Raw genomic sequence first — 288,358 nt, forward strand, 5'->3', positions numbered from 1 at the left:
ATCTAGTTTCAAAAATAAGTGCCAAAAAAAAATGTTTCTGTGCTTCATTCTCTTTCTCTCTCTCTTCTGCCTCTCTCTCTCTCTCCGCACACACACTCTCTCACACACACATACACACACACGTCTCATGGCTAAATGAGCACAGTGCAGAGACAAACTAAAAGGTGATGTCTTTACAGGATATTAAGCAGGAAAGGAGGGCAAGACTCCCTTGTGCTCTCAGTAACACCCTATTTATATAAAGTATAGTCTTTTTTCTCGGCTAAAAAGAAAAGGCAGACACACAGCATGAAGATTTCACTTTCTGATCTCTTGCCAGTTTTTCCTTCCCACAATTCTCTGGCAGTAAGAACAGGGACAATGTCCCCTCTTAGTCAAAGTATTTGGTCCTTGTTTATGTATAATTTTGAGTCTTGCTCTTGACATGTGTATTAGCGATCCATTGCTACATAATCCTGCTATCATCACGAACTCAGCAGCTTGAAACAACACATATTTATTGCCTCACAATTTCTGTGGGTCAGGAGTTCGGGCATAGATTAGTTAGTTGGGTCCTCTGAAAGGCTGCAGTCCAGATGTCAGCTGAGGCTTTGGTCTCATCTGAGGGTTGACTGGCTTACTCAGGTTATTGGCATAATTCAACTCATTACAGTTGTAAAACTGAGTGCTTTTGTTTCTTCCTGGCTGTTGGACAAAGGCTGCCTTCAGCTCCTATAGACAACCTACAGTTTCCTTCCATGTGCAGTTTACCAACATTGCCACTTGCTTCCTTAGAGCCAGTAAAGGAGAGAATCCAGCAAGTTGGAGATACAATCCTATGTAATATAATGACATATTCACTTATACATAATTGCATACATCCCATCGTTTTCACATATTCTGTTTTCTAGAAGCAAGTCACAGATCATGCTGACACTCAAGGAGAGGGGATCACATAAGGGCAGAATAGCAGAAGGTGCGGATCATTAACGCACATTTAGTAAAATACTAGAATACTTTAAGGAACGCACAATTACTATATTTTGTGATTTCAAGTTAAAATAATATTGCTAGACGTCCAAGCACTCATTTACTATGTACATGTTATCAAAATTAGCCCATTCTCTCTTGACTAAACTAGAGAACAGGGCTCTGGATTTGAAAATTAAAGATTTCTATTTTATAAACAGAATGTTTTTTTTCCTTGCCTTTAGTGTCATTTCTTGTTAGTCAGAGAATTTCTTCTTCCAGATTTTTTTTCACAGTTTCACAAAAAGTTTTTTGTACTACAAATCTCAGTTCAATTGTGTCTAATTAAGGCGATGTGAATAGTTCAAGTCAATGGAATGTTGACAGAAGCAATATGTGCCACTTACAGGCCTTGGGGAAAAATAATTTTCCATATATTCAGTCTGCTTTCTTTTTTTTTTCTTTTTAAAGATTTTATTTATTTATTTGATAGAGAGAGAGACTGAGAGAGTGCAAACAGGGAGAGTGGCAGAGGGAGAGGGAGAAGCAGGCTCCCCACTGAGCAGGGACCTGAGATCATGACCTAAGCCCAAAGTAGACGCTTAACGCTTAACGACTGAGCCACCCAGGTGCCCCTGCTTTCTTTTCTTCTACAGAAGATAGCATCAAAATATTAACAGAATTTGGGTCCTGAATAATTGCATTGAGTAAAGCACTCGTATCCACCCATGCCAAATATACACCATACTGCACTATGGAATCAACAGACCTTCACTGAGCAGAGGTCACTAAGATTTGGGTATTGTTTTTAAAAATAGCTAGCCTACACTCACTGACACATAAATAAAAACTATCATCCTTAAAGATGTGAGAAGATAATCTAACAGCATTTCAAATGATAAGGAGTTTTAATTAATGTCATGGATAAAGTATTTTGTTTTCTAGGTTGGGGAATTATTACAGACACCTCAATATTTTAAAATATTGATTCATCTATGTTTCTCCACCCACACACCCCCATTTGGCTAAAGACAACACAGTAAAAACAAAAACTTTTTAAAAATGGTGAAGAAGAAAAATATTTTCACTATCTTCTAGGTCTCAGAAATAAGAGGCAGAAATATTTTTTCATGTTTACCAAGGGTTCTCAGTCAAATGCACTATGTTGCTGAGACAAATGTTTCGAGGTATTTTTCTACGGGGGTCCTAAATAGGTAATAAAATTGAGAGTAGAACTTTTTTCTGTGTTTCTCATTTATATGCCCTATCAACGAGATCACACTATCATTAATTATCTAGAAGATACTGTTCCCATTATGTCCACAGGGACTTACTCAACAACATGACAGATTTCACTGTCAGTGCATTATTTTTCTGTGATAGACTACATTTCCTCTTAAATTTTATTATTTTAGTTCTGGCTCCTTCACTTCCTCAAGCTTCTTTTCCCCTTTGAACAGAAAGAAGATTTGGAAGAAATCTTCCTTTTTAAAGGAACTGGCAAAGCTTACCTAGGACATACCCTCAGATATTCCTCATCCTAAATAAATACAATATACTGTAGACATGACTTCCATGAATTATAAAAAAGTATGAATTCATGATTTATTACTTAATTTTATTTTTTGCTATGGAATTTTCATCCCATAAAGTTTAAATCTGGGGCTAAAAAGGCAACACTTCAAAACTATTTGAAGTGATACCAACTTTCTTTCTTTCCCTTTCTTTCCTTCCTTCCTTCCTTCCTTCCTTCCTTCCTTCCTTCCTTCCTTCCTTCCTTCCTTCTTTCAGCTATCTACTTAGTTTATTTAAATCATTGGAGGCATGAGTATTCCAAATCCATTGGTATTTTTGTTTTTTAATTAAAGTATAGTTGACATGTGATGGTAACTTTGCTAAAAATAATGTACACTTGAGAACTGTTATCTTTCTTATCCTTTCTATTGATGATGTAAAGAGCAGTGTTACTCTCATCCTTGTGTGGAAAGTGGAGGGTAAGTCCCCAGAGAATTAAGGGAACCACTCATTTCAGGGGTAACTGGCATATCACTCACTTTATGCTCAGCATCATGGCCTCAATGTTATACGGAACCAGACTGAGGTAGTATGGGAATTATTCAGATAAATTAAACACTTGATATGTCCTCTGGAATTTGTCACCCATGTAGATTTGCTTCCCACCTGGATAATTCTGACAGCAGAAGCCTTGATAAAGCATCCTGCAATGGCAAAGCAATGGAAAGGGAATAGGATAACTTTGGTATAGCAAATATACATGAATTTTACTTCTATAAAATAAATTAAAATGAAATAATAATAAATATTATTATGTTATAATTATCAAGTCAAAAGAACTGGATGGAGAATGGAAGAACATGGATAATTGCTAGTGAGTACTTGGAGTTTATTACATTAATTTGTGTACTTTGTATATGTTTGAACTTTCCAAAATAAAAACAGTTTTTAAAGAAAGGTCACTCATCAGCTGTATGAAAAACTGAGTTTAAGGAGTTAAGCACACCTATAGGAAGTCCAGCTGGTGATAGAAGTTAGGTAGTAGATGATAGTGAGTTGACTTGTAGAAATAGCGGTAGAGGTAGTGAGGAATGAGTGGATTTGATGAAGTCTATGGGATGTGACAAAGAGAGCAGTTATAGCTCTACATCTAAATTTTCTCTCAATTTCTGCTACTAAAAACTGAACTGATTAGTCTAGCAATATTTTCTCTTGGACTGTGGCATTTCCCAAGGCTCATTGTTTGAGGAATTAGAATTTAAAAACAGATATGAAAGCCTAGCTTAATAAATGAAAACTTTTCATAAAATTGAAATTGCCCAATTTCAAAGTTCAGATGTGATCTTTCCAAATACAAACCGACTCTACTGTTGTTCTTAGCATTATTCATGTATGGCTCTCAGATCATTACCAATCATCATCATTAAATATTACATACAAATGTACTGTTTATAGTCATTCATAAACATTTCAGAGACTAGTATATAGTTTTTGTTTGCATATTTCAGAATAATAGAACTTCAGTTTAGATAATAATTCTTACCAGCTCATTGAGAGAAATCACATTGTGACCCTAACAACATTGAGCAGTTGAGGAAAGATGAGTGAGAAACCGGAGAATCTGCTGTGGGTATTGTTCCTGGGATGAGGAAGCATAAATTCAAAATGTGATATTTTACTAAAGGGGTGTATGAACTCCAGTTCCATTTCAAGAGCTTCGAGCCTAGTGGTAGGAATTCAGCAGAAGTAGAGATGTTCAGCAATTCTTGGATTAAATTAGAGTAGCAGTTTAATGACGTGTTGCAATCAGAATATTGGAAGTAAGATCACAATCAGAAACTGGGACTATTGTAGATTGTATCAGGCTTTCTTTGGGGGAAAAAACCCCTGGGCTATATCAATCTTATTTATTTATTTATTTATTTATTTATTTATTTATTTATTTAAGTTTCAGGAGTAGAATTTAGTGATTCATCACTTACATATAACATTACATAAACTTTAAAAGTAGGGCTCCAATTTATGTTAGGTACTTGATTTGTTATTGAACAACCAAAGTTAACTCTTCAATGAGGCTTTCATTGACTCCACAATCAAAATTAGCCCCCTCCTGCACTGTTTCTCTAATATCACTGTTATTTCATTTTATTCATAGCCTGTATTACAATTCACAATGATCTCATCTATTTTGCTTCCTTATTACCTGTCTCTTTCCCTTAGAATATAAGCCTCACAAATGGAAAGACCTTGCTTGCCTTGTTTATCCTTATACCACAATCGTCTAGAATTATTTCTGGTGCAACATAGATACTCTATAAATAATTATTGAAGTAGTATTAATTCAAAGCTGAGTCTTAGTGGACAGGAAACGGTTAGCAGTAGAACTGCAATCATTTTCTCCCTTTACAAAGGTATAAATGGAAAACCAACCAAAACAAACAAACTAGGTGGCCAAATCTCCTTGAAAATATGCTATTGAAAGACCTATTGACAAACACATTAATGTTACTTGCTAGTGGGAGAGTGCATCTATGAAATGCTTCTAGCAAGATTACTTGGTCTATATAGGTTTGCCTATGCTATACAACCCTGGAATCTGGATTTATGGGACATAGCTTCCTAGAATATGTCAAATAGTTCTCTAACTATTAGAGAATAAAAGGGAGATGTTTCAAGACCAAAATAGCTCCCTTTCGTGAGTGACATGGCTGCATTACATTACTTAGAAAACTAATATGTTACATCTGAGTCAGAGAACATCTTAATGAGGCAAGAAAGGACCAAGATTGCAGCAGCACTGGTAATCCTGTATCCCACTCTGCTTTGACCATGCCTTGTGATTATTCTTGAAATAATTAGTGAAGCTTAGTAAAGGATAATATTGCTGATTCTTATGAGTCTAATCTAAAAGTCAACCATTTGTCCTAACTCACCTAGGGAGTTGCTCAATACAGTAGGAGTAAGGGGAAAGTTGATCTGAGGCTACTTACAAATTTAGTACACACAAAGATTAGGGGATAGGTGGGGCTCAGTGAACCTGCTGAAAAAAGAGCCTTTATCCGGGAGAGTCTGAGGAATCTTGTAACGTCACTTAAAATTATTCCTGAACATCCTCTTTTGTATAGTTTAATTTCAAAATATTAAGCTAGATTCATAATTATATTATAAATTGGATATAATTTAATTAGAGTTTATATAATTATTTGACAAGCAGGAAGCAAAGAGAATGGGTAATAAACTCGTGAGTAAGTCTCTGAGGATCAATATCTTATATAAGCATAAATTTCATCTTTTTTAAGAAAACAATTCATACCATTTGCAGGATGAAATTTCACACATGAAGCACAAAACTATATACTCCCATAGCATAGATTTATCTTCAAATAATTTTTTCTCAACCTTAATTGGTTATTAAACTGATATCACCTTTTTTATTATTGCAAATAATGATTAGGACTGTTATGTATACTTACATTTTACAATCTACTTTCACAAATATTACCTCACTGATTATTACTACAATTCTCTTAGGGTAAATATTGTCCAGATTTTATTGATTAAAACACCGAATTTGTGAGTCCAGAGATCTTGATTCCAAATGCAACACTATTTCTAGTTTATCAGTATTCCGGGTCAACCCTTAACTTTGAGAGGAGTGCACCTAAATACCTTTGAAATCTGCATACTCTGGTTCAGAAATAATTCTAAATACATAAAATGTGTTATGCAATAATTTATTCATAGGTGTTCTATTTATAATAATAAAAAATGGAAGTAACCTAAATGCAGAAATGACATAGATATATGATAGATTGCACTCATTAAAATGATGTCTACAAGAGTTGTAAAGCGTAGGATAAATTACATGCATGTAATGAAAGAACTAAGTAGAAAGCATATTTGTGTGTGTGTGTGCGTATAATTAAGTTCAAGTAGGTGTAGAAAAAAGGTATGGCAGAAAATAGAATTAAATATTAAACAGAATTGTCCCTTAGTTGTAATCTAAATTTTTATGCTCATACTTTCTGAATTTTCAAATTTTCTAAATATAATTTCATAATTAGAAAAATATAGTTTATGAAAATACATAGGTATTTTACATTAGCATGCACACTATGAATTGTGGAAATTTGTACCTTTTCATCTTAATCGAGCAATGGGTTATCAACTAAATGAAGTACAGAGAAATGCAGACTCATATCAATCCAGAGATGATAACATCAGAGATGTTTTTGTCTAGTTCACCAGGACATATACTTGTATCACAATACTTAACTTTAAAAATAAGCTATTGAGTGGTGTTCCAAATAATGAGCAGAAATGTTATAAAGTTAATAAAAGTATGTTGAGTCTGGCATTTAAAAAATATGGCTTATTAGCAATAAAACAACAGATCGATGAAGGATACCAGATTATGCCTGTAGGCAGCAAAGTTAAGTCAAATACATAAATCCTTATGAAGACTTAACAGAAAGTAATAGAAAAGGGCTGAGGCAAAAGAAACATAAAAGATGAGACTGGCATGATATGTTTCAAATAAGTCAATTACAATATAGCACATGGAAAATGGAAAAAGAAAGCCAAGTAAAAAAAAGACAGTTAAAAACTAGACAAAGAAAAAAGAAAGTAGTTGATAGACAATTATATGATCTTAAACATAAGAGGGTTCAAATCCTTATGGAAGTTACTTCTCTAAGTGACTGCCCCATTTTCTTCATGAACAACTCCAGTGCAAGAATATCTTATAACTCAGTTATGAAATGACCCTAGCTGTCGCAAGAATTTTTCATTTTAGTTTTGGTGATGTCAAACACCTTGTAAACTTCACACATAAGTTCCTGACTCCCACTGTAATAATACATAGAATATGTCTAACCCTGTAGTTCTCTTGATACTTAAGGAAAGCTGAAATCTCTTTCTCTTAGTTCTTTGTGTTAAAAATTTCCAGTTCATTTAAGTAAATCTCACCCATGCTTTTAAAGTTCCTGCTACTCTGTCCTTTTCCAACTAAATGTTCTCAGGGTGGTCTCTTGCTTTGGGCAAAACATTCTCACATGAATTTAGCAACTTGAGATTGAAAGGGACTGCATCTTCCTTCAATATTGACACTATATTTTTTATTACAGCATAGTCTCAGAGTCTGTTAGCATTTTGGAAAACCATACAACATGGCTTACTTGTAATACCCCCCCTGCCATGTAGCATCTCTTCCCTTTGCACTCTTGATGCAGCTACCTTGTATCTTTCCGTATTTCATTTTTGTGGTAATCATAAACTTCTTCTTTATTATAAATTTGACCTCACATTTTATGCTCTGCATGTGAGAATTCTCATTCTACTTCTCAATGAAGTTGCCTCCTGTATATTAAAGCTCTCATCCCCACTTGGTAGGTTATTGTTCTCTATTTTCAAAGAAGTGACAGATACAACTTTTGGTAGAAAAGAATAAAAATAGTAGTCTATAGAAGTCACTAACTTGCTCCACTGATTATCAAGTGACTTTTGTTTTGTGCATATGATTCTGGTCACACCTGAGTAAACTAGTTAAGTTTTTCATCTTGTCTACAAGAATATTCTGAGAGATTTTCTCAAATGACTTCCTAAATTTCAGCTATTCTACACCCACCATATTTCCTGGTGTATTATTCCAGTACTTCTCTCAAAAAAGGAAACGAGACTAGTCTATTATGACTTGTGTAGGTGAATTTATGATAATTTGTCCTTCTAAAGCCTTCATTACATTTGGAGATATTTTTAATACATAAATGAGCCTCACACATGAACCTCACTTCCCTCTGCTTTTTAAAAAATCAAGAGTACTTTTGACAGTCATTATTTTGGCATTTCTCATAGTCTTCAAAATTATTATTAGCAGTAACAACTATTATTTATAAAATTCATAGTGTTTACCCCCTTATCCATGGGGATATATTCCAAGACCCCCATTGGATGCCTGAAACTGTGGAGTGAGCCGAATCCCATGAATACTGTTTTTCCTTATACATACATATCTATGATAAAGTTTAATTTATAAATTAGGTATGAAAAGAAATTAGCAACAATAAGTAATAGAACATTTATAAGAAAATACTGTAATAATAAAGTTAGGTAAATGTGGTCTCTCTCTCAAAATATCTTACTGTACTGCACTCATCCTTCTTGTGATGATGTGAGATGCTAAAATGCCTATGTGATGAGACCAAGTGAGGTGAGTGATGTAGGCATTGTGACACAACATGACGTTACGTCAGAAGGAGGAGCATCTGCATTCAGACCAGGGTTCACCCCAGGAGAGTAAGAGAAATCACGGAGAGCGAACCTGAAGATAAGGGCAAACTACTATACTTATTTAATTCTCAAAATCATCCTTTGTAATAAATATTGCTTTCCTTCTCCTTCATATTTTATTTTACAATTGAGGAAGACAAACTCAGAAAGTTAGCTTCATAAAAGACACCCATCAGCTCATTAGGAGAAATAAAAAAATTTCACCTGGTCTTCCAATCTCAGATCCTGGGCATTTTTCACCTCAAGATAGCTGACTCTCATTGGTCATGGAATAACCTTATCCACAAGTTTCTAAAGCATCTAGAAAGGCACACGTGGTCTTTCTGCACATATTGGATTTTAGGTTTTCAGGTTTTTCATCAGAAGATCATATCCCTGAAAAAGAAGAGAGAGGAAAAATACAAATATTAGGTGTTCTATTCTTATTAATTTTTCTACGTGTCATCACTAACCAACCAGAAACCTATACCTTTGTGGTCTGTGTTCCAAATATAATTATAAAAAAAATGTTACTTAGAGTACTTCCCACAATCCTTTTCCCAATGCATCTTAAACTATTTAGTATATTTTGTAAAGATTTTTGTCACTATCTGCAAGGGTCATTATTTATATATATGATATATATTATATTCTTAGAACCAGTAATTCTCCCTTTAAGACTATATCTTAAGTATATTTTTTCACATTCATGTAAAATAAACATATTATGATGGTACTGTTTTACTGTTCATCACAATGTTCACCAAGTGGAAAACACCATGTAGCTTTTAAAAAGAATAAGATTGATCTGCACATAGCAAATAGAAGAAATCTCTAAGATACATTAAAAAATGAGAAAAGTAGAATAATACTATAATAGCTAATCTTTATTGAGTGTTTTTTTTATTATGTGGCACTATTCTAAGTGTTTCATATGAATTTATACATTTTGTCTTAACAGCCCTATGAAGTAAATACTATTTTATCATTCACACTTTTATAAATATGGAAAATGAAGCAGAGAGAAATGACACAATTTCCCCATGGTAACGTAGCCAGCAAGTGGCTGAGTTGGATTTCTATTCAAATCAACTGTGTTGTCCTGCATCAATACTTATAATCATACATAACATTGCCTCCTAATAGCTACTAAATGGTGCATTTAGTGAGCTTTTACGTGTGGCAACATAATTAAAGTAACAAATATTATCTGCATATATATAACATATGCAGGTGTATATATCTAATTAGATAGATCTCTATCCATGCACATCTTCTGTAAGAAAGGACAAGATACTTTTATGTTAATGGTTATCCCTAGAGGTGAGTCTGGCAGTCTAGAAATGCACAAAGATTTATTTTTTCCTTGTTTGAAAAAAAGTGAGAGATTAATTTTTGAGCTATTTGAATGTTTTACTATGTTCATTAAAGTCATATTGATAATGACAACAAAAGAGGATTTGTTTGTGAAACATTGTTTTAAAATTTTTCAACGTATTTTATCTAGTAATTACCTGAAAATTCAGAATAATTTCTGGTGGAACAGTGAGATATATACAGCTTTCTTATGAAATCTTTATGTTTGTTTAGAATATTTAGTATTTTCTTCCAATCTCAGATACATGTATGAATATTTCTAGCCTTTCTTACCTGTTTAACCCAAAGCATAAAATATTCACTTTCTCCAAAGTCTTCATTTACTTACATTTTATAGTAATTTTTTTTTCTGCTCAAAATTGAATCCTAAGTAGAATTTTTCTTACTTATTTAGCTACTTTTTTTCAGGAGATTAAACTGTAAGCAGGATAAGTAATTATAAAATAGTTTTCTTAAGCAGAATATAATATCCACATATTTGAAATTTTCATAAAATTCTCACACTGTATCAGTTTTATAACTGATATTAAAAATACAGTGCAAATTTTTCCATTTTGCCAGATCTGAAGAACAATTTTTCAGTGATATTACTTTTGCTGTTCTTTTAACTTAATCACATCCTCTTTTGGTCCTCATCATGTTCTAGGGTACTGACTTCCTCACAAGTTTACCTTCTTGATATTCAGTGGCACTTTGCCTCACTCCTAAGTACTCCATTCTCTTTGAATACGGCATTACCTTTCCCTTCTGCTTTCCAAACATATGTCTCATTTCTCCAAGTCATAGTGGTACTCAAATTCATAAGATATACTTATATGTATATATACACATACATATGAATATACATATCATATATATACACACATACAAATTAAAGAGAGGGATATCATTTTTAGTGTTTGCAAAGATGCAGTGAAATAGGTATGCTTATACACTGTTAATTGTAAATTGGTGAAAAATTTATGGAGTTATTTTTGTGAGGTAACCTGTCACTCACTAGTGAACTAATCATATCTTTCCTTTGTTGCTTAATAGAAACCTTGCTCCCAGCTTTAAGCCCATCATTCTGATTCCTTAAGGAATGGTCCATAAATCTGAATCATACTTTTCCACACAAACCAATTTATCTTTTTCCTTTTTCAAGTTTGTTGACTTGGAAGAAATATTAAAAGAGTCATTGATCATTCAATTCTTCCAGTTTTCTGAAAAATTTTTCTGTCACCTGCCCTCCACAGGCAGAGCAGAGTCTGAAAACCAAGAAACTTACTTAAGTTTTATGAGACCTAATCTTTGTGTGTGTGTGTGTGGGGGGGGGTGTTCATTGGTTGTATAGTGCATAGAGATTCCTGTCTCAGGAATCCATCTGCCACATGCAAAAAATGGTCTTTCATCCATCTTGAGTTTATTTTTGTGTATGGTTTAAGAAAGTGGTCCAGTTTTATTCTTTTGCATGTGGCTGTCCCATATCGCCAGCACCATCTGTTGAAGAGACTTTTTTCCCATTGGATATTCTTTCCTGTTTTGTTGAAGATCCATTGACCAGAGTTGAGGGTCCATTTCTGGGTTGTCTATTCTGTTCCATTGATCTGTGTGTCTGTTTTTGTGCCAGTACCGTACTGTCTTGATGATTACAGCTTTGTAATATAGCTTGAAGTCCAGAATTGTGTTGCCTCCAGCTTTGCTTTTCCTTTCAACCTTACTTTGGTTGTTTGGGATCTTTTGTGGTTCCATACAAATTTTAGGATTATTTGTTCCAGCTGTGTGAAAAATGTTGATGGTATTTTGATAGGGATTGCATTGAGTGTGTATGTTGCTTTGGGGAGCATAGACATTTTAACAATATTTGTTCTTCCAGTCCATGAGCATGGAATGTTTTCCATTTCTTTGTGTCTTTCTCAATTTCTTTCATAAGTGTTCTGTTGTTTTTAGAGTACAGATCTTTTACCTCTTTGGTTAGGTTTATTCCTAGGTATCTTACAGGTTTTGGTGCAATTGTAAATGGGATCAATTCCTTGATTGCTCTTTCTGCTGCTTCATGGTTAGCGTATAGCAATGAAACTGACTTGTGTGCATTGGTTTTATATTCTGCTCATTGCTGATTTCCTGTATGAGTTCTACCGATTTTTTGGTGGAGTCTTTTGGGTTTTCCACATAGAGTATCATGTCGTCTGTGAAGAGTGAAAATTTGACTTCTTCTTTGCCAATTTGGATGTGTTTTATCTCTTTTTGTTGTCTGATTGCTGAGGCTAGGACTTCCAGTACTATGTCGAACAACAGTGACGAAAGTTGACATCCCTGTCGTGTTCCTGACCTTAGGGAAAAGCTCTCAGTCTTTCCCCACTGAGGATGATATTTGCTGTGGGTCTTTTGTATATGGCTTTCAAGATGTTGAGGTATGTTCCCTCTATCCCTACATGATGGAGGGTTTTCATCAAGAAAAGATGCTATATTTTGTCAAATGCTTTTTCCGCATCTATTGTGAGGATCATATGGTTCTTGTCCTTTCTTTTATTAATGTGATGTATCACATTGATTGATTTGTGGATGTTGAACCACCCCTGCAGCCCAAGAATAAATCCCATTTTAAATAAATCTTTTTAAGGTACTGTTGGATCCTATTAGTCTGTCTCTTGGTGAGAATTTTTGCATCCATGTTCATCAGGGATATTGGTCTGTAATTTTCCTTTTTAGTAGGGTCTTTGGTTTTGGGACCAAGGTAATGCTGACCTCATAGAATGAGTTTGGAAGTTTTTCTTCCATTTCTATTTTTTGGAACAGTTTCAGAAGAATAGGTATTAATTCTTCTTTAAATGTTTGGTAGAATTCCCCTGGGAAGATATCTGGCCCTGAAATCTTGTTTTGGGGAAGATTTTTGATTACTGATTCAATTTCTTTGCTGGTTATGGGTCTGTTTTTCTGTTTCTTCCTGTTTCAGTTTTGGTATTTTATATGTTTGTAGGAATTTATCCATTTCTTCTAGATTGCCCAATTTGTTGGCATATAATTTTTCATAATATTCTCTTCTAATTGTTTGTATTTCTTTGGTATGGGTTGTGATCTCTCCTCTTTTGTTCATGATTTTATTAATTTGTGTCCTTTCTCTTTTCTTTTTGATAATTCTGGCTGGGGGTTTATCGGTCTTACCAATTCTTTCAAAGAACCAGTTTCTAGTTTCAATTATCTTTTCTGGTGTTCTTTTGGTTTCTATTTCATTGATTTCTGCTCTAGTATTTATTATTTCTCTTCTCCTGCTGGATTTAGGCTTTATTTACCTTTTTTTTTTTTTTCAAGATTTTACCTATCTGAGAGAGAGAGAGAGAACACGAGAGAGAGGGAGAAGCACACTCCCAGCTGAGCATGGAGCCAGAGGCATGTCTGGATCCCAGGACCCTGAGATCATGACCTGAGACAAAGGCAACCTCTTAACTGACTGAGCCACCCAGGCGCCCCCTATTTGCTGTTCTTTTTCCAGCTCCTTTATGTGTAAGGTTAAGTTGTGTATTTTAGACTTTCCTTGCTTCTTGAGGAAGGCCTGTACTGCTATATACTTCCCTCTTAGGACCGCATTTGCTGCTTTCCAAAGGTTTTGACCAGTTGTTTTCATTTTCTTTTGCTTTTGTGAATTTTTTACACTCTTTTTTAATTTCCTGGATGACCACTCCTAATGGACTTTTCTAATCTAATGAAAGGAATCTTCTGAAAGTCTAGAGAAAACATGACATTTACTTGTGAAATGATAGAATCCCTTTTGCTTTTAAAGTAGCAGGATGACTGCCATTACTACTCCAAGTTATCAAACTTTATAATAGTAAACTCCACTATTATAATGATATAAAATATTTCATGATTTAATGAATTAACTACTATAAAGTTATTATATCACAGTAATAAAAAAGATAGGAAAGTCACTAGGACTGAAAATCAAGGATCAGCTGTAATTATCTGCAGTTGAATGATATTCTATTTCTAAATTCCAATAGATTTTATAAATGATTAGAATTAATAAGAGTTAGTAAGGTGCTTGATGCAATGTTACTACTCCTATCAATAACATGCTTATATTCCAAATATAAATTAGACAATGAAATTAAAATATACCATTTATGAAACAAAAAACTATAATATACCCAGGAATAAGTTTAACAAAGATGTGCAGAGGTATTATAGAGGAAGCAATAACATTTACTAAAGGGCATTAAAAAGATCTAGATAAATGGAGAAATATACCAAATTCATTTAAAAAAGTGATGATTTCAAGTAACAAAGAAAAAATCATACAAGCTAGAAAGAAAATAATATTTGCTTGCATAAAATTTAGAATTATGTAAAATATATTTATATAACACTACTAGATATTTGGAACACCTATAAGAGAAAGAAAGATTAATAATTAGAATACATAATCACTACAGATGAACAGAAAAAGAAAGAAAAAAGAAGCAAGAAAATGTAGTCTTTCAAAAAAACTGAAGGAAAATTTCCATTATGTTAACTTTTTTTTTTTAAAAAAAGTGACTATACTTACTATTATATTATTTTTCCTGTAATTAAAAGATTTTAAAATTTAAAATGAAAATAAATATAAATATTTTGACATTTCTATAAAAGTGTAGTTGGCATTGTAATGTGGATTGTGTTAATATTGCTTTAGTTCTTTATTTCCCTTGGCAGAAAAAGAATCACTTTGAAGTTACTTCAAGTGTTTCTTCTTGTCATTTGCATCTTTATGAGTCATTAAAAAAAATCAGTTGTCTCTTTGTATTTTTTTCAAGAAGCCTAAGTGTCATTTTACTTCCCCTGAAAAGCTCTCCATTAAAACAAGATCTAACACAGAGGAATCACAATTTCTTATTCATTATTTTTTTACCCTAACATAAAACAAAACTGAACAATTGGGGCCCCTCCTATATACCTAACTAATCTTGCTAGTTTTGACTCTGTTTAGAACAGGGGCTTATTCCTACCTTTTAAAGGAGCAGTGGTATTAAGAATATGTTTCAATAAATGGTGCTGGGAAAATTGGACAGCTACATGCAAAAGGATGAAACTTGACCACTCTCTCACATCATACACAAAGATAAACTCCAAATGGCTGAAAGACCTCGATGTGAGACAGGAATCCATCAAAATCCTAGAGGAGAACATAGGCAGCAACCTCTACAACATTGGTCAAAGCAACCTTTTTCATGACACATCTTCAAAGGCAAGAGAAACAAAAGATAAAATGAACTTGTGGGACTTCATCAAGATCACAAGCTTCTGCACAGCCAAGGAAATAGTCAAAAAAACTAAGAGGCAGCCCACAGAATGGGAGAATATATTTGCAAATGATACTACAGATAAAAGACTGGTATCCAAAGAACTCTCTCTACAAAGAACTTCTCAAACTCAATACGCGAGAAACAAATAAATAAACTAAGAGGCAGCCCACAGAATGGGAGAATATATCTGCAAATGATACTACAGATAAAAGACTGGTATCCAAAGAACTCTCTCTACAAAGAACTTCTCAAACTCAATACACGAGAAACAAATAAACAAATCATAAAATGGGCAGAAGATATGAACAGACACTTTTCCAATGATGACATACAAATGGCTAACAGACACATGAAAAAATGTTCAAAATTATTAGCCATCAGGGAAATTCAAATCAAAACCACACTAAGTGGTTTTACACCAGTTAGAATGGCAAAAATTGACAAGGCAAGAAACAACAATTGCTGGAGAGGATGTGGAGAAAGGGGATCCCTCCTACATTGTTGGTGGGAATACAAGTTGGTACAGCCACTCTGGAAAACAGTGTGGAGGTCCCTCAAAAAGTTAAAAATTGAGCTACCCTATGACCCAGCCATTGCACTACTGGGTATTTACCTCAAAGATATAGACGTAGTGAAGAGAAGGGCCATATGCACCCCAATGTTCATAGCAGCATTGTCCACAATAGCCAAAGCGTGGAAGGAACCGAGATGCCCTTCAACAGATGACTGGATTAAAAAGTTGTGGTCCATATATACAATGGAATATTACTCAGCTATCAGAAAGAACGAATTCTCAACATTTGCTGCAACATGGACGGCACTGGAGGAGATAATGCTAAGTGAAATAAGTCAAGCAGAGAAAGACAATTATCATATGATTTCTCTCATCTATGGAACATAAGAACTAGGAAGATAGGTAGGGGAAGAAAGGGATAAAGAAAGGGGGGGGTAATCAGAAGGGGGAATGAAGCATGAGAGACTAAGGACTATGAGAAACAATCTGAGGGCTTCAGAGGGGAGGGGGGTGGGGGAATGGGATAGGCTGGTGATGGGTAGTAAGGAGGGTACGTATTGCATGGTGCACTGGGTGTTATACTAATGAATCATCAAACTTTACATCAAAAACCAGGGATGTACTGTATGGTGACTAACATAATATAATAAGAAAACATTAAAAAAAAAGAATATGTTTCCTTGTGAAAGTCAATGCACATTATTAGACTCTAAGCCATTCTTCCGAGTCCTTCCCTAATAAAGCTCTGAGCATACTTCTCATTAGTAAACATGGAACCCACCGTTTATTTGCTTATTAATCTTACCAAAATAATCACAGAGGTGACTGAATACTATGTGAAATAATACATTTTTCAAAGATATTTTTCCTGTACATTATATTTAAAAATATATTGCTCATTAAGCCAATAGGATTTTCCTCTGCAGCATGACCATTTTAGTTGAAATCTGTTTCTTATTCTTACAGTGTTCAAGGAACTATAGATATCCCTAATTGTATTTACTAGGGCAAGCCATCAACAACTGGCATGATAATTTATTTTTGAATAAGTCAATGTCTTCACAAATTATTTCTACCAATATAAGAAGGAAATAGAGACAATAAGACAATAATCAAGGAGGTAATTTTCATTAGCACAGTGTTATCTGTGCCATTATTGAATTGCATGTGTGTATTTGTGTAAGGGTTTGAAATGGTCCGCTTTACATTTATTTCTCTGTGGCAACATTTAGCTACACATAAAGGTAAAAAAATCTATAGAAGCTGTCAGGCAAAGGTTTAAGTAAGTTATTTTGTTCTTCATGTAATCACACTAAAATATAATTTAATATTATTTATATTATATATAAATACACACACATAACAATGCATACATATTGTGTCCACAGAATTCATCTGTAATATAGGTATTTATATTTGTTATATGTATATGCATATTATACATTTATATTTAATTATCAGCAGTCTCCTTCTGCTAGTATATAATTGTATTTCTTCACCCACATTTCTGGTTGCACTTCACTTAAAAATTGTATTGAATTTTGCTATTTCTGGCTTTTTATCTCTTATTCATCATCTCCCTACTGTCGCTATGGGCCCTTGACAGCAAAAATAAGATTCTTAGGTTCATGGAATTTTTATTATACAAAATGTGAATTAATGTCATTCTTATCTGCTAATGGCCTCCATAAGCAGGAGAAGCAATGAAAGGGAATGAAAATGATTATTTATTCACCAGCTTGGTAGAGCATATCACTAATGAACCATGAACACAGATTGTCTGAACAAATTTTCAGGGTCAGGTGGGGTCCTATCTTTTTATTTTCTTGAAAATATGCATAATAATTATTTGCCATTACATGCACAAAAATAATACATCACATTTTCAGTCCACATTTTTTAGTAAATTGGAAATATGCTAGACATTAAAATACAAAGAGTACAATGCTTGATAAGTGAAAATGCTATTCAAATTTCTTGTGATTTGCTATAGTATAATACATTTTCCACTTGTTGTGCAGTAGCTAATTTAGACTCTTTCAAATTCCCCATTCATCATCATTAATTTGAGAAGACTCTTTTCACATAACTGATGCTCTATGAGCTTTGAATTCAACAAATATTGGTTCAGTGTGCCTGAACTTGTGCCAGTTTCTGGGAACATAGAGATCAGTGAAACAGTCAATATCATCAAGGAATTCTTTGTAGGAGAGACAGCATGCCAACTAATATGCAGGATGAAAAAATTCTTTGATTATCTTGTCTTCATTAGAAGTATTATTACAAAGTAACACATAACAGATCAAATTTTACTTGCTCTAAAAACTTCCTATATATATGCATGAAATGAGATTTCCTAGCTAGCAGTGCAGTATTTCCATGGTGTGTGTCTGTGTTCACAGATGGTGACTTACATAGATTATCATTTGTAGTCCTCACAAAAAATCTATATTCAGCATATATATATATATATATTCTTTCCTTGCTCAAAATCACAGCTTCTTTAAGGCCCCTACCGTTTTGCTCTACTCTCACTGTACCTACTCTCACTGGATATCTAGAACTCTAATCCATCTTGCCTTATTCACTGAAGATGTTTTTGTGTTTTGTATTTTTTCCCTTGGATCAGCATGTTATTCTCCATTTGTGCTACTGTTATTATCAGTGATTAAGCCAACATAACACATCCTTTATCCCTGGTTCTCTGTTTTGTGACTCCCTCACTTCCAAAAAACTTTTTCTTAAACTCACCTCAGCCTATGATCACACCCTAGACCTACTCATAACCATTAGCCGTAAATATATTACTTGGGCCACTTCCATTTGCCCTCAGCATGAGTTGGTCCACTCCAAAATATTTTGCTCTGATTTAGACCTCCAAATTATTGGGCCACTAAACTTCTACTGTTCATCCCTCATGTTCTATCTTCCTTTCTCTTTTTATCCAATCAGGTCACAATCACGATATTCTATTTCTTGCAAGCTCCCTGGATTCCCTTTTTCCATGCTCCCTTCATTTTTCCTATTCGGAAAAGCCCTGACTTGGGTTATCTTATTAAAGATTTTATCTTGTAGTTATTCCTTACTTCTATTGGAACATCATTTTCCCTTCCCTACTGAATTATTCCCACCAGTTTACAAAGATATCCTATCTAAAACCAACAAAATACAAAACTTTTTCAATAACCCCTGCATGTATCTCCCACTTTTGTTCTATAGCTCTGCTTCTTTTCACAAAACACTCAGAATGAGTTGTTTCTATTCTTACCTCAATTTCCTCAGTTTCTATTCGCTCTTCAACCTACTCCATCTCCCTAAAGTTTTCACCGTTCTCTGCTATTGTTGAGATAATCGAGAACCTCCCATAATGCCAAATCCAATTACTATTTCTGTTTTCATCTTACTTGTCTTTTTACGAGCATTGCACACAACTGGCAACTCATGCCTTCTTGAAATAACTCCTCTTGCATCTCTTTTGATACCTATATAGTAAATTGACTTTTTAATATCTTTTCCAACATTCTTCTATTTTATCTTCCTGTACCACAGTAGCTAGAAAGCTAAAAACATATTTTCCAGACTTCTGTATATATCCATTTACACACGTAGAGATTTAAATAATGCCAGTGAAATGCACTAGTGAGTCTAAAATTTGAAATTGATGAAGGGAGCAAAGCATAGAGCATGAAGCACTCTTTGTGATTGTGCAACATGACTGTAAAACAAATTGATCTGGTGGTGTTATTATTATTGTTGTTGTTTTAATCTCCAGACTGTGGCTAAGGTAGCATGATCCTGGAGCCAGAGTTGAGACAATCTGTGTTTCACCAGATTTCTGCTTATGACCTTTGAATCTCTTCCCTTGATAGGAAACCTTAGTCACCTTGTTCTGGGAGTAATTTTTGTGGAACCAGCCCAACCATCAAGATTGTAAGCATCTAATTTCCTGTTTTTAATTCCAATCTGCTTAAAACTGATAGATTGGTTTCTCTTATCTGCAACTGAATTCTGATTGAAGCAGTCTGTAACATTCTGCCATTGTTCCTTTTATTTCTCCTGTTGCTACTTTAAAGACTTCTCAGATGGCAACTTTCCTCTATTCAACCTTAAGCACTAAACCACCCCAGTGGTTTAAATCACCCCAGTGATCATGAGATCCTGAGATCATTTCTCTTCTTTAACTAAACACTCTTCCTGGATAATTTCATTTAGTCTCATGCTATATAATACCATCTATATACCATCTATATCATTCAAACACTTTTCATCTTTCAGTTTACATGTTCTCTGAATTCTAGATTTGTATATCAAATTCCTTACATCATATTATCACTTGGATATCTAAGACATATTAAATATTCATTTCTTGAAACAGGACACTTGATTCCCAAGTACTAATTTTTCTGCCCCATGAAATGTATCTTTCCAGTGTTATTTATTTTGATAAAGGGCTCATCAAGCAACTTGAATATCTCAAAATTTTGTAGAGATTTACTTAATTTTCACAACAAACCTATGAGGGAGATGCTAGTATTATTCCCATTTTATATAAGAATAAGTTTAGGGAGGGAGGCAAGATGGTGGAAGAGTAGGGGACCTCATTTCATCTGGTCCCTTGAATTTAGCTAGATATCTATCAGATCATTCTGAATACCCATGAATTCTACCTGAGATCTAAGAAAAGAATTGCTGGAATTCTACAAATAGAACAGCGACCACTTTTTGCAAGGTAGGAGGTACGGAGAAATGAATCTGAGGAGATATATATCGGAAGATAAATGTTGGGGCGGGAGCCTCAGTAAGCCAGCTACCAGAAAATGATATAGCAGAGGAGTGCAAAATCGGAACTTCTAGAAGTCTGCTCCAGTGAGGGACAAGCCCAGCCTGAAGGGTGCTCAGGTGGCAAAGCAGGGCAGAATCCTAGGTGGGACAGTGTGGTATCAGGATCCCTGGGGTCACAGAAAGAATGGGGTGCCTGAGCTGGCAGAGTTCCCAAACATCGGAGCAGGGAAACTGGCTACAGTCCGCAAGCCAGGGAGTGGGCTCTTAGCTTGGTTTGCCTTGCACAGTGAACCATGCAGGATCAGATGATCGCTCTCCCTGTGGGCACCCTGTAAAGGGCAGAAACGGGGCGACCTTCCTCCTTCCTCTGGGAGGGGCGGCATGAGTGCACAATTGGGTGACCGATCCCTATGCAGGGTCCCTGCAAGCGGTAAGCCTGGGAGGAGATCAGCACAGGTATGCACTGCAGAAGTCTGCAGAGTTGGGCGCACAGGGAAGTGAAGACTGCTTTGCCCTGGGGGTTTTTCAAGAGAGGGAGCCCAGATCATTCAGCTCTGGGGATGGAGATTGGAGCTCCACCATTTTTATTTTCATCCTCTAAAGCAGCAAGGAAAGCTTTCAGGGAACAAAAGCCATATAGAGCAACCCCAAGAGCTTATCTTCAGCCAAACCCCCTGGCAAGGGGTGGTGCCATTCCACCCAAGCAAAGACACTGGAGAATCAGCGCAACAGCCCCTCCCCCAGAAGACCAGCTGGAACAGCAGGCGAATACCAAATTTACAGAGCACACAGAACTACAAAACTCCAGCCCTGGGAGAAACCAGTATGTAGAATTTGAAGTTTTTTCTTGTCATTCTTTTATCTTTCAGTTTAAAAGTTTCCTTTTCTTTTTTCCTTTTCAACTAGTTTTTCATTATATCGACTCTTTGTTTTTAAGTCTTTTTTTTTAACTTTCATTTTTACACTTAACATTTTATAGATGTATTCTTCATTTCTGGCTTCCTTTCTCTGTATTCAGTTTTATTTTTGTATAGGTATAAGTTTTGCTTTCTTTACAATTTTGGGATTTAGTGTCTTCAAACAAACAGAACAAAATACACCTAGGAACAAGTAGATCACCCTGTTTTGTTCCCCTTGGAGATTATATTCTCTCTTTTTTCCTTTTTTTTTTTTTTCTTCCTTTTCTTTCTTTTTTTGGTTTCTGACCTCTTCGGATTTGTCTAGAGTGTATTTTGCTTGGGTCATCAATACACAAGCTAACCTTACACCTAAAGATGCTGGAGAAAGAAGAGCAAATAAAGCCTAAACCAAGCAGGAGAAGAGAAATAATAAATACTAGAGCAGAAATCAATGAAATAGAAACCAAAAGAACACCAGAAAAGATCATTGAAACTAGAAGCTGGTTCTTTGAAATGATTGGTAAGATTGATAAACCCCTAGCCAGAATTAATTAATTAATAATAAGCACTAGATGTTATATGCAATTGATAAATTATTGAACATTACATCTGAAACTAATGATGTACCATATGTTGTCTAATTGAATTTATATAAAAAAAAGAAAAAAGAAAAAAGAGTAAGTTTAGGGGTTATGCAACTCGTAGTGTGTCACATAGTGAATAAAATGTAGAATCAAGATTCAAAATGGAATCTGTCTTTTCATATAGAGCTCCACTTTTTTTTTAAAGATTTATTTATTTATTTTAGAGAGAGAGTTCCTGGATGGGGGGGGGGTGCAGGGATTGGGCAGAATGGAAGAGAGAGAATCTCAAGCGGACTCCATGCTGAGCCTGGATCCCCAATCAGGGCTTGATCTCATGACCCTGAGATCATGACCTGGCCGAAATCAAGAGTTGGGCGCTTAACTGACTGAGCCACCCAGGTGCCCCTAAAGCTCCCCTTTCAATGACCATACTGTAGAGTTTCCTAATGAAACTGAGAAAGTATAAAGTTGACAGAGATCTAACATTCGTCAAAGGTTCTGTGTTGGGCCCTGGGGCTGTATTTAGAATCCTCATGGAATTCTCTGGATACCCTTTTGTAATAAGGGTGTTTATTGCTCACTTAAAAATGATCAACTCAAGACTCAAAGATGACCACAAGCTTTTTAAAGAAGCTTTCACTAAGGAAGGACAAGGACTCTTATGGCAGACAAGATATGTGCATCAGGTTGTTATCAGTCTGACGTTTCCAGGAAAAGAAAGCAGGATTCAGATTGGGTGTCTGGAACTCAGTGAGAGGGACAGGATTAGCAGAACTATGGGTGGAAAGGGTCATATAGCAGGTGTTTAACTGCCTTTAACAATGGTTCCCAGTAACTGAAGATCACTTACTTTGCATGAACAGGACAGACCAGAGGATCCAAAGCCATGATCTAATCCAAAGTACTGCAGTGAGTGTGCTGGGACTCTAGGGAAAATCTAAGGGGAGAAATGAGTTTCTCTCATGATCTCTTCCCTTCCCCTCCCTCTCCCTTGGTGACTTAAAATAGAAATGTATGTATGTATGTATTTATCTCCTTCCTCCGTTTCTTCCTCCATTCCTTCCTTTAGGTCCTTTCCTTTCCCTTCCTTTCCCTTCCCTGCACTCCTCCCTCCCTCCCTCCCTTCTCTTCCTCCTTTCTTTCTTTCTTTCTTTCTTTCTTTCTTTCTTTCTTTCTTTCTTTCTTTCTTTCTTTCTTTCTTTCTCTCTCTCTCTCTCTCTCTCTCTCTCTCTCTCTCTCTCTCTCTCTCTTCCTTCCTTCCTTCCTTCCTTCCTTCCTTCCTTCCTTCCTTCCCTTTGTGGTAAGAACACTTAATGTAAAACTGCTCTCTTAATCAATTTTGAAGTGCACATAATACTGTATTGTTGAATATCAGCACTATGTTGTAAAGCAGATCTTTAGAGAGAGAACCCAAATATGAAGTAATCCTCTATTTTTAAAATGAGAAATTCTTAAAAAACTTTTTTTTTGGCAAAATTTACTACAAATACATTTATAGGTGAATATGTCAAATTCTTCTTCCTGTAATATTTAATTTCTTAATTTAGTTGCATATTTTCAATCATTTATATGATCTATAAATACAGATTTACTTTCTTCACTCTCAAATTTTATTCAAACTCTACTTGCATCCTCTACAACATTGTCTTTGTCTCCATTAGAAGCACTTTTCAAATAATCTAGCACAGGTTTTCAGAGCTGTCATCCTCAATTCCACCTAAATTATTTGAAAAGCAGCACTTTTTAAATTCATATATAATCTTGTCACTGGAAAAGTTAGTCCAAGTTCCAAACACCATTTGTATAATATAAATATTATAAACCTTTGAACATTTTATTAATTCCAAAGAAATATTTTCTTCATAAAAATATCATTTCCATTGCCTTAAAAATGAGCTTCAAAGATGTAAAGATATCTAACACGTCTTGTGATGTCATGTCAACAATAGTCACTAACTTTTTCTTCTGTTTCTTTGCCTCTTGTTTTTACTCATATCACCAGACTTCCTTAAGCATTTTGGACAACTGAGGACATGTATTTTCCTCAAAATATTTTATCTTATTCAAAAGAAGCTAAAAAAGAAAATGGCGTATAATAAAGGAGAATTTTAGGACATATATAAGGAGACTCACTTCTGAATAGAGATTTTAATGAACATATCTGGGCATATATAGTATATGAGAGAGAAGAAGAGTAAGGAAGAAGAGGAAATTGTAATTAAATTAAATTCTTATTTATCCCAGTAGGAAACCGGTAAGTAATTTATAAAATCAATGACTCCATAAAGAGCCGTATACACATATGTGATTTAGAGAGATCAGAATAACCACTGGCACAGGAAAACATAAACTATTAAATGTAGGTTTTTCCACTTAAGAAGAGTGATCTGAGATGACTAGGATGGAAAAGACTGTCTTTTAATTAAAAGATCTCTATTATTTTATTTTTAAATTATGTGCCTTATTACTTTTGATAATTACAATGTAGTTAAACAGCAGCTGAGAATTATTTAACCCATTAAGTCGAAACCGTGGACCTCATAAACTGTAACACCAAAACCAATTCTCTGTGAGCATGCAATAAAACCTTAGGTTGCTTGTTCCTATGGACAGTTTATGGATTACTGCATTTCGATTAGAATATATACCACTAAAACATATGCCATCACTATAGAGCTCCTCTGCATGAATTAATGAAGAACACTGCTTTATGTTTCACTTGTCCCTTTTGGCTGCAATTTCTGGAAATGGTTGGCTGTAGTGCTGTTTAGAGATGGTTGTGGATGGTGGCTAAAATTTGTTATGCATCATGTCCTATGGATCCCCTTGGATACAAATGTTTTAATTATTCCAGTGGAATGAAGTGAAAAGCCTCACTATATTGATTTGTCAGGAGTGAGACATTCCTTGCTCTGCTAATTCTTGGCTCTGGCTGTTAAAGAGCCATTGCTTCTTGGTTTGCAGCCTGGAATAATAAGTTACATAAATAACTTCCTTGTGGCTGGTCCTCCTCCAAACTTGATATGGTGCCACTATTCATTAATATCATGTCAGTGAGCAGACCTGCTTGGAATATGCAATTGTTTCCTTCATCTAGAAATTGCAGGAACAGTGACAGGGTTAAAAAACTGAATACAGGTAAGATACCATTACAGATCATGCCATCACTCAGAATCTGTTTGCATTAAGAAAGCTATTTTCATCTGGTGGACAACATATGTCTACACTGCTCTTATTGGCCCTACTCATAAAGCTACAAAACTTAAAACACTTTCAAAATGAATCATTTCCTGTTCCTTATCCATACAACAATCACCACCTATAATAAAAAGGATTTAATTATGGACCGATGTTAGATTAATGCACATGCATTTGCTTTACATCAAAGTGAAATTATATTTCATTACCTCATAGACATGCCATGAAAAGTCAAAGAACCTGCAACTCTATGTTCCTTTCTGGGAAGTTCCAGTATCTTTCCTTAGGGTGGGAAGGAAGCCACACTTGTTTCCCGGCTTCAAATCATTAGATGTATTATCAGTGTGTGGGGAGAAGGTTACCACGCAGAAAGAGGTTAGCTATGGAAGAGGATGGCCAAGCACCTCCGAGTTGACTTCATGCACAACACTGCCCAGTAGGAGAATTCCATATTGAACATAAGCCAACTGTGCTAAAGGGAATCTTTTATGGGCTAATGATAGGAAAATACAGAAAAGCAGACAAACTGCTCTCAAGTTTCTGAAGAACTGTTTGAGTTCTCAGGACCAATTGTTTAGCCTAGACTTAAAAGCAGATAGTGATTATATGGTTAAAAAAAGTGAAGTTCTTTGCTGCCCTGTGCTTGTACATATACAAGTATCACTGTAATGAACTGCTTAAGGACAGACTGTCATCTTTTCCCTGTGATATATGTAGGAGGGGATATCTGCACTGTTAAATCATCTGCCAGAAGAAAGCAGCAGTTATAAAGATCCCAGGCTGCAGATGAGAAAAAGGAAAACACATTTTCTCTTTACCTTTACCCTCTAGTAGATTCAAAATACTCCTTTACTGATTTGAAATCACAGATTAGGATTTCTAGAAATGTTATAAAATTCTGTTACTCTAGAATATTTTGGAAGACCCATAAAGCTATAAGACTGCTACTAATATGTTTTGATTTTCAAAATTTTGTACAAATAGATCCTTTCTTTATGGAAACTAATTCATTTGAATAATAGTGGGAAAATGCTGTTCCAAAGACTTCAACAGTTCCAAATATAGGAGAAAAAAATTATCTATTCAAGAACGTCTTGATGCAAATATATAGTTGTAGAACGATATTTTGTCACATATAGATGTTACAGAGGAATGATAAAAGAGGTATTCCTTTCTTTGGAAAGCAAAACTTCAATTTTATTATTAATATTATTTTAGGTTTAATATATTCTAAGGATTTATTTCCATAAGTAAACTTTATAAAATGAACGTGTAAATCTTGTAAATATCGAAGTCAGAAAGATAAAAGTATTTTAACAATTCTTAGACTAGAGAGTTTTGGGAAAGTGAAAAATAACAATCTCATCTTCAAGAATTTTAATTCCTGTGTAGATGCCAAAATAATACAAAATGTATCAGCTTGACCCAAGCCTCTTTATTTCTCATGGGCTCAGTTTCTTCATAAACCAATAGAAAAGGGGATACAGGTTAAATAACATGGTAACGTATATATCCATGTATTAACAGAGAGTTTCCATATATCCCCCACACAATTTCACTTGTTATTGAAACCTTACATTGGTTTATTTATCACAATAAAGGAAACAATATTGAGATATTATTATTAACTAAAGTCCATAGTGTATTCAGATTTCCTTAGTTTTGAATTTTTAACTATGTCTATTTTCTGTTCCAGGGTACGTTCATGATAACACACATTCAGTAGTCACGTCTTCTTAGGCTCCTGTGGACTATGATAGTTTCACGGATTTTCCGTTTTTGATAACCTTGACAGGATGGAGGAGTATTGGTCAGATATTTTGTAGACTGTCCTTCAATTGGGATTTATCTGGTATTTTTCTCATGATTAGATTAGATTTATTGTTTTTTATGAGGAAGACCGCAGAGTAAATTATCATTCTCAATACATCATATCTATGGTATATACTGTCAACATGGATTATCACTGTTGATGTTAACCTTGATCAGCAGGCTGTGACAGTGTTGGCTATATTTTTCCATTGTAAAGTAACTCCTCCCCATTTCCTCTACTCTGCAGGAAGATTTTACCATGTGCAGCCCACATTTAAGAAGTGGAGAGTTAGGCTTCACCTACTTGTGGGCAAAAAATCGAAATAAATCATTTGGCATTCTTCTGCATGGGAGTTTTGTCTATTTCCCACTCCAAGTATTTATTGATTCAATCATATATTTATATTGGTATGGACTCATGAATATTTATTTTATACTTTGGATTATAAAGCTATACTATATTTATTTTTTTGCTCAAATTGTTCCAGATTTGACCACTCGGGGCTCAGTTGATTCCTATGTCTTATATATATACTCCAAATCAATGTTTTTTATTTTGTTATGTTTTAGAGTACTTCCTTAATATCCAGTGCTCCCAGACCAGGCTTATTTCTTGCCTGAGTCATAGAATCAGCCATATCTCCAAGGACCCCATTTCTTTCATTGCGAAATGGTATTAGAAAATAGGATCTGAGTTCTAGATGCACTCTTTACTGCTGGAGTGTCACTGCTTATAGGCCCTCTCATACCTTAAAGATATTGTGGGCTTGGTGCCAGGCCACTGCCATAAAGTGAATATTGCAGTAAAGCTAGTCAAATAAATTTTTTTGTTTCCTAGTGCATATAAAAGTTATGTTTACACTATACTGTAGGTTATTAAGTGTGTAATAGGGTTTTTTTTTTAAAACAATGTCAATGTATATGCCTTAATTAAAAAGTATTTTTTGCTAAAAAATGCTAATCATCGTCTGGGCTTTCAGAAGTCATTCATAATCTTTTTGCTGGTGGAGAATCTTGCCTCAATGTTAATGGCTGCTGACTGATCAGGGTGGTGGCTGCTGAAGGCTGGGGATGGCAATGGCTATGGCGATTTCGTAAAATAAGGCAATAAAGTTTGTCACATTGATGTACTCTTCCCTCCTTTCATTAATGATTTCTCTGTAGCATGCAATGCTGTTTGACAGCATTTTACCCACAGCAGAACTTCTTTAAAAAATGAAGTCATTCATCTCAAACCCTGCCACTGCTTTATCAATTATGTAATATTCTAAATCCTTTGTTGTCATTTTAGTAATCTTCATGGCATCTTTATCAGGAGTAGGTTCCATCTCAAGAAACCACTTCCTTTGTGCATCCATATGAAGCAACTCCTTATGCATTAAAGTTTTAACATGAAATTGCAGCAATTCTGTTCCTTCTTCAGGCTCCACTTCTAATTCTCTTGTTATTTCCACCACAACTGCTGTTACTTCCTCCACTGAACTCTTGAACCCCTCAAAGTCATTCATGATTGGGATAAACTTCCTCCAAACTCCTGTTAATGTTGATATTTTGACCTTTTTCCCTCTGAATAATGGATGTTCTTAAAGGCATTTAGAGCAGTGAATCCTTTCCAGAAGGATCTATGGTTTTGATAAATGCATAGTGTCATGTAGCTAGCATTAGAGTATCAAACTACCTCAAAATTCATCTTTGATTCATCTAGTCAAACCCCTCCTTGCCCTTGGAAATCTTTGGTAATCACTGATGTGTGTATTGTCTCTATAATTTTGTCTTTATAGTATTTCATATAAATGGAATGATACCATAATGTAGCATTTTTAGTTTGGCTTCTTTCACTTAACAAAATATATTCAAGATTCATCAATGACATTGTTTGACTTGATACTTCATTCCTTTTTTATTACTGAATAGTATTCATTTTATGGATGTTCTTCAGTTTGCATTTCCTTATTGAAGGACAAGTTGATTTCTTCGAATTTTTAGCGATTATGAATAATCAATATAATAATCACTGCTATAAACATTTGCATGCACGTGTTGGTGTGGACATAGTTTTTAATCAGTTGGAAATAGCTAGGAGAATTACTTCTAGATCATTATTCCTGGTAAGTCTACGTTTGCCTTGTAGAAAGTTGCCAAACTATGTTCAAAGTGATTCTACTCTCACCAGCAATGAATGTGAGTTCCTGTTGCTGTGTATTTCACCAGAAATTTGTGTTGTCAATTTTTAGATTTTTAGGCATTATAATAATGTATTATAAAATGCAGTCATATTTCATTTTTAAAAATTTGCGTTTTCCTAATAGCAAATGGTGTGGAGTGTATTTTCGTATGTTTATTGTTCACATGTATATTTTCTTGGTCATGTGACTTCAAATATTTTGCCCATTTTTTAGTTAGGTTGTTTGTTTTCTGGTGTTTTACAAATTTTTTGTATCTGTTGGATACATTTCCTTTATCAGATATGTATTTTAAAGTGTTTAGTGTTAATAAAGTCCAACTTAATTGATTTTTCATTCATGAATCATGGTATCAATATCGTATCTAAATATCTACCACAAACTCCAAGGTCACAATAGATGTTCTCCTACATTTTGTTTTTGAAATTTTATCCTTTCGCTATTTTGTTTTGGAAGTTTTATCCTTTTGCATGTTATAATGATGCATTTTGAGCACATTTTTATGTGATATGTGAAGTTTATGTCTAGATTCTTTTTTTTCTTGCATATAGATGTCCGGTTGTTCTAATACCAATGATTGAAAAGACTGTCCTTTCTCCATTGAATTGCCTTTGTGCCTCTGTTAAAAATCAATTGACTATATCTGTGTGGGCCCAATTCTGGGATCTTTATTCTGTTCCATTATTTTATATGTCTATTATTTCACCATGCTTAATTTGCTGTATTTTTATTCTAAGTCTTGAAATCATATAGTGTTCTTCTTCTTTAGTTTGTGTTGATTATTCTAGGTCTTTCATCTTTCCAGGTAAATTTTTGAATCAGTTTGTCAATGGCTTGCTGAGATTTTGATTGGCTTCCACACTGAATCTATAAATGAACTTGGGAAAAATTGAGATCTTAACAACATTTAGTGTTCCAATTCAGAAACAAGGAACATATACCCATTTATTTACTCTTTGATTTCTTTCATTATGGTTTTATAGTTCCCCACATATAGATCTTGTTCATACTTTGTTAGGGTTATACCTAAATATTTCCAATCGCTTTCATTTCTTCCTTGTATCTGTCAGTCATTTCAGTGTTCACACGCTGTAATCACCTAGTATATTCTTACTATTAATTTTAAAAAAAGTTAACTTTTAGATCAATTAAGAATACCATCATTTAGTCCTTCTCTGATACTTTTCCTTTCTTTATATAGATCAAAGTTCTCATGTACCTTATTTCAAGGTTTTCTTTTTGTCTTTGATTTTCTGCAGTTTGAATATGATATTCTTAGTGTAGTTTATTTGCTATATATCCTACTTCGTGTTGTCTGAGCTTCCTGAATCTGTTGCTTGGTAGTCATTGTTAATTTTGGAAAGTTCTCTGCCATTATTACTTCAAATATTTCTTCTGTTCTATTATTTCTTCTCATTCTGGTATTCCACTTACACACATGTTACATTTTTTTTTTTTATATTGTCCCACCATTCTTGGAAGGCAGTTCTGGTTTTTCATGATTTTTTCTCTTTGCATTTCAGATTAGGGATTCCCTATTACCCAATCTTTAAGACCACTAATTTTTTCCCTTAGCCTTTTGAATCTATTGATTAAATTATAGGAAGCATTTTTGTTAGTGTTTTTTTTTAAATTCCAAGCATTTATTTTTATTATTTTTAGAGACACTTTGCACAGTCATCTGTTCTTCCATGTTGTATACTTTTTCCATTAGAAGCCTTAACATGTTAATCATTTATATTCCCTGTTTGATCAATCTAACACCCGTATCATTCCAAGTCTGGTTCTGATGATTGCTTTGTCTCAAGACTGTGTTTTATCTTGCCTTTGGCATACTTTGTAATTTTTTGTTGAAAGTTAAATATATCATTTGGGTAAGGTAATATGAACTGCAGAAAATGGGCAATTAATGTGAGGATTTATGTTATTCTGGCTAGGAATTGGGCCATTTAAAATTTGTACTATAACTAGAAGCTCCAGAGACTTTAAAATCATCTTGTGTGCTTGTTGTTATCTCCTTATGACTTTGGGCTTCCATAAGTACTCCTCAGAGAAAGTCTGTGTCTTCCAGCTGCACTTTGCTGTTACTATACTGAATCGTTTTTACTATCATGGTTAGGTGAGGTGGAGAGGGAGGATCCTGCAATCTTCTAATTAAATCTCTTTTAGTGAGCCTCTGTCTCAGGGCTGCGACCTTCACATGTGGTGTACTCCCTCCCACCTCATTTCCCTAACTGTTGTGTTCCCAATCTATTTTTTGAACCCCTCACCCCTGCTAACTATTTTTTTTCCCCCACATAAGTGATACAGGAAGCCTAGAGGTTGCTGGAGGGGGAGGAATTTCCTTTCTCCAACTGGCAAAGGCTCTGATAAAAGTCCTTTCCTCTGCAGTGTAGGCCTTTGCTATAGAAAAGTCACTGAGTATATTTCATAATGGTTATTCTTCCCCTCCCCCTGCCAGTCCACACTCAACCTCCAGCAATTCTTTGAAACTACCATTTAAACATTCCTACCAGTTTAAATTTTCAGGAGTTTCTTTTATTTTTTATTTTTATTTTTTAAAGATTTTATTTATTTATTTGACAGAGATAGAGACAGCCAGCGAGAGAGGGAACACAAGCAGGGGAGTGGGAGAGGAAGAAGCAGGCTCATAGCGGAGGAGCCTGATGTGGGGCTCGATCCCATAACGCCAGGATCACGCCCTGAGCCGAAGGCAGACGCTTAACCGCTGTGCCACCCAGGTGCCCCAGGAGTTTCTTTTATTTTTTAAAAGATTTTATTCATTTATTAAACAGAGACAGAGAGACAGTGAGAGAGGGAACACAAGCAGGGGGAGAGGGAGAAGCAGGCTTCCCACTGAGCAGGGAGCCCATTGCGGATCTGGATCCTAGGACCCTCGGATCACAACCTGAATCAAAGGTAGACGCTTAACAACTGAGCCACCCAGGCGCCCCTAAATTTTCAGGAGTTTCTGCCCCAGGTAAGCAGAAATCCCCATTGTTGCTCTGGATGTGCTTGTCTTTCCTGTTTTCAGGGTGATAGTTTGTTTTGTAACCTCAGTTCTCTAATGAGTCCAAGAAAAGTCACTGATTTTCATTTGTCCAGATTTTTCTTGTTTTAAGTATAGGAGTGGCAACTTCCAAACTCTTTACATGTTGAAGCTGAAACCTGAAGTCAGTATCTCCTTAGTGAAGAGAATTTACATCATTTGTTTCTATTGCAAGAGAATGGGATGAGTGTAGATTTTTTTCTGTTACAGTGGATAATATTATAAATATTTGTTGTAAAATCAGATTCAAAACTAGAATATATTTTTATGGTAATCACATAAATGGCAGTCCTGGTAAACAAGGGTAAATTTTCTATTTTTCCATCAAGAAAGAACTCCCCTCCTTGACAAACTTTAGAATTACATTTGGTATCGGGTACCCTAGTCCAAATGAATTTTCTGATTTTATCTGATTTATTAGTGCTCAAATGATACTGAGCACATTGGCAAAAAACAACATTTTAACATTCCTTTTGTCATGTCAATGATTTAGTTTTTTAAGTTAGTAGAAAACTAGAGATGGTTTCAAATATATGACCAGAAGGATGTCTTACTGTTAAGATTTCATTATAGGTCCTCTGGGTAAATGCCTCCTTTCCCTATAGGCCTGTCTGATGTAATTACACATTCAGAGTTAATGAGCCATGAAAGCCCATTTGGGGAAAAAGTCAAGGCTGCAGGGGAGTGAGAAAATAGGATTCTTATTAAACATTTAAGAATCAAAAATTATAAATCTGGGATTCTTAACTCTCTATGAAATCTTTGATAGACAATCTTTGAAAGTACACAGATATAAATGTTAATAGACATTAATGCAAATAACATATTTATCAAATTCAGGCTGGAAAACATGTACATTCAATTATTTGGTCTGAAAATTGGAAGAATTTTCCTTATTTCCAATTTCTTCTTATCTCAGAAAAAACTGCGACCTGAGTCATCATATGATTCCAGGAAACATTCAATATCTAAAAAGGGTTCTCATTATTATAAATAATTAAATAGATACAGTAACTGCTAATGTATAACTCACATATACACACATGCCTCACGCCCCCAACACATAATGTTTAAAACTGTGTTAAGTTACAAAAGCCCAGGCTAATAGTAACCACAAAAAATGTTTAATAGCATGTTGCAGTAAGTCATGGGAGATAATTTATTTCTGGGTAATGGAGCAAGATATTTTTAAACATACTTCTCAAAATCTGATAGCATCCCAGTGAGGAAGCCCATAAACCATTTCCTCTCTACAGTCTTCTCACACACGAGAGAGGCAAATCTTTTCCCAAATAGGCGCAACAAGAATATTGCAAAACAGATGTTTAAATGACCCAGACTGCCTGAAATCTAATATTTGCACAGATATGTGACCATACAATTTTAGTAAGCAAAAGACAAGGAGCAAATAAGTATTGGTGAAATTTTATTTGAACTTTAGGCAAATTGCACAGAACGCCACTCTAACCTAAAAATAGTCTTCCTGAATGGAAGTATTAATTCTCTTATGACTACTGACACACAATACAGACCAGAGTGGGTTACAGAAATAGATCAGAGGACATGCAGCCAGCATGATGCTGGAAAGGAAAATGGGAAAAGTTATTTTTCTTCAGAATACTATGGGAAAATTAGGAATTAACATTAGTTTTTAAACTAAAAGATATGTGTATGAATTTTAGTTTTACATGTGTGACACATGAAGGAAGATTAGTGTGAACAAATTGCTCATATTTGATTCCTGGTCCTACTACTTAACAGCAGTATAATCTTGGGGAATGACTCAGTCTCCTAATCCTGAGACCATGAACATAATAGCGCCTTATCATCACAGGGCCATTATGAGGATCAGCTGATAAAGCAAATGTAATGTGCTTAGAAGAGTGCCCTCCACTTAATATAATGCTCAATAAATGTTAGTTTCTATCATTACATGTTATACAAATAATATACAAAATGCTGATATGGGACATACATATGTGTATTACAAATCATGTATGTAATAGAGCTTAGTAAAATTATGCACACTATATATATAAAATACCTTAAGCATATATATATAAAGTAAGCTTTGTATATTTTTTATTTAACATTTGTATACAAATAGATTACTGGTCTAGTGAATTTTATAAAGTTGATTTTATACAGTGTATGAGTCATTGTCAATTTATATGTTTATCATTCTATTTATAAAATCATATATCAAAAGGAAAAAAACTTACATTAAGTCACCTGATGTTGGATTACCAAAGTTTAGAGACGAATAATTATTATTTCCTGAATAAGCAATATTCAGTAGGCCTAATCTAACTGATTGTTGTACACACTTGATTGGCATATGAATATTAATTTACCTTTTGTGAAAAAGTTTTCTTGAATTCCATTAAGGGCATATTTTATAGACAGTTGACTAAGTTTTTATTATAATTATTCAAGTTGATTATACTTGCAATCCAGATTCAGCACACAATTATCTACTTTCTATTTCAAGTTTTATTAAATAGATTTCTTGAAAATGAGGAATAGAACATTAAATCCATAAAAGAATTGCTACATTATGGTCATTTTTCATCCTTTACTGTAATTTAGCGAACCACACACTCACAGACACACATGCCTATACATGGGCATGCACACACACACATCTATATACTACTTTGAATTTTGAAAGAGAACAGGTTGATTTTAGCAATATGGAGTATTATTACAATGAGCATGTATTTATTACTAAACTGGAACACTTTGAAAGTGAAAGGTGGTTCTATTTATAATTACACAGGGAAGACAGGTATAAAGGGAACTGCCCTATGCAAACCAGGATAAAGGGTCACACTAACTGGACTATGGGAATGACCATCCAGTGCTTATCAGCTTGCACTAGAGTAAACACACTTGATGTAATTTGAAACCAGCTGCTAATCTTTTGCAGCTGGGTGAATAAACTTATACTTTCCTTAATCATGAGTTTTCTCATTTTCTCATCAGAGGGGCTAATATTACCTTTCTTAGAACTGTTGTAAGATTCTGATGCGAAACTGCCTATAATGTTTCTGTCACATAATAAGCACTTAATATAAGTTAACCGCTGTGTTACTACCAATAGATTTAATGCTTAATTTGTTTTCTAATGATGAACAACAGGCATTAGCATATATGTTCTGTTGATAAATATGGAGAATCAAAAATAATAATTATGTTTTAGCACATGCTTTGAAATGAAATGTTAGATCATATATATTGATGTCGCTTCTTCTTTTGTTCTTACATACATTCATCTCTGTCTCTATTTTCTCCTTACTTTGTACTTTTTCTGAAGATAGGGCCAATGTCAGTACAACTTCATATTGACCATTGTATTTTGAGCATAAAAAGCATTCATGATGTGGTACGTTATGAAAAAAATCTCTGTGAAAAGTAGGGTACACCACAGCACCCTGGGCTACATTCTCATACCTGAGTTGGCCAGAGTGAAGCATGGTTTGTGAACCTATAATTAATTCTACACTTTCCTTTTTTCAGGGATGCTCAGATAAAAATGCCTGCCTCCACTCACTCCCTCTTCGCCATTCACTGATTCCCTTTCTTCTTTCGTTTCTTCCTCGTTCCCTCATCCCCCACCCCCATCTCTCTCTTCCTCTCCCTCTCTTTCTTTTTTGCCTCAAGATCCTGGTCCACCCAATGTTATTAAGACCCTTAGTCTGTGGGTTCCAACTATGTCCTACTGCACTCTATGCTTTGGAGTGATAATATAAAGTTGACCTGTATTTTAATATGCTTCTGCTAACATCTGCTAACATGTTTTCTCTATAATCATTAGTGTTCATTAACATCTTGACTGGGTTTATCATTTTAGAAAATAGGTATACTTCTAAATCTTAAGAGATTCTCTAGATATTTATCATATCTTGGAGCAAAAGATGTTTTAACCACTCATGAGCTAGCTCCTTTAATAAATTAGGTCACTCTTAAAGCTGTTTTAAAACTTTGACATGTAGTATTTTCATGTGTATTCTAATACAAAATGCATTCCATACGTATAAAGAAAAGTGTGAGTTCTTATTACTCATTGCATATAACTTTGGATCTGTTCTGGATCTTTTAAAAATGAAATACATAAAGCTTGTTTTAAAATATGGGCAAATGTTTTATATGCAGACAGAGAAATATTATTTTATAACTTGATCAATATAATTGCAAGATGAGATTTCTTCATTAAAGATACACTTGTTGGGAGAAGAAAAAAGATGGCGAAGGAGTAAGGGAACTTTTTTCAGCTGGTCCCCTGAATGGAGCTGGATATGTACCGATCATCCCGAACACCCACGAAATCAGCCTGAGATGTAGGAAGATACATCTGGATCTCTACAAACGAACATCTCCGACGCTGAGTATGGAGGTACAAAGCGGGGAGCCGTAAATCCGTGCACAGATATCGGAAGATAAACAGAAGGGGGAGGGAACCCCCATGCTTGGGTGCCGGGAAGCAGTAGCCTCCTGCACTGGGGTGCAGCTGGATTCGTGGACCGGTAGCCCCCGAGTAATCAGTCTGAGCCCAGGAGCTCGAAAGCGCGCGTGACCAGACTGAAAACTGGAGCTCCGGAGCGCGCACTCAAACTAGACTGAAACTGGGCGTTTTGGAGCCTTAGCGTGCACGCGACCTGATGGAAAACCGGAGATCCAGAGCGCACGTGAACCACACTGAAACAGGGAGCTCAGGAGCGCACACGGGAACCGGGGGCAGCTGGCGGTATTAGAAGCACAAAGGACAGAGACGTGCCAGCCCTGGGAGCGAGAGCTAGGAGACTGGCTGTGGGGTGCACAACCTGGGATGCTACGGAGTTTTTTAGCAGCACCAACAGAAACAGAGTTAAAGTGGCCAGGAGGCTCAGTGGAGAGCAGACTGCGATCTTTCTGTTCTGAGACAGAGGCTAGGATACGGCCACTGCTGCTCTGACTCAGAAGAGTCACAGAAAACCACCAGGGAAAGCTGCCAGAGAACAAAAGCCCAAAAATACTGGTTCGCATTGTGCCCATCCCTATGCCCCCTCGCAGGGGACGGGGCAACTCTACCCAAACAAGGTTTCCTGAGTATCAGCATGGCAGGCCCCTCCCCCAGAAGGCAGGCTGAAAAATCAAGAAGCCCACATCCCTAAGGTCCCTATAAAACAAGTGCACATTGCTTGGGTCCTGGTCAATAATTTGGGCTCTGTACATCCCTGCAACCTCTCCTCATCAGAATGACAAGAAGGAGTAATCTCTAGCAAAGAAAGGAGACAGAGACTGTGGCCTCTGCCACAGAACTAATGGCTATGGATATAACCAAATTGTCAGAAATGGAGTTCAGAGGGGCGCCTGGGTGGCACAGCGGTTAAGCGTCTGCCTTCGGCTCAGGGCGCGATCCCAGTGTTATGGGATCGAGCCCCACATCAGGCTCCTCCGCTGGGAGCCTGCTTCTTCCTATCCCACTCCCCCTGCTTGTGTTCCCTCTCTCGCTGGCTGTCTCTATCTCTGTCAAATAAATAAATAAAATCTTAAAAAAAAAAGAAATGGAGTTCAGAGTAACAATAGTCAAGATGATGTGTAGGCTTGAAAAAAATATTAACAAAAATATTAACAAGAATATAGAATCTCTAAGGGTGGAAATGAGAGCGAATCTGGCAGAAATTAAAAATGCTATGGATCAAATGCAGTCTAAACTGGATGCTCTGATGGCCAAGGTAAATGAGGCAGAAGAATGAATTAATGAGTTGGAAGATGGGATCATAGAACAAAAGGAAAAAATGGAAACTTGGCTCAAAAAAATCCAATCTCAAGAATGTAGATTACAGGAGATTACTGACTCAATGAAACGTTCCAATGTCAGAATCATTGGGGGTGATTGAGGGGGTGGAGAAAGAGAGAGGTCTAGAAGAGTTATTTGAACAAACTGTACCTGAGAACTTCCCTAATCTGGTGAAGGAAACAAGCATTCAGGTCCAAGAGGCAGAGAGGACCCCTCCCAAGGTCAATGAGAACAGACCTACACCACGTTACATAATAGTACAATTCGCAAATCTTAGATCCAAGGATAAAACCTTGAAAGCAGCCAGGGGGAAGAGAATCCTCACCTACAGAGGGAGAAACATCAGAATAACATCAGACCTGTCAACAGAGACCTGGCAAGGCAGAAAAAGCTGGAAAGACATATTCAGAGCACTAGTGAGAAGAACATGCAGCCAAGGATCCTTTATCCAGCAAGGCTGTCATTCAGAATTGATGGAGAGACAACGACCTTCCAAGACCGACAGAAACAGAAAGAATATGTGACCACCAAGCCAGCCCTACAAGAAATATTAAGGGGGGGGGGTTCTATAAAAGTAAAAAGACCCCAAGAGTGATACAGAACAGAAATTTACAATCTATAGAAAGAAAGACTTCACAGGCAACATGATATCATTAAAATCATATCTCTCAATAATCACTCTCAATGTGAATGGCCTAAATGCTCCCATAAAATGCCACAGGGTTGCGGATTGGATAAAAAGGCATGAGCCATCCTTATGCTGTCTACAAGAGACTCATTTTGAACCTAAAGAGTACATCCAGACTGAAAGTGAAGGGATGGAGAACCATTTTTCATGCCAATGGACCTCAAAAGAAAGCTGGGGTAGCAATTCTCATATTAGACAGATTAGATTTTAAACTAAAGACTGTAGTTAGAGATGCAGAAGGACACTATATTATTCTTAAGGCATGTATCCAACAAGTGGATATGACAATTATAAAATCTATGCCCCCAACAGGGGAGCAGCTAGATTAACAAGACAACTCTTAACCAGAATAAAGAGACATCTAGATAATAATACGTTAATAGTAGGGGATGCAACACTCCGCTCTCAGCAATAGACAGATCACCTAAGCAGAAAATCAACGAAGAAACAAGAGCTTTGAATGACATACTGGACCAGATGGACCTCACAGATATATACAAAACACTACACCCCAGAACAACAGAATACTCATTCTTTTTGAATGCACATGGAACTTTCTCCAGAATAGACCATATACTGGGTCACAAAACAGGTTTCAACCAATACCAAAAGACTGAGATTATTCCCTGCATATTCTCAGACCACAATGCTTTGAAACTCGAACTCAATCACAAGGAAAAATTTGGAAGGAACTCAAACACTTGGAAACTAAGAACCATCCTGCTCAAGAATGAATGGGTAAACAATGGAATTAAAGAAGAGCTTAAGCAATTTATGGAAACCAATGAGAACAAAAACACATTGGTCCAAAACCTATGGGACACTGCAAAGGCAGTCCTAAGGGGAAAATACATAGCCATCCAAGCCTCATTCAAAAGAATAGAAAAATCTAAAATGCAGTTTTCATATTATCACCTCAAGAAGCTGGAGCTGGAACAGAACAGGCCTAACCCATGCACAAGAAGGCAGTTGATGAAGATTAGAGCAGAGAACAATGAATTAGAAACCAGGGGCACAGTAGAGCAGATCAACAAAACTAGAAGCTAGTTCTTTGAAAGAATAAATAAGTTTGATAAGCCACTAGCCAGACTTATTCAAAAGAATGAGAAAGGACCCAAATTAATAAAATTATGGATGAAAGGAGAGAGATCACAATCAGCACCAAGGAAATAGAAAGAATCATTAGAAACTATTAAAAACAACTATATGGCAATAAATTAAGCAAACTGGAAGAAATGGATGCCTTCCTGGAAATCTATAAACTACCAAGTCTGACACAGGAAGAAACTGATTAAACAGATCAATTAATTATGAAGAGATTGAAGCAGTGATCAAAAACCTCCCCAAAAACAAGAGTCCAGGGCCTGACAGATTCCCAGGGGAATTCTACCAAACTTTCAAAGAAGAAATAATACCTATTCTCCTGAAGCTGTTTCAAAAAATAGAAACAGAAGGAAAACTACCAAACTCATTCTACGAGGCCAGTATTACCTTGATCCCCAAACCAGGCAAAGACCCCAACAAAAAGGAGAATTACAGACCGATACCCCTGATGAATATGCATGCCAAATTCTCAACAAGATCCTAGCTAATAGGATCCAACAGTACATTAAAAGGATTATCTATCAAGACCGAGTGGGATTCATCCCTGGGATGCAAGGGTGGTTCAACATTCACAAATTGATCAGTGTGATAGATCATATCAACAAGAAAAGAGTCAAGAACCATATGATCCTGTCAATTGATGCAGAAAAAGCATTTGACAAAATACAGCATCCTTTCCTGATTAAAACCCTTCAGAGTGTAGGGATAGACGGTACACTCCTCAATTTCATAAAAACCATCTATGAAAAGCCTACAGCAAATATCAATCTCAATGGGGAAAACGTGAAAGCCTTTCCCTTAAGATCAGGAACACGACAAGGATGCCCACTCTCGCCATTATTGTTCAACATAGTACTAGAAGTCCTTGCAACAGCAATCAGACAACAAAAAGGAATAAAAGGTATTCAAATCAGCAAAGAAGAAGTCAAGCTGTTTCTCTTTGCAGATGACATGACACTCTATATGGAAAACCCCAAAGACTCTGCCCCCAAATTACTAGAACTCATAGAACAATTCAGTAATGTGGCAGGATACAAAATCAATGCTCAGAAATCAGTTGCATTTCTATACACGAACAATGAGACTGAAGAAAGAGAAATTAGGGAATCCATTCCATTTACAATAGCACCAAAAATCATACGATATCTCGGAATTAACTTAATCAGAGACGTAAAGGATCTATATTCTAGAAACTACAGATCACTCTTGAAAGACATTGATGAAGACACAAAAAGATGGAAAAATATTCCATGTTCATGGATCAGAAGAATAAACATAGTTAAAATGTCTATTCTACCCAGAGCAATCTACACTTTCAATGCCATCCCGATCAAAATACCAGTGACATTTTTTGAAGAACTGGAACAAACAGCCCTTAAATTTGAGTGGAATCAGAAAAGGCCCCAAATTGCCAAAGAAATATCAAAAAGGAAAAACAAATCTGGGGGCATCACGTTGCCTGATTTCAAGCTATACTACAAAGCTGTGATCACCAAGACAGCATGGTACTGGCAGAAAAACAGACACACAGACCAATGGAGCAGAATAGAGACTCCAAGAATAGAACCTTGGCTCTATTGTCAACTAATCTTTGACAAAGCAGGAAAAAACATCCAGTGGAAAAAAGACAGTTTCTTCAGTAAATGGTGCTGGGAAAATTGGACAGCTACATGCAAAAGAATGAAACTTGACAACTCTCTCACACCATACACAAAGATAAACTTGAAATGGATGAAAGACCTCGATGTGAAACAGGAATCCATCAAAATCACAGAGGAGAACATAGGCTGTAACCTCTTTGACACTGGCCACAGGAACTTTTTTCATGACACATCTCCAAGGGCATGAGAAACAATAGAAAAAATTAACTTGTGGGACTCTATCAAGATGAAAAGTTCTGCACAGCAAAGGAAACAGTCTTCAAAACAAAGAGGCAACCCACAGAATGGGAGAAGATATTTGTAAATGACACTACAGATAAAAGGCTGGTATCTAAGATCTATAAAGAACTTCTCAAACTCAATATATGAGAAACAAATAATCAAATAAAAAAATGGGCAGAAGATATGAACAGACACTTTTCTAATGAAGACATACAAATGGCTAACAGACACATGAAAAAATGTTCAACATCATTAACCATCAGGGAAATTCAAATCAAAACCATATTGAGATACCACCTTATGCCAGTTAGAATGGCAAAAATGGACAAGGCAAGAAACAACAAATGTTGGAGAGGATGTGGAGAAAGGGGATCCCTCTTACACTGTTGGTGGGAATGCAAGTTGGTACAGCCACTTTGGAAAACAGTGTGGAGGTCCCTTAAAAAGTTAAAAATAGAGCTACCCTATGATCCAGCCATTGCACTACTGGGTATTTACCCCAAAGATACAGACGTAGTGAAGAGAAGGGCCATATGCACCCCAATGTTCATAGCAGCATTGTCCACAATAGCTAAATTGTGGAAGGAGCCGAGATGCCCTTCAACAGATGATTGGATTAAGAAGATGTGGTCCATATATACGATGGAATATTACTCAGCCATCAGAAAGAACGATTACCCAACATTTGCAGCAACATGGACAGGACTGGAGGAGATTATGCTAAGTGAAATAAGTCAAGCAGAGAAAGACAATTATCATACGGTTTCACTCATTTATGGAACATAAGAAATAGCAGGGAGATTGGTAGGAGAAGGAAGGGAAGAATGAAGGGGGAGTAAACAGAAGGGGGAATGAACCACAAGAGACTATGGACTCTGGGAAACAAACTGAGGGCTTCAGAGGGAGGGGGGTGGGGGATTGGGATAGGCCAGTGATGGGTATTAAGGAGGGCATGTATTGCATGGAGCACTGGGTGTTATACGCAAACAATGAATCATGGAACTGTACATCAAAAACTGATGATGTACTGTATGGTGACTAACATAACATAATAAAAAATAAAAAAAAATAAAGATACACTGTTTTACATCCCAGTTATTAAAAAAATGTTATGGGGGTGAAAAATACTGCATGGGGAATATAGTCAATAATATTGTAATAACTTTGGGGGCATCTGGGTGGCTCAGTTTGGTGAGTGTCCAACTCTTGATTTTTGTTCAGGTCATGATCTTGGGGTGGTGAGATCGAGCCCTGCCATGGACTGCACACTCAGTGGAGAGTCTGCTGGAGATTCTCTCTCCCTCTGCCCCCCCACTCTCTCTCTAAAATAAATAAATAAATAAATAAATCTTTAAAGAAATATTGTAATAGCTTTGTATGGTGACAGGTGGTAACTACACTTATTTTGGCGAGCATTTCATAATGTACAAAACTGTTGAATCACTCACCATGTTATATACCTGAAACTAATATAATATTGTGTTAACTATATTTCAATAAAAAATGAAGTATCAGCTAATTTCTACTCTTTGATTAATTAACACCATTTGTAAAAATATAAGACAGTTTTATTAAACATGATATTCAGAACCTTCAACAATGCTGAAGAAACAAATTATTACTTTATTAATGGAATGCAAGGGGGCCTAAGAATAAACTTAAATATATTTGTCTGTGTGCACAGAAATTGTACGTAGTATTGCCTCACATATAATTATCTATCACAAAATCCTAGAGTTATAATGGATCTCCCTACAAATAATCCTCTCCCCACCACAAATCCTTTTAATGAGAGCATGTACAGCAAAAAACAATCCCCCTGTTCATTTCATCACAAAGAGTTGACTTCCTCACAAGAATTCTCATTCTATTGTTAAATAACGTCTAAGAAAATTCAATTTGTATCAATCATAACTTGTAATCTCTAGCCATTAGTTCTACTTCTAGATTTTGTGCTCTAATAAATAAGTCTTACCTCCTCTTTATTTGATGGCCCTTCAAATATTTGGAGAGAGCTACTAAATCCCCCATAATTTTTTTTTTAGAAGAAAGGAAATGATCTCAGTTCTTTTAATTATTCTGGTAATCCTTCCAAAAACTGACTCACAGAAGCGATCACAGTAGAGCAAATTACAGTGAATTTGTTATACCATTTCTTCTACGTATTATGTTTCTTTTTTTCCTTTGGAAAATTTTTTATTTTTTCATTTTTTTTTTAAATTTTTCATTATGTTCAGTTAGCCAACATATAGTACATCATAAGTTTTTGTTGTAGTGTTCAATGATTCATTAGTTGTGTATACCACCCAGTGCTCATCACAACACATGCTCTCCTTAATATCCATCACCCGGCCACCCCGTTCCCCCTCCTACCTCCCTTCTGTAACCCTCAGTTTGTTTTCCAGAGTCCAGAGTCTCTCACGGTTTGTCTCCCTCTCTGATTTCTTCCCATTCAGTTTTCCTTCCCTTCCCCTGTCGTCCTCTGCTCTAGTCCTTATATTCCACATATAAGTGGAACCATATGGTAATTGTCTTTCTCTGCTTGGCTTATTTCACTTAGCATAATCCCCTCCAGTTCTATCCAAATGGTGAGTATTCATCCTTTCTGATGACTGAGTAATATTCCATTGTATATATGTACCACATCTTCTTTATCCATTAGTCTGTTGAAGGACATCTTGGTTCCTTCCACAGTTTGGCTATGAACATTGGGGTGCATGTGCCCTTTCTTTTTACTACATCTGTATCTTTGGGGTAAATACCTAGTAGTGCAATCACTGGGTCTTAGGATAGCTCTATTTTTAATGTCTTGAGGAACGTCCATACTGGTTTCCAAAGTGGCTGTACCAGCTTGCATTCCCACCAACAGTGCAGGGATTTATTCCTGGGATGCAAGCGTGGTTCAAAATTCACAAATCAATCAATGTGAGAGAGCACATCAATAAAAGAAAAGATAAGAACCATATGATCCTCTCAATTGATGCAGAGAAAGCATTTGACAAAATACAGCATCCTTTCCTGATTAAAAAATACAGCATCCTTTCCTGATTAAAACTCTTCAATGTACAGGGATAGAGGGAACATACTTCAATATCATAAAAGCCATCTATGAGAAGCCCATGGATAATATCATTCTCGACAGGGAAAAACTGAGAGCTTTTCCCTTAAGGTTAGGAACATGACAAAGATGTCCATTCTCACCATTATTGTTCAACATAGTACTAGAAGTCCCAGCCTCAGCAATCAGACAACAAAAAGAAATAAAAGGCATTCAAATTGGCAAAGAAGAAGTCAAACTCTCTTTCTTCGCAAATGACATGATACTTTATGTGGAAGACTCAAAAGACTCCACCCTCAAGCTATTAGAACTCATATAGCAATTCAGCAACATGGCAGGATACAAAATCAATGCACAGAAATCAGTTGCATTTCTATACACTAATGATGTAATTGAAGAAAGAGAAATTAAGGAATCAATTCCATTTACAATAGCTCCAAAAACCACAAGATACCTAGGAATAAACCTAACCAAAGAGGGAAAGGATCTTTACTCTAGAAACTACAGAACACTTATGAAAGAAATTTAGGAAGACACAAAGAGATGAAAAAACATTCCATACTTATGGATTAGAAGAATAAACATCATTAAAATGTCTATGCTGCCCACAGCAATTTATACTTTCAATGCAATCCCTATCAAAATACCATTGACATTTTTTACAGAGCTGGAACTAACAATCCTAAAATTTGTATGGAACCAGAAAAGACCCCAAATTGCCAGGGGAATGTTGAAAAAGAAAACCAAAGCTGGGCCATCACAATGCCTGACTTCAAACTATATTACAAAGCAGTGGTCATCAAGACAGTATGGTTTTGGCACAAAAACAGTCACATAGATCAATGGAACAGAATAGAGACCCCAGAAATGGACCCTCAACTTAATGGTCAACTACTCTTTGACAAAGCTGGAAAGAATATCCAATGGAAAAAAGATAGTCTCTTCAATTAATGGTGCTGGAAAAACTGGACAGCCACATGCAGAAGAACAAAACTAGACCATTCTCTTATACCATACACAAAGATAAATATGTATTATATTTCAATGAATCCACTCTAAAGCTAATGTTATTTTATATTTATTTAGCTTTAGACTGTGGATGCATGTATTTTAACATTTGATGTATGTATATGCGGAGTATGCATTTTCAGAACCTGCATAATTATTTATTAAAATTATACTGCTTATGTTTGGAAAGCAAGTGGTTTATTCATTACTCTGTCAGTCTGCTCCAGCCTCAGACATTCTGCCACTTGTGCTTGTATTATATTACAGTTAAATTATCATGCAGACCTCTCAAAAAGTCCTTCAAAAGATGCAGATCAGAGATAAAGCTGACACATTAATCAGGTCATATAGCATACAACCATAAGAGGATTTTTTTTGCATCAGTGACATAAAGCATTTGTGAATACCAAAACACTCATACTATACTACTCTATGTCTCTGTTTGAATCCATTTATAATCCCCCTCAATAAATTAGTCTAAATTACTAAATAAATTAGTACTTCCTCTCCTTAAATCCCACAACTACCACATTTTTTTTTGAAATTTACATTCCTATTTCACAGGAAATGAAGTCTATTAGGTATGAATTTCCCTTATTTTCTGTTTTCCCATTCCCACGTTATAGTTACCCATATATCTTTATATGCTTTTCTATATCCTCCCAGTCACAATGGGAAAGGAAAAGAGGTTTTAAAAAAATAAATACAGTTTAAGGCTACTTGAACAAAATCTAGATCCTGATCCCTCAATGAGTAAATTCTCTCCTTTTCTCTCTGTTTCTCTTTCTGTCTCTCCCCCTTTGTCTCTTTTTCTCTCTAGTGTGTGTGTGTGTGTGTGTGTGTGCGTGTGCATGTGTGTGTATTTATAAACATCTCCTTCTCCTGCTCTGTTTACACATGGTACATTAAAAGAATCTGAGGCCTGAAGGCATTTTTTAAAGGAAGATATGTAAAATCAATTAGCTGGTAAGAAAAACCCAAATATTTGATCTTGCAAAGCCAACTGCTTTGAGATACTTCAAGGGGATCATGGGAAAGAAGAAAGTTTGCCTTAATTCTCAGAACCCCTTACCAAATTGCCAAGGTCAGTGGCCGCTTTTCAGGTTTTATCTTCCTTAACCCCTCTGAAAGTGTTTCTTCTTTGAAACCAAGTGTTTCTTTGACTCTGGGATCAATCTTGTATTTTATGTCACCTGGGAGAATGCTCTTCTTCAATTTAATTTTTCTTGGCTTGCTCCTTGTATATCATTTTTAAAGTGATCTTGAGTATCTGTGATGTAGTCTGTTATATCAAGGCTTATAATGACCCAGGGGAAAATTTATTTTTCTTAATTTGATTTCTTTGAGGACTTTTCATAGTCAACCTAAGGCATGCAATTCTCTTCTACACTTTCCTAGTTCCCATATTGCCCGCCTATGAATTATGAATGCCTTTGGTATTTATCCTTATTTCACCTGGATAAAAATGTCTCCCTGGTGAAGTGAGAAATGCTACAAAATGTGATTTATTTGGCTCCATGTTCTCCAGGGGATTGTTCTACCACTGTGTTTTGGATTATTTTGGATTCCACTGTGAGTTATAATAACAATTTATCTGTGAAATAAGCCATCGTATACCACAAAAGATTGACAGAATTGAGAAATGTTTTCCTTTGAAATAATAAAAAAACCATACAGAAGCACTGCAAAATCCATGAGGAATTCCTATTGACTTATTTAGAAATTCCAGTTACCTTAGGGATAGATAACTCAAATTTTTTTTTAAAAAAGTAAACCTTTCCCCAAGTGAATTCATTTGCATCACCGCTTCAGAGGTTTTATAAATTCATATGTATCCTCCTGGGAAGCCCCCAACCCTTAAAATAGTTTTAAGCATTTCTGTACACCGTTAATGCTGAGAACTTTGTCCTTTTAATGATTAACACAGAGCCACGAAATCTGGAAGGAGAAAAGAAAAATAATTGAGATCATCCAATAGGTAGCTAAAAGGGTAGAACAAGTCCATAAAAGGGTAGAGCTGATGACTGTGGATAAAATCCCTCAAGGAGGGAAGGTGTTGGAAACATTCTGAGAGCTACAAGAACATGATTAAAATTACGGCATCTGGCTTTAGGATAAAGGTGTTCCTGGTTTGACTAGCTCTCCTCCCCTGTACTCCTTATAAACCATGGTCATTTTACTTTATTATTTTATTTTAAGATTTTATTTATTTATTTGAGAGAGAGAGAGAGAGAGCACAAGCAGGTGGAGCGGCAGGCAGAGGGAGAGGGAGAAGCAGACTCCCCGCTGAGCAGAGAGCCTGATGTGGGGCTCGATTTCAGGATTCTGGGATCATGACCTGAGCTGAAGGCAGATGCTTAACCCACTGAACCACCCAGGTGCCCCTAAATACTGGTCATTTTAATAGAAGATCACTGAAGAGAAAACAAAATCAATAAAAAACAAAACTAAATAACAAGCATAACAAATATTGAAAAAAAAAAAAAAGAGCTCCAGCTAGAGAAAGGAGTGGGTTTGTGAGTCAACTCTTACTCTCTGGCTTGACGTAAGGGCCCCATGGAGTCCTTGAATTTCTTTTTTATGCCGCATTTGGGAGTATCTTCTAAGTTCCCTGCCTGTGGGCAGAGGTTAGAACACTATCTGAGATACAGAGATAGCCACAGGCTGGTCAGAAGCTTCACTGAGTTCTCTGTCCTTTAAGCCCTGAATTGTGCCCTGACTCTTAAAGGAGATTTACTTCCTTCTTATATCTCCCAGTCCTAACCATTTCCAATGGATAGGGGCAATAGTGAGGGTAGGAGAAAGGAGCTGGGACAATAGCAATGAGTTCTCCTCCTCCTTATTCGTTCTCAACTAGATAAGATACCTGGAATACTTGATTTTGATTTTAGTACTTTTACTATCCTCACAGCAACTCTGCTTGTAGAACTATCTCTGCCACCATTCCTCCCTCTCCCCAAACAGGCTGTGCTTTTGACCACAGGATTCCTGGTTTGGACTGCCCATGCTTTTTCTTTCTTTCTTTCTTTCTTTCTTTCTTTCTTTCTTTCTTTCTTTCTTTCTTTCTTTCTTTCTTTCTTTCTTTCTTTCTTTTTCTTTCTTTCTCCTTCCTTCCTTCCTTCCTTCCTTCCTTCCTTCCTTCCTTCCTTCCTTTCTTTCTTTCTTTCTTTCTTTCTTTCTTTCTTTCTTTCTTTCTTTCTTTCTTTCTTTCTTTCATCTTTCTTCTTTCCTTTATTCTAGACATCTCCTTCTCCTGTAGGAGGGAGAGGGAGAGTGACTTGTGTGGATCTGTTCCTGCTTTTACCCTAAAACCTTCCTCTTAGGCTTGATTTCTCCCTTCTCCTGCAAACTTTATGACTGGCAAGATACATCCATAACCAAAGCTATTCAGTAGGAAAATAAGCAGCAATATTCTCAAAAAGTGGGGTGTTGACCTTCACTTTTTTTTGACCTCTGTTTTAAAACCTGTCCCAGACAAAAAGAGCCCAGAACCATATGGACATGATTTGAATAAAGAAGATTCACCCATGAATTTGAGAGAGATAGCATCAGAGAACATGAAAACAATAGAGTCCAAATAAGTTTTGAATACGAGTGTGAGCTCTTATGTTTCCTGCAATTTCCATTAGTATCATTTAAAAAATTATTATCCTTTTAATTGAGTTTTTTCAAAGATCTTATTTATTTGAGAGAGAGAGAGAGTAGGAGAGAGAGAGAGAGAGAGAGAGAGAGCATGAGCACTAGAGTGGGGAGGGTCAGAGGGAGAAGCAGACTCCCTGGTGAGCAGGGAGCTAGATGTGGGACTCTATCCTGGGACTCCAGGATCATGACCTGAGCTGAAGGCAGATGCTCAACCAACTGAGCCACCCAGGCACCCATCTTTTTATCTGAGTTTTACTCAGCTCCTTCCCTTTATCTTCTCAAAGAATGATTTTCATTTGCTGCTCACACAGAAGTTATAAAACTTAAGACATAATTCCCTATGCCTGGAATTTCTTGGGCACCTCCAGTGTCATGGATTTTTCGCATGACACCAATAATTTCCAGGGATATTGTATCATCATCCATCAAAAGTTACCTGCTCCTTTATCCAGTTTCTCTTCAAGGGCCTAAAGAGAAAATTGAGCAGTACATGCCCATCCCTCCTTTCACCATCCTGACCTCAAACCTCTACCACATCAATAGAATCCATCTTCCTACTTAGATAATCCAAAAAGTTGAATACTTACAGAAGGGCATTAGAGGGTATAAAGAATAAAGCCTTGCATATTGGCTAACATATACATTTCCCTTATTCCTTAGAGACAAGAAATGGAGAAAGATCTGACAGGAGAACAATATATAATAGTTGGAATGGGTGTTTCTGTTGAGAAATCCTGGCATACTGTTATTGGAGAAGTGGAAATAGAGACTGGGAAGACAAATAAAATCTCCAGGGAAAGTATTTCTAGACTTAGCTCTAACAGAAGAGATCATTTGTGGAATAGTTCTGCTCTTGATCTGGATTTCTCCCCTCAGGTGTCCTTTCATTTTCTACTATACCCCCCCCCCACTCAGGTTGCAACCCAATTCCTTCTCTCAGGAAAAACTACCCCTTCTGTAGGAATAAGCTTTAGTTTTTGGTTTCTTTCTGTTTTCTAGAAAAGAAAGTTGTTTTTGGATTTCATCTGGATGGGCATTGACCTTTCCCTTTTCCCCAGTTCACAGGTTCCTGAAACAGAGGCCTCTAATTCATCTGGGTCTTGCAGTTCTAGATCAGTAAACCTACTATTTAGAGTTACAGATATGCTTGTTTCCATATGATTCACCTCTATAGTAAGCTTATCATATGAAAACTAGTGCTGATTATTACTGGAGATGATATAGTCTAATTTTACATATGGAGAAGATTATTTCTTCTACTGGCCCTCACTTCCCACCTCTAAATTATTGTGATTAGGAACATATGGGTATTTCCTATCTCACTTAAGACCTCAGGGAATCACTAAAACCATTACTGGATTGCTCTCAACTTGGATCAAATTCTTTTTCTTCTGGTCATACTGTTATAGAAAGGGTTAGCTAGCTAATCCATCTACTCAATTAACTTTCTCTCTTCCCTGATTGTCTGTGTTCTTAATCAAGTCAGGGATCATGCCTGTTTTCCTTATATATGTAACCTGGAGCATACACAAAATGACTAGAAAAACATGGGCACCCCATATATATTTGTTGCATTAATAAATAAATATAAGTGTTGGGCCAGCAAGACAAAAGCTATGTCACAGCTCAGGTAGTCCAACCCAGCTTATCATGGCTTGTGAATATACACAAAGAATGGCAGCCAATACCTGTAGTAATAAACTGTGTGGATTTGAGGGGAACACACCTTGGGCTAATCGATGAATCCTGTGGTATCAGTAATAAGTTGATTAAGGATGGCCACCTCTTAACCTTTCCTTAATATCAGAGAGGATATTAACATAATTAAAAGCCTGACATATCTGAACCATTTTTAAAAATTTTAAATGTAAAAGAAAAGGCAGCAATTAAGTTTGTCACATTCAAATAAGTCAACTAGTCTCTCTTTTTGCAAGTGTGAAGTCAGAGACCCCCAGAAAAATCATCTGTGCTTGTGAGCCAGCACCACAAGGAGTCTCACCAGGCCTCTTCTATTCCCTTAATTCCAGCACCTTTTAACATTGGTTTCATGTATGTGGTTTCCTTCTTATTTCTTCATTTCCAGTTTCTGCCTCACTGCTCAGAACTTTTAGACTCTTCAGTAGCAATTTATTTTCTTTAATCCTGGTTTTTCCACTTGATGATAGTGGCTCTATGCTTTATTGCCCATGGACCAATCTCATTCCTCTCCCACATATCAGGGCCCTATTTTCCCTGGAGTGCTCAGAATTTATTACCGTTGTTCAGAATCCATCACCTGGATTCATGGTTTTTAGGGGTACTCACTTGTCCCTGTTGTCATGGGTTGAAGTGAAATTCAAATGTGGACAGAAAAACAAAAGAACAAAATACAGCTGACCCCTGGGTCTGCTTATCTGCATTCTTCCCCCATAAATGAAGTACAGTACTGTAAAAGTATTTTCTCTTCATTTTGACTTTCTTTTTTTTTTTTTTTTAAAGATTTTATTTATTTATTTGACAGACAGAGACAGCCAGCGAGAGAGGGAACACAAGCAGGGGGAGTGGGAGAGGAAGAAGCAGGCTCCTAGCGGAGGAGCCTGATGTGGGGCTCGATCCCAGAACTCTGGGATCACGCCCTGAGCCGAAGGCAGACGCTTAACAACTGCACCACCCAGGCACCCCTCCTTATGACTTTCTTAATAACACCTTTTTTCCTCCAAGCTTTGCTTATTGTAAGAATACAGAATATAATACATATAACCTACAAAGCATGTGTTAGTCTACTGTTTGTATTATCAGTGAGGCTCTGGTCAACAGTAGGCTATTAATAGTTAAATTTTTGGAGAGTCAAAATTTACACTCAGTTTGGGAACTGCATGCCGGGCAGGGGTGGGTCAGCGCCTCAACCCCTGAGTTGTTCAAGGGTCAACTGTACTTTAGATCTGAGCCTATCTGCCTCATGTGCTCCCTGTGCTGCTAGAGTCACAGCTTCCGCTACCACAGTTCTGGGATAAACACTGCAAAAGTGACACCCATTTTCAGGAGATGCTATGATCTTTGGTGTGTGTGTGGGGGGGGGGAGTTGTAGGTAGGGAAAGGGTAGTAAGGATTCTTGACACTCTATTTTTCTCTTGTTGCTTTTGTTTTGTGTTGTGGTGGTGGCCAGAATGAGAGATCATTTCTCACCTCTCACGGGGCTGTTCTCTGTCCAAGCCCAGGGATGCTATTCACAGGCCTTGGCAGAAGTGATGAAATGAGGGGAAATATGTAAATATGTGATTATGCAAATAGGTTTGTTGGCAGAGAATAGGACATCATATGCACTCAAATGCTAAATTAGATGGCAGGGTGTCCTGAGCATGTCAGGAAATGAAGTAGTTTGAAGAAACACTGGAAATCTGAAGATACCATTGAGGAAAGTGGCAGATGAAAATGATTAGACAGTCACACAAGAAGGGATTCCCAAGAAATATCATGGACTTTAGCTAAAGTTTAATGCCATGAATTTAAAGAGATTTAGACTCAAACAATTATGAATATCTAGAGCAGTGATAAGAATTATAAAATAAAGTAGGATAGTGGCTGGAGTGTTCATTTATACAGAGGGTATGTGGCAAGAGAGTATAGGAAGGAGAAGCATAGAGAAGAACGGAAAACCACAACCGGCAGGTTATGATCCTTTCCATGCCTGGCCCCGAGCTTTTATTCCCAACCTTAATGCTTATTCCTTTGGTTTAGATTCCTGATCTTTTTCTGAAATCTGTTGTTATACATTTATGTATTTAAAGTGTGTGTGTGTGTGTGTGTCCAATAATGCACATGTAGTGAGCATTAAAAACATTTGCCCAGTGTATACTTTTTAATTTTTATTAATGTTGCAAGTATATTATAAAATACATTGCACATTTAGAGTCTTTATACACAGTAAGAAAAGTATAAGAATATAATGGCGTTGTGATGACCTTTTAAAAAGACCACTGATAGCAGAAAAATTCACTTTTAAAAAATTCTAACTTCTGTTGTGACAGAGAAATAGTTGATAGTTCTTTCTACGTGATTTCCTAGAAGATGTTTTCATTAGTCTACCTGACAAGAAAATACAGCTTGTCTTCTGTAGAATAATATCAGTAGGTAAGATTCAACAGTTTTTCTCTCCCTCTACATGTATATCATCTTCACATTCTCAGGGCTATCCATATGTGTGTGTGTGTGTGTGTGTGTGTTTTAAACCTCAAATGCTTTTGCTGTGAGAGGTACTGAATCTGTGTCTAGAACAAGTAAGCTATGTTAGGGAAGCAACTTTCCTATGTTCAATTAGACTTCTAAAAAGGAAGTCACAATAGGAAATTAATTCATTTTTCCATTAAACAACATCTTTAACTGGTGATAAAAACTGCTTCAAACCTAAACAATGTTTATGGAATGTGAACTTTATATAAATAATTTGTCATAAATATTTCCATCATGCTAATGTAATGTGACCAGAACTATATTGTTCTGGGGGGAAAATAGCCTTAAGAATTTCTTTTCTCTTTTGCTGGAATTAGCAATCAACCAACTGAGAACAAATGAATGAGAATACTAATGTATGCACCATAAAAATCAATCTTCAGAAATTTGTTCATGCCAGGTTATCAAGTCAAATGCTGTGTCCTGATAATTTTATGACCGTTAATAACAGCCCATAGTTAGGGATACCATGATAAACCTCATTAATTGTCATGCTTCAGGGTAAAAATTGATTTATTAGGGGGGAAGAAGAAATTATTTCCCATTAACAGACTTCAGTATTAGTTTTTTATTTTTTCCTGATTTAGCAGATTACTATATTTTATAAAACATGAAATGGGTTAGTATAGATAAAGGAAAAGTGAGCTTATCCCAAGTCCTCCCTCATCTTGGCCTCAGAAAGCAGAAAGACACGGCTTTGAATCAGAGCTTTAACAATTACTGGCTAACGTACTTTTGGGTAATTTATTTAGACTAAGTCTCAGATTTTTTCGCCTTTAAAATGCAGTTAGTAATAGTACTTATCTTATATGGTTATTATGAGAATTAGATGAGATAAGTAATTGAAAGTATTTAGTGCTGGGCCTGGCACACAGGAACCATTCAATAAATGTTCGTAATAATTAGCAATATTTTTATAATTATTATTGAAAAATGTCATACATATTGTTCTTCCATTAGGAAGTAACTACAAATCTGAAGATAATCAGCATCATTAAACAATATATTTAAATCTAACTTGCTGCAGAGTTTTATTAATGATTCGGCTGAAGGAAATTCAATTGCTCTTATTAGCATTTTCCCACTTGTAGCAGTACAATTACCATTTTATCCATCTGAAATGGTTTGATAATGTATCTTGCAACCCTCAATATTTTATAATGTTACCATTATTTTAATTAATAAATTCAAGACTTTGGACTCCATAACACAGACAAATTTAAAACCTAGATATTAGATTAAATTGCAGAGAATTTGTCCATTTCGAGTATAATTAAATTGAAATTATCCCAATTTATTCCATTTAGTGATGATATATGGAAGCTATCTCTGTTATATAATGTGATTTTATTTGAATATAACTTTAAAGATGTGTACTGGTAAGCAATCAATAAAACTTAAAATATTTCATGTCAATGACATACAAGGTCCTTCATGACCCACCTCCTTGCCTACTTTTCCAGGCTTGCAGCCTGTCACTCTGTAGATGAAGCTTATGCCACAGTGCTCACAGCTACATCCTGGTCCCCACATTCAGCTTTCAAATTCTGATCCAGCATAAGAAGTCCACCACCTTCTTCTTTTCCTGTATCCATCTCTGGTTCTTCTTATGCTATCCTTCAGGATTCAATTAATCTATCTTTTGCAAAATGAAAACTCCCACAGACAGCATTTTTTCCTCTCCAAGCAAACCAGAGATACTACTGCTGTTAAAAATATGTGAGGCAAATATCTACTGGAGTTTTTTGTTTGTTTGTTTCTTTTTTAAGTCTGCCTCTCTCAGTATTCTGAGGTCTTGAGGAGAGGAAATAGGTTTTGCTGGTTTCAACTGCCATCTTAGTGCTTGGCATGAAGTAAAAACATAATGAATAACTGTTTCATGAACAACTCATGAAAAAGGAGAAAAATGAATGACAGGATTTTTAAAAAAGATTTTATTTATTGATTTTAGAGAGAGAGAGAGCACAAGCAGGAGGAGGGGTAGATGGAGAGGGAGAAGCAGACTCCTTGCTGAGCGCAGCCCCAAGCGAGGCTCGATCCCAGGATCCTGAGATCATGATCTGAGCAGAAGCCAGATGCTTAACAAACTGAGCTACCCAGGCGCCCCATGAATGATAGGATTTTTGACTCTTTAATTACTTCAAGTTGCATTTGGTAGGTCTCTAGAGTAATACTAGATCCTTCAAATAAAGTAGATAAATTATTGTTTTCAAAAAAGAAGTTTCATAAACATAAATCAAATTGTGAAATGGTAGAGCTAACTCCAACTATGTCAATAAATGAGTTAAATGGATTGGAGGCTTCTGGTGGCTCAGTCAGTTGAACGAATGATTCTTAGTTTCAACTCAGGTCATGGTCTCAGGGTCATGGGATCAAGCCCTGCATTGGGCTCTGTGCTCAGCATGCAGTTTGTTTGGGGTTCTCTCCCTCTCTCTTTGCCCATCCCTACCCCCACCACCTCTCTCTCTAAAATAAAATAAAATAAAATAAAATAAAATAAAATAAAATAAAATAAAATAAAATAAAAATCTTTAAAAAATCTTAAATGAATTGAAGAAGAATAGTGGATCTCCACTAAGCTAGGGTAGGACTGTGTCCAATGGAAACTACAGAGCAAAGCTAAACCATTTTGTTGTTGTTGTTTTGTTTTGTGGGTAACATCCTTGGCTGAAGAGCATAGGCCGTGGATAATTTTCTCCTCAGGACTTTCAAGAATCATTCCAAACTGGGCAGGCTCTGTAGCTAGGCTAATGGCAATAAGTGGAGCAGGTGGCTCGGGCCTAGGCATGTTGCACAGACACCCTAGGTGTGTACTTTCTCTAGCATTAGCAGCAGAGACAGGGCTTCTTCTCTGAGGTGACTCTTCTCTCAGCTACTTCATGAATGAGGTCTCTAGCTTATTTTCATGGCCGCTTGTTCTGCTGGCACATGAGAAGACAATCTGGAAGCAAAGAGGACTACAAAGAGTGTCACTCAGTGGAATTCTTAGAGCTATCAGAAAAATTGTTTTCTCATATAGATGTGGACTCTGTACTGAGGTACCTGCTACTATTGATTGGTAAGGAGATGTGCAAGGGAACAGAATACTCCAATTACAGTAGTATGTCCCATAAGTTCTGGTTAGGGGGTTATTAGTGTATTAGAACATAAATGCCCTATGAGTTTTCAACTGTATGCTATGACTTATGACTGTATAATATAATCATAGTGTTTGGTTACAAGTTTATTTTTTTTATTTTTTATATGTTTTTTTATTATACTATGTTAGTCACCATACAGTACATCCCTGGTTTTTGATGCAAAGTTCGATGATTCCTTAGTTGCGTATAACACCCAGTGCACCATGCGATACGTGCCCTCCTTATCACCAGCCTATCCCATTCCCCCAACTCCCTCCCCTCTGAAGCCCTCAGTTTGTTTTGAATTTTTATAAATTTACATGATATTTGGGAAGACTTTGGTAGAAATAATCAATTTTTTTTTCTCTTTCCCTCCTCTTCTCTGCCTTAGGGGAGCTAATCTGTAGTGACCATATCAACTTTTGCTCTAATGTCTAATTAGGTTTCGCTATTGAGGACCCTGTGGAGGTTGATGGGGGGAAAAACAACTGAAGTCTGGGTATTTTTTCTTCTGATATCCTCCCTGTTGGGTTGTTGTAGGCTGGCTGCCTCCCTCTTGCAGTCCTTTCTCCAAGACTATTCAAAGTGCCCTCTCTCCATAGCTCTTGAATCTAAGGGTGGTAACAACCCCGCTCACTGTCCCTAGTCCCAGGAGAGGCTACAGTATTTCTTGCATTTTCCCTATATCCTCCTTATATCTTTACAACTAGTCCCTTTATTAAACCCTCCATGTATTACCATAATTTATGTTTGATCCATCCATTTTTCAACAGAACCACAATCAATACAAAGACAAATTAAGCAAGTTCTCTGTTCTCTACTCTTAGTACAATATATCCACATTGTGCATATGTGGTCCACATATAAGATATCAGCCAAACACTTGGCTGTGTTATCACATCCCAATTCCTATCAATCTATTGATCTATGATAAAAAATATCTTGTGATTTTTGTTTTCAGCTAATTTGAGCCTTATTATTTTTCTTTTTTAAAAATACATCTTTCCTATGTTTAGATGTGTAGGCTTTTAAAATAAGATTTTTCACTCCCAGAAATAAATTTCACTTGCAGAACCTATCATAGTGTTTGGAACATATTAGAACAATGTAAGTATTCACTGAGTATGTGAGTAAGTAAATATGAATGAATGAATGTGTGAATAAATGAATACATAAATAGCATCAATTAATTGTACATAGCTGTTTGTTGCCTTCAGTGTTTACAATATGTATTTATCTCCAGTTTTCTCATCCACTATCAATAGTGAAAAAAAAAGCAAGAAATGTTAAATGAAACAACCCAGAAACACTTATTGCCTTGTCGTAGAAGTACTCTAAAGTAATTAACCCTGCATGGAGAAGCTTGGGGCCCATTAAACTGAGAGTCAATTAGACTGGAGATCACTGAGACATAAATTACTCACTAGAGACTTGGATTGGGAAAAACTGAGTGGAAGGTAGTTGAATTTTGTTGTTCTATCTGCCTTGTTAGGCAAATATTCTGGGAAGAAATTCTAAGAGCAAAGGTGTTGGTAAACCTCATAGGACAAAAAGGGCTAGAAGGTGATAAGATTTATACTCTCTTTTGGCCTATTTATGTCATAATCATATTAGAGATGTCCTAAATTTTGAATCACACCTGCATTCTTGGATCACATACTATTTAGTCACTGTGCATTATTATTTTAAGGTTCTTTGGATTCTAGCTTGCTAGTATGAATTCATATTATTCAAATAAATCTACCTTAAATTTATAGCAAGTCTATGTTTTCCCCATTTTTAAGGAGTTCTTCCTTATGTTTTGCTATCAGCATTACACTAACATTGTAAAATATTCATATTTTGGCCCCGCATCACTTTATACAGCATAGGTGTCATATATTCTTTAACGCTTTGGAAGACATATCATGTAGACACATCTTCTCCTGGCACTTTTTCTGTGGTAGTTTGAAAAACACTTCATTCTCTTGCATAGTGAACCATCTTTCTAGATTACATGTTTTTTTAAGTTAATGCTGATAACAACTAGGGAAGTAGAAAATTTAAGAGTCATCTTTGAATTACCCTTTTCCTTGATCCTCCACATCTAAACCATTAGCAAGTCATGTTGATGCTACCATGTGTTAAATTCTTTCCACCTCCAACTGCTGTGTATAAGTCACGACCATATTTTTCATTTTCTGAAATATATCTAGGTTCGCTCTTCCATTCTTGTCTTCCTATAATACATTCCCTAATATGAATAAGATCATGTCCTTATCCTGTTTAAAATACTATACCGTTATTCTCAATATTTGCTGTCCCTCCCTGGTGCACTTACACATCATGCAACTAATTAAGCCAGGGGTGTAACTTGCCCTGGCCAATAAAATGTGGGCTAATAAAATGTAAGTGGAAGGAATATGTGCACTCCTGTGCAAAAGCTTAATGAACCCGCTCATGGTATACCTCTAAAATTTCCCTTATCCTTGCAAGATCTCACAGATAATCATTTGTTTGACTGAAGCTAGGCCACCTGCAGAACATAAGCTGTAAGTGTCTATAGAAAAAGTAAGAAGATATGTACACTAATTTAAGTTAATGGTCACTAGTGTGAGCTGGACCTAGGCATAATTTGTTGGTGACAGTAATTCATTGCTTCAGCATATTCTTTAAATGTTATTGTAGAACACACTGTGACCTATATAATCTTAGAGACAATATAGAAAATTAAGATATGTACAGTTTTTATATCAAATTTGGGGGAAAGCTTAATTAAGGACTTTCAAAAAATAGCAGCACAGTAACTTCTTGTCACAGATTCCAAGTGGTTTAAATATTGAAATAATAAAACAAGCCTACAAACAAATTTACAACAATTCTTCCTAATGGGGAAGGGGATCATTTATACTTCAGAAAGAGCTATAGAAACTGAATGGATGTAATTATACTATGAAATCTCTTAAGAATTTCTATTACTGGGGAATAAGCAGAGAAAAATTTAAAATTGTACACAAAGGAAGATATTGGATCACACCGAGAAAATAGCACTGGAATCTTCTTACCACTTTGAATATATAACATTTAAAAACATGAACAACAATACCAAAGCAAGCCAACAAACCAACAACAACAACAACAACAAAAAAAAACGCTTGGAAAAACCCAAGTATCCATCAACTAGTGAATGCAGTACGTACATATGATAAAATACTACCACCACCCAGCAATTAAAAGGAACAGACTGATACATGCAACAACATAAATAATTCTCAAAAATACTTCGTTAAGTGAAACAATCTGGACACAAAATTATATACTGTATGATTTTATTTAAATGAAATTCCAAAAAACCTAAAAACTATAGAGACAAGTATGTGTTTTCTTGAACTGAGTGTAGGAGTGAGGATTGATTATTATGCTGACATACGGAGACCTTTTGGGGTGATGGAAGTGTTCTAAAATGATCATGGTGATAGTTGCACGACTATCTAAATTTATTAAAACTTACTGAACTGTACACTTAAAATGGATAATTTTATAGTGTACAAAATAATTAAAACTCATACCTAACTGTGAGTTGTCAGGGATTATGCTGTAACAAACCCAAACACAAGTCAACAGGGGTGGGACAGTTTATTCCTAATGCATGCCAACTTCAGGAAGGAAGCCGGGGTGACTACTGTGTGTTGCCCTATTGCAGATTAATCTATGCAGAATGCCGAATATAGAAACCTAGTCATGGGTAAAATTATACACACACACACACACACACACACACACACACAACAGGCACAAATGCTCAGGTTACTCGTAACTCTGGTTCTCTCATAGCTACCATAAAGAAGCTAGATAACTAAATTGGTAATTACATTTGCATCAAATACTTATTAATGTGAAGCACTCTGAGCAAAAGATGCTAACAGCAACTGGGAGGGCATTGGAAAACAAAAACAAAAAATAAGACTAGAGAAATATTAATTGACTATACACACAGAGATGCATCATTAATAAATTTACATTATTCAAGATTCAATCAAATGAAAAATATACAAATTATAAAAAGAGTTTCTAGAATAATGACTTGTTAGTCATTGCTAACTTATTAGTACCAACATTCTCACAGGGGAAATAAAGTAATATCGTAAAAGCAAGCCTATTTGAATTTGAAAGCATAGTAAACAACAGAATAGAATGCAGCAGGAACTGGAGGGGCATCTACCATTCCAGGACAAAATGCTGCAGATGAGTGCTGTGTTTGTAACATTTTGGCAGAAGGTGCTCCCAATCAAATGTAGCTCTGAGGGCAGAAAGCCGAGGCTTACTGGTTGGAGGGTAGAGGACAGAATTAGGGACTAAAAGAGAAGGCAGAATAAATAGAATAAAATTCACTTAGGAACGTAATGGAATACAGACTCCTCACAAGTATCACTCATAATGCTCACTACCCAATCAGAATTCACTGGACATGCAAAAAAAAAAACCAAAAAAACCCAAAAACATAAAAAACGAGACCTATATTCTAGAAAAAAAGGCACTCACTAGAAATCAAAACAGATGGCAACCAGATATTGCCATTAAGAGAGAAAAATAGTAAAGCAATTATTATAAGTATATTCAAGATATTAAAAATTATATACATAACTCATAATTAGATGGAATTCTCAGCAGAAAAATAGAATAAAAAACCAAAGCCACAATTCTAGCAATGAAATTCTAATAACTGAAATAAAAATATTGACTGGATGGGTTTAATAACAACACATTACATACAGGGGGACAATACAGATGATGCTGACTTTGCACCAGAAACAATGGAGGCAGGGAGAAAAGAGAACACTGAATCATTATCATTTAAGTCCTGAAAATATTTTGAATAAAGACATCTTCAGTGAAACAAAAACAAGCCTCTTGCATTGTTGGTAGGAGTGCGAACTGGTGTAGCTACTCTGGAAAACAGTATGGAGGGTCCTCAAAAAGTTCAAAATAGAACTACCCTACCATCCAGCAATTGCACTACTGGGTATTTACCCAAAGGATACAAAAACACTGATGCTGAAGGGGCACAAGCACCCTGATGTTATAGCAGCACTATCAACAACAGCCAAATTATGGAAAGAGCCCAAATGTCCATTGACTGATGAATGGATGAAGAAGATGTGGTGTATATTATACAATGGAATATTACTCAGCCATCAAAAACAATGAAACCTTGCAATTTGTAATGATGTGGATGGAACGAGAGGGTATTATGCTGAGCTAAATAAGTCAGAGAAAGACAAATACCATATGATTTCACTCATGTAGAATTTAAGAAACAAAACAAATGAGCAAAGGGGGGAAAAAGAGAGAGAGAGAGGCAAACCAAGAAACAGACTTAACTACAGAGAACAAACTGGCGGTCACCAGAGTTGAGGAGGGTAGGGGGATGGGTGAAATAGGTGATGGGGATTAAGGAGGGCACCTGTGATGAGCACTGGGTGTTGTATGGAGGTGTTGAATCACAACAGTGCACACCTGAAACTAATATCCAGTTAACTAACCAGAATTTAAATAAATAAAATTTAAACTTAAAAAAATGAACGGAAGTGATGGTAGAAAATAAAAATAAATAAACATGAGAAATTACTAAATAAAAAACCCAGAATTCTTTGACAGCTAACTTACACTACCTGAGATGCTAAAGAAAATTATTTGGGATAAAGGGAAATACATCAGCTATATAGGAAAGGACTGAAGTTATTAAAACTAGTATTTTGATAAATATAATGTTTAAAGAAAGAAATATTAACACAACATTGCACAGTGTACTGTATAACATATAGATGAACAGATATGACAATAATAGCATAAAAGTCAGTCTTGTAATGTTCTTGTATTGTATGTGATGCAGGGAAGTCTTAGCTCTAAGCAGACTGTGATATGTTAAAGATACATATTGTGTTCCCTACAGCAATCTTTGAGAATCACAGAGAGATATACGTTTATGGAGTGAGAGAAGAGAGGGAGATTGGATTTTGAGCATTTTGGAGCCAAGAAGCCACTTTCTGGGTTTTGCCTTTGAAGTAAAATTTAGATAATTAATACAGCAGCAAGTTTAAGTAAAAATCTTTCTCTCTCTCTCTTTTTTTTGATGCTATGAAAAGTCTTATTCTGTGTACCTTTAATAAATAAACCAAATGTAAAAGTTGTTTTACGATAAGGTTTTTTTCTATAAAGTTTGGTGGGGATGCCTGCATACAAACATATACAAGGATGTTTTTATGCCTGAAAGTCTGAAAAGAGCAAAAAATACAATACAGTATTATTTCAGACAGTGATGCTGAGATAATAGTGGTATGTCATTAAATTGTCCTTGGATAATCTAATTCCTGAAATTTTACTCCTGATATTAGGCCCTTGCTTATTTTTAACAAGATTTCCTAATATAAAATCTATCAAGTGCTTTAATTTAATTTTAACCTGTTACTTGTTGTAGTTCAGGCTGCTCTAACAAAGTACCATAGATTGGGTGGCTTGTAAGCAACAGATTTATTTCTCACAATTGTTGATGCTAGAATTCCAAGATCAGAGTGCTAGCATGGTCAAGTTATGGTGAGGTCCCTCTTCTAGGCTGCAGCCCTAGACCTGCTGTCTTCTCACTGCATCCTCACATGGCAGAAAGGGGAGACAGTTCTCTGGGGTCTCCTTTAGAAGGACACTAATCCTACTCAGAAGAACTGTGCCCTAACGACCTAATTAGCTCCCAAAGGTCCCACCTCCAAATACCATCACATTAAGGATTAAGATTCTAACATAACAATTTTTTTTTTTTTTGGAAACAAACATTCAGTCCATTGCACTCATCTTTCAGGATTCGGCTCAGATAGTCTGGGTCAAGGGGGACTATTATGTGATCCAAAATTGTCCTGTGCATACCACTATTGCTACATTTATTATATTCTAATTTAAGGATTGCTTACTTAACTGTAATGCTTCCATGTTTTAATTATCTACCTTTTCCTCTAGTATGTCTCTACATTTTTCTTTATAAATCTTTCTCTATGATCCGCAAAACATTCCAAGTAGTAGATGAATGATTGTGCTCAACATTGTTAATCATTATGAAAATCAAAACCACAATTAGGTATCATCTCACACCAGTTGGAATGGCAATTATCAAAAATACAAGAAATAACGTGCTGGTAAGGATATGGAGAAAGGGAACGCTTTTGCACTGTTTGTGGGAATGTAAATTGATGCAGCCATTATGGAAAACAGTATGAAGTTTCTTCAAAAAATTAAAAATAGAACTACCATATGATCCAACCATTCCACTGCTGAGTATTTAATCAAAGGAAAAAAAAACTAACTCAAAAAGATATCTGCACCCCCATGTTCACTGTAGTATTATTTACAATAGTCAAGACATGGAAGCAACCTAAAAGTCCATCAATGGATGACCGGATAAAGAAAATGTGAATACACACACACACACACACACACACACACACACACACAAATATTTTTCAGACATAAAAAAGAAGGAAATCTTGCCATTTGCAACAACATGGATAGACCTCAAGGGCATTATGTTAAGTAAAATAAGTTAGACAGAGAAAGACAAATACTGTACTATCTTACTTATATATGGAATCTTAAAAAACAAAAACAAAATCAAAAACAAAAATAAGCTCATAGATACATAGAACAGATAGGTGGTTCTCAGAGGTGAGGGGCAGGGGATGGGCAAAATGGGTGAAAGTGATCAGAAGGTACAAACTTCCAGTTACAAAATAAATAAGTCCTGGGGATGTGATGTACAGCATGGTGACTATGGTAAATATTACTATACGGTTTGAGAGTGGCTAAGAGAGTAAATCCTAAAAGTTCTCATCACAAGAAAATAATTGTAACTATGTGTCATGATGATGTTAACTAGACTTATTGTGGTGATCATTTCACAATATATACAAATATTGAATCATTATCTTGCACACCTGAAATTAATACAATGTTATATATCAACTATATCTCCATAAAAATAAATACATGAATGAATGATTATATATAAACTGGCCTTGTCTAGAAAATAAATGTATACATTCCAGCGTTCTATTTCCACCGGATGGAAAATAAGAGTATTCTAGGAATGAAAACAAAGAGGAATATAACCTTCTCCTACTCAGCAAATCCAAGTATATTATAATACCATGGGGAAGGTCAGGAGGTTCTTGCGTTCTTGTATGACTACTATTCTTACCTATTACTTTTCATAGTAATATAAGCACCTATGAAATATGAGGGCAATTCCTAGACTTTGCTACTTTGTATCTTCTTGGGGAACTTATTATAAAGAAGAATCCAGTGTTAGCACAGAATTTCCCCCACAACGGCCAGCTGAGAATCATGGGCTTTATTTTTCAGTGGTCCCGAATGGGCAATTCCTCTGTGCTGGGGGAGTTCTAGACATACACACTGAAGACTCTAAGAGAACAGCTAGGGATATGACTGAATAGTTCACAATTTTTCTTTCTAAAGTAAAACTAAGGGAATTTTATAGAATCTAAAGGGTTTATCAGAGATAAAAATGGCTTTTTGTGTGTGTGTGTAAGAGTCAGAAAAAGTCACAAAAACAGCTGACAAAAAAATGTGGCAGTCGAAAACTGCACCCAAAGGGTATGTGATAACACCAGGAGTTCTCAGGGTAAAAATCTCTGTGCACTACAATATAAGACAATTACATTTGAAAATGAAAACAAAATACAAAAAAACACAAGGGTTGACCAGACCAATGTTCTAAAATGGATAATGAAAATACATAACAGTAGGGGTGCCTGAGTGGCTCAGTTGGTTAAACTTGGGACTCTTGGTTTCCACTGGGGTCAGGATCTCAGGGTGGTGAGATGGAGCCCCGCAAGCCCCAAGTTGGTCTTTGTGCTCAGTGTGGATTCTGCTTGGGATTCTTCCTCTCTCTCTCCCTCTGCCCCTCCCCTTGCTCGCACGCACTATTTCTCTCTAAATAAATACAATCTTAAAAAATATATAATAATAAAAATTTGCACTCTAGTGTTCACTCAATTCTAGTATAAGGTTTGAAGTCCTGAACTGGCTGCCTCAGAAAAGTTGATATGGGGATCAAATAAAATGGCAAATGTCCCAACATATTTTAAAACACAAACAACTGTACAAATACGAATTACACATGATGAAACTAATTAGACACAACGGTGGTCCTCCTTCTGGTCCTCTGAGGAAGGTAGAGGAGTTAAGGAGGTAACTACCTAACATAAGTCTGAGGAAAGAAGAAAATTGGGTGTTCTGAGGAAACTGCTGGAACCAATGTTGAGCCCTCTATACCTCTTCCAGTGATGCTCTTTCCTCTGCTTACTACTTTTCAAATGCACTGGATCACTAGGTCATCAAGCATGCCCAAGACTTTCTCCCACCTATAACCTGGGCCTTTCCCTCTGCTTGTATCACTGCTCACTCCATTCTTCACATGACTCACTCATTCTCAGCCTCACATTAAAACACACCTTGTTGCAAAGGGCTTCTCTGACCAGACTAGAGAAAGAAGGTCTTCAATGCCAAGGTTCCTAATTTCCTAAATCAGCATCCACTAACCTTTTCCTCCTTCCCACTTAATTGTATTGATTACAAATGCAGACATTTTAAGTGGATTTTAGCTAGTTTATTTTGTCTCCTTGCCCAGCATCAGCCTAGCCATTGAGAAACTGCCACAACTCAGCCAATGAGAAACCATCACTATTGGGACCTATAGTTTTCCTCAGATAGAGTTTAGTTCAAAACAGTCCCTCCCACTTCCTCCTTTATCTTTATAAAGTAGAAGTCCTCTCCTTCATTCTCCAGATTTATCTGTGGTTTCATGCGGCTTGCATGTCCTGAATTGTAAGTCCTCTATAGTTCCTCTGCTAAATTCATTTTGCTGGTAAAATAACTGGCTATTTGTTTTTAAGGTTAACAAGAAAAATATACTTATACTTATGAAGTACATATTCTGAAGGTATTCTATAAACCTGAAATGGTGCTATAAAATTGCAATAAATACATAACATTAAAATAGCTAGTGATACACTGGAGAAAAATATGTGTCAATAAAAATCACATCGTAGAGCACACAAGTTAATACTACAAAAGATTATTTTAAAAGAATAACAATTGTTTCAAGATGTTTTATTTCCTTATTCTGTTTTGTTCTCTTCTACTGGTTGGTTCGCCAATTCGAACTGAGGAAACACATTTAATGGGCTGATATGAAATGGATTTTATTAGTTCAGCCCTCTGTAAGCATTCTCATGCATCATTAACATTATACATTGCAAAGAACTGCTTTCCTTAAATTGTAGCGATTTGGCTATAAATTCAAGACTGCAGTAAATAATTGTCTGACTGTTGAATGAACACTGGTAGCATGTGCACTGATGAGTTAGGTGAAGTGTATAATTAGGGTATGCATTTTGGAAGGGCTTATTAAATCACAAAACACAAAAGGGCTATTGGAATTTGAATGATTGTAAGGAGTGGTAAGATTTGATAGGGGTTACAATGACAGATAACATATTTGATTTTTCAAGGCTGGTGAAATTATACCTACATGAATAATTCTGAATGTCTATAGGTAGGTACATTAGGAAATATCCAAATATAATGGAGTTTAATTACAAAGTTCTCAGCTATTGTGATACCTTTCAGAATAGCAAAGTATGTAATTGACCAAATTGAATGAACGTGTCCTTTTTGTATTTACATATAGTGCAAGAGATACAAAGGAAAATAATATACATTTCCTGCTTATATTCATAAGTCTTAGACTTCTATAAATAATCCTTCACGACTGTCCATTGTACCCAACTTCAGATAAGCCACAAGACTCTGCATAACAGACTCCTGCCCACTGTCCTTGTCTCATTTCATGGAATTCATGTCACCACTCTGCCCCAGCCAAATTGATTCTTTCAGTTCCTTGATGTACTTTTTTCTGTCTCAAAACAGATTATTTCTCTCCTGCTCTAGATCCCGCTTTTCTAAATCTTACGCCTGACAGGCATTCAGGAAAGTCCCATAATCCCTTTTTATCATCAATGGGTCTTGCTTTTGCTCTCTACCTTTTCAAAGCTTCCTTTCTTCCTGGTGCCTAAACTGTGTTCCATGGAGAGAGAGAGAGAGAGAGAGAGAGAGAGAGAGAGAGAGAGAGAGAGAGAAAAGCACCTGTCACACTTTGAATCTTGAGCACCATTGTAGGTATATTGGTGCCTGAGATCTCAAAGGCAGAACTTTTAGTAGTTCTAATAACTTTTGACCCTTCACCAAGAGGGCTCAAACCTAGTCCATATGGCAGAAATGTAAATTAAATGCATATGGTTGGTATATCATTTCCTATATCATCCTCTTTTTATTTTCCACAGATGAATTTTCCCACTGAAAGCACCTCCTGAATATGGGTATGAAATAAAAGCTTCTATGCATATGAATGAATTTCTATATCTTCTGGGGACTAAATATGGATTTTCTGTAGCCTTATGAACACTAATATTTTATCATTCCAGATTTTTCCTGAATCTAATCATTTAAGCAATATTCACACTTCTTTAAGAAGTCAACATTGACAAAACATTGGAATTGATCGCTCTGAGTTTTGGATTGTTCTTCCTTTTTGCTATCTCATATTTACAGTTATTCCAATAGGATAGGGATACAGGCATATGAGTAGGTTATCTGCTTGTTAAATTCTGTGTTCAAAGGATGGTTTATTTACATATGGCAGAATTGTTTAAAGAAGGGAGTTTAGGTCTTCTAAAAAGCCTTATAAAATAAAGCCATTTGAACATTTTTTTTCTAGACTAGGTACATTTACCTAGAACCAGTCCATTTATTCTTTTTTTTATTTTTTTTATTATATTATGTTAGTCACCATACAGTACTTCCCTGGTTTCTGACGTAAAGTTCGATGATTCATTATTTGCGTACAACACCCAGTGCACCATGCAATACGTGCCCTCCTTACTACCCATCACCAGCCTATCCCATTCCCCCACCCCCCTCCCCTCTGAAGCCCTGTTTGTTTCTCAGAGTCCATAGTCTCTCATGCTTCATTCCCCCTTCTGATTACCCCCCTTTCTTTATCCCTTTCTTCCCCTACCGATCTTCCTAGTTCTATGTTCCATAGATGAGAGAAATCATATGATAATTGTCTTATTCTTTTTTGATTATCCCTGGTTTTTGAGCTTGACATTGTCTGTGTTTTTACTTCTCCTTGATAGGAGTTGAAGTCTCCCAATGTCTCACCACAGACCTTATTTCTGCCTCATTTGCTAGATCTTAACACTGTCAGTCCTCCAAGGAAGCAGTTCAACTGTTTCATTTCAGTGCTGCCACCTCGTATAGACACACTGATAGGTGATAAAGAGGGATATCTGCAATGCACCCAAAATTTAATATTTGATTTTACTTAAATTTGAATAAAATATTAAGATTATTTCTTGTAATGCATCCCTATTATTAGCTGCTGAGAACTTGCATGTGACTAGAGATCAATAAATTATTTCTGTTCTCTGCCTGAAATTTCAAATTAGAAACACATTTGAGTGATGAAGTTAGAACTATTTTAAAAGACTGGCTGCTATTATTGGATTAATGAGTTTTAAGATGTGAATTTGTGAGAAGCTCACCCAATAGACTTCATTAGATTTAAGGCAAGAAACTGATGTCAAATTTAAAAAAGGGGTAGGAGTAGCAGTACCTCATATTATAAATAATTTGCTATAATGCATATAATTTTATATTTCAAAATAGTCTCCTAGATTTTTTATTACATTTTTGCATAAAATAATTTATTAGCTATAGGATGATTAAAATATTAGATTATGCACTCATAAATTCTATGAACTGTCAAAAATTTTGTGATTTCTAAGCCTTAGTTCTATCAGTTTACATTTTGCATTACAGTATCAAGATTAGTTAATATACCTAAATTCTATTACAAATGAGACAAACCCAGCAAAGACCCCTTTTAGGTATATTTTGGAAAGGTGCCTTTAACAGGTATTGGTTGATGTAAATTTGCAGAACAACTTGGAAATAAAAAGGCTTCTTTCATCTGAGAAGCCATTCTTGTTTAAAGTGCAATAAAATATTATATTTTGACATGAGTGCTATTGGTTATGCACACTGCAATTAGGAAAAAAACACGGTATATGTTTTCATTTATCCAAATAATCTTTTATATTTCAGTGAATGTTTGGTGTATTTCTTCAAAGAGTTTCTATGTTACTCATCTATAATGGAGTCCTAGAATTTAGATTTTTTTGGTAATTATGATTTATCTCTTACAGAGTAACATTATGGTTGGTATATTAAAAAGTTTTAAATTTTTAAGTCAACTTTATTGAGTTATAATTTACTTTCAATTAAATGCACCACTGTGAAGAAATGTCAGATGAGCTTATCAGCAAGGAAATTTCTTGCAGATTTCTGAAGTTCTTCTCTGAAGTTTTCCCCTCTCTATATCCTCAGCATTTCTTCCCAAATTCTATTGTCTGTCTCTTCAGCAAGTCTCTGTTTGTCCTCATTATACTGGTACCTGGAAATTGCCTGCAAGTACAAAGCCTGCAAGATCACAGGTGCATTTCATTTGTTCTCTTTTTTTTCAGAGATCACAGTCCTGCTTATTGTCCAATGTCTTAAAACAAATGTTTCATGTATTTTATCCAATATTTTAATTGTTTACAGTGGGAGGGCTAGTCTGGTACCAGTTACTCTCACCAGCAAGATGCAAAAGACCACAGTTACTATTTTTTATAAATGCAATTTGTATAAAACTATATTATTAAACTTTCTTATTACTCCTAAAGAAACTAAGTGATTTTTAAAATTAGATTAACTTGCTTTTCAAAGTAAATAATTTAGTCATCCTAAAAAATAATGGTACATATTTTTTTCCTTAAGAGTGCAAAATAATAAACATTAAAAATATTGCACTGTCAATTATGTGATCACATGAATGAATAAGTGCCATTTTTATCTTATTCTGAAATTTATTTTTGGCTTTAGATGATTGTTGGATTATTAGTTTGAGACTGGAATTTGTCTTTCTTAAGACAATATTCTAAGAATATCATGAGATATATAATTTTCTAATGTCTTCTCAGCATCTATCAGCATACCAGTTTACTTTTTTTCTCTATGAAACTATTGCTTTAGTGAACATTCTGATAGCCTTGAAATAAATTCTATTTCATGAAATGCATTTCTTAACCCTTAACAAATGATTAAGTGCTGGTATTGTATTTTGGATAGTTTGCATCTCTACTCATATATAATTTTCAAATGAGTAGTGGAATTGTCCATTTGTTCATACTTTAAAAAAGTTTATATGAAAATGGAATTATTTATTCCTTGGAAAGTTTAAAAAATTTTTTCTTTCATTGTAATGAGGTATAATTAATGCACAATAAACTTTCTCTCCATATATATGTGTATGTATGTATATATATGTGTATATATATGTGTGTATATATATACATATATATACGTATACTGCACAATTTAAGAGATTTGACATATATATACACCTGTGAAATCATTACCACAATTAAGATAATAACCATTTACCTTCCCTAAAAGTTTCTTCTTGCTCATTTGCAATCCTTCATTTCCTCCCCTCCCCCTCCTCTACAGGGAACCATTGATCTGCTTTCTGTTACTATATATTTGTTTGTATTTTCTAGAGTTTTGTATAAACAGAATCATGCATTATTTATCATTTTTTCTGTCTAGCTTCTTTAACACAGCATAGTTATTTTGAGATTCATTCATATTGTTCATACTTCATCGCTTTCTATCACTGAATAATAGTAATTCATTATATGGATAACCACAATTTGTTTGTATTACTGAAGGAATTTTGGCTTGTCAACAGTTTTTGGCTATTAGAAACAAAGATGTCATGACTATTCTTGTGTAAGTGTTTGTGTGGACCTGTGCTTTCATTTCTCCCAGATGAATACTTAAGAGCAGAACACTGGGTCACAGTGTAGGTGTATGTCTAACTTGTAAATAAACTGCCAAATTGTTTTCCACAGTGCTTTGGAAAACTGTTTTATAGTCCCAGCAGCAGTACGTAAGAGTTCCAGTTGCTCCAGGTCCTTGCTAACACTTGCAAGGTTTGTGTAGTGTGTGCACAGTGGCCTCTCCCTGTGGTTTTAATTTGTATTTCCCTACTACTGATGAAGTTGAGCTTTTTTTGTTTTCATAGACTTATTGTCCACCCTTAGCCTTTTTTGATAAAGTATTTGTTCCATTTTTTAAAATAATTGAGTTGAAGAATTATATATATATTTTAAATACGAGTCCTTTTTATAGTTTGTGCTTTTGTGTCATAAATCCTCTTCCAAAACTGTGGTAAGGTTTCCTCCTATTTTCGTCTAGGTATTTTATCATTTTAGCTTTTATATTAAATCTGCAATCCATCTTAAGTATATTTTTGTGTACGATTGTGGTACGGATTGAGGAGTCTCCCGTTTTTCCCACCTATGGCTATCTAGTTGTTCCAATCCCTTGACATGATTTTCCTTACCCGCTTAACTGGCCTTTCCATTGGTTTATTCCCTCCTGGCTTTTGGTAATTTTCCTCACTGTGATGCATTTATCAGCACTCAGCTGAAAACTCATGGAAAACTCTCCTGAGCTTGTTCTTTTTCTATTTGGCTCTCTTCTCTTCAAGGTGCTCTGTCCTTTCTGGGGTCTGCCCAGCAAACCAAAACCATGGTGGCCACACCAACATTCTGACACTTTTGTCCCCCAATTCAAGGAGACTGTTGGGTTTTATTTAAGTTCCTTTTGTTTGCACTGCAGCCCAGAAATTCCAAAACTGAGATGGAAAGAGTCACATTTTAACATTCTATTGTATTACTATTACAGATACCTAAATTAAAAAGATGACCATGTTTAGAGTTACTTCAAAACTATGTTTAATTCACAGATGTACAAGAATTGACCACTACATTACGACTTATTCCTTTGCCCAGTAGATACAAGTTCTAAAAAGTGTTTACAAAACACAATTTCAGAAAATTTAAAATGTCAAAATATATAGACTTAAGGATTGAGAAAATACGGCCATTTCAATTTTTATTATACTGTACTTAGATAATGCAGTCTGAACAATTTTTCACTTGGAATTTACTGAGGTTTTCTATGTGTTATTTCCTGATAATTTTCACATTGTGGCATAGATAGTAAATTTCAATGATTATACGCCACATCAAAGTTAACAGAGATAATGCTGTTCACCAACCTGTCCAGAGAGCTGAGGGAATCAATACTTGAATACATCTGTAACCCATCTGAAGGATTACCAAACTCTGTTTTAATTTGTGATCAATTTTTGGAATACACTGTATTAGAAATGTTTATACTTTAATAAATGTCATACATATGTCCTAATTATGTCATCCCATAATTTAATACATGTCTTAATACATGTTATATATATATATGTATATATATACATAAAATATAATTTATGTCACCTAAATTTCTGCCTGTTTTTACCCTTTAAAGATTCCCACAGCTACTATCGGCAAGTTTATCGTGCATGCTAAAGGTATTTTGCTTTGTGTATCTTAAAGCAATGTTGTTTGTTAATATAGAGTCATGATTATTTGACTTTCTCTGTGAATCTAACCATTTCGCTATAGGTTATGGACTCTAAGGGGGTAGCACTTGAGATTGATTAGAGAAATATATATTAACTAGATTTCTTGAACTTGGAACTGGTACAATTAATGGATGATATTTGAGTTGTTTACTTTGAAGAGGGCAGAGTGCGTCTGGGGCTATATTTGGGACAGTAGCATTAAGTTATTTAGGGAAATTTTGTTATTTCTGTGTATAGATGTATTAGTTTGCTAGGGCTGCCATAACAAAATACCGGAGACTGGGTGGCTTAAACTACAGAAATTTATTTTCTCACAGTATTTGAGGCTAGACTTCCAAGATCAAGGTGTCAGCAGGTTTGGTTTCTCCTGAGGCCTTTCGCTTTGTTTTGCAAATGACTTTCTTCTCACTGTGTCCTCCCAAGAGCTTTCCTTCTGGTGAGTGCATTCCTATTGTCTCTTCCCGTAATTAACTTGCTGTTATTGCCTATCCAACATCAGAACCCCTCCTTCTAACAACAAGACTTGTTTCTCCTGGGAGGAACCCATTTCAGGCTTTATTATGTAATTATCTCCACTCTCACAAGAGTAAGTACACGTCTAATATCTGACCTATCAGAGTACCAAATATCACCGGCTACAGTGATTTGCTCCAGAGGGACACATTATTCAAGCTAACATAGTATGTGTCTTCATTGTGATTTATTAGCTAGAACCATTAGGGAAGACTTTCTTAATTTGGAGAGATTAGGTTAGATTAGACTATATCGGCAATCAACAACCACAAACATCATAGGTATAATACAACAAAAATTTACTTCTTATTCGGGGTAATGTTAAAAAATAAAAAGTGAGAAACTCTCTTAGGGCAAGTTTTCCATGTTATTACTCAGCAATTCAGATTGTTTCCTTCATCAACAAGAGGATGCTGTGGTTCCCATCCCAGGGGAGGTGAAAGCTAGAGGGTTGTTCCCTGGTTTTTACCTGCTTGAAACTGGGGTCATCACTTCTCCTCATAGTCCCTTGGCCAGAACTAATCATATGACACAGCCAAACTACAGGGGGCTTGAAGATTGGGGGAAAACATACGACTTATTGGTAAGAAGTAAAGTTTCTTCCACAAAGTTTTCATGGTGATATGAAGGAAGTCATTTTCATTTGGATATCCTTCTAGCATAATGTTCTCCAGGTCATCCATGTTGTTGCAAATGGCAGGCAGGATTTCCTCTTTTTTTTTTTTAAAGTCTTTTATTTACTTATTTACTATAGAGAGAGTGAGCATGAATGTGGGGAGGGACAGAGGGAGAGGGAGAAGCAGACTTCGTTCTGAGTGTGGAGCCCAACGCAGGTCTAGATCCCAGGATCCTCAGATCATGACCCGAGCCAAAGTGAGCCTCTTAACCGACTGAGCCACCCAGGCGCCCCAGGATTTCCTTCTTTTTAATGGCCAAATGACAGTCCCTTATATATCTCCATTTTTCTTTATTCATTTATCTGTTGAGGGTTACTTAGATTGTTTCCATATCTTGACAATTGTGAGTAATGCTTCAATGAACATGAAAGTGAAGATCTATATATCAGATACCAACTTTGTTTTCTTTGGATATATACTTAGAAGTGGATTGCTGGATCATATGGTACTTTTATTTTTAATTTTTTGAGGAACTGCCATACTGTTTTCCATAGTGGCTCTACCAATTCACACTATAACTGTATGTTTTATATATTTCTGTTAAACCTTATTTCTTAATTTTTGACATTCGCCTTCAACTTATATTTACAGGTTACATTGTTTTCAAATTAATTTAATATTTGTTTCAATGCTTATCTCCCATTTTTAAGACATTTTTCATTTGTTATATAATATTTTTGGCTTAACAAAACTTTCCTTATCATCTGTTCTGTGCTTCTGTTTTGGATGGTATACATTCATTGGTTTTTATGCAGTGAGCACTATAAAGTCTTTTTAAAAATTTAATAGCTTTACAAAAAAGAAAGTCAATCTGTCTATTCTCATTTCTGAAAGTGATTCGATTCTAGAATGTTTCAAATAATTTTCCAGCTTCCGTATTATTTTTAATATTTTACTTATAAATTTTCTCACTATTTTTATCTAGTTTACCCCTGTTGTTTATTCAGAATTACTATAATGCTTGCAAATAATGCTACCCAATTTTTTTTGCATCCCACTTGTTTTCTTGATTGATGCTCCTGAAGTATAATCCACAGTGCAGTAAACTATTTTAATCTGAGAAAAATCCTTATTTCACCCATACTAAATGCAAAAGATTTACCTGAGCATTGAATTTTAGGTTGATGGGTATTTTCACACCATGACTTTTGCAGATATTTATAGTTTTCTGCTTTTTAAAAACCTTTATGAGGCGCTAGTCGGGAGATGGTTCTGTACTACACCTAGTGGGAGTAGTACATCTAGTGTAAGAAGCCACGATGCCTACCCAATGTCACTACACCATACTGAACTTTTTAACACATAGGAGCACCCAAAAAATCCTAAGAATACTTGGCCAAAGAGATCTAAATACAAATTGAGGTCTGTGCAGAAAAGAGTTACCACAGTAAGCCTGAGACTGCTCTTCTTAGAAAAGCCTGCTTACAAGGTTAACCCTTGGTGAGCAACTGGGAATTTGGCTGATAGTTGAACACACTGATATAAAACTGTTTCTAATTGATAATGGTGGTTTACTTTGCCTAAACTATTTGTACACACAAGGTGGTCTATGCTAAAAACCCGTTGCCGTCTGGAACTTTGGTGCATGCTAAGCAGAGTACCTACATGAGCCGCCCCCGATATGAACTTGGGCACTGAGTCTCTAACAGGCTTCCCTGGGCAGAGCATCACACACATGCTGCTGCATTTTTGTTGTTCATTTATGAGTGTAGTGTCTGCAGTTGCTCATGAGAGGGAGAAAGCATAGGAAGGCTGCAAATGGATTACTCTTTTGATCCTGCTAAGTATCCTTACTACATTGCTATAATAAATCATAGTTATGAGTATGACTATATGTTGAGTCCTGTGAATCTTTCAGTCTAATCATGATAGTGATAATTTCATATATTGGTATGGTACTATACAAGTGAATGCACATTTTCTAATTTTCATTGAGGGTAATGCTTTCATCTGATAAGTTTATTGTGGTGTGTTATAACCTATGAACATTTTCTGTTACTTACTTTTCAATGAATTTTCTCTTCCTTTTATTTATTTCTCAAATCCTCACTGTAAGTCTGTGAGATAAAATCAATGAAGAGTAAATGAAAATGAATTGCAGGGAAAAGTTCACCTGGAATTTCAATGAAGTGTTATAAGTCGGAATGTGAGTTTGATGTAAAAAAATAAAAAGTATGTAATCCATTGACTATTTAAAATTCCACTTAAATAAAATATTCTTCAAAATAAAAGGATTATACAGATATAATTGAAATGGAAACAGGAGACCACATTTATTGAAATTAAGGATACAAAGGAGAGAGAAATATAATAAAATGATGCTTGTCCTAATCCCAGATGGTCTCTTTCTACAGGGGAAAGGAAAAAAAAAAAAATTAAGGAAACAAATCAAAACAGCTCCTGTCTTCAATTTCAAGGGAATTTATTGAAATAAGTAGGGCACTGCGTGCCCCCAACAAAACAAAAATAAATTGTGCATTATGAGTATTAGAATGCTTTTAAAGATAATCCAAGCTATGTTCTCCTTCATAGTATAAATGATACTATAGCACCTCAAAGACAGTATAATCTGTAAAAACAAACTCCTAGTGCTGTCATATTTGTCTTGTCCTTTATTCATACCTATACATAACCACAGGTTATTCCTTAGGCATCTATAGGTCTGAATATCAATATTTGGCTAAGCCAGTAAAGGAATTTTTCACTTGGTATCTCCTGCCTAATAGATGGCTGGTGTCAATCAAGACCTCTGTCTATGTCTCTTAGTGTCTGGTTTTGTGCTCTGTTAGTCTCTCATCCAATGAGTCCAGAGGATGCTGAAGGCCTTAATTACAGAAAATTAAGGGTCATATATTTAATGTACACTTGTTGATTCTAATGAGATGCTGACTTTCATATGTGTAAACGTTTTTAATGTAGCCCTCAACCCATTTCACTTTTCTTATTTCTTACTTTTTACATCCTGTCCCATAATTACGCTTGTTTTAAGCATTGGATGCAATTTATTTTTTAAAGAAGCAATTGTGATGAAATGTTTTCATGTTGGTAGCTGGCTGTTTAAATGCCTGGATTAAGGTTACTCATAAATTATTAAGCATGGATACTGCACTTGAAGGGGCAGTGGTGGAAGAGGATCTGTTAGAAATAGACCAGGACATTTCACACTCTTCCCTGGATTCCCATTCTATATATCAGGAAAGTAGTTAGAAAATGCTTGGTACTCTTCACTTTTTAAATATAGACTTCTGTGTCTGATTTATTACATGGAGTATAGTTCTGAAAAAAGTGAAGATCAATATTTTGTTTGTCACTTAAAATGGCAGAGTAAAACACTTTTTCAGAGGAATCTGAGGAGTAGTTGAATACATAAACTACTGGTTCTAAATACTGACATCACTACCTGAGAGCAATGTAATCTCTAGGGATGAAAGTTCATACAAAATTTTCCAGATAGAAGAGCCAGATATTAGGCTATTCTCTGGGAAAAAGATCATTACACTCCATACTCATCCCTAGGTCTGACTATTCTTACTCCATTTCAGATACTCTTCCTTTTTTTAATATATACTTTTGAATGTTCAATATTGATACCAATGAATAAAAAAAAAGTATTCTGTTCATTCTCTACTTTACAAACCCAAACATATACTTTCCAACTCAGCCACATAGTACCTCCTCTGCAAAGTCTTTTTACATATATATATGCACATATATTTGCATATATATATATATATATATATATATATATATATTTTTTTTTTAAGAGAGAGAAAGACAAACAGAGAGAAAGGGAATGCATGAACAGGGGGTGGGGACGCACAGAGGGAGAGAGAGAATCTAAAGCAGGCTCCATGCCCAGCCCAGAGTCTGACAGGGGGCTTGATCTCATAACCCTGAGATCATGACCTGAGCTGAAATCGAGTCAGACACTTAATCGACTGGGCCACCCAGGTGCCCCTGTTTTCTGCTGTTTTGATGATTTATTTTTATTTTGCCCTTACTCTTTTCATATTTTTTATATTTGCCTTAGAAAATAAATATCACTTCCTTTAAGTAGAAAATAATAATTGATGGCATCGATATAGGAATATTAAAGAAAATAAATAGCCTTCAAGATCTTTAAGGTCTTACTTTTTGCTGAAGTGTAATATTTCAATAAAATGCTATCCTATAATATTATTATACCATAAAATATTATTAGAATGAAATAAAATGCAGACTATTTTCCTTCTCCTGATTATTGAGCTCTTTATAAGGTCCAGGAAATAGAAATTATTATTATTAGAACATTTACTCTATTTACTATTTACTCTATTTTGCCTTGTGTTTTAGAAAATATAAAATTACGTAGAAAAGATCAAGAGTGGGCAGCCAATCTTCTTTTCCATTCCATCTCACCTTTTCAGTTATGCTTGTAATGAATATTTTTCTCACACATTTTTAAAATTGAGAACTACTTCATATACCAAAAAAATCACCTTCTTGAATTGTACAATTCAGATTTTTATTTTAATATATTCACAGGTTATTAAACTAAGACCTCTAATTTCAAGACATTTTCATGACCCCAAAAAGAAATTTTGTATCTTCTAGCAATGACCCCTCATTTTCCCACCACCCCAGACCTGGGCAACCACTAATCTATTTTCTGTGTCTATGGATTTTCATGATCTGGGCATTTTATTTAAAATAATACACTATGGGGGCGCCTGGGTGGCACAGCGGTTAAGCGTCTGCCTTCGGCTCAGGGCGTGATCCCGGAGTCCAGGGATCGAGCCCCACATCAGGCTCCTCCACTGGGAGCCTGCTTCTTCCTCTCCCACTCACCCTGCTTGTGTTCCCTCTCTTGCTGGCTGTCTCTATCTCTGTCAAATGAATAAATAAAAATCTTTAAAAAAAATAAAATAAAATAATACACTATGTGGGGTGCCTGTATGGCTCAGTTGGTTGGGCGTCAGACTCTCCGTTTCGGCTCAGGTTATGATCTCAAGGTCCTGAGTTTGGGCCCCACATGGAGCTCCATGCAGAGCCTGCTTAGGATTCTCTCTCTCCCTCTACTCCCCACCCCCCCCCAAATAAAATAAAATAAAATAAAATAAAATAAAATAAAATAAAATAAAACAAAACACTATGTGATCTTTTGTGGCTAGCTTTTTGCACTCAGCATAACCTGTTGGAGGTTCATCCATGTGTGGCATGTATCACTACTTCATTCCTTGTTACTGCTGAATAATAAGCCATCATAAAGATACACTGTATTTTGTTTGTAAACTTATTAACTGAATAACAATTAACTGTTTCAACCTTAGTTGTTTTTGACTACTTTGAATAATGATGCTGTGAGTGGACACATACAATGTGGTGGAAATTTGGTTGAAATTACATTGAATTTATAGAAGTATTTGCCAACATCTTAACAATATTGAGTGTTCCTTAATTTTTCCTATTTTCTCCTCCACAGCTATTCTCTTTCTGAGTTGTGTGACATGGTGAAACAGTTCTTTAGCTAGATTTCATATCCCAGTGTTTTTTTAAAGATGGGAACATAGCATAGAAGTTACAGTTCTTAGTTATTTTATCTTAATGCTTCTAAACGTTTGCTCATTGCCTTCACACTAGAATAACAACTTGATTGAGAACGATATTATTAAGATACACTTTCTGAGGAATTTTTAAAACAGGCTCTCGACTTTTTTTGATATGTAGTATTTTTATCTTTATTTTTTCTTTTTTCCTTTTTCTTTCTTAAAATATAAATTCAATTAGCCAACATATAGTACATCACTAGTTTCAGATGTAGTGTTCAATAATTCATCAGTTGCATATAACACCCAGTCCTTTTTCTTTGTTTAATATATTATTTTTTAAACTTTTCTGGTTGTTCATTTTTCTTATATCCTTTCATGTTTTATCTGAACATATTCCCTTATAAAATCGACTGGATAAACTATTTTATGTCTTTTTCTCCCAAAAGATCCACCCACATTACCCTTTATAGCATGAAGGGCATTATAGGTAGATCTTTTTTTTTTTTTTAATGTTCCAAGTTTTTATTTAAATTCTAGTTTGTTGACATAGAGTGTAATATTAGTTTTGGGTAGAATTTAGTGATTCATCACTTACATATAACACCCAGTGCTCATCACAAGTGTCCTCCTTAATACCCACAACCCATTAAGCCCATCTCTCCACCCACTTTCCTTCCAGCAACCCTGTTTGTTCTCTGTAATTAAAAGTCTGTTTTATGGCTTGCCTCCCTCTCTCTTGCCCCATATGTTTACTTTTTGTTTCTTAAATTCCACATATGAGTGAAATCATATGGCATTTGTCTATTTCTGACTGGCTTATTTTGTGTAGCATAACACTCTCTAGTTCCATCCACATCTTTGCAAATAGCAAGAATTCATTCTTTTTGATGGTTGAGTAATATTCCATTATATATACATATGCATATACACACACACACACACACACACACACACACACACACACACCACATCTTCTTTATCCATTCATCAGTCAATGGACACTTGGGCTGCTTCCATAATTTGGCTATTGTTGATAATGCTGCTATAAACATCGGGGTGCATGTGCCCCTTTGAATCTGTATTTTTTTGTATCCTTTGGGTAAATACGCAGTAGTGCAATTGCTGGATGGTAGGGTAGTTCTATTTTGAATTTTTTGAGGACCCTTCGTACTGTTTTCCAGAGTGGCTACACCAGTTTGCATTCCCACCAACAGTGTAAGAGGGTTCCCTTTTCTCTGCATCCTTCCCAACATCTGTTGTTTCCTGTGTTAATTTTAGCCGTTCTAACAGGTGTGAGGTGACATCTCATTGTAGTTTTGATTTGTAATTTCCCTGATAATGAGTGATGCTGAGCATTTTTTCGTGTGTTTGTTTCGCTCTAATGACTTTGGGAATGAACTGCTGTTGGTTGATTTCTGATGTTCCCTAATAAGCAAGTTGCTCTTTTTTGCCTGGTTGCTTGAAAAATTCTTTCTTAATTGATCAAGTTCCATAATGAAGTCACTTCTCACTAAATGGTAATCATTCCTTGATCATTTTCCTTATGTATATACACTGCACAATTTTATTTGTAAGTTTGTCTTTTATTCCCATTCAAAAAAAATTCCCTCAATAATACCTTTTTAATATCTCATTTATTTGATCATTCAATTTTCAACTTAAGATAAAATCCATTATCTTCACTTTGGATAAATTCTATCTATCTCTAGTAATACTATTTATCTTTACTTTAATTTTATAACTTTCCACTATCTTTCACTGTGATTAGATCAGTTTCCCATCACCTTAAGCAGTCACTTTGCTTCCACTGAATACCTATTTACTTCCTTGTGGTTTTTTTGTTCTGAGGTCTAGCAAAGGCTCAGTGCTTCTTCTTGTACAGGAATGGATGGCATGCACAGTTCATGGCTCTTAGTATTTTGTGCTATTTTTTGTAGTGAGGAATTCATCATAATGCTGTATCACCTATTTTGGTTAGAAAAGCAGTCATGCAATATTAATTTTTTTAATCTAATTTACTCTATTTTATGTGTTGATTCTTAAACTATGCCACCACTTCTGTCATTTTCCCAGAGTTCATCCTTCATTCTTGATAGTTTTGACTGTTTAATGATTTTAATTGAAAATCACTTTATTTTAGTTTTTCTCTGAAGAGATGATACAACAGTGTCTTTGGTTTTCATTGTTGTGGATGGTTTGCTATCTTTTCCTTTGCTTTGGTTCCATTATAATGGGATTAGCAATGGATTTTAAAAAATTCATTGTATTTCTTAAAACTGAGGATGATTTTTACAGTCAGTTCTGGAAAGTTCTTAGTGTATAAATAGTTCCTTCCCCTTCCTTCTATCTACTCTCTATATATCCAATTAAATGGCATGAATGCTTATTATATTATATTATTATAAAACATCTGGACAGCAATGAGGTAGAGACCCCTAGATCCAGCCTACAACATAAATTCACTTTTTTTCCCCCTGTTCTACTTCCTAATTTTCTGGTCTGTGTTGGCTCAGAGAAATACCTTTTATCTGAACTATTGGGAAAGAAAAGACTGTCATCCATGGGAACAGTTTGCGCAAAGTAGATATCTCAATAACATTTAAATCTCACAGATCATGCATGTAGGTGTGGCTAAGGGTCCCAGAATAAAGTTGTGAATGCAATGATACACTGGCTACAGATTATATTTAGGAGATGCAGGGTACCCATGGGAGAAGAGAGTTTGTCAACACTTATTCACTGGCCCTGTTCTCATATCAGGTGGCTCTGGGTCAAGTCTTTTTTTTTTTTTTTTTTCTGTTAAGGCTGATCTGCAAAACAATGGTGAACCCCCCTGGCTGGCCTCTTTTCTCTTAGCCATCTTACACAGAGCACTCTGTCCAGCCTCATCAAAGGGGGTAATCTATAAGCACAATTCATACATTAGGAAGGAGTTAGTGGGGATGGTTTTAGGTGTTCCCAATATGGTCAAAGCATTCTGGGAAAAAGTTGAGAGCAAACACCCCAGTTTTCCTTACCAATAATTGGAAGACTTGGTGACCTGGGAATAATAATAAGGTAGATGGGCATCTGTATGGTCCAGGATCTTTAATGAGGAATACCACACACCACCAAGCACACCGATCACCCAAAAAGCAGCTTCTTGATGACATAAATCTGCATTTGGACATAGAGTTCCAGCCCAGCTCTAGCCTCAGGCTTGTCCACTGCATTGCCCCTAGTTTCCAAATGCTTGGTTTCTTGGCTAAGTCTCATCCCCAGAGTGGACCCACTGGGGACCCAGCAGCTTCTTAGGTGTTGGGTACTAATAGGGAAGTCAGGAGAAGCAGCCTGTGCCCACTGGGGCACACTAAGCTTGAGGCTACAAGGAAAAATCAGAAAAGGAATGTAGTTTCAACGGCTGAGAAAGAGGAACACCCCACCAGTCTTGCCAGAGAACATACAGGTTTCTTACAAAAGGAAAATGGGGACAAAGATAAGCTGTTTTCAGTGGCTTTGTCCCCAGAAAAAAGGCAAGAGGCAGGAAGGCTCACTGGAAATAGACAAATCAGTATCTGCTCTGTGCTAAGCCCAGACCCAGATGAAACTGGGTCTGATATTATGGTCTTTGGTAATCCAGGGCACATGCAAGTTTGGGGCCTGACCCTAGAAGAGTAATATGGACTGAGGGGGGGATTTCCAGCATGCCTGAAAAGATACAAGGAGAAACTCCAGTCCCTGAGTGTTTTTAAGTGGGAATTCCTGAGTCAACAGGGCTTCTTCTTATCCAAACAAAAGGAAGGGAAAAGTGCATCATCACACAACCGTCAACAATCACAACACAGGTGCTGAGAGTCAGAGGAGATCCAGCAGGGATAGGGGCTCCAGAAACCACGAGAAATGTCCCTGGAAAATTGTCAGATTCAATTATCAGTCATCTGTCAGATGTATTCCCCTCCCTCAAACTCTCTGATTCCCTTCTGCCAGGATCCAAGGTCCTCAAGCTTGGACCGATGAAGCTAGATTCTCAGGCCACCTTTCCCACTCACTGGGTCAGGCTTTGGGAGGATATTCTACAAGTCAGAAGTTCATCCTCCATACCTTTCAAGGAGAAAAAGCTCTAGCACTGAGGTTTGCTTCCACAGAACGTAGCAATGCCTCTGAAACCTAATAGTGGGTGAATAATAATTTTTTTTGTTGTTTTAAGCTATTGAGATCTATGCTAATTTGTTATGCAGCAAATAACTAATACACCAACCACCCATATCATTTAAAAACAACAGACCAATAACCCATTCTTCTCCATCCCACAACTCCTCTACTTACATTTGTATTTATACAATGAAAGACCTTCATTCAGTTTATAACTATTAAATGTTACCTTTTGAGTGGTTAATGAGTCAATCTTCAGTCATTCCTTTACATCCTGTCTAATGTGGACCATATTTAGAAGTGACTCCTCAAAGTATTGACAGGTTACTAAAACTTTCATATAATAACTATGAAATCCTTTGCTTTTCTTTTTGTTCAGACGTCTTCAGATAGGTTTTTGCAGTTTTTTGTTTTTGCTTTGTTTTGTTTTAAATGAGAGGGCAGTTGGCCAATGTGCTGAACAGTTATTTTTTCTTAATTGTTAAGAGAGAGTCATTCTTAAAGATCTTCAGTTAATCCCGACAGCCCTTAAAGTTACTTAAAGTTCATACAATGACATTATATTAAGTACAAGCAAACACACCACCATATAATCAACAGAAAAACTCATCAAAAATCAAAACAAATCAAAAACAAATATTCTTGATTCTTTACTAAGCACTGTAGTCACTTTTTTGGGGGGGGGGATATGGCCTTATCCTCCTGGATCTCTCTCCTTCCTTAGTAAATGTTTATACATTTATATACAAAGTAATCTGCATTTTCTTGTTACTTGTCACTGGGGATAATTCATTTCCCTCAATACGAAGCTTTTATTTGGTGAGTGTTTTGTAATATGGATATAACTTAGTAATTTTGAACCCACTAATAAAGCAAATTAAGTGTACAAATGAATGAGTCCAGGATCATTCATGTATTTAAGAAAGTCAAATTCATTGAAGTTTTTTGAACATTTTCATCATTGTATTTACTGTTATCTAATTAACCAAGGTTTTATGGTCACAACATGGTATATGAATTGGTTGCTTTCATTGAATAATACCATGATATAGACTCTATTAATATGGTTAATGGATGTGAATATGTATAGAAATTTTGCTGAAGAAAGATGAAAAGATTTCTTGCCATAATCCTCATGACTGAGAATATTATGGTATCATACTCATAATTATGCTAAATTACATGGAAAAAAGGATTGCAAAAGCAATTTAGATTACTAATCAATTGACATTGTGACAGTGAGAGGGGAAATGATCTGGGTGGACTCAATCTAACCACAAGAGCCATTTAAAAATAGAGAATTTGCTTCAGCTGGTAGAGAACAGGAAATCAGAGACTAGAATGTGAAAAGGACTCAAAATGCCATTGCCACTTTGAAGATGGAGGGGGCTATGTGTCAGAGCACAGAGTAGCTTCAGAAAGCAGCCAGCAAGGAAATGGGGACTGTCACCTAACTGAGCTTGGAAGTGGATTCCAGATCTGGAAAATCTCTAGAAAATCTGCATACACTTAGATTTATCTAATAATCTGGATGTTAGTCAAATTCTGAAGAAAATGGTCTCTTTTACCACGATCACGGGTTTTTATCGTTCCCTAATGTACTAATTTCTTTGAATGGCCACATGCTGTCTTTCGTCCGTGCATTATTTGGAGCTAGATGTCCAGAGTATCCCATAACTTTGGGGTTAGAGAATGGGAGGGGACATCTTTCTCTCTTTTAACTTCTCAGTGGTGACAAGGGGTAGGGAAGGAAGGAGACAGTGCATTGCACACATCGTTTCTAGATTTTTCCACTGAACCTTCTTATGGGTCCAATTGCTCACATGTTCTTTTTATAGCGTTTATTTATTTTAATAAACAACATAACCAAAGTACTTTAAACTATTCATGTGGTTTTCTCAGTGAGAAAAGACCTGGCTAATTCAGACTTTCCCCAGCAACCTCAAAACCGGTACCTTCATAAGGCACATATACAGGCACAGGAAGGAGAGGAGATGCTGGGTTTACAGGGGCCTAGGATCATTCAAATCTCCCACTCTGCTTCAGAATGGTTAAAGATGCAAGAAACTTCATATTTCACAAAATTTGAAAGTGGACTTTTAGAGTGGCTGGACTCTGCATTCATAATAGGGGAGAAACATAATCCATTTGTGAGGAATAGCTGCCAGTGGCCCCCAAAAGCACTTTCCTTCCCATCCTGTTGGAGGCTGTGGAGACCTACACTGTTTCCCTCCTCTTGGTGTTGCCTTCCTTCCTTGGTGTAGGAATTCCATAGAGGTCCAGTGGACTTCCCTTTCTCTACCTACCTACACTCTAGACCAGTAGAAACACAATACATCCAGCTCTATGGGGTGTGGCCACAGAACAGGCAAAGAAACTAGTGTGGCTCTTTATTCAATTGACTCAACAGAAAAATCTCTCCTGATCAAACACCTGTTAAAGGTTTACAAACTTTCTTTCTTCTCCCAACCCCAGAGAGAGCACAGACAGCTCAGTGTGAATGGTACAGTTATGTGACTATACGTACAGTAGCCTTGGTTAGTTGGCTTTTGGACTCCACAGACCTAGTGTGGGGCTGGGATGGTAAACTGTATCATTTACTCTCCTTCTTCTCCCTCACAAGCAAAGGCCAAAGAAAAGGGACAATGGGAAAAGATCTTAAAAAAAAAAAAAAAAAAGAACTAAAAAGGGAAGGAGCACATGCTATCTACAGCTCTGAGCAATGAATCTCAATACAGTGACAAGAAACACTCAGCACTGCCATGGAACTTAATTTAAAGCAAGACGTAAAGTATTAGGCCACTGATAGGTCATATCTCCTCTGCTCACTCCACTATCTCTGCTAATCTCCACCTCAGAATGGGGGACAGTTCCAACAACAAGTTTCCAGTGTGGTATGAACACAGCATTGACTGGGGGTGCGTTTGGGGGTGTTCGTTGTGGCAGAGTCTGTGCTGATCGAGTCTGAGCCTGGAAACAGGAGAGGCGCTGCGTAAGTAGCCATCATGTCTCCAGCTTCACTTCAAACTTGGCAATGATTTGTCCTCGCTAAATGGGTATCTTGGGGAAAGGTCTCCAGTAACACTTTTGTCTGATGTTAGTACAGCACCGCCAGCTCTCTTTTATTTACCGTTTGAGGGGTTTATTTTTTCTGATCCTTTTACTTTCAAACTTTTTGTCATTGAATTTAATGTGTATTTCTTATTGTATAGGCATAATGGTATTACTTCTTAAAAAATTCGTTCTGCAATCTGCCTTTTGATTGGAATTTTTGAATGCTTACTCATTTCCACAGAATGTAATTACTGATAAGGTAGGATTCATCTGCTGTTTTGCCGTTTTTTCCCATATATTTTATATATATTTTTTGTTTCTCTATTCTCAATTCTGTCTTTTGGTTAAAACATACTTTTTGTGCACCTTTTTAATTCCCTTGTTTTTCCTTTTACCTATTTTTTGAGTTATTTTTAGAGTAGTCATCCTGGGGACTGCAAGTAACACTTTAACTTTAAACAATCTAGTTCAGATTAATATCATCTTATTTTTAGTACAAAAACTTTGCTCCAACATAGTTTTATTCTCTCTACTTTGTCATAAGATTGCCATAAAAATTGTCATAAAAATTACATCTTTATATTTTATAAATCTGTGAGTACAGTTTTATGATCATTTCTTCATGCAGTTTTCTCTTAAATCAGATCCGAGAAAAAAGATATACAAATAAATATATTTATAATGTTTTAATATATATCCACGTAGTTGCCTGTATTGGTGCTCTTTATTTCTTCCTGTGGATTTGAATTACTGTCTAGTCTTCTTGTATTTCAGCCTGAAGGACTCTACTAAAATAACTTACAAATATTTTTTGAGATATAAAAACTATGTTGTGATGAAAACACTTAACTATACCAGACATCATTCATATAAATGTCACAGCTGTAAATATCAACCTTTTCCTCTCTAGTGGGGGTGGTCAAGGATAACCAAAGTAAGAGGGATTAGGGAAGAAACAAAAACCTTCTTCTCAGTGCTTTTTATTACTATTTTTTTCTACTCTCCTGTATGCTAAAGATTACAAAGTGCTAACAGTTCCATTAGGGAAGCTGAATTGAAACAGCAAACAGCAAAGGGTCTTTGCATATACCCTTATAGATACACTTAGGAACTGAGTAAGCTTTGATAAAAATTAGCTGGATTTGATCTATAACATAAACTCTTCCAAAGTTTATTTAAGTAATCGATATATTACCTAGCTCAGTTATTTCAATTCATTCAATTTTAGGAAATTCTATTTTAAGTGGGAGGGTGGCCAAGCATCTGACTGGATGCAACTGCTTGTACCTCTCCAGAGGGGACACAGCCATGATATTTAAGGCAAGGCACAACATTTCCCCTGAAATGTCACAACCTCTGCAATAGGCCATAGAACGGAGCAGTTGTCAGTCAACTTTTGACAAAACTCAGACACATATAACTCCATCTATTTAGGTTCCAAGACTGGTCCCTGTTTGCTTTGAACATGACAACTCAGTAGGCTCCTGCTATCTGCCCTTTGCTATTCAAGCCCCATAATCTGTAAATCTTTTTTTTTTTTTTTCATTGCTGTTTTACGTTCCATGCCCACAGAGTTCTATTTTAAGATATTTGGAAATTTTTTCTTTCTAAATTCCCTTCTTGTGTACAAAGCTCTTTTACATGCAGTATCTCATTTATTTTACTTCCCAAAGATCTTGCTATCTATACCTATCTTACTGATCATCATGCCTCAGCTTACAGAGATACAGTGTCCTGTCTGAGGATATAAAATGGGTTATTTACAGTCGGAAGACAAATCTGACTCAAAGTTTAAGGGGGGGTGTGTGTGTGTCTGTGTGTGTGTGTGTATTCCTGCTGAGGCAGGAATTCTTGATCCTTTTGTGTTGGCAGTACTCTTGGAACACTGGAACATTAGCCCCTAAACTTGAAAGAATTTAAAAAAGACTTCAAGCCACACTAAACAAGTCAGCATAATTGCCAGGCGATAACAACCACAGTAAAACGGTGTTTCACATTGTCTTTAAAAGCATCTGCATTTACTTACTACTCACTCTGCGGCCTTTTAGCACTATACTGCATTTGAGTGGAACTATTAACTGCTCTTATATATTCACAAGACAAGAGTTCTTCCCTGCTCTAAAAAATCATGTTTCTTGCAACAGGTTTACTGTTTCAGCATACCAACACCTCTTACTAGTAGCAAATTATATGCTGTTCTGCTCAGGACCTGATATTTCTATCACCCACCCACCAATACCCACACTCACACCCACACCCACCCCCACCCCCCCGACACACACACATCTATGTAATCTGTTATCGTCTTATTCTGCTCAATATTTTCACACTGATAAAAATTTGGTGGTTTACTTTTTAAAAAAATTTTGTATTTAAATTCAATTTGATTAACATATACTGTATTACTAGTTTCAAAGGTAGAATTCAGTGATTCATCAGTTGCATGTATCACCTGGTGCTCATTCCATCAAGTGCTCTCCTTAATGCCCACCACTTAGTTAGGCCATCCCCCCACCCCCCTCCCCTCCAGCAACCCTCAGTTTGTTCCCTATAGTTAAGAGTCTCTCATGGTCTTCCTCACTCTCTGTTTTCCTCTTATTTTATTTTTCTTTTGAGAGGACTGTGGTACAAAGGGAATCAGGAGTACCTGTTAAAATTTTTCCGTCAAATGTCCTGCCAAAAAGCAATATGAAAATTAAGATGGATGATGTCTCTCCTTAAGTGCATAAAATCTGATAGTGGTTCAATGTGATATCTATACAGTTAGGATATTCTGGGAATAAGAAATTAGTGATTTACCTAGTTACTTCTTCCTTAGCAGTGCAAGGAGGTCCACGGCTAGTTTTTCAAAAGTTAATCACAATGTTTAACCTGGATGATGGGCTACCTAACTCAGTTTGTAGTAGGAGGCCGATCCTGACTGGCACAGGTGGAAATGATTGATCTACTGCCTATTTTAAAGTCAGAGAGGTCCTACATGATGCCAAATGTGTACTAATATAAATCTACCACTTATTTCGGGAAGCACTGGGTTTTATGCTTATTACTGACATGTATCAGAGCTTGATTAGCTACTTAGATGAGCTTTTACAGTAAAGTTTTAGTTCTGTAATTAAATAGTGAATAGCTTTCACACATATGCCAAGATTACCAAGGCTTATGTGAGCTGTTGTATCTCAGCCAGCAGTGTGGGAGGTAACACTAGCTGTAATCTTAATGGCTGTTAAAAGTTCATGTTTAATAGCTTTGAAAATAGAAATCCAACTTGAAAAGTCTATGCTGATACCTGAAATATGGGTGGATTTCTCAGACATTAGGTGAAGGACAATACTGACAATTACTCAGTGGATTTACAATTGTAGAAAGGCAAAATCATTCCTTGGAGCCAAGCATCTTCTTTGAGGTATGAGTGATCATGAGAAGCTGCCTGTAGTGATCAAATAAAGCACAATATTTCAGTAGCCTGCACATTGTTGTGAATTCTGTTGACAGGGTTATAATTCCTTTAGCTCCAAATAATCCTTAGTTCAGTGGACCACAAAGGCCCCCTTTAATACTGTTATCATTTATGACCTGGATCTATACTTTAAAGCAGTTCTTACTTTTATTAGTAGGAAGAGAACTAAATTACATTAGGAAATATTTAATTTATGTGATGATCATAATTTTTCCTTTGGGACCCCTCCTTCTGTAGCCTATATATTGTGCTGCTTTTAAGATGTCACATTATCTTCATGAAAAGTAGTGCTGCTTTCTCACAGAAGCCATTTTTTATAGTTATACCTCTCAGCTCTTCTACAGTGTTTCCCCTGAAGTGCCCAAAGAAATGAGAACACATTTTTATTTTAGGTTCCTTATTAAAAGCTTCATTTTCTTGGACAAATAGATTGTGTTTAAGTCCTTGGGTCAGTAGAAATGGTCTCTATAGATCTAGAATACTTAACCCAATAGATTGGCTAACATGAGCTCATACATTGAGACAGAACAGTTCTCTTAAAAATTGTTGCAGGTCTGAGTGGACATTCTTTTCTTTGAAAAGCCTAGTATTTCTAAAATTATTCATAAAACAATTTATAAAAGGTACATCCAGAGCTATGTCTAAATGAGAAAAAGATTTGGCCCCAAATTCCCTATGCTATCAAACAGATTAGACTGGTAGGTTAAGTATCAGGCCACTTGTTTTATAATAAAAGGATTCTCAAAAAGTACTTTAAATTACACTAAAGGGAAAAAAATGAATCTCTGGGCATAAAGATGTTTATTACAAGATTGCCATTTTTCATTATCATACATACTAAGAAGGTATAATTAACTATAATAAGGAAATACTTAAAATGGAATGTTGTACAGCTAATAAAAAGGTACACATATTCAGGTGACATTGCTACAGAGAATATACATAAAAAAGAATATTACATTAAAATTATATTCACATTAAACTTATAACTACAACTTACATGTTCATTTGGACAATAAGAGAATATGGCCAAATGAAAATAATTTGAATGGCAGGTAAATTGCTCCCTTTTCTTAGTGCAAGAGTTTCATTACTATTACTGTAATTTTTATTATGTCTCATGATATAAAGATAATATGTACAAATAATGGGAATCTTTAAATAGTTGTCTCCTAGTTGTTATCAGTTGCCTAAAAGGTATGTTTCAGGAATGATTACCTGGATAAAAAACAATATTGTGTTGCAATTATTAACTTGCAAACAAATGTACAGACAAATACCTACCTAGAGATAAATAATAGACAGATAGATAGACAGACAGATAAAACTGGAAAGAAGTACAAAACAAATATCCCTTAACTATCTGAATTATGTAATTTTCCTTTTCCACTGACTTTAGAAGAAACATTCTTTGATACCAACTTTTATGTTATGTTTCAGCCTTCATTAACCTAGAAATTTGGAGACAATATGTTTTATCTCCTCTAGCTGTAAAGTCTTGTGAATTATTTGGTGAAGAACTGATGATTTAAGCAGTGGTTGAACAAGGAAATTATCAAGTTTAGAAAAAGTCAGAAATATTCTTTAAGTGCCCACCCAAGAATAATTCTGCAATGTACATTTATGGAAGAGTCTTTAAAACTTTTCTATTGAGGACACCATGGCATGGCTTTGATTTAAAGCTCTCAGCTCTGGCAAAAATTAAATTTAAGTTCATTAAACTAAGCACAGTGTGTTAAATACAGATCAACTCATTACTGAGCACCAACTCAATCATTGATGAGAGCTCTTTGAAAGGCCTATCATTATAACATTAAATGTCATTTTATGACCAGACAGTAACTGCCTGATTAAAATCTTAAATGGATGGGGATCATTGAGAAGCCATATTGAAGCATCTTCTAGCTGATTATTAAAGTAAAGTCTGCAGTAAAGGGAAATATTAATGGAAATGACTAATTTCTTTGCCTCAATGTCTTTCATGTGTGTTCTCTTCTTCCCATTTCCATTGATAGAGCCCTAATTCAAGACCTAATCTCCCTTTTATTATTGCAATAGCTTTTTATAAATCTGGTCTTTCTGCTGTCATACCCCAACTTCCTTCAAGTAAATTCAAGATAAAACAGCTACAGAAAACTTCCCAAAGTCCATCTTTAAAAATGTCCATTCCTTATTTAAAACTTTTTGATAGATTTACAGTAAGAAAGTAATATTCAGCTTATTCTAACATTCAAAGCCCTTCTTACTTAATCTGAATACTATTTATTTTCTTATTTTTAATTCTATATCTTTTTTCCCCCAGAAAATAAATATAGCAACTATGGTGAATTACTTTTTGAATTACTTACTTTTCATGTTACTGTCCCTTCTACACATTGTACACACACTTCTTGCTGCTTAAAATATTCTTCCCATTTCCATACACTGAGATCTTAGCCATTTTGGGGCATCTATTTGACTATTTGAAAGTAACCCCTTTTCGTCTCTAGAATCAATCACTTCCTCTGTTTTCACCTCTAATATCACAATTATTAAATTATAATTTTCTATTAGTTTAGGAATTGGCCTATATATTATAATATGTACAACTTTGTGGATTCATTTCTTTTTTTATACTTTAACTACTAAAGTACAGAGTTTCTGGCTGTCAATTTTGTATCCTCCTCAAACCCTCTGAAGCTTCCCTAGTAGACGTAAGTCTTCATATCAGTTTACTGCGTAGATTATTATTTTATTGAGGGATATCTTAGTGTTATAATGACTCTTTGTCAATTAGCTGCCACTCTGCAGTTCAAAGCCATGGGCACAGTAATTACCATATCTGAATTAAAATTTAGTTCTATTTCTTTTTGTTTTTCTTAGTCTATAAGATTTGAAGTAAATTATAAAACTCTAAGTATCAATTTCTTAGATTTAAACTGGAATATTATAGTTGTAAGGATTCAACAAGATGATGTATATAAAGTATTTACCACATTGAAGCCAATTAACAGCTGGTTATCTTCTCTTTCCTTCCTCCTTTCACTTTTACACAAAGGAGGGTCAAATTTCATGCTAAAGATAAAGTTGCTAAAATTCTTTTTGGATGGTGAAGTTTACTATTTTGTAGTTCATTGACATCACCGTGAGTGACAGTATACCAACACCCTCTTGACAGAACCAGCAATGTGTCTCATGAAACAAATACAATGTTCTATTATTTCACAGTGAAAGTTTTTCTGAGTTTACTCAAGACCAGGCCATGTCATTGTTGATATCAATCATGGAATTGTCTTATGCACTTCCCAGATGAAACTCTTTTTTCTATCTCTCTAGTATGACCATGTGATTAGAGATAAATAAAATAACAAATATTAGGAAATAGCTAAAACGAGAATTAAATTCTTGATTACCAGTTGAAGATCTTGAGAAATTATTTTGTGATTTCCTCTTCCCTCCAGAAACTTATCTCTAAAGGATGAAAGCACCTTTCTGTTTAGGGCTATTTTCCTTACATCCCTCTCTGCATCTTACCATCACCAAGGAGCTGCCAAAGTTTCATATTTCTAAGAGTAAACCACTGTCCCCAGAGTTATTAAAGATACTTCTTAGCAAAAAGCAAATAGATAAAACCCAGAATTTTTCCGAACTTTAAAATAGTATTTAAAAAATCCCCTTTTTTTTTTTTTTGGAGGATTTAAGTATAAACTGTTGCTTAATGGGGAAGGAAGCTAATATTGAAGAGAACGAAAAAAGAGACTCGGTCATGGGGATGTAGGAGATGCAAAACTTTACCTCTACTCCTTTGGGGTCTCCTGTTCAGCTGAGAATTAAACTGCATAAGACATTAGCAGGAGAAAAGCATACACATTTATTTAACATCGGTTTTATGAGACACAGGAGCCCTCATAAGGAAATGAAGACTGAAAGGAGTGGAAAACCTAAATATTTTTATACTAGGTTGAACAAAGAGAGGCAATTGTGGAAAACTAAAATATATGCAGAGGCTAAAGGTCAGTTTGTATGGAATTCCCTCAGCTTCACTCCCCTTCTAAGACAATGAAAATGTTTCTTTTCTTCGGTTATAAGGAGGACATCTTTTATATGGGAGTTTAATTTTCTGCTTTCAGGAAGAAAAGAAAAGGTTTAGAGTGCCCTTCTTGTACCTGCTGTTTTTCAAGGACCTAAAGCTCAAAATGAGCCTACGCCAAAGTGACATATTTAAGGGTGGTTTATATACTCTGCCACCCTTTGGGGAAAGTGGAAGTGTCAACACTAGGAGGGAAGGATGCCTGATTCAGTTAGCGAAGGACATATGGAAACTACTTCTATTCACAGTCTGATGATTGAGGATTATATGAAGGAAAAATTCTTTGGAGATTTGGGGACTAATTCTCTGCCTTTGGAAAATTAAGCAAATATCCTTCCCTCAACACCCACTTAGTCTCCTGTCTTAGAACTAAACTCTCCCTGGAAGCTCATCTCTAATGACAAGGCTCAGTCACTTGGTCTCTTATTATTGAAACTGCCAAAACAGGCACAATCAATATAAGCGATGATATTGATTTAATTAAAAAACAGCAAAATGATAGATAGATATATAGTGAAAGGAAGAGAATGGACAATAGGAGCCCATTTTGGAAGATTATTACAAAATTTAAGGTGAAATATGAAATATGGTGAAGATTTGAGTTAGAGCAGTGGAAATGTAAATTAGAGAAGGAATTAAAAATGATTCTATCTCAAAAAAAAAAGAATGATTTCATCTCTGAAAGAAAATTTTGTGTGGGATTTTATGTAAAGAATAAGGAAATCCTTTGGATGGGGGAACTAGGAATATTGTGATGGCTATTCACTGTTAACAGGAACAAAAAGTAAAGTCCAGGCTTACAGAAGAATATACAGAATTCTGTTTTGCAAATTTTGAGTTTGAAGAACCTAGATTTAGATGTCAAAAAGACACCTGAAAATCTGCCCAGAGTGAAAGAAGAGTGGTTTAAGATACAGACGTGAGATATATCTATCTATATCTATATCTATATCTATATCTATATCTACACCCCTATATATAGGTAACAGAATATCACTCAGCTATAAAGAAGAATGATATCTTGCCATTTGTGACTACATGGATGGACCTACAGGGTATTATACTAAGGGAAATAAGTCAAACAGAGAAAAACAAATAACATAAGATTTCACTTACATGTGGAATATAAAAAACAAAACAAATGAATGCACAAAAAACCAAAAACAAAATAGAATCATAAATACAGAGACCAAAGTGGTGGTTGCCAGAGGGGAGGGGGTTGGGTGAATGGATGAAAGAGATAAAGGGGATTAAGAGGTGTAAACTTCCAGTTATAAAATAAATAAGTCATAGGGATGAAAAGTGCAGTATAAGGAATATAGTCAATATTGCAATATCATTGTATGATGAAAGATGGTAACTGCACTTATTGTGGTGAGCATGGCATAGAATTGTCAAATCACTGTGTTGTACACATTGTATACCTGAAACTAATACAACATTGTATGCCAGTTATATTACAATAAAAAGAGAATTTAACCCCCCAAAACCAAATAAATATTTCAAGAGTCCATATCCTGCACTTAGAAATTTTACGTTTCTAAAATATAATTTAATGTAAATAAAGTTCTTTCTAAATTTAACTAGAGTTGTCTCACAGTTATATGCTGAACCAGAAATATTGTCTACATTCTAAAGTATCAGAATGGCCATTTACTGCAGTTTTGAGGAAATGGGAAAGATGTGTAAACCAGAATAATATCCAAACTCCTAAATTTATGTAGATGTATGGAGAAGTGAAACATATTTTAAAAGGTAATACTCTGGTTTCTCTTTGATGATTTTGCTGCTAGCTGAGCAGTCCACTCCGAGGGGAGTTTGCAGATCTATTCCAGCAACACAGTGTTAAGTGGTGGAGGTAAATCAGTTTCTAGGGAAATTTCTAGATAGGTGTAGTCATCTCACCCCTGGAGGAGTAGGGATCATGGCACTGGATAAAAATAACCAGAGAAAGGGCGATTTCTAAGTTTTAGTCAATTATCATCTTTACTTTTAAATCTTTTTCCTGCTGCCAAAATTTTTAAAATTTTTAAGTGTGTCCTAGGCATAAATGGTTGAAAAACACTTATTTGAATAAATCCTATGAGTTCACGTCACAAGGAGAATTATTTTCCTCTTTTCTTTTTTTAATTGTTTTTATGTGAGAACATGGATGTTAGCTGAACCTCCTGCAGTAATCATTTCACAATATATGTATATCAAAATCATGCTGTACACCTTAAACTTACACAGTAACATATGCCAATTGTTTCTCAATAAAACTGGGGAAAAAACATGACAATTTATCAAGTTACTTTTCACAAAAATAAAAATAATATTAAAATGTGATGTTAGCATACTCATTATAACACATTTCATTATGTACAAAGCAATAATAGCATCACAAGCAGGTGGGAAAGAGGGGAGGAAATAACTTCAAGAGAATCTCTTTTGGATTGGGAACTCTATATTGTCTTGTTGGTTTTTGAAAGCAATCTCTAATGTCTATTTTATGGAAGAAGTGAAATCATACAAGTAAATGGAGGTAATGGAATGGATTGCAGGTTCTATCTCCTCCTAAATTCATGCACATGCTCCATGCTGCTCATAAGCACTGGTCTAATGATGACATCCAGGGATAACCTGAGAATGTGGTAATCTTTAAGTTTGCACTTCTGTATCTTAGAGTAGTGATTTACAAGATCAAGTTGATTATGATTATGATTACTTTGGTTATATTCTTAGAATAAAGCCTTTAAGTCATCTCAAGCTATTGTATAAGCACAATACATTTACAATTCAAATTCACTTAATGGGTTTTACCCTAAATTCATGTGTGTTACATGCTATAAATTCAGAAAAAAAATAGCTTTTTAAATGGGAACTGGAATTAGAAATATAATAGTCAGATGTACATCTAGTTTGAAGATCTAGAAATAATGTTTCAATTATATAGTTGTCAGTTAATCTCCTTTATCAGTTATCTCCTGTGTCAGTTATATCATTTATACATCAAGTATTAAGTCATTTAAGCATAGCATAGTGATTTCTAGAATAAATTATCTTCTGCATCTTCCATTAATGAATAATTGGTCTAAAAGTATTGTCAGTTGGGTCTCTTAGTTTATGCAACAGTCATTCCTTCTGCAACTAATAAACAGAGGTCAATTAGAATATGTTTGACCGTGACATGACCTACATTGTCAACAGTCTCTAGGAAACACTAGAAATAATATTTCCTCCTAAATAAATGCAAATAATAATCAGATAGTAGATGTATTTGATATTTATGAGACCCAGGAGAAATTCTTTCTATTCGAGGGACTATAAAATCTGATAAACAATCTGATCATATAAAAGATTACAAATGTAACATTCTCAGAATGCTTGTCTTTTTACCCCAGTATTTCCTACCCTGTGAGTGGCAGGATCATTGATTCCTTTGAGACTAATCGAAACTGCAGATCAACTTCCCAGACAAACTGAGCCAAAAATATTTTCAAGTAGTTTGAGGGAATTATCAGAACACATGAAAACACTGAATTCCAGATCAATTAAAATTTTCTTATCTTATTAAAAAATAATGTTTTTCTTTAATTCATTCATTTAGAAAGTATTTATTAAATCCTTGTCTTAAGTATTGTAAGGCAAATTGCATGTCTTGAAAAACTCAAATTCTGATAAGAAACCAACATGGAAGTAATTTCTACACAATGTGAAGAATGCTATAAAAGAGGAAAAATGTTCTTTGGGGAGCCCAGAGAAACAAGATACTGATTCCTGAAGAAGATCAAAGGAGATGTGGCACTGACCTAATTTCTGAAGAATTTCTTCAACTGTGAGGAGGGATAGATTAACAAATGTAACAGCATAAGCAAAGCCATGGATCTGTGAAAGGAGAAAGTATGCTCAGGGCATGAGTTCTTTGATAATAATTTTTTATATAAAATAGAAAGATGATATGTAATTGTAAAGTAAACCTTAATTGGATATATTAAATAAATACATATACACGCAAACACATACATACACACATACATATGGAATTCTTTCGTTGGGGTGTGACAGACCGTTTGAAGACTACATGCTTTGACCATATTTCATTGACTTTCTGTATAACTTCCTTTAGTAATCTGTACTGTAATATCATTCAGTGGGGTTTTATCTGAGGTTGCTTTAAAAATGAAGAGGTAAAGAGTGTTACTACATTTGCTGTAGAGATATTATATGGACATTGTTCATCGTATCATTCCAACTACGAAACTTCACATGTGAACTTTCATCTATAGTTTTATTCTATGAATGGGTTTTTTTTTTATCTTATAGATATTTGTTTTCTCCTCTGTTAAAATGTGTATCTACTGGTCATGTTTTCATTTTCATTTTGCTGTTAGGAAGCCTAAAGAAAACTTCTAGCTTGCACATGTTTCTGTCTTATTTATATTTTAACTGCTGTGAATTCCCTATTTGTGCTTGTGTTTCACCATCATTTTGTTGTATGTATTATTTCTATAAACCGTCATGATCTCTGAGGCAAGAGACAGAGTATAGCAGACTATACTGCAGTATACTAGAGTATAATAAGTAAAGCAAATATTAGTGAAACATTGTATAGTCCATGAGCTTCTTGAGTTCAAATTTTTCTCCATTTTTGGCCTTATAAGTCCTTTTAAAATTCTTATCATATGTCTATATAGTTTAGAGATAACATACGTGTATCTAATATAAATGTTACCTTTTTAAAATTTTTATTTTAAATTTGGATATAGCATACAGTGTTATATTAGTTTCGGGTGTACCACATAGTGATTCAACAATTCCATACATCACCCAGTGCTCAGCGTGACAAGTGCACTCCTTAATAAAGTTACCTTTTAAAAGAGTGTTTGTGATATCTCTCTCTCCCTAGGGGCACTATAGAAAAATGAGATTAATTTTAATGTAGATATTTAAGTGCTTTATAATATATTTCTATTCAACATCTCATCTTCATGTCTCATTTTATATGCTATAAGTTAAATGCACACTTGTCAATTATTTCTGAAGCATGTATTGTTATGCATACAGGCACTCAATAAAAATGCTCCCTGGTTTGGTCTATGGTGTCACTTTGCAAATAAGCTATTGTCTACTCCTGGGGGGGGAAAAAAACACATTCTTCTGTCTCCTCCAGTCAGAATAATAATGGAAGAAAAATTACTTTGAGGGTCTGAATTATTCAGAATGACAAAAGGGTGCTCAAAGTCTGCTTGATTAACAGAACTAACTGTACACCATGGTGTGTATTGTGTAACCCAGATTAGAGGAGTAGAAAGGAATTAAATGAATTAAATTAGAATAGGAAGGAAATGATGAGCTATCTCTCGTCTGCGTATTGTGCCAGTCAACGTAAGAACACTGAAGAGAGGTGCTTCATTGTTGAAAAGAAAGATTTTTTTTTTCTTCTTCTTTTCACTTAGCTTCCGGGACGTTCACCTGTCATTGTTTTGGGTAACCTACTCATCCGACTATACTTGTATCTCTTGGCATAGCTTTTTTCAGGGAGGCTGCTTATAGTTTAATGCCTGTAATAAAGAGATGTCTTTCACAATGTCACTGTGGGAAAATTGAGATTTTTGTTCTGGAAAAGTTTTCTGTAAATCAAATCTGCTAAATCTGTGGGGATTTGAAAACAAAACAAAACAAAACAAAACAAAACAAAACAAAACAAAACACGTTGATCTCTCCTGAAATTAGATATCGCCATTGAGCAGAAGAATAATTCACAAAATTCATGACTTGCTGTGATGATGTGATTGATGCCACTGTGGATAAACACCAGATAAATGCTCGCTAAAACTAAAAAGATCAAACATTACCATTATTTGTAACTTAATTTTTGTCCTTTGGGAAACCATTGCCTACTTTGGAAAAAGAATGGGCAGCTCCAGGGACCATATGATCATTTTCCAATTTTACTATGTTAATTTGCTGACATATAAAGACTCTGGGGGGAGAACTGACAATTTTGGATTTATTCACAAGAAAATAAAAGACTGTTTCTTTGTTCCTTTTCATGGGTTGTATTTATCTTTTCGGTAACATTGTATTCTTCTACCTTTCAGCCACCTCGTGACTCTGTCTCCTTGGTATCATTGTAATCATTCTCTTTTCATTAAATTAAAATGACTTATCCCGTTGTCTGTTCTTAGTCCTGCTTGGTGAAACCCAAACCCTGGGCCAATTCAACTACCTATCTTTATCACTACATGATGGAAATTGAGACATGCTAATGAAAACTCACATCACCACAAAAATTGATATAATTATAAATTCTGTGACCTTACCATGCCCCTATGACTATTCTGCATTTCTTTTGTTCAGTCAACATCTTTCTAGTTATTCACAACGAAAGTTTCCTATCTTATCAATATCCTCATATGTCAGTCCTCAGAAACTCATTCTCTTCCTCAGGATCATCAGAAGATCATATCTGTTCCAATTCCATTCAGAATACAGAAGCATGAGAAGGACACTTTATTCTCTCCCATAAAAATAAATTCAACATCCTTTCTTTCTTCCTTCAAATGATAATGGATGAGACATCCATCTTTTTATAAAGATAGTTTTTCTAGATGTGGTTATGATCCCATACCTTTCTACTCTCTTAGATACTTTATTCTTTTTTAAAAAATTCCCTTAGTGTCTGTATTTTTATTTTTACCTGACCAACAGTTCGTTCCTATTTTTTAAAGATTTTATTTATTTATTTATTTATTTATTTATTTATTTATTTAAGAGAGACAGAGAGCGAGCAAGGAGGGTGGGGAGGAGCAGTGGGAGCAGAGCCCAATGTGGGGCTCAATCTCATGACCCTGAAATCATGACCTGAGCCAAAACTGAATCAGACACTTAATCCACTGAGCCACCCAGGCATCCCAGTAGTTCTGTCCTTAATCTTTGAATATGTTTAATTCTCATCTTAATTTAAAAACAAACTCACTTTCCTTAACTCCAGATCTTTCCAAATGCCTTTTTATCACTATATCACCTCTAGAGTCATGAAATGAGTCAGTCTTGCTATATTCACTTCACATCACACTCACCCTTAAACTGACTTTGGTTTCCAATTATTCCACTGACAATGTTCTTACAGGAACTCCAACAACATCCATCTGCATTGCTAGATTCAATGGACACTTCTGAGATCTTGTGATGACTTATAATTTCATGTGTTAACTTCAATTTCATATGATAGTCTGAACCCAGATAGATTGTAATTCCTGTGATAGCACAGATTTTGGCTTTTTATCTACTGTACCCACAATTATATTACACAGAGCTGAGAAGTATTTATTAATGAACAAATAAATTACACAGGGTAAACATAGCTTCAGGGTAAATATTATGCAGGGTGAATATTATGATATTATAAATTATATTATTCAGTTCTAAAAAATATTTACTAATGAACAAATAAATTATACAGGATAAATTTAGCTTCAGACTGATATACTGGAATTCTTTTTTTGCACAGAATTTATATTTGCTGCTAGCTCTAAATATATAAAGCATTTAAAGAAAAGGACAAAGAAAGCTCAGAAATAAACTCACAGTTAAATGGTCAATTGATCTTTGACAAAGGAGGAAAGGATATGCAATGGGATAACAACAGTCTGCTCAACCAGTGGTGTTGGAAGAACTGTCGCAGCTACATGCAAAAGAATGAAACTGGACCACTTTCTTATACCATACACAAAAATAAACTCAAGATGGATTAAGGAGCTATATGTGAGAGCTGAAACCATAAAACTCCTAGAAGAGAGCATAGGCAGTAATTTCTCTGAGATCAGCCATAAACAACATTTTTTCTAGATAGGTCTCCTGAGACAAGGGAAACAAAAGCAAAAATAAGCTATTAGGCCTACATCAAAACAAAAAGTTTCTGCACGACGAAGGAAACCATCAATAAAACTAAAAGACAACCTGCTGAATGGAAGAAGATATTTGCAAATGACATACCTGATAAAGAGTTAGTATCCAAAATATATAAAGAACTTGTACAGCTCAATACACAAAACCCAAATAATCCAATTAAAAATGGGCAGAAGACATGAATAGACATTTGTCCAAAGAAGACATCCCGATGGCCAACAAACAAGGAAAGGTGCTCAACATCACTCATCATCAGAGAAATACAAATCAAAACCACAATGATACATTACACCAGTCAGAATGGCTAAAATCAAACCCTCAAGAAACAATAAATGTTGGCAAGGATGTGGAGAAAAAGGAACCCTCGTACCTTGTGGGTAAAAGAAAACTGGTGCAGCCACTAAGGAAGACAGTGTGGAGGTTCCTCAAAAAAAATAAAATAAAAAAAAGAATTACCCTATGATCCAGTAATCACACTACTGGATATTTAGCCAAAGAATACAAAAACAGTAATTCAAAGGGATATATGCATCCCTATGTTTACTGCAGCATTATTTGCAATAGCCAAACTATGGAAGCAGCCCATGTGTTCACTGATAGATGAATGGATAAAGAAGATGTCGTGTATATATATGCACAATGGGTTATTATTTCATCAGAATAGTATTCATCCATAAAAAGCAATGAAATTCTACCATTTGCAACAGTATGGATGGATCTAGAGGGTAAAATGCTAAGTGAAATAAGCTAGTCAGAGAAAGACAAATATCATGTGATTTCACTCACATGTGGAATTTAAGAAACAAACAACGGGAACAAAAAGAGAAAGACAAACCAAAAAAACAGACTCTTAACTATAGAGAATAAAGAGATGTTCACCAGAGAGGAGGTGAGGCTCCACTCCACCAGAATGGAGATGGGGGGTGGGAGGGAAGATAAAATAAGTGAAGGGGATTAAGAGTACACTTATCTCGATGAACACTGAGTAATATATGAAACTATTGACTCACTATATGGTACAAATGAAACTAATACAACACTGTATGTTAACTACACTGGAATTACAATAAACAAACACAAATAAAAAAACAAAAACATAAACAACAAGTAACACAGAATGAGTAAGATAAAATTCCAAATAAATATTAGGAATTATGGACCAAGAGATTAATATATAATGAATGTAATTAATGTTAAAGACTTTGTTCTGGAATTCTTTTTCATAATAATTTTAATAGAGGTATAATTTACCTACAGTAAAATGCAGAATTCTATGAGATTTGAAAAGTTAATACATCTACATAAGTAAAACCACAACTAAGATATAGAATATTTCCACTACCTAAAAAAAGTGTCTTCATGTCCCATTAAAGCCAATCCCCCTGTAGCAGAGGCAATTACTGTTCTGATTTTTATCACCACAGATGCATTTTGCCTGATCTTTAACTTTAACTTTTAAAAAACATCATGCATGAGTTTTGTTTCTGAATTCTCTCACTCAGTATATATTTTTTTGAGATTCATGCATGCTATTTTTACATTTATTCCACTATAAGGATATGACATTCGCCTCATTAAGGACAGTTCCATCATAAATAAAAAAAAAAGTTGTTATTAACATTATTGTAGAAGTCTTTTTGTGAATATATACTTTCATTTCTCTTGGATAAAAAGCTAAGGGTGAAATTGGTGGGTCAAAGCTACATATTTCTAGCTTCATGTATTTCCCGGCAAAAAGTCCTTTGTCAGTTATATGTATTTTAAATATTTTCTTCCAGTCCATAAATTGTATTTTTACTTTCTTAATGATGTCTATTGAATAGCATACACTTTAAATTTTCATGAAATAAAACAATAATTAAAAATTTTATGGTTAATGCTTCAATTTGTCTAAGAAATGTCTGCCTATTTCCAAATCATGATGTTCTGTATTTTCTTCTAGAAGATTTAGTTTTCACATTGAGGCTTATGCTCCTAATCAAACTAATTTTTGTGCATGGTATGAGAGGAAAACGGAGTTTATTTTTCTGTTTGGATTAGTTACACCAGCTCGCTTGGTTCAGAGTACTTTATTATTTCTATTGAACTGTGTTGGTGTTTTGAACAAAACATATTGACCATATGGGCAACGGCTATATCTAATTTTTTATTGTGCTCCACAATCTATTTGTTTATGCTGTGCTGACATCACACTCTCTTTATTGCCTTATAGTAAGTTTTATAGTAAGTCTTGAAATCATGCACTTTTAAGTCCTCCATCACTGTTGCTCTTTTTCAAGATGGTCATGATTATTTCAGATCTTTTGAATTTCTATATAAATTTTAGATTCTACTTGTCAATTATATTTATTCTTAAGTATTTTAATTTTTCTGCTATTTAAAATGATACATTTAATAAACAGACCTTAGTTTTAGATAAGCTTTAGATTTACAAAAAGTCAAACAGAAAGATACAATTTTATGTATAGAAAATCCTAAGGACTACCAAAAAACTATTAGAACTAACCAAAAGATGCAGTAAGTTTGCAGAATATAAAACCAACATTTAGAAATTAGATGCATTTCCACAAACGAACAATGAAATCTGAAGACAAAATTAAGAAAACAATCCCGTTTATAATAGCATCAAAAATAATACAGGGGCGCCTGGGTGGCACAGCGGTTAAGCGTCTGCCTTCGGCTCAGGGCGTGATCCTGGAGTTATGGGATCGAGGCCCACGTCAGGCTCCTCTGCTGTGAGCCTGCTTCTTCCTCTCCCACTCCCCCTGCTTGTGTTCCCTCTCTTGCTGGCTGTCTCTATCTCTGTCGAATAAATAAATAAAATCTTTAAAAAAAAAAACAAAAATAATACAAAAAACAGTAGTAAATTTAACCAAAGAGTTCAAAGATCTGTGTACTGAAAACTATATAACTTTGGAGAAAGAAATGGAAGAAGACACAAATAAGTGGAAGCTATCTTGTGTTTATGGATTATAAGAATTAATACTATCAAAATGTCCATATTAACCAAAGCCATCCATAAGCTCAATACAATCCCTGTCAAAATTCCAATGTCATTTTTTTTTTTTTACAGAAATCGAAAAACAGCCCTAAAATTCGTATGGAACCACAAAAGATCGTGAATAGCCAAAGCAATTCTGAGAAAGAACAAAGCTGGAGGTATCGCACCTCCTGATTTCAAATATACTACAGAGCTAAAGTAACAAAACAGTATGGTACTGGCATAAAGTAGATACTTAGACCAATGAACAGAATTGAGAGCCCAGAAGTGAACCCACCCTCTCATATACAGTCAATTAATGTTTGATAAGGAAGCCAAAATTACTCAATGAGAAAGTGATAGTCTCCTCAGTTGCTGGGAAAACTGGATAATCACATGCAAAAGGATGAAACTGGACCTCTATCTATTCCACTCACAAAAATTAACACAAAATTGATTAAAGATCTAACCATAGACCAGAAACCATAAAACAAGAAAAAAACATAGGGAAAGAGCTCCTTGACATTCATCTTTGACAATGATTTTTTTGGCTATGACACCGTAAGAACAAGAAACAAAAGAAATAATCAAATGTGACTACATCAAACTGAAAAGCTTCTATACAGCAAAAGGACCAATCAAGAAAATGAAAAGGCAACCAAAGTAATAGGAGAAAATTTTTGCAAACCATATATCTGACAAAGAGTTAATAACCAAGATACAAAAGGAACTCATATAACTCAATAACTGTGAAATTGTTTTCTTGAATTGTATTTGAAAGGTATTGCGTTTTGTGATATGATTTTTTTGCATCTATTGAGATGATCATGTATTTTTCATTGTTTTCAGTTAATGTGGTAGATTGCAAAGATGAGTTACATTTAATGCATTCCTTAATTTCAAAATATGTAGGTTTATTTCTAGACTGCTACTGTTTTTTTTTTTTAATTTTATTTCATTGTAGTAGGGAAAATAGTGTCTATGATTCAATGCTTTAAAATTTATTTAAATTTGTTTCATGGTCTGGCACATTGTCTATATTCACTAGAAAAGAATGTGTATTGTGCTGTTGTTGGTGCAGAGTTCTAGTTGATTAGTAGTGTTTTTCCATTTTTCTTTCTTTTTGATGGTGTTTTGCCTGTTACCAAGAGATGAGTGCTAAAATCTCCGTCTATAGAATTGTCTGTTAATTCCTTTAGATCTGCATTTTCTTGCATCATGTAATTTTAGTTAGGTGCAACACATTTAAGACTATTTATGTTGTTTTGATGAAATACATTTTACAATTATGAAATATTCCCTCTTTAACCATGGAAACACTTCTTTATTCATTCATGTCAATGGACATATGGGCTTCTTCCATAATGTGGCTATTACTGATAATGATGCTATGAATATTGGGGTGCACGTATCTCTTCGAATCATTATTTTTGTATCATTTGGTAAATACCAATTAGCACAACTGTTGGACCATGGGTAGTTCTATTTTTAACATTTTGAGGAGCCTCCATACTGTTTTCCAGAGTGGCTGCACCAGTTTGCATTCCTTGCAACAGTACAATAGGGTTCGTCCTTCTCTACATCCTTGCCCACACTTGTTGTCTCCTGTGTTGTTAATTTTAGCCTTTTGACAGGTGTGAGGTGATATCTCATTGTAGTTTTGATTTCTATTTCCCTGATGATGAATGATGTTGAGCATCTTTTCACGTGTATTTTAGCCACCTGTATGTCTTTGGAAAAGTGTCTATTCATGTCTTCTGCCCATTAATTAACTGGGTTATTTGTTTTTAGGGTGTTGAGTTTGATAAGTTCTTTGTAGATTTTTGGATACTAACCCTTTATAAGATATGTCATTTACAAATATCTTCTCCCATTCCTTAGGCTGCCTTTTAGTTTTGTGGATTGTTTCCTTTGCTGTGCAGAAGCTTTTTACTTTGATGAAGTCCCAATAGTTCATTTTTGCTTTTGTTTCTCTTGCCTGTGGTGATGTGTCTAGTAAGAAATTGCTATGGCTGAGGTCAAAGAGGTTTCTGCCTGTGTTTTCCTCTAGAATTTGATGGCTGACATAGTTTTCTTAAGAAAAGTGTCTACATGTGGTTTGTCTTTTTCCTGTTCAGGGGTCACGAAACACCACAAATGTGAAGTTTTGTTTTTTGTCAGAACTGGAGAAAATTCAAATATTAAATATTGGTACATATTTTTTTGCCCCTTCCTCTCTCTTTTTTTCCCCAGGAACCCAGTTACATACATTCTAAATCTCTTGATATTGTTTCACAGGTCACTAATACTGTTTTTTTCTCTATCATTATTTTCTCTGTGCTTCACTTCAAATTGCTATTGACTTGTTTTCAGATTTATTTATCTTTTCTTTTGCAATGTTTAACGCCAGTGCTAAGCCAGTCCAAAGATTTCATGTATTATATTTTTCAGTTTTAAAACTAAAATTTCTCTCTTGAAATCCTCCATGTCCATCATATTTATATTCTTCTTTATATCATTTTTCACATTCATAAGTTATTCTAAAGTTGTGTTCTTTTAAACTTAAAGTCTAGGTCATCTGTGTGACTGTGTCTATTGATTTTTTTTCCTTGACTAAAAGCCATTTTTTTTTCTCTTCATACACCTAGTAGTTTCTTACTGAATATTGGAGAGTATGGATTCCATTGTGTTTCTCTAAAGATTGTTGATCTTTGTTCCAACAGGTGGTAAATTACTAGAGAATCATGTAGACTCTTTCCAAGTATTGATATCAGGATTGCCCTTTATTTGGGTGGACTTATTTCAGTTTTTCTCTTAGCCTTAGATTGTATCCTTTGGTCTGGCTATATGGTTCTTATTCCTAAATTGTGATCGGTCTTGCTGGTATTTCAAGTAGATAAAGCCCAGTATTTTTATTTTGCTCCACTAGCCTCGTGGAATTTAGATAGCAGACTCTTCCTTTTATCATCTAAGCATTAATCTTTGCTCAGTTCTTAAGATTGTCAGGTGCTTCTTAGTTTCCTGAGGGAGAATTTGTAGTCTAACTTTGAGGACCACCCCCTCAAATTATAGATGCTTTAACAGCCCCAAATTCTGATCTATGACTTCTAATCCCAGTAAAACTTCCACACTCAGCTTGAGCCCTATTCTTGGTATGCTAAGGAGCTAAAGAAAACCATGGACACATAACTAAAGGAAATAAGAAGAATGATTTCTCATTAAATAGAGAATATCACTAAAAAGATAGAAATAATCCAAAGCTATCATCAGAGCTCTGCCTCTCTCTCCATGCAGTGGCAAAGATGGTCTTCAGTAGCAACATATTACATGATGCTTAGTGGATCTCAGATTCTTAATTGACCCTAATTTTATCATGTCAACCCCTTATCAGCCTACCCTTGTAACGGAGAATTTGGCTTATGTGATTGACCATGTCATTAGATGGGAAACGACAATCTTTGATAGGAAGAAAAATGTTCTGTTACCAGAAGAAGGAGGAAGTATTGTGAGGTCATTTAAGAAGAAGAATAAAAACCAACAAACGAACAAACCAAAAAACCTGCTTAGAACTAGGCTTTTCATCTATGTATATAACATAAATATTCTTTTCCCTAAGATAGTGTATGTATCCCACAGAATTAAGATCTGTTGTTCATAGACAGAACTCACTCCCTGTGTCTAGTGCTGGGTCTAGGATCTCTGGATGACGTGCAATTTTCTTGGTCAAGTGTAGTTCAGCCAATTTGCATTTGCTGAATTATTAACCACTTTACCTGACCTAAGTTCTGTTTTTGAAGAGTCTCTCCCTTATCTCTTGTTCTTCATTGGCTACAGAGAAGCTTTTTTTTGAGCTGTACTAATTGAGCCTATTATTTTTATCTGGTATGGCTGCAAGGTCTTGGAAATTGTATTTATTTTTATTGCTGTGTTGTTATTTTAACTAACCCAGGTCTTTGTTTGCTAGAAATTTCTCTGGAAATAAACCTTTAAACTTGGGTATGGAACAACTTGAATTTTCTTGACCCTAAGATCTAGTAATAAACTTAAAGATACAGTTTAGTTATAGTCTTTAAATCTAGACCCTGCCTTAAGGCTGTCTGCTTTAGCAGTACTTGTGAAAGTTTTGCTTATCCATCAGCCCCTAGTAAAACCACTTCCATTTGGCATTTACCTTAGAAATGATAGGTGATAGTCATGAGACACAGCTAATCTGATTATAATCCCATACCGCATTCCAAGGATATAAATATTACTTTTTATAATACATGAAGAAAAGCATTTAGACATAGCCTAGGGCATCTAGCTTTATTCTGTTCTCTGGCTTTAGTGAAATCCTAATATTTTACTCCCATCATTGTCTCCAATTTCTTATCCTTCCATGTGCTAATGTTAATTTGAAGACAGATAATTTGGAGACTTTTCTAACTGCACAAAGTACATAATTATTTGACTCTCAACCATCTGGATTGCAGACTCTAAGCAGACAGTACTTATCAACAAAGCTGTATTTTTCTTCTTTTACATGAGTAGCTTTAATAAAAGCTTAGCTTTTTCTAGTAGGATATTATTAAAGAAGGCAATAAGCAACAAATATACCAATACCCTGACATTTTTTTCTGCCAAGTACCCTAAAGCTCCCATGTCAGTAAACAAATGGGTAGTGGCTAAAGACACAACAGATAACAATTTGTCCGGGAGCTCTGCTATTGATAACTTAACATCCTCAAATTTGAAGTTCGAGAAATCCTTGCTGTTTGGTATTCTTTATTATTTTTTGACAATTTAAGGCCTGTTAAATGCACTGAGTTCTTTTTTTTTTTTCTCCAGGCTTTTTTCTATTGTAATGGCAGAAAGCAAGTTCAAAATAGTTTAGGCAAAATGGTAAATTTATTGGCCTCTGGTTAGCAATTATCTGAGAGGATAATACTTTTATATTGTATTTAAAAGAGTAATGGAGGCACCTGGGTGGCTGCATTGGCTAAGCGTCCAACTCTTGGGTTTTGGCTAGGTCATGATCTCACGGTCATGAGATTGAGCTCCACCTCAGGCTCTGCATTGAGGGTGGAGCTTGCTTAGGCTTCTCTCTCTCCTTCTCCCCCACCCTTTCCCCTTCCCTGCTCCAGCACAGCTCTCTTTCTCAAAAATATATAAATAAATAAAAAGATAAATAAATAAATAATAAAAGGGTTATAGCCTACGCCATAAAAAATAAACATTTATAAATGAGTCAAAGAGATCAAAGGATAGAGAACACTTATCACTGTTAGGGATTAAAACAGAACAGAATAATGACCAATAATCTAAAGCATTTAGTCCTACCCAGACACTTTTTGTATAGGAAGATATCCTTTTGGATTACATTTACCTAGATAGAAGTGAAAGTGAAAGTTTTAAGGAAATAGAGCAAACACTTTGATGAAAGAGGGCAGTTATGCATGTATTTGGGGAGAGCCTGGGTTGTGGATGGAAGGCAGATTGTTGGGTAATATTGGTGGAGAAAAAAGAATCTGTTGTTATGTTGAATGCCAAATAACAGAAATCACCATGGACATGAAAATTTTGAGTAAATCTACTCATGGGAATTAACTATGAGGCCTCCTATATACTTTGTGTAACATACTAGCATCAGGCCAATCTCAGCATAAACCCCAGAGTTATCGTTTTTTACATAATATAAAGGATTTCATTTAGCTCAGTGCTTCAATTTACTGATTAGATAAACTAAAAGAAATAACTCTATAAGTTTTTGGGAAAAATGATGATAATCTCTTTTGTTATTAAGAAGAAAAATTAAAACAAACAAACAAAACAGACATGTGTTATGGGCCAAGGTAAGGAGAAGTTGTTCTACACAGTGGTGCCTATAAAAAGTTCTCAGAGGCCTTTGAAAGTCTAATATTATCTATATTTTCATGTTCTGAGTCACCTTGGAAAAAAAGGAAATATATTTCCATTCCTAAGAAAGTATAATTTTATCTTAAAAGCCGTGTCATTTAAGAAAAGAAAATCAGCAATAAACCTGATTTCTAACTAAAGATTTGATAAATCTTTATACTACTGTAAAAAAAGTAATCTGGTGAATAGAAGTTTAAGTGTTAAGTTAATCTAACAAGACTGAGATGTACACTGATAGGGAGTAAGTGATTACAATTACAGTGGATTGCAGTTAAATGTATTTATTGCCCATGTGATTTATAATATGCAAATCTGAAAATCATACAGAATTAACGAAAAATTTAATCACACATTTTCAGAGTTCTGTGGTAAAGTAATAAAGTCAGAGTGTAAAGAAATGACTTTACAGCATTTATGAGAAATAAGGAATCTATTGGTATTAAGAACTGCAGAGAAAGATTACTTTACAGCTTTAACTTTGGCTGAAAAATGGTTTCATATAAAAAATTCATGACCTTGACTTTGATTAATTCAATATGTTTTATTGCCTTATACTTGGTTTAATTTAAATTAAATTATTTGGTATATATAAAAAAAGTTTTACCCTCAGAGTATCTTTCTTATCATCTAGAAGTCAATTTAACATCAATAAAATCTCTGTATCTACAGTTTCTCCAATTTGATCTTCATTGTTAAGACTGCAATATTTGGGTAACAAATATGGTTACCGTTCACATTTCCAGTGTTGCTTATGTCATAATAAATAAAAATAACAATATATGGTAATTATCAATAGTAGTGAAAATTTTCATTATCTTCAAGTCAATAATCATTGTATTGGTGAGTCTTCCTAACAAATCATAATTTTATCAAGTCAGTTCCAGGATTAGATTAAGACATCATTAAATAAAAATTTCAAAATACTAACTCTTACTAGAAGAATAGTATGTGAGGGACCCGACCCTTGAATATATGTGTTATACTGGAAATGGTTTGCATTAACTCAAAGCTTAATGTCCCACAATATCATATGACATAATTATCGTTTGAGTAAAATTTTGATAGAAAGTAGTTGTTAAAAGTAGGTGCTCTAGGGTTAAACAGTTTAAATCTTGTCTGATATTTATTAAGTCTGTGACCTCAAGTAAGTTACTTTACCTCCCCAAGTCCTCAGAATTTTTGTCTATAAATGGGGATAATGGAACCTTACTAAATTAGATAAGGCATTTAGTAGAGGCACCTCATGCACCCTTGGTATGTGTTTGATGTTCTCAGAAGGAAAAACCATTGTGCTGCAATAGGGAAATGTATTAATATAGTGAATTTTAAAATACTTTAACATTCTGTAAAGGTATAATCATATATTTATGTATGTTTTGGAATACTTTGTGGGTTTTTTGTCAGTAAAATAGAATCTACTAAATTATTAAGAACACAAATCTTGTTCAGTAAGACATCTGAAGATAATTACAATATAATGACATGAAGCCTCTAAAGATTCTATAATTTCGAGATCACAAAACTGAACAGGCAAGGATGTTGCTGAAATTTGACCTAGTGTAGTGTGCTGGCATAACAGCTCTTGCCCCATCACTCATGACTTCCCATTATGGGGACCTCTTCCCCATGTAGTGTCATTTTCATGTGAAGCAATTGCAAATAAAAGCCACAGACTTTGTAGGAATCTGGAAAAACCAAATTCAATGCAGTGTTTTACTTATTACTGAAATGTTTTCTTGAATCATCTCCTTTCACCTATTTCAAACCCTTCCTAAACTTCTTTCATTAAACACCTCCCTATATAGATCTCCCAAGACTTCACATTTCTCCAACCTGATACAGAAGATATACTATCAATCACACACACACACACACCTACACACAAACCATAAAGTTGAGGCAGCAAGATACATTGAATGTAATGTGTGTTCATTTTCCCTATTTTTCCCCTCCCCTCATTTCAAGTAGACAACCATGCCACGCATGGACTTCCTTTTTTTTTTTTTTAATTTTTTTAAAGATTTGATTTATTTATTTGACAGAGATAGAGACAGCCCGTGAGAGAGGGAACACAAGCAGGGGGAGTGGGAGAGGAAGAAGCAGGCTCACAGCAGAGGAGCCCGATGTGGGGCTCCATCCCATAACGCCGGGATCACGCCCTGAGCCGAAGGCAGACGCTTAACCGCTGTGCCACCCAGGCGCCCCATGGACTTCCTTTTTTAAGGGAGTTTTACAGCAGTGTTTAAAAGCATAATAGATTCTACTCTTGAGAGCTAATTTATTTTATTGTGTCTGGTTCTCTGGTATTCTCAAGTGGGGCAAAATTACCATTTTCAGCATTCAATGCTGTGACTGTTATTTTGTTCTGATATTCTAACGAATGGCACTTTACAGGAAGTCAAACTCCTCTGAAAATTCACTGCACCACAACAGTTTTAGCTCCTCTCTCAATTCCTCCTCAGCTGTTTTCTGAGATTTAATGGGTTTGGATTCATAAAAACTTACGGATCAGATGTAAATATGCTGCTTATTATTGGGTTGAATCATAGAAAGTTGCTATTTTTTGTAGGTGAAAAGTGGTAATTGGTAATTTCATATGGTTCAACATAAATAGATATGTGTTCTAGGACTCTTTCCTCAACTGTAAGTAAAGAGTAAATAGATTTGTAGAAGGAATTAAATGTAATAAAGTATTTGAAGCACTTAGCATCTCACTTATCATAAAAATAGTCAATTTATATTAGCTTTTGATTATTACTCTATTGCATTTTGTGCTTATATGGAGTAGCATTTGGATAGAGAGGATACTGTTAGAGGGAACTGTAATCTATTCTTTTTACACATCAGTCTTTTAAGATAGTGATGGATGCTTGATTGGTAAATGTTCTGTGTCTCCCAACCATGGGATAGATTATGGCTTAGACACCAGGAAGCTTATATTTTGGGGTCATTCTTATTTATGGAATAAAGTCTGGGTGTACCATGAATTGAAACCTGATTATCTTTCTTTTAATCCTGCTCCAGCTGGATTCTGGCATTAGATTGTCTTTCCCTCTTAGTTTTATTACTTGTGAGTTTCCATATTTTCATTTGACTCATATTTACTTTAATTTAAAAATGGGAAGGATTGCACTGGGCGCTGCTGGTTGTGCACTATTTGAAACCCAAGGTGCTATAGTAATATCTTCAAAATAAATTTAAGAACATTTTGAAATGCTGGTCTTTATGACTGTGAACAGGTAAATCAATTCAATGCTAGTCAATCCATTTATTCTATAACCTTGCAAAGACAAATATACAAGCAAACATCTCTTTTATTAATGGTTTTCCTGAGCCTTCACTTGCTATTGTCACTTCACTTGCATAGTTGCTATCAAATTTCATATTCCAAGGAGTTTTTGTATCATAGGCTCAATGTATATCACACAACAGTAGGTTAATGTTTAATCTCTTCATCTATGTCTTCTTGTGAAATGTCCCCTTTTAAAAAATGTTTTTGAGTATAGTTGACACACAGTGTTAATTAGTTTCAGGTGTACAACATAGTGATTCAACATCTCTGTAGGTTCTGCTATGCTTGCAAGTGTAGGTACCATCTATCGTACAAAACCATTACAATATCATTGACTATATTCCTTATGCTGTTCCTTTTATTGCCATGACTTATTCATTCTATAGCTGGAAGCCTGTACCTCCCACTCCCTCTCACATATTTTGCCCATCCCGCCATCCTCTGGCAATCATCAGTTTGTTCTATTTATAGATCTGACTGTGCTTTTTGTTCTTTAGATTCCACTTATGAGATTCCACATATGGTATTTGTCTTTCTCAGTCTGACTTATTTCACTTAGCATTATACGCCCTCTAGGCCCAACCATTTTGTCACAAATGGCACACCTCACCCTTTTTTATGGCTGCATAATATTGCATGAAATGTCCCTTGTTAACAACTATTTTTATTGCCTATTTTACCTATTTTCAATTGCAAAAAAGAGCTACATTTCACAAATGAAAGTAGTAAAAGATTTACTTTGTTTTACGATTTTCCAACTAGATGTGTATCATAATGGTGTACAAGAAATATGGAGCATTCATTACAGTGCCATTGCTTAATATTTATGCACAGTATTGAGATGTATTTGTGAAAGAGATTCAACAGCTAAAATAAATGTAAGAATATCTACAAACATGATATGAACAAGAATATAAGCATTTAATTTTAGCTACCTTCTTATGATGCATTTTATTCATTCAATGCCCAAAATTTTCAGATTCCACTGGGATAAAAACAAAAGTATAGGAATGTGCCAGCTTTTAAACTGCATATTCATCATAAGGAGAAGGGAAATAATATTTATTGGCAACTTCTATGCTTCATAATAGGAACTTTCAAATATATTTCACGGCTTTCTTACCTCTCAGGTAAATGTAAATAACTAATTTACAATTAAGGATACTTAACCTTAAAAATGTTGTATGATGGATGACATATGCAAGGCTTTAAATTTAGCACTATTAGGGGTGCCTGGGTGGCTCAGTCGGTTATGCCTCTGATTCTTGATTTCAGCTCAGGTCATGATCTCAGGGTCCTGAGATAGAGACCTCTGTTGAGTCCAAGTCGAGCTCTGTGCCAGGCGTGGAGCCTGCTTAAGATTCTTTCTCTTCCTCCCCCCTCCCACTCACATGCATGCATTCTCTTTCTAAAAAAAAATTCACAGTTGTTACCAGTTTTGTACCTTTCATGATAAATTAGATTGCTGTATCATTAATAAACATGTGGATCCCTACACATGAAAGAAGAGTTAATAACCTGCATTGAAACTGAGCTGATAATCATATGTCAATTATCTCAATTACACAGAAGTTTTGCTCTTGTAAGGGCAATGTCTCTCTCAATCTGGACCTATGTACCTTCAGAAGTACAATAATTGGTTAAATTAAGTATGAGCTTACCTAAAAGGGTTGCCCCATCAACTAGTACCCAGAATTCTAATGTATTATTTAGCTAATATTGAGCTACAATCCACCTCAAAACTTAGTAGCTCAAAACAATAATATTTATTAGCTTTTAATTTGGTGTATGCAATTGAGACTGTTTTTAGCTAGATGCTGCTTCTTCTGGTCTCTGCTAGCATCCCTATGACTCATAGTAAGCTGTGGTTTAGGTTAAGGTCTGGTTTTGTTCCAGAGGATGTCAGCTTACACAACTGAAGGAACGCAGTTCATGAAGTTCATGGTTCAGGAGGTCTCTCATCCTCCAGGAGGATAGCTTTGGCATATTTACATAGTCATTGCAGAAGGGTAAATAGGAGTATGCAACAGTTCTTGAGGTCTAGGCTTTGAACTGGCATACCACCAGTTCTGCTTCATTCAGTTGGTCAAAGCATACCACACAGACATCTCAGATTTAAGGGATAGAAAGATAGATTCTACCTCTTGATTGAAGGAGCTACAATAAGTCTCATTGCAAAAAGTTTGGATAAAGAAAAGTGTAAACAAGAGTGTCCATATTTTGTAATCAAGAAGTTGGTGATTAAGAACCAGTTTCTTATAAAGAAAAACAATAAGAAGTTAATCCCAAAACTTTATTATATTAGTGATTTCAGTAACGTAGTATTTAGTGTCATTAGGGCCTACATATAGTGATAGTGGTAGCAGCAGCAATAACCAGAGAAAATTAGCATAATGGGAAGTTCAAAATTATCTGTTTCACTTTTAAGAGAGAGGGGATAAGCTCCTTGATGTTAGTCTCGGCAATGGTTTTTTAGATTTGACACCAAAACCAAAAGACAACAAAAGCAAAAATTAAACAAGTAGGACTAAATCACACTAAAGACTTCTGCACAGCAAAGAAAACCATCAACAAAATGAAAAGGCAACCTAGTATTCCTATAGAATATGGAATGGGAGAAAATATTCGCAAATCAGATGTTTGATTGGGGTTGATAATCGAAATATATAAATAACTCACAAAATTCAATAGCAGAAAGAAAATCTGATTAAAAAAATAGGGGAAAGAGCTGAATAGACATTTTTCCAAAGAAGACATAAAAATGGTCAAGAAGTACATGAAAAGTTCACAACATCATTAATCATCAGGGAAATGTAAACCAAAACTATAATGGACTATATCCTTGCATCTGGTAGAATGGCTATCATCAAAAAGAGATAACAAGTGTTGGTGAGAATTAGAGAAAAGGAAACCCTTGTGCATTGTTGGTGTGAATGTAAATTGGTGTGGCTACTATGGAAAACACTATGTTTTCCTGAAGTATTAAATTCCTGAAAAAATTAAAAATAGAACTGTATGATCCATCAATCCCATTTCTGGGTATATATGCAAAGGAAATAAAGACAGGATATTGAAGAGATACCTGCACTCTCATGTTCACTGCAACATTCTTCACAACAGCCAAGAGATGGAAACAATCTAAGTATCCATCGATGGATGAATGGAAAAATAAGATGTGAGATATATAATATATAGTATTAGAGAAGAGAAAGAAGGCAATCATGCCGTCTGTGACAACATGAACAGATCTTGAGAACATTATGCTAAGTAAAATAAGCCAGACAGATAAAGACAAATACTGCATGGTATCACTTATATGTGGAATCTAAAAAAAGTCAAGGGGCATCTGGGTGATGCAGTCAGTTAAGCGACTGACTCTTGGTTTCATCTGAGGTCATGATCTCAGGGTTGTGAGATTAAACCCTGTGTTGGCTTTGCGCTCCGCGTGGACTGCTTAAGATTCTCTCTGTCCTCCCCACTGCGTGTGCTTGCTCTCCTTCTCTAAAATAAATAAATCTTTAAAAAAAAAATAAAAGAAAAGAAAGTCAAAACCACAGAAACAGAGAGTAGAAAGTGGTTGTGGGAGTCTGGGAGGTAAGGGAATGAGGAAGAGATTGGTAAAAATGTACAAACTTTCAGCTATAAGATGAATAAGGTCTGAGGATCTATTGTATAATGATGACTACAGTTGATAACACTTTGTAATTGAATTTCGCTAAGAGTTGAATTTATATGTTCTCACAAAAGATAAATACGTGAGGTGATGGATCTTTTAACTAACTAGATGAGAAGAATCCTCTTATAATGTTTATGTATATATAATAATCACACTGTATGTGCTAAATATTTTACAATTTAATATGTTAATTATAACTCTATAAGTTGAAAAATAATCTCCAAAATTATCTGTTCCAAATAATGTGTTAAAACATGAAACTGAAATAATCTGAACAATTTCTATTCTGTTGGCTTGCAAGCATATTTATCTCCATAGCACATATCATCATATACAACATTTTTGCAGACATATTATTTGTCTTGAGCTTAATATATACTAAGCATATCCTGATATACCATGTCTAATACATTTTAATTGGTGTGACTGACACAAATTGAAAAATACAAATGACATTTCCCTCTTAATTTGAAATTGAGAGGTGCTGAAAATACACCAGTGATCCCAAATTTATGTTCAGGAAATTAAAACACAACATATTCAAACAGTCAATAGCAATATGCAGCTACCTTATATTTTTGAGAAATGAGAATCATCCTAGCTATTTGATTCATCCTTTGTGCAACTTATAAGGGTGATAAGAGACTGGGAAGCACTTCTTTAGGAAATACACATAGAATTCTAACTACATTAGAAAAATTCTGGGCAACATTTGGGTTATCACAGTGAAGTGTGAAGTGGAGTTATTTTAGATGAAAACAACCAGATTTGATGAAAAGTTTGGGCAATAGCCCCTATGAGATAAAGCAAATGAAACTGCGCTCTTTTGACCTATAGAAAGAAAGGATGATTTTGGATTTACTAAGAGACTTGAGTATATGAAGTGGCCTTGCACAACAGATGAGGAGTGGGTCTCCTTTTCCCGGACACAAGAGTAAAAGGGCTCTAATTAGATTATAACTCAGAGAGACAGTCTATCCTATAGTAGTTATAAGATCCTGAAAAGAATTATTTTAAGGGTAAGAGTAGAAACTGCTTCCCTGAATAAGAAGAGTCTATTTTAACAGTACTTTGAATAGCTCAGGCTGAGGGATAACTTAGCTGACCTCTCCATGAACACTTCAGCCCTGTGATTTGGTCCACAAGGCTCAGTGCCATATTTCAAAGGCAAATTTAAAATGTATCTCTATATTTCTGAATGGAAATGGAATCTGTACAGCTAATTTTAAACGAGTCTCTTCTAATTCATAACTAAATTGTTCTTAAAACAATGGAAAAAATGAAAAAGAAGAAAAAATTCTCACATTGTCTGCCAAATAACTAAAAGATCAAATGGTAACATTTTACAATTACTTGAATGTTAACATCTTGCAATAACTCTAAGAACCAAAGGGCACAAAGGAGCAGAGACTGTCAGCAGTTTTGTGTGTTTAATAAGATATAATCTGAACAACAATTTAAGATATGTAGGACTAAAAATACACCAAGGAATCTGCAAAGAATTCAAATAGGAAAAATAGGTTTTAAAGTATGCTGTTCGGAACAGACTAGAAATGGAGGAGAAGAATGAACAAACACAATTAGAGGTATTTTTTTTTTTAAAGAATAAATTTTGTTTTAAATTTTTATTTTGTTAAATTAGTCACCATACAGTATATCCCCAGTTTTTGATGCAATGTTCCATGATTCCTTATTTGTGTATAACACCCAGTGCACCATGCAATATGTGCCCTCCTTAATACCCATCACTGGCCTATCCCAATCCCCCACCCCCCTCCCCTCTGAAGCCCTCATTTTGTTTCCCCGGGTCCACAGTCTCTCATGGTTCATTCCCACTTCATTCTTCCCTTCCTTCTCCTCCCGATCTTCCTGTTTCCTTTGTTCCATAAATGAGTGAAACCATATGATAATTGTCTTTCTCAGATGGACTTATTTCACTTAGCATAATCTCCTCCAGTCCTGTCCATGTTGCTGCAAATGTTGGGTAATCGTTCTTTCTGATGGCTGAGTAACATTCCATTGTATATATGGACCACATCTTCTTAATCCAGTCATCTGTTGAAGGGCATCTCGGCTCCTTCCACGATTTAGCTATTGTGGACAATGCTGCTATGAACATTGGGGTGCATATGGCCCTTCTCTTCACTACGTCTGTATCTTTGCGGTAAATACCCAGTAGTGCACTTGCTGGATCATAGGGTAGCTCTATTTTTAACTTTTTAAGGGACCTCCACACTGTTTTCCAAAGTGGCTGTACCAACTTGCATTCCCACCAACAGTGTAAGAGGGATCCCCTTTCTCCACATCCTCTCCAACATTTGTTGTTTCCTGCCTTATCCATTTTTGCCATTCTAACTGGTGTAAGGTGGTATCTCAAGGTGGTTTTGATTTGAATTTCCCTGATAGCTAATGATTTTGAACATTTTTCATGTGTCTGTTAGCCATTTGTATGTCTTCATTAGAAAAATGTCTGTTCATATGTTCTGCCCATTTTTTGATTTGATTATTTGTTTCCGTGTATTGAGTTTGAGTTCTTTGTAGATCTTGGATACCAGTCTTTTATCTGTAGTGTCATTTGCAAATATCTTCTCCCATTCGTGGGCTGCCTCTTAGTTTTTTTTGACTGTTTCCTTGGCTGTGCAGAAGCTTTTTATCTTGATGAAGTCCCACAAGTTCATTTTTTCTTTCGTTTCTCTTGCCTTTGGAGATGTGTCATGAAAAAAGTTGCTGTGGCCAATGTCAAAGAGATTGCAGCCTATGTTCTCCTTTATGATTTTGATGGGTTCCTGTCTCACATCGAGGTCTTTCATCCATTTGGAGTTTATCTTTCTGTATGGTGTGAGAGAGTGGTCAAGTTTCATTCTTTTGCATATAGCTGTCCAACTTTCCCAGCACGATTTATTGAAGAGACTGTCTTTTTTCCACTGGATGTTTTTTCCTGCTTTGTCAAAGATTAGTTGCCCAAAAGCCATGGGTCCATTTCTGGGTCCTCTATTCTGTTCCATTGGTCTATGTGTCTGTTTTTGTGCCAGTACCATGCTGTGTCTGTGATCATAGCTTTGTAGTAGAGCTTGAAATCTGGCAACGTGATGCCCCCAGGTTTGTTTTTCCTTTTCAACAATTCCTTGACAATTTGGGCCTTTTCTGGTTCCACACAAATTTAAGAGCTGTTTGTTCCAGTTCTTTGAAAAATGTCATTGGTATTTTGATCAGGATGGCATTTAAAGTGTAGATTGCTCTGGGTAGCATAGACATTTTAGCTATGTTTATTCTTCTGATCCATGAGCATGGAATATTTTTCCATCTTTTTGTGTCTTCTTCAATGTCTTTCAAGAGTGATTTGTAGTTTCTAGAATATAGATCCTTTATGTCTCTGGTTAAGTTAATTCCGAGATAATGTATTATTTTTGGTGCTATTATAAATGGAATGGATTCCCTAATTTCTCTTTCTTCAGTCTCATTGTTCGTGTATAGAAATGCACCTGATTTCTGAGCTTCGATTTTGTATCCTGACACATTACTGAATTGCTCTATAAGTTCTAGAAGTTTGGGGGTGGAGTCTTTTGGGTTTTCTATACAGTATCACGTCATCTGCGAAGAGAGACAGTTTGACTTCTTCTTTGCCAATTTGGATACCTTTTATCCCTTTTTGTTGTCTGTTGCTGTTTTTTTGTTTGTTGCTGTTGCAAGGACTTCTAATACTATGTTGAATAATAATGGCGAGAGTGGGCATCCTTGTCATGTTCCTGATCTTAAGGGAAAGGCTTTCAGCTTTTCCCCGTTGAGAATGATATTTGCTGTAGGCTTTTCATAGATGGTTTTTATGAAATTGAGGAATGTACCCTCTATCCCTACACTCTGAAGGGTTTTAATCAGGAAAGGATGCTGTATTTTGTCAAATGCTTTTTCTGCATCAATTGACAGGATCATATGGTTCTTGACTCTTTTCTTGTTGATATGATCGACCACACTGATCGATTTGTGAATGTTGAACCACCCTTGCATCCCAGGGATGAATCCCACTCGGTCTTGATGGATAATCCTTTTAATGTACTGTTGGATCGTATTAGCTAGGATCTTGTTGAGAATTTTGGCGTCCATATTCATCAGGGGTATCGGTCTATAATTCTCCTTTTTGATGGGGTCTTTGCCTGGTTTGGGGACCAAGGTAAACTGGCCTCATAGAATGAGTTTGGCAGTCTTCCTTCTGTTTCTATTTTTTGAAACAGCTTCAAGAGAATAGGTATTATTTCTTCTTTGAATGTTTGGTAGAATTCCCTGGGGAATTCGTCAGGCCCTGGACTCTAGTTTTTTGGTAGGTTTTTGATAACTGCTTCCATTCTCTTCATAATTAATCAGTCTGTTTAAATAATCAATTTCTTCCTGTTTCAGTCTTGGTAGTTTATAGCTTCCAGGAAGGCTATCATTTCTTCCAGGTTTTTTAATTTATTGGCAAAAAGCTGTTGATAAAAGTTTCTAATGATCCTTCCAATTTCATTGGTGTTGGTTGTGATCTCTCCCCTTTCATTCATAATTTTATTAATTTGGGTCTTTTTTCTATTCTTTTGAATAAGTCTGGCTAGTGGCTTATCGATCTTATATATTCTTTCAAAGAACAAGCTTCTAGTTTTGTTGATCTGCTCTACTGCACTCCTGGTTTCTAATTCATTGATGTCTTCTCTAATCTTGATCACCCGCCTTCTCGTGTGGGTTCAGCATGTTCTGTTCCAGTCCAGCTTCTTGAGGTGAGAATATAAAAACTGCATTTTGATTTTTCTATTCTTTTGAGTGAGGCTTGGATGGCTATGAATTTTCCCCTTACAACTGCCTTTGCAGTGTCCCCTAGGTTTTGGACCGATGTGTTTTCATTTTCATTGGTCTCCAAATATTGTTTCTGATTTTTAATTTCCTGGTTTACTCAATCATTCTTGAGCAGGATGGTTCTCAGTTTCCAAGTGTTTGAGTTTCTTCCAAATTTTTCCTTATGATTGAGTTCCAGTTTCAAAGCATTGTGGTCTGAGAATATGCAGGGAATAATCTCAGTCTTTTGGTATTGGTGAGACCTGTTTTGTGACCCAGTATATTGTCTATTCTGGAGAAAGTTCCATGTGCATTAGAAAAGAATGAGTATTCTGTTGTTCTGGCCTGCAGTGTTCTCTCTCTATATATATCTACAAGGTCCATCTGGTCCAGTATGTCATTCAAAGATCTTGTTTCTTTGTTGATTTTTTGCTTAGGTGATCTGTCTATTGCTGATAGTGGAGTGTTGAGGTCACCTACTATTAACGTATTATTATCTAGATGTCTCTTTATTCTGGTTAAGAGTTGGCTTGTGTAGGGGCGCCTGGGTGGCACAGCGGTTAAGCGTCTGCCTTCAGCTCAGGGCGTGATCCCGGTGTCATGGGATCGAGCCCCACATCAGGCTCCTCTGCTATGAGCCTGCTTCTTCCTCTCCCACTCCCCCTGCTTGTGTTCCCTCTCTCGCTGGCTGTCTCTATCTCTGTCAAATAAATAAATAAAATCTTTAAAAAAAAAAAAAAAGAGTTGGCTTGTGTATCTAGCTGCTCCCCTGTTGGGGGCATAGATATTTATAATTGTCATATCCACTTGTTGGATACATCCTTTAAGAATAATATGTGTCCTTCTGTATCTTTAGTTTAAAATCTAATCTGTCTGATATGAGAATTGCTACCCCAGCTTTCTTTTGAGGTCCATTGGCATGAAAAAATGGTTTTCCATCCCTTCACTTTCAGTCTGGATGTAACTTTAGGTTAAAAATGAGTCTCTTGTAGACAGCAAATGGATGGGTCATGTCTTTTTATCCAATCTGCAACCCTGTGGCATTTTATGGGAGCATTTAGGCCATTAACATCGAGAATGATTGTTGAGAGATATGATTTTAATGATGTCATGTTGCCTGTGAAGTCTTTTTGTTTCTATAGATTGTAAATTTCTGTTCTGTATCACTCTTGGGGCCTTTTTACTTTTATGGAAACCCCCTTAATATCTCATGTAGGGCTGGCTTGGTGGTCCCATATTCTTTCAGCTTCTTCCGGTCTTGGAAGGTCCTTGTCTCTGCATCAATTCTGAATGACAGCCTTGCTGGATAAAGGATCCTTGGCTGCATGTTCTTCTCAGATAGAGCTTTGAAAATACCCTGCCAACACTTCCTAGACTGCCAGGTCTCTGTAGACAGGCCTGACATTATTCTAATATTTTTCCCTCTGTACGTAAGGATTTTCTTCCCCCTGGCCGCTTTCAATACTGTATCCTTAGATCTAATGTTTGTGAAATGCACTATGATGTGACGTGGTGTAGGTCTGTTCTCATTGACCTTGGGAGGGGTCCTCTCTGCTTCTTGGACACGAATGCTTGTTCCCTTTGCCAGATTATGGAAGTTCTCAGCTACAATTTGTTCAAATATCTCTTCTAGACTTCTCTCTTTCTCCACCCCCTTGGGTATGCCAATGATTCTGACATTGGAACATTTCATTGAGTCAGTAATCTCCCATAATCTACATTCTTGAGATTGGATTTTTTTGAGCCAAGTTTCTGTTTTAACTTTCTCTTCTAGCATCCCATCCTCCAATTCACTAATTCGTTCTTCTGCCTCATTTACCTTGGCCGTCAGAGCATCTAGTTTAGACTGCATTTGATTCATAGCATTTTTAATTTCTGCCAAATTTGCTCTCATTTCCTCCCTTAGAGATTCTATTTTCTCATTAATATTTTCGTTAATATTTTTTTCAATCCCACACATCATCTTGACCATTGTTACTCTGAACTCCATTTCTGACAATTTGGTTATATCTATATCCATCAGTTCTGTGGCAGAGGCCACAGACTCATTATCTTTTCTTTGCTGGGGGGGATTTCTCCTCCTCGTCATTCTGATGAGGACAGGTTGAGGGGATGCCCAGAGTCCAAATTATTGACTAGGACCCAGGCAGTGTGCCCTTGTTTTATAGGGACCTTAGGGATGTGGGCTTCTTGATTTTTCAGCCTGCCTTCTGGGGGGCGGGGCCTGCCATGCTGATACTCAGGCAACCCTGTTTGGGTAGAGTCGCCCTGTCCCCTGCAAGGGGTGATGGGGATGGGCACACTCTGAGCCAGTATTTCCGGGCTTTTGTTCTCTGGTGGCTTTCCCTGGCGGTTTTCTGTGCCTCTTCTGAGAGTCAGAGTAGCAGTGGCCATATCCTAGCCTCTGTCTCAGAACAGAGATCGCAGTCCGCTCTCCACTGAGCTCTCTTGGCCACTTTAACTCTGTTTCTGTCGGTGCTGCAAAAAACCCTGCAGTGTCCCGGGTTGTGTGCCCCACAGCCGCTCTCCCAGCCCTCACTTCCAGGGCTGGCGCGTCTCTGTCCTTTGTGCTTCTAACACTGCCAGCCGCCCCCGGTTCCTGTGCATGCTCTGGAGCTTGCTGTTTCAGTGTGGTTTGCGCGCGCTCTGGAGCTCCGGTTTTCAGTCTAGTCGCACGCGCTCCCAAACTCTCGGTTACAGTCTGCTCTCTCACGGGTGTCGGTCCGCTAGTCTGGCCCGCTCCCCAGTGCAAGTGGCCACTGTCTCCCGGTGCCCGAGCGCGTCGGCTCCCTCCTCCTTCCGTTTATCTTCCGATATCTGTGCACGGATTCATGGCTCCCTTCTTCGTACCTCAATATTCAGCGCTGGAGATGTTCGTTTGTAGAGATCCCGATGTGTCTTCCTGTGTCTCAGGCTGATTCCATGGGTGTTCAGGATGGTCTGGTAGATATCCAGCTCGACTCAGGGGACCAGCTGAGAAAGGGGACCCCTACTCCTCTGCCATCTTTTCTCCTTCTTGCAGAAAGTGGTCACTTTTCTGTTCATAGAGTTTCTGCTACTCTTTTCTTTGTTCTCCAGTTGCGTTCATAGGTATTCAGAATGGTTTGGTAGTTCTCTAGCTGAATTCCTGGGACCAGACGAACTTTAGGTCTTGTGCTCCTTCGCCATCTTGGAACCAGACCGAGGTATTTTTGAAACTGGTGATGGGACAACTCAAACATGGGCCTCAACCTATCCTATATATGTGTATCTTTCAGATAAAAGAGACTAGATCCTCAGAGAACACAGACACTTTATAACAGAGAGTAATTTCATACCAACTTTGCTCCAATCAGGGATATATGAAACAACACAACATGGGACACATGTGAAACATGGAACAGCTGGAAAATTGAAGGAAATCCTGTGTTCTTGGATGGGATACTTCCGCAGAAAGATAAATTGTTTGGAATTTTCATTACTCTGAGAAAACATTATGTTTTTAGGCAGAAGGATCAGAAGATATAAGTAAGACACAGGAAATTAAAATACAAGAGGATGCTTAATCAAAAGAGAAATCAGTGAGTTGAAGTATAAGAAAAAAAGTAAAATAACATAATTAAAATCCACATTATAAACAATCAAGCACAACATGCAAATGTGTTAAAGCTATTTAGAACAAAATTGGTGGAAAACAAGCACTCCCAAAATGCAGAAAGAAAGATAAAACAAAGTTATTAGTCCAAAGAATATAATCGTAGAGAACAGAAATTCAATACATGGTCTGATAGGCACTATTAGGAAAAAAATAATGGAAATTAAAATATAAATTTAAATAGAAGGACAATTATCTGTGCTATGGAAAAGAAAAAGAGATGAAAATGGGTCACAACCTTCAGAAAATTAAAATAAAGAGGTCCATGACTAAATACACTATCGATTTGTCTTTCCTATTTCAAAAACAGAAAATTTTTTCCCCAAACTTCAAGCAGAAAAACAAATAAATTTAAGAAAACAGTCTTCTGGCCAAAGAACAAAAATTTAGCTAATTTCAGATTTTCTCTGCAATAACAAACATAAGAACACCACGAAGAATTTGTTGGTGGCATTTTTAGGAAAAATTGTATACATCACACATTTTACACCTAACATAAATGTCTGTGATATATGATAATGAACAAAAATAGATTCTCATAATGCAGGGATTCTGAAAATATCTTATGTGCCAGGACAAAATAAAAATAATTAAAGATACATACTAACCTAACATAAGAAATGGAAAAATGAAAAATACAGAATGGATAATTCATGTTGTATATATTTGGGATTAAAGCAGGAAAAAAACCCAGGATATATTTAAATGATTGTTATAAATGTGTTTATAAAAATAGAAACATATTGAAAAACTAATGTAAATATAAAATGAAAATATGCATACTGAATATGTGCATGCACATAAAAATTGACCATAGTCTTCAACCCTAAAATCCCCCATTAAATTAATATATGCATGAATAAGGGAGAAAATATGCTAGTTACTTCAAATTTAATGGGATATGGTTACTAAAAATTACTCTCTAGAAAGAGAATCTTGGAAGTACTTCATTGTTCTAACAATTAGGAAAATTTAAGTTAAGGATGTTTTTAAAAACATAAAGAAGAGACTTCAAATCAATACAAAAAAGAGAAAAAATCCAATAAGCATGTATAAATAAATTTATGTGTCAAAGGAAATAAAAATGGATTATCTGTGTCTCTCAGAAAGTTACAAGTTTAGGACATGTATGTGCAGACTTTGGTCAAAATATTCCACGAAAACACATTTTTTTGATCACTCATTTTGAACATATACAGTTTTCCATTAATGGTCTTCCTCTAATTTAATAGGTGATTGTCCCTTTTCTTTCAGACTCATAAAATCATAATGAAATATGTGTATGTGTGTGTATATGGAGGTTGGGAGAGGAATGGAGGAGGTAGGTTTATTATTATCCTGGATTATTGAGTAGGGGAAAAAAGATAACCTCATACTGTTATCTCAGAAGGAGAGTAACTACTAACAAAAAAAATATGATTATAAATAGAATATATAATTTCCAAAATTCTTGCAAAGCTAGAATAGATTATTAATAAAGCAGCAAACAGTAAACATTATATAGAAATAAGTGGACACATATATGAATAAATTCAGTTGGGTTAAATTCACCTATTAAAAGATACAGGTTATATGAATGGAAGAAATCAGAGAGGGAGACAAACCATTAGAGACTCTGGACTCTGGGAAACAAACTGAGGGTTACAGAAGGGAGGGGTAACCTGGTGATGGGTATTCAGGAGGGCATGTGTGGTGAGGAGCACTGGGTGTTATATGCAACTAATGAATCATAGAACACTACATCAAAAACTAATGATGTACTATATGTTGGCTAATTGAACATAATAAAAAATAAATTTAAAAAAATAAAGAAAAATACGAATAAAATGAGTAAGGGAGAGTCACCAAAAAAAGATATAGGTTATAAAATTAGATTAAAACACAAAATCCAAATAGATGACATCACTGTTTCCTCTATAAAAACAAAATACAAGTGTGAGTTTAAATAGATGAGACAAAATACATCAGAAAAAATCAAATATAGCAGAAAAAGATTTTATAAAAATAGTATTCAGGTAAAATTCTTAGCAGAAAGCATTAAAATATTAAATTATAAAAATTATCACTAACTTTTGATAACTGAAATTAATATTTAGAGTAGAATAATCACAAAGCCATATACTTGAAAATATTGAATGAAAATTTATAGAAAAAGATTCATCAATAAAATAAGAATTGAAAAGCACACTGGTAAGTGATAATAGAATACCTACCTCAGTTTTAAACAAATGCACTTAGAAAAAAATGTGTATGGAACTGAATCAATCATTATGGTTTTATGTTATTTAATCATGTTTTAAAATATCTATATATCAGCACTGTATCTCCACCACAAATAGCCATTCTTTCCCAATGGACTTCTAAAGATCAGATTGATTATTCGTAATTTCAAAATATTGGAAACAATTCAGATGCCCATACCTAGGAAATTGGCTGAATAAACTCTAGTACATCCATGATGCAAATATTATGCAGAAGTAAAAACGTAAGAGCTAAGTCTCTATGAACTGATAATATATTGTTAAATGAGAGGGGAAAAAGAAGTGCAAGATAAGCATATGCAGCACATCAACTCTTGGGAAAAAAGGATAATGATACATTCATATTAATTTTTATAAACATACACATAGGAAGGAAAACCAGAAACTAAAAGAATTGATGGGTGAGGACTGGGCATAAAGGATAGAGAAAGGGGAAGGAAATTTTTGATCCTTCTTTTTAAGCAGCTTTTAATTTTGAACCATGTGAATCTACTTTAACACAATTAGCCATATCATAAGGTTAAAAAATGTAAAGAGGTCCTGTGACTTAGGAGGTGTTTTGTTAGCAGTGGTTTTAGTGTAGCAATTCTAAATTTTTTTTGGGGGGGGTATATTAGTATTAAGTAAATGAGTGAATATACTGATGTTGGAAACAGAATTTCTTATTGTGGGAGAAGGGCCAATAAACTGTAAATATAGAAATGAAAAGAAAAGAATTGTGGTATCAGATTGAAATGAGAAGAATCAGTATAACTCACTACTATTTCTGTCTACTAATACGGTCTAGAAGGGATGTGCTCAAATAACACGCAGCACACCTAACACCAAATCTTGTTTCCTAAATAACATTACCCACTCCAAGGAAGCCAGGCTCTTTGGGGAAATGAGAAATGACTGATTCAGGGAAAGTTAGGGTGGCCTGGAATATGCATGGCCGAACTAAAGGAAGTTGCTGTTTCCAACAGCAAAATAACCAAACGACAACAACAAAACCTGAAGGAAATATGTGAAAAGGACACAAGAGCAGCTTGAGGAGCTCCCTCTGGCAAATTTGGGAAAATCTGAACATAAAAATGGGACTGTCAGAATTGGGTTATAAAACATTGACTAGAAGAACAAAGAACGATTAACATGGGAAGGGGCAAGTTTTCTTTACACAGAAATGACAACTAAACCATGAAGGATATATGATAATTTTTAAGAATCAACATTATATTTCAACTAATCATTATATATCAACTAATAATACTTGATTCAGATAAGAATCATCAGTGGATGACAAAATCATTGTGAGAAAGATAGCTAAATAATAGGATATTTAGTCTCAGAGACTCCTCCCAAAGAACGGTTGTTAATCACAAACAGGAAAAGGTTCTTTACCATGGAGAAATCGGGCGGACACTACCTTGATACAGTAATCAAACTTATCACTAATAAAAGGGAGTTCGACCTATCAGTTTGACTTTCTGTATTCTGTTACGTTGCGTAGAAAACAGAAAGACAACACTATTGTGTATCCTGAAAGAAAAAAAAAGAAAGTTGAGTCAATCTAATCACAAGGAAACAATCACACAAACCTAAGTTGATAGAAATTCTGCGTGACAACTGGCCTGTATGCATAAAATATCTCAGTAGCACACAACACAAAGAGGATTGAGGGACTTTTTCTCTTTCTTCTCTTGATTTATTAAAGGAGACTGAAGAGCCATGACAACTAAATGCAATGCATAATCCTTAATTGGATCCTAAATCAAGACAAACAAATGAAAAGCAATAAAGGATATTTTTGGAACAAGCAGAAGAATTTTAACATGAACTGTAATTAAGCTATTAATATTATATTGATGTTAAATTACTTCTGTGTGTGTGTGTTTATGTAAGAGAATGTTCTTCAGAAGAATTTAGAGGTGAGGTATCACATTGGTTGCAAGCGAACTCTCATACACACATATAAATGTACATATGTGTATGTGCATGTATGCATATGGAAAGACAGAGAGAGAGAGATGAAAGATCAAGCAGATATGGCAAAATAACAATTGTTACATATGGGTATTCCACGTGTTGTTCTTAGAATTTTTCTGTAGATTCGAAATTCTTTTAAAAAATAGTTTGGGGAGAATTTGTCAAGTTTCAAATACTAAAAAGAATTAAAGTATATGTTAAAGTCACAAAGATACTTTCAATTATTTCCAGAAACAGAAATTTAAAATCTTGAAAAATTATAGACTCATTAAATATTGTATGACAAAATAATAATGAGGTAGCAGACTGTCCTTGTCAAAGCAGTGCATATGATGTAATCCTAATACGTATGTATCACGTATCTATCTATGTGGACGTGTGTATGACCAAGTTGGAGCATCCATATCACAACACCAGTGGTAATTATCGCTGGGTGGTTGAAAAACTAGTATTTTTAAATTTTGTTTTTGATGATTTTAAAATATTTTCCGAATATTCTATTTTGGACAAATTCACTGTTCCGATAATGAAGCCACGACAGAAATACAATTTTAAAATAGACAACTTAAAAGTGCACATGGAACTTGAGTTATTTTCTCCAAGAGTTAGTCAAGAATTTTTCCCATTTACAGTATTAATATACTCTACTAAGTAATTCATTTATCATGTTACCTGCCATTGCAAACATTTATTTATAGTTTCTAGTTTCTCTCTTAATGGCAGATGAGTGTTAAGTGTAGTCTTCTTCATTTCTCTTAATGACTGTCTGCCTTCAGCGTTTACACTGCTTATCTTGGAATGCCTTCTGATGTTTGTACATTTCTGGTAAACATTTCCATGGAAGACAATAGAAATGCTGCCTGATGGAAAACATACCATTAGAAATACTGGAGACAATGGGGACTGCAGTGTTTATGAGGACTGTCTTTGGGATCAGACAAGCTTGTTTGAATTCCATGACAATCAATTAGTAACTTTTGTATCTTTCTGGTTACTTAGCTTCTCAGATACTTTGTGCTGTTGTCAATTTTATGGTTCACTAAAAGAATTCAATGAGAAATTTTACAGAGTAAAGGGCATTTCGTGTGTACTTAATAACTGTCAACTTTTTTCCCTTTCTGAAACATATTCATTATTAATATAGGAGAGCTGATGATCCTGCCAGTTTTAAAACCCTCAGTGTTATAAGAAAAAGGACAAGATTCATAAACCTTCTCCCAAGGCTTTGAAGTGTTATATGAGCAAGATAGCAAATAATTGGCTTAGTTATTTAAGTATTCACCTTCGAAAATTTTGTGAAAATAGAACATCACTAGAGAGTAAGAACCATGTTCTTTAAAATGAAGTCCTTCATTTAGGGGGAATTGTGTCATGGGGAATCTTAATTTAGGGGAATCTCTTTCCTCTTCAATAGTTTAAATTTAGAAAACATTTATACAATTTGGGAAAACTCTGGAAAGCATCTGTTTAGGACTGAAAAATAAGATAATTTATTCAGTGAATTTTCCTAGAAAATTTATGTTTTACCTCTAAAACCATTTGAGAGTAGTATCTTTATCTTAGTTTTTTCAGTAATTTTTTTTCCTTTCACTTCTGGTGTATGATTTCAGAAGATTATCTTTTCTTTTAAATTTTCTTTTGAGAGTTCTGAAACATTAATCCAGAAGAGAACTGAATATAATATTCACCTATAATAATATTGATATACTGTCTGTTTGTATCCTTTCCCTCATTTTTCTCTATTCAAATCTTAAATTTGATTCTGTTTTGTGACTATGTTTTGTAGAAGCAGAATGGATACAAAAGGAGAGACATTAATAAAGGAAAGGACATGCAAAATAGCCCTTTGCCACATCAGAAATCATTTGGAAATTTGCGAAGTCACTCCCCCACTTTCTGGTTTGTTCAGATTACAGAGCTGAGGTCACAATTGCTCTTTATCTTGTGACAAAATTCAGGCCACTTCTCACCTCCTAATATATTTCTGACTTAAAATTTTATACATAGAAGATTTTTGTATAAAATTCCAATAACAGTTTGGGGTTAGTCTCAAGCTGTTAGTATCGTTACAAAATTTGGATTCTGAGTTTTCATAGAAATGCTTAGTGGGAAGCGAAAACTATCATTTTTAAAATAATTTTTTCATTTTAGAATAGTTTAACATGGACAGAGAAGTTGCAGAGATAGTACAGAGAGTTATTGTATGCCCTTTAACCAGTTCCCCTGATATTAATACCTTTCATGACCATAATATATTTGTCATAACAAAGAAACCAGCATGCCTACATTTCTATTCACTAAACTCCAGACTCTATTCAGATTTCACAAGTTTTACCATTATGTGAAGAAAAAAAATTCTTTCTTATAATCCTGATTCTGTAAAGGTGGAAGATAAGATCTGTTAAATCTAAAATCTGACTTTCTATAAGCTAACATGAAATGTTTGGAAGTTTCATCCCTGTACTTTGACTCTGAGCCTTCGGTTTTTTTTCTTTGGCACATCCTAGACTCCATATATACCCTTTTCTCTTTTTGTACGTATTATAACAAAGCTCTGAGCAAAAGTTCTAAGGCACGTATTATTCTTTTCTCTTAATTCCCTTAACTGGGATACCCTTGCGTCCATTACCCTTTGTTTGATAGCTGTTAGTGTCCTTATCTCGGGGCGAGTGTAAATGACATGGAAGTTTCTTTCCGGCTCTGAATCAGTGAATGGATCTTCTTCTGAAAGGAGAACTTACTTTGTATGTAACAGGAAGGTACGGTAGATAATGACTAACTCCTACCAATGATTCAGAACAGGTGCTTGTATCAAAGCTTGCACAGGGAAACTAGCTAGCTGGCACAGATGGAGAAGTCCAGGAAGTACTTTCATTTACACAATGTTATTGGCTTCTCACAACGACACTCACAGGCATTGTTATTGTTATTGTTGTTATTACAGAAAAGGCTCAGAGAAATTAAGTAACTTGTCCAAGATCCTATAGTTGAGATTTGACACCAGATCTCTTCTGTCCCCAAAGTCCATCTACTCCCTATTATACTCTGCTGCCTGTGTAAGAGAATGCATAACTCCTGCCTTGATCTCCCATTCTTTTTTTGGCAGAAAAACTATCATTTCAGCTTTATAATGTTTCCTCCTGGCCGGGGTCTCCTCAAGATGTCAGCGTTTTAGGTGCTTCAGCGTTCATAAAAGATGTTACACATAGTGTCTCTACTGTGGACTATTACAAAATTAACCAAGTCAGAGCAGATTCTTTTCCCTTATGCCTTTCTATCTATGAATTTGTCGATATCAGGTTTCAACTATTAGATCCCACCTTGACTCTTTGTCACAAGGGCCTTTCTCCAAGGCCCCCAGTGCCTAGTCAGGTGCACATTCACTGTTGAGGCCTGTTAGGAGGTTCATTTAGTGCTATCAATCCTCCCGTGCCTGTGCCCACATTCAGCAGCAGCTCTCTCTAGTTCTGGCTCCTATCAGTGAAGCGAATCCTTCCTTCTCACAGCACCCCTTGGCCCCAGTCCCCAGCATCACATCATATGTCAGCTATCAGGGACAACTGTTGTTTTTGTTATTTTTCCAAATACACTTCCCCTTTGTCCATCTGATAGGCTCCTCTTTATTTATGTCTTTCCTGACTATTCCATCCCCTTGGCTCAGGAGCTCAGTGCCCCACATCCCCCACACAGTTCTTCAGGCTCCCTTCTTTGATAAACATTTTTTGCGTGTTACTATCCAGCTTTCACCCTGACCCTATTTCTTCCCACGGACACCATCTGCTATCTGTGCCAACTGCACTGGTTTTCTCCCTCAGTCCTGCAAGACCAGCACAGGCAGGATCGTCTCACTCTAATTCTGCTGCAGGGGGTATATTAAGCGTCTCCTTCCAAAGGTTCATATTTAGATGTTTTCAGCAGTGTTACCTACTAAATACATTTTTATTAAACATAAATATAATGAAACATCCCATAAAACTTGTTATTTTCAATTCAAGTGTATGCACATTTTAGGGCCCTTGTTACATATTGTTTCCCAGAAGGTATTAACAATTTTCACTGCTTCCAGTAATATACAAGTGAGCTCATTTTACTGCACCCAGACAGGCCATGTAAATTAATTTTTAAACATTTCCTATGTCAACTGTGTTTCCCTCACAACTCAAAAACAGTTATGTGTGTTGAACTATCACATATGGCTGCCCCACATCAGATCTCCCTCTTCTGTGGGATGACTCAAGTCTCCTCTAGTGCCTTGTCAGAATCTGCCTTTCTGCCAACACTTTCTGATTTACTGCACTGTCTGGTTTTGCATTTTGGACTTTGCTATGCACTTTTAGATAACTCTCAGTTCCTCATGCTACTCTCTGCAAAACTATCCTGATGAGTTCCTATACTTACCATGTTGGATTACAGTCTGGGCCTGGTAGGCTAGAGTCAGGCTTCTCTTTTGAAGTGAGATCAATCACTTTTTACCCTCTCTGCCTTTTCTCACTCTGCTCTGTGCCAAGAGAAGCTAATATCTTTGCATTGATTTAACTGATTCCCTTGTCTTGTAGCTTTCAGTTGGATGCAGTCAGGAGGAAACACGGACAGAACACTGAAGGAAGAGAAGAGAGGCAAGTGAGGATGAAGTGTTCACTCTCCCCGCTTCCTCACTGTCCCTCACTGCTGGCTGGTGTAGCTTAGTGGCACCTCTCTACCAAAGTCCACAGTTCTTCTCAAGTTGCCCTCTCTACGCAGCTGTTTCTGAGTTCTAGGAATTATTCTCCCCCCTTGGACTTCAGGCCTTGGGGTGGTAATCACTCCTCACTGGCACTAGTCTCGAAGTATAACACTATCCTTTCCCTCAATTCTGTTTGCATCTTGTAATTCATCTATTTATTAATATCTTCTCAAATAATCTTAGAGTGTGGTACCTTTTTCTGCCAGGATTATGACTGATACAGAGGGAATTTAAATAATGACAGGAGGATATCATTTCATGGGCATACCAAGTACCTAGAGAATATTTCTTTGGATTTTCATATTATGGGACTTGAGTTAAATCTGGTCTTATTCCTCATAAATCTGGCCTTCGTTTAGTAGTATATTTGACTAGACCGTGACTACTGCGTAGTCTAATATTTGATTATTTCCATGTTTTCTATGCCATGGAGACATTCTGTTTGAGGCTGTTAGTAGGAAGGGACTTTTGAGCTTATGTCCTTCTAGGTAAGTCTTAGCTGCAGTTTGACTCTAACCCAATGCAGGAGATCCACTGGGGAATTCCAGTTCTATTCAGGTATAAACTTTATATAGACTCTCGGTTTTTCTACCATGCTGGGGTTTGGGGTAAGTTAGCTAAAGGAAGTTTAGAGTACTCTTTTCTTGAGAAGTTCTGTGCTAAGCACCAGTCGAGCTAAACCTATGACTTGAACATAATTTTCTAAGATCTGGTTCTAAAGGAAATATGATAATTTCAGACTTTTAATCCTATCAACTCCCTTGGCCTGCTATTTGTCAAAAGCTGCTAGAAAATCTGTCACAGACAAAGCCTGAAGAGGAACTGAATGAAATTATTTTATTTCTTTTTGTTAAAAATGTTGCATTCAAGCTATAGCCTCTGAGGTCTGTCTTTGTATTTATATACTGTTCTCTGCTTCTGAGAGTCTATGCTGATATCTAGTGAAGATGTAAGAGTTTTACTTTCTGAGCTAACGGCAGCAAGACCTGGGTCTACTCACACTTGCCCTAGATTATACCAGGGACTATAAAGCCAAGCCACTGTATTTTACATACCTTGGCTATGTCTGTGGATAAATTCTGCTTGGAATCTTCAAAACCGACAAAGAAGTAGGATTCCTAAAGTTGAAACTAAGAGAGGTACCCTGGGATGTCTGCCTCCTTCAGTAGGTTACCACAGGAAGGCTTCCTATCTCTGGTGTTTCACTGAATACAGTGTTTTGGATTTCAGGCTAAGATTAGAGTATAAAATTTCTAAGACTTCAGCTGGGTAAAGGTTCTTAGGGGATTTTTGGCCTTTAGTAGACTACTCTTAATTACCTGGGGCTAGTTAGCAAAATAAAGTACATAGGGTTTAGGTTTTCCTGAGGAGTTTCAGATCCTTCAACTGTTTCTAATCTCTGTCTCTGTCATTCTCTCTCTCTTCCCTCCTTACACACACACACACACACACACACACACACACACACACTTTATCTTTTTCAAAAGACAAATACAGAAGAGTAAAATGGGTATATGCAATGTATGACAGAAACAGGAAATACAGAAAGAAAAATAATTGTCAAGAATTAAAACTAAGTATTCAACATAGCAATCAAGGTAATAAAAATAAAATCAGAGCTATAGAATTTTTCACTTAGTAAATTGATACAGATAAAAGCATAACATAACATCCCATTTCTGCCAGGAAAACAGGCTTTTAAAGATCCACTAGGAGAGCAGAAAGATTAGATAAACATTGTAGAAGCTCTTCGACAATATATTTATCAAAATTATGAAAACTATTATTTTTGACACAATCATTTCACTTCTAGGAATTTATGCTAGGGATATTATCATGGATGTGCACAAAGACTTATGGCAGAGCTCTGAATAAGAGCAGCACACATCTGAAAATAAACTAAATGTCCATTAATAAGAATGTAAGAGACATACTGTAATACACCTATATCATATACCTTTAAAATTCTGTTTTAAAAATTATATTAAAAGTTTTAAATCTAAATTAAATTTTATTGATACTGAAAACTTCTGTTCTGCAAAACATAGCCTAAGAGAATCTGAACGCAAGCCAAAGAGCAGAAGAAAATGTTTGCAAAACACATGTCTGTAGGGGCACCTGGGTGGCAGTGGTCAGTTAAGCGGCTGACTCTTGGTTTCAACTCAGGTCCTATCTCAGGGTCGTGGGATTGAGCCCCACAGTTGGGTTCTCTGTTCAGCACCGAGTCTGCTTGGGTTTCTCTCTCCCTCTGCCCCTCCCACCCATCCCGCTCTTGCTTGCTCTCTTTCTCAAATAAAATAAAATAAATCTTTTTAAAAAAACCCCACATATCTGTCTATAAAGGACTTGTATCCAAAATATTAAAAGAAATGTTAAAATACAACAAAAAGCCCCATGAATCCTATTAGTAAATGTGTGCAAGGTCTAAACAGATGCATATCTAAAGAAGATACATAGTTGGAAAATAACCATATCAAAGTTATTATTATGTTTCCTTAAGAAATTGCAAGTTAAAACAGAAATGAGATACCACTGCACGCCTGAAAGAAGCCTAGAATCCAAAAGATGAGAATACAAGTTGCTGGTAAGAATCCAGAGCAACAGGAACTCTCATTCATTGCTGGTAGTAACAAAATTATACAGATACTTTAGAAGACATTTCAGTGATTTTTCACAAAGCTAAACTAGTCTTACCAGATGATCCAGCAGTCACATTCCTAGATATTAACCAAATTTATCTGAAAATTTATATCCATGAAAAAAACCTACAAGTGGATTTTTATTGTGGCTTTATTCATTCTGATTATATGGCATTCCAAAAAAGACAAAACTATAGCAACAATCAAATATTAATGATCAGGAGTTCACAGAGAAGTTGGAAGGATTAAATAGGGTAAGCACAGGAGAATTTTTGGAGTGGTGAAATTAGTATCTTTACTGATTTAATTGTGGATATATGACACTATGTATTTGTCAAAACCCATAGACCCCCTACCTCACAAAGAGGAAATCTTAATGTATTCAAATTTAAATATATATATATAACATATATATATTTAGGAGGTTGAGGGATCCCAGGATGTAATATGAAATGTAATAAAATAGTCTAGCTGTGTTACAAATGTATGAAAAAAATCTCAGAAACAGGATGGAGGAAAGGAATTTAATAAAAACATGAAAAAAAAAAAAAAAAAACAACTTTGGAAATGGAGTGTGTAAGACCAAAGGTAAAAAGAGCTGCACGAAAGCTTTGTCCTGTAGTTGCCAAAGTTGTTTCCCACAGAGGTAAGAGTTAATCATTCTAATATTGCTATATATGTATATTGAAATTGAACTATTCTCTTGAATTGAGAGTTCACATATTAGCAAAGGGAGGAGGCTAGAATGATGCATGTGGCAGTGGATTAGAGTTGGAGTCACTGATAAGAGCTCATGTTTGGCTTAAAGTAGATACTAATGTTTACCTATAGGATTACTTATGGATATGTGTATATATAGTATGCACAGATATATGTCCTTGCTCTATCAGCTGAGAGGGCCTAGCAGCAATGTCTTCTCAGTAGCAGTGAGCACACCTAATACTCAAATCTTGATTTGCAATTCTATTCTCCAATGAAAGGAACCAGGGCTCCTAGGAGAAGTGACTAGTATATAAAATACACAAAATGAGTCTGGAGAATGGAGCGTCTTGAAGTGCCATGAAGTAACGAGATATTTTAAAACAACAACAACAAAAACCTCTCACAATGATAAAATGACGGGAGTGTTGTCACAGAGACACAGGAGTCAACTAAAAGAGTTTCCAATGTCCAAAGACACAACGATTTAAGCAACAAAATAAAGTCGTATCGCACAATAACCCAAAAAATAAAATGAAAATTTGTGAGTCTATACTGATACAAATATATAATTGAATAAATTAACAAACTGGAGAGAGAAGCCAATCTCCTCTACAGAAGAATAGCATATAATTTATGTATACTTTCTCTTAAGGAGGTGAGGCATCTCATTCTTCACTGTTTAAGTGTGGGCTTTGCACAGTGACCTTCTTCCAAACAGTGCAGTGTGGGATTTGGGGTTGGGGGACAGGAGAAAGATAGAGCAACCCTATAGGGAAGAAAGCTGAAAAATAATATCTCAGCCAAGATCTATATCAATAATGCTGAGTCATGTTGATAGTGTGTACTTTTAATTTCACATGGTAAAAATGTCATTTTACCTCCGGATTTTCTCTCCAAAACCCATAACATCAACTAATCATGAAAAAAAAAAAAAAAACATTAGGCAAATCCCAACTAAGGGACATTCTACAAAATATCTGAATAGTACTGCTCAAAAGGACACCAAAACCAACAAAAATCTGAGAAACTGTCCCACCAAAGAATAGCCTAAGGAGACATGATGACATGTTGTCTTGAGTGGGATGCTTGAACAGAAACAGAAAGTTTAGACTCTGGTTAATAATATTAACAATATTGATTCACCAACTAAAATAAATTTGCCATAATGAAAGATGTTAATAATAAGGGGAAATAGTGCTGAATTTATGGGACCTCTCTTTACTAACTTTGCAATTTTTCTGTAAATTGAAAACTGTTCCACATTAAAGTTCTTTAAATATTACCTTAAAGTAATTTTACTTTCATTCAGAAATAATATTTCACATATAGAAGAGAATTGCTAAGTATAATAATATGGCACCTCTACACATTTAGTATATACTTCTTTTCATTGGTAAAGGAGATATTACTATTAATTTTTAAATTCAATTTTTTTACTTAAATTCAATTAGCCAACATATTGTACATCTTTAGTTTCAGATGTAGTTTTCAATGATTCCAACTGGAAATATATATGAACCTAAAAGACAGACACCAAATTATCAACAATGATATCTCTGGGTGGCTGAATTTTGAAAAAAATGGTACATTCAAAAAACATTTCTGCTGTCTTAAAATGAGCATGTTATCTGCAAAACCAGTAAGCAACACAAAAACTTGTTACAAGGAAGAGTAAAAATAATAAAGGTACCAAAATCAGCCTTCTCTTCAGAATTATTTTGTTCTAGCAATAACACAGTAGTTGTTTAGATTAACCTTGCTTCCCTCCCACTTTCAGTGGATCCAGCTCTCTTGCTACCTTATGATATCTCTAGGGACAACCTTCCATTTTTACAGAAACTTCAATTACACACTAGCCTTGATAATTTCTCTGAAGGTATTTTTTCCCTGCGAGCTTTATACAGAGTTTTCTAACATTTTCTCAAGGGATTCTAAGGTACATAAGTGACATTGATCTTCCTATTCTTCCCCTAGACCAAACAACCATACAACTGCATACACACACACACGCACACACACACACGCACATACACATTTTTTTCGGGGGGGTCTGCTTTTCAAACAGTGCTAGGAAAATCGGAATGGTCTTTTGTAATGATTGTGATATAACGCAGCAAGAGAATATCCAAGTTAGGAGATGATAAGACATTCATTCTATTCAACAACTGAATGGCTAGCAGCAACCATGCAGGAGGCTGAAAACCTCCTAAAAACTGCAAGGCAAGGCCTGACACTACCAACTATAATAATTGCCAGGAGCAGCTCATCTTGGAAAAATCATTTACTGGTAATAAACTCAATTCTCAGTTACTGGGTAAGTCAGTTTTGTGGACTCATCTATTTCTCTGTTTCCCTGATAGATATTATATTTTATTGTTTTTCTGTGTTATTTGACAAAAATCTTACTTCTAAGTCATACTTTTAGAAGTTATGGCTGCTCTGTTCCAAGTAAATAAATCTTTAATAATCATATTTTGAACTCACATTTCATATTCTGAATCTGATCAACTTCCCAAGGCATATTCATTAAATGTCAATTCATCTAATTAAAATTTTTCAGCGGATGGAAAATATTAACTTTATAAAAAATCAATACTGTTGATTCAATACTGAATATTCAATACTTATCAATAGTTATCCATAAGAATCTATAAGAATGTAATCCATAAAAGTCAGACTAAAACAGAGGAGGACTGTAGAGATTCACCCTCTTCTAGCTATCATGTATTGAGTGCTTACTATGTACCGAGCACTGTGCTAAGTGCTTTTGATGTATTGTCTCATTTTATAAACACCCTATAAAGCATTAATTCCATGTATAAGCTAGGAAACTGTGGATATAGAGGTTATATAATTTTACTCAAGTTGTACTTAGAGCAAATGGACAAGCCAGGGTTTGGACCTAAGCACTTTTATTTCAGAAATCCAACTCCTAACCATAATTTGAAGACTACAATATTGGTAATAGCAAATAGAAATACAAAATTTTGAATTCAAGACTGATTTATTGAGAGGTAGTTCTTTGAATATTCAAAAGCATTATTCAAAACTTGCTTGGGATAAAGATAAAAAATAGTGATTATCCAACACTTTCATTGAGCTTATGATAAATGTTCTACATCATGATAATAATATAAACACTAAGTGCTTTCATAGTTTAATTTCATAGCATTTTCACAATGATCATGTGAGGAAGTTATATTTCTTATATACACTTTAAAGTTGCAGAAACCAAGGGTTAGAAGAGTCATGTAGTTTCCCAAAGTTACATAGCTAGTAAGTGCCACAGACAGGAATTAAACTCTAGACGGAAATGGGAACTTGCACCTTAATGACTATATTACACTGCAATCTCTCCAAGTTTAGTGCTACTGAAGGGATACAGGCTATTTACTGTATTTGTACAAAGACCTGATGAAGTTCTACATTTAGTGAAAAGCCACAGGATTCTCTTATAGAGAAATTTACAAATTTGTTAGTACTTCCGGAACACTTTTTTTTTTTCTCAATTGGAAAGGTCATTTTCCTTTTACCTTTCAAAGATATGCTTGGAAATGTTATCATAAATACAAAAGTTTAGTAATGATATATCTTTACTACTTATTATATGAGGAAAAATGGATTAGTAAATCCTTCTACTTACATTTCAGAGTCTATGGAAGAGCAGATAAGATGACCATTTCCTCTTCATCATTCTTCTTAAAAGAAAAAAAAAAAGCTGTCAGACAGAATAAACAAACAAATCTATGCCTATATGGCAGCTTTTCTCTAGCAAGAGAAGTTATTGTCATATCAAGGTCTCTCTGAACAGAAATCCACAAGTTAAGCTAAATTGCAATTTCAAGAATTTTCAAATTTTCAAAATTGTGTTGATCATTACTTAAAAAACAAAAACAAAAAACCTTGCCAGCTAAGAAACCCAATTCAACTGCCTATATTCATTACAAATATAGTTGTGGGGATGTATTTTCAGTTCCTTACCTCAAGTGTAATTTTAATGCTATTTTTTCAGTGATTAGTTCATTTATTCATTTACTCAACAACTGGTTTTAAACACTTGATAAATGTGAAGTACAGTGCTATCAGACATAAACGCCTTCAATGAGTTTATGAAGTAGTGATATTTTTTACTAATAGAAATCTGGAAATAAAATTGTATTTGTTGAGAAGACTAAGAAAGCTTCAGGTTAATTAAAGTTTAATGTTTAAGGAATAAATAGATTCTAAATAATTTAACAATGTTGTAACTGAAACAAAATATCACTTTCATTGTTTCTTTGTTATTAATGTTTATACTTTTAACAAAATCATCAGCCTCTTAAACAAAGGCAGTTGTAAACTTTGATAGAATAATGTAGTTTTACTCTGGCAAATACTGTGATGAAATGGAGATCTGGAGTCAAAAATAGTAGTTGTCTTTGGTAGAAACTTTTATTATATTTGAGAGATATGTCATTTTTTGTGGAAATTCCAATAACAGAGAAAAAGAGGCCATTTAAAACTATATTTCAATTGCCAGCTAGTTATTTACACATACGAGTTTCTTATCAACATACGTAATGGTATTTCCAAATTTAGCATAAATCTTTGGTTTACATAAAACAAATTACACACCATTAACACAGTTTATAATACTCTCAACCATTCAGGAAGGCCATTTACCAAAAAGTAAAGCTAAGATAACTGGCTAGATTGCATTCTTTTGCTTTGATGGGACATCTTGCTATGAGCTATCTGATGGTAAAGGATTCAAAAAACATCTTGTAGATACAGCAAATATGAAAATATGTTAAACTAAAAGCAAAAACAAAAAACCCCACTATTATTTATAATTAAAATTTGTCTACTAATACTCACCCTTGTCACTATGTCAAAATCAATGAAATGCCTACATCTAATCCCTCATCCTGCTCTATATAAATATTTCATTATCTATTTTCTAAATAAAGTTAACTTTTTTTTAAAGATTTATTTACTTATTTTAAAGAGGGAGAGAGAAGCTGGGAGGGAAGGGCAAAGGCAGAGGGAAAGGGAGAGAATCTCAAATAGACACCCTGCTGAGCATGGAGCCCTGTGCAGGGCTTGATCTCAGAACCCTGAGATCATGACTTGAGCCAAAATCAAAAGTTGGACACTCAACTGACTGAGCCACCTAGGTGCCCCCACTGGAGTTAACTTTGTGTGTAAACTGATATTACAGAACATTAGAGGAGGAAAAAATAAATGGACCAAACTAAAGTTTGCTGAAGGGATAGTTCTATGTTCATCTCTAGGGAGGCTACAGCTCAAGCACAGTAACTTTTTCCCTTACACCAATTTATAGTAACTTTGGACATATGAATGACTCCTTACTGTCTCTTAACAGCAACATATCAAACCAGGGTCTAGGAATCATGAGGTCAAGACATATAAGGTAGGCTGTAATAAACAGTCATGCTAACCCAAAAAGAATACTTATAGGATATTATCAACGTGTTCCATTTATTTATTTATTTATTTATTTATTTATTTATTTATAAAGATTTTATTTATTTATTTGACAGAGAGAGAGAGAGACAGCCATCGAGAGAGGGAACACAAGCAGGCGGAGTGGGAGAGGAAGAAGCAGGCTCCTGGTGGAGGAGCCGGATGCGGGCCTCGATCCCAGAATGCTGGGATCGTGCCCTGAGGTGAAGGCAGACGCTTAACGACTGAGCCACCCAGTGCCCCCCATTTGTTTATTTTTTTTTAAAGATTTTTGTTTATTTATTTGTCAGAGAGAGAGAGAGAAAGAGCACAAGCAGGGGGAGCAGGAGGCATAGGGAGAAGCAGTCTCCCCACTGAGCAAGGAGCCTGATGTGGGGTTCGATCCCAGGACCCTGGGATCATGACCTGAGCTAAAGGCAGATGCTTAATCGACTGAGCCACCCAGGTGTCCCAAAGTATTCCATTTATTCAGAAAATCTTGAACAAGTACTCTGTGCTAGACACATTACCATGCAATGGGAATACTATGATGGATACAACATAATCTCTATATCCAGGGCTTCCCAGGATAACGGAAGACATGAAGGCAAATTATTTCACTTGCTATACCTTCAGTACTTGAACAACAATCAGGGTAAGAGGTTATGCAACACGTCTTGGAGAAGCTGATCATATATGTTATCTAAAATGATGAGTAGAAATAGATCAGTTCCACTAAAACTCCCTCTCTACTTGCTTAAAACTTTAGTTCAGTTGATGCACTGGAGGAATATTTGCAATTCCTCAATAGTTTCTTAGCTTATTAAAAGGTGAATTAGTTGCAGAACTTTTTCCTGTTTAGCTATAAATATTGGGCCAAATATCTCTTTATTTGTAAATAACCAAGAATAGAGAGTTTTCTACAGAATTGTTGGCTCAGAACATTTTTTAATCTATGTTGTGGAGACCAGCATTTATATTTATTTCACAGACTATTCAAGAAAGAGTGATCAACAGGGTCATATTGTAATGTGGGATATCAGGAAATCATTCACACTAAAAATGTAAGTGAACCTTACTGCCTGCCTAGTTTTCTTCAGAAAAACACATAAAGGGCTTGAGGTGACTGCTGATAATAAATACTAATTTTCCTCCTCTCTATAACTTCCAAGTTTTATTTCAGCTACTAACAATTCAATTTGAGGTACTGAAAGGATAAGGAAAGGGAAATACACATCTTGATTTATCCAGATCATAAATGGGCCTCCTATATTTTCCTTAATTAAAATAGTTTTAAAGTATATTACCAAAGAAGGAAATTCTGACATAGGTGGCCTTGAAGACATTATGTTAAGTGATAAAAGCCAGTCACCAAAGGACAAATATTATATGGCCCCACTTAGATGAGGTACCTCATAGTGCCATTTTTGGAGACAGAAAGTAGAATGGTGGTTGCCAGGGGCTGGGAAGAGAGAGGAATGGGGAGTGAGTATTTAATGGGTGGAGAATTTCAGCTTGGGAAGATAAAAAAGTTCTGGAGATGAATGGTGGTGATAGTTACAGAACAATGTAAATGTACTTAATGCCACAGAACTATACACTTAAAAAGGGCTAAAGACAAGAAAACATAAAAAGAATAATTCTCACTGGAAAGGTAAATATATAGTAAAGGTAGCGGATTGATCACTTATAAAACTAGTATGAAGGTTAAAAGGCAAAAGAAATTAAAAATAGCCATGATTAAAGTAATTAAGGGATACATAAGATAAAAAAGATATAAAATGTGACATCAAAAACAAAATGTGGAAGGATGGAGTAAAAATGGTGAGCTTTAGAATGTGATCAAACAAGTTATCAACTTAAATAGACACTTGCACATATAAAATGTTTCAGCCTCATGGTAACCACAAAGTGAAAATCTATAGCAAATAAACAAAAGTTAAAGACAAAGGAATATAAGTATTTAAGCATTTCTTAAAGGAAGTCATCAACTCACAAAGAAGAGAACAAGAGAAGAGTGGAACAGAGAGGAACTACAAAACAGCCAGAAAAAAATGAACTAAGTGGCAAGAAGTATATACCTATCAATGATTATTTTAAATGTAAATGGATGAAATTCTCTAATCCTGGTGATGGATTTAGGAAGGGGTTGTGTTATAATGAGCACTGGGTATTATATAAGACCGATGAATCAGCTTTGTACCCTTGAAACAAATAATACATTACATGTTAATTAATTGAATTTAAATAAAAATAATAGTAATAAATTAAATTGTTTTATTTATTCTTTTGCATGTAGTGTTCAGTTTTTCCAGCACCATTTATTAAAGAGGCTGTCCTTTCCCCAACATATATTCTTGATTTATTAAAAAAATGAAATTATCTAATCAAAAGACAAAGAGTGGCAGAATGGATTTAAAAAAACAGGATCCATGTATTTGCTGCCTGGAAGAGACTCACTTCAGATATAAGGACATACACAGATTGAAAGTGAAGGAATTTAAAAAGACGTTTCATGCAAATGGGAAACAAAAGAAAGTGGGGGTAGCTGTACTTATATCAGAAAAAAAAAAAAGATTTTAAAACAAAGATTGTAATAAGAGACAAAAAAGGGAATTACATGATTATAACGGGTCAATCCAATATGAGGATATAACATTTGTAAATACTTATGCACCAAATATAGGAGTACCTAAATATATAAAGTAAGTATTAGTAGACCTAAAGGGACAGGCCACCAATACAATAATAGTGGGGACTTTAATACTCTACTTGTATAAATGGACAGATCATCCAGACAGAAAATCAATAAGGAAAAATTGGTCTTAAATGACATGTGAGAGGACATGGACTTAACAGATATATATATAGAACACTCAATCCAAAAGCAACAGAACACATTCTTCTCAAGTCCTAGCCAGAGTAATTAGGCAAGAAAAAGAAATAAAGGAATTCATTGGAAAGGAAAAAGTAAAACTGTAATTATATGCAGATGATGATATTATACATAGACAATCCGAAGAGTCCATCAGAAAACTGTTAGAACTAACAAAAAACATTAAGTAAAGTTGCATGATACAAAATCAATCCCTAAAAATCTGTTGCATTTCTATACACTAATAATGAACTACCAGAAAGAGAATCAGGAAAATAATTTTCTTGAAAATCACATGAAAATAATAAAATACCTAGGAATAAATTTAAAGAGATAGAAGACCTGTATACAGAAAACTACAAGATATTTAGGAAAGAAATTGAAGATATAAATAAAAGAAAGATATTCTGTGCTCATGGAATTAATATTGCTAAAATATCCATACTATCAAAAACAATCTACAGATTGAATGCAATCCCCATAAAAATTCCAATGGCATTTTTCATAGAAATAGTATTAACAATCCTAAAATTTGTACAGAACCACAAAAGAATCTGAATAGCCAAAGCAATCTTGACAAAAAGAACAAAGCTGGAGGCATGACACTCCCTGGTTTCAAATTAAATTATAAGGTATAGTAATTAAAATAGTATGGCATTGGCATAAAAGCAGATACATTGGTCAATGGAACAGAATACAGAGCCCAGAAATAAACCCATGCATATACAGTCAATTAATTTATGACAAAGGAGTCAAGAATATATGTTGGGGAAAGGACAGCCTCTTTAATAAATGGCGTTGGAAAAACTGGACAACTACATGCAAAAGAATAAAACTGGACCATACACAAAAATTAACTCAAAATGGATTACAGACTTGAATGTAAGACCTTAAACCATAAAATCTGTAGAAGAAAACATAGGTGTAAGCAACTTGATATGAGTTTTGGTGATGAATTTTTTGAATCTGACATTAAAATCAAAAGCAACAAAAAAAAATAATTAAGTGGGACTACAACACACTAAAGATTTTTGCACAGCAAAGAAACTATGAACAAAATAAAAAGGCCTTTTATTAAATCAAAGAAAATATTTGCAAATCACTTATCTGATAAAGGCTTAATATCTAAAATATTTAAAGAACTCAAACAACTCAACAGCAAAAAAATCCCAAATAATTCAATTGAGAAATGGCAGAAGATCCAAATAAACATTTTTTCAAAGAAGACATACACATGGCCAATACCTATAGGAAAAGATGCTCATGTAATTAATCATCAGAGAAATGCAAATCAAAACCACAATGACATATCACCTCACCTGTTAGAAAGACTACTATGAAATAGACAAGAAATACAAAGTGATGGCAAGGATGTCGAGAGAAGGGAACCACTGTGAACTGTTCGTGGAAATGTAAACTGGTGCAAAGCCACTATGGAAAACAGTATGGAGGTTTCTCAAAAAATTAGAAATAGAACTACCATATGATCCAGCAATTCCACTCCTGGGTATTTATTTGAAGAGAACAAAATACTAACTATAAAAGATATATGCATCCCCATATTCATAGCAGCACTATTTACAATAGCCAAGATAAGAAACATTCTCAGTGTCCACTGATGGATGAATGAATAAAATAATTGTGGTATATATACAATGGAATATTATTCATGCGTAAAAAAAAAAATATAGCTATTTGTGACAACATGGATGGACCTCAAGGAAATTATGCTAGATAAAAGAGTCACACAAAGACAAATACCTTATGATTTCTCTTATATGTTCAATCCAAAACAAACAAAAACAAAACAAACCAAAACAACATAAAACACCACTAAGCTCATAGATTCAGAAAATAGTTTGCTGGTTGCCAGAGGCAGGTGGTAGCAGGTGGGAGAAACAAGTGTAAGGAACAAAGATTTTTTTAAAAATTAAAAATGGTTATGGAGAGGAAAAGAGAAATCAGGAAACTTCTTGATGGGAACCAATTCTATTCAAGATGGAGGAAATCACTGGTGGAACGTAATTCACTAGGTGCTTACATCCTGGAACTTACCATATTTGTTCTTATATCTGTGTCTATGCATATCTATTTCCCCCCTGACTTTAATCTTCCAGTTATTCCCACCTTACTTCATCAAATGGTTTCTTTGAGTCTCACACTCAGCTCTCCAATTGCCTACTTGATGTCTTAAAGTTTCCTATCTTAGTAAAATCTATACCCTCTGCTGGATACTCCATATATCTGAGTCCCTAAATCATGTCAAGATCTACAACTATACGGAGTGCAATACATAGCTAAAATATTTCACTTGTTCTCAAGTAATTCACAATCAAGAGGAAAATGTTATTATTTCATTCATTAATCCAACAAATATTTATTGAGCAATTGCTTTGTCCAAGGCGCTATCCTAAAATCTGGGATGACAAAGTTCCTGATTTTAGGAAGCTTACATAGTCGAAGGGGTAGGTAGGAAAGTAGATAAAATTGAGAAGTAGTTCTATAAAATGGTGATAAATTCTACAAAGAAAAATAAATCAGGATAATACATAAAGAATAACAGGTTCATGTGAGGGAAAGAAATTGACAAAAGTGATACATTTTCTGTTTTCTAATTCAATTTCTGTGTATTGAAATCTAACAAACGAGGATCTGCTAATTTTGCTTTATAAATTCAATATTTTTTCACAGATTACTTCCTTAATTGGAAATTTTGGAGAAAACATCTTTACAAAATATCTTTATAGTCTTCTGAAATTACACATGCTTTCATATGTATATCTAATTTGAAGTAATTTACCAATTTACATTAATTTGGTCTATATTCATAAGAAACAGGCAGTGAAAGGACCAGCTGGATGTGCATAAATTTGTTTTATGAAGTCTTATGACTCTTGTGTAACCCTTCATTCCTCAGGTCACATTGGCCCGGAGATAAAAGTAGGATTATTATAACAATAATAATTAAAGTAACAGTAAATACCCAGATTCATGTATGCATTTATATTGAGAATGGAAAACATTTACAAGCACATAGCTTACTCTCCACAGTGATAGGGCTCTACTATACCAGGGAACTTTTCTCCAGGAAGATAAAAGTGTAAAGAATTTTATTTTTCCTTCCAAGACCTTCCCCCCAAATTCCATTTAGATAAATATCAAACCATTAGACTTTTCAATAAATGGTATCAGACAACTGTTTACTCTCTAAGACTCTTCAAGATCCTCACTCTTGAATAAGTGTAGAAATTGATTTGGTGAAATACTCAGATTACCATTTCCAGAGAGTAAAAATGGTAAGTGCAAACACACAAAGGCAGAAATACACACACACACACACACACACACTCACACACATGTGCACACACACACATGTGCACACACACACACACTCACACACACACATGCGTACACACACACACTCACACACACACACACACACACACACACACACACACACTTCCTGATGTGAAGTGCAGAGTGATCAGTAAATAATGACAGAAATATGGACCAAGTTCATGAAGTCATTGTCTTATAAATAAGGATTTATTTTATTATAGGTGGAAAAATCAAATGATGCATTAAAGCCATGATTTTGCCAAAAGCTATTAAAAATGGTCTGAAGAGAGAAGGAGACTGGAAGAAACGATAATAGTTAAGAAAAAAAAAAAGATTCTGCTGGATTCCAGGCCAAAAGGATAAAATTTATACTTAGATATTAAGAAAATACAATAGATACATCTGAGCAATAATGCAGTGATTTTAGGTCAAGGTGGATGTATATTATGAGAAGGGAGATTCCTTTTAGTCTGAAGTTTCTAATTCCAGAATTTTGGGGACTGTAGTCTCAATAACCAACACAGGAGAGATAGGAGATAAACAAATTTTATGAGGAGACAAGCTAATTTTTGACCCACTATGCTTCAATTTTCTGTGGAACATGTAGTCAGACATTCCAAGTAGCAGGTGTTTACTTTAGGAGAGGAATTGCTATATATGTAGAAGAGACAGTAATCTGTATATGTGGATAGGCTCTCTTGACCAAACTCTAGCCAGGTGCCTCTGAACCCTCTTCTTGACTAGACCTCAACTTTGACCTATAAAGACTTGAATAAACAACAGCACAGTTTCTAATAGCACGCCTGGGGTGCATCCCTAGACTCTCATCAAGTGCTTGGCTGAGAAAAATCAAGGCTGCCAAAAGAATTTGCTGTTTGGTCCACACCTGAAGTTAGAGCCCCTGCCTCCGGTGTCTGGGGGAGTGTAGGAGCCTGACTCTGATGAGTGACAAACCCAGATGGATTTCCCAAACAACCCCTTCTGACTCTGATCTTTCACTTCCTTGACTATGCTCAAGCCCCTGCTTTTCCCCTCCATACTCCCTCATTCTTCCTTTAAAACAATTGTCTGTCCACAAATCAGAACAGAGCTCAGTTCTTTCCCCTACTGTCGGTAGCTACTGAATAAAAGCCATTTTAACCGCTTTAACTAATGTCCAGCTGTATTTATCTCTGACAATATTTAGTCATGGATTTGGACATGTTTATGTGGGGAGCCTGTAAAGTGACAAGATTAGCACATGAACCCTCACTATGATGAGCAGAAGAGTGGTTTGGGAAGGATCTTCTAGAGAAAGAGGAAACAACCAGAAAGAAGGAAAGATTCTACTTTTAAAAAACTGTAATACCTTAAAAAAATTTAAAAATAAAAAACTGAAAAGCTGTAATATTTTTGAATTGATAATATTCTGAGGGCTAGTAGCTAAAACATGCAAATATAGTGGGTTTTTTAATGATTTTATTTATTTATTCAAGAGAGAGAGAACACGAGAGAGTGAGTGAGAGAGAGCATGGGTGTGTGTGGGGGGAGGGCCAAGGAAGCAGCTGACTCCCCACTGAGCAGGGAGCCCAATGCTGGGATCACGACCTGAGCCAAAGGCAGATGCTCAACCGACTGAGCCACCCCGGTGCCCCGTTAGAGTGTTTTGAAGATGGCTGCAATATCATTGGAGTATGTGCAGTCTCTTAAAGAAGGACATAAAGACAATCTGAGCAATAACTAATTTCAGATTTTTAAATTTTTCTTGGTCTTTTATTTTAGCCTTGTTCAATCTCTAGTTTCTTGGCTTCTCAGTTTGTTTCTCTAGCATCTAAAGCAAAGTTTTTGGTATCCCAGTCCATAGCTTGCTTCTTCACTCTTTTTTTTTTTTTTTAAGATTTTATTTATTTATTCGACAGAGATAGAGACAGCCAGCGAGAGAGGGAACACAAGCAAGAGGAGTGGGAGAGGAAGAAGCAGGCTCATATCAGAAGAGCCTGATGTGGGGCTCAATCCCATAACGCCAGGATCACGCCCTGAGCCAAAGGCAGACGCTTAACCACTGTGCCACCCAGGCGCCCCGCTTCTTCACTCTTGGATAAGATTCATGGCTTAAGGTTTACATTTCTTTGACGTCCTTAGAAAACACCTTTTAGGAGCTAGATCTACAGTCCACAACATGTAAGTGGTCTGGTGTGACCTGCATTGGACGCTTTCCCTTACTCAATGATAGCTAGATGTCAGTGGTGCCTGCTGTTGACCAGCATACAAATATCACAACTACTGGTAATTTATATATAAAAAAAGCCAACAAATATGACAACTTTATATAGGATAGCATTAGCATAAATTGTGAGTGACTGTGTGTGTGAGTGTAGAATCAGATATATTCTGGATAAACAAGACCCAGGGTTTTAATTAGAGGAAAAATGAAGTAAATCTCAGGATTTAAAACAAGGCAGAAGTCTGAACTATAACATAATAGAAGATCCACAGACATAGTGGGTCATTTTAACCTTTGTGCACGGGCATTATGGTATGATTCTTTTTCATTTGTTGTTGCTGTGTTGTTTTGTTTTATGGTTTCTTTTCTAGTCTGATGAATTTTCACATTTATCCTCCATATTTCTAATTTTATTTTCTTCATGGTTTATTTTTCCCCTTATTCCCTTTAATGCATTTTAGTTTACTTAACAAACTTTTCTTATCTACCCACTTACATCTTAATTTAATTCTGTTGTCTTTTAATGTTAGCCAACATACTCTTTATTGATTTATTTCATTGAGAAAGTGGAACTTTTCTAGAATTCATTCTGCTTTTTACAACGATTCGTTTGGGGGAATGTTTTTACCTTTGAGCTTTTAGCTTGGAGGCCCCTTTTTCTTTGGTCTGAATTATTTTTCATGATCCTTATACTTTTGTTATTTTTCCCTTAGTTATTTTCAAATGAAATGTCCAGATATCCACATTTACTTATGTCTTTCGTTCCTTTCTTTGTTCACAGAGGCATTGGTTGAAATCTTTTCCTCAGATGAGCGGCTAGAGACAGATTAGCATTTGTAGTTTTCATACCAATTCTCATTTCTAGTTCACAACTGCTTCTTCTGCTGACTCCATTTCTAATTCTCATACTCAAAATAACAGAATTCATTAGCATCTATAAATCCCACGATTTCCAGATCCAATCCTCTTCCTGACTCTGCTCTCACAAACAGCAATGAGCGCCACTTTTTTAAGGCAGTATTATTTGTCAGTCTCCCTTTTCCTGTTAATTTTTAAAGGCATGAGGGTACTATTAAACTCTGCCATCAGTGGTTCTTATAAGGGGAGACTACACAAGAGTCATGAGGTCACAAGCCAAATATAAAATTTACTAGCTTCATTTATCTGTAGAAGGAGCAAAGACAGAATTCTCTTATAAAAAAGACTGCAAATATGGAAGGTTACATGGAAGAAGGATTACCACTATTATCTTACATCTAGATCTTGGAAACCATATCGACTTAAGGTGTCCAGGTGGGCTTACTCTCTGGGGCCAAAAGCAAAGGATATGGTTGTCGGAAGGAAAAAAAAAAAAAGAGTGAAGATAATAACTTTCTGTGTTTCATCCTGGGCTGAAAAGAGAAAGCATCTAGCCTTGCTTCAGCTTTTGAAGCCAGTATATAGCCTAGTGGTAAAATGTATCTCCGGGAACTTTAAGAGGGCTAAGTCACCAAAACATGGATACTGAGAACAGAATCATGCACTCTAATAACTATGCTCCACAACACATACACACACACACACACACACACACACACACACACACACGCTTGCACGCACACGCGCCATTACTAGTAGTTAGGAGGGGAATTTTAAGCAGTAATTCCATGGAAACTTGAAGATGAGTTTGTATTGGACAGGGGATGAAAGGGGCCCTGAGGGTTATTCTTCCTCTTCCCATCTACCTTATTTCATTCTAGTTCTGAATATAGAAAGATTGTGTATAGTAAAGAAAAAAAAAGCAATAATCTGAAAACTCCAAGAAGAATCATTTTTTAAGTAAAGATAGTGTTGTCATATTTTCTATAGTTTTTGAAAAGGAAGATGTAACAAAACTTTCCACTTTTTGTTAGGACAAGCTGTATAATGGGAGAAAAGCATAATATTCCAAGAAGCAAACCTTAGATCTGCTTTTCTAAACCTAGCAGCATTAATTTCATAGGTACTGAAAATTTCAGATTTTCATAAATTGCTTTAAGTCTTACTTTTTAATAGTGACATTATGTTTACATTTGTATTCCAATTTTGTTGGTATTTTACTGGAGAGTTGAAAGAGGCTGCATCATATGATGCTAGTCAAATGCTTTTTTAAACTAGCAAATTATTTATTCTTTTAAAGAAGAGCACATATATTTAAATAATAAACAAGTTAGTAATATTCTATCTATTATGGCTAGTAGAATTTCTAATGATTTACTTTAAAAACTGTATTCTACACCTTTAGAGATTGTATGGAAAGTCAACAGTGTATCAAAAGCAGATTCGCAGGCACATGCATTTGTGGTGTATGCATGTGTGTGAGTGTGTGAGGAAATAAAATGTCATGTTAGTATGAATGAAAAGAATACAGTTGCCTCTATAGCAGTATTTTATCAATATTTTTATAGTACAGAAACCAATAAATGTTGATAAAGTAGAATGGACCATAAACTCTATGAGCTTACATTTATTTGTTTTATTATAATACAAAACCTAAAACATAAGAAGAATAAATACTTGTTAAATGACAAATTAGAGATTGGTATATTGTCTGAAAATGTCTCTCTCTAGTAGACTACATAAGAAGATAAAAGAGGATAGTATTTGTAGAAAGAGAAAGGCTGAAATTTATTTATTTCACAGTTGGCTTCTCCAAGAACATCCCAACAAGGATTGTAATTAGCAGTCAAACTAGTGAAGTGTTTGTAGGTATGTTGCAAACATGTGTTCATTTAACAAAAAAAAGCAATACTGAGACCTTTGGAGGAATTTTCATGTACTCCCCCCCCCCCCGCCGGATCTGTAGCCAGAGGATAAACAAGGTAGGAAGTGAAGCTAGAAAAACTATTAGTAGAATAACATTAAAAATAATAAGAATAAAAATAAAATCATATGCTGTGACCCAGAACAGTGTTGTAATTAAATTTACTGGGGCAGAAAATTTACTTTGTGAATTAATATCACCTTTTGGCAATTTAATGTCTTTCAGTGTAAGTACAAATCCATATTATCTTTCCATCTACTTTATATAACAATATTTACTCCAAGTGCCTTCTTAAAAATAGAAACCACTACTTTTAAGCCTAAGGACATGTCTAAACCAATCTCTCACAATTATTTTAGCTTTATTTTCTTTCTAAAACTTTATCCAAAAAAGCCAAGCTAAAATGTATTTAGTATAGGCATGGAAGGGATAAAACTTGATCAGTCACTAATAGCTTCCATTTGCTTCATGGCAAAGTACTGAGATACATGTTAAGAAAAACACTTTATTCTCCCTGAAGAGAATTTTATTTATTTATTTCCATGAAGGGGATTGTAACTCACTTGACTTCTCTCTACACCTTCATTATTCCTACTGAAAGGAAGAGGAGTAAAATATCTAACGGGGATTTTGTAGTTTTGCCTTTCCTCTAACTGTGTGCTGCTGGGGTCTCTCTGCTTTGCCCTTGCCCTTGCTTCAAGCTCAATGAGCAAGGTCTGTTCCTGTGAGCCAGGTCTGTGGTTTTCTGGGAGGACCTGTTATGGTAGGTCAGTCTAATTCCAGTTAGCAGTTTTATTCCCTCACATCTGTGCCCCCTGGTATTATTAGGTTGTTGGTAATAGAACTGACTTTTTAAAAACTCAAGTATAGTTGACACACATTGTTACATTAATTTCAGGTGCACAACATAGTGATTCCACAGATCTATATATTATGTTATAGAGAGCTGACATTTTTGTCTTTACTTGTCCTATTTTCTTTCTTAACTTCTTCAGAAGTCAGTAGCAGAAATAGGGGTGCTGTTTATAGAGCCCCCTGGAACTCTAGCATCATGGAAAATGTATAAAACATTTACGTCAAGATATACTGTTCAAACTAAAAAAAAAAAAAGTTGGGTGTCAAAATTATTTTAAGTCATTAATGGCTAAGAAATGTTAGTCCTTTATCCTTTTATCCTTATCAAATAAATGGGTATTCTAACTCTTGACCCGATGCATCCGTTCCAGATATTATGGAACTAATGTTAAAATATAAAAATTATCTCCCTGGAATAAATGGTTTAGCACACACTGTCTCTGTTTCTGTGGAGATACAATAATTTTATAATGTTGAATCAGCTCACCGACAGCCAGTATTTTCTTCATTGCAAAGAAGCACACGCTGTAGATCTCTGTATGAACAACCAATTTGTTGGTATAGATTATCTCACGGGAGAATAAAATTGTATAGTAGCAAAATGTCTTTCCTCATTTTAATGTGTTCACATGAGATAGTTTTACCACTAATAATTATAATCACAAAAACATTTTTTTCTGCATAGAGTCTTGAAAAGCAAAATAGTACATTATTTTGCTTAATTTTAGAATCCTGATTATATTTACTTCTTTACAAAGTGTGTAATAGATTCTAACAGCACTATGGATTATTTTTGGTCTTACTTATTCATTCATTCAGAAATGTTGACTGATACCTACTCTGAGGCAATGTACCTGGAAGGAAATGTACAATCATAATAACACTCATAGTAGCTGGTCTCATGGAGCTCACTTTATTTTACAAAATTGGGATCACAATATTTATACCATTTTATAAAATTATTTTTAACATGATAGAATGTTTTAGGTTATTTATATTGTAAAATATTACTTGAAATTATCATTATAATGGGGTACCTGGGTGGCTCAGTCGGTTAAACGTCTGCCTTCGGCTCAGGTCATGATCCCAGGACCCTGGGATCGAGTACTGCATTGGGCTCCTTGCTCAGCAGGGAGCCTGCTTCTCCCTCTGTCTGCTGCTCCCCCTATTTGTGCACACTCTCTCTCTCCCTCTCAAATAAATAAATAAAATCTTAAAAAAAATATCATTGTAAGATATTTGTATAATGTTGCATTTATGGATAAATCACAATATACTAAATCAATTTCTTATTTTTAGACAGTTTGGCTGTTTATAATTTTTTAAAATTACAATAATGTTGCAATGACAAATTATATGCAGTCATTTTAAAGTACATTGGGATTTTTGGGGAGGGATAAATTTTAGGGTCCAAATTTTTAATCCTTCCAAAATCATTTTGTAAATATTGCCAAGTATACATGATTATCTAACTCAATTTTCTTCTATATTTCTTGCTGACTTAGTGCAATATAAGCATTATACTGTATATGTCATTTAAAATATGTGCAATTTTAATAATAAAATTGTATAGCACAATTAAATAAATCCTGTAACCTAATCGTCTTAAACTGTTTCTAGATTTTCAGGATACTTTTTTTCAAGATATTCCCCCAACTGAAAAAGACATTTAGATAAGCCAACTTTAGGTGAACACTAATACATGTAATTCGTTTCTAGTCTACCTCCACAATCCAGTAGTTCCTGAAGGTCTGAGGATTTTATTAGAGCACAGTAATCAATGTTAATAACAATTAAATGGTGAAATTTCTTTCCATTTATAAGATGTTGAATTATGGATTATGTCAAAGATAATTACTCATATTATCAGGCTTTTAAGTATTTACTGATTGCTTAAAAAGATTATTCTCATTCCAGTACGTTTTTTTTTTTTAAGAGTTATTTATTTATTTATTTTTTAGAGGGAGTGGGGAGGGGCAGAAGGAGAGGGAGAGAATCTCAAGCAGACTCCCAGCTGAGTGTGGAGCCTGATGCAGGGCTCGATCCTGAGATCCTGAGATCATGACCCAAGTCAAAACCAAGAGCTGGAGGCTCAATTGACTGAGTCACCCAGGCACCCCCAGGAAGTTTCCTGTCATCTCTATTGTTGCTTACTGATTTGGAGAGCATGTGAGTACACTCTCTTATATATAATTTTTCACACCTAGCTCATATAGGTCAGAGTCTTCAAAGTCTTTAAAAAAACATGAAGGGTGTAAAAAAGTAAGTAAAACAGTGAGAATGTAGCTCCAACCTCTGAAATATTACCTAAAGTTCCTGAAAGATTATAATTTTCATCATTTTACTCAAAGTAGAATAAAACAATATCATTTTCCCATCTGAATTACATTGTTAGCTCAGGTCAGATCAATGGCAAATTTAAATGGAACATTTTATAACTGTTTCTCTATTTGAATAGTTTCCAATAGTTTAGAAGTCTGAATGTTAAACTATTCATAAATAATGAAAATGACAGAAAAAAGTCATTTTAAAGGTGACCCACATTCATTAAAAAATGTTCACTCTCTTCAATAAATGAAAAATTGAAGCATTCACTAATGGTTTCACCTAGCAAGATTTTTTTTTACCTGGATAATCATGGATTTATAAATTTAGGTGATAGAGCCAAAAATGAGCCGAGTTCTGTGAATGAATCCAATCTTTGTGTGTGTGTGTGCACGTGCATAAAATTTTTATCTCAAATATTAATTATACTCTTCAAATACATGAAATGTTTTTCATCAAATAATTATACTAATAAATTATTTAGCTTTTATTTATTGTTCTTATAAATTAAACTCAGTCTTAATTAGACAGTAATTATCTCTATAGTTTTAATATTATTGGATACTTGCAAAATGTATTGGTCATTACACATTTCATACTTTGAGGATAAGTTGCTATGTGGGTAATTAGATGGGTAATTGATTTAATGGATTTCTTACACTAACAAAGTTAAAGAACTTTTTATGCCCTTAATTTCTTTATTCTTTAAAGATCACACACACACATAACTAGATGTAGTACCCAGGTAGGAAGAATTCACAATTCTTAAAGAGTAATGACAGCAAATCTTGAGTGCTTATTATGTAACAAGCACTATTCTATTTACTTTATAAGTATAGACCCATATGTCTCCTCTGAGTAAGGTAAAAATGTGCTCTCCATGTTATGTACAAGGAAATTGAACCCTGAAAAATTACATAACTTGTCTAAATTCTTATATCTTGTAAGTAGCAAAGCCAAGATTCATATCCAAAGCAATTAGACTTATAAATCCATGCTATTAAACACCACTGTATACAGTATATTGTTTTATAAAATGTATATTACACCATAAGAAGAAGAAATAATTAAAGTTCAGAAGAAGAGATAATTTGGGGTTCAAATTAAAATTCTCCTGATGAAATAGGATCTTTATCTAATAGACACTGCATACCATCCTGGTCTAGGACAATTGTGAATTTATTATCTCATGTAGGCCTACAATTATCCTATAAAAATTTTTTTCTTCAAAATTAATAAAACTGATACCTAGAATTTGAACCCAGGCTCTCTTCATAATAATAGATCATCTGTCTGAGACAATGTCTTTCCTTATTAAACATAGTAAAGAAAGTGCCAGAGACTGAATTTTTTCCATGTCCTTCAAAAATATCCTCTAAATGATTACAAAATTAAAATAAAAGTATTATTAAGCATTGGATGAATTCTATGCTGTTTTGTGATATCAGCAAAACTTTTCAATTTACTATATGCTGGTGGCTATTCTCCAATTTTGTCATGGATCTTGGAATAGTATTCATAAGACAACTGACACTTCTCTAAATAAAGATGATTTATAACTATTAACCAAAGCTTACTGTTCCTTAACTAATTTATAAAACTTAATCTGGAGTTGTATACTCTGTCATTATTAGAGCACACCAATGTATCAAATGACTACAAAATGGGGGCAAAATAGTAGGAAGATAAATTTTATTATTGGGTATATGGCAAAATTCTTATTTAAAATAATTTCAGGCAGTTAACAAGTAGTATCATCAGTAGTAATGCTTTTAACTACTTTCACACAAGTTACTTTATGTTTAATATGTAGTATTATTATTCATTCATATAAAATAATTTTTTAAAGATTTTATTTATTTATTTGAGAGAGAGAGAGCACGAGAGAGAGCATGAGTTGAGGGGAGGGGTGGAAGGAGGGTGAGAAGCAGACTCCCTGCAGGGACCCTGGGATCATGACCTGAGCCAAAGGCAGACACTGAACTGACTGAGCCACCCAGGCACCCCTAAAATAAATTTTTGAAGTGAACATTGTGCGTATCAATCTAATTTTAACGGCAAGAATTTAGTCAATTTACACCTATAATGATTGGGAAGTAACTGTAATACATTCTACCAATTTACATAATAGGACAAGTTGATCAAGAGAAATGGCAAACTCATAACTATATTTTCCAGCATTCTGCTAAAAAAAAAAAAAGAAATTGGTGGGGTATTCTTATAGTATGCAAGGAATCCTATGAAAGTATTCATTTTAATAAAGCAATTGCTACTGACAATGAAGAATAAAATAATTAAATAACAACTACAACCCAAAAAGATTCACCACTGCTTTCATGAACACATCATACAGGAAGTACAAAGCATTACGAATGACTTCTCTGAAGTCCAGACTCAATTAAGAAAACAGTCTTTGAGAAGAGACAATTCATGTTCAATATGAAAAACAATAAGTGGCAGATACAGGAATGAAAGTCAGGTTAGATGAATCTAAGTCCTATTCTCTTTCTGTAACTATCTGAATATAATGTCTTGTTGGTATAGTCTCTCACGAACATTTCAACAGAGTTTTGCCAATTATTTTAAAATCCATAATAAGCAACACCCTCTTTGAATCATATCATATGAATACTGAATTGGTTCTAAGCACCATGGAAGTAGTCAGATTTGTTACTAACCTTCTTTTATCAACATAAGATAACATTTCTCACTTGTTAAATGCAGTGGAATTTGATGTGAATAGACATAGCCATGACCTGACTGTGCCGTGACTTTGTTGGACATAGTACAGATCGCCCAATATCATCAGTTCCTTTTATCTTCTTGTCTCAGAATTTCTTTGCTTTTATTACACACTTTGCTCATTTCCAGACCTACGTGCCCCTATGAACTTCTAATGTCTGTCAGAGATTGAATCCTGAACTTCCAATATAATTTTATTGTTAAATCTGATTTAAGTTTTTCTATTATATACTTCTACTTTTGCAAAATAGCCAACCAAATTTTAAATTAAAATTATTCACTATAGGTCAGTGTTCATAATGATTATGAACTGCTATAAATTTAATTATTTAGGTGCCCATATTTTCCTACACTTTTACTCCAATAACATGTATAATGAATATCAAGTATTTTTCTAACATTTATGATACCTAAAAATACAATGAAATTCCAGACTTGATATAATTATTTTCTAAAGCCTGTGATATATTTTTCCTTTTTTCCCTGAGGAGTTGCATAAGAAATATTCACATTATCTAAAATCTGTTGCACTTTTATTTCATGCCAGTAGTGGTCATAATTTCCCCCACTATACAGATGAGGCCAAGGGTAGTTAAAAACTTACAGATGGAAATGGATGAGGTCAGATTCAAGCCAGGCCTGCATGGCTTCTGAGCCAGAGCTCATCAATGCCTCTATTACATGCAATAACTCAATAGATTCCATTACCAATTTTTAGTCTGAATTTTGGGCAGCAGCTTAAGTCTTAAAGACTTTATTTTGTCTTTTAACTTTGCCCCTGGAAACTTTTTCTTCAAGCCAGAAAGATCTCACCTCCTCCTTCCTTTCTCTCTCTTTCTCCCTCTCTCTCTCTCTCTCTCATTCTTAATAACTCATTTACAAAGCAGAAATGAAAGTTTTGCTGATTTTATCATTTTACCACACTTATAATTAAAGTATGATGGATATAGTTTAGAGGAAAAACACCAAACTATTAAAGAAATGATCTGAGTCAGAGACCTATAAAAAACTAGAGTGAAATAATCTTTAAAGTACTTTAAGTAATCTAGTTAAATTTCAACTCCAAAGTGTACAGTTCCCTAGGCACTATGCAACAGCTTTCATCACCAATTACTACTGATGAATACTTCTTTGAATTTTGAAGGGAGCAGTAAAATGATTTTTGAAAAGCAAATAACTGGGGAGAGGACAAAGAAGAGAGACTACTGAGAAGATGAAAATAATAGAGCAAGTAATTGGGAGTTAATCTGAAAACTCTACTTTTGATGTTTGGTAAGATTATGTGCATTATACACGGTGTGGATGTTGAGCATCAACCAGCCAACCATGGCCAGAGAGCCGAAGACATGGGGAAAATAAGTAAATGGAGAAAATTATGGTGTGTGTGTGTGTGTGTGTGTGTGTGTGTGTGCGTGTGTGTGCACGTGCTGTCCATACCTTTGGTACATCAAATGCTGACGAATAGTTCAGCCATAAAATATGAAAGTGTAGCAGTTGTGATTTGAATGTAGCATATTATCACAGTATTAACAACTGACAATTTAATACCTATTTGTCTAATCATCGTATCTGCTGAGGGAAATGTTTGCTAAAAGTTGAACTTTCAAGGGCCATTTTAAAACTTGAGGCTCTGTGTGACTATTGTTAGACTATATTTTGTTCTCTCACAAAGGAACGGTTGGGCAGGTTAATAAAACTTTCAAAGTCATCAATCATGTGAAGACAAAACCTAAAGCATAATAATTTTCTAAGTCAAAAATCAAGGCCAGGAGCGCCTGGGTGGCACAGCGGTTAGGCATCTGCCTTCGGTTCAGGGCGTGATCCCGGCGTTACGGGATCGAGCCCCACATCAGGCTCCTCCGCTATGAGCCTGCTTCCTCCTCTCCCACTCCCCCTGCTTGTGTTCCCTCTCTCGCTGGCTGTCTCTCTCTCTGTCGAATAAATAAATAAAATCTTAAAAAAAAAATCAAGGTCAACTTATTTTGCAAAATATGTATGCTTCAGGCATGGCAATAAAATAAATCCTCCTCAATGTCTACATATGAGTACCTAGTGAACTTATTTAGATTTAGATCATGATGTTCAACACTACACAGTGTAGATTCTGTAATAAGCAAATGAATCCAAAACAAATTATCTCTGTAGAAACAAACTGGACAAGAAATTGAGAAAAACGACAGTACTTCAGAATTGTTACCATCTTAACACTTGCTATATTTTCTTCCTTTCAAGTATCAGTATCTATTGGTTTGAAGTTTTACATAATTTTAGTTCATACCTTTTTCAGTTTTTATAATTGGTCTCCTTCTTTTGTAAGCCAACAAACACCCCTGGAAGCAAAGGTGAGTCAAATACATACTACTATACTTCAGTACTTTTGTTTTTTGTGGCTTTTTTTCGTTGTCTTTTGTTTCTGTTTTTTACTCAAATACTTAGTGTTTTTTTTTTCTACTTGAATTCTTTTTATTTATCATAATACCTAGGTGTCTAGGGCTCATTTATTTGTATAAGCCCAACATAAGAAAACAACCCAGGAGTGCCTGGGTGGCTCAGCCATTAAGTGTCTGCCTTAGGCTCAGGTCATGATCGAACCCCGCATCAGGCTCCCTGCTTGGCGGGGTCGCCTGCTTCTCCCTCTCACACTCTTCTTGCTTGTGTTCCCTCTCTTGCTGTTTCCCTCTGTCAAATAAATAAATAAAATCTTAACAAAAAAAGAAAAAAAAAAGAAATACAACCCAGATATAAGGACTTAGTGATTTTTATGTTCAATTCATTCTTACAAAAGGCTTTCCAGGACTTTTTTTTTTGGGGGGGGGGCTATATTTACCTTTAAAGCTTTTATGTCTTTATTTTTGCTTTGATATTCTGTTTGGAGGTTATTTTGTGTAGTATGCCAGTTAAACTACTTTTTCTTCCAAAAGTTTGCCAGTTACTCCTTCATAATAGCCTGAGTTAGACCTTATGTTTTCTTCCTCAGTGAGTTAATATTCCATTTCTCTCATGTACAAAATTATCTTTTGTGGGGGGCCTTTGTTTAAGCTTACCACACAATGTTAATTTATTCATAATTCTTAATTTTCAAATATATTTTTGTCTACTTTAATGTATTTCCTCTAGCAGATAAATTTGAACATTTATATTTTCATTTCTATTTTATTTTTTGGTTATCATTTGCATAGTAAATCTTGAGCCATCTTTATTTTTTCTCAGGTTGAGATTTATTGTTCTTTCTACTTTTCCTCCACAAAAAGAGAAATAGATGTCTCCTTTTCAAAAACTGATATTCTTTTGTATCAATGAAAAAAACCCTTCCACTGGCAATTACTAAGGTTTATTTTTATCATAGGCATTTAGGTAAATGCACACACATACATACAAACACATGTTTACAAATAGCCATTAATATTTTAAATTTATTTAGTGTATATCCTTCATTCTAGAATAATATGTTTAAAAAAGGCAAGATATAATATTATCATGCTAATGCAATAACACAAAAAATTCCTCCTGATTTCTTTTAAAAAGAAAGCAGATTGGGACACCTGGGTGGCTCAGTTGGTTAACTGTCTGCCTTTGGCAGGTCATGATCCCAGGACCCTGGGATTGAGTACTGCATTGGGCTCCTTGCTCAGCAGGGAGCCTGCTTCTCCCTCTGTCTGCTGCTCCCCCTACTTCTGCGTGCTCTCTCTCCCTCTCAAATAAATAAATTAAATCTTAAAAAAAAAGAGCAGATTACCATAGTGTATGAGTAACAGAGAATATATATGAAATTTATTGTTGTAATTAAATAAAATTTAAGAAAAAATTAATCTGAGATACAGTAATGATGTAGCTAATAGCATTGTACATACAATAATATAAGAGGAAAATGAATCTCACAAAGATTGTAATTGCTTTTATTTTATATGAACAAGTCAATTTTTTCTGTGTGCATATGGGTTCCTGTCTATAAATCAGTATGTCTATTGGTAGGTTTCCTTGATATTATATGCGATTAGCATCCCCTTCTCTCTGTCTGTCTCTCTCTCTCACACACACACAGAATTTTAAATATCTCATGTGCAACAAAATCACAAAACAACTAATTTTGCAAGGTACAGGTAAGAGGTGGGATATTGCAAAGGCAGGATCTTTCTAATTATAGGTAGCAAAACTGAGGGACTCATTACACAAGCCTTCCATGAATGATGGATGATCTTTGATCCCATTCTTTAGAAAAGAGTGTTTGTGTGTAGAGATTCTCAACCCAAAGAGTACCTAAGATTCAGGATCCTTGATGCTGGAATTTACAAGGTGTGAACTGGATCTTCAGAATGAGGCATTTAAGACTTGGGGGTGAAAGTAATGAAAGCTGTAAAATGATCCCTTAGTTAACTGAGCATATACATTAAATTAAAAAAAAATACACATGATCATCTTTAGAGAGTTTGATTAAGTGGTCTAAAGTGAGTCATGGGCATAAGAACTATTTAAAGCTCTCCAGGGACTTCTGCTTCCAGAAAGATGGAGGGAAAAAACACACACACACACACAAAACACAACTTTTCCCTATTTCTCTTCCTACTTAAATCTAAAAACCTTGAACATATTATATAAAATATACATAAGGAGACTTTCATATGTAGAGAGAAGGCAGACCAGGTAGGTACATAAGGACCTGAAGAACAACACATGGTGAGTATCCTGTTTTTGTTGTTGTCTGTTTTTTGTTTTGTTTTGTTGCCTTTGCCTCATATATCCTAGATTTAGTGCTGGAGAAACCAAAAATCCAGAAACACCAAAAGGTGCAAAAAAAATCTCTAATAAAAGCCTGTTTTCTTCAGCCAAAGGACCATGAAAAAGCAGTTTAGAAAGACAGAAAACTTTTGGACAATAACTGGTCTACTCCAGCTAAACACCACAGAAAAACTCGCTCTACCCCTGCCTCTGCCAGCAAAGGCCAAGTGGGAGCCAAGACTTCCTCCCTTGGACACCCATAATCTCCGGCAAAAAACTAAAACAAAACAAAAGACTGACTCCTTCATGGGGTTGTAACTAGGTGCCCCAACCACCTTGCCAAGTTAATGTCAGAAAAGGCTCCTTCCGAGGTGTCTTAGAAAATGTATCTCCGAACTATTTCTCTGGGAGATGAAAGATAAATATTTATTCCTTTAATTATGTCCCATTATAGTCATTGGTAGCCCACTGGGCATTGGTTGCTCTTACTTCTATACTGCACGTGCATGAATTCCAGCAGGTTCATAAAGTGAGGTACTTCACGTTGTGATGGGTTAAGGTATTTGAAGCCTGCATGAAACTGATTGACAATGTATGGACTCATGGAGACAAGAGAATCTAAAGTGCTATAAAAAAGATATCTAATACATTGTATTATACAACCAATTACACTTAAAAACATTAAGCGATGGGTTAAATAAAGAGCATTCCTTGTGCTGTCCTAATAACACCAATTTCTCATGGTAACAGTGTGAGATAGGTAGAAAGAGAATGAGTTTTCAGTAAGACTTGGTTCTTCCAGTAACTAGATAAGTTATGATGACTGAGTTACATGACCTGTCATAACATCACCTCATTTCTAAAAAAAAGATTAAGAGGAATTCATGAAATAATATAGGCTAACTGCTTAACACTGCATTATATAATCAGCAAATATTAATTCCTTTCATTCTACTTCTATTAATTTAGCAGCTAATAATAATCATATATCATATTCCTACAGTGCTTTCTAGTTTACTAAAATTTAAACATATCATTCCATTTAATAACCATAATAATCCTGTGATGTTTCCAGAATAGACATCATGTTTTATAAATGAAGACACAATTTAGCTTATGAATGAACATTTGTAACTCAAATTCTCTTTTCTCTTCAAATACAGTGCTCTTTCCACTACATGATGCTGTTTCCTAAGAATATATTTTAGTTAATTTCAAATTATGTTTATACTAAATTAAACATTATAAAGTCTCTTTGGGACTATAAGAGTACACATTGGTACAAGTCACTGATCTCATGCTGAGTGTTAAAGAGTTATAAATGATACCAAGGACTATAATCTTTTTTATTTTTTTTGTCTCCACGAAGGATTGTGTTTAAACCATTTGTAAATATAATAACCAACAGCCATAATGTTTATATTCTCTAAGGCAACAAATTGCCATACTCTTCAGAGTTCTAAAAGATTCACTAACTATATAGTCTCCAGCTATTTATGTCATAAATGCAATTCTGTATAAGATCAATGATACAACCCAACTTATATTCTGTCTCACTATTTCATAAAAATACCATATTTCACAAATATTTGGTAATTACTCTTCAAAACATCACATCACCTTCAAAGATGAGAGATGGAAAAAGATCACCTATTTATTCCATTTATAACCTATTATAAGGGTGGTTTTGCTTTCTTTGTTCCCTTTCCTTTTTGATCTGGGTAGAAATGGACTGCATTTTGAGACTTTCATCAAAAAAGATTCTCTTCAATCTCCTTCTCACCAGTTACAAAATTGCATTTACTTCCATCTTCATTAAAGAGTAATATTTTCTAATGTGTGGCAAAAGCAGCCCAGATTGAGATATGGAAGGACCCCCCATTCCCTGTGGAGATTTTGCTGTGAAATCATCTCCCCAGTTTTCCATTAATAGGTTCAGCAGATTTATAGCCATGCAGTAACATGCTCATTCTGTCTACCCTAAAGAGTACAAGAATAAAAACATAGTTTTATTTTGTTCCTTTTACTTCTTCCAAACCTATGGTACTATTGTTTTTATGTTAGAATATATAGTATTACCTGCATTTGAAATGCATGTACATTTCTTTAAAGAGCTTATATTCATGAAGCATCAATCAATTTTTAAAAAAGATTTTATTTATTTGAGAGAGAGAGAGAGAGAGCATGCATAATCAGGGTGGAGGGGCAGAGGGAGAGGGAGAAGCAGACTCCCAGCAGAGCATGGAGCCTGACGCTGGGCTAGATCTCAGGACCCCGAGATCATGGTCTGAGCTGAAGACAGACACTTAACCGACTGAGCCACCCAGGCACCCCAGCATCAATCAATTTTTGAAGATGGCTTAAATTGTAGCATCTGGTATGTCAACAATTAAAAACTAGGCAAAGCAGGCATGTGTCCTCCTACACATGATTTGTTTAAAAACAGAGTGCAGCTAACCATACACAACTGTCACAATTATCTAAGAGCTGAGATATCTATATTTAAACTAATTATTCTCTTGGTTAATATCAAGAAACATCAAGGATGATGTTTATGGTGTTAAAAATAGTTTATGTACAAACATACAATAAACATTTTATCTAAAGCAGTGATTTGGAAAAATTATTCCAAGGTAATCCATATGATTCCTAAAAACAATTCTTAGAATTTCTTAAACTAGATTTCCATGTGTCTTGAAATTATTGATTTATTTTGTAAAGTGGCTATTATTCCTGTTACATTATATTGAACCTAATGTATTTGATGTGAAAAGCATGGTAGATAGTGCTATGTTCTTTGTGTTTAGAAACAAAAGTCCCCCCCCCCACCTTCTTTTCTGCTCCTTTACTATTCCTACTCCTCTAGGTATTATTTTATGAGATAAAATCCTTCCCTTTAAATTCAAGTGAAATTCCTAAAGTGTTTATTGTGGTTTCTACCCTGCTCTGGATCCTTTTCTTTTGTTATTATCTGTTTTATGTTTTTTTTTTAATTATTATTTATCAGAATGGTTGATGTCAGTCCATTTGGGCTGCTGTAACAGAATACCATAAACTGGGTTGCTTACAAACCACTGAAATTTATTTTTCGCAGTTCTGGAGGCTGGGAAGTCCTAGGTCAAGGCATCAGCAGATTTGATATCTGATTTAGGCCTGCTTCCTGGTCTCTACAGGACTGTCTTATCCTGTGTCCTCAGATGGTAGAATGGGTGAGAGAGCTCTCTGAGGTTTCTTTTCTTTTCTGAGGATACTAATCCCATTCAGAAAGCTCCCCTCCCATAACCTAATCCCCTCATGAAGTTCCCATCTCCTAATACAATCACATTGGAGGTTAGGATTTCAACACATAAATTGCATGGCAGGGGGCCACCACAAACATTCAGTCCATAACAGTTGGATTGATCCAGGATCGGTGTATTGTGTTCTTAATGAAACGGAAAAACCATGGGCAGGATTCTTGAGGATAATGCTTCAATAATAGTTTAAATGAGGGATTATGTGATCTTTAATACATGCATAAGGAATTAAAGACAAAAGGAGGCTAGAAGTTTGGGAGAAAATTTGAGGGGTAAAAGTTTGAAGGAATATTTAATAAGGATAGTTACAGCTTTCGTTAGAATGAGGGAGAAAGATGGAAAAACTGGTGAAAAAAGAACATGAGATTGCTTTTAATTATAATTTTAAAAAATGGAGTGATTCTGGAGGATAACAGAGTCCAGGTTGATTCAGGGTGTTAAAATAAGAGAGATCATTCTTTGGAAGCATACGAACCTTTAATATACTTGAGTGCTGGATAGGAAATGTACACAGTTATAGAAATCACTCAGATAAAGGGTAAAAAGAGAGAAATCAAAAGAAGGTGTAGTCATTAATAAATTGTTTGTAGTAGGGGCAGGAGAGTGGCCAGGAGTTCTCTAGAGCAGAGATGATGCAGATGGATTGTTGTGTAACTTTTTTTTTTTAAGACTTTGTATTTATTTATTTGTTTGTTTATTTATTTATTATTTGAGGAGGGGGAGAGAGAGAATGAGCGAGAGTACAAGAGCAGGGGGAGGGAGAAGCAGACTGCCCACTGAACAAGGAAATCAACCTGGGGCTTGATCCCAGGATGCTGGGATCATGACCTGAGCTAAAGGCAGACACTTAACCGACTGAGCAACCCAGGCACCCCAGATTGTTTTATAACTTAATGGCATTGATGTAAAATAGTGAATTTTGGTTAAGATAACACTAGCTTGGAAGGAAATTGGAAAACTCTGAGAATCCTAAAGTCCTTTTCTATATCTGCAGGAGATCAGATGCTCTGTCATGTTGGAAATGACCTATAGGGCAACAGAGGTCTAAGCAAGGGGAGCCAGGATCCAGCTAGCTAACGATCAACAGTGTTCTGTGGAAAATTTGAAGATGTGGTAGTTCTAGAAGGGTTAATAAAAAGTTTGTAAAGAGATAGCAAATTTTTGTAAGAGAAAAATAAAGAGAATAGTAAGATGTAAAACATAGAAGAGAAGAAGAAAGCCTATGTTTTCACAATTATAAAAGATGTCTAGGAAATCAGAGATTGTGGAATTACATGATTTCAAGTATTATATATCTGAAGAGTAATGTTTTGAATGTGATTCTATCATAATTGTTTAGGTCAGAGGATTTATTTCTGCAGTTTACCTTTTGTTTTTTGGAAAATACAACACCCATCCCGCCTATGGGAGAATGCAATCCCGTTTGACGGAAGAGGTGCATTATAGGATAAAAAAGCCTTCGTAGTAAATTCTTTCAGAGGTATTATGAACAAAAAGAACGATAAAAACAGTAACAACAACTGGTGGTGCTAGTTACCGGATATCTATTATGTCTCAAGTGAAAGGCATTTAAAACATTGTGTTATTCTTTGAGATGATATGTGCATGGTAGGAATATTATCTATAATTTGAAGTTGAGGGAACTGACACCAAAAACATTCATGACATGCCAAGGGCCACACACCTAATAAACCCATTACTTTCACCAAATATGCTCTTAACTCCCTTGAAGCTGGGTCACAGCATGGGCCACTTTTTTTTACAGAAAACATTTTCATGTCTGGATTTTAGTGGCTTACCTTTCAGGTCTTGTCTCAGTTTAGAATGCACCTAGCATTGTCTCCTTGATTGACAACTGAGTGTATCTGACTTGAATCATACAAGATAGAGAAGGCACTGGCAACATAAGCATGGTGTATGGTTGGTTGGGTGGGCAAATCACTTAGACGCTTTCCTCTGCAAAGCTGGCCTTACCATCATAATCTTAGTAGTGCTTATTATTCCAATTGTTTTCTCAATGATGGTAATGAATTGGAGCCAGTCACACATATTGTTTTCATAACCCTTCTTGTGAAAATGAACACCTACAGGCACGTGGGATTGTGAGAATATTGTGGGGTTAAGGGAACTAAGCAAAGCCAAAAGGGTGAACCAAGATTATTTTAGGGTAATGGATTAATTTACTTGACAATTGTGCCATCAAATTCTATTAAATACTATTTTATGAAAGTAAGTTTGTGACCCCAAGTACGGATAGATGAGGAAATTCTTTTACAGTTGGTGTCTTCTTGAAAGGTGCAAACCTTCTTCACTTTAGTTGTGCTAAGTATAAGTGGGGTTATTGTTTCTTTGCCTGTCCCAAAGGAGAGATGGAGATTTTACCTCCTTATTTTCTTTTTTTTTTAAAGATTTATTTATTTATCTGATAGAGAGAATGAGAGAGAAAGAGAGAGCATGAGCGGGAGAGGGAGAGAGACTCTCAAGCAGACTCTGCACTGAGGGCAGAGCACGACACAGGCTTGATCCCATGACCATGAGATCACAACCATGAGATCATGGACCTGAGCCGAAACCAAGAGTTGGATGCTTAACCAACTGTGCCACCCAGGCACCCATCTTGTCCTTATTTTCTATGTGGAAATTGTCTATGCTTACAAGATTAGCAGTGTTTCATAAATGGAAAAATGACGCATTTCTGATTTATTCACATCATACTGTGTGTATTAGTGTTAAATTTTCCATCACCTTAATCAATAATTTTGTTTTCTGTTTTGGAAACGCAAGTCATTTGGGTGAGTTACAAGTACTTTATATGTTTGATACTTCTCTTACCTCAAATGTTGTTTGTTGTTGATCAATAGAATTACTTACTTTATACATATTTGTATAGTGACTCAAAAGGAATTTCTTAATAAAAGCAAAGGACCCACAAATCAGATTGTAAAAGAATGAAGTGGAATTCTGATAAGTAAAATGGGGCATCCATATTCATTACTCCTAGGAGAAACTATTCTATAAATGACAGAATGGTAAGTAAAAATTGGCTAGAACAAAATGTCATAAAAGAGCTGCTTGGTGTTGTCAGAAGCAGTTATTTTTATTGATGACATGCCACCTGTCAGCAACATCAATATGTTTGATTAAATTTACATTGATATAGTGAATTGCTGCCCTTAAACCTTGGCCTTTCTGTCGTAAGTTACAAGGTGGGGATTAAGACATGGCAAAATGGAAGTAATGTTATAGTTATGCATATGATGGTAGAATGAACAGACTGCCAGAAACATGTTAAGTTACCTTAAAAAATTCACATGAAGGGAAATCAGCAGCCTGACCTCACAGTAGGACAATTTGAGGATAGGGCTAGATTATTATACCATCAACTACATATGGTGAGGAGTATGTTCTTAAATGTCTGAAGCTCTTAACACATTTTCTTCTTAAAAATGAAAGTTGGGGATACCAACTCAGATGCAGTTTTACTGGAATTTTCATAGAGAATACACTGGAATAGACTGCAGTCAAACTAACAAAAACAAATTGGCTAAAAACTCTCACAGGTCAAAACCTAACATAAAGACCACAAATACACAATAGATGACCACTTGGTAAGTTAGCATTGATATATACTGGAAAAGAATGAATTTGTTTTCTTTTATGTAAAACGGAAAAAAAATCATCAATTTAATTGTGATATATACTAACTGAATTTTATAAGAACTCAAGAGATAATTAACGAGAAAGATTTTTGTAATTTGTTAAGTTATAAAAGCGATTAAACATGTTAAAATGCGATTTCGCACATGTTTGCAATCTTTCTTCAGGATCATGTCATTTTCCTCTCCCCCTAAAAATGTGACATTCAATTGCTAAACAATATGGTATTTTTATATATTTCCATTATTAATCATAGTGAAAAAATACTGCAAGTGAATTTCTTCAAAAGATAGGTAGTATTTTTATTTTTTTAAGCCTTTTTCTTTCTTTTTTTAAGTAAGTTCTGCACCCAATGTTGGGCTTGAACCATGACCCTGAGATCAAGAGTAGCATGCTCTACCAACTGAGTCAGTCAGGTGCTCCAGATAGGCAGTATTTTAAAAATTCCCTTGTGAAATATCTGAGACATCATATGTAAGTGGTGTAAATTAAACAAGATTGATCTTTCTGAGGAACAGTTATTTCTTACAAATCTTTAAAAAATTTTCTTTATCATGCAATCATTAGTATGAGGTCTTTAATTCACAAATTTTTTCTTTGTCATGCAATCATTAGTATGAGGTCTTTAATTCACAATTTTTTTTCTTTATCATGCGATCAATAGTATGGGGTCATTAATTAATAACTCCAATTTGCTAGATTGCTCAAAGCTAGAATACAAAACTAAAGTCAGAAGCTGACCTGTTCACTTCCACGTTGGGACTGAGTTTGTCTTCAGTTTGACTGTAATTTTCAAAGAAAGAATATTAGCGAAAATAGATTCAATTAGGTGAGAATTTAAATATTGATCAGAACAGTGATTGTCCTTATATAAGCCATTTAACTTTCATCAAAGTGCTACAGAAAAAGGACAAAATACTAGTTAAACAGAACACTTTTAGAAAGTTCCGAATATGTAAGCACTCATCCCTCAGATATTCACATGGTTAATTCCCTCATTTTCCTTAGTTCTCTGCTCAAATGTAATCTTGTCTCTGAGGTTGTTTACCTTTAATATTGCTTTACTCATCATCATGTATTTGTTTGTTGTCTCTCTCTCTCCAAATAAGAATGTGTATTCCAGAAAGGCATGGACTTTGCTTGCTGAGTTCACTGCTTTTCCCCATCACCTAGAATAGCACTAGGCAAATAGCAGTGCTCTACTAACATTTGTTCAATTATAAGAAGGAAGGAATAAATGAATTTTTAATAATACTTTCTGTTCTCAACAATTATACCTCCTTTTCCCAGCCTTTCCTTTTTATTTCCCTGATATTTTTGCACAGAAAGCATTCCATTTAATCATCAGTCAAATAGTGTTAAGGTTTTCCCACAGAACTCCTATGTTCCATAGTAATATTTAAAACAGATAAAAGCCAGACTGTGTGGGATGAGTTCTTAGATCTGCTAGTTGTTCTACAGTAGCTCCAACCTCAAAGACAACTGTGAATGAAGGAAGACCTTGAAAACAACACTAGGGATTAAAAGTGGTTCAATGTTATCTTCACTGCTTATCTTTACTTCACTAGTTGTCTTCTTATAATGTGCAAAAATAATAAAAACACATTTGGAAACACTGTGATGATCATCTCAGATGATCAGTATTATAGTATAGCATTAATTTTTTTTTATTGTGGTAACGACACTTAATGTGAGACCCACCCTTCTGAAAAATTTTAAGTGTACAATAAAGTATTATTAACCAGAGACACAATGCTATAGAACAGTTCACTAGCAATTATTAATCTTAAATAACCGAAATTTTATACCCATTGAACAGCAACTCCCCATTTTCCCCCTCCTCTCAGCCCTGGAAGTCACCATTTTACTTCTGTTTCTAAGATACATTGACTATTTTAGATACATCATATAAGTGAAATCATGCTGTATTTGTCCTTCAGTGAGTTGTTTATTTCACTCAGCATAATTTCCTCTAGGTTCATTCATGTTGTCCCTTTATGGCAGGGATTTCCTGCCTTTTTAAGGCTGAATAATAAATATTCCATTATATATACATATATTTTTTTAAAGATTTTATTTATTTATTTTGACAGAGAGAGACAGCCAGCGAGAGAGGGAACACAAGCAGGGGAAGAGTGGGAGAGGAAGAAGCAGGCTTCTAGTGGAGAAGCCTGATGTGGAGCTCGATCCCAAAATGCTGGGATCACACCCTGAGCCGAAGGCAGACGCTTAATGACTGTGCCACCCAGGCACCCCTCCATTATATATACATATATATACATGGTGTACATATATATGAAATGTGGTGTGTGTATATATATATATATATATATTTTTTTTTTCTTTATCCATTAATCTGTCAATGGATGTTTAGGTTGTTTCCTTATCATGGCTATAATGAATAATACTGCAAGAATGCCAATATCTCTTCAAGATCCTGATTTCAATTATTTTGTATATATACCCAGATATGGATTTCTGGATTACATGGTAACTCTATTTTTAATTTTCTGAGGAATCTCCATACTATTTTCCATAGTAGCTATACCATTTTTTTACATTCCCACCAACAGTGCACAAGGGTTTCTTTTTCACTGCATCATCACCAACACTTGTTATTTTATTTATTATTTCTATAATTGCCTTCCTAACAGGTTTGAGGTGGTATCTCATTATGGTTTTGATTTGCATTTTCCTGATGATTAGTGATGTTGAGTACCTTTCCATGTACCTGTTGACCATTTGGATATCTTCTTAGGAAGAGTATCTGTTCAAGTCTTTTGCCCATTTAAAGATTTTATTTTCTGCTATTGAGTTATAGGAGTTCATTTTATATTTTGGATATTAATTCCTTATCAGATATATGGTCTGCAAACATATAGTTCCTTGTTTGAGTATAGAAACACAACTGATTTTTGTATGTTGATTTTGTATCCTACAACTTTACTCAATTCTTTTATTAGTACTCTTTATGATTTTCTACATATAAGCTCATGTCATTTGCCAACAGAAATAATTTTACTTCTTCTTTTACGATTTGGATGCCTTTTATTTCTTTTTCTTGCCTAATTGCTCTGGCTAGAACTTTCAGTACAGTGTTGAACAGAAGTTACACAACTGGTCATCTTTGCCTTGTTCCTGATTTTAGAGGAAAATAATTCAGTTTTTCACTGATTATGATGTTAGCTCTGGGTTTTCTATATATAGTCTTTATTATGTCAGTCCAACCTGTCCTGTTTTTTCACACCACCAGTTGAGTGCCATTTGTCCATCCCACTAAGAGATTGCTGTAGGTGTTAAGTTTTTGGAGTGGAAGGTGTTGGGGCCACCCTTTGTAGTTATGGTTAAGGGGACCAAATCATATCTTGGGAAATCATAGTCAAAATTATCTGGTAGTTAAAAGCAGGCCCAGCAGTCAGTTAAATTAATGGGCTTGCAATAGTTTGGGAGGGCCACACTTGGGTGTTTTCTTTCATGAGGAAGGCTCCAGAAGCTATTCTGAAGATAAAGATCATTAATTTTTATTTTCCCCCTTGTCTTCCAGAATCTCATGTGTTCTCTCCCCAAGTGACAAGAACATTGCTCTCCCTCCACCACCAAACTATGGGTATGTCTCATTCCATTAATTATTACTTTACCTTTTTTCCAATCCTCCCTACTTGCACCCAATCCTTTTATTCAGAGGAGTCAAGTAGAAATGGGACCAGGGTATTTTTATAAGATGCACAGAGACTCATCAGATCCCCACTTTGGCTCACACGAACTGCTGTAGGGAGATTTAGCAAATGGTATGCTCAACCAAGTGGTCATTATCTTTATGATCTAGGATCACATCAATCAAAGAGAATCCAGGTGGCAAAACCAGACTTAAGTTTGAATTCCTGAGTCCTACTTTGCCTATATTGCCATCTGGAGATAACTCCAATCAGACCAGTCCAGGATTGCCGTCAGGGGAGAAAAAGAAGCATCATGACCAGGAATAGTCAGGGTGGAATTCTGAATTTGTTAAGTTGGTCTATTTAAACCTACCCATTTTACATTGATCATCACCTAGGAAGTGGCCTAGAGGAGATGATGATCCTTTTTTGGAAGGAGTCACATTCAGTGGTCAAATTACCTTACTAATATGAATAAACCAGGAGGAAATGAATGAGATAAAGTTGGAAATTTTTGGAGAAAATGTTTGAGATAATCATTCTGATGCTAAACAGTATCAGAGGACTGTAGATGATAAGAAACTGGGAAAGTCCATTAAATAAACTTAACTATCAGTCTTCTGTTGAGTAGCTTTTTCTCACCACTATCAGACTAAAAAGGTTTGGCAAGCCAAGCAAAAGGTAGAGCTTGTTCCCTGGGTGTGCCTATGGTCAGTTGATCAAACTGGGGTATTCTACATCTTCATCTGAAAGAGTGGCAATAGTGCTAACAAAGCAAAAAAATTCAACGGACAAAGTTAAACAAGTAAGGAATAGTTCATTCAAGGTTATTTTAATAGCAGGGAGAGATCAGAACAGTCTAAATTCAACTCTAGTAAAACAAAGGGCAGGAGAATTTTGAGAAATAGGGTCAGGGTATCTTAGGTCGTTTGTGTTAGCTAATTGGCCTTACCCAAACAAAAAGCAAATTTTCTTTTATTTTCATGATGTGATGTAATTTTACAGTTTGGAGTTAGGTGTTCATGGAATTTAAGCTCCAATTTTCCAAAGAGATTTGGAGATAGGGAGCTATCTTCCTTAATATTTTCATTTCAAAAGGATGGCTCCCAAGTCCTTGAGAAAGACAGTCCTGGGTGGTAAAACTAATGAGGTGTGTTTTTGTTTGTTTTTGTTTTTTGTTCTAAAACGTCTTTATTTCAACCCTCAGTCTTGATTGAAATTTTGGCTCATGTGGAAGATATTTCGAGTGGCTCTCTTAAACCTCATCATTAGCTCCTTTGATTTGGTGGGGTTGGAAACCTAAAAACATTACAATTCCCTTACTGCCAGCAGTTGTATGGTGGTGAATATCTTCCAATTAGATGTGCGTGCATGGGCTCTGGAAAGTAGAAGGGAGGTGGTGATGGTTGCTGAGAAGCAAGCGCCTGCAGTGGCAGAGCTCCACATTCCATGTCTGGCCTCCAGTTTCTGGAGGCTGTGGTGGCAGAGGCGACAATGGTAACAGTAGCAGCAGTAGCTCTCTGGTTTCTAGATTACAAGAAAATTCTGAATTTTTTTCGTTTTAATTCCATCTCACAGAGGCAGAGAAAGAATTTATAAACCTGTTAGTTTTTAAAGTAAATACTGTAAGCAATGGAAAGGAGGGACGTCTGTGATTAGGCCATCTGGACTCTGTAAGGGCCAGGGTAAGGTCAGGAAAGGCAGGAAAAAACCTGTCTAAGGTTTGGTTAAGCCATCCTGGTCAGTGGTGAAGTACCACCAATTGCCCAAGAATGGGCCAGAGGTCTGATGTTGTCAGCCTTACTAGGAGAGGACAGGAACAATGGCTTATGAATGTCCCTTCTCTCAAAGTGATATAGATCAAATTTGGGAAGTTGTGGAGCCACAACCCTGGCAATGCAATGATATCCCCTGCAGAAGCATTGTTCTTATTTTGTGTCCAGTCTATTATAGTGGACATATCTCCATGTCTGGTATGAGGATGGATCTTCGCAGAAATAGTGGCAATTTGAGTGTTGCAGGTTCAATCAGCAGCTTGATTTTGATGTATCTCATCAGTAAATACAGCTTACCATGGGCATGTACATTAGTGTTCCAGACATTTCAATCAACAACCATGATTTTTTTTTCAATCATTCATGGCCCCAGAAGGATTGCTTTATTCTTCCAGTCACTAGTATTCCAAGTTGTGGACCAATAGTTAAGCCATTGTCAATAGTTCAAGAGTCAATAAAATATAAAAAGGTTCATTGATGTGACTACTGAATTGTGCTTTGAGAAAAGTCTTGAGTTATTGCCACTGAGCAAAACAAGCATGTCTATTTTCAGTTCTGAATAGCTTGCATTAGCTTGCTGAACTGCAGCACCCTAGTAGACACCATTGAGTTTCCGCTTAGCTAAAATATCAGTGAAACAGTTCAGGCATTTAGAGGAATCTTGGTAAACTGAAAGCCCCAATGAGCCACTGTCTTTGCTTCAGCGGTTGGAATGGGGAATAAAGTTTGCTCCAGAGGTAAAGCTGTTCCTTTCTTTTCGTTTTTTTCCATTTGACAAATATTTAAATCATTTAATGATATTAAGTTATAGCATTTCAATAAAAAACACAGATGCTTTTTCATTTTCACTGCATAAAATACAGATGCTTTTTCATCTTCATTTTAAATTGATAGGTATTACCAAATAAATGTCCTAAGACTTTGCACCAATTTATAATCCTACTAACCATATATGAGTTAGTATGTTATTTTTTTTTAATGCAAAGTTGAAGTACTGCTGGGTTAGGCTGGGTATGTTCTCATTTACTATTTTGACTTGATGACTGAGTCTTACTAGTCATTTAGTCCATGTTGATATGCTTCAATATGGAATATCAGGCCAGGAGTCACAGGTTTCCATGGACCAGGTATACAGACTCAACTTAAAGTCAATAGTAAACTAATAACTGCTTTTGAAAGGGGATTGAGCTGATAGCTGCGTGTGGGAGGCAACAAATTAAAAATCTCAAGGGACATTTCTAGGTGAAGCCACCTCCCTTTGCCAGAGGCTCCAATCAGATATATCATCAGTCTCAGAGGCTGGTGGTTCAAAGGGAGCATTAGGATAGTTGGGTCTCAAAGGTAGAGATAATGCCATAGCTTACTGGACAGACTCTATTGCAGTCCATTCATTTGTGCTTCACTCAAAAGATGCTGCTTTGAATGTTAGCTGAAATAAAGAACCAGGTAGAATGCCCAAGTGAGGCATGTGATGTCTCCAACACCAAGAGACCAATATGATGTTGTATTTACTTTTAAGTGGTTGTGGCTTAATAGTGTTTCCTTGACCATAGGAAGTACTGAGTGTTGTGAATGCACCCATATGGCTCTAAGAAACTTTTTTTTGGCTAATGGCCCCTGCTTTTTGTTGTAATTTATAGGCTATCCATTTTAGCAGATGTTTGGTAACACTGTTGTCACAGCCGTTGAGATTCATGTTCCTGACTTGTCAGTCAACAGGATATCGTCAATATAAGCTTTGGACTTCTAGGTATAAAGGAACTTGCACAATTTTTTTACCTATTCACTGGAGGCAAAGGCTGGGGAATTTGTTACAGTAATATTTCTCTACTTTTAGCTTTTTCTGATGGGGAGAATCCCTTCTGACACAAGCATAGAGCACAATTCCTTGGATACATTCAGGTGAGGAAGAATCAACCTAAAAGGCTCCACTTATGAGATTATTTTAACTTCCCTTTTCCATTGCAAACTTTGCTCAAAGCACATATTTGAAATTGGGCATTTCCTCCTGCTATGATTAGGATGGTAACCGGATGCCTCCATCTAATAGATCCATAGAAGTTTGAGTCCTTCCCCTGTCTGAAGTCACCCAGCATAGCTGAAAGAGTGTATTTGGCCATTGGCCCTTGCTGAAGACAGGACATCAACTGCACCAACCCCAACCATCTTTTTTTTCTTGGAGCAGTTGAGGTCAGGGCAGAGGGTAAGGGAAACATGGTGGGAGATGGGAGTCAAGGTATGAAAAGAGAGAGTGACCCCGCCTATGCAATACACATTTACTTTTAGTTCCAGAAACCACTCACCCAGAAATTAAAATTCTCATGTATATGCACGTAATGAATCATGGAACACTGCATCAAGAACTGGGGGTATACTGTATGGTGACTAATATAACAAAATAAATATTATTTAAAACATTCTCATGTTTTTAGTCTATACAAAGTTTGTATTGCTGGCTCCATTCACTTCAGATTAGAGGACTCCTTGGCCTTGCAGCCATAATTACACTGTCTTCGGCTCTAGCCATGATGCTTGCAACCCCCTGTCCTGCTAACAGCTCTTCCTCTGCCTGCACAGAAGAGAGTGAGCAGCAATAAAGACACAATTTTGGCAGCTTGTTTCTATCCTTCTTTTCACTGCTCAGCCTCTAAAGTTCATGAACAAATATAAAAGTAGGAGACTCTTACTCCCAATCCCCCAACCCTTGGACATCACTTCGTTGAGTATATACCAGAAGCCAGAAAATCTTCTTTTATCCCCCAACACCGTCATGGAACCCATGCCTTTCCTCTTTCAGAAAGCCACATCTCTTCAGTATTCTATCCTTACTGCTATAACTGTTAGGAATTGTGAAGTATCTGAGATTTTATCTCACTTTCAAGCTAACAAGCTCAACCTCCTAGTTTCATGGATTCTGAGAGAAGAAACAAGACTACCAAAGTCAGAGATGAAGGGTTCATGGAGGTGACGCAGATGAGCACAGATGGATGCCTGTACAAATAATGCTCTGTATTACATAAGAGGAGCCCTGACTTTTGGGGACCTGAATCTATTATATTGAATAATAAACATGCCTGTCTTTACTCTGGAAGAACATGCTATTTATGTTTTTCAAGGCTGTTTGCTGTACAAACATCCTAGGAAAGATAGTCTGAAACAAAAGGCAGTCAGTGCCTTTGCTTGCAAGATAGGCAAAACCTTGAAAGGCCCATGGAGAATGGTTTCCTAATAATAGTGTAATGATTATAACAAATATGAGATTTTGAAATGACCTTAAAGACGGGGAACTGAAAATTTTAATAATCTGCTTCCTTTCAGTCCTAATTTCCAGATTATAAAATGCATGAAAACTTTTCCATCATAAATATGTAATACCCCTTTATTTGCTAATTATAGCTATTATTTTTATGTTCACAGGTATCTTTTAAACAATGTCAAGATGTTTGGTCATCTTTCGTATTTAATTAAGTAGTATTTTATTCATATTATACTGTTGACTATTAATATTCATCCTAAGTTACTACAGGTGTATTTTCTTTTATAAATTGGACAGTGCTGTATAACTCCCCACGTGAGTTCCATAAATATTCATTCTTTTGTTAGCCCTGCTATTTTTTAAACTCCATTGAGGTGACTATTGCTCTTGTCTGAGTCTTTAACCAACTCTGATCTGATTTGTTCCCACCTTCATTAATTTACAGCTTGAGGTTAGTGCAATTGCAACATGAAAGGGACTGGTTATTTGTATTTGAGGCTACATTAGTATCAGGGTATTGTCTATACTGCCTATGATTACTTTACAAAAGCCTTAGGGATAGTAATGATATGTGATAACATCAATTATGGTAGCCTCTCATTATTTTTCAAAGATGGTGATGTAAATATTCGCTTAGGATGGCAGTCACATTGATCATTTTTCCAGGCTTGGAGATAGATTCTTAGTGACATCTCCGTTTGGTACAATGCCATGCTGTGGCAATCTGGATGGCTAGAGTGAGAGCTTCAATAGGTAATTAAGAAATAGAATATAGAAAGGAACAAAACTAACAGACCCTCATGGGGAACAAACCAGAAAGAGCTTTAGAATGGGAAAAAAAAGTTACTTCTGACCCTTGTCAATATTTATCTAATGAGAAATTTATCACATTAAGTGTCTGGATCCTTGACCACCACAATATTCTACCACAAACACCACAAAACACCTTTGAAGTTCCCTTTTATAGAAGGCAGAAGGTCTTTTTTCTCCCTCATTGACAAAGAATCTATATCCTTGTGTCAAATGTAATACTAAAGGTAAGAAAATAAGCTCTCATTATCGCACTGCTCTGCATTAAAATCTCTATATTTTGGTTCTTGGAAATTCTTTTTAGAGTCACATATTATTTAACAATATTTCTGTTTCCTTAATGTTGATGTGGTTATTTATTTATTTACTAACATTTCAATGAGAAATTGGAGATCAGGGTGTTGCTAATTTTTCAAAATACTAATTCTCAACCATAATCCTATATTTTTAGGTAAACTAAAATGAATTTTGTTTTATAATTTTAAGAGTTTCTTAGTAGCCTTTAAGGATGCCTTTTCCTGATACAACAAAAAGAGGGTTAGATATTATTGCACTGGGATATGATATCATAAACATCTGCCATCGGCAAGCACATTTATGTTCTAAATGCATGCAGGTTTCCATGGAAACAGGCTTAAAGTATATAGACTAGATATATTCTATGTACATCAAACCTAGCCCCTAATTTCAATGTTGATTTCTGCTGGGGCATAGGCATACCCAGCACGGGGATTTGTTCAAGGTCACTCTTCCTTAGGAATGGGAAATGGGATTTTAAATTCTAGTCCCTTGTCCTCCAGCCTGCTGTTCTGCCTGCCGAGTCACACTGTCTTCCAGCTGTTCTTCTGTTAGCGTGTCCCTCAAGAACAGTTAGTAGGTCCCCAAGGTTCTTTGCTGCATATACAGAACAATTAAAGAAAAATCTCTCCATCTTTGGAAGAAAATGAACTCTGACTCCCTAGAGAAAACCATGTTGATGCCAGCTTCTCAGTCATACATTTACATAGAAGAAGCCTCAGCCACAGACTGCACTGGTGGCATTTGCTACTAAATGAAATTTGTACACACCGTGTTCCATTCATTGCCAGATTCAGACCACAAGCCCTGGCTTGAATTACAATCCGCCACTCAAATCTGTGTGCCTTTAAACAAATCTCTTTTTCCTGGAGACCCAGTTTCACTTTTCTATAAAATGTAATGAGAATAATCTGACATTATGCACATGCCTTATGAACGTACAATAGATTAAAAAATACTTTGAGTCTCTGGAGCTTCTGTTCTGAAAAAGATGAGGTCATTGGTTATAGATTATTATGTATGATTACTATCACTTTTTTCCAGGAGACATTCCTGATAGCTTTTGAAGCAATTAGTATGCTTTTAGTGGCAAGGAATTAAAAAAAAAACAAACCCTACTTCAAAGTGGCTTTAAAATTCATTAAATTTATGTCACAAAGCAAGAGTTCCAGGAGAGTGGCCATAAAAAAGGTTAATTTCATACCTGAATGAAGTTGTCAAAATCTCAGTTTCTTTATACTTTTGCCCTCTTCCATCCCTTTCCTTTCTATAAACACAAGTTGGCTGCAGCAGTTCCAGTGTCACACCCATTCCTGGAAATATCCTGTTTCTTTGGGGATTGAGAAAACCTTTCCCAAATGCCTCCCACTGATTTGCCCTTATGTCACATTTCTGGATTGAGTCACAAGTTTATGCCTAAAATAATAATTGACAAAGGAAAGAACTACAATATATTATATGGTATATGTCTGCTGGCCTCATCTGTACCTCCTCCTTCCCTCTATGCTGGCATTTACCAGCTGTTGGTGAAGCACATACATAAAGAAGAAGGTAAATATCTGAAAAATCAGAGTTCTATTAGGAAGAAGAATGGGAGAATCAAATATTGGCATACAATCAAGGATGTCTGCTGTAGCTAAAACAAGATAATCATTCTTCAGGTGCAGTTGATTAAAATAAGAGGTAAGCTTGGAGGTGAAGTTTACATAAAGAAGCTTAGCATTTTTATCAATATAAAAATAAAGTCACAGTTGATTAACTGTTCCTTATTCTTCCTGTTAAGTATAACAAAAAGCTCTGTGTATTATATACAAACCAATGTAAGAAGACTCTTAAAGCTAGAGAGAGAAAAATAGATCAGCCAGCAAACTTACTACTTGAGAAATGACTTGGAGGTAGGGTGTGTGTGTGTGTGTGTGTGTGTGTGTGTTTAACTTCAGATTCCCTAGACATAGAGCTGAAGAAGCCCGGGAACCCAGAAATGCCAATGGGTTAAACTGAGGAGGGGTAGGGGAAAGCCTGCTCTCTTTAGCCAGAGGACCAGAAAAAGAGGCAGGACGGTAGACAGAACTGTTTTTAGATAATCACCACTTTATTTTACCAAATGCCACAAATAAGCCTGTGGTTTTGTCTCCACTCACAGCAGTAATGGTTGACTGGGGAGACCAACATTGTACCTTTGCAAGGCTGTAATAAGGTACCCCAATATCTCCTAGGGTGGTATCAGAAAGTACCAAGTTGGGAGCTGGGACTTTCATACCTGTTGCTGGTCAGGTGACCATTTCCACCCTGGGTGTCAGTGGAGACCCAGGACTTCCATCCTACTGGGCAGTATCAAGGTATCTCTCCCCTTTTCTACTGTGGTATTGTCAAGTGGAGACTCAGGAATTTTACCATTGCCAGGAAATAACAAAGCAAACACACCATGGCATCAATGGAGATCACAATGGGACCCAGAATTTCCATCCTCACCTAGCATAAATGAGGAGGACAAATGGGAAAGGTAGACTTTAACCTCCACTTGACAGGAATGAGGCAGAGCGGTATCAGAAAAAGCCAGATAGAGAAGTTTAAATAAGATCTATGCAAACAAAGTGAACCTAGAACTAAATGCTATATCTTGTACAAAAACGAACATAAAAAGAATCACAGACTTAAGTGTAAAACATAAAACTGTAATATTTTTAGAAAAACAAATAAAGAAAAAAACATTTTTGATTCTAGGACTAGACAAAGTGCTCTTAGACTTGACATCAAAGGCATGATCTATAAAAAGGAAAAATTAATAGAACTCAATCAAATTAAAAACTTTTGCTTTATGAAAGACCCTGTTAAAAAGATGAAAAGTGATAAATGATTCTCAAGAATCACATATTTGACAATGGACTAGCATCTAGAATCTATAAAGAACTCTCAAAACTCAACAGTAAAAAAACAAACAATCCAAAACAATCCATTTAGAACATGGTCAAAAGACATGAAATATTTCACTGAGGAAGATACACAGGGGAAAATAAGCACATAAAAATATATGTATCACCATTAGCCACAGGGAAATGCAAATTAAAACCATAATGAGATATCACTACATATCTATAAGAATGTTTAAAGTTAAAAAAAAATATTGACAACACTAAATGCTGGCTAGGATGTGGAGACAGTGGATCACTCATATATGCTACCACTGAAAGTGCCATAAATGTTGCAGCCACTTTGAAAAATTAAGCATGCTTCTTTGAAAAAAATAAACATGTGATTGCCATATCTGTGGCATTTTTCCTAGAGAAATGAAAACAATGTCTAATCAAAACCAGTGCATGAATGTTTATAGCAGCTTTTTCTGCCTTCGTCCCTCCCTCTCTCCTTCCCTCTCCTCCCTCCTTCCTTCCCCTGTTCGCCTTCCTTCCTTCCTTCCTTCCTTCCTTCCTTCCTTCCTTCCCTCCCTCCTTCCATAATAGCCCCAAATTAAAAACAACACAGATGCTCTGCAACAGGTAAATGGTTAAACAAGCTAAGGTACATCCACACCATTGAATACTACTCACCAGTAAAAAGGAATGAGCTATTGGTACATGTTACAACTTGGGTGAGTCTCCAAATAACTATGCTGATTTTAAACAGCTAATCCAAAAAGATTACATAATGTAAGATTTTATTTATATCACATTCTTGAAATGACAAAATTATAGAACTGGAGTACAATTTAGTGGTTGTTAGGGGTGAAGGAGGGTATGAGACTGGAGGGAAGTGGATGTGACTACAAAAAACAACACAAAGGGTACTTGTAGCATGCAAATGTTCTGTTCCTGATTGTATTAATGGCTGTTTCTTGGTTCTGATATTCTACTACAGTATTACAAAATGTTACAACAGGAGGAAACCAGGTAAGGGGTACATGGGATTGCTCTGTATTATTTCTTATATTTGTATGTGAATCTAAAATAATCTTAAATTTAAAAAAAGATTGAGATGTTTAGTTATAATTTAGCTTTCATCGAAAAAGTTAATTAGTGATATGGTAACAAATTTATTTGGAGGACTGATTTTTCTGGGAAGTCAGAGAATTAAGGAAAGATATAAACATTGGATTCAAAAATTAGTACTTATATAGTTATGGAAGACTAAATGATGTGATCAGAATGATGGATTAAGGAACTTATTTTAGGAGCATCTCAAACTAGTAAAGTGCATTAGAAGGTCTTGGTGAAGCAGCTAATAAAAAGAATTATTAGAACTATAGTGCATTAGGGTCTAAAATTGGGATTAATAATCTGTGAGATTAAAAGAAGGCAAAATCAATTTAAGAAATATTAGAAAGCAAGATATTACATATTCAGCAATGGATTCTAGCTAACAACATGATGGATGCAGTCTCTTTCTAATTCCCTTTAGATTATGTGACATGAAAAACAGTGAAATCTTACACCAGGATAAAAGTTAAGACTAATTACAAATGCATATTAATGGTATCTAGATGAAATCTCCTAACAGTGAAGGGTAGCGTAAATTGAATTTGGAAAACTTCATTAATGAACCACAAAGCTTCCACTCATTAAGAACTCAAAGTCTGTAGGATTCAACTTATCAAATATAGCCTGATGAGAAAAAAAACAAAAACAAAAACACAAAAAACTATCTATTAAGCCATTGATCTACTGATCTATAGACCTATTAATCTATTGTCTATCATCTATTTATCTATCTTTATGTAATTGGGTATTCATGTCTAAGAGACTTAAAGTTTATCTCAATAAGATTCATCCATCTATCCAACCTTCTATTTTGTGGAAACTTATTAGTGATGTATTTATTTCCCCACCTTTTCTGGGTAAATATCTTCTTGGATAAAATGCAGAAATCTTCACTAAAGGAGGTGTGTGTGTGTGTGTGTGTGTGTGTGTGTGTGTACACATTAAATAGGGAGAAGCTGGCAGTGGCACAACAAAAAAAACCAAAATATTGGGAGTAGACAAAAGAGAAGCCATGTTAACAACATGTCATTGGAATTATAGTTTTTCTTGGGTATAATTGGTGCTTCATTTAAGAATGAGTGAGAAATTTTTTACTTTTTTATATCAGAGCTGCACTAGATAAATGACTGTAGAAACTAGATATGACTAAACACTTTTTGTTACCTTTGACTTGAAAATGAAGAGGGTTATCCATTATTACACCCAGTGAAAAATGAATCGAACTAAGAGAAACCTATAAACCTCCATTGCCAAAGGTTGCATCTGGTTAGAAATGCCCTCATTTCATACAGCAGAAAGCAAGTTGAGTTAGAGCCTAAGTCAGGAATGTCAGGATAACTACGGAACAACAGGAAGGGACATCACATTGAAGACTCAAAATAAGAGAAAAAATACATCTCAAAAAATAAGGTCCTACAAGATCTAGAATTTTTCTAAAAAGGAACTGGTGCATTAAATAAGTGAGGAAATCTATGGGGCCTCTTTAGGGTAAAGGCAGGGATTTACAAGAATGCAATAGACTGAACTGAATAGACAACAGAATATTGTGTACAGTGAGATGAATAAAATGAAAATGACATAAAACTAAATTAGCAAAATACAATCACAGAATTAAAATTCACATGGGATGTAATAAACAATAGAATAAGCACTGCAGAACACCGAAACAGTGACCTGAAGTACAAACTAGAAAAGTCCCCTTAGAGGACAAGACAAAATGATACAAATGCTAAGGCAGAAGATAACATCTAGAAGAGAAATCTGAAAGACAGATATATGTAATTGATGTATGTGAAGAACTGTAAGGATAATTTTAATAGAAATAGCAAACATAAAAGCTCTAGGAAATAAAAAAAATAGGAAATTTGTATCAAGTATACAAATTTAATTTGAGAGCAATGAGTGTGGGGAAAAAGTTGTCAAATAACATATTTTAAAATGTTTTCGTAAAAATGTACAAATTAAATTTAAGCCAAGGACTAGGAAGGAGGATGGAAGGATGGATTGTTATGTAGCAATAATAGAGGTAAATTAAAAATATATGAGAATTAAAAGATAACTTTCAAAAAAAAATGAGCAGGACAATTGCTTCAGGAAAAGAGTGGACATAGTTAGGGAAAACAGGGAAAGAAATCTCATAACAGCAGCTCTGTAGCAGGCCTAAAGAGTAATCCATTTCAGCAAAGGATGAAAGGTTATTTCAGAGAGGTCATTGAGAATGAACTGACTTCACAGAGAAACTGCTACAAAGGAGAGACAGGAATAATACATGAGCTATTACCAAAGCATCTAATTTTTTATTCAACTAGAGGAAGAGATAGAAAAGAAATTAGGAAATATAAAAAGTTATGGTACAAATTTAGGCAAACTAAGTAATAGCATGGTTTTAAGCAATTAAGATCACAACTTTGATGTTAAAAGCTTTCTGCTTCTAGAATATCCAGAGAGAAGAAAATATCCGAGCACAGTGGTTGGCTGAACAGTACAGTTGTTATACGTACACATGGGTATAATAATATAGCCACTGCTTATTGGTTTCATGGAAGCATGGAAGATATTATTATGACTGTAAAATACAAGGTAAGAGAAAATATGTGTAGGTCAACATCCTTGGAACATTTGTAAAAGTAAGACTGTAGCTGCCAGAAGGTAAGAGATAGGAAGAAAGTGAGAAACGGAATAAAGCTTGGGATTGCTAATATTCTCATATTAGCAGCTGCCCCTGATTGTGCTCTCTCTCTCTCTCTGTCTGAAGAGAATACTGAACATACTTATTAAAGTTGATGTAAAAATAAATAGAAGTAGAAAGCTTATTATTTATATGAACAAAGGTCACCAATCAATGGATGAAGCAAAAATAATGAAATATCAATCTTTAAGACGAGAAAGGAGGAAAAAAGGGAAAATATAAATGACCTAAAATGTCACCCAGCACAGGGCAACAAGAGTAGTTATGAATAAACTTGATGAATAAAGACACAGAGAAATGATGAGTTTATGTAGAGTTAAGAGTGGCAACAATCAGAATCAAAACATATAAAAAGTTGACTGGTGATTCCTCAGGGCAAGCAGATTATGTAGAGAAATGGAGCAGTTAAATCATTAGCTTTGTAGAATTACTTGATTTTTTACCACTTTTATGGATTACTTTAATAAAAGATCATTTTAAAAGGTCTGAATCAAAATCACCATAAATAGAAATAACATGCAAGCAATAAATGGGAAAATGTCTTTTTTTTTTTTAAGATTTTATTTATTTATTTATTTATTTATTTATTTATTTATTTGACACAGAGAGAGAGAACACAAGCAGGGGCAGCAGCAGGCAAAGGGAGAGAGAGAAGCAGGCTGCCCACTGAGCAGGGAGTCTGAAACGGGTCTCTATCATGGGATCATGACCTGAGCTGAAGGCAGACATTTAACCAACTGAGCCACCCAGGCGTCCCAGAAAATAAGTCTTAATGAGAAAGAGAAATCTTATGGGAAAAAAAGCCTTAATATTTTTAACATGTGAAAAAATTCTTACTAACCAATAAGAAAAACAGCAAGGGTATGGTTAAGTGATTTTGAAAATAAATAGAAATCACATATGAATATGAAACTGCTCAACCTCACAAATAATCAGAAATTGTAATAAATAAAATTTTTTATCCTAATATATTAACAAAGATGAAAATGAATAGTTAAAAACCAGTTTTTCAGATAGTGGGAAAGGAAAACCTTCATTTCAAATTGGGAGTTTAAGTTGGTAAAAACCTTCTAGAAGTCAATATAGAATACAAATTAAAGACCTTAACCTGTGCACTCCCACGGATATAGTATTGAACTTCTCTCAGTTGGTCCTTATGATATAATTACGCACATGAAAAGATGTGTTTTTTATATACAAGATTGATTTCGGTTATATAGCTCCTATCATAAATTTGGCAACTATATAATATATTCTAATTTAGTAAATAAATTATACTTCACCCATAAAATGGAAATTAGTCATTAGGAAGTACAGGGTTGGAAGTATTTATGTATATAAAACATGTCCATAATTTTTTGTTAAGTGCAAAAGCAGGCCATAAAATGGTGTGCTCCTTATATTCCTTAAATTAATTTTGTTTGTATTTTTTTGGGAGGGGGGGAATATAGATAGAATAAATTACAAAGTAAATACATCAAAATGGCTATATTTGGAAGTTGGAGATATGCTACTTTTTTCTTCCAAATTTTCTAAAAGTGAATAAAAAACAAATACACACCAGACAAAATTGAGAAATATTAAATGAAATTTTCTGAAAAAATTCACTGAAGAATTTATTTTTATATTGAGAGGCAAAAACCACCTCACATAAGGAAATCTTGGTGTTGCTCATAGTTTCCTTGGTAACAAAATGAAAACACATTTACCTTTCTCAGAGAGTAGAGAAATTAATATGCTCATACCTGGAGGAAATGTAAATCAAGAACCATACTATGGTCCTCTCTGTCAATAAATTACTTGGGAAGATATGAAACTTAATGACAAGTACTCCCATTCTTTTTCTATAAAAAATATCATCACTGTTGTGCATTTGATTCAAATGTATAGAGATGGGTGCATATATGTTGTGGATCTTATTTCCATCCCCAGAAGGCCTGTATGATGCTCAGTAACTTTTTTCAATATCCATTTGTTACCCATAGATTAGAAATATCATTTTTTCCATCTGCAAAGACATTATTTACACTGAAATTGAAGCCATAGCCACCTTCTGAGAAGTAAAAGGCATAGAAGTTTCTATTTTTTTGTGTTTTACATAAAACTTTTCATTCTCCTTTAAAAGGGTGAATAGACTATATATAAATTTGTGAGAAAAGAAAAGTTACCAGGTACACAAAGAAAACTTGGTAATTCCTGAAGGAAGTTTTATAAGATAGCAATGTATCATATTTAGTTGAGATATCCAACTGCAAATAATCCCCAAATCTCATTGACTTAATACATTTGTTTTTTAATGCAGTCAACATATCTGGGGATGAGGGTGAGGGTGGGTACAGTTGTCAGATTAAATAAATAAATAAATAAATAAATTCTATAGAATATATATGCGTGTGTGTGTGTATGTATGTATGTATATATATATTTGTGTGTATCTGTGTATCGTATATATAGAGAGATGTATTATGAGGAAGTGTAATTGGCTCACAGTTATGGTGGCTGAGAAGTCCTATGATCTGCTGGAAAGTTGATGGTATAATTCAAGTTCATTTTCAAAGGCCTGAGAACTAAGAGAGCCTATAGTATAAGTTCTGATCTGAGTCGTCTCAAGACAAGAAGAGACTAATGTCTCGACTGCAATTTGTAAAACTATCTCCTGTCATGAAGGTAAGATAAAGTTTGCTCTTCCTTTGGGTAAAACCAGTTAGCAGATGCAGATGGCCTCAGATCCCCCAACTCCAGCTCCTAAAAATTCTCAGGTCCTTTGTTTCAGTAGAATTGAGTTTAGGCTGAGCTCTGACCCTTCTCTTCTCTTGCAATAGCCTTTAATAAAGTCCTCCTGGCTTATTTAACTTGTCCAGTGCAATTTTTGTTTTGACAGACTCCTTTAGATTAGTGGGGCCTTGTGACTTGTTTGGCCAATTCAATGTAAGCAGAATTGATATGTGCCTCTTCTGAGTGAAAATTTTAAGAGATTTTTCACTTCTCCCTCTGGGACAGGGAGACTGTTCTAGTTGATGACTACTCCATCAGCCTGGGTCACAACAATGAGGATGATGTACAACAGAATTCAGAGGTGACCTCAAAAGGACATGCGATTTAAGTGAGACAAATTTTATGTTAAGCCACTGAGATTTTTATGATACCACACTATGTACCCTAGCCCATCTGAGTTGATGCAGGTTTGGATACCCTGAAATGGGGAAAGTGACAATCCAGAGTTGAGCCATATGGATTCCATACGGCTTCCGTCAGAGTAATTGACCAATAACTGCCTTGTTTGAATCATCTATTCAATGCTGAACAGTTGTTTTCATAAAAGAAACATCCCTTATGACATCCTCTTATAGGCAAATTTCCTTGAGGAGTTTGAGCAGAAAGTAAAAAAGAGAACCAAATCCACCTTCGGGACCCATATTCAAAGCTATTTAACAACACCAAAGGAATCAGCAATTTAATGGGGGTGGCCTTTAGTAAAGAGGAAATAACCTCAGTTCAGCAGTTTTAAGTCACTCTCTGGTGTAATGCTCTTCTACTTTCTCTGAGCTTTCAATAAGGTCTTGTTAAATGTTTCAGTATATTCAGATCTGTCGAAGGAAACGGAGAGGAAATTCTGTGTTCGTGGTAAGTGGTATCATAATGGCAGCCATAAGCTGCAACAGTTATTGGTAGTTTTAGGACTGTGGAAAAAATTGGGAGTTGTCTGGGCAGTCATCTAGGAACAAAGCAGGGGGGCATGCTGAGTTAGGTGACACTGGGTTCTAAACCACTGTACACATTCACATGCCAATTTACGTGCAACAGCAAACTCTCTTCCTTCTCTGTAATTCCCTAGAAATACTAGATAGGGAGGGAGATTTCCAAGTGAGAGCTAAATCCCGTTATTCTTCTGGAGAAAGTATTAATACCAGAGACTTGAAGTTTGAATAATGAGACTTCACTTCTACCCAATAGCTGACACATTCTACCTACATTTGTGTTAATGCATTACAGTTGTGATTTGAGTTATTAATCCCAGTTGATTATTGTAGCAACTATTTAATTGATTTCCTATAATCTTGGTGCTGGATTAAGAACAGCTATTTCGACCAAAATTATTCAGGTTAGCTTTTCTCATTGCCACAAATTTAGAAGTTCTTTCTTTTTATGCCTATGTGGATGAGGCCTCACAATGTTTCATTATATTCAAGTCCTATACTTCAGGAAAAGAGTGATGGCTAGGACATCTCTCCACTGTTTTGTGTTCTGAAAAAGGGCTAACTGCAAAAACCTCCCTTCCCAATATGATTTTGATAAGCTCCACTTCCATCCTTCCCCAGTGACTTAGAAATGAAAACCTCCATTCTTCCTCAGATTCCATTATATACCTGCCTTTAAGAGCTCAGGCTCCTTCCTTTTCCCTGAGATGTTCCTCATCAATGAACAGTCCCCCTTTTGGAATAGTATGAATAAAAACATCTCCTTAATTGTCAAATGTACCTTGTCATTAATAGTCCTGTACTTGCAGAATTCATACAAAGAAATTCTTAAAAATTTTTCTGATTTCCCCAAAATGATATTCTCAATTGTATCTAATATTCATTCTGGTAGATGAGAAAACATAGACACTTTCTCATCTGGAGTCAGATTATTTACAGGAAATTTGTTTCAACTCCACATATTTTATTACATTTAAAAAAAATTTTTTTTATTATATTATGTTAGTCACCATACAACTTTACATCAAAAACCAGGGATGTACTATATGGTGAACTCCACATATTTTAAAATAATATTCAATCATATGGAAAAACATTAATGACATATTTATAAAATTAATGGCAGGTAACAGAACATGCTGTGTGTGATAAAAAATGCACATGAATTTACATATACATATGGATGCATCTATTTATGTAATGTATATATACACGTACACATATATGTAAATAAAATAAAACCCTAGAATGATGCATGCTTAATGTAACACTGATGAGTTTTAAAGGTATATGGCTAATTTTTCTTACTTTATGTGAGAAAAAGAATAAATGACGTGGAAATATATTTGAAGTTGAGTTATATATACTATTATATCTACTCTGGGTCAGTATGAATTATTCTATTTTCTTCTCTTTTACACACACATTATATATTATTTCTATGTCTAATTATTTAGTCATGAGTAGTACTTTTTTAAAAAGAGCAGATTGCAATGTAACATTTTGGACAGTGAGTACACTAGGAAACTACTTTTAACAGAATTGTGTAGTAAAAATTTATGTTTTTAAGAAGCCAGGTAATCATAAAGATGTGGAGTAAAGCTACATTCTTTAAATCACCACAGTCTCAACACTGTGATACCTTCTACATTATTATCTAGTTAACGTCCACCAGAATTCTAGTTTTATTTATGTCTTTACAAATAATGAAACTGAGGTTTTTGAGCACTAAAGCAAGTATTTACCAAAAAGCTAGTATTTGATTTTGGAATTCTAACTCAGAACTATTTGCTTCATGAGTCTGTATTCTTTTACATCATGCTGCTCACATTATATACTGTGGAGCTAAACAAAATCATTATGTTAATAAAAACAACCAAATTATCTGTAGTTCTATATTTAAAATGGATGAAAGATATATTTTCATTTCTCCTTTTATTGCCTCATCCATGATTTACATTTGAATATTACAAAAATATTTCTGACTATACGAAGCATTGTATCCTAGATGTTTCTCCAAAAGTTCTTTGTTTTAATTGATCTCAAATAGATTAAGTGGTTTAATAACATTGAGCTAGTCTGAGAAGATTTACTCTCAGCAATATGTAGTGCATAAATAACACGTTTTAACCAGGTGTCACACTATTACACAGCAATTAGTGTGGAGTATATGTTGTAAGGTAAAACATTGATTTGATGTGAACTTCACACTAAAAAAAACTTAACAGAAAAAAAGTCAATTTCATTGTGTCATCTACTCTCTATTTCATTTCTCTAGGAAAAAGAGTAGTTTTGGGCAAATATGAAGTCAATATCTGTTTTTAGTCATATTAGTTTTCTTACTAAATTTAGAAAATGTATATATGAAATCTATATTCCATATAAGATACTTTATATGTATAGAATATTTAATAAGTATGATTAAATCAGTATCCATAAGCATGTTTTTTTTCATTTTGACAATTAATTTTTTAAATTAGAACTTGACTAAGATGAATTTTGAAAACCCAATATGATAATCTTAAGGAATGCCTATAAAAATGAAAACTGTATCTAACATATCTGTGGAAGGAAATGTGCTCTTTCAGGTTGGTTATGTTCAGGATCATCCTTTTAGATTTAATCAGTCAAGTGTTAGTACCATGTATAATGTACAAATGGAATTAATGAGGTGTGGACTGGCAGAAGGCAGCCAAAGCAATAATGTATGCACGATGCAACATACATTAGGCTATCAGTTCCTTTGACTAAATGTCACTTCTTCAACTCCTAAAATGCAATCTAATAACCTCTCATATTTAAGAGAGAAGTGTCAGCACTTGAGAAGTGGGCAGAAGAAAATTCTGTTATTTGTCTGTGACCAGATGAATTAGCCTTCCTGAGAATCATTTCTGAGTGTTAACTAGTTTATGGCTCATCTTCATTTGTCATTCTCTGACTATGTTGTGACCTATTCAAAGACATCATGTAAACATTATTTACTGCTTTGCTATAGATCACTCATGGGCTTAAAGGCTCTATCAGAGGTTGTAAAACATGTCTGTGTCAGTGCCATCTGCTAATGGCATCATTTAACCCAAGCTTAACATTTGCACACTCCATCAGTTGAGGGGAATGATTAAATAAATTCCTTTTGATACAAAGAGATTACAAGCTCCTGGGCCAAACATACCTCATTAATAAACAACCTCACCACTCCCCACAGATTATGTGAAGGAAATGTGAAGGCCAGGGACAGATGTCAAAATCGAAGGACATTTTTAAAGATCATATAACTGGGCCTATTACTTGTTTGAAGATCTATTAATAAAAATCGGTGTGGAAAGGCAAAAGTGAGGTGAGAGCCATGCACCAAGAAGCAAGGAAAAGTCCTCATGCTGCTCTTAGCCAGGAACTATTAATTTTTTCTTCTGTAGAAAAGGGTCTCTTGATAGTTCCTCTCTTCTTTGAGTGCTTTAGAAGAGAAGCATTACTAGAGTATCAAAGAGAAGCGAGTCTAGGAACTTTGCTTCTTCCTAGCCATTCCACCCAGGACTTTTAACTGGATGGAAAGTTGGGCTGGAGCGCCATCTAACGTCCATTCTATGGGTGATTAAAGTGCTGCTCAGCTTTTAAACTCAAAAGCATGGAAAATTTTCTGGTTTCTGAACTGGAAAGATTTCCAACAAAGTGATAAAGACTAAAGTAAGCCTACCATTTACTTATATATTTTTCCTTTCTAAAAGGGAAATTTTTATAATTTCTGAATTGGTTATGGAAGCAGCATATGTTGGATAGAAGGAACACAGAGAATAGAGATGGAGTATCACATTGTCTTCTTCAATTCATAAGTAATATAATTGTGAAGAGATATATGTATGTAGCATTTGCAATGTGCTAAGTGAAATCTCTCTGGGTAAATAATGAAAAACTGAGCCAAACTTTCAGATTTCATTTTAATATTTTTCTATGTCATAAGGCTTTGTATTGTAGAAGAAGTCAGTGTCTAGTTTACTAATCAAAGATGAAGATCCATGGAAATTCCAACTAGAAAATTTCACACTTCAGCTCCTTATCTTTTCCTCTTTAGTTCTTTAATTTATTTAAATTTAATATCCCTTTATTGTTTTAGCCTAAGTGCTAGTCTCTGATTAGCATTTCGATATCATACCACTCTAGCTTTATGTATCAGAACGTCCCAGGGGTTAGGGAAAAACAACAACAACAACAACAACAACAAACACTTGAGGCTCAGATTTAGGGATGGTATTTGTTATGTCTCATATAGAAGCATCCAAATTCTTAAGACATCAACTAATGAACAAAAGAAAAAAAATCACATGCAACATGAGAACACCTAGAACCTTCACTAGGCATTTTATTTTTCTAGATAATTGGTCTTATGAGGAATAGAATGAGCAACAGACAGTATCTCAATCTTTGCAGAGTGTTAAACTCGAGTAACTCAACTAGTCTACACTTAATGCTCTTATTTCTTTTCAGGGGAAAAGAAAAGCTAATTCTCTAAACCAAGAAATGGTGGAAAGGTAGAAGGGAAGCTTTTTAAATGGATTAAAAAAAAAAGTAGTTCAAAAAGTCAGTCAGAAAATGTATAGGATGCATGAATAATTCAATTCAATTCAATTTGACTCAATACAGTTTTGCAATTTTACTGGGAGATCATACCAGAAGATTATTAACTGAGAATAACTGAGTTTATCATTTGAATAAAAACAACATAAGTGTAATTCTTAGAAATGTAGAAACTGGCTTTTTTTGTGATTATGATGTTCTCTATTTTATAATTTTCATGAAAAAGTCAGCATGGTCATGGGTACTCTAATAAATACTTGATTTTCTAATAGTTAGAACTTCTGATCCTGGATTACATCTCATGATGACTTAGGTAAATTTTCAGAGATTCCAGTTTAAACCAAATTAAAATTTATGACCATATATTGTAATTTCTGGATATAAGCAACAATACAATTTCAAATTGCAGAGACAAATAAATAGTGTTAATAAGGCCAACCGGTCTTTCACACAGGTAAAAATTCAGGGAAAATTAATGGACTTGAGGGTACAGAATGAAAAATGAAGGAATGCAAATTCTGGGAACCATAACCTGGTTAATCTTATCGTAGGGTCAATTGCTAGCTAATGTTAAGTGTAAAGGGCTGTGTGGGGGATGCCAAAAAAAATATTCTTGCCATTTTCTTTCCCCCATCTATACATAATGTAAGAAAGCAAGTTTTGGGAGAAGATATTTATAAACAATATATCTGATAAAGGGTTAGTATGCAAAATATATAAAGAACATATATAACTCAACACCAAAAAACACACAAATGGTCCAATATTAATGGGCAGAAGACATGAACAGATATTTCTCCAAAGAAGACACCCAAATGGCCAACAGACACATGGAAAGATGCTCAACATCGCTCATCATCAGGGAAATGAAAATCAAAACCTCACACCTGTCAGAATGATTAAAATCAAAAACACAAGAAACAATATGTGAGTGAAGATGTGGAGAAAGGGGAACCCCCATACACTGTTGGTAGGAATGCAAACTGGTATGGCCACTGTGGAAGACTGTATGAAGATTCCTCAGAGAGTTAAAAATAGAAGTACCCTATGATCCAGTAATTGCACTACTGGGTATTTACCCCAAAATACAAAAGCACTAAATCAAAGGGATACATGCACCCCTATGTTTATTGCTGCATTATTTACCATAGCCAAAATATGGAAGTAGCTCAAGTGTCCATCAACAGACGAATGGATAAAGAAGAAGTGATATATATACCAACTATTCATATGTATGCATCTTAAAATATTTTAAGTAGATGCATGATATGCCTTAATAAGTATATTATGCAAATAAATGTTATTCTTTTTATGGCTTCCTCATTTTCTTCCTTTCACTCAATTACATTTTGACATAACTCTATACAAGAACCAGGCTAAGAACATGTTTCTCACTGCAAATATATTTTTTAAGATTTTATTTATTTTATTTAATTAATTTATTTATTTACTTTAGAGAAAGAGAGAGAGACAGAGAGAGAGCATGAACAGGGGAGGAGCAGAGGGAGAGGGACAAACAGACTCCCCACTGAACAGGGAGCCCGACAATCCCAGGACACTGAGATCACGACCTGAGCGGAAACCAAGGGTCGGATCCCCAACTGACTGAGCCACCCAGGCACTCCTCTCACTGTAAATATTTTAAAGCAAAGTATTATGCATGCATGTGTTGATGCATGCATTTTGCAGCTTAATCTCTTACTTAAATCATTTCAGTTGCTTGAGATGTAAGATTTGACAACTCTGGAATTCTTGTGCAGATATAAAAACTTGTTTCATGGGAAAGAATAAAGAACATAAGCTTCAGAATCAAATAGAGGAAGTGTCTGAGCTCCAACTTGCCTGAATTATGTGAGATATAGTGTGTGAAGTCCACTGTATACTGTAGATATCAATTAATAAGTGATAGGTTTTATTGCTGTTTGGATTTCTTTGGAGATGGACATTTTCCCACAGCATGTGATTCCACATTGCAGATCAGTAGATTAAATAAACGTGTGTGTGTGCATGCATACATCTGAATTTCCCCACTCCCATGTTCAGTCATAACACAACAAAATAGGAACTTATAACATAAGTAAACTATCTCACATCATTTCATATAATATCAGTTAATTATACACCAGGAAAAGAAAACTTATCAACAATTTCACCCTTTGAAATACCCGTTCTCATCATTCCTGTCCTTGGATACATTGGAAGAATTTTAATCATGAAGTTCTTCCGAGGTTTCTGCTCTATGTTCTACTAATAGCTTATGTTCCAGCTCTTTGATACATGAAAGGCCATTAGTCATGAACTATTTTATTCCGGAATCAACACTTAGCTGGAATCTGAGCTCTTCTCTCTATTTGGAAGTCAGCATAACATCCATGTCATGGCTTTAGTCTCAGCACCTTTTTCTGCATCACTGACACATTATTTTTATTTCACTTTTTTCCCCTCTAGCCAAAAACAAAGTCATACCCTAGAACATCAGCACTTCTTGTTCTCTTCCATCCAACAAGAACCAAATGTAAAAGAAAATGTACTTTCATACTAGAAGCTAAGAGCAAGCTAAGCTCTGTTTCTGGAGTTCTTAATGAAAAAAAAAAAAACAAACTCATATTACTCACACAAGTTGTAAATTTCTATGAATGACATAACGGAGCAGAAGCTATTTCTGATTCTTCTTCACACTAGGATCATGTGTTTCTCCTGCTGTCATAGATCTAAAGAATGACTCACCAATCGAATTTTCCTGAGCTCAGGAAAAACAAAAACAAAACAAAACAAACAAAAAACCCCCACAAATATGTATGTTTGGCATACATCATTCTGATGACTTCTTACATAATTTCCCCCTCAATTCACACTTATTTTCTTTGTCATTAGTTTGATTTCTTAGAGCTTTAAAACTTTGACAGACTTAATAACTGTCTCATAGCCACTGATCCTTATTTCCATGGGCAAAATTCATCCTTTTGCCACCTTGAGCACTACTTTCATTGTTATCCATTCAATATTCATTGCATCTATTGTAATCTGAATCATGTTTAACTTCTCACAGCTGATTCAATGTGTTTGGTAAATTAGATCCTTGGAAGAATATACATTTTGAAAAATAAAACTAATATAATCTTCTTTGAATCTCCTAGGCCAGTGATTTTCAGCCTTATCAGACACAAATTCCTTTTTTACAAAAATTTTACTACTTGAAGTTAAATCCATAGACAATATGGCATCTTTGCCTCGTGAAAAAATCAATACAATGCCTTAACTTGTAATGCAGAAGAGAAACAGAAGGAAGTAAAGTTATAACAAATTAATTTGTATTTTACTACACAAATACAGCATTCCATTTCTAGAGAACACAGTAAAACAGTCATATGCTCACATATAAGCAGACTTACTTGGACTCCAACAATTGAAATACAGACTAGTGTGCTGTATTAAATCGGCAGTTCTAATTGCAAGTAACTCACGCACAGGTACACCAATGCACAGGTAACATTGCAAACAATGATACGGTCTTCAACAGTGGTGGATAACTCTCTGAAAAGCCCTGAACGACATCAACAAAAATAGTGCAACAGACTTATTATTCAGTAGTTCCTTTTTCTGAAAAGCTCGTTGTATGTTAAAACTGCACTCCTTCTGTTGAAGATGACTGTCAGAGTCTAGGAGAATGGTAACTTAACTGCAACTCTCCTGATCAGCAATCCCTGAATCTCTAAAAACAAGTGTCCTTCACAATCTTGCTCAAAGGCTATTGGTTCTACAAAGTTGTTCTAAAATAGAACCTATTCCGTTCCCTTTAACCTGAATAATATTTAATCAAATTTTAAATTTCCTTTTTGATTACAGAAAGTAGAATGTAAAAAAGAAGTTTATGAGTGGTTGATTAATGTAAATATTTGCCACATTCAAAACAGAAATGCAATATGTAAAAATTTAAAATATACACTAATTTAATATGTATTTTTTGAGTGTCTACTCTATTTCAGACTCATTTAATGTGCTCTTAGAGGAATAAGTTTTGCAACTATACATTTGGCCAGTACTTGGTCACATAGGACCAGAAATTAGTGGTTTCTCAAGAAGACAGTGCAAATTAATTTTTCTGGTAGAAATGCAACCCATTAAACACTAGAGAGTGTAATTAATACCTTCAGTTATTTTCTTTTAGTATTCCAAGTTGATTCCATTTTTCTAAGCATCTATTTATCAAAATTTAAAAATCGTTTAAATAACAAGATTTACAAGACAATGTTATAGGCACACAGCATCACAAAGCCGAAGTATTTATGGTAAATGCTTTAGTAATGGAAGGTGTACTGTAAAACTTCTGTTGAATTTCCCTATCTATTCTCTTAATAGATTAAATGCTGTTATATGCTAAGGAAGCTCCTGTAATATAATTTAAACAAAACAAAGCAAAACAGTTTTTAAAATTTACTTTTTAAGGAACATTTAGCTTACTAAGTTGTATCAGTTCTTTGTGTTATAAATAGATATTGCTTGCAATTCACATCTGACAAACATTTTCAATATTATTCATGATGAAACTGATAATCTTTTGTGAACTGAAGGTCAGGAGTTTGCTGAAGTTTGCAGTCGAACTCAAGAAAAATGTAACTATACCAATGAGGACTGCATAATTCATTACAGACTTACAATTAATAAAATTGCTAATGAATATTAAAATAACATTTCTTCTGACATAAATGCTGGTGCAGTGTTAGCCTCTTATCAAACTTCTGGCATTGAGAGGCCACTCTGATCACAAGCATGCACCCTTCTTTGGTTTCCATGGGTGTGATTTACAACATGGGTCTCTTCTGGCCCTTATCCAAAAGGCTTGTTAGTTCTACAAGGGGCAAAATGTGCTCTTCTCAGTCACATAGCCCCCAACATGCACATGGCAGCAGAAGCCATGGCAACACCTTCCGAACAAGAACTTTTCTCAAATGAGTTCATTCACTGAAACCTCAAGATCTAGGCCCTGAGAAAAGCAAGTCAGATGTTTGAATTCTGCTGCTTTCACCTTTCAAGCTCAACAGCTTTTCAGAGGATTCTAAGGCCACTTAACTTCTGTTCTTGTCCTTTTTACTATAGTAAGACTAAAACTGTTTTTACAAAAAACAAACAAAACAAAGCAAAAAAAAACACAAAAAAACAAAAAAACAAACCCCAGAAAACCACATGTATTTATTTGATCAGCTCAGGATAATATTGAAATAATTAGTCTATAAATTCAAAACCTCCATTTAAAAGCAGAAACTATTCAGTAAATACACTGCTTAACATGTGTTTTCTGCTCTGGGTACTGAGAGAGTCAATAAACATTTTAGACCCCAGAAAAACAGAAAACAATTTCTATATCTGGGTTTACTTTTTAACTTTATATTAGAAGAACTGAATCCCATGATAAATAAATTCTATATATTTTACTAAAACATTAACGCTATAAAGAGCTCATAGATAAATAAGCACGTATTATATCACAGGCTACAGCAGAAACTATGATGGATGTATTTCTGTTCTCAAGGTATTTCCATTCTAGAGAGAAAGAGATATAGACACATGTTTTCAGCACAAGTAATTACACAAGTTCTGAAGAGGGAGAGAATATTGGTGTCAGGAGTGTTACAAAGAAGTGCCATCTTACGGAAGAATGATTTCAGAATGCGAGATGAAGAATAGGTCACAACAGGCAGAAATAAAAGCAACTGCAAAGAGATAAACCACTGCCGTACTAATAATTAGAAAATATAATGTGGCAAATGAAAGTGTGGTTATAGTGAAAATTGAACTGTATAATAAAATTGGAATTTTGAAAGAAAATGGAAGACATGTGGTTACAATATACTTGAGGTCTGGTGAAGAGTACAATCTGCCTAAGAGGATTTGAACACATTAACTAGAAGGAGTAATTGGAGTCTTTTCTGAAGTCCCACTAAGAAATTGAAACTTATCTCATAGATATCCTTCAAGGAAAGTCACTAAAGAATGATAAATATGAGCGGTAACTGTGAGGAGAACAGACTACAGGATAAGCTATACACAGCTGTGATAGATCAGACTATAATTAATTCATTGACAATGGAAAGATGAAAATTTTGAGTCACAGAACAAGAAGGTAAGAGAAAAAATTAGGTAAAATCAATAAGGAAATGATCAGACATAATTGGCAACAATTTGTTATGTTGCATTATACCGTACCACTTTATCAACACTGGCAATACCTCAAAACACCTGAGTAATCTCATCAGAGTCAACGGGCTTCTTTGCTCCAAAGTATTCAAACTTTCCTTGTTTGTTTGTTTTTTTTTTGTTGTTGTTGTTGTTTTGTTTTTCATTTTTTTTTGTCTGATCACTTTAAAATAGCAGGCATATATTAGTAATTAGATAAAGGTGAAAATGTAACCCTAGGTCAATCCATCATCAATATTTGGAATTGAGAGACCTACGAATAGTTGTGTAAGGGAGTAAAAAATATTATATTGACATGAAGCTGACCTCACAAGTAAGAAAATGAAATTGTCAAGATTGTTTTTTATGCTTCATATTCCAATTAAGACAGTTATAGGATAGAATTGAATGGCCTAAATGGGAGTTTTTTGTCCTTAATTTCTATACATCAAAATGTTTTGAAATTAAGGAAGATTCTTAATTGCTTTCTGAAGTGTGTTTGTATGTTTTCTGCGAACACAAAATGGAGCAATTAAAATGGCAAAGTTTACCTTAGATTTATTAATAAACACAGACTACAATAATTTATTAATTTTTATCTCTGCCAAATTTTGGGGGGGCAAATATATATGTAATCTGGCAAAAGAGGTGCTAAAGATTAAAGAGAAATAATCAGGATTATTACACAGTAGAGTAGGTGAGAACAGAGAACATATGCACATGAATCAACGTGGCTAGTTGGGTGATAGTTCTCAGAGGGGACTCAAGCATTGTGTGTTTAGACTAAACAACTTCTCAAGTCACTTTTAAACCTGAGAGTCTATAATTCCATTCTGTCAAGAGCAATATTTGTCCCTTAATACACTGAGTGTTGAATTTTCTTCATTCTAAGTGGCTTGCATTTAAGGCTGGGTGAATGAACTTGGAAGTACACATTTGTTTCAATATTGCATCATGGACTGGGCCTAATTAGGCTCTCAATCTAGTGATAAGTGAGAAACCTTTATTCAATGGACTATAATTGGACTCAGATTAGTTTTGGTTACTATTTGGTTAGGTAGCTCCTTCATAAACTCAATTGATGATGCTGATGGGGTAGCCGATTTAAGTACTGTATTGATTTTTACGCTAATGTGGCTTCCAAAAAGGGAAACTTACGTGTGTTCAATAATGATAAGGAAGCAAACTCTTACTCATCCATCATTTCCTGATGAACAAGGTGACTCAGGTATTCTCATTGAAAAGGAAGTAAAGAAACATAACAAATGTACAGTTTAGGGTACTAAAAAGAATTCAAGACACAACACTGATTTTCTCACTAAGAATTATATTGCTGTTACTCTTGTATTCTCAGGGTGGGGAATGGAATAAAACATTAGAGAGTAGCACTTGTAAATAAATTAACTTACTTTTCTTAGCAAGCCATAGAAAATGAACAAAATTTCAACTACTGAGGACAGTTTGCCAAATGATGTGAGTTTTTAGTTTCTTAACTAAAATTAGTAGGTAAAACTTTAAAATGAGCATATTTTCACTTAATGATATTTATGCTGCTTTTGTACAAATGACAAGTATATCAAATAGATTGTTTCTAGAAAGTTATATATCCTTGCTTTTCTATTACCTCTCTGAATCTGTTTGGCCTCTTTTCACTGCCATCAAAGAATAACATAAAGAAATCATATCCATTTACTTAAGAACAATTAAGAAACGATAATAAAAGATAATAACAGAAGGAGATGGAAGGCTGACGGTTTAGTGAGGAGTTAGTATTGTCATGATCTAGATTCAAGTTTAAAGGCCATCACTTAGTAATTAACTGTGTGATATTGGGCAATTTCCTCATTTGCAGAGTGAGCATTCTGAACTAGGTGTTTTCAAAATTACTTTGTAGTTTTAACATTATATGAAATATTTTTGTCTATAAAATGTGGAAGAGAGATAACATTTACTTTTCATAATTCTAACTTCTCTTTCCCTCACTTTTTGTACCTAAATGGTAACCTACTTTTTATCCCAGATAGTAAATATCTGCCATATTTATACCTTCTTCTCTGTCTTCCGCTAACTCCATTACCTTAGATTACGGTTCACTTCTCTCCTTTTATACCGGCATATCTTTAATTCAAGCTCCTGTAGATGGTAAGAACCACAGTGTCTCTAAAGCAATGTCTAAAAATGAAGAACACTTTATTTTTTTGATAAGTGTCAGCAAATTTGTGTTAGAGCCACAATCTATCTATAGGAAGAAACCTGGCTTACTTTATTTCACTCTGATCCAAAATGTTTTTGAGGTCAAAGCAGATATTGTCCAAATCAAAGCAATCTTTGAGCCCAAGTAGTACTTATAGCCAACTGCAGTCCTTTAGCAGCTAAAAACTGTATGGTATGACTCTCCCTCTTGTCTTCCTATTTCTTTCTCTTGTTTTTCTATTCCTTGCGTGCTGTACTATTGCTATACCTTGCAAGGGAGAGTAGGAGCAGTTTTCTTACAGGAATGGTGCCATGTTTACTAGTCCAGGGTTACCTACTGACAACTTGTGGAGGAATATTCATGAGCCCTCTGATTTAGACTGTGTGCTAATTGAGTGCTCCATTCCCACAATGAGGTTGTAAAAGAAAAAAAAAAAAAAATATATATATATATATATACACACTCAAGAACTATAAAGAGTCTGTGATTTCACCCTACTTCTAGAGCTAATAAGTAAATCTAGATACTGGCAGAAGATATAAGACTTCTGGTTCAGAGTCAAAGGACTTTATTCCACTACAGCAGGCAGCATGAGTTTCATGTTTACATCAGCCTGAGGGGATGATGTGGAGCTGCCCAGGGTCCTACCAGGCACACAGTGGGTTTGAGTAACAGCTAAGTTTAGGAAACCTCTATCTGTTAAAGGAGTTTCTAACAAACACTTCAGACCTTTGTCATGGAGGGTACATCATCTTTATTATCCTGCACAGTGAACAAATATGCCTCTATCCTGGATGGAGACACTCTCTATCTTCTCAGGCTGTTCACTAAAAAAAAAAAAAAAAAAAAAAAAAAAAATTCTTTGAAAAGACACCTTGAAATAAAAAGCTGTTATAAGATATACAGAAATGTGAGAGACCAAGGGAAAATTACCTCCCAACAATGACAAAAATCCTAATGGCTAATATTATATGAACTATCCTATCTCCCACTCACATTAGTGAATCTTTGTTCCCAAGGACAGTAGGAGGAAAGGGTCAGAAAGAGGCCCAGAATTAATGCTTCTTGGGCTCTCTTCACAGAAATAACGTATGTGGAATATGGGGAGAAAGTATTCTTTAGCAAAAGCAGGAAATGTTTTAGAAAGCTTGAAATGTTTAACCTGAAGAAGTAAATATTTTTAATAGAGTGTACTGGTGGTTACTTTTTAATTGTTTGGATGAATTGAGAGTGGGGGGTCACCTTATTCTATCTCATTGTGGAAAAAATTTTTGTTTAGTACTGGGCAGTAGATCAAAAGTTATTGAGTATGGAATGCATGGCAGATTATAGCTATTGTGGTTTATGTATGTATCTGATTTAAGGTTTATCATGACCCCGTAATTTAGGCATTATTTTATTTCTTATTTACTGTACCATCTCCTGGAAGAAAAAAAAAGTCCTCTTCAAAAATTAATATTCCCAAGAGTTAGAGCACAAGTCCTCAGACGATGGCAAACTCTGCAAATTTGAAGGTTTTTAAACTATGGCCATGAACCAATGTCCTTAATGAATAAGACAAGGAAGAAGGAGAGATGAACTCCTTGAGTCTTTATTTGACATTAGTATCTCATTCATCATCATTCAGAAAACCCATAATTACCCATAAAATGATACCAGACATTTTTCACTGTAAAATATTTCCTAAGCTAATCCAACGCATGCCTTTGAATCCTTTAAAAGTATAAAAAGGTGAAGATAAAAATTTTAATAACAAAACTATTACACCTATTAACATAAAATAAAGTTAGTTGCCTAGATGTCCTACCAAGGGAACTGGCTCCTCAGACACTAAAAAGCAGTAGTATATCAGGAAAACATATTTGATGGAATCAAAAAATACTTAGAAGTACTGAGATCTCATATTACATAGGAGAAGGCATCACGAATATTGCCATACAGCTTATAAAAATAAAAAAAGCCAAAAGTGACAAAAAATGGGTATTGAATTATATATCCAACAGACAACTACTTCAGTAAAGCAGTATAATTGGACAAAGGTTTATAAGTAACAGCCAACAATACCAAGGGAACCTGTATGCAGATATTGAAACACATTACTCTATGGTTCCCTCCTCTCCTATGTGTTCCATCTAAATTTTCTATTGCTTTGTAAACCCCTCAGCTTTATCCTCTGACACATTATCATAATAAAACTGGGACTTCCTAACTAAGTCCAGCCACCCAATGCCATTTACACTGGAAAATGCCTAAGGGGAAAAGTTCTATCAAATTGGATGTCACTGAATGAAGTTCTCTTCTTTCACAGGTTGAAATCCCTCCAGATTCTGAATGTTTTTATTGCTCTCCATGTTTTCAAACAGTAGCTTTTTATATTTTGTCCAGAGTGTATATTTTATCTGTTAGAAGGGTTAATATAAGACAATACAGACTGCCATTATGTGAGTGAGCAGAAACACTCTTGCATATATTATTTTACATCAGTTGTCCTTGCAATTGTAGTAAATTTATACTCATTTTTCCACTTCATTATCAAGTTAATAAGCTATTTTATCCACTATTGTAATGTAGCAATTTCTCAAAATTCAATGATTAGCTTGTCTTTAGTTTCTGTTTTGCTTCTTTTCACAGTACAGAATAACAGATTAAAAACTGCACACAATTTCCACCCTTATTTTTCCATCCTTATCATCATTTCCCCCTTTTTTTTCCAATGCACTCTCCATAAGTTCTCCAACAAACAGTTTTATTCAAATTAACCCAAGTGGATGGTTTGTGCCATTTCTCTTATTTGGAAACCCCTCTTACCTTCTCAATACTCATGTCAGACTACCTCTTCAATCGGCTTTATTTCCAACACTCTATATTTTTAATTAGCTTTCCCTATCAGTAACTTAATTGTTTTATTCATTAAAATGTACCCATCATTTTATGTATCTGTTTTTTAAAAAAGTGGTTATTTGGTTTCTACTATTACCAAGACTGTTTTAGATATCAGGAGGATTCAAAGACTAATCAAGCAATAATATTGTCAAGGATATGAGATCAGTATCTGCATGCTTAAGACTGTAGGTAACAGATAATCAGACTTAAAGTGGTTTAAACAAAAATGAAATGTATTCTATCACATAACTTAAAGTCTACAACTAAGGTCAGTTACAAATACTTAAATAGTTTTATTTTTAGAGTTATTGATAATTTAAAAAAAATTCCAGTGAGTTCTTTCTTTTTAAGAATTTTTTTTTAAATTTTCAGTTAAAAAAGATTTCTCATTTGTACAGTAGTTGAAGAGCTACCAAAAAATCCATTTGTAATATAAATAAAGCTTACTATTTTCTCTACCTTCATTTCTTAACCTGTCTTGTTTTTTAAAAAAATATTAAAATGTCACTTATGAAAACAGTTTATTTTGTTTAGATGTATTTAAGATCCCTACCCTAGTAAACTAAATGATTCAGGAGCACTGGCTGCAGAAAAAGTATACCATAGAGTCAAATATAACCGACGAAACTATCTTAAAATCACCTCTTAAGGACAGCATTAATTCCCAAAGAATGAGGAATTCTTTTTTTCAATCAATATTATTTAAGCTCTACTGTGGGCAGACATTGCTCTATTCACTGGACTTCTCAACAAGGGGACAATATACATGTTACATATGATCACACACAATATTGCAAAAGGGATGGCAAAATACTTTGAAACTTTTATAATGCTGTAGATACGTAAATAGTATGGGATACCAATCAATTTAAAAGTTAGAAAACCTAATATCTAATCCAATTCTAGAATTAACCAACTGTCTCTTGGTAGGTACTTATACTTCTATGAACCTATGCCTATTTCATTAAAAAAAAAGACCCAAGTTTTGCCCTTGAGTACTTTACACGTTTTTATTATAATAAATGAGACATTATATAGTATTGTTTAGAAAAATACAGTATAAAATGAAATCATTTATTTTAATTATCGCTATTTTTTGTTTGTTTGTAATCTAGCATTTATTTTCTTAATGCCTGTGGAACTTTGAGTAACCTTTGCCTGCACATTACCTCATATTTTTTCTTATTTTAAGTGAAGACCATTTCCTATTTCGTATTACACAGACCCAGACCTCACATCAATCTCTATAGTCATACAAAACTTTAAAACTAAAGCAACCACAAAGAATAAAAGTAAAAAGAAACTAAATTTATAGTGTTCTAACCATTGCAGACATTTATTTCAATTGTATTTATGCTCAACTTGTTGAAGAAAATCTTGCCATTGAAAAATAAGTCAACAGAGTCTAGTTTATTTTCAACCACAGTGAGTTGGGGAAAGAACAATGGTTTCCGACGAGAGAGAGAAAAAGAGAGAATGAATCCATCATATTCAGCTGACAAAATCTATTGAGAGAACTGCCCACCTTAATTGGATTCTTCAGAACATGGACATTCCACATACAACACTTTAAATATTACACGATTATGAGTCAATGTAAAAAAGTAACAAAAACTTATTTTACATCTATTAATAAAATTGCACCAAGAAATCTTCATTGGTGTCAGGCAAGACAGAGTAGGATCCTGTCATGTTTGTTGATCTTTCCACATGACTTAAGTATGCTTTATGCATTATTGATACTTAAAAAAAAGATTTACTTATTTGAGAGAGAAAGGGAGAGAGAGCGGGAGAGAGAATCTCAAGCAGACTCCCAGCTGAGCAAGGAGCCTAATACGTGGCTTGATGATCTTATGACCCAGGGTATCATGACCTGAGCCAAGACCAAGAGTCGGAGTCTTAAATGACTGTGCCACTCAGGCGCGCCCATAGATGGATCATTTCCTATTTCCCATGAGGTGTAATTGCAGATCTTCCTTGAGTCTTTCTCAGGCACGCATTTTTCACTTTCAATATTGAGTCTTCTTTCTGCCACACACAGGAAGAAGACACCCTTTTAACAGAGCCAGTGTAAGTGTGCCTGACAGCTGGGATTCATGAAGATACAAGGAATTAATACCAAAACACCCTCAGAGCATCTTGTATTGTTTTTTATTGATACCTGGCAAAATGCCAAATTTGTTTGTCTTTGTTCATGGTTTTGTACTATGAGCTTCTTTCTCTCTCCCATAGGGGCTATGTTGTGTTTTAAAAATTGACATGATTATAATTGAAAATATCAAGAACACTTCCATGATAAAGAAATGTTCCAGCTTCAAAATATTTGAGAAAACTTTAGCGATGGGGATTTGAATTGTAATGAAATCAAGGCACTGAATAAATCCTGAAAACTACAAACCCTTGTACAGAGTCAACAAAAGCATGGTTTCTCTTTCAGAGGAGAAATTCCAGTGAAGTATATTGCACAGTGGGATCTTCCCTCTAGTCATCATTCTTTCAATGATTCAATGATCATTCATGGATATATGCTGTGAAAATTTCTATGCAAAGTGGTGGGAGTAGATCATTAGAAAGCTATAGTTCTTGGCGTCAAAGATCTCACAGTCTAGTAGAACATGCAAGCTAAGTGCTGTACATTGTAATGATGGCTATTTTAATGTTTTCCTTCATGTATGAATTACATATAAAGCAAACTTGCAAAAGTCACCTAATAAATCAGAAGGTCTGAGGCTGGATTCCACTTTAATTATTTCTTGCACTAATTCTGGGTACACTGAAAATAGAAGTAAATACAAATACAAATTTTCCACAAAAAATGATTTTAGACCCAAATTACATACAAGGAAGATGAGAGATCTCAAATCATATATTTAAAGTTTTGGTTGATTAGGACCTGTGTATTTTGCTTTTAAAATGCTTACTGTCAAGTTTTCTTGTTTCTATTATACCTAATATATTATGTATTCCAACTTGCTTCTCTAGGGATGAACATTAGAAAATGGCATTGTTCTATAAGGTGTGGTAAATCAAATGTGCTTATTTCTACAAGAAGATAAGCTACTTTGTATTATCTTTGAAGTAAACAAGTAAATCTGTTGAAAAAATAAATTTTCTTTTATAAAAATAAAACCAAAGGTGGTATGTGCTTCATATATATGAACAAAATTATTATTTTTTGGAAATTAAATGAAATTTATATTGTTAGAAGTTTTTTCCCTGGGTTATCTTCTGTACTCTTTTCTGAAGTTTTAGAAAATGATTTTTTTCATAATAAAATCAGTAGTATTTAGTTTAATAAACTGTAAATAGAGAAAGTGATGTGATATTATTAGAAAGGCTGAAAAACAATTTTTGCAGGATTATTTTATTCTCTGATTATAAATATGATTCATGTACACTGTACGCAAATATAAGAAGTTTAAAAATAGAATTAAGGAAGCAATAATCTCACAACACAGCCAATCACTTAAAAATAATGGTGAACTCATTTTTAAAAAATTTCCAGTGCAGTTTTTTAAAAAATTAAAAGCCATTAAAAGTGATGTTTTGAATAAATTTTTTAAAAACTAGAAAACTTATCAGCAAATGTTGGGAGATTTTTGAATAAACAAATGATTATAAACTACTGGTGGCATTTTATTTTTGAATAATATTTTTGGAAAGCCATATGGAAATGTTACAAGGTATACAAATATTTATACTTACTGACTCAACTATATCTTACCTAAGAATTTAACATAAGAAAATAATTAAACCTAAGACTAAAATTACTTGTAGATATTCATTTTGAATTTAATGTAAGAACCACAACTTGGAAAATTCTAATGTTAATGAATGTAATACACTGTGGATGTTAAGAATCAAATCATAAAGGTTGTGTTGAAACATTTTTTTAAATGTTTTAGGAATAAAATGTAAGAGAGAATTAAAAACAAAAACTTTATGATTACAACTCTAAAATAAGTGTATGTATATGTAGGCACATTGAAGATGATGTTTTTGAATTAAGGTTTTTATCTAAAATTTATAATAGAATTCTTTTTCTTGAGTATTATTTGTAGTAGGGTTAGTAACATCAATAACACGTGAGTAGTAGAAGCGTCAATTATTGAAGTTTTTCTCTCTTGGAAGTTTTCAATATAAGGAAACATTTACTAATGGGAAAATTCAGATGGGAATATTTAATATCATAATGTACTTTTTGTATCACTTACATAGAGTACTGAAAAATGATCCATTGCCCTATATTCATGTAGGTACTTCTGGCCTCTTTATACATTCCTTCTAACACCTGCATCAAGGCCACAATAGCCCACTCTGAAAGGTACCAGAGTCTGATCAAGGACATTGTCTTTTATTGCTTACAAAGCTACTGATCCCTTCTTTTCTGGGAATTACACTTTGAACCCTTAATATTACACATACATATGTGTGATGTGAGTGTGTATGTGTTTGTAGGTTTAACTGCCCCGCCTATCCCTACGCACAATCATGTGGGGTATTAGCTTAGGCTATCTGAATGACATACAGTTTTTCTCAAAGGATCAGGTCTCCTCTGGCTATCCACTGTATTTAACACAAACTTTATTACCTACAAAGAGGTCTTGGACAAGCCACCTCATACTTTCTGTAGCATGTTAGAATTATTTTTGCAAAGCCCAATCTAATCTGTGCATCTGCTTATTGTGCAAAATTTCTGGCATTTAAAAACTGTGCTTGCTGTGTGATTAGCTAAGGACAGAGTTCAAATATGAATAAATAACAGTTGTTGAAGTTACAAAGAATGATTTTACTATCTCCAAAAACTTATTTTTCTAGATGGTATAATATGGCTTGTCTATTCCCTGTTTCTCAGAAACAACTTAATTGATATACGTGAAAGATGGTACTTTAAAAATCCTAGCTGTGGTATTTATTATGTTAGTGACCTTCCTGAAGCCACTAGGTTTCTCTGAATCTCCATTTCCTTATAAATCATAATACCTGAGCTAGTACTTCACTATTTTGAGGTAATACTCAAAAATGGCATGTTTAAAGTGTTCTGAATACTGTAATACATAATTCAAACTTTTCTATTAATGCTATCAATGAAAAAATACTTTCTACTCTAAGAAAATTTTCAATATTAAAATACTTGTGTACAAAACTCTGTAAAATGGTGTGAAAATCAAGTGAATTTTGATAATAGGTATCTTATTCTTTTCTACACATCTCAGCAGTGAGAAAGAGAGGGAAACAAGTGATAAGGAAGAGGGAGGAGTAGTTGTATTACAACTTAGTAAACTGAGGAAGCCAAAAATGAGGGGAAACTGGCATGAGAAACTCATATTTGTTTCACTGGTCTACCACAAGGTAATTGAGTAATAATAATTTATACTATAAGCAGTTTCCAAGGAGGCACAATTTGGATGGTTTACAGCTGAATACGATGCTAAGACCCTAAAGCACGGGATACTGGAGAACATTTGCCAACTTCACAATTTTATCTCATATCAATCCATTATTATTTTATGATAGGAACAAGTAAAAGGATTTAGATATATACACAGATTTTTTTTCAGCCAGGAGGTAAAGTCTTCAAGTTCAAAATCATGTCGACTAGCACCATCTTCATATTGATACTTACACAGGGAGACATTAATGCTTTCATTTTTTATCTCTATGCAGTATTATTAGTTATTCAAAGAAAAAATTGATATACACACAAAGCTGCTGTATTAAATTATCTCTAACCATATAGTTTGAAGCATTTGAGCCAATGCAGCCTAATAAAAATGTAAAACATTATTTTTAACTGCAAAATCATATGTAAAATCGATATCCCTACCTTTATACCACCCCTAACATTCATTCTTTTACAGTCTATGCAACATATGTGTTCCTAAATATTATCATGATATATAAAATTCAATAAAAACCACATAGAAGAATTTAATAAAGATAACAGCACTACTATAAACATTTTAAGTAGTTAAATGGTACATAAAGGCTACAATAAATGAGGCACTTTACCTTGAAAAAAGCTGAAGTTTGCTGGAGAAGTAGGTGTTAGAAGTATTGCAGCTTTCAGTAATTATGAAATGGTGGCAAAACAGGTATCTGAAATGAGATGGATAAATTGTAGCCCAAGATGTGAGTAAGTGTCTCATAATACATGTAGCAAACTCAGGTACCTAGCAGAGTTTTGAGGTCTGTGTGCCTGTGCCTGCCTATTGTGTATCTGTATCAGCCCAGTGCAACTAGTGCATTCATGTCCTGTTTATTCTGATGAAATGATGCATAAGAAAACACAAGACTCAAATTATGTTCAAATTATTTCCTAATATATCAATTGCACTGGAAGAAATCGGTGTTTTCAAAATAAACATTATAATGGAACTGACTCTGTGTGTGTGTGTGTGTGTGTGTGTGTGTGTGTGTGTCTATGCTTTAAGTCTATTGGAAATATTCTGGTAACAGATGAGTAAGTAAGATACTACTAGGCCAACATTTCTACTGAAATAACTAAATATCTGTACAGAAGAGATCTATGTAAAGGTGTTGAAGAGTAAAGTGTAGCAGGCAGACTCTGGTAATGAGTCTGCTCTCAAAGGAGGGGATTTAGATAGTTAGTTTTCAATTTTTGCTGCTTCTAAGTTGATAACAGAAACAGTCATCATGCATGTAATGGCAGCAGAAAAAAATGCAGTCTTTCTGACCTAGGGAAAGAGGACAAAGTTGTAGACACAGAAGATGGTGAAATTTTTCAAGGGAACGAACAGAGAAAATCTTTAGATTCTCTTTGGTCCACATATCTGGCTAACCCCTGTTCAATCTTAAAGCAGCTCAGTTAAAGACAAGAGTTCTCTACTGAGCCTGGAGTTGCCAACTAAGAAAGTGTTTTCAGTCTATGTTGACCTGAAGCAATTTCCTTCTATAAAAAATGATACATAAACCATAAAAAATCACAGAATCGAAAGTCTTGCAACATAATATTCAGGTAATGTCCACATTACAATAAAAATTACCTGACATTCAAACAACCAGGAATATGGAACTCATTTTCAAGCAAAAAGACAATCAATTTAGAACAACCACAGATGCCCCATATATGGGAATTAACAAAGATCTATAGCTGCTATTAATTTATATTTCTCAATTACTTAAGATAAAATATGATCTTAATGAATATAGAAAAAACTTCAGCAGAAAATAGAAATGTGATTTAAAAAAGAAAAAAATGGCAATTCCATAACTAAAAAAATGTAATAAATAAATTTTAAAAAAACCCTCTGGGTGCAATTAACAACAGGATAGAGAGATAACAAGGGCTTAAGTATAGATCTATAAAAATTAACCAAGTTGAAAGATAGAAAAAAAAATTAAAGTACAGATCTATATTTGATATAAATATGCTGAATGCTTAGAATTAGAATCCTAGAAGAAAATAAGACAGAAGAAAACCAGTGAAGAAATAATATCCCCAAATCCAATTTAAATGGGACGAAAGACATAGATTAACAGAATAAAGAAACTTAATGAAACTTATGCTTAATGAATACAACAACCATACTTAGGCACAGAATAGGTTAACCTTTAGAAGCAAGAGAATAAATGGTGAAAACAGAGAGAGAAAAATATGATATATTACGGAGGAATAGTAAAACAATTTAAAGCTTACTTCTCATCAGAAACTATGGAAATAAGAAGACAATGGAATAATATCTTTAAAGTGAAGAAAGGAAAATAAGCAAACAAAAACTATCAGCCAAGAACTTCAAGACCAGCAAAATTATTCTTTAAGAATGAAGTTAAAATAGACACTTAGATAAAAGGGAACTATGCTAATTTATTGAAATCGAATCTGTACTTTAAGAAATGATAACTGCTAGAAAAAGTTATTTGGATCAAAGGAAAGTGATATCAAAAGAAGATACAGATTATCAGAATCTTATCAGGAATATAGAGGCACATTATGCAATGAGAAGGTGGATAATTCTCCAAGAAGACAAAATCATCTTTAATGTGTATTCTCCTAAAAGTAGAGCATCAAATTAACTGACACAACAGTTGACAGAATTGCAAGAAGGAAAAGGCAAATACACCATTATAGCTGGAGACATCAAAAACCTTCTATCAATAATTGAAATATCCAGTTAGCATAGAATCAGGATATAATTGACCTGAACCACAATAGCAATCAACTTGATCTAATTGACATTTATAGAATACTTCATCCAACACTGCAGGAAACATACTCTTCTTAGTTCATATGAAAAATTCACTAAAGTATCCCATATTCTGAGACATAAAACACACTTAAATCTAAAAGAGACATCATACAAAGTATGCTCTCAGACCACTATGGAGTGTGATTGTCTTATTATAAATCAGTAACAAAAAGGTAGCTGGAAAATTCCAAAATACATGGAGATGAAACAACACAATGCTAAATAACACATGTTCCAAGAAACCTCAATATATATATAAATCAATCAAACCCCCCAAAAGGTACTTTTTGGATAATGATATTAAAGTTTATATGAAAAGGCAAAATACCATGAGTAGCCAATAAAATATTAAAAAAAAAAAACACAGTTGGAGAACTGACACTAAGGACTTGCAGTTTTTTCCCAAAAAATTAATTAATTAATTAATTTTTACTTTTTAAAATTTTTTTAAATTAACACGTAATGTATTATTTGTTTCAGGGGTACAGGTCTGTGATTCATCAGTCTTACACAACATCCAGTGCTCACCGTAACATATACCCTCCCCCATGTCAAATTTTTATTTAAATTTTAGTTAGATAACATACAATGTAATATTGTTTTCAGGAGTAGAATTCTGGAATTCATCACTTACATATAACAGCCAGTGTTCATCACAACAGGTGCTGTCCTTAATACCCAACACCCATTTAGCCCATCCTCTGCCTACCTACCCTACAGCAACCCTCAGTTTGTTCTCTATAGTTAAGAGTCTCTTATGGTTTGCTTCCCTCTTTTTTTCCCCTTCCCCTATGTTCATCTCTTTTGCTTCTTAAATTCCACCTATGAGTGAAATCATATGGTATTTATTTGCCTTTCTCTGACTGACTTATTTCACTTGGCATAATACACCCTAGGGCCACCCAGATCATTGCAAATGGCAAGATTTCATTCTTTTTGATGGCTGAATAATATTCCATCGTACACACACACACACACACACACACACACACACACACACACACATCTTTTTTATCCATACATCAGTCAATGGACATTTGGACTCTTTCTATGATTTGACTATTGTTGATAATGCTGCTATAAACATCAGGCTGAATGTGTCCCTTCAAATCAGTATTTTTGAATATTTGGTAAATACCTAATAATGCAATTGCTGGTCATAGGGTAGTTCTATTTTTAACTTTTTGAAGAACCTCCATGCTGTTTTCCACAGTGACTGCACCAGTTTGCATTCCCACCAACAGTGCAAGAGGGTGGGAAGGTGTCCCCTTTTTCCACATCCTTGCCAATATCAGTCATTTCCTGTATTATTAATTTTAGTCATTCTGAAAGGTAGGGGTAGTATCTCATTATGGTTTTGATTTGTATTTCTCTGACGCCAAATGATGTGGCACATTTTTTCATGCGTCTGTTGGCCATTTGTATGTCTTCTTTGGAAAAATGTCTGCTCATGTCTTCTGCTCATTTCTTAGCTGGATTGTCTTTTGGGTGTTAAGTTTATTAAGTTCTTTATAGATTTTGGACACTAACCCTTTATTAGATATGTCATTTGCAAACATCTTCCCCATTCTGTAGGCTGCCTTTGAGTTTTGTTGATTGTTTCCTTAGCTGTGCAGAAGTTTTTATCTTGATGAAGTCCCAATAGTTCATTTTTGCTTATGTTTCCCTTGCTTTCAGAGACATGTCTAGTAAGAGTTTGCTATGGTCCAGGTCGAAGAGATTGCTGCCTGTGTTCTCCTCTAGGATTTGATGGCTTTCTGTCTTACTTTTAGGTCTTTAATCCATTTTGAATTTATTTTTGTGTATGGTGTAAGAAAGTTGTCCAGTTTCATTCTTCTGCGTGTTGCTGCCCCATATCCCAAACACCATTTGTTGAAGAGACTTTTTTTCCATTGGATAATCTTTCCTGTTTTGTTGCAGATTAGTTGACCACAAAGTTGTGGGTCCATTTCTGGGTTTTCTATTCTGTTCCAATTAACTATGTGTCTGCTTTTGTCTTGATGACTACAGCTTTGTAATATAAAGTTTGAAACTGTGATGCTTCCAGCTTTGTTTTTCTTTTTCAAATTTGCTCTGGCTATTTGGGGTCTTTGGTGGTTCCATATAAATTTTAGCATTTCTTGTTCTAGCTCTGTAGAAAATGCTGGTGGTATTTTGACAGGGATTGCATTAAAAGTGTAGATTGCTTTGGGTAGTATAGACATATTAACAATATTTGTTCTTCCAATCCATGGGCATGGATATTTTTCCACTTCTTTGTGTCTTCTCAAATTTTTTCATAAGTGTTCTATAGTTTTCAGAGTATAGATCTTTTACCTCTTTGGTTAGGTTTATTCCTAGGTCTTTTATAATTTTTGGTGCAATTGTAAATGGGATCAATTCCTTGATTGCTGTTTCTGCTGCTTCATTATTGGTGTATAGAAATGTAACAGATTTCTGTACGTTGATTTGGTACCTTGCGACTTTGCTGAATTTGTGTACCAGTCCTAGGAATTTTTTGGTGGAGTCTTTTGGGTTTTCTACATAGAGTATCATGTCATCTGTGAATAGTGAAAGTTTTACTTCTTTTTGATGATTCAGATGCCTTTTATTTCTTTTTGTTGTCTGATTGCTGAGGTTAGGACTTCCAGTACTAGGTTAAATAACAGTGAAAGTGGACATCCCTGTCTTGCTCCTGACCATAGAGGAAAAGCTCTCAGTTTTTCCCCATTAAGGATGATATCAGCTGTAGGTCTTTCATATGTGGTTTTAATGATGTTGAGGTATGTTCCCTCTATCCCTAATTTGTTGTGCATTTTTATCAAGAACTGATGCTGTATTTTGTCAGATGCTTTTTTCCCATCTATTGACAGGATCATATGGTTTTTATCCTTTCTTTTATTAATGTGGTGTATCATGTTGATTGATTTGTGAATATTGAGCCACCCCTGTATCCCAGGAATAAATCTCACTTGATTGTGGTGAATAATTCTTTTAATTTATTGTTGGATTCAATTTGTTAATATCTTTTTGGGAATTTTTGCATCCATATTTATCTGGGATATTGGTCTGTTGATTTTGCGGGGAGTTCTCTGTGCCTCTTGGGCTTGAATGCATGTCTCCTTCCCCAGGTTAGGAAAGTTCTCAGCCATGATTTGTTCAAATAAACTTTCTGTCCCCATTTTCCCCACTCTTCTTCTGGGACTTCCATGATGTGAATGTTATTATGTTTTATGGGATCACTGAGTTCCCTGAGTCTACATTCATGATCCAATATTTTTCTTTTCCTTTTTATTCTCAGCCTCATTATTTTCCATAATTTTATCTTCTAACTCACTTATTCATTTTCTGCTTCTTCCATCCTTATGGTCATTACATCCATTTGGCTTTGCATCTGTTACAGCATTTTTTATTTTGGCAGGACTAGTTTTTAGATCTTTTATATCTGTGGTAAAGGTCTTCCTCGTTTCTTCTATGCTTTTCTCAATCCTAGCTAGTATCCTGATGATTGTTGTTTTAAATACTGGTTCAGAAAAACTTAAAAATTCTAGTTCAGGCATATTACTTATATCTGTTTTGATTAGCTCTCTGGCTGTGACCTCTTCTTGTTCTCTCTTTTGGGATAAATTCCTCCATCTTGGCATTTTGTCTAGGTTTCCGTCATTTGTGTGTTAGGAAAGCTGTGCCTGGTCCTATTTCCACTAGAGCTGAAGCTTTGCAGCAGTCCATGATCAGTAAACTTTGTGCGTGGATGAATGGCTGTGTGGTCTTCTGGGAAATTGGCCTGCTGCTGCTCTGGGTCTCAACTGTGCTTGCCCTATTCAAAAAGGAACCTGCAGAGCACAGAATGGCAGGGCTTGGTGTAAGTGGCTCTGGGCTTCCACTGTGTGCATTGTGCTGCTTGCTGAAGTCAGTCTGTGCGGATGGGAGGGGTGGAAAATGGCCTTGGCCCACTTTCTTCCCTTGAGAGCAGAGTTTGTGCCCACTATTCTTCAGGAAGCCCTCACAGAAGAGTGAACAATCTCCTTCTTGTGTCCTAGGCTTCTGTCAAATCCCTGTCTTCACCCGGTCTGTGTCTGCACTGTCTGCCTGCCCAGCGGGGGCACAGTGCTCCTGTTTTATCTCAGGCACAGGGCCAGGTTTCAAAACTCCAGATTTTAGGGACCTGGCATGGTGCGAACCCACACTAATCCTCTGGGAGAGGGTCTCGCTGTGCTGTGGCTGGTACTGGTTTGTCCCAGAAAAAGCAGCTGCATGACCATGCAGGGGCTCAGAGTTTATGGCCAAGTGTAGCAAAAAACTGGCATCTAGATCAGCTGCCCTCAGCAGGCAGCTCTGCTTGTATGCTAATGAATGGGGCAATTCAATGACATGCACTGGCTCTTTTGTCCTGAGAGGCAGTGAAGCATCTCCCAAATGTATTTTAAGAAGGAGAACTATCTCTCCTAATGTGACCCAGGGGATCCTCAAACCACATTGTCTGTTCTCAGGGCTCCACCCTCCTTCTCCATAGAAGTACTGCTACACCCACCAGGCTTGACCTTTGCGATGGCATGGACGTCTAAAACTTCAGATTTTCAGCTCTGCTGCTTGTAAAAAGTTGTGATAATCAGCTCCTCTTGTTTTCCCAGTCAATGGTTACGGGAAAGTGTTTTTCTTGGGCAACCTGTGTGCTGCTTTACCTCTCTCCTCTCGGTGATCAGGGTTCCCTCTTCTCTGCAACACCTGTGATTCTTTTCTTCCCCAAGTCATATCACTGCACCTCCTACCTCCTACCTTCCATGATATGGCCTCTTTTCTCCCTCTTGTTGTGCAGTTTGTTCTCTCAGTCCTCAGATCGATTTCCTTGGTGTTCAGAATGATTTGATAATTATCTAGCTGTGTTCAAGGGACAAGGCAAGCATAAGGGCCTCCTACTAATCAGCCATCTTAACTCCTCCCCCAAGACTTCCAGTCTCTTTTATTTTTTTTTTTGAAGATTTTTATTTATTTATTTGAGAGACAGAGAGAGAGAAAGAGAAGCAGACTCCCTGCTGAACAGGAAGCCTGATGTGGGGCTCCATCCCAGGACCCAGAGATCATGAACTGAGCCAAAGGCAGCCACTTAACCAACTGAGCCATCCAGACACCCTAGACATCCAGTCTTATTATAATGTCTTCCAGTCTCATTAATATAATTACAGTTATCATGCCATTGTAGTATTAGTGACAAAAGAGACAAACAATTCTATGGATTAGAATACAGAGTTTCAAAATAGTTTCATGTAAATACAGTCAACTTACCTTTGACAAAAGGACAAAGACAGCTCAATAGAAAAAGGATAGTCCTTTCAACAAATGGTGCCGAGAAAACTCAACATGCACACGAAAAAAAAATGCATCTAGATACTGACATTAGACCTTTCATAAAAATTAATACAGAATGTATCATAGCCTTAAATGTAAAATGCAAAATTATAAAACTTCTAGAAGACAACATAGGAAAAAAAAATCTAGGTGACTTTGTATTTGGTAATGAGTTTTTAGATACAATGCAAAGGCATATGGGAAAAAATGGTATGTTGGACTTCGTCAAAATTAAAAAAAACAAGCGAACAAACAACCTTCTCTGTGAAAGACACTGTTAAGAGAACAAAGAGTCAAGACACAGACTAGGGAAAAATATCTATTTTTAGCTTATATCTTTATCATATATCTAATAAATGACTCAGATCCGAATACACAGATAACTTATAATACAACATTAAGGTAAAGAACAACATAATTAAAAAGTGGACAAGGATCTTAACAGATGAATAACCAAAGAAGATAAACACCTGGTAAATAAACATATGAAAATATGCCATTATCATATGTTATTAGAGAAGTTCAAATTGAAACAACAATGAGATTCCATGACATACCTATAAGAAAGACTAAAATTCAAAACACTGACACCACCAAATGCTGACAAGGTAGTGGAACAACAGGAACTTTCATTTACTGCTGGTATGAATCCAAAATAACACAGCCACTTTAGAAGACAGTTTGGAAGTTCCTTATAAAGATAAACATAGTCTTACTAAATGATCAAGTAATTGAACTCCTCGGTATATACTTGATTAAATTGAAAACTTATATCACATAAAAGCTCAACCATAAATGCTTATTGCAGCTTTACTCATAACTGTCCAAATTTGGAAGCAACCCAGATGTCCTTCAACAGGTGAATGAATAAATGAAATGGTATATCCATACAATTGAATATTACTCAATGATTAAAAGAAATGAGCTATCAAGCCATGAAATGACATGGAGGCACCTTAAATACAAATTCTTAAATGAAAGAAGACAGTACGAAGAGGCTACATACTGTATGATTTCAGGTACATGACTTTTTTGGAAGATCAAAACTATAGACACAGTAAAAGGATTAGTGGTTGTTATGGATTTAGGCAGGGGAAGAATGACTAGGTAGAATACAAGCTTTTAGGGCAATGAAACTATTCTATATAATACTGTAATCGTGCATACCTTAAATCATGCATTTGGCAAAACCAAAAAATAACTGTACAACACAAAGAGTGAACTCTAATGTAAACTATGGACTTTGTTAATAATTATGTATTAGTACTTGTTCATCAACTGTACCAAATATAATACATCAGTACAAGATGTTAATAATAAAGAGAACCTTAGGAGGGAGAAGAAGGAGTATAAGGGAACTTTAGCACTTTCTGCTTAAGTTTTCTGTAAACTTTAAATTGCTCTAAAAAAATCAAGTCTTTTAATTTTTAAAAAGGTGAGGATGGGGTAAGTGGATATTGTGAAAGCTACCAGGAATGTTGGCTAAATTTGGGAATCTTGTTTAATTCCCTTTCTAATTTCACAGAGGAAGAAATTATACTTATGTCCAGAATTAAATTATTTACTTTCACTGAGGCAATAATACCAAACCTAGCATAAATAAAACATTCTGGAATTTACAAAGTGCTTCACTTACACTAGTGATGATATATATCCTTCCCAAAAACCCAATGAGAAATATAGAGTAGGCTTTCTGATTATTCCCATCGTAGAAAAACCTGATGCTCTAACAGGCTAATTACCTTGTCCAAAATACAGAGTTAACAAGAAGCAGAGCTGTCTTAATTGTATCCCATTTACCTTCCTCATTGTGAAATCACATTTTCCTTTTAAAATTTTCTGAAGGAAGACAGACTGGGTGTCCAGATCACAAAATCCCTTACGTATAGTTGGTGAAGATAGTATATGAAATGGACAAGTTGTAGACCACTGGCACAGTGTTGGCTATGTCCAAGTGTTCCAAGTCCCATGGTATAGGAAGAAACAGAATGCAAAAATATTCCTTTGATGCTGCAGGAAGTTGCCTTATATGGTGGTAGCTGGATTTGAGGAATGATAAGAGTATCTTTCATAGTCCAATGTGTAAAAGGCAGCAAGACCACATCTCTAAGCATCTTTGACCTATAAAGTTGGCAACATTGTGAGGGCTGTCACTGATCATCAAATTTGTGCCTTACTTCCATGACAACAAATAACTATGGTCACTCCCTTGTAACAATATCTTGCATATATCCTTGACACTAATTTGTTTGCTCATTTGATAGTAAGCCAAATGAAAGCAGCTTTGAAACTAGACCAAGTTCTCATATTTACCAATCTTTGAAAATGCTTAGTCACTTGTTGTTCAGTTTTATTTCAAGTCAGAAATCACTAGTATTTACAACTCTGTCAGCAGAGTATCAATTAGACTAAACAGCTGTTCAGGTGAGATTGATTAGAAACTACAATTCTCCTTCTTACATGCTTGGTGTGGTGAACGGTAGGGGCAAAGGGTGAATGGAAAATACCTTTTCGACTGTATTCATGAAGGAAGGAAACTGTCAATAAATAAAATGAAAAAAAATCTGTTTTCTCAAATTTTAGTTGAGGAAATTGGACAATGAGTATTTGTTGACAATAAAGATTGAGCTGTTTGCCTAGACTCAAGATAAATATAGGTCTGTAGTCTAAACTACAAAGTATTAATATTGTTTTAACCTTTCTGAATAAAAACAGTAGCAGAAAAACAGGCTGTCTCGATCCTGAAAGCAGCAATGTAATCACTGCATGTGATCTCTTTTATGTCTAAGTGGCATAAACTAAGCATTATTTTCTGTCTGTATCTCTTGCAGAAGCTTAGAATATTCCTGCCCTGAATACTGATTTCTAACAAGTTGGAAATGTGGGGCCTGCCAGTGTCTGATGCTCACACAGTTTGAATGTGTGCTCAGACATATATCCTGTTAATAATCTTAAATGAATTCATAAAAAGAGAGAATAGATAAAACTCATGACTGTTTTCTTGGCTAAAAAAAATAATAGAAACATCTCCATATCGATTGCCACTATTGGAAAAATACAAGTATATGTAAGAAAAATTGAGGTTTTATGTTAAGCAATAATTAATTTGCTTGCTATTGCTAAAAAGGCACATTGCATAAAAATTCTGACAAATATTTCACCATTTGCTTGTCCAAAGGAGGGTGGTGATGCTAAGTGCTTGGCCTGGACATTTTGGAATAAGAACATTTTACCAGACTAGATCCAAGTGGCAGATTTGGAAATAAGACAAGTTATCACAGGGGGAGGAGATATGTATTGGTGGCAATCTTTCTGTTACTACATTTTCACTCTCTTCCCAACCCTCATGCCAGTCTCAGTTTATGACATTTAATCACATCTTTTGACAGATGGTTTGTTTTTCTTGTTGCTACTCTTCTTTATGATAATGATCATTCAAAACAATTAAAACAGAATTAGCTGTATGTATGAATTATAAACAGGCACTCATTCATTCAATAGTTCATTAGGCTTACAATGTACCAGGCATAGAGTTTGGTAAGAAAACGTTGCATTGAGAAAAACAGGCTCATGCTTTACCTCATTTGTGCATGAATGATACTAACAATTTTTTTATATTGTTTTTTGATAGTTTTCTTTTTCTTTCTTTCTTTCTTTCTTTCTTTCTTTCTTTCTTCTCTCTTTCTTTCTTTCCTTTCTTTTTAGGAGTTATGGGGAAAAAAGGAAATGGATTTATTCATTCTTCCATCTGGAAAGGCAATAAATAGCATGGTTCTAATCCTGATTCTGCCATCAACAGGCTATGTAAACCTTGGATAAGTTATATAATCATTCTTGGTCTCAGTTTAGTCATCGGCAAGACTGCCATAACAGTCATAATACCTAGGTATGCTGTAAGGATTAAAGAGTCAATACATGTAAACTGCTTGGATTTGTGTGTGGCATTTGGTGTTAACATTTTAGCTATTATTATTCATTTGTCAAAATATTCATTATAGGAATGCTGAAAAAGGATAATAGCAATTAATCCAATCTATTAATTAATTACATGATATTAGATAGTTTGCTTAGATCTTAACATACATTATTTTACTTCATCCACAACATAGTGAAAGGTACTATTATCTTCATTTAGAATTGAACTGAGACATGGAGGAGCTAATCACTGAACAAATAATCGGACTATGATTGTGTGACTCCAAAGTCCAGGTTAAGATAGAATATGCCCTATTGAATCTTAGTCAATAGTTTGTAAAATAAAATCCTACAGTACTCACTCTTCTGCTGAGGAAAACAGAAAATATGAATAATTGTGCAGTATGATAAGAACTATACTCAGAGTATATGTACAAGGTATTTGGGGAACACAGAAAACAGAGGGATTAAATTTTCCTTCAGTGGAGCTTTCACGGCCTCTTGGGTTGTAGGATTATGTCTGAAGAGAGTTTACCAAATAATATCAAACACAACATTAGACTCAATACTTTCTTAGCTTAGACACTAAATAGCTCAGTGTCTCTGTATCATTAAGCAGTCAGAGGTAGTATTTTTTATAACACAAGGAGAAAAAGAAAATATTCTAATTATAGAGCAACTGAGCAAATTCCACCTGAAAAAAAGCTGAAGAAAGACATGAATACTTTTTAAAAAATGTTACAGCTTCATATTCTAATGTCACCCAACCTCACGCCAACATTTCAATCATGCATATCTCTTTTGGTCAGCACTGCTCATGCATCATTGTTATCTCATACCTAGATTATTTTACAAACTTCCAAAATTGGTCTTCCTATTGCAAATATCACCCCTTTCAATTCACTGCAGTTGAGGTAATATTTCTAAATGCATATCTGACCATATTAGCTCACTACTTAAAATATAATTATAAAATTTCCCCTTGTCTATCAAATAAAATCTCAATACCATGCCAGGATTTTCAAAATTCATGACCACCTTTCCATTTTTTACCTGTTCAAATTCACCTTCTTTCACTACATATGCCTTATGCTCTATCCATTGCAAATGTCATTCAGTTCCTGAAATATTTATTTCATTTGTAGTCATCACCTTCCTCAGTGTATGGCCTATGGCATCTACTCAATAAATACTGTTGACTGAAGGGATGGGAATGTTAATAGGAACGATCCCCTGTAAGGCATTTGTAATCCATTTCAGAGCCATAGCAGAACTTTGTCTCCTCTACCATTTACCTCAAAGACACAAAGATTGGAAATGTCAGGACATGCCCAGCAAATAATTATCAGATTTGGCTGGAACACAGGGAGAAATAGGGATGTTGCAAAAAGCAGAGCTTTATCATATAGTGTTTAAAAGCAAGTACTTTAGAATTAGATATGGATCGAAATTGAATTTCTAGTCTTAACTAGCTTTATGATCCTGAGTAAGCCATTCATTTTCTCTGTCCTATTTCCTTAAGTGAAATGTGAAAAATATTACTTATTTCATTTTTAAAGTGCTTAACACAGTGTTTAGCCCATCATTTATGACTAAATCAGAATTCTTCTTCTTTTGCGATATAGTTATATTTGTTCTTCTTTGTTAAAAAGAAGATTCCATATAGAAATACACAGATAACAGAGACATATCTATATTCACTGGATATCTCTTAGTTGCTCTTGAAGATCCACTCTCCACATTCCCACTCCCTGCAGTATGAGAGGCTGAAATGTATGAGCTACAAGAGGGATTCCACATTCCTAGGTTTCATGATGGGTCTGGCCAAAGAAGGTTCTGGCAAGAGACAGGAGAGAGAGGAGAGTTGATTTAGAACCCTATTACTCCAGCTCCATCCCAGTAGACCGCTTTAGTCCAGCAGCATACCTCTTGAAAGGTTTACTTATTAGCTGTTGTCAGATGATCCTTTCCTGGCAGCCAGTTGTGTCTTTTTACAGTGTAACACTGTGTTTTGTCTTAACATGCGAAATGACTAGTATCTTTAGCTTTATCACTTCAGGACCAGGGGTCTAATGAAATCCTGGTATTACTAACTTCTAGGAAAATTACTATCTAATGCAGTGTCTGTCTGATCACACCTTTGAAAATCCTCTTTGAATTATTCTTGTGTGTGACCTTTGGGTCTTTTGGGATCCTAAATAATATATGTGTATACACAGAAAAATGGGACTGCATGTATACTGAAAAGAAAATGGGAATAAGAGCCATATAAAAGAAGGACATAATTAAAAAAAATGTTTGTACATTTATTTCCAACTTCCTCGAACTCCTCACATATTTCACAGATTGTTAGCGTGTTTATAAAGATTGGCATGAAGCCCTCAGTTTGTTTCTCAGAGTCCATAGTCTCTCATGCTTCATTCCCCCTTCTGATTACGCCCCCCTTCTTTATCCCTTTCTTCTCCTACCGATCTTCCTAGTTCTTATGTTCCATAGATGAGAGAAACCATATGATAATGTCTTTCTCTGCTTGACTTATTTCACTTAGCATTATCTCCTCCAGTGCCGTCATGTTGCAGCAAATGTTGAGAAATCGTTCTTTTTGATAGCTGAGTAATATTCCCTTGTATATATGGACCACATCATCTTAATCCAGTCATCTGTTGAAGGGCATCTCAGCTCCTTCCACGGTGTTATATGCAACTAATGAATCATCGAATTTTACATAAAAAACCAGGGATGTACTGTATGGTGACTAACATAATATAATAAAAAAATTATTATAATAAAAAAAGATTGGCATGAAGAATTGATATTAAATTTTACATATAAGGTAGTGTTTTTGTTTTTTGAATCAAATATTTAAGTTTTTGTGACTGTATTCTTAAAGTTTATTGACTTTACCACCTAGTGGTCTTTGTTTTAGAGCATTTAGGGAATTTATTTTCACTAGGGCTGGGTTTTAAATCTTTTGAGTTGGCAATACTACAGAAAAATGAATGTAATTTTGAAATGTACCCATCAACTGGGCAGCACTCCAGTGGACGCTGCTTTCTGTTAAGACATGAGATTATAATCTATAAGTGTCTAGAACAACTAAAACTAAAGGAACATTATAAGGAATGAATTCTGTTAATCACAGCTAATATTTTATTCTGTGTATAGGACAAGTTTCGTCTTTAAATATCTCCTACCAAAAAAACAAAACAAAAGAATACTATGTGTTTTAAAGTAGACTAAATGGTAATTCTAATGAATAATAGCCCAGGAAAATAGAGCTAGTCATTGAAATAAAGTGTTTTCTTCCTGCTTTCCAGTGGTTTTGACTATCATTCATACATTCTCAAGAGGTACAGCATAAGGAGCATACAATTTTTGAACAGTACTTCTTACTTTACCATCTCCTCTCCTGCCTGCCTTAATAAATGAGGTTCTGAAGCCTACTATGTCAACAAAGCTCCAATTTCCACTCAGTAAAGAAAGTCTTTGCCAATTTAATTTCTCATGTTTACAGTCCTTCCCTTCTCATCATCAAAGCAAAAGTCCCTTGCTTCATTTCTGTGACGGATGGGAGAGGAGTGTCCACCTCATTAACCACATATCCATTCCAAAAATCTACTTTCGTATGCTCTTAGTGGTGCTGTGGATTTTTCTCATGGTTTCTTATCACTCAATTTTTTGTCCTGGTTAACTGCTTTTCCAATCACAGAGATAGATATACTTGTGCATGGGAGAAAGCGTTGGAGGTCAATATGGAAAGAGATTCCAAGTCTGAAAAAATGTCATTGTTTCTAATTTCTCATATACCTCAAATATATCAAATCCACGTTTATGCAACTCCTTAAGACTGTGAAAAAGGAAATGCTATTTCTTCAATGAGTAGCAGAAATTGTACAGATAAAACAAAAACCTAGTTAAAGGGAAAAAATAGTCCATTTAATATTAGGTAAACAAAATTTGGGATGCATTTCACAATGATTGTGAAATGATATTTTATAAACTTAAGTCTTCCTATTAAGAGACTTATTGTCCTGGATTATTTATAGAGACAAGAGAAAATGGATATGGATAAACTGTAAATGAAATAGGATCTAAATGAAACTACATTTAGGAAAAAACAGATTAGTGATATTATTTAAGACTTTTTGCTTTTCCCTAATCTAGGTCCAAGGATAAATGTAATAATCTTTCAAATTTAAGGTTTGCCATTTATAATGTTTTGCGTTTGAAAGCATGAAAGTTTCTTTGCCTCCTCCTTTTCTTTTTCTTCCTCTTTCAGTAGTGTATATAAATATATAAATATTAATAATATATAACATCATATATCTTTTTTATTTTAAAAAATTAGATTTTTCTAGAGTGATTTAAGGAATAATAAAGGAGATAAAATGGTAAAGACAAAATAGAGCTCCAAATATTGATTCATCTTCATCAGTTGGTCAAATTTCAAGGCTCAAATTACAGGCTCAAAGGGAATACTTAATCTAAGAAAGGTAAATTTTGGAACACATTTTGGAAGCAGGTCCAGAGAAAGTGTAGGCACCAGCATTAAACACATCAATTTGTTACTACAACAGACTACGACCAAAATCTATAAACTTGGGGGCTGGCAAGAACATGGAAGGTGAAAGAAGTTACAAAGAAATTTCCTTTGGATATAGATACCATATGTGGACCAAGAAAAGTTGAATTACCAGATCACCTGGGGTCAAGACAAAGGCTTCAAAGGCTAACTTATAATGTAAACACCTGGCTGGAACTCAGTGTAGCTAAAAATCGATATAAGATGGGCTTGGTTGAGAAAACAAGGTAGAAACAGATATGTTGCCATACATTATACCCAAATATCTGATTAAGATTTTTTGATCTTTATTAATATTTATCATTTTTTAAAAAATGACTCATTTATATGTGAATCCCTAATCAAATTGTCAATGTTCTGTTGATAATTCATTGTGCAAGTTAGAGATGCCTTTACTCATTCACTTATACTTGTCCTACTTGCAGCAATGCCATTGCTTAAATAACTTATCTGATGTCATACATCCATCAATCAACAAAAAAGAAAAATTGCAAAAATAATTTACTTTGTCAAAGGCTATGCTACTAACACTGTGCCATAAAGATATAAATAGTATTTTATTTCCAAAAGGGAACTGATTCAAGGTTTTACATTTCTGAGATCATGACATGCTTAGACTTTCCTCAAGTTTTATCTTGTAATTTTTCTATAGATAAATAAATATGTCTCAAATAATTTGGCAAAATGCTAAAATATATTTTATTATGACATATTAGAGAAATTAAAGAATAGGCAAAAGTGAACAAGTATAATTTTTGCTTAAAATATCAAAATTTCATAAATCGTATTTAAGAGAAATAAACTATGAAAAGAGTTAAGCAGAGATATAATCTCAAATAAGCAGAGATATAATCTCAAAGTATAGAGTCTGGACTTACTTCCATTGGATTGTCTGCTTTTAGAAATTGGTTTTTAAAAAATCTGTTACGAGTAAATATAACCAGACTTTTGATTTAATGATGTGTACTGAAAGAAACCATTTTTTGAATGAACTTTATTTATTATAGAAATAATAAGGATATTAGAAAGCTCCGAAATGTATTAGAAGACATAATACAAGTTCCTCTTTCAAACTCACCTGTGAAAGAATGCAGTTATTTTAAAATAAAATTCAATGTGTGCTTAAAAAAAAAAAAAGACAAAAAACAACACCATACTGACTGCTACATTGGTTAACAGAGAAAGCTTTGGCTTTTGTACTGTAAAATGGAGATTGTCATGGGGTTATTTTTCATCTTAAATAAGATAGTGCAGCACAGCCATGTTTGGGAGTTCAAAACTTTGTTAGTTATACCTGGTTTAGAATATAAAGAATAACAATAATAGAAATAGCATTAGTGTCTACTGTTATTTTTTTCTTCCTTTTTCTTAAATGTTCTGCCAACTGCAGTCAAGTGTGTTACAATTTTTTTATTAATGTTGAATTTGTCAATATTTCTTTGGAATGAACTGTCTGGTTTTCTTTTTTCTTTATAGATTTTGAAGTTTAATATTAGGTAAATAAATTGTTGTTTTTTGGAGGAAAACTAAGAACTACTTTCCCCAAATCTCTAGACAGTGGTCCTGGAAGAGATTCCTCTAATGAAAAGAACTACCATGAGATTTGAAAATAGAAGTGTTAGAGAAGCTCCTCTTTTTTAGTAGCATTAATGGGCAAGCTCCAGGCCACCAGGTACAGTAGAGGTGCTGCCAGCAGGGACAGGTCCACCTAAGATCCTTCACACATTAGCGTTATAGGTGGCTAAGATAATCTGGCAGAAGTTCCCCCACAATTAATGCAACTTCCAGAATTCTAGAAACTGTGCTCCCAAAACATATGACTCTGTATACACCTCTAAATCCATTCGTCTAATCATTTCCTTTTGGAAATATATACATTGGCTTTTGTTTCTCTGAATGACAAGGTAAAACTTTCATTTTTATAAAATGGCCTTTTAAAATATAACAATAACATTGGTCTTAGAGTCTAATATTTCTAATATAAAAGTAACTACACTCCTTTTAATATTTATCTGTTAGATGCTGTTTTTATTTTTTTATAATTCTTTTTTTTCCTGCAGCACTAGCATTTTCTTTTTTCATAATAATTTTTTATTATGTTATGCTAGTCACCATACAGTATATCCTTAGTTTTTGATGTAATGTTCCATGATTCATTATTTGTGTATAACACCCAGTGCACCATGCAATATGTGCCTTCCTTAATACCCATCACTGGCCTATCCCAATGCCCCACCTCCCTCCCTTCTGAAGCCCTCAGTTTGTTTCCCAGAGTCCATAGTTTCTCATGGTTCATTTCCCCCTTCTGTTTACTCCCCCTTCATTCTTCCCTTCCTTCTCCTACTGATCTTCCTGCTATTTCTTATATTCCATAAATGAGTGAAACCATATGATAATTGTCTCTCTCTGATTGACTTATTTCACTTAGCTTAATCTCCTCCAGTCCCATCCTTGTTGCTGCAAATGCTGGGTAATCGTTCTTTCTGATGGCTGAGTAATATTCCATTGTATATATGGACCACATCTTCTTAATCCAGTCATCTGTTGAAGGGCATCTTTGCTGCTTCCACAATTTAGATATTGTGGACAATGTTTCTATGAAGAGTGGGGTGCATATGGCCCTTCTCTTCACTACATCTGTATCTTTGGGGTAAATACCCAGTAGTGCAATGGCTGGATCATAGGGTAGCTCAATTTTTAACTTTTTAAGGGACCTTCACACTGTTTTCCAAAGTGGCTGTACCAACTTGCATTCCCACCAACAGTGTAGGAGGGATCCCTTTTCTCCATATCCTCCCCAACATTTGTTGTTTCTTGCCTTGTCCATGTTTGCCATTCTAATAAATACCTAAGATTGGCATCAGTGTGTCATAGAGCAGACTTCTAAGTTTATAAGAAATTTTCACACTTTTTTAAGAGAAGGAGTTAAGATGGCAGAGGAGTAGGGGTCCCCTTTTTCAGCTGGTCCCTGAGTCGAGATGGATAGGTACCAGACCATCCTGAACATCCATGGAATCAGCCTGAGACGCAGGAAGATACATCTGGATCTCTACAAATGAACATCTCCAGCAATGAGTATTGAGGTACCAAGCGGGTAGCTGTGAAGCCACGCACAGATATGGGAAGATAAACGGAAGGGGGAGGAGCCACCGTGTTCGGGCGTGGGGAAGCGGTAGCCACCTGCACTGGGGAGCGGGTGGACTCTCTGACCGGCACCTGGGAGAATGCAGACTGAGACCGTGAGCTGGGGAACGCACGCGACCAGTCTGAAAACCAGAGCTCCAGAGTGTGTGAACCACACTGAAATGGAGCTCCGGAGTGCAAGGGGGCAGCTGGCGGCCGGCGGTGTTAGAAACACAAAGGACAGAGACGTGCTGGCCCTGGAAGTGAGGGCTGGGATGCCAGCTATGGGACACACATCCTGGGATGCTGTAGGGTTTAGCAGGACCAACAGAAACAGAGTTAAAGTGGCCAGAGGGGCCCAGTGAAGAACCATCTGCGATCCCTCTGTTCTGAGACAGAGGCTGAGATTCGGCTACTGCTCAGAAGAGGCACAGCAAACTGCCAGTGAAAGCCGCCAGAGAACAAAAGCCTGGAAATATCGGCTCACAGTGTGCCCATCCCCATCCCCCCTCGCAGGGGACATGGAGACTCTACCCAAACAGGGTTGCCTGAGCATCAGCGTGGCAGGCCCCTCCCCCAGAAGGCAGGCTGAAAAATCAAGAAGCCCACAACCCTAAGGTCCCTATAAAACAAGTGCACACTGCCTGGGTCCTGGTCAATAATTTGGGCTCTGGACAACCCTGCAACCTCTCCTCATCAGAATGACGAGAAGGAGAAATCCCCCCCCCCCCCCCAGCAAAGAAAAGACAATGAGTCTGTGGCCTCTGCCACAGAACTAATGGATATGGATATAACCAAATTATCAGAAATGGAATTCAGAGTAACAATGGTCAAGACGATGTGTAGACTTGCAAAAAGTATTAACGAATATATTAATGAGAGTATAGAATCTCTAAGGGCGGAAATGAGAGCGAATCTGGCAGAAATAAAAAATTCTATGAGCCAAATGCAGTCAAAACTAGAGGCTCTGACAGCCAGGGTGAGGGAGGCAGAAGAACGTATCAGCGAATTGGAGGATGGGTTAGTAGAAGAGAAAGCTAAAATAGAAACTTGGCTCAAAAAAATCCAATCTCAAGAATGTAGGTTACGGGAGATTACTGACTCAATGAAACGTTCCAATGTCAGAATCATTGGCATCCCCGAGGGGCTGGAGAAAAACAGAGGTCTAGAAGAGATATTTGAACAAATTGTAGCTGAAAACTTCCCTAATCTAGCACAGGAAACAAGCATTCATGTCCAAGAGTCAGAGAGGACCCTTCCCAAGCTCAACCACGACAAACCTACGCGACATCACATCATAGTGCAATTCGCAAATATTGGATCCAAGGATACAGTATTGAAAGCGGCCAGGGGGAAGAAATTTCTCACATACCAAGGCAAAGGTATCAGAATTATGTCAGACCTGTCTACAGAGACCTGGAATGAGAGAAAGGGTTGGGGGGGGGAGGGCGGGCATTTTTAAAGCTCCTTCAGAGAAAAACATGCAGCCAAGGATCCTTTATCCAGCAAGGCTGTCATTCAGAATTGATGGAGAAATAAAGACCTTCCAGAATCGCCAGTCATTGACCAATTTTGCAACCATGAAACCAGCCCTACTGGAGATATTAAGGGGGATTCTATAAAAGTAAAAAGGCCCCAAGAGTGATACAGAACAGAAAGTCACAATCAATAGAAACAAAGACTTTACTGGCAACATGGCATCATTAAAATCATATCTCTCAATAATCAGTCTCAATGTAAATGGCCTAAATGCTCCCATAAATGACACAGGGTTGTAGATTGGATAAAAAGACATAACCCATCCATTTGCTGTCTCCAGAGACTCATTTTGAACCTAAAGATACATCCAGAGAAAGTGAAGGGATTGAAAACAATTTTTCATGCCAATGGACCTCAAAAGAAAGCTGGGGTAGCAATTCTCATATCAGACAGATTGGATTTTAAACTAAAGACCATAGTTAGAGACACAGAAGGGCACTATATTATTCTTAAAGGATGTTTCCAACAAGTGGATATGACAATTATAAATATCTATGCCCCCAACAGGGGAGCAGTTAGATACACAAGCCAACTCTTAACCAGAAGAAAGAGACATAAAGATAATAATACGTTAAGTGTAGGGGACCTCAACACTCCACTATCAGCAATAGATAGATCACCTAAGCAGAAAATCGACAAAGAAACAAGAGCTTTGAATGCCATACTAGACGAGTTAGACCTAATAGATAGATATAGAACACTACACCCCAGAACCAAAGAATACTCAATCTATATTAATGCCCATGGAACATTCTCAAGAATAGACCATGTTCTGGGACACAAAACAGGTCTCCACCGATACCAAAAGACTGAAATTATTCCCTGCCTATTCTCAGACCACAATGCTTTGAAATTAGAACTCAACCACAAGGAAAAATTTGGAAGAAACTCAAGCACTTGTTGACTAAGAACCATCCTGCTCAAGAATGATTTGATAAACCAGGAAATCAAAAATCAATTTAAACAATTTATGGAGACCAATGAGAATGAAAACACAATGGTCCAAAACCTATGGGACACTGCAAAGGTGGTCCTAAGGGGAAAATACATAGCCATCCAAGCCTCACTCAAAAGAAGAGAAAAATCTAAAATGCAGTTTTTATATTCTCACCTCAAGAAGCTGGAGCTGGACCAGAAGAACAGGCCTATCCCATGTATGGGAAGGCAGCTGATCAAAATTAGAGCAGAGTTCAATGAATTAGAAACCAGGAGCATAGTAGAGCAGATCAACAGAACTAGAAGCTGGTTCTTTGAAAGAATAAATAAAATTGACAAACCACTGGCAAGACTTATCCAAAAGAATAGAGAAAGGACCCAAATTAATAAAATTATGAATGAAAAGGGAGAGGTCACAACCAACACCAATGAAATGGGAAGGATTATTAGAAAGTTTTATCAACAGCTTTATGTGAATAAATTAAGCAATCTGGAAGAGATGGAGGCCTTCCTGGAAACTTATAAACTACCAAAACAGAAACAGGAAGAAATTGATTTTTTAAACAGACCAATTAATTATGAAGAGATTAAAACAGTGATTAAAAACCTTCCAAAAAACAAAACGCCAGGGCCTGATGGATTTCCGGGGGAATTTAACCAAACATTCAAAGAAGAAATAATACCTATTCTCCTAAAGCTATTTCAAAAAATAGTAACAGAAGGAAAGCTACCAAACTCATTCTATGAGGCCAATATTACCTTGATCCCCAAACCAGGCAAAGACCCCATCAAAAAAGGAGAATTACAGACTGATTTCCCGAATGAATATGGATGCCAAAATTCTCAACAAGATCCTTGCTAATAGGATCCAACAGTACATTAAAAGGATTATCCATCATGACCATGTGGGATTCATCCCTGGGATGCAAGGGTGGTTCAGCATTCACAATACTATCAGTGTGATCGATTTTATCAGCAAGAAAAAAGCCCAAAATCATATGATCCTCTCAATAGATGCAGAAAAAGCATTTGACAAAATACAGAATCCTTTCCTGATTAAAACCCTTCAGAGTGTAGGGATAGAGGGTACATTCCTCAATCTTATAAAAACCATCTATGAAAAGCCTACAGCAAATATCATTCTCAATGGGGAAAAGCTAGAAGCCTTTCCCTTAAGATCAGGAACACGACAAGGATGCCCACTCTCACCATTATTATTCAACATAGTACTAGAAGTCCTTGCAACAGCAATCAGACAACAAAATGCTCAAAATGAGACTATGGACTCTGAGAAACAAACTGAGGGCTTCAGAGGGGAGGGGGTGGGGGAATGGGATAGGCTAGTGATGGGTAGTAAGGAGGGCACGTATTGCATGGCACTGGGTGTTATAAGCAACTAATGAATCATGGAATTTTACATCCAAAACCAGGGATGTACTGTATGGTGACTAACATAATATAATAAAAAATTATTTTTATTAAAATAAAGAAATTATTATTAAAAATTATAATATATATAATTATAATATATATAATATATATAAAATATATAAAAGAAATTATTATTAAAATAAAGAAATTTTCACACTTCTTCGCCCAAACTCTTGTACTATTTGACATTCCCAGAATGAATGAGAGTTCTAATTGTTCCACATCCTCATTCAATGATCCTTTTTGCCAAAGCTCCGTTGTTCCATCTGTGTATAAATTATTCCAATGCAGACCTCTGAGCAGTCAGAGAATTGGAGTATTTCCTTGCAGTCTGTTCCTGTAACTCCTTCCAGACACCCTTTGGGAATGATTAATACCACCTGGCAGATGCCTGTGATCTGGGAGAAGTCCTCCAAACTGGAGCTGAGTCATGCTGATTGGCAGAGTCCAATCTTGTTATTAAATGGCCAGTAGGAAAAGCTAGCTAGTACTATATGTACTCCTTCCTTCATCTGTGAGGAACTTTTAGAAAAAAAAAATGAGCCAGAAAGCATCCTTAGAATCTGTGTAACATAAAATTATATGAAATACTTAGATTTTCTGCTTATGTTTATAACTGTCTGCTCATTGATGGAGGATTGAGAATCCAGAATGGACAAATATTAAATTGCAAAATATTTAATTCATTGTTTATTAAAAATTATAGGGAATAAGTGCAGAGTTTAAACTTAACATATATAATGTTAATGATCACAGAGATCTATGATTTTACTTAGTGAGCTCTTACCTGAAGGTCAATAAGATCCCAGTCAACATGTGTGATTAGCAAACAAATGAAAGATTCTTTATATCATGGTAAAAAAATGATAAGACCTCATTGATAAATTTATAAAACTGTCACTAGGTATGTGTGTGTATGTGTGTATGTGTGTGTATAATAAATACATATGTATACACATTTCTTAATTCTTTTTAAAAATCACCAATAAAATGGTAACCATATTTATGGCCAAAATATTTAATCTGTTATAGTAGACAACTCCCTTATCTGAAGCTTGATAAATTTCTAGTTTCTTTGTCACTCATAGTTAGGATATTTCATTCATATTAAAACATATGAATATTTAGGAAAATGTGATGAGAATTATAAAATATTTACTTTTAAATAATATATTCTTAAAAAAACTATTTTCTTTGATAGGGTAAGAATGAATGGAAACACATGCTATGCTTTTTATAACAAAGGTTGAAATTTTAAAAACCTCTTTTTTGACACATTAGCTTATATATCTCATTACATTTAAAATCTGAAACAAGATTTTAAGACTTAATTTTCATATTTATTTAAAAAGAAAAATAGGTAAAGAATAACCAAAAGAGATTTGAAGAGATAATGATCGAAGCAATAAGCTATTATACATATTTATATTTATTTTTATTATTTATTTTTTTTAAAGATTGTATTTATCTATTTGAGAAAGAGAGAGACAGAGAAACAGAGAGAGCATGATCAGGGGCCCATAAAGCCTAAAATACTTACCACCTGTCTCTTCACAGAAAAAGTTTGCTGACACCTGACATAGGTATCTCAAATATAAGCCCTAATTTGAAATAACCTTAAAGGGGAAGAAAACTAAATAAATATGCAGTGCAATGTATAAGAATGATTCAAAATAATGCCAAATATCACAACTGCAGATAACAGAACAGAATTGTAAATAAAGGCTACTTAAAACTCCACAAAATTGGCCACACCTCAAGATATTCCCTGATCTTAAAAATTGAGAAGAAATCTTACCATAAAATATAATTTTGTGGCAGAGAGGTCATTAACTGACTGCACCACCCAGGCACCCCAGATCATGAATGTATTTTAGGTTGCACAAGTTAGCTTGCAGTTCATGTATTTACATAATGGGATTTTAAGTTCACAAACAACATGATCATGTATACAGCTTAGAAAAGTACTCTGGTGACTGGATTTATCTGCAAAGTAGATTTAATTTGAGTTATACAAGTTGAAAGCAGGTGGAAATAGGTTGGTTAATAGGAGATGAGTCTCTGAATATGGTGAGTGCACTGAAGAATATTCTTTGAGAAAATTAGATGAGAAATAGGGAAAATATTGCAAAGTTTCTATAGAGATATGTAAGATTAGAAAAGAAATTTTATGATGGGAGAGATCTGAGATATGCAAAGACTATGCATAAGAGTCAGTAGTATTGGAGTGCGTCACTATATGGAATAGTGGAGTAGTAAGAGATGGAGCAATATGTCAAAGAAGGGATGATGAAATTAAATCAAAGACATATGATGCATAGTTTGACCTCAAATCATGAATCACATGAGACTATAAGACTTGCATGAAAGTGTATCAGACTTTAAGACTTTGATAAAGGGAGTATGATAAGTTTGAAAATAGATATATTTGTAGCAGATATTTTCACAATTGAGGATAATCTCTTATAATAGATGAGATTTATTTTCTTTAATAAACTAGGTTGTTAAGAACAGGAGAGGTGGATCAGTAATGAGCTTGAGAAGAGTAAGAAGAGTATAGAATACATTCAGGGGAATGAAAGTTGAATTAGGAAATAAAAACACTGACAGTATCATCTTAGTTCTGAATTGATAGATCATGGAAACTGATGTACCAATCTTAATTATTATAGTTTTGTCTTATAATACTTAACTGCTCTTGTATAACAGCAGAAAAAACAAATCATAGTATTAATACAAGAGCAGATATTTCTGTGCAATTTTAATTAAAGACACAAATGAAAGAAAACCAAGGATGCTGTGAGACAACTATCAGATAATGAATTAACAGGATATAATTGAGAAGAAAATAAAGGATAAATAAAGGAATTTGGGTGCTAAAGATTTCTAGGATCAAAGAATAACCATATGTGGCTAGGAAAATAGCATATTGAAATTCTTATAGTGTATCGAAATTTCAAAATGGAATATTTTTGGGGAATAAAAAATTTCATTAAACACATGCTTATTCTATCAAATCTTAGACACTATTTTTGACCTGTGGCATACACAGATGAATGCCATAGTTTCTGTTCTGTAGAACTTCACAGCCTAATGGGGGAACATAAATTAAAGATGAGGGGCGCCTGGGTGGCACAGCGGTTAAGCATCTGCCTTCGGCTCAGGGCGTGATCCCGGCATTATGGGATCGAGCCCCACATCAGGCTCCTCCGCTATGAGCCTCCTTCTTCCTCTCCCACTCCCCCTGCTTGTGTTCCCTCTCTCGCTGGCTGTCTCTATCTCTGTCAAATAAATAAATAAAATCTTTAAAAAAATAAATTAATTAATTAAAGATGAAAGTACAAAATAGTATGATAAGGAAAAACCAGACAGATCAAAAAGAGAACAGGAGACTTGAACAACAATATAGGTCAATAGGAGTTACAGACCTATGCAGAACATCCATCCGACAAAAGCATAATACACACTTTTCTCAAGTGCACATGGAACATTTTCAGGACAGATTACATATTAGGACACAAAACTCGTCTTAACAAATTTAAGACAACTGAAATTTTGCCAACTATCTTTTCCAACCACAATGGAATGAAACTAGAAATCAATAGTAAAAGAAAAACTAGAAAGTCACAAATATATGAACTCTTGAACAACCAATGAGTCAAAGAAGAAATCACAAGGGAAACCAGAAAATATCTTAAGACAAATGAAAATGAAAATACAATATACTAAAACTTATGAGATACAGCAAAAGTAGTACCAAGAGGGAAGTTTATTGTAATAAATACCTACATTAAAAAAAAAGAAAGATCACAAATGAAAAACCTAACTTTGTACCTCAAAGAACTAGAAAAAGAACAAATTAAGCCTGAAGTTAGAAGGAAGGAAATAATAAAAATTACAACAAAAATAAACAGAGAGAGAATAGACAACAGAAAATACCAACTTAACTAAGAGTTGTTTTTTAAAAGATTAAACAATATTGAAAACCCTTCTCTAAACTAAGAAAAAAGAAGAGAAAACATGAGTAACAAAAATGAAAAATGAAAGGAGAAATTACAACCAAAGCCACAAAATAAAAAGGATCATAAGAAAGTACTATGAACAATTATACGCCAACAAATGAGTAAATTGATGCAGAAAGGGGATTTAACAAAATTCAACACCCTTTCATAATAAAAATACTAAATAAACTAAAAATAGAAGAAAATTTCCTTAAAATAATAAAGGCTTTATGTGAAAAACTCACAGCTAACATCATCCTCAATGGTGACTTGCAAGCTTTTCTTCTAAGATCAGGAACCAGACAGGATTGCCTGCTTCCATCATTTCTATTCAACATAGTACCAGAAGTACTAGCCAAAACAATTAGGTAAAATAAATAAATATATGAAAAAAAAGAAAGAAAAAAAAGACAACCAAATTGGAAAGAGAGAAGTAAAATTATGTCTGTTAATAGATGATCTGATCTTATATGTAAAACCCCCCTAAATATTACACACATACACACACAGCTTGTTAGAACTAATTAACAAAGCAAAGTTGCAAGCTACAAAATCAACAAGTGAAAATCAGTTGTTTTTCTATATAATATAGTGAACAATTTGAAGAGAAAATTAAGAAAACAATCTCCAAACATCTAACGACTGATGAACGGAAACAGAAGATATAGTGTGTGTGTGTGTGTGTGTGTGTGTGTGTGTGTTTGCGTATGTGTGTATAATGGAATATTATTCAGCCATCCAAATGAATGAAATCTTGCCATTTGCAATGACATGTATAGAGCTACAGTGTATTATGCTAAGTGAAATTAGTCAGAGAAAGACAAATACCATATGATCTCACTTATACGTGGAATTTAAGAAAGAAAACAGATAAACATATGGGAAGGGGAAAAGAAGGAGAGAGGGAAACAAACCGTAAGAGACTCTTTTTTTTTTTTTTTTCTAAGAGAGAGAAAAAGAGAGAATGCACATGCACGCGTATGAATGCCGGTAGGGGCAGAGGGACAAGCAGACTCCTTGCTGAGCCGGGAGCCAATGGGGGTCTCAATCCCAGCACCCTGAGATTATGACCTGAGCCAAAGACAGAAGCTTAACTGACTGAATCACCCAGCCACCCCACTAAGCAAATTTTTTAAAGCCCCAGATTTTAGGGGAACCTGGGTGGCAACAACAAAGCTGCATGACCCATACCATGGTCTAAAACTACTGCACATGTAAAAGGAAGAATTAATATAACTTGTGATGACAGTTTAAATGTAATTCAACTTCAAAAGGGAACCACTACCTCTGGTACCCAATTTTAGTTACAATATATAATCCCTGTCACTAGATGAGTGATAACCCTTTGATCACTACTTAAATGAGCAGTTGCTATTTTCACAAACACCTTCTATCTCCCCTTAGCTATGGCAGTATTCTAAAAATATCTAAGATTAAGACTGCCCACATATACATAAACACATTGATTACCTCTGTCTTCGGAACAGGTAAGGCGAAAAATACTCAGCTTATTTGAAAACAATATATTTTAACCAATTTCTTTAGATGCATAGAATTAAAGTTCAGAATTTTGATACTTTTTATTTGGATATGATTTAGATAATATCAGATGAGGTTAAAATTAATTTTCAGCTGCTTGAGAATAACATTTTATTCCTGATTTTTGATGACACTTAACAATTGGAACTAATCCATTCTTCGCAGGATTTAAATCTTACTGAATAAGTTCTTGATTAGAGTGATTCAAACGTTGATGAATAAATTTAACCTTAATATATACTCAGCAACACATCTCTTACTGAATATGTGGCAAATACAGTATTTGTAAAATTGAGTCAGTGTTTCATTTATTTTTTAAAAGAAGTCCAAGATTATGACAATACAGAGAGGCAAAATGTTTTAGTTTACTGGTGAAATAAGGATATTTGGTTTAAGATTTGGGACTGAATACAGCACTTGAATACTCACACTCGAATTAGCAAGCTGAGAAAAATAAATGTACAAAACCTAGATTACGGTGATGGTTACTTGTGTGCATAGCAGTGTGATTATCAAGATTCATGATGTCCAATCTGCTATTATTGCTTTCCATATCAGTTAAGTAGGAGCACGTTGCCGAAGTTTATGCAAGTGCACAACAGTTATGTGAGCCAACTGACTTCTAAATAATTAAAGTAACATTCACAGTCTTCTAAAAATATAGGTTTCCAGCCACCCAGGCAAATAGCCTATAGCTGAGTGCCTATGTGACATGCGATGATTATTAATGATACTAATAAAATTGAAGCTTACCAGCTCTGTTGCAAAGAGGTTGATATGGAAATTCAGCTAAGCATGATCTTTCTTTTGCCAAAGGAAAGAATTCACCATGCCCTGCTTCTTTTCAGACTTCTGGTCAGAAAAGTTTGAATTGATTTTATTTGGTGCTGGTTTGTATTGTACCACAGGGAGAGGGAAGCATAAAAACCTGAGGATTTGTTTCTAAAATATTTGCTACAGCTGTTTCTTTTAAGGTGATGTAGCTCAAAGCACATGCTTTTTTTTTTAAATAATATCAGTCCAAAACAAACTAACCAAACACACACATGTGCACACACAAACACAAATTAAGTTTTGTAATTTAAAAAATTGAAGCTGTGACACAATCTGTCCCTGGAATAATGTGAACTCACAGTATTTAGGAAGGATTTGTAGTTTTTCTTTCTTTGTGGGTTTTCCCTTTCTCTTTTTATTTTCAGAGTGATTTTTTATTTCAATTCTCTTTTTAATATTGGTTAACAGAAAACCTATCCCAGACCTAACAGAAAACACACATATACACAGCCCTTTCCACATTCGCTCACAGTAAAAACATACTAGACAGGTCAAGAGACAATGTTTTAATGGCTGGGCTTTGAGGACAATTCTGGTTGCATTTAAATCTCAGTGCCAAATGCAGTTAAGAGTTCCTGGACAATACTGCGGCTTTTTATTCAATTAGTAAAGAGATCATAACAAATAACTTGTTCTTCTAATTTTCCTTCCACTATCCTTCATCCAAATGAAATTCTGTTAATGCCAAAATAAATGATTTCTATAATTAGCTGTAGGGATTTGAGTAAGTTGCTTAACATTTATGAGACTTCATTTCTCAGCTATAATTGGAAGACTGTCCACCCAAGGTTGTGAGGACTGCATAAATAAGATTGGACACATAGAAGTGATTTGCTTTGTATGTGTCATATGTAAAGCAAAGCACTTCACAGATGCAATTACATATATATTTATATTTATATATGATGGTAGAAAGATATGTTGTTAGATACAGAGATATAATTATCAGAATAGAAAAATATCTTCCATATTTCTAAAGTTATCACGTTTATGATGGCTATGGATATGTTTTCTGAGGCTGGTTTTAAAATTGTGAGGTTTAACTCAGTATAACCGTTTTGTTTTAAAACCTTGGGAGATTTCTCTCATCTATGGAACATAAGAACTAGGAAGATCGGTAGGGGAAGAAAGGGATAAAGAAAGGGGGGTAATCAGAAGGGGGAATGAAGCATGAGAGACTATGGACTATGAGAAACAAACTGAGGGCTTCAGAGGGGAGGGGGGTGGGGGAATGGGATAGGCTGGTGATGGGTAGTAGGGAGGGCACGTATTGCGTGGTGCACTGGGTGTTATACACAACTAATGAATCATCAAACTTTGCATCAGAAACCAGGGATATACTGTATGGCGACTAACATAATATAATAAAAAACATTAAAAAAATAAATAAATACTACTAAAAAAATTAAAAATAAAGTGTGTGAATCTGTAAAAACCAAACCAAAACAAACAAACAAACAAACAAAAAAAAAAAAACACCCAAAAAAAAAAAAACAAAACCTTGGGAGAAAAATAACTGGATGAGGGGAAGTGAACACACAAGGAACAGCCTACACAAAACCGATTTTTTAGCATACACATATGTGACAGCAATATAACTGTTTTCCATTGCATGGAAATGTGTTTGAGCAGACATATCAATATAGACTCAGAACTCTAGCAACACTTATATTAAACAGACAAATCTTGTTCAATTTCTCTATTGACACCAATCTTCAAACATGAAGCTAGAGCTAAGGTCAATTCTTTTTAAAATAAGAAAGAGACTCCTGTAAATTTAGACTTCAAACATATCTTTGTGTAATCCTGTATAAATTATGAATCTATGAATGATCAAGACTTTCAAGTTACAGAAAAGTTGGAGACAAAATTTTTTCTTAGTTTGTTTACAAACTTTTAGTTCTCAGAAATTCACACAAGTTTTAGATATAAATAAACATGTAATTTAAAACAATTACATGTGGTAAAAGAATGTAAGACATCCTACTTTCATTATTTTAAATGTAGACCAGAAGAGTCAGTAACATGAAGCTAAAGAAATTGTCCCATGGAATGGGAGAATATATTTGCAAATGATGCTACAGATAAAAGACTGGTATCCAAGATCTACAAAGAACTTCTCAAACTCAATACACGAGAAACAAATAAACAAATCATAAAATGGGCAGAAGATATGAACAGACACTTTTCCAATGATGACATACAAATGGCTAACAGACACATGAAAAAATGTTCAAAATCATTAGCCATCAGGGAAATTCAAATCAAAACCACACTAAGATACCACTTTACGCCAGTTAGAATGGCAAAAATTGACAAGGCAAGAAACAACAATTGCTGGAAAGGATGTGGAGAAAGGGGATCCCTTCTACATTGTTGGTGGGAATGCAAGTTGGTACAGCCACTCTGGAAAACAGTGTGGAGGTCCCTTAAAAAGTTAAAAATTGAGCTACCCTATGATCCAGCCATTGCACTACTGGTATTTACCCCAAAGATACAGACGCAGTGAAGAGAAGGGCCATATGCACCCCAATGTTCATAGCAGCATTGTCCACAATAGCTAAATCATGGAAGGAACCGAGATGCCCTTCAACAGATGACTGGATTAAGAAGTTGTGGTCCATATATACAATGGAATATTACTCAGCTATCAGAAAGAACGAGTTCTTAACATTTGCTGCAACATGGACGGCACTGGAGGAGATAATGCTAAATGAAATAAGTCAAGCAGAGAAAGACAATTATCATATGATTTCTCTCATCTATGGAACATAAGAACTAGGAAGATCGGTAGGGGAAGAAAGGGATAAAGAAAGGGGGGGTAATCAGAAGGGGGAATGAAGCACGAGAAACTATGGACTATGAGAAACAAACTGAGGGCTTCAGAGGGGAGGGGGGTGGGGGAATGGGATAGGCTGGTGATGGATAGTAAGGAGGGCACGTATTGCATGGTGCGCTGGGTGTTATACGCAACTAATGAATCATCAAACTTTGCATCAGAAACCAGGGATATACTGTATGGTGACTAACATAATATAATAAAAAAAACATTAAAAAAAAGAAATTGGAATTTATTCAATAACAATGAGCATTCACAGACGTTTTCACTGGATAAGGGTCCTTCTGTCTGTGTCTTTTCCCCTTTTTATAAGAAATGGCACAGGTTTACAACTGAATAGCTTCTTCAGCCTGCTTTTTGCCCATGGATGATTGAAGTATCAACAACGTCTTTATATTTTGAACTATCCTTGCATGTTTTAGTATATGCTGATATAATTACTTTAAATACTTTGTGGGCTTTCTGTGTTTCAAATTATACAGTTCTTGCTTTAGTTCTTTTTTCCCTATTCTACTTTATTAAAGACAATAAAAGAAGTCAGCTGGAAATTTCAGTATTTGGTGGGAAACCACTTATCCAGTTCTGAGATCATTAGGTACAATTCTAATTTTCACATTAGTGTAAGCAAAAATGTTACTAACTGTTCTGCCAGAATACTACAGTTGTACTTTTCTCCAAGCTCCAGTTACAAAATCATATTATTCACTAACAGTTTCCTTTAAACTCTTCCAGGTCTTCTTCCATCACTTGATACCTAAGTCAACAACACATGTTTGGTTTATTATAGCATTACCCCTTTTGTAGTACTAAATTTTGTTCTAGTTATCTATTACTATCACAATCTACTCCAAAGTTAAATAGCTTAAAGGAACTATATATATATATATATTTTTAAAATCTCACTTTTTAAAATTTTTTATTGATTTATTTTTTTTTAGTCAAGAATTTGAGCAGGCTATTCTGTTCCAACCAGAGTCACACAATTGTAATCAAATTGCAACTCGTCTATTCTGGAGAAAATGGGTGATTTCACAATGTGGCTCATTACACATGGTGGGGATGATTGGAAGGCTGGTTTCAGTTGATCCCTTTTTCCACTTAATGTTGTCTCAGGATCTCTCTAGCATAGTAATGAAACTTCCTTATTTTTAAAAAAAAAACAGCTTTATTGTGTTATAACTGATATGCACACAACTATACATATTTAATATATACAATTTGAATTGCTTGAACTTATGCATATACCTATGAAACCATCTTGGAAATTTAGACCCCCAAGAGATCAATTATAGAACTGACAGTCTTCTGAAAGGTGAGTGTTACCTCTGCCCTAGTTGGGGGTAAAAGCAGTTACAGGTCAGCCCAATTCAAGGAAAGAGGAAATGGAGGTCAATTTTCAATGGGTGGGGTGTCAAAGCATTCAGGTCTATCTTTAATCTGCTTTAATAAAGAAACAGGGAGATTCAAAAGAAAAATGGAAGTTGTAAAAAGCAAAATAATACAAATGATAAATAGGAAGGGTGAAATAATTGAAATTAAAACAACTTCAATGGTTGGGCTTAAAGCATATTATAAATAGTGGAAGAAAGTTTGAGTGGATTTGAAGACAGTTAAAAAAATCATCTAATCTAAAAACTAAAGAGTACAAAAAGAAAAAATCAAATGAGCCACAATAACATATGGGACAATACTGAACTTTCTAAAACACATGGAATTAGGATTACAGAAAGAAAAGAGAAAGATATAAAAGCAGGGAAAATATTTAAATAAACTATGTTGAAATATTTCCCAAATAAAATGAAAAACACGGACTCAATGATCTAAGGTCTGTGGCTGCTGAAAATTTGAATCTGTGAGATTTACTCTCTGTATAAAAACGTTGTTGGAGTAGAAGTTTGTGAGACATCTCAAAAATCTTCTGGAGTCAGTATTGTGTAATAATAGCCAGAAAACACTTTATTAGACAATTTAAAGTTCAAGCCCTAGGATGTATTTGTCACAATTGTATAGAAATAGAAAATCTGTTTTCTACTTTACAATATTTTTATTCTGAAAATAATTTTAGAATAGCAATAATAGTCTTCCTAGGTAAAACCATGGTATATTATGCAAAATTATCATGTCCTTCATAGCATTCTCCATTAAGAAATCTAAGATTTCACTGGCAAAACACACAGAAAACTAAAATAATGTCATCTTTTACTTGACTATTCTACAATTTGATTTTTATTCCACTTGAAAAGACATCAAAGAGATTAATCATTTTCTTAATATTCCATTATTTTTGTATAAATCTATGAAAGGCCCTGAACACTGTACTGCTTTCAATTTCAAAGTCCAATTTGGCATTAGTGGAAACAAAGAAAAATCAATATTAACTGGGAGCCTCTAGGAAGATCTGATTTCTGAAGTTTCAGGTGACATATAGAAAGCAGTGGCTCCCCTCTTAGTGTTTTCTGTTGGGTTATATCTTCTCCAACATTGCTTCTGACTCCTCTGTTTGTAATCTACTTACTTGATGAAAAGTATGTGTATCACTCACTATTTTACACTCCATGAGATTCAAAGAGAATAGCTCATTAAACATATTTTTTTAAATTCACATTTTTTGGCTCTTCACATATATATTTTCCTGTTTTGATATCTATTTCCAATAACAATATAAATTAATATCAATTTTCCTATGATCCACATAATTCCACTACCTTAATGCATACACTGAAATTGTCCATACTGATTTAAATCAATAATTGAATAAGTAAATGAATGGAGAAGGAACAGCTCTCCCTTGAAAAGTAAGTGCAATTAATAAATGTAGAAGAAATGTGGGAAATAGAAAGTCACCATTAGAAAATCACAGGAATAATCACTGCAGGCAAGATTATTGATGAACAAACAGAATATTTACAAAGTTTCAAAGTATCTCCCAAAAGATATTTAATATTATTTTTTAAAGATTTATTTATTTATTAGAGAGAAAGAGAGAAAGCGTGTGGAAGGGCAGAGGGAGAGGGAGAACGAGAGAAGCAGACTCCCTACTGAGCACAGAGCCCCATGTGGTGCTGGATCCCATGACCCATGAGATCATGACCTCAGTTGAAATCAAGAGTCAGTCACTAACTGACTGAGCCACCCAAGCACCCCACAAAAGATATTTATTAATTCTAAAGGGAAGCATGATAACTTTACAACGGAAAATCTAGTCAACACCATCCTAAGCAAGATTTATATCACTATTAGCTAAATATGGACATCACATAATTCCTGACATAAGGCACTAAAAAGGACATGTCATGGGGCACCTGGGTGGTTCAGTTGGTTTAGGGGACAACTCTTGATTTCGGCCTATGACCTTGGGGTCGTGAGATGGAGCTCCAGGTCAGGCTCTGAGCTCAGCGTGGCGGAGTCTGCTTAAGGTTCTCTCTCTCCCTCTCCCACGAACCCTCCCCCTGCTTCCACACACTTGCTCTCTCTTTCTATCTCTCTCTCACATAAACAAACAAACAAACAAACAAATATTTTTTAAAAACTGGGTCATGTCACTTCTATGGTACTTTTGCCAAAAGTGCATAACCTCAGTTTACTGATGAAAAAATATTAGATAAACCAAAATTCAGGGACATTTAATAAACAACTGATTAGTATTTTTCAGAAATGTGAAAGTCATGAAAAACAAGGAAAAACTGAAGTTTTTAGTTTTGGTTTTAGTTTTTAATTTGGAGGCGATTAAATGCAGTATGGGCTTCTAAATTAGATCTTAGATCACATAAAGAACATTAGTGGAAAAGAAGAACTGGTGATATCCAAATAAATTATGTAGTTAATGGTATTATAGCAATGTTAATTTCTTAGCTTTGATAATTCTTAATAATAGGTAAGATGTTAATGTTTGGGAAATCTGGGAAAAGACTATATGGGAACCCTCTTTATTCTTTTCACAACGTTTTGAAGGTCTAAAATTATTTCAAAAATAAAAATTTAAAAACAAACTATTGACCCCTACATAATTTGTTCTACATTTAACTCATAGCAAAACTAAAAGTATTAGCAACAGAGTTGCAACAAATTATTAAATTTCTCAAAAACTACAAAATGAAAATTTAAAATAGTCTTCTTTAGAGATTTTGTCAGAATCAAAGCACAATAAAAAGAGGGGATACTTCTTGATCTCAGATGACACATGTGTCCTTTGACCCAGCATGATTACACTCACCCACTCATTTTTGCATTATTTTAAAATCTAATATGCCATAAATATTCTCTTTACCTAAACTTAAATCAATAGCAAGAATTTTAATTTTATTTATTAATCTGAACAAGATATACCACAATAATATTGATGTACTTCATAATCATTGAAATTAATTTTACCTCAGGAGAGTTTTAGGTGGGCATGAAGAGAGCAAATTCATTGCCCAGATAATAAAATAGGAACGACAGCATTAGATACCAGGGGAGTATGACCCTAGGCAATCAAGAAGGAGAAAGAAGGGGAGGCAGAAGGAAGTGGGGAATAAAGGATGGAGAGAAAGAGGAATCATCATTATTTATGGGTTAACATGTGTGAAACTTGTTAAGAACATTGCATTTATGGATTCATTTCCTCCTCACAATAATTATATGGAGTATAATAAATACATGAATAAATATAATAAATAATAAATAATGAATACTTTATCATTATTCAAATTCTGTATATGAGAAAACTCATGGTACAGAGAGAGTAAGTAAATACCCAGGTGTTATGGGTTGAATTATGCCCCTCAAAACCTATGTCCAAGTCCTACCCACTAGTACCTGTGAATCCACCCTTATTTAGAAATAGGGTCTTTGTGGATGCAATTAAGTTGAAATGAGGTCATACTGCGTGTGAGCCTTAATTCAATAAATGTTATCTTTATAATGAGTGTTATTTAAAGTCAGATAGACACAGAGAGAGAACAACATATGAAGATGGAGGCAGAAATTGGAGTGAAGCATCTATCAGCAAGGAATTCTGGCAATTGCCAGAAGCCAGGAGAGTAAGATAGAATAGATTCTCCCTTATTGCCTCCAGAAGAAACAGATCCTTCCAATATTTTGATTTTGGATTTCTAGCCTCCTGAACTGAGAGACAAATTTCTTTTGTTTTAAGCCACCCAGATTATGGTACTTTATTATGGCCACCCTAGGAAACTAATACACCAGTTTACATGGCTATTAAGTATGTGAATTTAAATTTAGTCATACTCACTTAAAACCCCTCAATCTTAGCTACTACTTTGAAATAGAAATCAATCTGACTAAAGGGTTAAGACATTCACTGAACCAAAAACATGGAACAGATCCCATGTTTTCCTGATATTTCTTCTCAATGAGATCTGATAATTTGGGAACATATTAAACTTCTATTTTTAATTAACTGTGGATAACAACATAAAACAACATACATAGATAATGATTCTGAATATTTAAATATCTTAATATTTGTATTATTTAACTAGAATTTAATCTTTAATATTTCTCATCCCTTGGATTCTTTGAATTTCGGTATTTTTAGTAAGAATTCCTAAGCTAAAAAAAATAATAATAATCCTAAGTAAAATAAACGGTTCAAAGCTTTTTGAGTTTACCTCATAATAAGGAAAAGGCCGCCCTTAAATGATAATCAATTAAAATATTTTAATCTGAGTTTTGTTGAATAATTTTAATTATGTGGTCAAAAAACTGGTGCATAAAAAAGAAATATTTTGTACATAGTTTATATTTTAATAAGGAGAGATAGCCATCACTGAATATATTTCTGAGGTCTTCAGAATATATTATCAGATTACTTTGGTTCCTAATGTAAATTATTCAATTATATCATCACTGAAATACTTTTACAATTATTTCTAAAGAAAGAAATTATAATTTTTCAAAAATATCATTTGCAAATTTTTCCTTAATATCACCTGTAGAAATATATTGTTCAAATAATCAGATTGTATCTTAGCAAAAGCAATTGAAAAATGAAATTAAAAATACATTTAAATTGCATTAAAATGTAGAAAATATCTAGAAAGAAATTTAACAAAAAATGTACAAGATCTGTACCAAAAACTATTTAGTACTTCTGAGTAAAATTAAAGGAAACCTTAAAAAATAGAGAGGCAATCTATGCTCATAAATCAGATCATTCAATATGTTCAAGATGTCCTTTGTCTACAAAATATATTTATACACAATCTCGATCAAATTTCAGCATGAGTTTTCTAAGAACAGATGAAATATTTTAAATGTATGTAAAAATTGAAATGGCCTAATATAGTCAAAACAGTTTTTTTAAATAAAGGAGTTGAAGATCTTAGCACTACTTGTTTATTAGAGTTAAGAGACAGCCATCTGATTTATCAAAAATATTTTAAAAAATCAATACCATTCAAACTACTTATGGTTATAGATTAATTTGAAGTTTGTCACTATGTTAAACTATGAGATTTGATGTTAAGATTGTGATTAATGTCTAGAGAGCAGAAGTTCCTCTAACTACAGGATAAGAAAGTTTGTTTCTTATAATGCTGTCGCTTATAAATGAAAGATATGATTTAACATATTAGAACCAAATTCATAAATATCCAATGATAAAATTTCCATAAAAGGTAACTGTCCAAATATGTCAAATAAAGTAATTTCAAATAACACAAAACATCGTAAGTAATTCTAGTTATTTTACTTATTTTTTATTTAAAGATTTTATTTATTTATTTGACAGAGAGAGAGATAGCCAGCAAGAGAGGGAACACAAGCAGGGGGAGTGGGAGAGGGAGAAGCAGGCTCCCAGTGGAGAAGCCTGATGCGGGGCTCGATCCCAGAACGCTGGGATCACGCCATGAGCCAAAGGCAGATGCTTAACAACTGAGCCACACAGGTGCCCCATATTTTACTTATTTTTTGTATGTTTACTATATACATATTCTTTCTGTAAGAATTCATCAATTCCTATAGAGGACTAGGAACTGAGACAAATGCAAGCATTTATCAAATGCCTACTGAGCACCAGAAAATGGATTGTTGAATGCTCAGACTGAAAGATGAATAAAATGCACAGTTTGGCTTTTCTGTATAGTGGAGGAAGATAAGAGAGGAAACGAAAGGAGAATTGTGCACCCCTCTGTTTATTGCAACATTATTTACAACAGGTAAGACATGGAAACAAGCTAGGTGTCCATAAATAGATGAATGGATAAGGAAAATGTGTACACATGTACACACACACACACGATGGAATGTTACACAGCCATGAAAGGATGAAATTGGGCCATTGAGACAAGGATGGACCTAGAGGCTATTATGCTAAGTGAAATAAGTCAGATTGAGAAAGACAGATACCATATGATTCCACTCATAAGTGGAACTAAAAATAAATAAATAAAAAGCAGAATCAGAACTATAAATATAGAGAACAAACTGATGTCTGCCAGAAGGAAGGGTGGTGTAGGGTTGAGCAAATGGGTGAAAGGAAAAGGGAGATGCAGGCCTTCAGTTATGGAATGAGTAAGTCACAGGAATAAAAAAGCAGAGCATAAGGAATACAGTTAATGATACTGTAATAGTGATGTAATGGGACAGATGGTAGCTACACTGTGGTGAACACAGCATAATGTACAAACTTGTCAAATTGCTAAGTTGTACACCTGAAACTAATGTAACAGTGTTAACTATACTAAAAAAAGAAAAAGAATTGTGTTTTCTTCTAGAAGAACAGGCTCTTATCCTTGCTAAGTACAGAGGGAAGATTCCCTCTGCTTATAGGGACTTTGAAGGAAAGAAAGAAATATGAAGTGGTTGGGTTCAAAGCATGTACTTACGAGTAGAGCATCTTCTGACTTGCCTGCTCTAGTACTTAGGCATATTATGAGTGAAATCTCTATTTTTGTTTAAGCACATTCAATAAACTATATTAATTGAGACCTGCATCATATGGAGTGTTCATTCATATCTACCCCAAGCCCCTGAGAAGGGGTTTCTTTCTTTCATCTTCTCAGAAGTCAGAATCAAATTCAATAAAAGTGATTATTAGACACTAAATGCTCTCCTCCTCCAATGGACATTGGAGACATTGCCTTTATTAGATTATGGGAATGGTTCAAATCTAGTTCATCTCAATGTAGACATTTCAACAGATAAACCAGAGAGAGAACCACCGCCTAACCGTTGCAGCAGTAAGAACTACTGAAAATAAGTTTGTTTAGCATACTGAGCATACTCAAGTTGAATCCATTTATCAAATTACCCCTATATTTATTCTAATAGTATCTGAGCCCCATGTTCTACAAAATTGTATAGAGAAACAAAGGGATTAAGAGAAGTCTCAGGATATTTCATGTGACTCTGACACTCCTTGGAAAAAGACTATCTTCATTTTTGTGATCTGAAAGTCAAACAAAAAGTAGTTGGTCATCTTCCTCTATTATGCAATATTTGTCAGAAGTAGTGTCAGAAGTAGGACGGTATTAAAAACATTCAATTGCTTATTTATTTTGTTGAAGAATTACCTACTAATCTTAATTTATAATTGAGTGTAAATATGAGTTTAAACAAATTTATTTTCTTAATCTTTGGTATTATTTTTCAGTACTAAATCTCATTAGACAATATTTTTTTATTATTTGTAATGAAAGAGTAGTCCCCATTTTATGTAGACACTTCACCCAAACTAATAATTCCTAGATATCGAAGAAATTTTGTATGTCTTCCCTTGAGGCTTTTTAAATAATCCTCGTTAACAGAGTATAATTCCATTGTTAAAAATAGAATGCTAATACCATTAAATTAATTTAGCATGTATGAATTCAACAAAAATAATGTTAAATAAGTAAGCATTTTGAATAATTTTTTTATTAATTATTACTAAACAGTGACTACTGGATCATAATAGTTTGGTCTTGGTTTTTAATATTATAAGTTGTTGGTTAAGAACATGGGCTTTATTCACATAAACCTAGGTTTGATTCTTAGTTCTGCAATAAATTGCTCTGAATTTTCTGATAATGTATTTTCAGGCCTCACTTTCCTCCTCTAGAAAATGGAGATGATAATGCAATATCCAGGGTCATTTGGAAAGTTAAATAAAATTTTTTTTATGCCAAGCACTTAATGCAGTATCTAGTGCTAGTAACTATTCAGTAACTGCCTAAACATGTCTGTTGTTAGAGATGAATCCTTATTTCAGAACATATGGTATCTAGAACTTCCCAAGTGCCTTAACACTTTTGTTGTTGTTGTCCAAAGTACAATTCTGATTAGGGAAAGTGAACAAAGAAGGCATTTTCATTGCCACCAATGCACATGAGCCATTTTAGTATTTTCAGGCTTCAAGCCACAGATCCACTAGACCACTGCCTGGATTGTTACTTTCATTCCACCCCTTTGTTCACTCATTTAAGAAAAAGAATGAGTTTTCCTGATTCATAAGATTCCAAATCAGTTGAGAATCTAAAACAAAGTGTGTATATATATATATATTTTTTTTTCTACTTTGGAAAACAATTTGTTATTTTAAAATTCTTTCTCAAGATATGAAGACATTTCATGAATAAAAAAAGGGCAATTCTCTTTCAAATTTAACTTTATGTGATTACACTGGGTAATTAGCAGAGTAAATAATCAAGTCTACATTCAGTCCACACTAGTATCTTCTTTTAATATAAAAAAAAAAAAACCCAGGAAAATGTTAAAAAAAAAACTGTCCAAAAATAAACCAAATAGGTGGTTGCTTCATTTCTCAAATACATTAATTGATATATGCCTTCTTCAATTGCTATAGTAGTTTATACAATCCAAAGCAATAGTCTCCCAATGCCAGGTCCAGGGCAACAGCACTTCAAAAACAGTACTTTCTTGAGATTCAAATGTAATTTTGTTTTTCCTGTGCAAATATAAAAGCTGAGTAGACTCCTATGTGCCTCGCTACTCATATTGATCTTGTACCAAAGGGTTGATGAGCGTATGCATTGCACCTAGAAGCAGGAAAGTGGAATGCTCCACCTGGAGAAAATTCTTCATCAAGAGATGCATTCTTGTGGCGACATTGACTGAAAGGAAAACTGTGTTCAGATCAACACAGCAGGGAAACTGATACTCTGAACACTTCTCAGTGGTATAAAATCTAACTCTTAGTTTTAGTTAATAAGCTACACTGATAGTCTTTCCCCTCTTTTTATAAAGATTATACATCTTCCAAATTTATGTCTACATGTTATATAATAGCTTGATATTAAAAAACAGTAAATTTTCTGATTTTAAAACAATAATAAAAAACAATAAATAATAGTATATCTATAATGAGGAAAGGTAAGGAATATTTAAATAAAATATAATCTCTTTATTCAGAAATAACTTTAAAATCCTTAATATTTTATATAATACATGAAAATATAAGATAAATATTTTTACATAATTCATATCATGGTATATATACCATGTTTTTGCATTCTTTTCTTCTCAATCTTTTAATAGTTTCCTTCTCCTAATATTATATATGCATTTTTCATTACTTTTCAGAGACATAGTGTTAATGATTAGTTATACAGCATTCCACTGCATAAATTACTATAATTGAATTAATATATTATGGACACATGGACATTTAAAAAATTTTTTGCTATTTGAATGTCTACAGAGGTAACACTGCATGCTTATTCCCCGATGACTTATGTGGTAAAGAATGACAAGCATATATCTCCTAAATTAAATGATTTTTAAACTCATGGACTGAAATATATTTAGTCATTTATTTCTAGATGCCTGAGATAGTAAGATCTGTGAATCTGAATGCATTATTTCATAGTTTTTTACTTCTAAAAGTCTTCTTTAGTATCCTAACAATCTTCACATAATCTTTATGCCTCACTTTTTCTACTTTGTACCTTCGTCCTTAGCTTTGGACAGTTTCTGAGGACCATCACACATACTTAGGGATGAAGAAGATTCATTGAGCACACACCATTTGGCAAGCATCAAATAAATCATGAAGAATACTACTCTGTTTTCTTCGTTTCTCCCTAAGCCTTTACGTCATTAGTTCCCAAATTACTGACATTTTCTGATATTCTATGCAAGAATGACCTTTTCTTCCCTTCTGCACACACTTTATCAGTCCAAATGACAGTTCCCATAAATATGCCTGTGCGTATTGGGAAAAGGAAGCATGACACATAAAGTAGTAGCTTTGTACATGGGTATGGGCCCACGTTTTCTAAATTGAGCATTGGCATGTGAAAAATGTTTGTATGACTGACAGGCCAAAAGCTACTCTCAAAGGAATATTCTCCTGTCTCATGGTTTTGTTACTCTCATTCCCGATATACGGAGTAAGACTACTACACAACCTCCACCTCTGATCAAAAATTGTAATTCAGTATTTGGTTTAAAGTCTCTACTCATGATTCAGTGTGTTTTTCAGTGAAAAATAATATCTTTTAAGCATTCTGTAAGCTAATCACTTGGAATCTCCTGATCTACTAGACTTTTTAAAAATGATTATGAAACTTTAGAAATTCAGTCAAGGAAGCTCACTGGACAAAAGTTTTCTATTTGGTCTGTATAATTGTAACTCTACTTCTCAGGATATGAATCACCATCTGTCATATATATGTGATTAATTGGGATCCTTTCCAGCTATTAAGGAAGCCCCACTATGTTTCTACGTTTTCTAGTGAAAATACAAGTTAGCTTAACTCAACATCTTGGCAAACAACTTGCAGGCATAGAAAGGCAAAACACATGCAAACTGGCAAGAAAAATACCTTGTGTATAAAACCATTTCCAAAACAGCAGGTGCATAGCCAAATTCAGTCCTGTAATAAGTACCTTACCCAGTCCTGTAATGAGCACAAACTTATGTAAAAAATTTTAAATACTTGTCTAACTTAATATTATTCTGGATACAGGCTTAGATTCTCTTGTTTTCTTTTTCTAGAGAAGGGAAAACTTGCTTAAAATGCGGGATAAAAATCTTTCTTTCTCCAAGAGGAATGATGGGTCTACATTCTGGTGAATGGAATATTGTTTGCTGGTTCATTTTCGGGTGGTATATGCATAATTTTCTTCTCATAAGTCATAGGACTCCCATCGCATTTCAATGAGAAAGTTGCTCTTGACAAGCGATTTTCCCACTCTCCATGTCCCGATTCCCATGCTGTCGTTTAAATTTTTCCAGTAAAAATTACTTTATTTACTGTAGGTACACATATGGGAGCTGATTTTAGCTGTTGTAAGAACAATAACATGATTTGTGTGTGTGTGTGTTTTATTTTACAAACAAATCATGCTGATTTTATAGTTCATCAATATTCCCTTTAAGGGAAGTTTTGTTATACTCATGTTTGTTTGTTCTATAGTGGAAACTTCCACTACAGAACATGTTAGGGCATGAAGATAAATGCTGTAGCTAGCTTCTCCCATATATTCTGATCTCAATGAATTTGCCATTCATCCAGATGTCAATCTCAGAAACAGACTGGTAACTTTTCATTCTTCTCATTAACCTTCATTCAATTGTTAAATGTATCACTGATTTTGCCTCTTTAAATATTGTTCCTGTCTTCCTCATATATTTTATTCCAATTGAGACTTTAATAATCTCATGTGAAAAAATGCATTTGTCTCTCATTTTTTTTGTCTCTACTGGCACATACTTTCAGTTGATTTACCACAGATGCTGGAGTATCTTTTCCAAAACTAAGTCATGTCTCCACCTTACTTAAAACAGCTCTTTATTATCCATATAATTAAATTCAACCTAAGTACTATGACATGAAAATTTCTATGACCTTATTATCGCCTACTCTTGAAGACTTACTTAACAAATGAGGAACTCCTGCCTAAAAGAAAAATAAAAAGTCTCTGGCCAAAAATTATTGCCAATACACTATATATTCTCTCATAAACATCATCCTAAAATACAGTTGACCCCTGAACAACACAGGTTTGAACTATGCAAGTCACTTATATATAGGTTTTTTTGATAAGTATAGCACAGTCCTGTAAATGTATTTTCTCTTTCTTAGGATTTTCTTTTTTCTAGTATGAGTGGGAGTAGGGGCAGAGGGAGAAGCAGACTTCCCACTGACCAAGAAGCCTGATGTAGGGGTCGATCCTGGGCCTCCAGGATCAGGACCTGAGCTGAAGACAGATGCTTAATTGACTGAGCCATCTAGGAGCCCCTCAGGATTTTCTTAATAACGTTTCCTTTTCTCTAGCTTACTCTATGGTAAGAATATATAGTATGTAATACATATAACATGCCAAATATGTGTCAGTTTACTGCTTATATTATCAGTAAGACGTCCGATCAACAGTAGACCATTAATAGTTAAATTTTAGGGGAGTCAAAAGTTATACACATATTTTTGACTGCATGGAGGTCAGCACTCCCAATCTTAACATTGTTCATGGGTCAACTGTAGTTGAATTCCTGATCCAGAGTTCATGAGGTATAATAAAATAGCTATTGTGTTAGGGAACTAAGATTTATTTAGTTTGTTATGTAAGTATTAGGTAACCAGTATTCCTGGTACTCATGTAAGCTTTTATAACTGTGTTGGAAAATCATTTAGCACTATCTACCAAAGTTGAACTTGTGTGTGCCCTCTTACTTATCATTGTACTCTTGGTGTATACCTAAGAGAAATGTGTGCATATTTACACAACAGTATTAGTTAAAATGGCCAAAAAATGGAGACAATTCAAATGTCTAACAACAGAAGAGCTGATAAACAAAGTGTGTTTTACTCATAAAATGTAATGTCATACAGCAAAAAAAAAAAAAAAAAAAAAAGGACAAACTGCAGCCACACACATCAATGCAGATAAATCTTGCAAGAAGGAAAGAAGCCACACTCACCATAATGCATACTATATAATTCTGTTAGAAACAAACAAACAAAACACAAGAAACAGACAAGAATAACCTATCAAATAGAATTCAGGAAAGCAATCAACTTTCACAAAAGAGGAAGCAAATCATAGTAATTGGGCATGGACAAAAAGTCACCTAGTATTTCTATTTCTTTGGGTCATGGGTACATAGTGCATTCATTGTGTGATAATGCACTGGGCTGTCTACTTATGATTTCTGCACACTCTACATATTTGTTATACTCCAAAAAAAGTTAAGAGCAGAAGAGTGCTTCTGTTCTCATTCTTAAGAAGATTCAAGTGGATATTGCATCTCTATTTCTGGAATTACATAATAATTGTGGAGAAATAGTTTGAGATGAGAAAAGTTAAAAACATGATGCCCAAATAAAATGAAATAAAATAAAAAAGAATGTAAGGAGCAGGTAGAATATTACATAATGTACAATTGGTAAAGTAGAAGAAAGATTAAAAAAATTCACCCAGAGCTAACATATTAAGCCTAAAGGTAAACGAGAAAAAGGAGAGGCATGGGGATGATGACATTCATTCCATTAACTCCTTAGCTAGCAGGATTCTTAGGAAAAAAGATCAGATCATATAGAACAGAAACAATACAGAGGACCAGGGTGGGGGGAGAGATTGACTTATAAAATTTAGAAAATTATCTAATTAAAAATTAAAAGAAATTACTGACTATGGCAAGATCAATGAAAAGAACATTTTCATTGAAAACATTATATAAAAAGTAAAATAAAATCCCCAGCGGGGTAATGCTAGTTTCTTCTAAAAACTATTTCTCTGTACTTCCAAATATTAAAAGGAAATAGAACCTATGGAGAACAAACTAAACCCCAAGAATTTTATGCCCAATTTGTCAATCTTTTGCAAGTAATCATAAAGATATTCTCATACACTCAGAGGGTCAGAAAGTTTATACCCACAATAGTCTTACTGAAAAAATGATGTACTCTTAAACATATTTTGACCAACCAAAATATCAGTCAATTTGAAGAAGAAGTAGTGCCTAGAAAAACATTAAAATGGTTAGGCGAAGAACAATTAAGTGCCTTAAATTATGACTGTCTAAATAATAATAATATACTTAAGAAATCATGCAAGTAAAAATAATTAGCATCACAAGATCCAATAACTGAACAAATAGTTTGATAAAATTTATCAGAAAGATAGGACAAACAATATAAGAAATTGAGGGTGTAATACTAAATTTATCATATTAATACATGAGGCCAGGGTCTCAATATATTATAACTTTAATAATTTTTAAGAAGTTCAGATACATTTCATGAAAGTGTATGACTATCCACTAGTACGTAATGCATATAATTTTAAAATCAATGTGACAAATATCCAAATAAGATATATAGATATTGCACATATTAAAAGGCATGGAATTAAGTGAATAATAGACTGAATGTAAGAAAATTTAGAACTAGAGATATAATAGAAGAGCAGGTCTTTCAAGGACAAAAAAATAACGGTAAGAACTATTTGTTGAGCACAGATTATATTCTCATAACATATCTCTTCTAAAAAACTCTTCGTACAACTCAATTATGTGGGTGAAATTATTTTTCAAGTAAGGTAATTTAGGCTCCAAGAAATTCAATCTATAAAAGCCTTTGAGCTAGAAATACTGAGACTGTGATTGAAACAAAGTCTAAATAATCCCCAAGCGTGCAGTTTGGTTCTTCATTCAAGCTATTTACAATTAGAAAACAAAATGACAATGACTGGTTAACCATAAAATATTTGGCAAATGTTGATGAGGTGGATACCAACAGCCACACACACAAAATATTATGAGGACTAATTTATATTATGTAAAATTAGTCAGCAATAAACAAAGAAAGAAATCGTGACATTTGCAATGGCACGGATGGATGTAGAGAGTCTAAGGCTAAGTGAAGTAAGTCAGAAAAAGACAAATACCATATGATTTCACTCATACATGGAATTTAAGAAACAAATCAAAAGAACAAAAAGAGACAAACAAAAACCAGACTCAAATATAGAGTAGAAGGTTTCGTTTATACTAAAAGATATAGTATTCACATTTGATATATAACAGTCATTAAATATTTTGAGTGTAAAATTAATAATATAGAAAGCTAAAAAATGTGGTGGTCAAAGAGAAATTGTCAGAGGTATTTTCTTAGACCCTGAAACACATTTTCAGTAAAACACTATAGAAGCAGACACAATAAACTTACAGGAATTTTTAGTGATGCGAAATATTAAATGAACCACACATACACACACACAGAGTATTCTTTGTATTTTAAAGATTTTATTTATTTATTTATTTATTTATTTATTTATTTATTTATTTATTTATCTTAGAGAGAAGAGAGAGAGAGTGCAAGTGGGGGTAGAAGCAGAGGGAGAGGGAGAAAGAATCTAAAGCAGGCTCTGCTGAGCACAGAGCCAGACCTGGGGCTTGATTCCAGGACTGCAAGATCATGAGCCAAAACCAAGAGTCAGACACTTAACTGACTGAGCCACCCAGGCACACCTCCCCACCAACAGTTTGTTACAGCACACGAATATTTTCTAGGATGCTACCCTTCCTGCTCTCTGCCCATAGGCTGACTCTTCTTCGCAAAGATTTACACAGAAAAAAAAAGTATATAATCCAGGACATTCCCCATTTTGTTTATATTTTGATCCTAATATGCCTCTCATTTGTGCCAGAAGGATCAAATCCCTTTGCAATTACATTTTCTTTCTGTCATCCCTTTAGTTTATTTCCCAAACTCTGAAATCCTGCTGATATATAAGCACAGTGTTCTAAATAATGTGATAGTTGTCTTTGGTTTCTTTCTTTATGTCTGGACTTTTTCCTCCCTCCACTTACTGTTAGGAAATGTGATAGGATGAGTAACAGAGCATAATTACTATATATATATCTCCTCATCTCCATATTATATAATACACCTTGAACTTTCCGAGGGTCTGGTTCATGTTCTATTCCAATTTCCATTCCCCAGTTTCTGGACCAATATCTGGAATATACCAGGACCTCAGTGATATTTGTGATGAATGGATGAGAATGCATGTGTATATATTATATAGTAAACTTATTAAAACATTATATCAATTTGGAGGTCTTCTTTTTAATTTAAACTGAAGTACAAAGAGTCTTTTGCCAAAATATTGAAAGCACTAATTTTTTAATCAACATAATGAAAATCAAATTAAATTGAATTCAGATAAATCCAAATAGCCAATCAGCACTATTTTTGTGAAAAGAATATCCCTATATTCTCAATGGATATAAATGCCTAGGTAAGTACTAAGAGTTCAGTATTAATAGCACTTGAAACAAAAGTTATTTTGAATGAAATGGGATATTTTGGTGAAATTTCTGTTCTTTTTAACCTCACTCCTTTTTGTCAATGTAGCATTTAGTAATAAAAAAGTGTTACAGCCTAGTAATAAAGAAATAATGTTCTGGAGCATGCCGCACTTGGTTCTAATTCCAGTTCTGTCACATAGCTTTCCAAGTGATCTTGATCTGATTAACCTCTTTGAATCTTAGTTTTTTATTTATTAAAAAACCCTAATTATAGAATTTATTTCATTATATTTTTGAGAGGATTAAATGAGACTATATTTAAAACATGGGGACAATATTTAAAAATACCACTATCATGGTGATCTCAGTCAGACTGAACATCGAACTGAACATGTCTTCCAATCCAGTGCAAAGGAGAACAGAGCTTGCTGTGTATAGGTGGTTAAAGGCATATTCTTACTAGAACATGGGAGGGAGAACATGGCCTTGAGTGTATGCAAAAGAGTCTACTGATGCAGTGAATTAGTCTAGGCAATGACACAGTTCAGAAATTGATGGAGTGAAACGTGTAATAACTGTGGTATTTTCTCACATTTTATAAGATATGAATACTCTGTAAGACAGACATTCCTTAATTACACTGACTTCTCAGGGCTCCTGGGTGGGTGGCTTTGTCGGTTGAGCATTTGCCTTTGGCTCAGGTCGTGATCTCAGGGTCCTGGGATCGAGCCCCGCATTGACTTCCCTGCTCAGGGGGGAGTCTGCTTCTCCCTCTGCCTCTGCCCCCCACTCATACTTTCTCTCTCTCCAATAAATAAGTAGAATCTTTAAAAAAAATTGTACTGACTTCTCTGATATTGATCTGTTTTAAATTTCAAATCTCAAGTGTGTTGCCCCAAATGCTTAGCATGATGTTGAGAACTCAAATGATAGAGGACCATGGTCAGGGTGCATCTTTTCCTTGTAGGGGATGAGCCCATGTGGAATGCGAGTGGATACAGGAGCTGCTCCTGAAAGGTGTAGAGAGGAGACCAGTAGAACATACAGATTCACAAAGCACAAGGAGGAATTTCTTGGTGTCTGCAAAACTACCTTTGAAAATTATTATTTTTTAATTGTGAAATAGAGGAGTCCAGCAGAAATTAAAAAAAAAAAAGCTAACAGTAAAAAGGACAGTCATTTGTATAGAGAAATATAAATTAGAGAATAATGTTTAATTTCAGGAATTCTGTTGGTTAAATAACTCTATAAAATATCTGCAAACCAAATCATCTTTTAAGATATTGTTTCTATTGATAAAAAGCTTTCGAGCTCACAAATGTCTTATAAATGAAATTATGATGCACAGCCCTTTTGCAAGTTGGGACTGCCTACAAATTGCATTTGATTTTTAAATAGCAACGAGTCCAGCTTGCTCACACAGTAAAAAGCTGTCTTTTATGTTCTTTTAATTAGAGTAGATGTTTCTCCCTTGATACTTAAAATTATAGATTATACTTGTACTTGGAAAGCCATAATGAATTTCTGAAGACGGTTAAGACTATGGGACCTTAGGAGTAGTTGCCCTCAGCAAGAAGGCCAAAACTATGTGTCAGTAAATAGATTAACATAATTTTATGTGTTCTTCATGGTATTATTACTAACTGGTAATAAAATCTTATTAGAGATGCACAGCATATGAAAATTTTAAAAGATTTTATGCTTCTATATGACACAGTATCATTTATGGTTTGTTTACTTTTGTACAAGCATTTGCCAAGTACTCTTCATTTATCCTTTCTAAGTATGGGTCAAATATTACCTTGCCCTCAGAGAAATTACAGGATTTAGGTAGTGCTGTCAAAAAGATGTTTTAATTTTATTCTTTCTCAAAAAACTAGTGTTTCTTCATTATTTGGTTTTCTCCAAAATTAGACACTACAGACAATTATTTTTGTACATAATTATTTTTGATTTGATGGAGAAAGTAGTCAATATGCAAATCATGATGTAAAAAATAACCTCTTCTTCTCAAGGAAGATAATCTCAAGAGCAATTCAGTCATGTTATTGGTCTCAAAGTTCAGCATCTCTAGATAATGACATCTGTGACTTTCTTTTCTCACTGAATGCTGTATTTCAGAGATCTACTTATGTTTGATATTCATTTATTTTTCTCCCCACACTGTATTTTCTATGAATATAAAGGAACATCTTTATTCATTTTCCTATTATAGATATTTATGTTGTTTCTATTTGTTTCCTAACAGAAACCTACTACATATCTCTGGTATAAATGTGTAAGAGTTTCTCTGGACAGAGAATACATTTAGAAACAGAAGTACAGGATCTTAGGTTGTTTTTTAAAGTGTAATATCGGTAGGAGAAGAAAGGGATAAAGAAAGGGGGGGTAATCAGAAGGGGAAATGAAGCATGAGAGACTATGGACTCTGAGAAACAAACTGAGGGCTTCAGAGGGGAGGGGGGTGGGGGAATGGGATAGGCTGGTGATGGGTGGTGGGGAGGGCACGTTTTGCATGGTGCACTGGGTGTTATATGCAACTAATGAATCATTGAACTTTACATAAAAAACCAGGGATGTACTGTATGGTGACTAACATAATAAAAAAATGTTTTTAAAGTGTAATATCTTTACACATAACCTGTAGTTGATTTCCTACTTATTTATATTTTGACAAAATACTGTCAAAATTTCTTATCCCCCCCCATAAAATTTTGTGATGACTATTATGATTTCACTGATGGCTCACTTTGTTGGTTCACCTTATTATTGGTGAGTTAGAAGATTTTTTTTTCCTTTTTGATGGCAGTTTATTTTTCATCTTGTGGAAATTGTACACTTATAATATTAACTCAGTTATTGAATTATTTGTCATTTTCTGGGTGATTTGTAGGAATTCTTTACGCATTATATAGCAATTTTATGCATTGAACACCTTTCTTGTGTGTGTGTGGCTGGTTTTTTAATTTCATTTGTACTACCGTATGATATGCCTTTGTCCTCCCATATGAATATTTAGAATTAGTATGTCTAGTTATAAAAGGAATTATATCTAAAGGAATGTAATGGAGAGAAACGTAAAGTGATCACTCATTTCCCCACAAATCGCAATCACTCACTTCCCCATAAATCGTAGAGATAACTTGGTATCATTCACACTGAAGATTACAAGACTAAGTTACATTCAAATAAAAGGAAAGGGAGCAGACAGTAAATACTTTAAGCTGTCCAAGCCACATATATCTCTGTTACCGGTTAATTAAGGAAACTGTTTCAATAAAAGCAAGATAGCCACATATGTGTTAACTGTGCAAAAAAAAAAAAAAAAAAAAAAAAAAAAAAAAAAGCCATCCCCTGCCCCAAATTTTAACTGTGATACTGCAATGAAAGCTATGAATAATAGGCAGCTAAATAAATAAAACTGTAGTTGAAGTGTTTTTTAGTTCTGGGTAAACACATTTTCTGGTGGAATTTTTTTTTTCACTACCAAGTAAACTACCAACAATCAGTTATTTGGAAACTACTAGAAAGCTTGAAGTCCAAAAGTTCATTAACCAAGAAATATTTGTAAGTAAATATTGGTAAAATGTGACCAGCTTCTTTCTAACTTGTCTAGTCTGAACACAGTTTACTATTTTCCCTTGATTCTAATATAACAAATATAATCATCATAAGACTGATGTCACACATGAAAATTCTAAGGCTAGAGAGGGAGAAGCAATGCAATGAAGTAGGTTTTTAGAAAAGAAGGTGGTTTGCATCAGACACGTGCAATTAAACCAGTTCTATAAACAAAGTACAATAAACCCCAGGAGTCCATCCCTGATTATGTGAATTAGTGATGTGTGAGATGGAATATTTGAGGTGGTAATGTGAAGGGTAACCCTTTGATAAAAGCCAAGATCACTCACAAGGAGCTTCCAGTGATTTAATAGATAGTAAAATCTCACTATGGAATTCTAATGCAGTGAGGCACACTATATAGTGATTTTACTATATGTTGTCAATGATATTTATAGTGGAGTTATTTATTCATGGGCCATACTCAAACACCATCCCCTGTGTATATAGTTTTAATCTACTTTTAAAGTAAAACTTGGAAACACCATGTTGGAGATTATTTTGGTAAAGGATGCTGAGTATTGGCATACAGATTCTGCTCAACACTGCCTGAGGAATGTGAGTGCTGAAATTCAGCCTCTTTGCTCAGACATGCACCCTGACACGAGGCTACCAACACTAAAAAGAGCTTTTCTCTTTTTTTTCTTCTTTCTTTCTTTCTTTCTTTCTTTCTTTCTTTCTTTCTTTCTTTCTTTCTTTCTTTCTTTCTTTTTTTATAATACTCACAAAAGCCATATGAGCTAAGGCTGGGCTGATTAATTTTTCCCATCAACAACATGGTATCACAGTCTCCTTGTATTGCTAGTCAAGTATTAAAAGCCAGTAGTTTAGAGAAAAGATGTCTGGGCTAAAGCTAGGGTATCAAAACTATGTCATTGTAAATTAATTAGCATCCTCAGGAATAATTTTGTCATCTGAAAAATGTCAGTTCTCCCAACCTTCTAGACCACATTCCTAAGTCACTGCTATGTAAACTTCTTTCTGTCTTTGGCTATCATGAATAATGTTGTTAAGGACACTTCGTAAATGTTTTCTGGTGGATGTATGTTTTCATTTCTCCTAAAAATATATCTAGGAGTGGAATTGTTGGATCATATCGTAACTCTAAGTTGAAATTTTTCAGTAATGGAAATTTTCCAAAGTGGCTGCACCATTTTAACATTCCCATTAGCAGCATATGAGGGTTTCAACTCTTCCACCATCTTGTTAACACTTGTTATTATCTGAGTTTTTGATTATAGTCATCCTAATAGGTGTGAAGTAGTATGTTATTGTGGTTTTAATTTTCATTTTCCTGATGGCTAATAATGTTGAGGACCTTTTCATGTACTTATTCACCATTTATATGCCTTTTCTGGAGAAATACTATTAAGATCCCTTGCTCATTGTTTAACCGGGTTATTTTTCTTTCTATTATTGAGTTCTAAGAATTCTTATTCTAGATAAAAAACTCTTGTGAAATAAATGATTCTCTCCCATTTTGTGGGTTGACTTTATTCTTTGTGGAGCTAATTTCTTCTTTTTTAGATTAAGAAAATATTAGGATAATTTTAGCAAATGGAAAGTTCAGAGGTGTTTTCTTTCTGATATTTGTGGAAAAGTATTAGAATATATTGCATAGGAGGAAATATAACCAGATACAAAAAAATAGTGAGATGAGGGAATATGCTAATTTTTTTGAATAAGCATGTTATGTAAAAAAGTAGATGGAGGAAATACTTAAGAAATATCGTACATGGGCCTTGTGACTATTATTGAAATTTGCCAATTAGATAAATTATGTTAATTGAACTAGAGTGAGCAAATCTTTTACAGTTACATAACTAAGGATAATGTACGTGGTTGAAAGAACCATTGTATGCCTAAAATTGTTTGAAATATTGATAAAAATATTAAATAGCATTGTTTCAATCTTAATAAATATTTGTTGTTCTAATTGTGTTTTTGTCAAATAAAACTGCTGATACTCCACAATTCTCACATTAAAATAATTAGGGAGTTTCTCTTATTTCAAACTGGAAATCACCTCTGTTGAAATGATTTCATTATTTCTATTTACGAAAGCAGCAATCCATTTATTTTTGTTCCTCAGATGAATTTTAAATACTGCATTTTGTTACAACATATCTCTCTTTTTAAAAGAGCTTATGAGTCAAAAATTAATAATATATACAATTGCCTTTATGTTTCCTATTATCCTTTATTTTAAGTAGTTCTTCTTGATCATTTGTAGCTCTTCATTTTGAAATATCTTTTTAGCCCATTCTTTTCACATGTTTTTCCACTGGCATTTTAATTTACTTTAAGGTTTTTGTATGGTAAATACAGTCACTATATACATTCAGCAAAGCACAACATGGACCATCTTAGAATAAAAGAATGGGCTAAGGTGCATTACTGCATTATTTATAAAATGTTTAAAAGTCAGAAAGTCTAGTTTGAAATTGTATAAAGTACTTGCACTGATTTTAAAAATGCTAACCCATACAATAGGACAACAGACAAAGAATATGACCAGCCCATTCACAAAAGAGATTTAAAATATCCAATATAGGTATGTGAAGAATGTCAACGTCACCAGTAAATAGAAAATTACACATTAAACAATAAAATATATGTTCAAATGTCAAGTTAAGGAAATGAAAAGAAATGAAAATTCTTACTTCAGAGAGGAAGAGAAAATGTAACTCTCTTACCATGATGGTGGACTTTTTAATCCTGGTTGTCATGTTACAGAGCAATAGGACAGCATCTAGTAAAATTGATAATGCAAATGAGTCTTCATTTTCACTGTAAGGTACATGCAATTGAACATTTAAAAAAATTCAAAAGAAGTTATGTAAAACTGTTAATTAGTATTGCTATTGATGAAAATTTGAAGCAAACTGAATATCAGTATAGGAATTAATGCTATGTAACAGTTAAAATTAATGAATAAATTATACTTCTTTATATGTATCGACCATGGATGAGTAGTAAAAAAAAAAAAATTAAGAGCCAAATGAAAGGTTTATCAATGGCATATTGCCTCAACTCCGATATTAACACAAAATAGTTATATGTTTTAAGCTTGCATATATATAAATCTAATAGAATTCACTGTAAAGATATACATTGAGGGGTGCCTGGGTGGCACAGCGGTTAAGTGTCTGCCTTCGGCTCAGGGTGTGATCCCGGCGTTCTGGGATCGAGCCCCACATCAGGCTCCTCCGCTATGAGCCTGCTTCTTCCTCTCCCACTCCCCCTGCTTGTGTTCCCTCTCTCACTGGCTGTCTCTATCTCTGTCGAATAAATAAATAAAATCTTTAAAAAAAAAGATATACATTGAACTTATAACAATGTGAATTGTGCTTGCACAGGAATGGAAGGGGTATGAAAAAGTAATAGAATATGGTGAGCTTCTTTAAGAAAAACAATGCCTTCTATTTCTCACACTAGTAATCTATTAAATGAATGTAAAAGATCCTCATGTAAATTCATGCATAATGATATTAATTGCATCACTTTTTTATAATGTGTAATAGTAGGGGCACCTCAGTGGCTCAGGTGGCTACGTGACCAACTCTTAATTTCGGCTGAGGTAATGATCTCAATGGTTGTGAGATCAAGTCCCCGTGATGGACTCTGTGCTCAGTGTGGAGTCTGCTTGTCCCTCTTCCTCTGCTCCTCCCCCTGTGTGCCCATGAGCTCTCTAACTCTCAAATAAACAAATAAATAAAATATTTAAAATATAATAATAAAATGTGAAATTGTAAATACAACATAGCATACAATGAATGAAAATTAGGGTAGTAAATTCTGGTATATCCATGTTATGCAATCATACACAGCCATGAGTATTATATTAAATGAACATCTAGTGTTTTAGAAATTGCTCACAACATTGTGCTGCATTAAAGAGTATGCTGTAAGTTTCAATGTCATGATTCTAAATATGAAAAAAATTGGTATGAAAACATAAACAAATACATATACAGACAAACAGTGTGTAATCCTACAAATATATCAATCACTAAATTTGGAAAGGACAGAGATGCTTCTGAGAGCCTTTTTTCAAATAAGAATTATTTCTCAAAGCCTAGAGGCAAACATTTTTAGGTCTTATCTGAATTGTGACCTTACTGAAACACATTAAAATTTACATTATAGAATGTATTATAATGGGGCTTGGTATCAGAAGGATAGTTTTATATTCAACTCCAACATTATTATTGTATTTTTAACTTTGTATTGAGGTAATTTTAGAATATTGAAAAAGGACATGTTTGCCCAAGAACTGAAATTTAGAACTGTTTACAGCTGAACAATTATGCATTCTGTTGAACTACATTAGCCCTACTCTGCCTCCGCTACACTTAATGCACTGAATAGGAATGTGGATAAAATAATAAAAGGTTTCTTAAAGTCTTTTCAGACACCCTCTGCTATGTAATTCAAGTGGACAATGGTAATAATCTTTTACATTTTGAAGTACAATTAATTAAGGAGAAGTCAGAGATCTGGGAGATATAGCATATTAGTAAGGATTTTAAAATATTCAGTCAATATGTGAATGAATCCATAATGTATGAATTAATAGGTCGATAAACATTTGAACAGGGTGTACTAAGATTTTCTCTATACTTCTAATGCATGTTTGTGTACTCCTTAATTGCCAATATTATATATAATATCTTCTAAGTTTCTAAATAACATGTAATCCATTAAAAACTTGAATATTGTTCTAAAAGACATTAAATACAAGCACGTCTTTATTAAGTATTACAGTAAATAAAACTTTTAACAAGAGGATTGGCCTAAGTCCTCTTTAAGCATTGCATGATGGAGCAAAAGGGTTTGGACTATAAAAATGGTTTCAAAATCTCTCATAATCTTACATGTATCTTGGATCCTAGCTTTCCTCTTCAAAGAATGCTAAGCAAAATGAGGAAGGATTTGAAATAAAGATTCAAGATTCTTAAAGTAGAAATTCTTAGGTATCTTTTCAGCCCTTGAAACATGATTGATTGAATGAACGACTGATGGATTGATTGAAGGATAATCTCCCAGCACTGGATGACCTCAGTCAGTGTGGTACCCATGCCCAATTCCACATGACTAGTTAGTGATAAACACCTTACATAAGCCATAGGTTCTTTCCCACAGGATGTTGGAATTGTTACAGGAGTTGTTCAGGCTCTGCTCGTGGTCAAATTTGTAACCTATAAATTGAAGGTCCTCAGTGAAATGTGTTCTGTCATGAGACCAAGGAACAGAGAAAGCCTGGCTTTGACATGGAAGAATGCGGTACAGAAAGTAAGCAACAGGAGAGACTAAGTCAATTATGAAGTTCTACTAATGTCAGGGTTCTGTCCACTTCTGAGAAAACAATCACTATATTTTAGCTGTAAGGTTTCAATAAACAACATTGTGTCCTTATCTTAAATTTTGCTTTTGAACATAAGGTTGCTCGACTTATTTCAGTTAGTTGCAACTGCAGTCTAATGGATTCAAGTTCTAAAAATGAACAACTGTTAAATCAACAATTTTAAGGAAACTGGTCTCTCAATGCTTCTGAAATGCCACCCTCAAAACACAGTGAGACAAGATAATAAGCATGCAGTTTTCTCTATAAAAAGTCAAAGAAAACCATTGGTTAGGATTCGAACACAAGCTTGTTAAACGTTAAAACACAGAATATTCCATTTATCTTTATTTCATCTCTCTGCTAAAACAGTTCTAGATCTTCAGTTCTTAACAAGGTTATTATAATTAGCTAAGATAAGAATGTTCCCTCTCAGAGATCCAGGCTGTTTTCTTTCTTGCTTTCTTTATATCCTTTTTTGATTCTCAGTGATTAATAACAGTGTCACTAAGTCCCATAGATGTAGACTGGCAACATTAACCAAAGGATTCCTATGAAATTGTCTAAATCAGCCCATGTAATAAATCATGCCTATTGCTTAGGCCAGAGTAAAATTTCTCTGCTTACACAAGAAGGGTTCTTTTGCAGAGAGAAAGTAAAACTCAAAGAAAGTCTGAATTCTACCCTTAGAAGTGACTGAGATTTTTCTGCTTGTTATTAATGGATATATACCCCCCTTTTAAATACAAATATCTTAACTGTCATAAAAAATAAATTGCTGTTTAGTTTTCAGCAAGGTACTTAAAAGTACAGAATTACAGAATATTACAACTAGAAATAATGTAGGTATAAATTCATCATCTCCTTTCACTGATTAATATAGAAAACTACTTCTGCAAGGTAACATAGACAACTTAATCATATAGTTAGGGCTTGAATCCAGTTCTGGTAACTCTTTGTATAACTGTTTCATTTTTAAAACATATAAACTTCCAATTATAAATAATAATTTATTACTAAATGAACAATTCAGTAATTTAATATTCTTCTTAGTTCATTTTTTAAAGGATTTTATTTATTTGAGAGAGAGAGAGAGAGAGCACGAGTGTGGGGAGAGGGAGAGAGAGAAGCAGACTTCCTGCTGAGCAGGGAGCCTGACACAGGGCTCAATCCCAGGACCCTGAGATCACGACCTAAGCCAAAGGCAGACACTTAATCAACTGAGCACCCAGGCACCACTTTCTTAGTTCATTTTTGAAGACCATAATGGTCTAGGTCCTGAGATTGTTTCTGAGGTTACTATGAAGAATAAATATGGTCACAGTCCTCAAGGACACAGGGATAGACAGAGAGACTGGATCCACAAATGTAAATATCCATTACATAGAATGATATGTAATATAATAGCGAGATTGATAATGTAAGAGAGAAATATACAAGATGACCTGGAACTACAGAAGAAAACTATAGGTAGAAGTAATATTTGTCGAAGAAGTAATATTTGACTGAGTTGTAAAGTATATGTTTGGGTTTGCAAAGCAGAGAAGGAAAAGAGTATTTCTTATTATTGGAGCTGTGAACCTGAAATTATCTCAAGTATTTTATACTCTATCTATCTATCTATCTATCTATCTATCTATCTATCTATCATCTATCTATCTATCTATCTATCTATCTATCTATCTATCTATCTATCATCCATCTCTCTCTCCCTCCCTACCACCTAACAATAAAATTATATGGAAAGTTATTGGTCCATTTAAAATATAGAACGGAAGGGGAAAGACCCAGAAAAATTAGTATTTGCAACAATTGTACAGTCAGTCAATGGAAGAACCATGATTCAAATCTATGACTGCCTGATTCCAAATTCACTCTTGGAAATATTGCATATATAAATACATGCACATACATGCACAGAATCACACTACTTGAGGAACAAAGCAGCAAAGAAAGTAAAAGAAGACAATTTTGCAAGTTGATTCTTTTCCCGCAGATAGTCAAATTACGAAAATGTATTATTTTCATAAGTTTTTCCTAAGATATTCTTGTTTTCTCAGATTTATGCTCCATGTAACAAGTCAAAATATACAAAAGTGAATAGAGTTAAAAATAAAAGTTAATGTGTCAAATAAATTTCTATTTGCTTCATTTATATGTAGATGGTACTGTACATGAAACAGAGTGATAATCTATCCAGGGATGTGTTATGATCTATTTTTATCTAAGAATTAAGCCCTAGTAATTTAGCACTGATCCCTGCAAAAGTTTGTATGGACTTTTGTCCCCCCTAAACTATAATGCTCTCAGATGATGTCAATATTTAGTACAAAAAGTTTATGTATTCAACTAGTTCTCAGATTTCTTTTTTATTTTTTTCAGATTTCTGTTACAAAAAAGGATTTAAAATTACATTTAAAATTTTAACAATACAAAATTAGCAAATCTGAGTCCAGTCTCTCTTCTGATAAAAAAAAAGATTTCTCTCTCACCACTCTCAAATTCCTCCAATCTGTGGTATCTATTGATGTGTAAATTTAATCTAGACATTTAAACAGTCCAGTTAAAAACATGAAAATGTTTCCTTATGATTGGCTTCCTATAAAAAATAAACTGCTTTTAATACTTACAACTATTTTAATTATGGGTTGGGCTTTGGGGATGAAAAACAATAACAGTGAAATGGGTGCTGTACTACATAAATGTTATATACGTAATTGTGTACATCTCATTAGAATTAAAAAGTATAGAACAATTTTATGGCCCTAGATTTCCTGGAATTAAAGTTTTCATCATCTCCTTGACCAGCTGGATGGAAGAATACTAATAAAACAATATGCTAAGTGAAATAAGTCAGACAAGGGAGATACTATACGATTTTACTCATATGTAGAATCTAAAAAAAACAAAAAATGAACAAACAAATCAATACAAAAACAAATTCGCAGATACAGAGAACAAACTGAAGGTTGCCAGAGTGTAAGGGAGTTGGGGTGAGTCCAAAATGGTTGAAGGGGGTCACTGTATGGTGAGGCATGGCAACTAGACTTTTGATAGTGATTACTCTGTAGTGTATACAGATGTCGAATTATAATGTTGTACACTTGAAACACATGTAGTGTTATATACAAATTATACCTCAACAAACAAACAAATAAACAAAAGCACTAAAAGACATGACGAGGGGCTCCTGGGTGGCTCAATCAATTAAGATGCTGCCTTTCAGCTCAGGTCATGCTCCGGAGGTCCTGGGATTAAGCCCAGTATTGGGCTCCCTGCTCAGTGGGGAGTCCGCTTCTCCCTCTGCCTGCCACTCCCCCTGCTTGTGCATTCCACCCCCCCACTCTTTCTCTGACAAACAAATAAGTAAAACCTTTAAAAAATATATAAAAGTCATGATGAAAATTTTGACATCAGCCATCCATTTGGGCAGGAGACATTAGTGATTAATTTATTTGCTGGTTTAAACAAATATTGATACCCAGCCCCATAGATGTCTAAGGAAATACTTGTAGTTCAGTGTAGGTACATGTAAGTACAAATAAGGGACAACAAATATGACAGCACTAGTAATTTGTTTTTATAGATCATACTGTCTTTGAGGTAATATAGTGTAATTTACATTATAAATGAGAGAATATATTGGATTATCCATAAGAGCATCTTCATTCTCATAGTACAGTTTATTTTTGTTTTCTTAGGGGGCATGATGTACCTGATTAATATTAGTTAATTCCCTTTAAATTGAAGAGAAAGGCCATTAATTTGCTTGACTTTTGTTGGTCTTCTTTCCCCTGCAAGAAGACATTCTCTGGAATTAGGACAAGCATTATTTTATCACATTTAAATCTCCTTTATATCCTTAGCTTCAATAAATATGATCTCCTATTTATCTCCTATTTCTATTTAAATTGTACCAGCATAAACATTATATTTTTGAATAATTTTATTTAAATAGAATTTATCTTACTTACTGAATAGCATATTAATTTTTTTTTTGCACCAAATTTACTTTCTGGTAACATTTCACTGAAATTCCAACTATCCCAGAACTTTCCCTAGGATTCACTTTTATTTAATTTTCATTGATTTTTATCTAACAGACTTGTAAGGAATAAAGAAATAAAAGGGAGGGAAAATTCACTGATAGTTATTAATTGATGTAAAATGTTCATATTACAGCTAGTCTTTGCACCATGCTCACAATATTAAAGGTATTGCCCTCATTAAAAACTAGAAAGCTTAGGCTCAATTATAAGGTGCCATACTCATATAAGAATCAATTATTCAAATTTCTTTATTGTACTGGGAATTTGAATTCTAATGGAACATAATATAAATATTATTTTTCCACGCAACTTCCTAACATTTCCTGCTGATCGTTTCCCTCTCTTTCTCCATAATTCTGTATATACACTTAAATCCATCACCTAAAGAAACTGTCTACTTGATTGAAATAAAAAGGAGCTAGCACAATCCAGTTATTTTGCCTTGAACTCAGAAATCTCTGTTGCTTCCATGCTCTGTAGGGTAAGCCTCCTCATTTTATTACTTTTTTCCTTTAATGACTGTCTACCTTTCACATTATTTGTTTCTTATGTCTGCTGACAAAAGTTGTTATGAACCTGCCAGAATCATACAATTAGGAAGTACCTCATCCTTTCTCTGTCACGTGTATTTAAAGGTCCCTTGATGATGGACATTTAAGCTATTTACAGTTTATCACTTTTACAAGGAATAGTACAATATTCACCGCTGCATGTCTACTAAGTGGTAGCATGTGTAAAGAATAAATTCTAAAATCAAAATTAAAAAGTTTTTATTTAAATTCCAGTTAGTTAACATACAGTCCAATTTTAGTTTCAGGTGTAATACTAGTTTCAGGTGATTCAACACATCCATACAACACCTGGTGCTCATCACAAATGCACTCCTTCATCCCCATCACCTATTTAACCCATCCTCCACCCACCTCCCGTCTTTCTATTAATTTACTTAGATGTCAGCAACTTTTGCACTTAAAAATACTTCAATTTATACACATAATATGTGTAAAGGAAAGCATCTGTTACTCTCTGGGCTTTCTAACTCAAGGTTTTATTTACTTTTTGTAACAATAACTTGTTAACATGAGAAAAAGAAATATAGGAGAATTTGCGGTGTAAATTTCTTATAGCTGTCCTTACCAAGACAGAAAGTTCAGCAATTCGAAAGTACAGCTTGAGCACATTCTCTCTTTAGCCAAAGAAGTATAAACACGCCTATAACTTAAAATAAAAAGACCATTTTTCCAGCTTTTCTGGCTTTGTGTAAAAGTTCAGATTAACCTGACTTTTGTTGACAATGGAAGCAGTTTATCTGCCAAGGGTGGTATGTGAAGATTAATATTTCATCTCAACTGGATTTGGATGAAAAACCTATTAGAACATTGTGGAGCCAGATCCCTTGATTATGAATCCTGGTTCCACCATTTACTATGTGGCCCTTAGAAAGTTAGTTAAACCTCTCTGTGTCTCATTTCCTCACCTACATCATAGGACCTTTGTAAAGATTAAAGGAATATGCAGAGTTCTTAGATCATTGTCTGGTATAAATATTAGCTAGTAATTTAATATGCTGTAGTACATTAAAATAATTCTAAACATTTTGCATTAAATCATAATTATATCAACAGACAGATATTTGTTGTCATATTAAGTCTGATATTTTATGACAAAAATATTAGTCATAGAAAAGAAGGCATATTTAAAATTACAAATAGATAATAAATATATATCTCCAGATTTTGAGGAATTTATAGTCTGTTAGAGGAAGCAAGTCATGTATACATTAATATGTGTGTAACAATAAAATGCCAGCACATGCTTGTGCCAGAGTTGTGACCCAGACAACTTATTCAGTGGTAGTGGAAAATCCATGCCTTCATGAGATGTGAAACTGTACTGTACTATGGAATTTGTGAATAAAGCAAATTCATAGTTGTAGATCTAAATTCTATTACTTGTCAAGTGAAAGTATGGGACTGTAAGTTATCTAGGAGTCTTTCCACTCTAAAATTCCATATGTTTTAAATCTATGAACAAGTTCTACAAGTTCAGAATAGTGAGAATGAGAATGAAGAGCAGTAATGACAGCGGTTGCGACATTAGAGACGGAACTTAAATTGATTATTCACATTCAGATTCAAGTGGGAATTATTTTCTAGAAAATTGTGCCACATAATTGTATTTATTTCTACTGTGCTTATTATTTTCATGTATTTGTCACTAAGGATGTGGTAGGTTTTAAATTAAATGGTTTAATTTTTATCTAATAGCTTTCTTTCACCATGAAATTACAATTCATAATAGCTAATTTTAATATAGTGTGCCACTGGTATAACCTCTTCAGAATTGTCACAGTGGCTTCCTTGCTTGCTGATTTTTCAAGAAATTCAATATAGTCTAAAGGTCTATAAATGGGATAAATTGAAATAGTATAAGGAACAATATACAAGAAAGATGCATTTTTGTGACAAGCAGAACTAGGACAATCAAGTGGGTCTTAGTCTTCTATTTACAATACTGGAATATCAATGTTTAATAGTGTAATGGATTATTAGTTATAGATGGTGGCTGCCCAGCATCTTTTACATAGTCTTGGTGTCCTTAATAAATTTATTATATATTATAAATTATATAATTGTTTTATATTAATCTAAAATCAATAAATTAATAAATTTATCATAAATCTTCTAATAAATAGGAGCCAGAATGTGATCTTGATTATCCCAATCAGATGAAATCTCCCCAATCCTGTAGTAGATAGAGAGCAACCTGAGGAAAGAGAATACAGACTCCAAATCTTGGTAAAAGTTCTGGAGTAGAGCAAACATCTGGCTTTAGAAGTAGCAGTGCAAGGAGTACTACCAGTGGGGTCACATATTCACCTATACTGTCAGCTCTCATAACAACCAATGAGAAGAAGCAGTGCCAGCCATGCTCCTGGCTACAAACACTCAAAATGTGATTTTGGTTTTCCTGGATATATTGTGAGCCATCAAATATCTTAAAATTAATTATGGTTCTGCTAATATCAGTATTTTGATTGGTATCATTGTTTGAAGAAATAATTTAAAAATATGTATTATGTGATTCTGCAAAATTTATTGTAATGAACACTTATTTAAAAGAATGTTTAGAGGTTTGGCTTTAGGGTAAGATGATGGCTCAAGCAGATGGGTACATCTCAACACTCAGAGAAAAATCAATAGAAGTAGCCAAAGATATAGTGATATTATAAAAACAAAATAAAAACAAAAACTAGTAGCACTGGAAATTAGAGAAGTATATTATCTATGTCTCATTAATTTCAAGATACTTATGATAGATGGTATGCATCTGGGAATGACACTGATGTCCAAGTCATAAACCCCAAATTACAGTTGATAATTAATATAGACATCTTGGATCCCTGAGAAGGAATCAGAAAATTTAAAGTAAACATTTTACCAGGAATTTTAGGTTTCAATTTTATAATTAAAAATAAAAATAGACCTTATTTATCCCATAAATGGATGGCAATAACAGTGATGTTTACTCTGCTCTGTGTAAGAATTTACTTTTTTAAAAAAATAAAGATGTTCAAATAGTGCCTTGGGGACTTCTTGTCTGTGGGTTATGAGAGAATTCAGCTTAAGCCTTGATGAAGGCTAAATTCCTGTCTGATGATATGATTCATAGCTTTTTGCTGTGAGCACAAAGCAAATCCATAGCAACAGTTCTCTAGTACCAATTTCAAAGGTTAACCCTTTAAGTATTTGAACACAAGAGAAAACAATTTCTAACTGAAACATTTAACATTCCGTTTAAAATGTTGTTAAATGAATAGTGAATTTTAGTTTGATTGTAGTTTCATATCCACTAATTTTCTTTATTTAAAAAATTATTAAAGCATAGTAGACATACGATGTCCTATATTAGTTTCAGTTATACAACATAGTCACCCAACACTTCTATACATTATGCAATGCTCACCACAATAAGTGTCATCACCATCTGTTGCCATAAAACATTATTACAATATTACTGACTATATTCCCTATGATGTACTTTTCATCTCTGTGACTTATTTATTTTATAACTGGAAGTTTGTACTTCTTAATTCCCCTTGCCTGCTTCACTCATCCCCCACCACCCCACCCCCCTTTCCTCTGGCAACCATATAGGTCCATCCGTGTCTCAAATGGCAAGATCTCAGTCATTTTTTTTAAAGATTTATTTTTTCATTTTGGAGAGAGAGTGTGAGCCAGGGGAGGGGTAGAGGGAGAGGGATAGAGAGAATCTCAAGCAGATTCCTCTCCGAGTGTGGAGCCCCATGCAGGGCTGGATCTCACAACCCATGAGATCATGACCTGAGCCTAAATCATGAGTCAGATGCTTAACCAACTGAGCCACCCAGGTACCCCCAAGATCTCATTCTTTTTTATGGCTTACTAATATTATATTGTGTGTGTGTATTATCTATCTATCTCTGTATCTGTATCTATATCGGTATCTATACCTATATATCTATGTATCTTTCATGGATAGTTAGGTTGCTTCCAGTAGTCTTTAAAGAACAAAAAGTATGACTCACCATTTGTAAATCAGGATTCAGAGACTAGAGATACTCTGAAAGATATACAGAACCAAAAAGCTACAAGCCATAGATAAAAATCCATATATTTCCCTTGTTGTAGATTCCAAGTACAAGGATAACAAGCACTCGTCTCTCATTCTTTGAGGAAAAAAAAGTTGAAGAATAAAGAAAGAGGAACAGACATTTCAGGCTACCCTATCTTAAAGACTTTGCAATGATTGTTCCCACTGGTCACAATGTGCTTCCTCCAGATTCTTGCATGCCTTAGTTGGCTATCTCCTTTAAACATTACCTTCTTGGTGAAGTCTGCTCCGATCATCCTGCGTAAGATTTTAAGTTCCCCACACCTCCGATCCCTCTTATCCTTCTCTATTTTATTTCTACAGCACTTATAAAATACACAATTTATTTACAAATTATATAATTATCATATAATTTATCCATTTATTATGTATGTGTCAAAAAAGAAGAGGTTTTTTTTTTTATCTGTTTTGTATCCAAAGTGCTGAGTATAGTTTCTGACATATAGCAGAGCTATTTTTTAAATATATGACTGATATAAAAAGATATGCACGGAATGCTGTTAAATGACACACGTATGTACAGAAAAAATTGTGCATTTTAACATGAATTGCCATTATTAGTAAGTTAAAAATGTATATGTAAATTATGTGTGGATAAATACACTAAGATACTAACAGTGTTAATCTTGGTGTGCTCAAATCATAGATGACATATATTTATTTGCTTGGTTGGTTTTTTACTTTGTTACTTTATTTCTTTTTTTCCTAAATGAATATTGATTACTTCCTTAAAGACAGAAATGGGAGGAAAGAAGGAAGGACAGAAAGAAGGGAGAGACAGGAAGACTAAAGGGCTAGTATATATCTCATGATTCTCCCCTAAAATTAACAAAAAGACTAAGAGAAAGTAAAAATCTGGGGAAAATGCATGAGTTCTAGAAGAAATTCATCAAGAAATCCACTTATATGAATGCAGTTTTGTTCTGTAAATACTCTGCAAAAATGAGTTTATCTGCATTTACCAGTATAGTGTTCATATCAGCTTGCATTTTTCTAGGCTCTGCTCACAAAATGCACAAAATTCATTCTAGTCTCTTCAAGTGATTTACACAAATTTAGATAGATAGATATAGAAAGGTAGATAGATAGTCTTGAATGTAACTAAAGTCTGTTTTAATGGGATATTATAATCATCTGTTAAAGACATAACCTCTGGATAGACTAACAATGAAATGTTAATGAGTACTCTGCATTTGTATTTACTCATACTGTAATTCCATTTGTCATCACACTGTTTATTTCCCTCACTCTTTAGAATGAAGAGTCACCGATTCTATTCCTAAGGTTTGGTTGAAATTGATTCAAACATTAGCATTTAAGCCCCTTCAATCAAAATGCAACAGAGTCATGAAAATATAGAAGACTAAAGCACAGATTGCACAAATATATATCCCTCAAAAGTAAGTGCATTAATATTTTAAATTAATTCCTATCAGCATTGTTAGTTATGAGAGGACAATATAAGTAGTTATTATCTTTGAAAAATTTTTAACGTAGGTAAACCCATAGATATGATTTTATAATCAACAAAGTTTCCATCAAATTGCAAGAACATTTTAAATTACCTAATTTTCTAATTCAGAATTATAAAGACATTTTGTATTAATCTACCCCCTTTTGTTGTAACAATGTCTTTATTTTTATCGTTATCATTTGGATTAATAGATAGTTATTTCACTTGTTTGCAATGACCTTATTATCTTCCTTTAAATCTGTCTTTCCTATTTTTGCTGGAATTATCTTCCTAAAGACATCTGAATGTTGCAGTCTCCTGCTTAAAATGCTTTTTCGTAACCCTCAATTTAAAAAATAATTCTTTCATATAACTTTTCTATGCTAAATCAGTTTTACACACTTATGTACAGAATATTCTTGCAGCAGCTGGATATATACAGCTACAGTTTTACAGTCCAGTATAGTTGTGGCTTTGAATTAAGAAGGAAAAGGGAATTCCTATCAATGGGTAGACTATTGGACTAAGGAAGAGGTGTAGTAGTCTCCTGATAGTGCCTCCGTTCAGCTAATTTCTCTGACTGTTGCCCCAGAGATCACCTTTTACTCTGGACTTGTTTACTCTGATACTGTAGTTTTGCCATTTTTGCAATTTACTCTAGCATAAATTGGGTTTCGGTCTTTCAGTACTTTTGATAATCTGAGCCATATGCTTTCTAACTTTGAGAAATAATTCTAATTTCTGGTCTGCTTATATGGTATTTTCACATTTTGAGCTATGATGGATTTATTTGTAAAAATATGTATTTTGGTTACTTTTGATTTGGGGTCTAAGAGAAGGTGGGCATATACCTACAGTCTAATTTTAGCTCTAAATATATTAAACCAAGTTCAAAGATAATATCTACTTTAAAATATACTCTTTTGCACATACTTTTCCAGTCTTTCTGTTTTTGGATGAAATATGTTCTGCTTCTTTTAGACTCCAGCTTATCTACACTTATTCTGGAAAGTCTTATGAGTCCTTGAAGTGTGGGTTAGGGGCTCAATCCTTGTTCTTACAGAATTTTCTACATTCAACATTATTATAATATCTGCCATAATCTATTCTAATTGCCTTTTTACTGTTTTTTCCCTACCATCAGATTTTAAGTTCCTTTGGAGAAATAAATAGTTCACATTCATCATAGTACATTGATATTCGATATGCGTTGAATGAATCAGAGCAATAAATTATCACACTGATAAACCGAGAAATTTAAAAATTTTTTGTTCAAATAAAATTATCCAGCTGTGGCAGCCATGGAAACGCAACACTTGGATATCCCTTCAAGAAAGAACTTCTTGATTAACTGAAAGAAGTAGAATTAGCTGATTGCCCTCCATTTCAGCATCTTTAGGATAAGTTTCAGTTTCTGAGCCTAAAATAACTTCTCATGGGCAGCCTTCAGTCAATGACTGAACCATGGTGTGCAGATTAGGGCAATACAGGATTCCACTAATGGGCCATCTTTGACTCAGAACTGTCTACTGGGTTATCTGATACACTTTCAGATCTGGACCATTCAAAAACTCTGACTAGTCCTTACCCATCTCCTTTTGCTTTCACAGGTGTCCTGAGAGTGGGTGGAAGGTTTACCCGGCCCAATTCAACTCCCTCCCTCTTTATCTCTCACTAGAATTTTTCCCCAGTGAATTGCTTATATTACTAACTCCTGCCCAGCATCTGTCTCCTGAAAGACTGACTGAAACACTACTGATGTAAAAGAAAATTTTAAAATCTGAAATCACATAAGAACATGAAAGGTTTTGAAGTTTGAAATGAATTTGAATGTCTGCTCAGTTTTGAATTGATAACCATATTTCACTTAGCACTCCTTAGTAAGGCTTTTGCTTAAAGCTCTGTATGTTTAGAATTAAATCTTGTTTATTTTCTTCAGTATAGGTTTTTCTAATAAATAGATGTAACAGTTAACCCACTTTTTAAATTAATTTTATCAAAGATACATTTTTATTATCTTATCATGGATATATTATTTTGTTGTTATGGCTCTAAATTAATCTTATAGCTTTTTCTCTGAAATATGTGCAGTGTCACATTAATATGTATATATTAATTTCTCAGCAACATCACCAATTGCTTTATTATCATAGCTGTAATTCTTATGTTCACAATCTGCAGAGGATTTCACTACACAGGTCAAAACTTAGTCTCTAACTGCACGCTCTATAATTGGATCCATTCTTATTGCAAACTCAAAAAGTGAGAGTTCTAAAGAACAATTCACTTCACCTTGTAAGAAACAGTGATTCTGGAGACAAAACCAAAACAAATCAAAAAAGCTATTACTGAGGTATTGCTCATTGTACTATTGTCAATGGTAATTTTAAGACATAATATCTGCTCCTTTCCTCTTCCTTCTCCCTTCTAGTTTCCTTCTATTGAGAAATTTAGACTGAGTGGGAAGTCTACAGTGGGGACTTAGTGGGAGCCATGGTGGCCTAGAATGGAATATCAGAGACTAAGCAAGATGAGAAAGATATCCATGTGGTAGGGAGTAGGACTAGGTTGTGATGCTAACCTGATGCAGGAAGTCGAAACCTGATTCTGGAAAGATGGCATCCATGTAGGCGAAAGCCCAGGCAAGAAGGTAAAGGACAAAGAAGCCAGCTTAAAGCTGATCACATTGGCCACTCTAAGTATCAAATACATAATAATGATAAAATTTTATATTCTTTGAATAAAATAGGAGTGCAGGAGTCCATACTGATGTAAAAGAATAAATGAATCATTCGAAAGTTTGATGAAGTATAGAATCTTTATATAGTAAAAAAGTATTTTTCTACAAAATAATCATTAATCCCAAAATAAAATCAAAGTACCTTTACAGTGGAGAATCTTGTGAGATCCTATCTTAATCAAGAGGGCTATGTAAAGGACAAATCAAAATCACACACCATCGGATAGGAGGTGATGAGAAGAATACACCATTACCTCTGTGATATTCTTGCCAAAGGGATAAAACTTGAACATGATCATGAGGAAATATCAGGCATACTAACTTTGAGTAACATTTTTTAAACCATATTGCCTGTAATCTTCAAAAGTTTCACACTTATGAAAGCCTAATAAAGATGGACAGATTCTTCCAGATCAAAGAAGACTAAAGGGATCCTGAAACCAATGTAATACCAGACTATGGCCTGGATATTTTGCCACAAAGACATGGGGACTACTAGAGATAATCTGAATGGGATCGAAAAAGAGATAGTTGTAATGTCTTAATGTTATTTTCCAAAATGTTATTTCGATGGTTATGATGTGACTGCCTAGGAGAATGTCTTTGTAGGAACCACACTCAAGTACTAGATGGTGATGGGCATGATGTTAGAAACTGTTCCAAATGGTTTATAAAAATTAAAGGTTATGATATAGTACTTGGAAATTGTCCTGCAAATTGAAGCAGTTTCAAGAAGAAGAAGAAGAAGAAGAAGAAGAAGAAGAAGAAGAAGAAGAAGAAGAAGAAAAGGAGAAAGAAGAAGAAAGAAGAAGGAGGAGGAGGAGGAGGAGGAGGAGGAGGAGGAGGAGGAGGAGGAAAAGAAGAAGAAGGAAAAAATACTGCTTTAAGATACCTGACCACATCTTCTCCAAAAAGTTTAGGGAAGTGTTAGAAGAAATAAATGAAGGTATTTATCCTGTGAGAGTTTTACAATCATTTTAATATTTAAGTAAAATACCTATAATCCCTGCCTTCTAAGATATTTAACAGAAAGAATAACATTATGAAAAATTAAAATTCTGATATTTTAAAACCATATGAACTTCAGGGTTTTTTTTTCAACTTCTTAAGGTACCATTTGCAAAGTTAATATAATAATGCTATCTTCAACTCTATCATAAAACTGTTATGAGGCTAAAAAATTAAAATGTATGAATTTAGTTTTTAAAACATTCATATAAATATCAGGCACTTTTAATAATTCACTGAGCAGAGATACATGAGAACGGATTCTCCCAGGAGACTGCACAATTAAACAAAGCTAGAAAGATGGCTCTACAAGTTAGGCTACAGAGGAAAAACTAGTCTGCTCCAACAATGGTCTTATTTTAGAGGGTTTTATTTTTACATTTAAGAATGAACTAGTGGAGAAATATAAAAAATACA

Source organism: Ursus arctos, unplaced genomic scaffold (assembly GCF_023065955.2).
Source record: "Ursus arctos isolate Adak ecotype North America unplaced genomic scaffold, UrsArc2.0 scaffold_18, whole genome shotgun sequence".
Classification (NCBI taxonomy): domain Eukaryota; kingdom Metazoa; phylum Chordata; class Mammalia; order Carnivora; family Ursidae; genus Ursus; species Ursus arctos.